The sequence below is a fragment of the Chiloscyllium plagiosum genome, unplaced genomic scaffold, assembly GCF_037043375.1.
Source record: "Chiloscyllium plagiosum isolate Xiang-an unplaced genomic scaffold, Cpla_swu_hap1 HiC_scaffold_32, whole genome shotgun sequence".
NCBI lineage: Eukaryota > Metazoa > Chordata > Chondrichthyes > Orectolobiformes > Hemiscylliidae > Chiloscyllium > Chiloscyllium plagiosum.
Genome location: NW_028270170.1, coordinates 35,518,405 through 35,806,762, shown reverse-complemented (window position 1 = coordinate 35,806,762; position 288,358 = coordinate 35,518,405). Strand labels below are relative to the sequence as shown.

Genomic DNA, 288,358 nt, shown 5'->3' with positions numbered 1-288,358 from the left:
TTCATCTGACCTTTGGATTGTGGGAGGAATCCAGAGTACCCATAGGAAACCCATAGGAATTGCCTTGATGTTGAACAGGGATCGTCATCACATAATTATCATCGTAGTCACAGGAGATCATAGTCCAATCTGTTTTGATTTTCCTCTTACCCCTTTGAAGGGTTATTGTCTGAAGTTCCTTTCACATCTCTAGATCTGACAGTCCATGGTTCTCTATCTACCTCTCTCTCCAGAGAGCCACTTAATTTACATCTGGCAGCCATTTTTGTCCACATTAGCTGCCTGTTATGAAACACATTTTGGAATTACAAATTGAAAACATCCACAGTACCTGTGGTAATGACACTAGAGTAAAGATTGGAACAAGTAGGTAAGTCTGTCTATTTATTATAAGTGGTAACAGAAGAGGGCAGATGTGAGGCTGAACTTAGAAGGATAGAAATAACCAGAAGCATTTTTGTGAAGATGAAGAATATGTTAACAGCAAGAAAACTCAAACCTTTAACAAGGAAAAGACGAATAAGATGCTACATTATATTTACTTTCCATGTGCCTTAGAAACCTGGACAATAAGTAAAGATCTTTGGAGGAGAATAGAGACCTTTGAAATGTGGAAGCTCAGAAGTATGGTAAAAATTCAATATACAAACCATAAGTTGAATATACAAATGTTTGAAATTGTAAGTTCAAAGATAATTCCAAAAGCAGACATCCAGGGAAGGCAATGTTAGTATTTTGGCCGTTTAATCAGGGCTGATAAACTGCAGAGATCTCTTTCACAGAGCAAAGTGGAGGGCAGAAGAAAGAGGGGTCAGCCCAGGGCCCATTGGATGATGGGTGTCATGGAGCGGAGAAAGACGAGCTACAGTGAATGATACAGATGGTGCAAGATAAAGTGTGTGGCGTACCATGTGGCAGCAGGCTTTCTGATAGGAGTTAACAAGAACAGCAGCATCAAGCTTATAACATGCAAATCACATAATTTAACTTAGTGATTCTATAAAATTTTTAAAAGTGTAGGAGAGAAAGATTTTGGGAGGGTGGGTGATTATCTTCTGATATACTGAGCTTGGGTGAGGAGGGTTTGGATCTCAGACTATGTAACTAGAGAGACCCACTCTCGTTCCTCTCAAAAAAAAATCTAACACTGCTGGCTCCAATCCAATTTATTTCCTGGAGTATTTTGTGAGTGGTATCTTTGGGGGCCAACAGTTAGAACATTCCCTGACCAGTGCATACTGTTACAATTCACAATTCCATAAATTCTATTCTGAATGCTGAAGAGCAGAATTCCAATGGACTTGTGGACAGGAGCTCCAAGGAATTAGTTTGAATATTTGATCCTCCCCAGAGTGTTCACAATGCTGTCTATGATATCGCTGTAACCTGTGAGTAGTTGTGACATACAACAAACTCTATCATGTTAACTACAAGGTACTTTTCTAGTTGGACCAAGAAGTGGTTTTAGCTGGAAATGTGTTGCTGGAAAAGCGCAGCAGGTCAGGCAGCATCCAGGGAACAGGAGAATCGACGTTTCGGGCATAAGCCCTTCTTCAGGAATGAGGAAAGTTTGTCCAGCAGGCTAAGATAAAAGGTAGGGAGGAGGGACTTGGGGGAGGGGCGTCGGAAATGTGATAGGTGGAAAGAAGTCAAGGTGAGGGTGATAGGTCAGACTGGGGTGGGGGCGGAGAGGTCGGGAAGAAGATTGCAGGTTAGGAAGGCGGTGCTGAATTTGATGGATTTGACTGAGACAGGGTGGGGGGAGGGGAAATGAGGAAACTGGTGAAATCCGAGTTCATCCCTTGTGGTTGGAGGGTTCCTAGGCGGAAGATGAGGCGTTCTTCCTCCAACCGTCATTTTGTTGTGGTCTGACGATGGAGGAGTCCAAAGACCTGCATATTCTTGGTGGAGTGGGAGGGAGAATTGAAATGTTGAGCTACAGGGTGGTTGGGTTGGTTGGTCCGGGTGTCCCAGAGGTGTTCTCTGAAACGCTCCGCAAGTAGCCGGCCTGTCTCCCCAATATAGAGGAGGCCACATCGGGTGCAGAGGATGCAATAGATGATATGTGTGGAGGTGCAGGTGAATCTGTGGCGGATATGGAAGTTTCCTTTGGGGCCTTGGAGGGAGGTGAGGGGGGAGGTGTGGGCGCAAGTCTTGCACCTCCTGCGGTTGCAGGGGAAGGTGCCGGGAGTGGAGGTTGGGTTGGTGGGGGGTGTGGATCTGACGAGGGAGTCACGGAGGGAGTGGTCTTTACGGAATGCTGATAGGGGAGGGGAGGGAAATATATCCTTGGTGGTGGGGTCCGTTTGGAGGTAGGGGAAATGACGGCGGATGATGCGCTGTACATGGAGATTGGTGGGGTGGTAGGTGAGGACCAGTGGGGTTCTGTCCTGGTGGCGGTTGGAGGGGCGGGGTTCAAGGGCGGAGGAGCGGGAAGTGGAAGAGATGCGGTGGAGGGCATCGTCAACCACGTCGGGGGGGAAATTGCGGTCCTTGAAGAAGGTCAGATCCACACCCCCCAAATGAGCAGGGATTTAGGGAACAGAATACTTAGGAGTGTGAGACAGAGGAGGTAGACATATATGGTGACCCTTGCTGCTTCTGAGTTCACAAACCTACTTGGGGGTCCCAAGATGGGAAGCTCTATCATCTAGTATACTAGTCTTAGTGATCTCGGACTAAGTCCCAGTTGCTGCAACTGGATCCTCAGTTTTCTGACCCACAGGCCATAATCAATGAAGATTGGGGACAATATTTCATCCTCACTAACACTCAACACTGGAACCCCCCAGGGTGGGTACTCAGCCCCCTACTATACTCACTGTATACCCATGACTTGTCACCAAATACCAAACTAATGCCATTTACCAGTTCACTGATGAGGAGAAAGTGAGGTCTGCAGATGCTGGCGATCAGAGCTGAAAATGTGTTGCTGGAAAAGCGCAGCAGGTCAGGCAGCATCCAGGAAACAGGAGAATCGAGGTTTCGGGCATAAGCCCTTCTTCAGGATTCCTGAAGAAGGGCTTATGCCCGAAATGTCGATTCTCCTGTTCCCTGGATGCTGCCTGACCTGCTGCGCTTTTCCAGCAACACATTTTCAGCCCAGTTCACTGATGACTCCAGCATAGTCAGTCGAATCTCAGATGGCGACGAAACAGACTACAGACGAGAGGTGGAAGACCTGGAAAAATGGTGCACTGAGAGCAACCTAGCTCTCAATGCCAGCAAAACCAAGGAACTCTTTATTGACTTCCGGCAGGATGTTACTAATACCCATCTATACATTAACAGGACAGAGGTGGAACGAGTGGAGAGTGTCAAGCTCCTGGGAGTGGTTATCCACAACAAGCTTTCTTGGACTCTTCATGTGGACGCAGTGGTTACAAAGGCCCAACAACATCTCTTCTTCCTCAGGCAGCTGAGGAAATTTAGCATGATGGCAAATACCCTTGCCAACCTTTATAGGTGCACCATCGAGAGCATTCTGTCTGGACGTATGCAAAATCGGAAACGGTTACAGAGAGTGGTGAACCCATCCCGGACAATCACAAAGGCCACCCTCCATCTATAGAATCCATCTACCAGGCCGCTATCAAGGAAAGGCCGCCAGCATTCTTAAAGATCCATCCCACCTTGGCAATGTTTTTCTACAACCTCTACCATCGGGCAGAAGGTACAGAAGCCTGAACACATGCACCAGCCGGTTTCACAACAGTTTCTACACGACTGTTGTCAGAATACTGAATGGACTCACAAACTCTTAACATTTGCCTGTACCTGTGTTTTTGTTTTGCTGCTGTTTACCTATTATTTACTTAACTACGCTACTCGACTCTGTCATCTGCCTGTATTGCTCACAAGACAAAACTTTTCACTGTGCCTCTGTACACGTGACAATAAATTCATTTCAATTCAATACTGAGCTGGCATGCCCATGCAACACACATCCTTCCTTTCCATTATCAGTGCCATAAAGTTGGCCTCCAAGTGGTTCAGTGGTTAGCACTACTGCCTCACAACACCAAGGACCCAGGTTCAATTACAGCCTCAGGCTATGTGGAGTTTGCCTATTCTCCCTGTGTGTGCATGGGTTTCTTCTGGATGCTCCAGTTTCCTCCACAATCCAAAGATGTGGAGGTTGGGTGGATTGGAAATGCTAAATTGCCCACTGTGTCCAGGGATGTGGAGGTGAGGTTGATTGGCCATGGAAAGTGCAGGGTTACAGCACCATTGATGCAGACACTGTTCTGCTTCCTGAAGTCAATTACCAGCTCCTTCATCTTGTCTTTCATTGTCTTTACACTATGCCACTAAGCACACAATCTCTTTCCTGTATTCTGTCCCATCATTGTTTGAGATCCATCCTACAACGGTGATGTTGTCAACAAACTTGTAAATGGAATTTGAGTGGAAATTGGCCACACAGTCGTTAGTGTAGGAGTATAGTGGGGGAGTTGAGTATGCAGTGTTGCGGGACATCGATGTTGAGGATTATGGTGGAGGCAGTGTTGTCACCTATTCTTACTGATTGCAGTCTATGGATCAGGAAGTTAAGGATCCCGTTATAGAGGGGGGAGGGGCTGGTGAGGAGCAGGGTAAGGGGGTGGGGGGGGTGGGTTGGTGGAGGAGCCGAGTCCTAGGTCTCGGAGTTTAGAGGTATCTGTTTGAATTATAGTGTTGAAGACTGAGATGTAGTCAATAAGTAGAAGCCTACATAGGTGAAGAACATGAACATGTATTGTTTGTAACCAGTAGTTGAGGACCATGGCCTGAGATATCAGTATGTGATATCCAACATGAAGGTTGTATGGATCAAGCAGTGAACTAGAGTCACCAGCTACATGCATTGGCTTCTACATTGAGAATTCTTGACATTTAACCTGCTTGATACAGAAATTTGAATATTAATGAAGCAAGTTGTGGCATTAATAAGGTGTTTGACAAGCGATAATCCCCCTTCAATGGCAATTGGTTGCTGCCGAAGGAGAAACTCACCACATCACTCGATTAAAGACTGTTTCTTCTATGTTCCTTCTATTTCTTCTTTCTTCTATGTTTCCATGTATCTCTAGACAAGCTATGTGATTCCTCATTGTCTGAAACTATGTTTTTTTCTCATGGGACATCAGCACAAATGTTGCCCATTCCTAGTTGCACTGAGTGGTTTGCCAGGCTATTTTAGAGGGTTGTCAAAAGTCAACCACATTGCTATTGGACTGCAGTCACATCTAGATCAGACTGAGTAAGGATGGCAGAGTTCTTTTCTAAGAGTATTAGATCAATGATAGTTGATTACTATTTCACAGAAACCAGTTTGCAATCAAAGAGATATTAATTCAATTTCATTCGCCCAGATACCATGGTGGGAGTTGAACTCATGCTCCCCAAATAATATCCTTGGTCTCTGTTGGCTGACTCAGAGAGTCCTTCTCAATTGAGACTGTCAGCCTTAATCTCCTACAAGCAATCTGAGAAATGCAAAGGAAAAAGTCTTTAAGAGGTGCAAAGCAAGCGGTCGACATGAAAGACAGCTCCTGGGACAATTGGTCAGCTTGACAATTGCAGAAACCTCCAGTGTCAACATCCAGGGAATTATAATTGACCAGAAAGTTAATGGAGAGAAAGTGAGGACTGCAAATGCTGGAGATCGGAATCAAAAAGTGTGGCACTGGAAAAGCACAGCAGGTCAGGCAGCATCGGAGGGGCAGGACAGTCAATGTTTTGGGCATAAGCCGTTCATCAGCAAGGGCTTATGCCCGAAACGTCGACTATCCTGCTCCTCAGATGCTGCCTGACCTGCTGTGCTTTTCCAGCGTCACACTTATGGACTTAGAAAGTTAACTGAACCAGCCAAATAAATATTGTGGCTAAAAACAAGAGTAGGCCAGAGGCTGAGAATTCTACAGGAAGTGGCTTCCAATGTCTGACCACATTGATAAGTGACACATTTTGGAATAAGGGGTTGTTGTATATCAGCCAGTGATATAACTGATGATGCAATCATGAGACAGAGAAACCACCCATTGAGAGTCTGAGATGGGATTATGGGAAAACAGCACTCTGTCTGCCTATAGTAACAGAAATACTTGGAACTATATTATGACAGCATTCAAAATACTGGCACAGTACTGCAAATAAGGGCAAACAGCTAGTATAATTCTACAGTGAACAAACTGAGTCTTACACAAAGTATAGGCTGCCAACCCTTGGACAACTCCATTTTAAACGACACATCAGAAGCGTAATGGAATACTCCCCACTTGCCTGGATGAGTGCAGTGTGCTCACGAAGCTTGATATCATGCCGGATAAATCACATTGCTTGATTGGCACCCATCCACCACCTTCAAAATGTTCTCCTTTCACCACAGTGGCAGCAATGGGTATCATCTGTAAGATGTACTGCAGAAACCTACCAACCCTCCTTTGACAGCAACAGTGAGGAAGTTCATCAGAAGTTGCAGCAGAACCTTGATCAGCTGGGGAAAGGGCCCGAGAAATGGCAAATCGAGCTTAATATAGACAAGTGTGAGGTGTTGCATTTTAGAAAGTCAAATCAAGGTAGGAGTTTCAAGGTGAAAGTGAGGACTGCAGATGCTGGAGATCAGAGCTGAAAATGTGTTGCTGGAAAAGCGCAGCAGGTCAGGCAGCATCCAAGGAGCAGGAGAATCGACGTTTCGGGCATGAGCCCTTCTTCAGGAGTTTCAAGGTGAATGGTAGGGCCTTTAGGTGTATAGTGGATCAGAGGGACCTTGGTGTTCAGGTGCACAGTTCTGTGACAGTGGAGTCACAGGTAGACAGGGCAGTGCAGAAGGTTGTTGGCACACTGGCCTTCATCAAGCAGGGCACTGAGTATAGAAGTTGGGATGTTATGCTGCAGTTGTACAGGACATTGGTGAGGCTGCACTTGGAGTATTGTGTTCAGATTTGGTCACCATGCTATAGGAAGGATATTATTAAACATGAAAAGAGTGCAGAAGAGATTCACAAAGATGTTGCCAGAACTCAAGGATGTGAGTTATAGGGAGAGGTTGGGCAAGCCAGGAACTTTTTCTTTAGAGAGCAGGGACTGCAGGGGATCTTATAGAAGTGTATAAGATCATGAGTGGCATGGATAGGGTGAATGCACTTGGTCTTTTTTCCAGGGTTAGGGATTCGAGGACTAGAGGGCATCAGTTTAAGGTTGGAGGGGAAAAAATAAAAGGGAACTTGAGAGGCAACTTTTTGCACAGAGGTTGGTATGCAGATGGAATGAGCTGCCAGTGGAAGTGATTGAGATGGACACATGACCAATATTTAAAAGGTATTTGGACAAATACATGGACAGAAAAGGATTAGAAAGGTATGGACCAAGTGCAGGGAAATGGGATGTGCGTGGATGGACATTTTGGGTGGCATGGACCAGTTTGGGCTGAAGGTTCTGTCTTCATGTTAGAGGACTCTATGATCCTATGACTCCATAACTTCTAACCTTTGACTTTCACGACCGTGAAGGTCAAAGCTAGCAAGAATAGTTGACAAGAATGATCCCAGAAGTGATGAGCTTGTCATATGAAGAGCAATTGAGGACTCTGGGTCTTGATGGAGTTTAGAAGGATTTGGGGGGTGGAGGGGGAGGGGGGGTGGCGGGGGGGAGGAATGGAGGGGTGGGTGTGCGCTCTGAAAGAAACTTACAGGATACTGAGAGGCCTGGATAAAGTGGACGTGGGGAAGATGTTTCCATTAATAGGAGAGACTAGGACCTGGGGACATGGCCTCAGTATAAAGGATGACTTTTTAGAACTGAGATGAGAAGGAATTTCCTCAGTAAGTGGGTGGTTAATCTGTAGAACTCCCCAGAATACTGTGCAGCCAGACTCAATGGGTCAAATGGCCGAATGCTGCTTCTATATCTTTTGGCCTTATGGCAGATACACAGAAACATTTTTGTTTAGATATTAAAAACTTTAATTGGAAATTTGGACAGGTTCTTTGTGCAGTCACCCCAACTATTATGCCTTCCATGGTATTAGAAGATGTGGGAATGGCAGGATGATGTCACCCATCATTACACTTTTTTTAGGCCTAGCGTAAAGTATGTGCGTAAGGTGCAAATACATTTGCAGAGCAGTCAGTTGCTGTCAAGAAAATGTACAATGTCAAAGCCAGTGTGTTATTTTCAGAAACGGTCAAACTTCATCCTCCCCCAACAAAACAAGTTGATTCTGAAAAATCACATGCCCTTTGTAGCGTCCTAGACATCAAGCTAGTTCCAGAAGTGCAACGGTGTCATGTCTTTTCATGAAAGTTAATCCATTCCAGGGATAAATGAAAGCCGGGACTTTGCCTAAGTTGTGAAAGTCTTCAGAGTTTTGTGTCATCTGTGGTTTCAAGAAAGTCAAAATATCAGAATACGGTAGATGGATGACAACAGTTTGAGAAGGCAGCTCACCATCGTCTTCTCTAGGGCAACCAAGGATGTCAGCAACATGAAGATTTCATGAGTGAATAAAAGAAAAGGAAAGAAATTTAAAATATACTGCCTCATGAATATAGTTAACTTGGAAAACACACCAATAGTTTGTATTTTAATAAGACCTTTAACATGGTAAATCATTTCAAGGCACATCACAGGAACAAAATCGACACCAGCCCAAAGGAATATATAGCAGATGGTCAGGGAAGTAGATCTTAAGGAGCACCTGAAAGAAAAGGGAAAAAGCGGAGATGTTTAGGTGGACGTTTCAAGAGATCAGCTTTGGCATTGCAGTAGGAATGGATTCCAGTCAAGAGGCACATGAAACGGATGATGCACAGGGTGCTAGAGCAGTTAGAGTTAGAATAGAATTAGAATGGAGGTGGGAAAAAGCTACAGACATACAAAGAACAATTCCATGGAGTGATTTGAACATGTCAATGAGAATGTTTAAAGTGAAGTGTGGGTGCGCTGGAAGCCAATTCAATTCAGGCTTGATGGTGAATGGGATAGTTCCTTCCTAACAGAATTCAATTTTTGTATGGAAACAACCTTATGGTGTCTAAAATGGAGGAACCGGTCAGGAAGTCAATGGAATAGTCAAATTCATACCATCAAAGAGTCCAAGAGGTAGGGCATACTGTACACAGAAATGAATTAATTTGACTTTACCTTTCGAGAGCAAGTTTATTTTCAGTTTATTTTATTTTTTTGAAACACATTGCAAAGGACTGACCAAATTTCAGTAGTTGAGAATCTTTCATGCTAGTGAGTTGCACTTAAAGGCATCTCAATGATGGCAGCAAATGGTCAGGAGTAGGATAAAGACAGCGGAAACAAATCTATTTTGTAAGAGCCAAGATTTCCATCAACTGGAAGTTCGAAGCTTCAGGCTAAGGATTTGATACATTTCCTCAATCTGTTTATAAAGCCTTGGCAATAGCAATGGAACTTTGATAGCTTCAAATGTATCCTCAAGAATCAAGGCATCTGGCACAGGAAGACCTACCATGGCAGACTTAGAATTAATGTGGGAGCCCCACTCCTTTTTAACACTTGGAGAGAAACTGTGTAAATAAAGAACACATTTAAAAATTTTCAAAATATTTATTGCATCTGGAACTAAAAGTTTTAAATATCTCAATCTTCAACATTCAAAGTATTACACTCTGTGACTATAATGGGCTATGTGTTTATTCAAATTGACAGTTAGGAAATATTAGTTACCAAATAGTTGGGTGAAGAGAAGGAATGCAGTTCAGTCGGAAGTTTTCAATGGAAATAATTTGATGGCCACTGAGTTGTTTATAATGCAATCAATCTTTGGGATTATGATAATAACAGTAAGACATCAAAGGGTTCTGATTACCAACTGCAAAAGCCAAACTCAGATGGCTGAGTGATGTTATCCGAATGCCGAAATGGATTACTGTCTTGACAGACACCAATGAGTTCTGATTCATTAAATTGACGTAGAATGAAAATATTTTCCAGAGTTAAAATAGCAAAAAGCAACAAATTTGAACATTGGATTGCCATAAATGTTACAAATACCATGGGCCCCCTATGCTTTAAACTGAAGCAGTGCCACACTGTTACAGGTGGTCTGTCTTGGTGTTTTCTCTTGTCAATTTTAATTAAGTTGCTTTGTATTTCCCATGCTTTATAATTTCATTTCACACTTGCACATTTACTGTTCTCCTTTAATCTCATGATATGTTTTGAATGTGTCTGGGGGACATGATAAATATCATAGTAACAGAAACAGACCCTCTGAGACAATTAGTTAACAGTAAATTGTGCTAAGCCAAAGATTCTAATGTACAGTTAGTAATCATGACTTTAGAACATATTGGTAATGAGCTTTATTTAAAAACCCTCTTAATCTATTTTTTTTTCAGTAATCTCAGGCATTTAATAAAAGACTTTGAACACCTCTTGAAATGAGGCAGCATAATAACATACATTATATGCTCTCAAACTGGACTAGTAATGCCAAGAGTTAACTGATGAATCTGCATCTTGGGTCTTCTGAAAAAGAAACGGCCCTAGGGCATTCAAGTTAGTGTCATTGGGTCAGACCTGTATTTTCATTAAAGGCATCTTGAGCTATCATTGAGAGTTGCAAGATTAGCAATCATTTAGCCTTAGCATTGGCAGAACAGGTGTCCAAACATCAGTATTAAATTGCAAGAGGTTAAGTGATTCTGCTGGTTAATGACAGAACCATCTTTAAAAGGAGACGAGAGGAAACTATCATGATCAGCCTAACACTTTGGGACAAAACCATTTTGTGACACAGCTGTGTATACTCTGCATAACTCAATGCCATTTGACACATTTCTTGCCTGGTTCGTGTCTTCATAGTTTGCATTGCTACCAGGCATTTCCATTTGAATCTATTTATCTGACTTTGTTGTTTCTAAGATTATATTAGTAAGATAAATTAGATCATTTAGTCTCACCATTGAATTCAGTCATACTTTGAGATTTTTGATGCTATATGAATTTCATAGGTTTACAAAGTATTTCCAAACATAGAAACAGGCCATTTGGCCCAACAAGTCTGTGCTAGTTTTTATACTTTGCATGAACTTCCTCCAATCTTACTCCATCTCAGACTATCTTACTATCTCATCCTCCCATTCGTGTACTTATGTAGCGCCCTGCACAAGTATCTATGCTATTCATCTCAAATGTTGTATGGACCAAAGGTCACTCTGCTATAACACACATTTCATCAGCACAAATTGGCCATAACGCGATTGACGAATTGTGGGAATGAGCTGCCAGAGGAAGTGGTGGAGGCTGGTACAATTGCAACATTTAAGAGACATTTGGATGGGTATATGAATAAGAAGGGTTTGGAGAGATATGGGCCGGGTGCTGGCAGGTGAGACTAGATTGGGTTGGGATATCTGGTCGGCATGGACGGGTTGGACTGAAGGATCTGTTTCCATGACTCTGTGACTCTATGTTGTTCGGGTGATGTGAACGTTCTCCTGAATGGGTATAGCAATTTTCCATTTGCGGTCTTCTACAGTGTGATTTTCTATGCCGTTTCCCATAGCGCAATTTTCTATAGCGTGAGGTTGCAGAGGAATACAACTGTCATGTTAAAGCAGAACTACTTGTGAAAGTTCTATAGTTTTAAATTAATTTTGCTATTTTTGCAAATACATAAATTATATAATTGACCCTGTTTACTTTTATTGTTTATTTACAAGGTACCCTGATTTAGGAAGATAGCAAATACTGTTGCTCCCCTGTGCTGCTACTTGTACTGGTTTGGTGGAGTCAAGATTAGAGTGGTGCTGGAAAAGCACATCAAGTCAGGCAGCATTTGAGGAGCAGGAAAAATCGATGTTTCGGGTAAAAGCCCTACATCAGGAATGAGGCCTCATTCCTGCCCTGTTGTGCTTTTCCAGCACCACTCTAACCTTGACTCTGATCTCCAGCATCTGCAGTACCCACTTCGGGCTGGTTTGGTGGAGGCCTAGTGCTATGGTGGTGCAAGGGGCATCTATCTATCCCTTGACACGATTGTGCCCATGCATACGTCCAGTAGTTCTGGACAAGAAGGGTAAACACAAGTGTGTATCCTGTTTGATCTGGGAAATCTTGAATGTTTGTTATCCTGATATTATACAGCCCAACCACATGATGTGACACCACAATCCCAAACTTGACCAACAATCGTGGAGGCAACTACTTTATCATTCACTGCAAACAATAAACGTGAAATTGCAAGATACATCCTGATTAGTGTTTTAAAAAGGTGAAGCAAGGAAGGTTATTGTCCGGAACAATCCAGGAGAGTATATGGGGATGTTTTGAAAAATTACAGAGAGTGTTGTTATAACTATGGGAGTGCAACAAGGGTCAGTTTTGGGTATCAACTATTTACAATCAAAGTTAATAACTTTGATGAAGAGGCTAAGAGTCATATATCCAATTTTGCTGATGATACAAAGTTAATTTGGAAGATTAGCTGTGAGGAGGAGTCAAAGAGGCTACAAAAAGAGATAGACCTGCATGGGCAAACTATTTGCAGTTGAGGTATCATGTGGAGAAGTGTGAGGTTATTCATTTTTTTGGTAAATTAGAAAAACACAAGTTTTTTAAGAGACGTTAAACTTTTAAATGTTGATACTCAGGAAGATTTGGATGCATTTGAACAAAGAATAGATACAGCAATGGATTAGGAAGGCAAGTAACAAATTGTTCTTAACAGCAGGGGATTGGAGTACAAAAGTAAGGATAACTTGCTACAATTGTAAATGGCTTTGATGCGATAACACCTGCAATGGTAGCTATTGGTAAAACTGACTTTTTTGGATATAAATTGTCCCAATAGTCCAGTGTTTGAGGCACTATACTGAAGGTGCTACATCTTCAGATTGGTGTCAATAAGGTTTTTGCATCACCGACATCAGTGAAGAATTTGTCAAAGTAAGTCTGCCGCATTCATCAGAAGCTTTTTTTTCTGGCTCATCATGGTATGTCACCAAGTGAGATAATGTTTGTTGTATTGGAATGTAGTCCTCCATATACTGGAAGCAGCAGAACAGTTGAAATGAAATGCAGTGTTTCTTGAATATGTAGCAGAGGGGGTGATAATACAATCAGGATTATCCTTCATTGTACAGTTGGACAGGGCAAGTTGAGGCTTTCAACATTAGCACTAAGCACAAATCAGGTCAGGAGCCAATGCAAAGTATGTGCACTAACCATTTTGTGTCCCCAATGCCCATGTTAATTCAATGTTTGTCATATTTTATGACCTCCCTCCCCCCACCCCACCTCCATCAATGGAACTGTACATCTTGAATGTTTTCTCCAGTGCTGTGATGAAGTTCTCACTGGGCAGTGGTGAGTTACCAATTGATGTTTATTTTTGTTTGTTTACTACCTTATTAACAGGTCAACTCACCACCTAAATATTCTGGTTGTGACCTTACCAAACACAATAAACAAACTAGCCCTCAGGAAAACTCATCAAGGAAACTAGTATATGTTCTTGGTGGCTTCTCGACGCTTGCTCCAGAAGACCTCCATGTTGGACAACAATACCTCAGGCATGCTCCGTGGGCATCAGCCACATGCACCCACATCCACAAATATTGGCACACAACATCTTCCAGCCTTCAAGAACCCTTATACTGCATCTCAAAATGCATTTACAGGATAAGTTTGCTCTTCAAAACTGATCCTCGGACTCACCAGAAATTATCACTGTGATGCTGCAGCAAGAATACTGTGTGCTCAGGGACATGTGTTCAGCTCTTAGACCATGCTATACCTCTGGGCTCTTTGCTCACTGGCAGAGCACTCACTCACTCTGAGCCTCCCTGGATACTCACATTTTCCCTACCTTGCCTTGTCTTTTTGTGATTTGCCATCTCAGTCAGTGATATCAGGCTCAGAATACTACTGTCATTTAACACAGACATAAAGCCACGAAGCTTGTCACAGTTATAGACAAGGCCTCTGTCTAATCAAGGGGAATAACCTTTGCTCAGGAGTTTCCAGCACAGTCAATCAAGAGCAACCTCCAATACGAGTACAGACACTGCTCAAGGTGATCAGAGTCAGAATCCCCTCCTATACGGAGTAAAGAGCCAAATGAGGGGCAACCCATTACCGGTCTTGACTGTTTCTACCCTTTATGGGCTGTCGTTCTCCTGGATTGAGAAAGAGGCAGGTATTAGAGAAGATGAAAGTGGCTAGCACAGCTGTTACTTTGGTGCGGTATGGGGTTTGAGCGAATGAGTAGGCAGTGCCCAAGGCATGTAGGGTTAGAGCTGCTGGGGCATTGAGTGGGACAAGGTGAGTGGGAAGATGTTGAGAATTATAGACAATAAGCCTGGTGGGAGGTGGGTGCAGTGGAAGAGATAGAGTGCCTGTAAGGTATTAAATAAAAGATGGTGGAATGTACATTGGCTGGGTGGAGAAAGGCATTGACCTTCTTCTTACAGTGCTGGGTATTTCGCCAGATAGTTGAGACTACTATAACCTGGGTGCCGACTTCAGACCAGGCTGACTTGGTCTCCTGTTGTGGCCTCTATTTTTGGTCCAGGGGAAGAGAAGTCCCACTGTTCTTTCCAGTAGGATTTTCAGAACAGAGCCTGCAAAGAGGGGTATGGATTTCCCCCGGTCTGCTATGTTAGGGATAAATGTCAGGAACCATGCAGGGCAGCTCCGCACTGACAATGATTGTCTTGGTGCACAAAAGATTTTTAAAGATGACTCTGGCACCAGGGATGAAAGACACATGGTAAGATGGAGGGTAAATTGAACTTGACAATTGCCCTTTGGGGGTGAACGGCAATTAAGGCAGTGAGTTTGGCAAGATTGCATAAGAAATCTTGCTTATCCTGTTGGCAAGAATCCCTTAAACAAACTCAATATGACCTGATCAAGAAACTGAAAGATTCAGTCCAGTGTTTTTAACACGAAGCAATCCTTAGTCACTGACTTTGGAGTGTTGTGCTCCCAAATTCCTTCTTCACCAGTTTACCATATGGTAGCATCATATCACTTTTCCCTGCAATAAACAAGTTGCTAACTATCAAATTTCAACATAGTTTTAATGATAAAGGTGAATGAGAGAATAAAACAATGTTATCTCAGCAGTGACTCAGGTTGGCAAAAGATAAACAATATTTATTGGTAATGCTGGAAAACTGTTTAAATTCTAGCTAGTAGCTAATGCAAATTTTGTTCAAGTTGGCAGCACTGAAAAGTATGCCCACAATTTTTAATGACTTTATTCCATTTTCCAATTGTTTTACAGTTCATTCTCCAAATTTTCCCTGGGCGTTGAGTATCTTTTCAGTAACAACAACTTTGTGCATTATTTCTGTCTCAATTTCATCAACACATTCGTACCATTTGCTGAATATGATCTCAGGTATTCTGATGGCTGTTGACTGAAAGAGATGTGAGAGTGGGTGAGGAATTAGAACTCTAAATTCACCAGAATGATCAGCAATCTTTCTTCAAAAAGAAGAAACAACAAGGGGCTAACATAGTACTCAGCCACAAACGTAAATACAGGGCTGGAAATTTGCTGGAAAGTAATGCCAAGCCAACATAGATTTATGAAAGGGATGTTATATTTGACAAAACTCTTGGAATATTTTGAGGACATTACTAGCAGAGTAAATAGAGGACGGTCAATTGATGTGCTGTATTTAGATTCTCATAAAGCTTTCGATAAGGTCGCAAGATGTCAGTAAACAAAATTAGAATACCTGGGATAGACTGTAATATATAGGCATGGGAGTTTTGATTACTCTTGAGTGAGATAATTGCATCACAGTCAAGGGCACCAATTATTGCCTATCCCTAATTGCCCCTGCTCTATTTAGGTCTCTAGGTCATTTCTGAGTTAACCACTTGATATGATCTGCATGGGTTCACATGCAGATCATATCAAGTAATGATGGTAGATTGCCTTCTCTAAAAGACATTGAAGGATTGAATATTAGTTTCCAGGAAGAAAATGGAAAGTAGGATTAAATAAGTCATTCTCAGGTTGTAGGCTTTGACCAGTTGGACATTGCAAGTACCAGAACTTGGGCTCTAGCTGCTCATAATCTACATTAATGGTTTGGATGTGGGGACCAAGTGTCAAATTTCTAAGTTTTTGGATGAAATAAAACTTGTTGGAAATATGAGTTGGAAAGATGATGTAAAGAGACTTCCTGGGCAAGAACATGACAGTTGAATTTGATTTGGTTAAATGTGAAATTTCCACTTTGGTTGGAGAAAGGTGGAATATTCCTTTAATGATGAGAGACTGTAAAATGTTGTTAATGTTCAAAGGAACCTAGATGTTCTTTCACATTAGTCAGTGAAATGTGACAGGTAGGTACAATAAGCAATTAGGAAGGCAAATGGTATATTGGCCTAAAAAGTCATAAGACTATAAGAAACAGAGTCAGGAGTATGCTGTTCATGCTCCCGAGACTACTCCATCTTTCACTGGGATCATGTTTGATCTATATTCCTCACATCTATTTTCCTGCTCTCTCCCTGTAACCTTTGATTCCCACTAATTGAGAATCTATCTAACCCTGCCTGAAATAAGCACAAGGACTCTGTTCGCACAGCTCTCCATGGCAATGAGTTCCAAAGATTCACAACCCTCTGAGAGAAGAAATTTCTCCTCATCTCAGTCCTCTATTGGCATACCCTTATTTGGAGATTATGCCTTCCTTTCCTTGAGAAGAAACATCCTCTCTGCAATAACCAGGCAAACCCCTTAAGAACCCTACATATTTCAATGAGATCACCTCTCATTCTCCTAAACTACAATCAGTACAGTCCAAATCTATTTAGCCTTGCTTATGGCACAATCTATTCATAGCAGGAATCATCCTAGCAACATTCTATGAACTGTCTCCATTGAAATGATATCTTTCCTTAAATAAAGGGACCAAAATTGCTCACAGTACTCTCGATGTGATCTCACTAGCACCTTGCACAGTTGCAGTAAGACTTCCCTACTGTTATGCCCCAAACCCCTTGCAAAAAGGACCAATATTCCACTCGCCTTCCTGATCACCTGCTTTGCTTGTGTGCTTGCTTTCTGTGTTTCATATGCAAGTACACCCAAGTCCTTTTATATTTCAGCTTTCTGCAGTTTTTCTTCATTTAAATAATAACTGTTTTCCTTTGTAAAATGAAAAACTTCACATTTTACCACAGAATGCTCCATTTTGTCTCCTTACTTAACTTGTCAATATCCCTCTGTTAACTGTTTGTCTCCCTCTCACAGCTTGTTTTTCCACCTATTTTTGTGTCACCTGCAAATTTGGCTACACTTCCTCCTTCCAAGTCATTAACACACATTGTAAACAGTTGTGATCCCAGCACTGATCTCTGTGGAACCTCACTGGTTACATGTCGCTATCCTGAAAGACAGCCCCCTATCCACACTCAGTGTTTCCTGCACATTAGCCAATTCACAGTTATTGCAAGAGGATTCAAGGACATAGTAAAGATTAGATTAAATTAGATGCCCTACAATATGAAAACAGGCCCTTTGGCCCAACAAGTCCACACCGACCCTTCGAAGAGTAACCCACCCAGACCCATTCCCCTATATTTACCCCTGACTAATGCACCTAATGCTATGATCAATACACCTGCCCTGCACAGAGAGCAATAGATTTCTCGATATTAGAAGCTGGGTAGAGGCTGAATTGTTAAGTTTATTCAAAGCTCAGATAGACAGATTTTTTTAATCAGTAAGGAAATCAAGGATTATGGGGAAAATGCAGAAAAGTGCAGTTGAGGGTTATTAGATCAACCATGATGTCTCATAATGGTGGAGGACTTCACTATTAACCTTACCACAGTGTCAAGAAAATATTGATTTGCAGTTAATTTTAATTAAACTCACAGCAGAATCACTATTTCAGAGCATTTTATGGATTAGTTTACTTTTCTGACAAATTTAGTCTGTTGATTGTATAATGGTTCCTTGCAATTTTTCAAGTTTAAAAGTTTGACATTTTTTTAAGAAGTCATACATTCCTCTCTGTTTCTTTTTAAAAATCTCTGAGTCCAATCTTTCTTGTCTTCTCTGCATCATTTTTGTATCTAATTTGATTCCAATTCATCCTAACTCTATTATTTCTTTTTCTCCTCATAAATCTTCTCGATTAAAGAGTTAGGTAGTGTGTTCTGTTGTTTCCCAATAACCTAGCTACATTGCTGGCCCCATCATGACATTATCAACCTGGATGTCTAGCATTTTGTGGCATAGAAATAATTGGAGCTGAAGGGTGCCAGTAAAAAATCTAACTCATGCCGCATACTATAAGACGCCCTGTGCCGGCAAGTTCTGGCTCATAATTATAGATGCCAATAGAATGAAAAATTATCAGTGACAGAGTCATCCTGCATTTCACAAAGGATGCCACACTTCAATTTTTGTCTCACTGTCGGGAGCTGCTGTGAGCAAATTTCTGTAACTTAAGGTTTGCCACAACATTAATAAACAGTGAGAAGAAGGCAACTCCAAAACAATTAATTGATCATTTGAATAAGTAATTAATAGAATTGACCATTCAAAAAGTGTCACCAGAGCAAACTAATATAACATTTTGCTTCTTTGTTTTTAGTTAAGAAGTAGAGCTGGAGAAAAAATATAGGCCCCATGTCCTGCTCCCAAGGGAATTGAGTGGAGACAGGGTCCAGGTAAAGGAGCTGTATTTAACTAATGCTTGATTTGCCTCTGTGGGGCACACTCTGAACTGATCTTGGTTAGGTTCACAGGAAGGGGCTGTGCTGCTCACTGTTCCAGCAACTGTGGCCTATATCTTTGTCATGTTTGTTTTTGACACATTTGCCGCAGTAAATGCAAGGAGTAATGGACTCTGATTGGAGAAGCCAATCCTTACCTGTATTTTGAAAACTGGACTGTCAGAGGCTCCAAATAATAAAATCTGCGAATAACACACTCAGGTCTGACTTACCTTGTCTACTTCAAAGTGGAACTCTAGCAGAACCAATTCTTTTTTTTCCAACTATTGCTGACTTTACTCTTTATTTCTCTTGGAAACTAGAACTCTCTTCCCCCTTACAATTCCACCCTCTTTGAAAGTCTCTTAATAATCTATTGCAAATATAATGCACGATCCGCAATATCTCTTCACCTTGTTTAGATCCAGCTTCACGACTTTAAAGGTGTTATTCAAATCCAAATAATTTTATCAATGCTGTTATTCATGCTGTTAGCTGTGTTACACATAGTTAAATTGCCACTTTAAATCAGTTCTGTTTATAAAACCGAACTGAACTTTTAAGTATTCTGTAGAGATTAGTTTGACCCAAGCTATTGCTGCGCTGTAATATGACCTCTTCCATAGAGTAATTCCTTCCACTACCAGCTAAGTTAAAGAACCAGCCAAAGGGATTGCAATAACATTATGCTGCTATTAGACATAACATTGCTCTGATTCTGCTTTTGGAAGGGTAAATAGGAAGGGTCATAAATAGGATTGAACCATCACTGTTCAGGAACAGGTTATTTTAGAATCAGAAAAACAAACACCACACACTGGTTTCTCCAACTCCAATCTTTTTCTGCTCTTGATAGAGTCATAGAGAGGTACAGCATGGAAATGGACCCTTCGGTCCAACCCGTCCATGCCGACCAGATATCCCAACCCAATCTAGTCCCACCTGCCAGCACCGGGCCCATATCTCTCCAAACCTTTCCTATTCATATACCCATCCAAATGCCTCTTAAATGTTGTAATTCTACCAGCCTCCACCACATCCTCTGGCAGCTCATTCCATACACGTACCACCCTCTGCGTGAAAAAGGTCTCTTTTATATCTTTCCCCTCTCACCCTAAACCTATACCCTCTAGTTCTGGACTCCCCGACCCAGGGAAAAGACTTTACCTATTTACCCTATCCATGCCCCTCATAATTTTGTAAACCTCTATAAGGTCACCCCTTCAGCCTCTGACGCTCCAAGGAAAGCAGCCCCAGCCTGTTCAGCCTCTCCCTATAGCTCAAGTCCTCCAACCCCATCTCTAACCCTGGCAACATCCTTGTAAATCTTTTCTGAACCCTTTCAAGTTTCACTACATCTTTCCGATATGAAGGAGACCAGAATTGCACACAATATTCCAACAGTGGCCTAACCAATGTCCTGTACAGCCTCAACATGACCTCCCAACTCCTGTACTCAATACTCTGACCAATAAAGGAAAGCATACCAAACGCCTTCTTCACTATCCTATCTACCTGTGACTCCACTTTCAAGGAGCTATGAACCTGCACTCCAAGGTCTCTTTGTTCAGCAACACCCCCTAGGACCTTACCATTAAGTCCTGCTAAGATTTGCTTTCCCAAAATGCAGCACCTCGCATTTATCTGAATTAAACTGCATCTGCCACTTCTCAGCCCATTGGCCCATCTGGTCCAGATCCTGTTGTAATCTGAGATAACCCTCTTCGCTGTCAACTACACCTCCAATTTTGGTGTCATCTGCAAACTTACTAACTGTACCTGTTATGCTTGCATCCAAATCATTTATGTAAATGACAAGAAGTAAAGGACCCAGCACCGATCTTTGTGGCACTCCACTGGTCACAGGCCTCCAGTCTGAAAAACAACCCTCCACCACCACCCTCTGTCTTCTACTTTTGTGCCAGTTCTGTATCCAAATGGCTAGTTCTCCCTGGATTCCATGAGATCTAACCTTGCTAATCAGTCAGATATAAACAGGAAAGAAGTAGACAATTCAGCCCACAATAACCATACAAGTCAACGAAGATCTGACTGCACTAATCCCATTGTTCAACTCTTGGTCCATTTTCCTGGAGGCTATGGCAGCTAGTGCATTTCTAAATCCTGCTTCAAAGTTACGAAGATCTTTGAATCAACCACCATTTCAGGCATTGTATTCCTGGCTTCCACCAACCCCTGCGTGAAAAATTCCTCCTGAACTCTCCTTTTAGCCTCTGCCTCTTATTTTAAATCTATGGCTCCAGGTTCTTGACCCCTCTAACTAATGGAAAAAAGTGCCTTTCAATCCAATCTATCTATGTCCTTGTAATCTTATGCACCTCTATCAGGAACTCTCTAAACCTTCACTTATTTTAAATCTATGGCTCCAGGTTATTGACCCCTCTAACTAATGGAAAAAAGTGCCTTTCAATCCAATCTATCTATGTCCTTGTAATCTTATGCACCTCTATCAGGTACTCTCTAAACTTTCACTGCTCCAAGGAAAATAATCCCACCCTATTCAAACATTCCTCATATCTCAGATACTCTAGTCCAAGAACATCTTGGTAAATCTCCTCTACACCCTTTCTAGTTCAAACTGTAGTTGGCAATCCTGGATTTGCTGGGCCAGTCCAAATGAGAAAGAAACCTATGAAGCTTGCTACATTAAGACAGCAATCAGACAGTGACCTATCATTAGAAAATCACTGAGCTATGTCTTAAGTGTTTTCTGCATTCTCTGATAAGGGATATGTGTGTTTCCTTTATGTGTTGTAACAGATGGCACTGTATGGCTGGCTGAATTTATGACTTAAAACTGACTCAGTGCACTAGATGTGTGATATACCATTTATTATCAAAACACACAGTGGTTGAATGGGGTTATGTTGTGTAATTATCATACAGTTAATTTGACAACACAAGCTGAAAGGAAGTAGCTTATATGAGCAGCCTGAGCAAACTGTCGTGAGGTTAAGGTTCATTAAATCAAGAGATAAGCCTCTTCCCAGAACTAACAAGCAATTGTTGTAATGAGGCAAAGCTAACACTTCTGTAATGTTTGCGAGTGGTCAAACTGATCAAATGCTGAAAACTGGACAGTGTGAAGGATTAATATTACAGGCTGCTTTCATGGAAAAGGAACATAAGAGAATGTGTCTCAACACAATAGTCAGCCAGCCCAGGAATGGGAGACGTCTGATTGGTGATTGGAGGTTGAAATGGAGCAGACTGATCACCTGTTTCGGTCTGATCCTCAGACAAGGCCATGTACAGTAAACTGGTTCACTTGAGTTTCTAAAGCATTGTACAGGTAAGCATGTGATGTTTAACTGATTTTGCTGAATTTTTGTAATGGACCTTACTTCAGTTGGATATACCCCCATCCAGAGTAAACCCAACAGACCAACGAATGTTGGAATAAAAACCTACAAATCATATCCTTCTTATTATGCAGTGACCTGATCTGTGTGTAGAATTCCACTTGTATCTAAACCAGCATTTCATATAGTCCCAGCATAATCTCCTTGTTCTCGTATGTTATGCTTCTGTCAAGAAAGGCAAATATCCCATTTGCCTTCTTAATCACCTTACTTACCTGCTGTGCTGCTTTCAGGGATCTATGAATATGTACATCAAGGTCCAGGTTCTTACTATTCATAATATAATCCCTTGCCTGTTACGGGTTACACTGTAAATGGTAAGACCCCGGAAAGTATTTGTTCCTTAAGTTCATTATCTCGCACTTTCCAATATTCCCACTGCCTGGTACACCTGATTAGTCTAGGGGAAAGTGAGGACTGCACCTGATTAGTCTGTTAATATCCTCCATTAGTTTACAGCTATCCTACTCACTGTAAGCATCCTGCCAATTTTTGTGTCATCCACGAACTTCTTAATCATACTCCATACATTTACAATCAATCATTAATGTACACCACAAACTGAAAGGACCCCAGCACTAAGTCCTGTAGAATCCCACAAGAAACAACCCTTCAGTGACAAAGACACTTCTCTATCATCACACCCTGCTTCCTGTGTCTCAGCCAATTTTGTAACCAATGTGCCATTTTTAGATTTTGAATTTAGATTTTATTGTCATGTGTGCTTTTACAGGAAAAATACGATGAAAAGTATTATAAGTCACCCTACTATGGTGCCTACATTAAGGATAGAAGTCAAAGTGTAAATTCATAAGTGACAATAAAAGTAAATTTAAGACTAAAGTTGATCAAAGTCTATTTAAAGACTCCTGGTCTCGGAGGAAGCCGATCAAGAGCTTATACACAGCCGGAGTGAGATCATCAATCCATGATGAGAACGCCACACTGGCACAAAATGGTGGGATGCCAGAAAAACTGAGCCAAAATCCCAAAGAAAACTGCCACCAATAGCACCATTTAAAATGCCAAGCTGTTGGATCAATGGGCCGGAATCTTGCGCCGAAGGAAATGCCGCTACATTTTGGCACACCGGGCCATTGTAACAATGGGGTTGGAAGCATTTGCTGAAGATTAAGCTGGAATGCAGATGAGACCTCAATACCGGGATAAACTGCCATGTCGGGAGACCATTCCTCAGGGCCAGGACCACCAAGCCAAGAACGACTGCTACTCTGGTCTGCTGGAAGCCACCCTGTCTCTGGATCAGGAGAAGCTCTCAGCTGAAGCTGTTAAATGAAGGTAGAATGAATTTTGATATTAACTATACTCATTGGAAACATCAAAAACAGAGAAAGATAGAGAAAAATAATAAAATTGAACAGAATAGATGAACTACAGGTTCCTGGGCTGAGGAACATGCACACTGTGCTGCTACTCCACTGCCACCATCTTGGATCCATGGGATTTTACTTTCTTGATCTGTTTGTCATGAGGGAGTTTTTCAACAGTTTTGCTTAAGTCTGAGTAGACCGCATTAAATAAATTACGTTCACTAACACTGCTGGTTATGTCGTCAAAACTCTTGATCATTTATCAATCAGGACCTTCCCCTAACATACCCAGGCTGGCTGTCCCTGATTAGTCCGTGTCTCTCCAAATCCAGATATATTCTGTCCCTCGGAATTCTTTCCAATAACTTCCCCACTACTGAAGTTAGTCTGATTAGCTTGTAATTTCCTGGTCTACCTCTTCCATCCTCTTTAATAACGGGACAATGTTACCAGTCCTCCAGTCCTCTTGCATCTCAACTGTAGTGAAGAGGATTTGAAAGTTACCGCCAAAGCCCCTATATCTCTTTAATTTATTCCTCCAATGGTTTGGGATATATCTCATCAAGGTCTTACAATGTATCAATTTTTAAGGCTGCTAAACCCACTAGTAGCTCTTCTGTCTCTGTTAATTTTGTCTAATATTTCATTGTCCTTCACCCTGATGTCTACATCTGCATCATCCTTTTCCAATGTAAAGACTGATACAAGGTAGTCATTGAGGACTGTGTCTATGTCTTCTGAGTCCACACACAGATTATCTCTAGGTCATTAATGGGCCATACCCTTTTCCTAGTTATTCCCTTGCTCTTTATATGTTTAAAAAAACCCTTTAGGTTTTAGAACATAATAGAATACAGCGCAGTACAGGCCCTTCGGCCCTCGATGTTGCGCCGATCCAAGCCCACCTAACCTACACTAGCCCACTATCCTCCATATGCCTATCCAATGCCCGCTTAAATGCCCATAATGAGGGAGAGTCCACCACTGCTACTGGCAGGGCATTCCATGAACTCACGACTTGCTGAGTAAAGAACCTACCCCTAACATCTGTCCTATACCTACCCCCCCTTAATTTAAAGCTATGCCCCCTTGTAATAGCTGACTCCATACGTGGAAAAAGATTCTCACTGTAGACCCTATCTAAACCCCTAATCATCTTGTACACCTCTATCAAGTCACCCCTAAACCTTCTTTTCTCCAATGAAAACAACCCCAAGTGCCTCAGCCTTTCCTCATACGATCTTTCTACCATACCAGGCAACATCCTGGTAAACCTCCTCTGCACCCGTTCCAGTGCCTCCACATCCTTCCTATGAAGGAATTTTCAATTCTTCTACCCATTGATGCTTCCCCATGCACTCCTTTAGCTTCCCTAATTTATTGTCTACATTTCCCTTGATATTTTTTACACTTGTGTAAGGACTCTGACATATTGAGTCCTTGGTATCTGTATGAGCTTCTCTTTTCTTCTTAATCTAAACATTTATGTGTCTTGACATCCAGGGTTCTCTGTTATTGGCCCCTCCCATTTTCTTTACGGGAATACATTTGCCCTGTACCTTTGCTATTTCCTCTTTAAATGCTTACACCGCTCTGACAATTTTGTTTCTACAAATAGATGCTTCCAGTCCACTTACGCCAAGTTATATCCTATCTGAGTAAAATTAACCTTTCCCCAGATTAGAACTTTTATACATAGCACATGCTTATTCTTTTGCAAACCTATCTTGATTCTAACTAAGTTATGGTTACTATCTCCAAAATACTCCTCTACTGATACCACTTCCACCTGCCACAGTACAGCTCTGAATATTAGGACCAGAACAGCATCCTCCCTTGTTGGACTTTCTACATACTGTCTAAAATTGGTATCATGAATGCAATGTAAACACATTGCTCCCTCCCTACTTCAGACACTGAAACTACCCCAATTAATAATTGGGTAGTTAAAATTCCATTCCTTTACTGCCTTATTATTCTTTTACTTCTCTAAAATGTTATAATATCATTGTTCCTCTATCACTTCCTGACTGTTTGGGTGTGCATAGTGTATACCCAACAGTATGTTTGCCTTTTTTGTGCTTTTCACTTCTACCCATATGACCTCATTTGATAATCCTTCCAAGGTATCATCCCTCCTCATTGTCATAGTTAGTTCCTTCATCAACATTGTGATCCCCAATCCCTCCTCTTTTATTGCATTCTCTTTCTCATCTGAACACCTTTTAGCCAGGAATACGGAGTTGTAATCTGTCCATCTATCAGCCAAGATAGGAGTCAAACTTGCTCATTGTCCCTCTGAGGCCTTGATGCTCTCTCCCTCAGAGGTCAAGGTCGTGGCTTCTGGCAGCGAGGCTGTGCTTCTCTTGAGGTCCTGAACATCCTGTTGGCACCTGCAAGACACAAGAGACAAGGTGTCATGGCCAATATGTCAAAGTGGTGTGTAATGAAAGACATTGACAGCAGGGTTAATGTGAGAGTTGCACAGGAATGAAGAATGCACTTACTTAGTTGTTGGGACATCGATATCCTAGCATCCCCACAAGAGTCGTTCCAGTCTTCTCCTGTATAGACCACAGCAAAGAAGTTCATTAACATGCACTCAAATTGTAACTTCAATGAATGAAGACCCTCACATCCCTCCACGTCAAAGCTTTCTGCAGACTTTTTTCCATTTAAATATTATTCTAATTTTCTATTCTTCACATCAAAAAGGACAACTTCACATTTTCTGACATTATTCTCTATCTGCCAATTCTTTTTGTACACAGACTTAATGTAAATATGCTCTGTATATTTTTTGTGTCCTTTTCACAACTTGCTTCCCTATTGATCTTTGTACTGACAGTAAATTTGTGTATAATACATTTGGCCCTTTCATCCAAGTCATTAATGGAGATTGTAAATAGGAGAAATCCTGGTATTTCACTAATTATATTTTGCCAACCTGAAGATGTCCGATTCTTCCTGACTTACTGTTTCCTCTCTGTCAGTTAATCCTCTCAATGCTAATACGTTACAGCTAACTATAATTGTATGTTGCATCTAATATATTACCAACCTCTTAGAATCATAGGATCTTACATGGCACTTTGCTGAATTACTTTTGAAAATCCAACAGACTACATCTACTGGTAGTTATTCATCCACCTAGCTTGTTACATGCTCAAGCATATCCAATATTTCCCTTTCACAAAACTGTGCTGACCCTGGCAGATTGTATTATGATTTTCTAAATGTCGTGCTGCTCTTCCTTTAATAATGTCTCCAATATTTTCTCAGCAGCAGATATTAGGCCAACTAACCTTTTGTGTCCTGCTTTCCGTCTCACTCTTTACTTGAACAGAACTGTTACACTTACAGATTTCCAGACTCTACAAAACTTTGAAAGAATACAACCAATTATCCACAAACATCTGCAGTCACGTATTTTAAGAGCCCAATTAGCTCCAAAGAATTTGTCCCACCATCATCCCATCTGTTTCCCTAGTACCTTTTCTGCAGTGGTAATAATTTAAGCTCCATTTAGCCTTTTGCTCCTTGATTTTCTACTATTCTTAGGATACTTTCTACCTCTTCTGCCATGAAGACTGATACAGAATACTTGTTGAAAGCCTCTGCATTTCCTTGATTCCAACAATTCCCAGTCTTATCCTCACAGAGACCAGTGTTTACTTTAGCTGCTCTCCATTTTATATACATGTAGAAGCTTATCCTAACTGATTTTATAATTATTCCTAGTTTACTCTCACATTCAAATTTCCTCCCCTTTATCAATTTTTTGACATCCTTACCTGGTTTGTAAAATTTTCCAAATCTTCTGTGGCATTGTACACTTTTTCTTTCAATTTGATGCCTCTTAGCTTACTGAGTTAGGCACGGTTGGTTAATTCTTCTAAAGAAGTCTTTGATTCTGAATGCAACTTAGTTATTTATTTGGAATTGTGGCATACAATTGCAAAATATGTGCTCAAAGCAGTCTCCATCTTAAAAGGGGGCTTTCCCTTACCATTTGTCAAATCTGTGAAAAGAACCCTTGCAAGAGCAAGGATGATACAATAACGCTTTCCTTTCAATAAAGCCAAACAAAATGGCTCCACACCAACCACCACCCACCACACCCCCAGCTGCTCCCTCCACTTCATATCAGCTCTGATGAAGAATCATCCAGACCTGAAAAGTTGGCTTGCTCTCTCTCCATGGATGCTGCCTGACCTGTTTTAATTTTCAGCATTTTTTGTTTGCAGCACAGACTCCAGCATCTGCAGTAATGTTGAGCTACAAAGTGATGTTCTTCCTGCCATGACCTGCACAGTATTTATTCTTAAGCAACATTCCACAAAAACAGATTATATAACCATTAATTCATTGCTTTCTATGGGGTCTTCAATGTGATCAAAGTAGCTGCTATGATTCCTAACATTACAACAGAGACCAAATGCCAAAGTACTTCTTTGACTGCAAAGTTCTTTGAGATATCTTGAAGTGAAAGGTGCTGTATGGTTGCATGTTCTTTCTTTTCTTTTGATGTTAGTCTTGGTTTGTCATGTGTAGGTGGGAGCAAACATAACGATACTGGTCTCACTCCATTAAAATGCTCTTCTTATTCAATAAGCACAGAGATTTAGTAATGCCAGTAATATACCACCCTGACACCCTAAACCCAACCATCTACAGTTGTTTCAGCGAAAGTCTTTTATCCATCATAAAGTGAAAAACAGCAATGTTTGCTGATGATTGCACAATGTTCAAGTTCCACTTGCAATTCCTGTGATACAGGAGCAATATAGAACATAGAACACAGAACATAGAACAGTACAGCACAGAACAGGCCCTTCAGCCCATGATGTGGTGCCGACCATTGATCCTCATGTAAGGTAAACCTAATGTACGAACCCTCAAATTTCTGTAACCATATGCTTGTCCAGCAGTCTCTTAAATATCCCCATGACCTCGCTTCCACAACTGCTGCTGGCCATGCATTCCATGCTCTCACAACTCTCTGCGTAAAGAACCCGCCTCTGACATCCCCTCTATACTTTCCGCCAAACAGCTTAAACCTATGACCCCTCGTGTAAACAATTTCTGCCCTGGGAAAAAGTCTCTGGCTATCAACTCTGTCTATGCCTCTCATTATCTTGTACACCTCAATTAGGTCCCCTCTCTTCCTTCTTTTTTCCAATGAAAAACGTCTGAGCTCAGTCAGCCTCTCTTCATAAGATAAGCCCTCCATTCCAGGCATCATCCTGGTAAACCTCCTCTGAACCCTCTCCAAAGCATCCACATCTTTCCTATAATAGGGCGACCAGAACTGAACACAGTATTCCAAGTGCGGTCTAACCAAAGTTTTATAGAGCTGCAACAAGATCTCACGGCTCTTAACCTCAACCCCGCTGTTAATGAAAGCCAAAGCACCTATGCTTTCTTAACAACCCTGTCCACTTGGGTGGCAATTTTAAGGGATCTATGTACCTGCACACCAAGATCCCGCTGTTTCTCCACATTGCCAAGAATTCTGTCTTTAATCCTGTACTCAACTTTCAAGTCCAACCTTCCAAAATGCATCACTTCGCATTTATCCAGGTTGAACTCCATCTGCCACCTCTCAGCCCATCTCTGCACCCTGTCAATGTCACGCTGCAGCCTACAACAATTCTCTATACTGTCAACGACACCTCCAACCTTTGTGTCGTCTGCAAACTTGCTAACCCATCCTTCAATCTCCCCATCCAAGTCATTAATAAAAATTACAAAAAGTAGAGGCCCAAGAACAGAGCCCTGTGCAACACTACTCACCACTGACTTCCAGGTAGAATACTTTCCTTCCACTACCACTAGCTGTCTTCTGTTGACAAGCCAACTCTGTATCCAGACAGCTAAATTTCCCTGCATCCCATTCCTCTTGACCTTCTGAATGAGCCTACCATGGGGAACCTTATCAAATGCCTTGCTGAAGTCCATATACACCACATCCACAGCTCGACCCTCATCAACTTGTCTAGTAACATCCTCAAAGAACTCAATAAGATTTGTGAGGCATGACCTGCCCCTCACAAAGTCGTGCTGATCCCTGATCGGCCCTACCCTTTCTTTGATCATTCTCTTATTCCTCACATACGTGTAAAATGCCTTTGGATTCTCCCTAATCCTTCCTGCCAAGCCTTTTTCGTGCCCTCTCCTGGCTCTCCTCAGACCATTTTTGAGCTCCTTCCTTGCCTGCCTGCAATCCTCTCGAGCTGAGCAAGGCCCTTGCTTCCTCTACCTTACGTAAGCTGCCTTCTTTCTTTTGACGAGAAGCTCCTCTGCTCTCGTCATCCAAGGTTCCTTTATCTTATACCTTCTTGCCTGTCTCAGAGGAACACATTTATGCATCACTCGCAACAACTGTTCCTTAAACAGTCTCCACATATCTATAGTGCCCTTTCCATGGAGCAATTGCTTCCCAACTCACGTCTGATAACATCATAGTTTCCTTTTCCCCAATTAAATAGCCTCCCATTGTGCCTGCTTCTCTCCTTCTCCATAGCTATGTAGAATGTGAGGCAGTTGTGGTCACTATCACCAAAATGCTCTCCCACCGCAAGATCTGACACCTGTCCCGATTCATTGCCAAGCACCAAATCCAAAATGGCCTCTCCCTTCGTCGGCCTGTCAACGTACCTGAGTTAGGAAACCCTCCTGAACACACCTTACAAAAACAGCTCCTTCCAAATATATGCCTTGTGCAACAAGATGTAGACAACGCTCAGACATGGGAGGCAAGTAATATTTGACTCACACAAGTGCCAGGAAGAGAATTTAGAACTGTCTCTCTCACCATTTATCAGCATTAGTCAATCTCTGAATCTCTCATCAGCAACCTCCTGGGGGTTACGGTTGACCAGAAGCTCAACTGGATCTGCCATATAAATTCTGTAGCTCTAACAGCATATCATAAGCTGGGAATTTTGTGGCAAGTAACTCATCTCCTGACTCTAAACAGCCAGTATATTACCTGCAAGGCAGAATTCAGGAACTCAATGGACACTCTCCGCTTTGTGGTATATGTTCAGAGAAAAGATAAATAATGATTAGAAAACATTAGGAGACAATAAAGAATAGTTTACAGCAGGAAAATGGTGTTGTATGCTGAGCTGAGAGTTGCAGCCTGATGACCAGAGGGAATGTGAGTTCCATTTATTTGAATAGTATTCTCAGTTACATGGCCCCACAATGAATTGCCTAGTTATATCCACCATGCTATCCCCTCTCTGGTTTCAAGATTTGACCAGCTCTGCTACTACTATGTCCTCAGGCTTGTTAGTTCCATAGAAAATCGAGCACTTCCATCTGATAATGCTGACTGTAGTGATTGCAGCAAGTCAGCCAAATGGACCTTGTATGAGTTCCCTGATTGGGGCTGTTTATTTGGTTCCACTTAGGGTGCCCTGGCTTATAGATAAGAAGTGGAGTGTCAGACATCCTGGATCAGTGTCTAGGAGTCTCCATGTGTAAATAAAGGGTGACTTGGTGTTGGGATACTGGCCTTTGTGGAGTTGTTTCCCTGATGTCTTCAAAAATCTAAAAAACACTTCACAAAATCACAGAATTGTTACAATGTAGCAAGAGGCCATTCTGTGCATTATGTCTGTGCCACTCTCTCAGCATTTTGACTTAGTGCCAAATTCCTGCCCTTTGCCCATAACCCTGTGCATTGTTTCTATTGAATGCTTGAATTGAATTTTGCCTCCACCATATTTCCAGGCAGTGCATTCCAAATCCAGATCATTTGCTGTATGAAGAAGGTGTTATTTTTTTCCTCATCTCGCATTTGCTTCTTTTACAAACTATTTTAAAACCATACTCTCTGGTTTTCAATCCTTTTCTGAGAAGGAAATGCTTCTCTCTATTTACACTGTTCAGATCACTCAAGGTTTTTTTAAAAACATCTGTTAAATCTCCTCTCAGCCTCCACCTCTCTCAGGAATGCAATGGCAATTTCTCCAGCCCAGCCTCCTTATTGAATTTTCTCATTCCTGGAACAATTCTCGTAAACTTCTTCTGCATTCTCTCCAATGCATTCACATCCTTTATAAAGTGTGACAATCAGGACTGTCAACAATGCCCCATTTGAGATTTAACCAATGCACTGTAGAAATTCAGCATGGACTCTTGTATTCTATGTCCCCCTTCACTGCAGGGATTCAGTTATTTCAGTTGATTTCTCATACAGTGTGATGCCACAGCATGGGGTTCCACTTCCTACACTGGCTGAAAGACTCTCCATCTCACCATTTTCCCTGAGGTATGGTAACCCTCAAATTAAACCTCCATCAGTGATCTCTCTCTAACCAGAGCAGCCCTTTGGTATGGCAAAACTTTGATAACTTTATCAATGCCCTGTGAGTACTGTGTGTTTTATTAACAGGTATCTCGAGCTGTCCTAGCACCTTTAATGACTTGTGCATATGTACACCCAGGGGAGTATACTAACCAACTGGAATATTATGTACAGTTCTGAGCACCACACGTCTTAGTGACACTGGAAAGAATAAGGAAGTCCGTGCATTGTGTGAATACTTACGGGTCTTGATTGATTGGGTTCTTTATGCCCATGTTGAAACTAGGTAGTGATATGATCATTTTGATGATAATTTTGGACATTTTAATTGTCCAAACATTTAACCATTTAAAGCAATGCAATGTTTATGTTTCTTTAATAAATAAATAACTTTTTAAAAATCAAGGCTTGTGAATATAATGAAATGCAAAATGGAACAGATATTCAAGTCAAATAATGATTGTTCAAAATAATATGCTTTCCAAAGGTTTATCTGAAAACCTTGGAAGTTACTTAGCATTTTTCACAACCATAGAATATCCCAGAGCACTCCACTGTTTTGGGGTGTCATCACTTTTGAAATATAGAAAATGCAGCAACTAATTTGCACAGAGAAAACATATTATATAAAAAAAGGTGGTAGTAACCAGATGTAATCGTAATTTAATGTTGTTTGAAGAATATTTTGGGGGATAAGGAATGTAGATGGGCTCTCCTTTGCGTAATCCTATCCTTAGAGTTGTTCTTTTCAAATTTTGCAATATGATTGATTCCCAGTTGGTCATTAATTTCTCAACTCAGTTTGAAAAATGCAGAATTTTCCAAGTTTAAAGACCAACACCCCTTTTAAGGGTGTTCTTTCTCTTCTAGTAACAAGGAGTCATTTAAACATCTAGAAATTAGAATATTCACCAGTCTTAACCTTGCAGAAAATAGCTGTACTGGATGTGAAATATTCCTCATTAAGAGGAATATTAAGAGAATAAAATTAAGACAATAATATTAAGAGAAACAAAATTGTAGATCTCTGATTGAAAAAGAAAACTGCATAACAAGAATGTTAGCAGCATTCTGTTGCTTATCCTTTGAAATGGGGAATTAACTCCTTATGTACAGCTTTGGTCCAATATAATTTATTCAGCATTTTGTCCGCGACGTTGTAAACGCTATTTAGGAACTTGAATTACATACAGTTTTAGACAGGCTAACTGTCACCCAATGTGTTGACAAGTTTAGTCATGTCATCTTAAAATAAAGATTTATTATGCATGGATTTCCAAATGCAATATTCCAGCGATGATCAGGAAATCTTTAATTAACTATCCTGTGTGAAGCCCTTTTGTAATTTGAGCTTCCAATGCCGGTTATATTTTAAGCTTAATGCATTTTTCTGAGCTTGGATCCTTTATGAGAGAGACCTTCAGGCCATGTTGACTGAATATTTTGTAATATGTTGAAACTCAGAAGTGTTCAGAAAAGATTTACAAGGATGTTGCCAGAGTTGGAGGGTTTGAGCTCCAGGGAGAGGCTGAATAGGCTGGGTTGTTTCCCTGGAGTGTTGGAGGCTGAGGGTTGACCTTATAAAGGTTTATAAAGTCATGAAGGGCTTGGATTAGGGTAAATCGGCAAGGTCTTTTTCCCGGGATGGGGGGAGTCCAAAACTAGAGGACATAGGTTTAGGGTGAGAGGGAGAGGATGTAAAAGGGACCTAAGGGGCAATATCTTCATGCAGAGGGTGATCTATATATGGAATGAGCTGCCAGAGGAAGTAATAGAGTCTTGTACAAGTACAACATTTAAAAGGCATCTGGATGGATATATGAATAGGAAGGGTTTAAAGGGCTATGAGCCAAATGCTGGCAAATGGGACTAGATTTATTTGGATATCTGGTTGACATGGACAAGTTGGACTGAAAGTTTTGTTTCTGTGCTGTATACCTCTATGACTCTATGAATAAAGGAAAATGTAGTTTTCACTTCTTATAATCTCTTATAATTGTCTATAGAATGAGTATTTTTGATTTGACTACCCCAATTTTCAACTTGTGATAACCCCAACAGGGCCCATTGGGCAATCACAATTAATCACCTTGTGGAACTCATTGAGTAGGAGTTCCCTCAGTAACAGGCAAAGGCCTGTCCAGCTGGAACTTGTCACCTGAGCCCTTCCACTGGGACTTCCACCAGGGAACTTCTTGTGATGCAGTGGTAGTGTCCATATCCCAGACTGAGAGGCCCAGCTTAAGTCCCACCTGCTCCAGATGGGTTAATTCAAATATTTTTATAAAATGCTAATTCAGAGCCATGGATGGATCTGCAGAACTGTCTGCTGCCTGGGCTGCGACTAACCTATGTAACCCCAATTGGTGGCTCGATTTTGATATTGAACAATTTCCAGTCAGGCTTCCTGTGTTATTGCACACCCTTTGCACGCAAAAGTTCTTTATAATTTTGTGTTTAGGTCAACGACCCAACTTCAAAAGCTCAACAAAAAATATTAATGTAAGATATCAAATTAGACGAGCCGATTAAATCGGAAGAGACAGTTCAGAAATTCTGAATGATATGGATTAAGTTTGTGAGTGAATAGAATAATGACAGTCAAAATTTAATGTAGACTAAGGGAAAATGCAAAAGTGAGAAGAAAAATGATGATTTAATGGACTGCATGGTAAGTGCTGAAAGAACAGAATCTGCACAATTAGTAGAGAACAGCACTGCACAAAGTATAAGGCTAGTGCAAAAAAGTATAGTTCAGAGGTCATGACTAAGCTTTAAAGAGCTCCGGCATGACACTAACTTCAATGCTGCAACTGCTGCGAGTCACCAAAGAGTAAGAGAGACTCACATCCCAAACATTACTGCAGTGAAATGTCCAACCCTAGGTTTGAGATGGGGTGGGCAGTATGATGAAAGTATTAACCCCTGACTAATGCATGTAACCTACACATCCCTGTGAATATTATGGGCAACTTAGCATGGCCGATTCACTGAACCAGCTAATCTTTGGATAAAGGAAAGCTGAAATTGTAATGGAGTTGGTCAAGCACTCAGGTGTTTCAGAGAAACAGACAAGTGCAGTAGAGTTAGAAAGACTTAAAAGAAATTGAGGCAACTGGATTTCGAAGATAAAGGGAAAGAAGAGCCATGTTAGAGGAAAAAGAAAGGGAGAAAAGGTTCTTAGCTGATCAAAAAGAAAGAGAGAGAGAGAGAAAAAAGAAGAGAAAGGGAGAGAGAATTGGAACTTAGGTAAAAGTTGCGAATTAGTCAGGAAAGTTAAGTCAACAGAATGGAGATGAAGGGAGAAAGTAGTGACGTATACAAATGTTAAAATATTGCCACATTTTTATGAGAAAGATGTTGAAGCCCTCTTTATTTCATTTAAAAAATTGGCTAGGCAGATGGAGTGGCTGGAGACCCTGTGAGTAATGCTGTTTCAGACTAAGCTGGGAGGCAGAGTTAGTGAGGTGTTTGCAGCACTGTCAGATAAGGGGTTAAGAGATGATGCAGATGTTAAAAAGGCTCTTTTGAGTGCAAATGAACTGGTACAGAAGTGGATAGCCAGCATTTCAGAAACATAAAGAAGGAATCATAAGGTCAAACTTATGTTGAGTTTGAAAGCATTAAACATAGCAATTTTGATAGATGGGAGCAGGCCTTAAAAATAGACAACTCATACGAGGCTCTAAGAGAGACTATTCTGATGAAGGAGTTTAAAAACTCACTTCCAGAGATGATAAGAACTGATGTGGATGAACAGAAAGTTCAAGAGGTGTGAAGAGTTGCAGAGATGGCAGATGAATATACATTGGTGCATAAGGTGAAACTTAGCTTCCAACAGGAATTTCATCCTGTGAGGCACAGAAATTGAGAGAAGGGGTGATCCTTCACCAAAAAACAAATACTAGATTGCACTGGGAATAGTTTACCGCAGATGAAAAAAGAAGCCTAAGAGGGTGGAGGGAGGCAAAAGGCCTCAGGTGTTTCCACTGAGATAAGATGGGACATATAAAGTATCAATGCTGGTCATTGAAGAAAGGCACTGTGGGAAAAGATGTGCTAAAAGAGGCTAAGCCAGTGGGATTAGTGGAAGTAGTAAAGGAAACCCAAGAAAAGTCAAGGAGCTGCAGGAGAGTTCACAGCCTCGGTGGGGCTGGGTATTGAGTTAGTGCCTGATCTCTATAAACTTTACCTCTATGAATAAAGTTTACTCAGGAGGAATAGAGGGAGAAGGGACAGAAGTTACAATTTTAGGAGATACGGTATCTGGTCAGTCTCTAATAGTAAGAGATGAAAATATTTGCACTCTTTCTGACATGTTGCTTGAGAGGGTGATGATTTGTCAAATAGATGGACAGAAATTTAGTCTTCCCCTGTGTCAGATCAGGTTGGAGAGCCAAATCATGACTGGGGAAGTAACAGTGGGAGTGATTGACAGAGTGTCAGTTCCAGGAATACAGTTTGTTCTTGGGAATGATTTAGCAGGGTCCAAGGTGGGAAGTGATGCCCCTTGTTGTGGAGAAGCCAAAGGAAGACCAGAGAACTGAGGAATTAAAAGAAAAATACCTTGGAATGTTTCCAGACTGGGTCGTAACAAGACCCCAATATCATAAGTTACAGTAAGACAGAAAGTCAAAGGAGTTGAGGTTCAGTTAGCTGACATCCTGTTTGATGTAATGGTACAGGAAAAAGCTGAACAGGTAGAGAGTCAGGCAGAGGTGTTTCGTCCTGAAAAGCTAATGGTCTTACAACAGAAAGATGAGACAAAAGAAGATATATATATATTGATGCACACTCAATAAAGGAATCAGAATGTATTCCCGAGGGTTACTGTCTTAATGATAGAATCCTAAGACAAAAATGGAGACCATGGCAGGTTAGTGCAGAGGAAAAATGGACGGAAATGCACCAGATTGTGTTGCCAGTAGCATATAGGCAGGAAGTATCACAGATAGCACGTAGATTACCAATAGGAAGTCACCTATGGGTGAGGAAGACTCAGGCTAAGGTACAAAAGCTCTTCTATTGGCCTGGACTGCTCAAGGATGTGGTTAAGTTTTACCATACATGCCAGAGGTACAAAATGGTAGGTAAGCCACAGGCATTAATAAAACCAGCACCTTTATTGCCAATTCCCATATTTGAAGAACCTTTCACGCAGATTATGATTAATTGTGTAGGTCCCCTCCTGAAAACTGAAAGTGGAAACCAATATTTGCTTACCATAATGGATGTGTCTACCAGATTTCCAGAGGCAATTCCATTACAGAGTGTTAAGGCAAAATGGATGATGGAGGAGTTGGCAGCTTTCTTTACCTGGTATGGGCTACCCAGGGTGATTCAGTCTGAACAAGGGTCTACTTTTACTGCTAGGCTGTTTAAGGAAGTAATGGGTAGCTTAGACATGCAGCACTTTAAATCAAGTGCATACCACCCTGAATCCCAGGGAGCTTTGGAAAGGTGGTATTAGACCCTGAACACCATGTTAAGAGCATATTGCAAGATAACCCGAATAATTGGGATAAAGGTGTCCTGTTCATATTGTTTGCCATTAGAGATACCCCAAATAAATCGACTCAGTTTACTCTGTTTGAGTTAATATTAGGACATGAAGTGAGATGGCTTTAGAAACTAATTAAAGAAAAATTGATAGGACCAAATTTGGAGATGTCATACTCGGACTTTTTATCAGAGGTGCGGGAAAGGTTAAATCGGGTAGGTGAGCACATGAAGAGGGTACAAGATAGAATGAAGCAGGAGACAGACAAAAACTCTAATATTTGGACGTTTTCCCATTAGGATGACCTATTAGTATTGGTACCAGTGATAGGAGATCCCTTCAAAGCCAGGTTTAGTGGTCCCTAAGAAATCAAGAAAAAGTTGAGTTAGGTAAACTATCTGGTTAAGATGCCGGATAGAAAAAACTATTGGCTATGTCACATGAATATGTTGGAACCTTACTAGAGGCAGGGAACTGGAGAAACAGTTGGTTAGCTATTGCCCTGCAGGGCGAGGAAACAAATCCAGATGGTATGGATTTTGATGTGCCTCAAACTACGTTAAATAATGAGGAAGTCCTAGAGGAGTGGGATAGGATAGTGTGCTACCTGTCTCAGGAGCAAAGAACTGAGTTGAAAGGTTTGTTGCAGCAGTATGAGAACTAATACCATTGTACATGAGGTGGAAGTAGGGAATGCTGTTCCAATAAAACAACACCCCTACAGGCTTAATCCTCTCAAAGACATACAGGTCCATGAGGAAATGGATGCAAAATTCAATGAAGATATCATCAAACTGAGTCAGAGTGAGTGGAGTTTGCCGATTGTGTTAGTTCCCAAACCTGACGAGACCCAACGATTTTGAGTGGACTATCAGAAGGTTGACACCATAACTAAATTGGACTCCTATCCAATACCAAGATTGGAGGACTGTATAGAGAAAGTTCGTCAATCCACTTACATCATGAAGTTAAACTTGCTGCATGGTTATTTATAGATACCTTTATCAGAGAAAGCAAAAGATGTTTCTGCATTTACAATTCCAAATGGATGATATCAATTCAAAGTGATGCCCTTTGGAAGGAAGAACACACCAGCCTCATTTCAAAGACTCATGAACAGAATTGTGAATGGATTACCAAACTATGCCGTACATCTTAACGACGTAATGATGTTTAGTGAGTCATGGAAAGGTCACATAGTATAATTGGCAGAGCTCTTTGAATGATTACGAGAAGCAAAACTGATAACAAACTTAAAGAAAACAGAATTTGTGAAGGCAGAGGTGGTGTTCTTAGGACATAAGATCAGACATGGAAGGATAACCCCAAAGAATGTGAAGGTGAAGGCCATTGAGGGGTATTATGTATGTAGTTGGGTCTTTTATATAGTATGTAGTATGCTGGTCTTTTAAGAAGGAAGGCAGTCTAAAACTGACTGTGGAGTTCAGAGGATACACAATAAAGTATTCTCTGTTCACGTTTATGCTCTGTCTACCTTGGTTTCTAGTGAACCACAGACATAATAGGGTGAGTTCAGTTGCATGATGGAAAATGATGGATAAAATTAAAGCTGGGGTGGGGTCTGTTTCCCTGTTTTATGACTCTAATTCAAATTTCACCATCTGCCATGGCAGGATTTGAATGTGGGTCCCCAGAGTTTTTTGATTAATAGTCTAACGATCATACTAGTGGGCCATCATGTCCCCACTACGCTGCCCTGCTACATCCTTACTTTCCTGAACAGTACACTATTTTGTCAATATGTTTTGAGCTGAAAGTCAATCCTTGTTACCAGTTATTACTGTTTCAGTCATTTGATTAGTAATTCTTAACCAGATTTCTAAAGCCAAAAGCTCTCATATTCACCGTTACATAACAGTTTATTGCCATTGTTTGTGTCGTCTTGTCATTAAAGAGAAATTGTGTTACTTGACTTTTATAAACAAGCAATCCTTCGCACCAATGCCAGAAGAGGACAAGAATTACATAATGACATAGCACAATGAGCTTTTGCAAAGATCCCGCCTGGGCCTCAGTTGCAGTACGGGAATTGTTGAGTATATTTCTGGAAAATGATATCAGTTCCCATTGGGACATCAGGGTTCTGTAAATAATCCACAGATTTCTTTCTCAGTGCTGAGACTTTAAAGGTATAATTCAGAACAGAAAATATATTATGCACAAGGTGGAACAAGTCAAATTATTAAGTGCATATACTATTTGGACATGTCCATTGGGAAGGGGTAAAGATGCTGTCTATGTAGCAATAGGCCTTTAGGTCACAAGATTCCAGGTTGGATTCTCAGTCTCTGCTGAACTAGCTAACCAGTCAGGACAGCTGTTATATTGTTATAAATAATCTCCAAGCTCTTGAGCTAGGCTGTGGTTAAAAAAAAACAGAGTTTATGCTGTGGACTGGAATGGGCTGAATGGTCTACTCCTTCTTGTCAGGTAATGAGCAGTATTAGAAAGTGCAGAATGTCCCTACCTAGAGGGTAGGAATTCCTGGCATATGCTGAGAGTCTATATTGCAAAAGAGCATATCCTGGCTCTAAATTATTATGTAGAAAACCACAGGCTGGAGAAAGACTGCTCCTGGAACACCTTCTCAATATTTACCAGGATGGGCCACAGTAGAACTTACTGCAAAGGATGGACATTACTCATGATGCTGTGCATGACCAGGCCACTGCTTGGAATCAAACATTACGAGCAGACATTAGGGTTCACTCCGAAAAGAATACCAGTGTTCAAGTCAATCAACTCTGTTAGAAGAGAAGACAATAAAAACAAAACACAGATCAGTACTACATTTTTAAAGTAGCAAAGAGTAGTAATGTTTTTAGACCATAGAATATATTAATATCAATTGCCTCAGCTCAACACTCCAGTACTAACTGTTGCTAGCTAAGCTAAGAAAACAATTCTATTATAAAATTTTATATCAATTTATCCTTTATTGGTTATGTTAATAAAATGAGAACATTAAGACATTTTACTGATAAATTAAAATTGGCAAGTTATCAATGCATTTTTCTGCCTTAAGGAGCATTTTTAAAAAAAAATATAGTTTGAGTTTTTCTCCATTCTTTGCCTTATGCTGCTGATGCTAGAACAGTACTAGCTGCCAAAGTTTTCAGTCTATCCATTTATTGACCACTAGGAGGCACCAGGCACCATCTGGATAGGACATCGCCTTTTTGATATACCTCCTGCCTATTCAATATTCACCATGTCTTTCTGATACATCTTCTGCCTGCACGATATCTCTCATGCTTGTCCAATATCTCTCATGCCTGTTCAATATCTCCATTTCTGTCCGATATCCCTCATGCTTGACCAAAATCTGTCATCCCTATCTGATATCCTTCCTGTCTGTCTGATACCCCTCATGATAATCTGATATCCCCCATGCCTATCTTATATTCTTTTCTGTTGGTTCGACTCAAATTTAAACCTGAGTAATGTAATATTTGACTCTTTCATTCACACTGCTCGGGTGTTTTCAGAAAATTTAAACTGATGACACTCATTGCAAACAGTGTTGCTGTACCCCTTCAAAGTATGCCTCTATGAGTTTTCTTTTAGCATGAATAATTCAAAGAGATGGTTCCAGGCTTCATTTATAATCCAAGCAAGCAGGCATTACCAACTGTTACCTCAACTATAATTCTCCCTCCCCTTTACAGTTTACTGTAAGAATTTACCTTCTTCGGTACATAGGATTTAGGAGCAAGGGTGGACTGTTTGATTTTCTAAGCCTTCTCTGCATTCAATAAGATAAGGCTGATCTGGTTATGGTCTCAACTCCAATTTCTTGTCTGACCCCAGAACATTCAACTTCCTTGTCTATCAAAAAACTATTTAACTCAGCCTCGAATAAATTGATTGACCTCGCCTCCACTGCTTTATGGAGAAAAGAATTCCACAGACTATAAACTCATTGAGAGAAAAATATTTCTCCTCATCTCCATCCTTAAAGGAAGACCCCTTATTCTTAAACTGTTTCTCCTTGTGTTAGCACCCCCAGACAAAGGGAACATCTTTCTGATATCCACCCTCGGGATCTTCAATGTTCCAATGTAATCACCTCTCATTCTGATGGACTAGAATGGATGTAAGTCCAAGCTGCTTATCCAATCAAAAGGTCATAAGGTAAGGCCTTCATTTTATGAATGAGTTGTGCGAACCTTCTCTGAATTTTAAATGCAATTATATCCCTTTTCAAATATGAGAGCAAAACTACACACGGTATTCTAGTGTGCTGTCATCAATGCCCTGTAAAACCCCACTTTTATATTCCATTCCCTTGTAATGTACACCAAACTTCCATTTGTCTTCTGAATGACTTGTACCTGTAAACTAATGTTTTGTGATTCATGCACAGCATACCCAGATCCCTTCGTACTATAGAATTCTCCATCTCCATTATAAAAAGTATATTTGTTTTCTATTCTTCCTGCTATAGTGGACAAATTCGTATTTTCCTACAAAGAAGTCCAACTGCCAATATTTTTCTCAATTCACTTCACCTATCTATGTCCCTTTATAAGCTCTTCAGTTTCTCTTGACAACTTGGAGATAGAGAGAACTGCTGATGCTGAAAGGTCAGAGTCGATAAAATGTGGAGCTGGAAAAACCACAGCAGTCAAGCAGCATCAGAGGAGCAGGAGAGTCAACACTTTGAGTCAGACCTATCATCAAGACTAGGGAAGGGAAAGGGGGCTGAGAAATCAATAGAGGGTGGGGTGTGGGTCTGGGGGAAAGGTAGGTGGGATGGTGATAGATGGATGCAGGTAGAAAGTGATTGTGATTGGTCAATGGGAAGGTTGGAGTGGATAGCTGGAAAGGAAGATTGACAGATTAGGTCATGTTAAAGGGGTGGGGTGGATAGGGAGGGCTAGACCTGGGAGGAGGTGGGGGAAATCGGAAGCTGGTAAATTCTATGTTGAGGCCATGAGGTTGTAAGCTCCTGAGGCGGAAAATGAGGTGTTCTTCCTCCTTGCGTGTGGCCTTATTTTGACAGTGGAGGAGGCTCAGAGTGGACACCTTGTTGGGGGAGTGGAAGGGAGAGTTGAAATGGCTGGCAACCTGGAGGTGAGGTTGATTGGAGCATGCGGCCTGTAAATGTTCCCTGAACCGGTCCCCGAGTTTGTGCTTGGTCTCTCTGATGTAGAGGAGACCACATTGGGAGCAATGAATGCAGTAAATCAGGTTAGAGGAAGTGCAGGTGAATCTTTGCCGGACTTGGAATGAATGTTTGGGGACTTGGACAGAGATGAGAGGGGAGGTGTGGGGGTAGGTGTTGCACCTCCTGCAGCCGCAAAGAAACGTGCCAGGTGTAGGGGGGGATGTTGATGGGAAGTGTGGACCTAATGAGGAAGTCATGGGATGGAATGGTCCCCATGGATAGCAGATAGCATTGGGGAAGTGAATATCTTTTTGGTGGTGGGGTCAGATTGTAGATGGTGAAATGGATGATGTGCTGGACTTGGTGATTAGTGTGGTGGAATGTGAGGACAAGGGGTATTCTATCCTTTTAGCAGTTGGAGGGGTGGGAGTTTGAGGGTAGATGTGTGGAAAACGGAAGAGTTGCAGTTGAGGGCATTGTTGATCATTGGGGAGGGAAAATTAAGCTCCTTGATATAGGACATCTGGGATGTCTCAGCATGGAATCGCTTATCCTGGGAGCAGATATGGTGGAGGCGGTGGAATTGGGAGTATAGGATCGCATTTTTGCAGTTGGGTGGGTGGAGTAGGTGTAGTTGAGATAGCTGTAGGAGTCTGTGGGTTTGAAATAGATGTCTATGTTGAGTCGATTCCTGGAGATGCAGACGGAGAGGTCCAGGACAGGGAGGAGGTGTCAGAGATGTCCAGGAGAATTTGAAGTCAGAGTGGAAGACATAGGTAAAGTTAATGAATTGTTCAAGCTCCTTCTGGCAACATAAGACAGCGCTGATACAGTTATCAATGTGGCAGAGGAAAGGGTGGGGAATGATGCCGGTATACCTGTTCTATGTATCCTACAATGAGGGATGCATAGTTCAGACTCATAGCCATCCCTCTGGTTTGTAGGAAGTGGGAGGATTCAAAGGAAAAGTTGTTAATTTACTTTCTTCATTATCATTGCAAATCTACCTACCATATGTTCAATTGCTTTTTATTTAAGTCATTGGTATAAACTTTTAATTGATGATGCTCCAACAGTAAGCCTGTGGCTCTTCAATAGTTACAGCTTGCCAACCTGAGAAAGATTCATATATCCATACTCTCTGTTTCAAATCAGAAAATGCTTGAGTTACTCAGGAGTTCTGAGAAACAGTTAAGCTTTTGCATCTGTTCAGTTCTGAAGAAGTGTCATACTGGACTCAAAATGTTAACTCTGTTTTTCTTGTCACAGATGCTGCCAGACTGCTGAGTTTCTCCAGCATTTTCTGTGTTTGGTTCAGATTTCCAGCCGCTGTAGTATTTTGTTTTTATTATAATTCTTTATCTACGCTAATATGTCACCTGCAACATCATATTCTCCAACCTTGAGCGATAACACGGGCTGTGACATGCTGTCAAGTGCATTTTGGAAAATCAAGAACACTCCAAGTTCCCCTAATCTACCGTTTCTCAAATAAGTCCAATATATGAAATTTCATTTTCACAAAACCATGTTAACTCTATTTGATTCTGTTACAATTTTCTAAACTTCCATATGACAGATGTTGACCTATAGTTTTGAACTTTCTGTCTCCCCTTTTTCTTTCATAAAGTTGTAGCATTTATTATTTTCATATCTGTGGGGACCCTTCAAGGATTGCAGGAAATTTGAAAGAGTATGACAGTACCTTCCTTGGTGATCAGGATTGTTTTAAATACATCCCTTCATTTCACCTCTTGACTTTGGCAAGTTTCCTAAATCTTCTACAGTAAAGACAGACAGAATACTTGTTCAACACTTTTGCCCTTCACTTTTCCTATTTAAATATTTATAGAAATTCTTAGTGAAATAACTCCATGAAGGCTGGGTATCTGGTCATCATGTCACCCTTCATTTACAAGTGCATAGTACATGACACTGACTCAGCTACAGAGCAGCTCCTAGAAAAAATTGAACCTCTCACACTCCTGTTCATATCTGTCAGCCAGGACTCCCTGATTGGATCAGGTTAACAGCCCCAAACAGGGAACTCATATTCTATGAGATCCACCTCCTTCCAATCACTAAACTTAGTATCTATTTTTACTTTGCCAATATCTCATACTCTATTTTCTCCCTCAATTATTCATTTCATCAATCAGTGATGTTTCTCAAATTCTGATTAATCGTTTGACCTTCTACCTGTCTTTGCACATTCATACAGATTTCAACCGTTAAGATTGCTGCTTCATTCTTTGACTGGCCTGGTGGGCTAGGTGAAGATCAGGATGACGAGCAACATCAGCAGAGAACCACACCACACCAGTGTGCTGCTCAAAGACCAGTAGCTGCATTGCAGTAAAGCAGCCAGCAGACAGGGGAGTAGAAAAGAGAGAATCAACAAAGAGAGGACCAGGATGTTACATCAGGTGATTTAAGATATCTGCAATCTCTTAGAAGAAGACTCATTAACTGTTGATGACCATTCCTTACCAGTAATTGTCCAAGTCACAACTACCCTCAAAGCTTTTCCTCTGGGTTCTTCCATGAGAGTGTTGCAGACACATTCAAGATCTCCCATTAGAATATCTATGAATGCACAATGCAGTAGACAAATACATTGCTTCTCAGAGCCAGTACCTGCACAAATTTGTTTTTGAGGATTGCAATCAGAATACGTGAGTGTACAACACTGTAATGTTAACAACAGTGTTTCTTTAAGATAGAGATAGTTGAGTCATTATTAGTAGGAGAACCAAGGGTTAGAAGGAGAAGGCAGGAGAATGGGGTTGAAAAACATGTCAGTCATGATGGAATGCTGGACCAGACTCAATGGTCCAAATGGCCTTATTCTGCTCCTGTATTCTATGGTCTTATGGTCTACTAGTGCACCAAACACTAAAATAAATGCAATAGCCAAATCTTCCCCATCCTGCCCACTAATGACACAAAGTAATCTTGTAATTAACCAGCATCCCAACCCCATCTTGATTTTGTTACATCAATGGTAGGAAGATCGAATTTGAAAGCTGAGTACAGGATTAAGGATAGGATTCTTGGCAGTGTGGAGGAACAGAGGGATCTTGGGGTGCAGGTACATAGATCCCTTAAAATGGCCACCCAAGTGGACAGGGTTGTTAAGAAAGCATATGGTGTTTTGGCTTTCATTAACAGGGCTATTGAGTTTAAGAGTCGTGAAATCATGTTGCAGCTCTTTAAAACTTTGGTTAGACTGCACTTGGAATACTGTGTCCAGTTCTGGTCGCCCTATTATAAGAAAGATGTGGATGCTTTGGAGCAGGTTCAGAGAAGGTTTACCAGGATGCTGCCTGGACTGGAGGGCTTATCTTACGAAGAGAGGATGACTGAGTTCGGACTTTTTTCATTGGAGAAAAGGAGGAGAAGAGGGGACCTAATTGAGGTATACAAGATAATGAGAGGCATAGATAGAGTCAATAGCCAGAGACTATTTCCCAGGGCAGAAATGAGTAACACGAGGAGTCATAGATTTATGCTGGTTGGAGGAAAGTACAGAGGGGATGTCAGAGGCAGGTTCTTTACACAGAGAGTTGTGAGAGCATGGAATGCGTTGCCAGCAGCAGTTGTGGAGGCAGGGTCATTGGGGACATTTAAGAGACTCCTGGACATGCATATGGTCACAGAAATTTGAGGGTGCATACATGAGGATCAGTGGTCGGCATAACATCGTGGGCTGAAGGGTGCTGTACTGTTCTATGTTCTATGTTCTATGTTCTAATTCATGTCTTCACTTTCTTCATCAAGCACTTTCCTGTAACCACCCAAGATGGCAAAGTGGTGCCAAACTATAACATTTATGTTAGCCAAAAAACTTATCAAAGTGTTTTGTGGAGAATCCTTGTGAAACTAAAAAGTGAACTTGCTGTTCTTCTGGCTTCATTGAAGGTAGAGCTAGGTTCTTCATTTCTGTCTTTGACTGATGACATAATGTTGGCTGATGCCTTTTGGGTTTTGCACTCTGTGATGGCATCTCCCCACTCACACACCTGCTCAAACCCCTCTGCTACCTCCTACCACACCTTCCAGTGTAGGCTTCCTCCTCCTGATGAATATCTTTTTCTGGATCCTCACAGCCTGTAGCAGTCCATTCAGGGAGAGTTCACTGAACCAAGATGCAATCTTTGCCCAAGTAGGTTCCACTCTGTCAACTGATTCTCTTTTCTTCACAATTCCAAACTCTTTCAGATTGAAGATCCCATGAATGGTCTTGACAAGGTGGAGGTGGACAGGATGTTTCCTTTTGTGGGTCAGTCCAGAATCACTGTTTTAGAAGTAGGGGTCACTCTTTTAGGATGGAGAGTTTTTTTTTTCTCAGAGTTGGGCAAATTTGAAACTCGCTACCTCAGAAGGTGATGGAGTTGGGTCGTTAAATATTTTTGAAGGATAGATTCTTGTTAGGCAAAGCAATCAAGAGGCGCTAATAGATGGAAATGTAGAATTCACAGCCTAAACCAGTCAACTATGATCTTATTGTATATTTTTACAGGCTTCAGGTGCCAAATAGTGCATGCCTGCTCTTATTTCCTATGTTCATATTGCTGTACATCATGCGGCTTCATATCAATCCTACTGCTGCATACCTTTTCCTTCACCTTCAATATCCTTTCCCCCCATTTTGGCTGGACTTCCGCTCAGCCTTGGCATAGACAACTAATGAGGAAAATGCCTTTTGTGGGCTTTTAAAAAGCTTTTACACTGTTTTCACTCCATTGTAACAGCTTTCTGAATTGGATAATTTTCATCAACTTTCAATTAATGCCCTGCACTCTAATCACTACATATAAGAGTTCTATGTTGTGGAAGTGCTACACAAAATTATTCACTAAGACTTCCATGATAACCTAATCATAATCTTTCCATTTTCCTGATGTCATTTCATAAACATACATTTAGACCTTTTACAGTAATAATGTTTCACTTGATTCAAGTTAGTCTTCCTGTAAAGCAGAGCATCAAATAAAGGCAAATAAAATAAATCATTCATGTAGTCTATCCATCACTTGTTTACTAACACAGAGACAATTTTCATGGCCTAACTATTTTTTGGTCCCACATTTGGCTGAGATGATCTTTGAACTAAGTCGCGAATCTGAAAGCATCAAATATAATTGATATGCTGTCTGTTTCTGAATATTCAACTCTTGCCTCAGTTTGGATCATCTGGAATTCCTTGTTCTTGGTTCAATTTGTTTAATATCAGCTTTAATTTATAAGGCATCTTTAATGCATTAAAACAACCCAAGGCCCCTTCATGGGGAGATGGTCATGTTAGGACATGGAGCTAAGGAGCTTTGTCTAAGAAATAGGTTTGAGGGAGTGTCTTTAAGGAGTGTAGCCAGGTAGAGAGCTAGATTGACTTTGGGTCTGAATTCCACACCTTAGGGCCTATGCAGCCAAAGGCATAGTCACCAATAGTGGAGCAATTAAAATAGGGATGCTCTCCCATTAGTGTCAGTGGAGCGCAAACATCTTAGAAAATCATAGAATCCCTACAGTGTGGAAACAGACCATTTGGCCTAATAAGCCTACACTGACAGCTTTGACAAAGGGTCAGTGAGATTCGAAACGTCAGCTCTTTTCTCTCCTTACAGATGCTGCCAGACCTGCTGAGATTTTCCAGCATTTTCTTTTTTGGTTTCAGATTCCAGCGTCCACAGTAATTTGCTTTTATGCCCATACTGACTCTCTCCAAAGAGCATCCCACCCAGACTCAGCCCCTAACCAGATCCCTGCATTTCTCACAGCTAACTCATCTAACCTAGACAATCCTGGATGCTATGGGCAATTTAGCATGGCCGATTCACCTAACCTGCACATCTTTAGAAGACTGGGGGAAACTCATGCAGACACAGGGAGAATGTGCAAACTCCAAATAGATGGTCGCTCAAGGCTAGAATTGAACCCAGGTCCCTGGTACTGTGAGGCAGCAGTGCTAACCATTGAGCCACGATGCTACCCATTAGGATTAGGAGGTTGAAATTGATTTTTGGAATAAGGAGGGGTAAGGCCATGGATGGATTTATAAACAAGAATGAGAAGTTTAGAATTGAAGTGTTATTTGATTGGGAACTTACCTTAAAAAATGGGAGCAGCTGTAGACCAGACGGCCCTCTCAAGCCTGCTCCACCAATCAATAAAGTCACTATCAATCTTCAGCTCGAACACTCATTGCCATATACTTCCATATCCCTGAGGGACCAAGAATTTTTCTAATGTAGCCTTAAATATGCACCAACAATCTTTGGCACAGAATTCTAAATATTCACAACCCTCTGAGTGAAGATATTTCTCTTCATCCCAGCCCTAAATGGTCACATTCATACCTGAGATCATGACAACGTCTTCTGAATTCCTCAGCTTGTGGACTCGCTCAGTGTTCACCCTGTCAAACATCTTCAGACCCAAATGCCCTTTTTTAAAAAAAAATCCACTTTTCTATTCTTACTACCAAAGTAAGTAACTGCACAGATTCTGACATAATACTCCATTTGTGAGCTTATTTGCTCACTTACTTAACCTGTTGCCGACTCTTTGTGTTCTCCTCACAACTTGCATTTCTTCTCAATTATTTTCGTTGGTACATGTGGCTGCATTACTCTAGACCCAGAGAAGAACCATGGAAAGGTTACAGCAGAGAAAGAGGCCATGAAACTTGCCACCCATCCTAATCCCATTTAGCTGAACCGCCTGTGCAGCCTTGCTGGTCACAACACTTGAGGTGTGTGTCCTTGTCCTTTTCAGTGAGTTAAAGGTTTCTGCCCCAATCATTATATCAGACAGCAAATTCTTGACAATCACACTCTCTGAGACAAAAAGATTTCCTCCTCAGATTTTCTCTCTATTTTTTCTACCAATCAAATGTTAAATGTGTGCCCCTGGTATTTGACCTCTCTGGTGTTGATGTTCATGATTAAGCAAAAAAAAAATGGTGTATGATCCATGTCAGGTGAATTCTTCAAGTGAGAACCTAGTCAGATACAATAGATTGAGAGACCAAGTAAAGTGGAAAGTAAGACGAAAGCGAGGACTGCAGATGCTGGATATTAGAGTTGAGAGTGTGGTGCTGGAAAAGCACAGCAGGTCAGGCAGCATCCCAGGAGCAGAAGAGTTGATGTTCAGGCAACAACCCTTCATCAAGAATGAGGCTGTGAGCTGAGGGGGTGGTGAGATAAATGGGAAGGGGATGGGCTGGGGGAAAGGTAGCTGAAAGTACAATAGGTGGTTGGAGGTGAGGGTGAAGCGGATAGGTGAGAAGGAAGATGAACATGTGGGACAGGTCATGAGGGTAGGAAGGTTGAATCTGGGATAAGGTGGGGGGAGGGGAAATGAGGAAATTGGTGAAATCTACATTGATGCTAATGAGTTGGAAGGTCCCGAGGCGGAAGATGAGGCGTTCTTCCTCCAGGCATCGGGTGGTTAGGGAGTGGCGATGGAGGAGGCCCAGAACCTGCATGTCCTTGGCGGAGTGGGAGGGGAGTTGAAGAGTTTGGCCATGGGGCGGTGGGGTTGGTTGGTGCGGGTGTCCCGGATATGTTCTCTGAAGCGCTCCACGAGTAGGTGTGGAAAGTAAGCCTAGCAAGGAGAGCTTGAGAGTATAATTGCTGTCAACCTAAAAGGGAAATCAAAAAGCTTTCTATTTAGCCTGTAAATAGGAAGCAGGAAATTAGAGACAGAGTAGATTCTATTTGGGATACAGAGGACCATGCATGCTTAAAGATGCAGAAGGCTAGAATACTTAAAGAGCACTTTGCATGTGTGTTTACTGAGGGACAGGATGCTTAAAACTCAACGCAGAGACGGTAGAGCTAATGGATGCAGTGAAATTGGAGGAAATACTGGTATGGGTGGCTCTGCTTGGATTGATAAAATACTCAGTCCTGATGGCTTAATTCACTAATGGAAGTGAGCCAAAGTCTTTGGCAGAGCTGCCATACATAACCTTCCAATCATTCCTAGATACAAGGAAGGGGCCACACCATTGGCAAATGTGACATCCTATTCAAGAAAGTGTGTTAAGATAGCCCTACAAAGGAAAGGCCTGATAGTTTAACATCAGCAGCAGACAGTTTTAGAAACAAGGCACTTGGAAAAGTTTGAGCTAACTCAGAATAACCAGCATGGATCTGTAAAAAAGGAGATTGTCATTGTTAATTTGAGTCTTCTGATGGATGGAGTAGATGCGAAGGTTGATAAAGGTAAAATGAAGTGAATACGGTTCCATGGATTTAAGTGCTTGTCAAAATACTGAATGAAAGACTGGTAAATAAAATTAAGGCTCGTGGGATGGGACAGTCAATATCAACATAGCTAAACTTTTGGGTCAAGGGCCGTAAAAAGACAATCATGGTATGTGGTTTTTTTTTAGATTGGAGGTCAATTTACAGTGGTGCGTACACACAAACTAGAGCAGTGTAGGTTTGACAACAAAGAAATGTGTAAGTCAACAAAAAATACTAATGCACAGAGTGTGCACTCCTGTATTGCAGTGATACCTGTATTGTGTATCAGCAACACATAAAATTACAAAACAAATTCCACCAGCACTGCTTCCACTGCACCCTCCATATTGTTTGGAGAATCTTTGACCAAATGAAAGTGTTCTTCATGAAACTAACTTTGTAAGAATTCAGTTAAAACTAATTATGATGGACTGGACACTATATTCAAATGACTGAGAAGAATTTCCTCTGTCAAATCCTGCATCCTCCAGGGCAAGACAAAAGAAATTATTGAAAGATACTCTGATGGTCTCCATGAGATGTGGCAGCATTAACGCTAATGACTGGGAGGAGCCTGTTACCAATTGTTCAAAATGGAGACAACCTGTATGTTAAGCTTTCACACTTTGAAATGATGAGGCAGTGCAGCAGAGGAGAAAGGAACAATGGAAGTAAATCTTGCATTCCAGATTCTAATATCACATGGAATGTCCTGACCCACATGCCTAAAGATCTGTGGGTGGACGATCAGTTTATTATGCCCAAGGAGGAGCCACTCATTACCATGGCTAGATGTCACCCTTAAATCAAGGGAAAGCCAATAATGACCTCAAGGTTTAGAATGAGTATCACTATATCATAGAATCATCAGATCCCTACAGTGTGGAAACAGGCCAGTTGGCCCATCAAATTCAAACTGACCCTTTGAAGAGCATGCAAGCCAGTCAAACAATTTCCCTGTAGCCCTGCATTTCCCAAGGCTAATCCATTAAGCCTGCACATCCCTGGACACTATGGGCAATTTAGAATGGCCAAGCTACCCAATCTGTACCTCTTTGGACTGTGGGAGGAAACCCACACTGACACAAGGAGGATGTGCAAACTCTCCACAGACAGTTGCCTGGGGGTAGAGTCAAACTTGGGTCCCTGATGCTGTGAGGCAGCAGTGCTGACTGCTAAGCCACCGTGCCACCCTAAAGGAGTTCACTTCTTTATTCACAGTCTGGCTAACTCAAGTGTGCCTGACAGAAAATCTCTCTGGTCACTCATTTCTAGATTTGGCTCAACCATATTCATAACATGCTATTGTGATTATTTGAGATTTTGGATTCAAATATGGAGGAAACATGGATTTAACTTTTTTCAAGCATTATTGTGTTGTCACTCTCTTCCAAATCTCCATTTATTCAGTCACCTCTAATGGACCCTGAGAGATACACATTCCTAACCTCCTATAAGTGACCAGATCTTCAAATGCCTTACACTACGAACCACGATAACTCCGATAGCCATATGAAGAGCTTAGAGGCTTATTTGTATCTAGATTTGAGACAGTATATGCAATTGACTTTTTTTTAACGATGCCTCCTCTTCCTCTTTCTCTCTGCTCACACTAACTCCAGCTTCAATTTCTTTTCACTTTGCAGTTTACCTTCTCCCTTGCCCTCCACTCTTCAAAATACTCTACAATGTAAGATCTATATCCTTCTTCCTTCATCGCTTCTCCATTCATTTCCTGACCACACAATCTCAGTTTTATTTTCAAAACCTTGCAGTGTGTTGTCCTGATTCTATCTATGCAACTTTCTCAAACAAATACTCTGTCCTGCTCACACATCCTTTGCGACTCTTGCTCTGTCAATTTGGGCCTAATATTTGTGTCACAACCTTCAGGTCAGTTCCATTCTCTAAGACTGCATTACTTCAGTTCCTTAACATTGCACTACACTACAGTCACTCCCTTTATAAAACGTCTGTTGCCAAAGCTTTTTGTCATTTCTGTGTAGTGATTGAAACCAGGGCCAGGTGGATCAATTGACCACGCAATCCCTGATTGGGATTATTAATCTGGGCAAGTCAGGGAGCCCTGGCTAACAGATGTAAACAGGAGATTCAGAGACTCTCCTCATTCTCGGGACTGGCTCTGATCTGGCTGTTCAGACCCCATGTACTGTGCATGCGTAAATAAAAGGTGACCTGCTGATGGAGTACCAGTGTCTGTGCAGTTATTTTGTGTTACTGACTCTCCCTGCATGGTTTAGAGGTCCATTCATTTATCTTAATTTTATTCCATTCACCTTTGATGTAAATAGTTCAGGGATTTACTGTGTTAAAGGTGTATATAAGGAGTCAAGTTGTTTTTGCTGAAAACTAAACCTAGGCTCAGATCCATATAAAGTGGTATTTCTTTCCCTCAGTTTGATGAATGATGTTTTGATTTCTCCAGATCTCACTGCACTTTTCAGAGACATTGCTGGCGTTTGAAGCTGGACAACCTCTTAGGATCCACTTATGTTATCACTGTATGGCATAAGTACATGAATGTATCTCCCTCTTCTTGCACTGATTCATGTGACAGCTCTTGATTCCAACGCTGAAGTTGGAAGCCACTGCCAGCCTGAACCAAGTTTTAATGAATGCTGCCATTATCTGGAAAGATAGCAGTATCTCAATGCAACTGAAACATCAAGCACTTAACACATTGGCATGCTCTGCTCTACTTTGTGGAAGTGTGGCTCAGAAGCTCAAAACAGCAACAAAGATGAGCTAATGGCTTTTGAGATTGAACTGTCTAAGAGTATTCTGTGTGACAGAATTCCAGTTCCCACTGAAGAAGATGAAGAAATGTTCACAATGCCAGTAACACTGAGTAAATGTAAGAAGCTGAGGCCTTTTAAGTATATTGCAAGAATGAAGAGTGAATGAATCTCTATGGTTGACATGCAAACATACAGTTTAGGAGCAAAAAAGACCACTCAGCTCGTTGGCCCTTCTCCAGCGTGCTCCAGTGTTCAATAAAGTCATGGCTGAACTTAGTTACTCCACATTCCTTCCTATCTCCAATACCATGGAAATATAGCAAATAGGAGCAGGAATAGGCCATTCAGCCCCTCAAGTCTGCTCTACCACTCAATGTGATCTAGGCTGATCATCAAGCTCAATTCCCTACCCATTTCTTTAGCCACAAAAGCTCTATCTACCTCCTTCTTGAAGACACCTTATGTTTTAGCCTCAATCACTTTCTATTGAAGTGAATATCACAGGCTCACGGCTCTCTCAGTGAAGAAATTTCTCCTCATCTCAGTCCTAGAAAGTTTATCCCTTATCCTTAGACTATGACCTTGGGTCTGGACTCTCCCACCATCAGAAATATCCTTCCTGCATCTAACCTAACTAGTCCTGTTCAAATTTTTTACGTTTCTATGAGATCCCCTCTCATTCTTCTAAATTCCAGTGAATGTAGTCCTAACCAAGCCGACTTCTTCTTATATGTCAGTCCTGCCATCTCAGGATCCATGTTAGTAAACCTTCGCTTCATTCACACTAAAGCAAGAACATCCTTCCTCAGGTAGGGAGATCAAAACTGCATTCAATATTTTAGATGTGGCCTCATCAACATCCTGCATATTGCAGCAAGACATCCTTCAGTCCTCTCGCTATGAAAGCCAACATGCAGTTTGCCTTCCTTACTACCTGCTGCACCTGTGCACGTAGTTCTGATATTCGGTGTACAAGGATACACAGGTCTCATTGGACATTCAATGTGCAGCCATGCAAATAATAATCAGCCTTCCTGTTTTTGCTGTCAAAGTGGATAACCTCACATTTATCCACAGTATACTGCATTTGCCATGCATTTGATCACTCGCTTGGTCTGTTCAAGTCACACTGCAATATCTCTACATCCTCCTCATAGCCCCGCCTTCCTTTATGGCATCTTTATGTCATCAATTATCTTTGAGAAATTGCATCTACCTCCATGAGAAAGATGATGGCCTAGTGGTATTATCACTAGCCTATTAGTCCACAGGCCCAGATAATGTTCTGGGGACCCAGGTTCACATCCTGCCATTGCTGGTGGAATTTGAATTCAACTTTAAAAAGCTGGAATTACAAATCTACTGATTACCATGAAATCATTGTTGACTGTTGGAAAAAACCCATTTGGTTCACTAATGCCCTTCAGGGAAGGAAATCTTCTATCCTCAGCTGGTCTGACCTACATATGACTCCAGACCCACAGCAATGTGGTCGATTCTTAATTGCACCATGAAATGGCCTATCAAGCCATTCAGTTGTACTAATCTTTACAAAATCTTAAAAAAATGAAATTGGATGGACCACTTGGCATCGACATAAGGACTGAAAAAGACAACTACAGAAACAGCCCTGTCGTCTCTGTAAAGTCCTCCTTATGAACACTTGGGCTAGTGCCAAAGTTGGGAAAGCTGTCTAATGTACTAGTCAAGCAACAGCCCGATATAGTCATACTCACAGAATCAAACCTTACAGACAATGTCCCAGACACCACCATCACTATGCCTGGAGATGTCCTGTTTCACCGGCTGGACAGACCCAGCAGAGTTGGGGGCACAGTGATATACACTTGGGAAAGAGTTACCATGGGAGTCCTCAGCATTGACTCCAGATCTGTAACTTCATGGCTTCAGGTTAAACATGATAGACAAGCAGGAGGCTAGAAGAATTCAGCATCCAGGTGGCATCAGGAGGTTAACATTTCAGGTATAACTCTTCTTTAGGAATGGAGGTGGAGGTAGGGGGAGCTGCAGATAAAAGGGAGGGGAGGGTTTTGGGTGATAAAAGAGAACGGAATAGTGAGGTAGTGATAGGTGAACATAGGTGGTGGGAACAACCTGGTTGGTCAATGGGAGGGATGAATCCAGTTGGTAGTTAGAAGGAATGATCAGTAGGTGGAATGGAAGGAAGGGGGAAGGGCGGGAAAGTGAGTATGGTGATGGGTGGAAAGTTTATCTGAAATTGGAGAACTCAATGTTGAGTCCTCCAGGCTGTAGGCTGTCCAGGTGGAAAATAAGATGTTGTTCCTTCAAATTGCAGTCTGGTTCACTGTGGTAATGGAGGAGGCCAATGATAGACATGTCAGCGGAGGAGTGGGTAGGAAAATTGAAATATGTGGTGACTAGGGTCGAGTTGGAGATCCCCAACCTTTCCTTCCAGCTACCAACTGGATTAATGCCTTCCATCACCCAACCACGTTGTAGCCACCATCTGTGTTCACCCATCACCACCTCACCATTCCACCCTCTCCCCACCCAAAGGCCTTCCCTATTTGCAGCACCCCCTATCCCCACCCCCAGTCCTGAAGAAGGGTTCCACTCGAAACATCAACTTATCCATCTCCTGATGCCTCCTGACTTGCCTACTTTGGATTCCAGCATCTGCAGTTATTTTTGTCTCAGGTTATACATGGGCAAGGAAACCTCCTGCTGATTACCACATACCATCCCCCTCAGCTGATGAATCAGTACTCCTCCATGTTGAACAACACTTAGAGGAAGCACTGAGGCTGGCAAGGGCACAAAATATACTCTGGGTGGGGGATTTCACTGTCCACCACCAAGTTTGGCTCAACAGCGGTACTACTGTGTCAGGTAGCAAGAGAACCAACCGGAGGGAAAAACATAGCTGACCTCATCCTTACAAATCTGCCAGCTGCAGATGCATTTGTCCATGACAGTATCAGTAAGAGTGACCACCGCACAGTCCTTGTGGAGATGATGTCCCATCTTCACATTGAGAATAATCACCATTGTGTTGTATGGCACTATCACTGTGCTAAATGACTTTGAACAGATCTAGCAACTCAAGACTGGGCATCCATGAGGTGTTGTGGGCCATTAACAGCAGCAGAACTGCACTCCACAATTAATCTGTAACCTCATGGCCTGACATATTCCCCCATTCAACCATTACCATCAACCCCGGGTCAATGGAGAGTTCAATGGAGGAGCAACACCTGGCATACCTGAAGATGAGGTGTCAACCTGGTGAGTATACCAAAGAGGACTACTTGCATGCCAGACAGCATAAGCAGCAAGTGATTGACAGAGTTAAGCGATCCCACAACCAACGGATCACATCGAAACTCTACAGTGCTGCCACATCCAGTTGTGATGATTAACCAGCTCACTGGAGAATGAAGCTCCACAAATATCCCCAGCACATCAGTGTAAAAGATAAGGCAAAAGTTCTTGCAGCAAATTTCAGCCAGAAGTGCCATCTTGGCCATCCTCCAGTGGTCCCCAGCATTACAGATACCAGCCTTCAGCCAATTCATTTCACTCCAGGTGATAGCAAGAAACAGAGGGAGACACTGGATACTGCAAATGCTACAGGCCCTGATAATATTCCTGAAGACATGTGCTTCAGAATTTGCCGATCCCCTAGCCAAGCTGTTCCAGTAGTTACAACACTGGCATCTACCCAAGAATGCAGAAAATTGTCCTGCACATAAAAAGCAATAACATGCTCAGTGATGCCCAGTTTGAGTTTCGCTAGGGCCACTCAGCTCCTGACCTCATTACAGCCTTGGTCCAATCATGGGCAAAAGAGCTGAATTCCAGAGGTGAGATGAGAATGATAGCCCTTGACAGCAAGGCTATATCCGGTCGAGTGTGGCATTAAGGACCTCTAGGGGCAAACTCTCCAGTAGTTTGAATCATACCTGGCACATAGGAAGATGGTCATGCCTGTTAGAAGCCATTTGCCTCAGCTCCAGGACATCTCTGGAGGGATTTTTGAGGGTAGTGTCTGAGATCCAACTATCTTCAGCTGCTTCATCAATGACCTTCCCTCCATCTTAAGGTCAGAAGTGGGGGAGCTTGGCGTTGACTGCACAATGTTCAGCACCATTCGCGACTTTTCAGACACTGAAGCAGTCTGTGTCCGAATGCAAAAAGATCTCAACAACATCCAGGCTTGAGCTGACAAGTGGCAAGTAATATTCATGCCACACAGATACCAGGCTATGACCATCACCAATAAGAGACAATCTAACCAAATTCCCTTGATATTCAGCAGTGTTACCATCACTGAATCTCCCACTATCAACATTCTGGGAGTGATCATTGATCAGAAACTCAACTGGACTCACCACATAAGCGCATTGGCTACAAGAACAGGTCAGAGGCTAGGAATACTGCCGCAAGTAATTCACCTCCTGACTCCCAAAAGCCTATCCATCATCTTCAAGACCCAAGTCAGGAATGTGATGGAATATTTCCCATTTGTCTGGATGCAGCCCCAACAACAGTCAAGAAGCTTGACACCATCCAGAGCATCAATAAAACAGCCATTTTGATTGGCACCAAATCCACAAGGATCCATTCCTTCCAACACCAAAGCTCATAGCAGCAGTGTGTACTACCTCCAAGATGCACTGCAGAAATTCACCAAAGGTTCTCAGACAGCACCTTCCAAACCCAAGACTATTTCCATCTGGAAGGACAAGGGCAGCAGATATATGGGAACACCACCATCTTCAAGTTCCCCTCCAAGCCATTCACCATCCTGACTTGGAAATATATTGGCGTTCCTTCCCTGTCGGTGGGTCAAAATCCTAGAATTCCCTCCCTAAGGGCATTGTGGGTTAACCCACAGCATGTGGACTGCAACAGTTCAAGAAGGCAGCTCACCACCACCTTCTTAAGGGCAACTAGAAACGGGCAATAAAGGTTTGCCCAGCTAGTAATGCCAGCGTCCCACAAAATGATTTTTTTTTTAAAAATGCTTCTTTATCTAAATCATTAACATATATTGCAAATAGCTGGGTTCCTAGCTCTGAACCCTACAGTATCCACTAGTCACTGTCTGCCATTCAGAAAAAAAGATTCATTTAATCTTACGCGCTATTCCCTGTCTGCTAAACAATTTTCGAACTATCTCATGCTACCCCTGATACAATGCACTTTAGTTTTATATATTAATCTCATTTATGAGACTTTGTTGAAAGCCTTCTGAAAATCTAAATGAACCACATTCACTAGCTCTCCTGATCATCTCGACTCATTGCATCCTCAAAGAATTCCTATAGATTTGTCAAGAATATAAAGGTTCCTTTTGTAAATCCATGCTGATTCTGTTTGATTCTACCATTGTTTTCTAGGTGGTCTGCTATAAAATCCTTGATAATGGACTCAAGCATCTGCTCCACGACTGATGTCAGACTGACTGGTCTACAAATTCCCTATTTTCTCTCTCCCTCCGTTTCTAAATAGTGGGATTACATCAGCCATTGTCCAAACTATATCAACTGTTCCAGAGTCTAATGCAGCTTAGAATAAGACCAACAATGCATCCCCGATTTCTCGTGACACTCCCTAAGTACTCTAAGATGGAAATTATCGAGCCCTGAGATTCATCAGCCTTCAATCCTATCAATTTCTCCAACACCATTTGTTTACTAATGCAGATTTGCTTTAGTTCCTCAGTCTCACTAAAACATGTATTCTTCATCATTTTTGGTCCATTATTTGTGTCGTCCTTTGTGAAAACGGAAGCAAAAAATGAATTTAGTTCATCAACAATTTCTTTGTTCCCCATTATAAATTCCCCCGTTTCTGATGCAGGTGACCGACATGAATTTTCACCAATCTTTTTCCTCTTTACATACCCATTGAAACATTTATCGTTAGTTCTTATGTTCCCCTGCAAGCTTATTCTCAGACTCTACTTTCCCATTCTTAATCAATCCCTTGGTCCTATATTTTTGACTTTGAAAATGTTCCCAATCCTCAGGATTATTGCTTTCTTTTTTGCCAATTTGTAAGCCACTTTTTTCATCTAATTCTATATCTAATTTTCCTCATAAGCCGTGGTTTAACCGTTGTTTGCACTTTTGTACCAGACAGGAATAAACAAATTTTGTAGTCCAATCATTCGCTCTTTGAATATTTTTGCCTTTGCCCATCACTGTCATTCATTTCAGCAACATTTCCCAATCCATTCCAGCCAACTCATGCCTCCTACCATTGTAGCTTCCTTTATTTAGACTCAGGACCTTAACGTTCCATCCCTTGCTTACCAAAAATCTATCTATTTCTTCCTTAAAAATTTTCAAAAACTCTGCTTCCACAGATTTTTGACAACTCTCTGTGAGAACAAAATTCCCCTCATCTCTGTCTTAAATTCGTGATCCCTTATTATTAAACAGTGACTTCTAGTTCTAGATTCTCCCACAACAGAAAACATGAGAGGAGAAAGATTTAACAAAAACATGAGGGACCAATTCTTTACACTGTGGGTGGTTCGCATGTCGAATGAACTTCCTGAGGAAGAGGTGAATATTTAAAAGATATTGAGATAAGTACATGAATAGGAAAGATTTGAAGGGATATGGCTAAGAGCAGGCAGGTGGGACTAGTTCAGTTTGGAATTATATTCATCATGGACTTGTTGGGCCGAAGGGTCTGCTTCTGTGCTGCATGTCTCCATGACTCTATTCAACCTGTCAAGACTCTCAGGATCTTACAATCAAGTCACCTCTTATCCTTCTATTGTAATTTCCAAAATGTTTACAGGTTCAAATAAGGAAACTAACACATAGAATGTAGGACTGGTAAAGGTAAAGCCACCATAGTTCCAGAGGGCTGCTTTCTCATGGAAAAGAGACAACTGGTTAGTAGTTTAACCTGAGGGTCACCATACCGCAGGTAATGTTGAGAAGGAAAGTCTTTCATGGTAGCCTCAGCCAGAGCAGGAATTGAACCTGTGCTGTTAACACCACTCTGCATCACAAACCAGCCAACCGAGGTCACCACCCGCTATAGGCCGAGAACAATATATTATCATTTCCATGGACAATATAACTGATATTGGGAGAGAGTTTACAGTTTGGAAACAAGGTGATTAACGGGGAGGGGAAGAAATATAAAGTATTAAATGTAACAGATAAAATGACCCAGGAAATTATTATAAAGTTAAAAGTTAAAGAATAAACAGAACATTTAGCAAAATGTACATTTAGAAGTGATTTAAGAAGTTATTTTCCTACGAGCTCCTGGGATTAATCACCCTGTCACTTTTTTTAACTGAAATGGGTCTGCTAAAGGGATATTGGCAGTTTCTCTTCATACGATGAGTAAAGAAATATCTACCTTTGATGCACCGAATGGCTTGTGTCATGTTGTTCATTTCTCCGAGGGTCATAAAGTATTAGCCAGTGTTCCTAACTATATCAAATATCTTGGTTACTTAATGGTTTGCAGTGACATATGGAGTGACCACTGGAATAATTGGAAGCCCATTTTGAAAAAAATGTCACTCCACTGATTTGTGGTAAATTTTACCAAGAATGAATGCAAGAGCATGGGCAACCTACCCAAGGCATATACTTGGTCAGAGACAGGTGCTGCTGTGAACAGCAAAAGCACAGTAATTGAAGGTGTTTCCTAATCTTAAAACCAAACAACAATCATGGGGTTTTGGGGGATGTATGGTATCATCAACAAGTTTGGGAGAGAAATTCTACATGAGTTTATGCTATTTTTCTGAGATTTTTTTATCGTTGTCCCAGTGAGGTTACAACACGCAGCCCTTGCTGGTCACTGATATCCATCAGGATATCCATGAAGTGCATTGAAAATGTGCCATTAACAAATGAATATCTGAAGAAGGTCTTTGAGTAGCAGTCCTCGAACACAGTTAAGTGGCCTTAATGTTAACTTGAATTCTGCACTCAGCTCTGCATAAATTACTTCTGGGACATTGCCAGATAGAGTACCCCAGTAATTCAATCAGAAACACTTCCTAGGTCCAATGAAAGGATATTAGCATCAGTCACTGCTCTAAAGAAAAAACTGTGTATAATCCCTGCCAAATACGAAAAGATAACCTTCCTATAGGTTGCTTGCAAATAGACTTGCCCACACAAAGAAATAAAAATTTTATCTATCAAGCATGCATTCTGTGGTTCCATTCCACATATAATTATGCGATGTGTAATTTAAGAGAGAAATGACTGGTGGTTTTAAGAAGCAGGAAGAGATAAGCTTAGTTCAATAAAAATGAAGGTGAGGGAGGGAGGTGAGAGTGTGTTCCTGAGGGTGAGGGAGGCAGGTGAGAGTGTGTTTCTGAGGGTGAGGGAGGGAGGTGACAGTGTGTTCCTGGTGGAGGGGGAGGGTGGCGAGAGTGTGTACCTGGTGGTGGAGGAGGGAGGTGAGAGTGTGTTGCTAGTGGTGGGGGAGGGAAGTGAGAGTGTGTTCCTGGTGATGAAGGAGGGAGGCGAGAGTGTGTTCCTGGTGGTGGGAGAGGGGGGGGTGAGAGTGTGTTTCTGGTGGTGGGGGAGGGAGGTGAGAGTGTGTTCCTGGTGGTGGGGGAGGGTGGCGAGAGTGTGTTCCTGATGGTGGGGGAGGGAGGTGAGAGTGTGTTGCTAGTGGTGGGGGAGGGAAGTGAGAGTGTGTTCCTGGTGATGAAGGAGGGAGGCGAGAGTGTGTTCCTGGTGGTGGGGGAGGGGGGGTGAGAGTGTGTTTCTGGTGGTGGGGGAGGGAGGTGAGAGTGTGTTCCTGATGGTGGGGGAGGGTGGCGAGAGTGTGTTCCTGATGGTGGGGGAGGGAGATGAGAGTGTGTTCCAGGTGGTGGAGGAGGGAGGGAGGTGAGAGTGTGTTCCTGGTGGTGGAGGAGGAGGGTGAGAGTGAGTTACTGGTGGTGGGGGAGGGAGGTGAGAGTGTGTTCCAGGTGGTGGAGGAGGGAGGGAGGTGAGAGTGTGTTCCTGGTGGTGGAGGAGGGAGGTGAGAGTGAGTTACTGGTGGTGGAGGAGGGAGGTGAGAGTGTGTTCCTGGCGGTGGGGGAGGGGGGTGAGGGTGTGTTCCAGGTAGTGGAGGAGGGAGGTGAGAGTGTGTTCCTGATGGTGGGGGAGGAAGGTGAGTGTGTGTTCCTGGCGGTGGGGGGGGGAGGCGAGAATGTGTTCCTAGTGGTGGGGGAGGGAGGCGAGAGTATGTTCCGGGGGGTGGGGGAGGGAGGTGAGAGTGTGTTCCGGGTGGTGGAGGAGTGAGGTGAGAGTGTGTTGCTAGTGGTGGGGGAGGGAGGTGAGAGTGTGTTCCTGGTGGTGGGGGAGTGAGGTGAGAGTGTGTTCCTGATGATGGGGGAGGGAAGTGAGAGTGTGTTCCTGGTGGTGGAGGAGGGAGGTGAGAGTGTGTTGCTAGTGGTGGGGGAGGGAGGTGAGAGTGTGTTCCTGGTGGTGGGGGAGTGAGGTGAGAGTGTGTTCCTGATGATGGGGGAGCGAGGTGAGAGTGTGTTCCTGGTGGTGGGGGAGGGAGGTGAGAGTGTGTTGCTAGTGGTGGGAGAGGGAGGTGAGAGTGTGTTCCTGGTGGTGGGGTGAGACTGAGTTACTGGTGGTGGAGGAGAGAGTTGAGAGTATGTTCCTGGCGGTAGAGGAGGGGGTGGGTGTGTGTTCCTGGTGGTGGAGGAGGGAGGGAGGTGAGAATGTGTTCGTGTTGGTGAAGCAGGGGGGTGAGAGTGAGTTACTGGTGGTGGAGGTGGGAGGTGAGAGTGTGTTCCTGGCGGTGAAGGAGGGGTGTGAAGGTGTGTTCCTGGTGCTGGGGGAGGGAGATGAGAGTGTGTTCCTGGTGGTGGGGGAGGGAGGTGAGAGTGTGTTCCTGGTGGTGGGGGAGGGTGGCGAGAGTGTGTTCCTGATGGTGGGGGAGGGAGGTGAGAGTGTGTTCCTGGTGGTGGAGGAGGGGGGCGAGAGTGTGTTACTAGTTGTGGGGGAGGGAGGTGAGAGTGTGTTCCTGGTGGTGGGGGAGGGAGGCGAGAGTCTGTTCCTGGTGGTAGGGGAGGGAGGTGAGAGTGTGTTCCTGGTGGTGGGGGAGGGAGGCGAGAGTGTGTTCCGGGTGGTGGGGGAGGGAGGTGAGAGTGTGTTCCTGGTGGTGGGGGAGGGAGGGAGTTGAGAGTGTGTGCCTGGTTGTGGAGGAGGGGGGTGAGAGTGTGTTCCTGGTGGTGGGGGAGGGGGGTGAGAGTGTGTTCCTGGTGGTGGAGGAGGGAGGCGAGAGTGTGCTCCTGGTGTTCAAGTAGGTCGTAAAGTTGGGCTCATTGCCCAGTGTGCGACCCAACAGCTGTGACTGCACTACTCAGGTCGGCCCAGTGTGGTTTCATGGCAGTGGAGTGGTCGGTTGAGGCAAAATGACACTGGCTGGCATGGCAACGTGACTTGAGTCTGTCCTGCTGGTATTGGTCTCTGCTGGTGCTCCCTGCTGGTGTTGGTCTCTGCTGGTGTTCCTTGCTGGTGTCGGTCCCTGCTGGTGTTCCCTGCTGGTGTCAGTCTCAGCTGTTGTTCACTACTGGTGTTGGGCTCTGCATCGGGGAGGAAGGCCCCGGATCCTTGCCCATGGCTAAGCACTTAAGAAGGACTGAAATGTTGAATCTTTTATTTAATTTTTTAGTTTCAACCAAAGATGTTGCAAAAGGCTTTCTTGTATCTAAGGTAGCACTGAGAATGGTGATTTTGTACACTTTTCACTGTACTCCTGCATCCCTGTATTTGAGTACACGTGGCAATAAAATGTAATTTGCATGTTCATTCTAAGGTGGTGTTTCCTCTCGTTCTAATGTCAGAGTCACGTGATGAGTTGCATGAATCTCAATTTACTTCATCTCCTCCATCTGTTTCTTTATCTTCATACAGTCAGTCAGCTCACTTTGGAGTCAGATGATGGCTCTGATCCAGAGACTGGCAACATAATCTTGACTGACACATACTGTAGTGCTGGTAGCAACATCAAAGCTCTATCTACCTTCAGCTGGAGCATATGATATATGGCATTATGGTCAACACTCTTTCCCTAACCCAAGCCACCATTTTATTTCTCTGTGATCATGCTATGGGAAGCTATGTTTGCCTACATAAACATGGAAACTCTTAAAAGTGATCCATTGCTTAAAATTGCTTGGGTATTTTCTGAACATATGACAAGACACTTTACAGAGCAAGTTCTTTTCAACTTCCTTGCCTTGTCTTGCTCTACCTCATGCATCATAATGCAAAGCATATATTGATGGCAATACCCTGTGCAGGAGAGTAGACAGCACAAGCTAATACAATTTGCACTGCATTGTAGGTAATACTTGAAGGATCTGAACTGAGCATTATCGGAATTTCTTGACCACTTTTATACAGAAAGTATTTGGAAAATATTATTTTTATAAATGCATCCTCATAGATTTATTTCAGAAAAGTGCCCTGATAAAGAGTGGATTGCAAGCTAACGAAGAGTTATTTTGTTTTGCCTTCAGACCGAGCATTGAATGATTTCTAAGCTTGTTTGTGCACTTGGGAAAACACTCTCACCCGCTGTATTGGAAAACATTGTGATCACTGACTGTGATAATAAGAGTGGCACACCTTACAAAAAGGAGACCGGTTGCTGGGAACACGATTCTGTGCAAAGCAGTCAAACAACAAAAGCCTCAAAATCACATGAGATTACAGAGACAGAAAGACGTACCCTGGGGTCTGGGACAAGGTGTGGAGACATTACTGTGTTAATTAAGCTAACTCATTGCAATAAGGGAGCATCACAAATTTAATGTTACGATTCATAATGGAAATTGTGTTTTGCTGATTGAGCTAAATGGAATAAATTTATTTTTTGCATATGTACCTTATTATAGGTTAAAGAAGCTTGATACTTCATACAAGCCTTCTTCCCATCTGTAACCTCAGTGTACATTGGGAGTAATTGGAGAAATGCATTTATGAAAGAGCAGGAGATTTACTCATATCATTTGGTGTTGTCTGGTGTACGGAGGGAGGTTCATTGTCATATTCCTGAATATATCCTTGAAAGTGCAGTCACAGGTAGACAGGATAGTGAAGAAGGCATTTGGTATGCTTTCCTTCATTGGTCAGAGCATTGATTATAGGAGTTGGGAGGTCATGTTGTGACTGTACAGGACATTGGTTCGGCCACTTTTGGAATATTGCATATGATTCTGCTCTCCCTCCTATAGGAAGGATGTTGTGAAACTTGAAATGGTTCAGAGATGATTTTACAAGGATGTTGCCAGGTTAGGAGGCGTTGAGCTATAGGAGAGGCTAAATGTTTTCCCTGGAGCATTGGAGGCTGAGGGGTGACTTTACAGAGGTTTATACAATCATGAGAGGCATGGATAGGAAAAATAGACAAAGTCTTTTTCCTGGGGTGGGCGACTCCAGAACTAGAGGGCATAGGTTTAGTGTAAGAGGGGAAAAATTTAAAAGGGACCTAAGGGGCAACATTTGCATTCAAAGGACGATGTGTGTATCGAATGAACTGACAGAGGAACAGGTGGAGGTTATTACAATGACAAAATTTAAAAGGCATCTGGATGGGTATCTGAATAGGAAGCGTTAAGAGACATATTGACCAAGTTCAGGCAAATGGGACCAGAGTAGATTTGAGCATCTGGTTCACATGGACAAATTGGACCAAAAGATTTGTTTCTGTGCTGTACATCTCTCTGACTATATATAGGGGCACTGCACCCATTTCCACAAAGGTAGGCTCCTCCTATGTTGTGTGGCAGCATTTGACACCCCTGAACAAGAGATGGCCCAACAGTCTAACTGAATTAGTAGCAGGAGCCTGGTTTATGCTCCCATTATAGGGCAGTAATCCAGAGACTTGGACTAATGATCTACAGATATCAATTCCAGGCCCACCGCAGCAGCTGGGGCATTTAAATCCAGTTAACAAAATGAAATGCAATAAAGAAGCTAGTATCACTAGTAGTGACCATGGGCAGAATCAACTCAGGCTCTGAATGATAGGGCTATGGCAAGAAATTTGGGAGAAATGTGTGCAAAACTGGGAGTGGCCTTTCATGACTTCAAGAGCAATATGTTGAACTAACATGTTGAGCAACTAAGTTCCAGACGTTGAGACAAGATTCTCACTAGTGAGTGGTGAGAGGCCAACTATAGATCATTGCTTATTATCACCCTCATTAATCTTGCCTCATTCATGAGCATTCTTCAATTCTACCACTTGCTGAATAGGAACTAGATGCCAAGATGTGGGTACCTGGTGATTCCAACATGCCTCTTCTTTCTCTGAACCTTCACCTTGGCCATCCAGAACTGATGTCTCCGGGCACGCTCCATATACATTTGCCTCAGGCTTCCCCTGCCCATTAACCTTGGCATCTAACCAATGCAAGCCTGTCTGCACCATTATGGCACAACTCCAATCAACCTACAGTTTCTGCACTTCAGTATTGCACTTTGGAGCTGACTGGGACCATTCATTGCAGGGCTGCTGTCAGGACATCTCCACAGAGGCAGACAACCAGACTGTATCTCAGTGCTCACTCTTTTAGCACCTGCCTGCATGCTCACAGTATCACTACCTCACCTTGCATTTATTACCAAAGAGATAAAAAATGATCAGGAATGTAAAGTTGAGACTAAAATCAGATCAGCTATCATTTTGTTGAATGTCAGAGTAGGCTCAAAGGCCTTCCCTTGTTCCTTCTTTGTCTGTTCCTTTTGATACTTGCCCGTTCAGCCACATTCTAAAGTCTCACAAACTTCTATCTTGTCTTGCTGCTTATTGCAGACATGAAACCTAGCAGCATGACATGGCTGTCAACAGTCATCAATTTAAGGGCAGACATGTTGCTGTATGACACAGTGCTGTATCATCTCACACCTACAGCATGCATCAATTTCCTGCGCAACAAACACACCACACGTGCATCAACCAAATGGGCAAGTCTCAAAGTCAAAGGGGAGTACTCCTCAGTCAAGTCAATAAGCTGCTATTGTTTGGTTGGGGGGATAAGGTGGGGTTGATCTGGTACAGTCAGTCAAGACCAGCATCACTGATTGATCCAGGAGTTGGATATGGTTATACATCCTCTCGGGTGGTCAGGATCATTGAGTATCCCTGCAGTGTGAAGTCAGGCCACTTGGCCCATTGAGTGCACACTGACCCTCTGAACAGCATCCTACCCGAGCAAAGCCCTTTACTTTATCGCTGTAACCTGGCATTTCCCATGGCTAATCCACGAAGCCTGCACATCTACGGATACTACAAGTCAATTTAGCCTGGCCAATCCGCCTAACTTGCACATCTTTGGACCATGGGAGGAAACTGGAGCACCCGGAGGAAATCCACGCACAGGGAGAATGTGCAAACTCTACACAGACAGTCGCCCAATCTGGAATTGAACCCAGATCCCTGGTGCAATGAGGCAGCAGTACTGACCATTGAAACACCATGCCACCCAAAATCAGTGTCTAATTGACTCCATCTCTGAGAGACAGCAGACCATTTAAGGGGCAATCGCACCCATCTTAGAATTGCAAATTGCAGGTTAAACTTATGTAAAATAATATCATTGAGCACATGAAGTGCATGCAAAGTACAAATTTGTGAGGTGCAAATCTGTTCACAAGCAATGCTGACCATATCATTGAATCTTGCAATTTACAGGTAAACATCTCTCTGTGAAGCTGCAGCAGATGACAATGCACACAACTAATACAAGATCTCCTGGGGTACACAGGAGCATGGAACTGACTCCCTCTCCAGCTGAACTGTAAGTGATGTGGGGCTAAGAGAAGAAGGATTTATTCCACGTGCAGCACTTATGTTCTCCTATTATCTCTTTCCGACACAACTATTGGTGCATTTACTGAGATAAACTTAGGTTGCCACGGTGGCTCAGTGGTTAACACTGCTGTCTCACAGGGACAGGGACCCGGGTTCAATCCCACACTCGGGTGACTGTCTTTGTGGAGTTTGCACGTTCTCCCTGTGTGTCCGTGGATTCCCTCTGGGTTTTCTGGTTTCCTCCCACAGTCCAAAGATGTCCAGGTTAGGTGAACTGGCCATTGTGTCATGGGAAATGCAGGATTATAGGGAGAGTGTAAAGAGTTGGGCTTGGGTGGACCGCTCTTTGAAGGGTCAGTGTGGACTCGATGGAACAAATGGCCTGTTTCCACACTGCAGGGATACTATGATTCTACAAGCACCAATGTCAAAGTGCCATTTGATTGCTTTCCTCATCGGAATGCTCCATAACCCACTGAAAGGATAAATATGCAAAGCCATCAATTGTAAATGATGTGACTATTGACTGTGCACATTCATAACAAGCTGCTCCTTTTCCAATGTTCTCCATGCAGTTTCATTGCAAGTATGACGGATGGATCCAGCCACAGCAGGTATGGTAGTCTCCATTGCTATGATGAAACAAAGGGGCAGAGAGATGGAAAAGGAATATTTGAAGCTAAAAGCCCAGCTCCAGCAGCTTCAGAAGAGCCTTTACAGAAAGAGGGTGCAGCTGGAGGGCCGGAGATTTTAATGCTGGGCACTGCTCCAGCTGAGTGAGGTACAGGCCGAGGATGTCCCAGGACACTGTGACTGAACTGTGACAACTGCTGGATCGAGCTCTGCAAACTGAAGGAATGGCTGATTATCCTATCCCAGTGGCCAGCAAGCTGATAATCACATTGAGCATTTATATGACCGGCTCATGCTGTAGGACTGTGGGATCTCTCAAATGTCCACCCGCAAATATATCAAGACTGTGACTGATGCCATCTGTGCCAGGTTGCATTGCTCATTTCCCGATGACAAGGCTAGTACTGTGATCCAGGCTGTAGGCTTCAGCAATATAATTGGGACCCCCAGCTAGAGGGCCCGATAGACTCTATATGTCACACTGAAAGCTAGCTGCCAGGATATGAATCATGCTGACAAACTGGGAGAGAGGGAGCAGTCTTCCAAATAGGAGGATAAGGACATTGAGCTGGAGGCTCAATGCTTGAGAGGTGCAGCGTCAGGTGCTACAAGCCAGACGGAGCCTCAGAGCAAGTAGATTACAACTTAATGCAGTCATTACTGATCTGCTGTGAAATTGTTGGTGCTCAACATGCAAGGAGCTAATTTGTGTTCTGATGCTGTTTATTTGATTTCTGTTTGCTTTTAATATTTACAAATAAAAGTGAACTCTTTCCTGTATGTGATGGTCCCACATGGATCAATGTTAAATTACTGGGCTATGGTGGGCAATGGCGAAAAAATAGCAGTGACTTAGAAAGTGACGAAGGCTGATGAGCTATAGATGTCGGCATGTGCTGTTGTATGTGCAATGATGAGTTAGCCACACCACCTATGTGCCCTGAGAAGCCTTGGTTTGTAGCTGTTGTGCCATGACATTCAACAGTGAAGGGCAACCCCAGACTGCCAATCCTTGTTCAGTTAAACAGCTGGAGTATCAAGATGGTGCCAGTGCTCAGGATACCTGGATATCCCAGTCTATCCCAGCAGTGGAGAGTCTTTCCAACTACACTAGGTAGGAAAATTAGATTAGTATTAGTGAAAAGGGGCACCATAGGAGTGTAGTAGGTAGTTAATAAGGAGAGTTTGGGATGGTCACAGCAATAGACCTCACTAAAAGAAATGCTTCATTACAAACAACAAAATGGCACTTGGGAAAAATATGTTATATTGAATTCCTTGAAGGTACCAGCATGTCATAAAAATCTACCCTGTTCACCATCCATTTAAGGGAAGGAGATCTGCTATCTGTACCCTGCCTGGTGTGTATACAATTCCATACAATTCCATACCTCTGTTCACGTTCAGAATCCTACAATATGTGTGTGCTCGGCATGGTCTCAAGGAAACCTTGTCCATTATCTGTCCATCATTGATTGAATATCCACAGTAACACCTCAACTAATCAGAGTTAATGTTCCAACCATTCATCACTCTCACGTTTTTCCTTTTCAGTGGTATTTCTTGTGAATTGTCCTGATAAGTGCAAGATAAATTGTTTTTTTCAGCAATACTCAATTCCTAGAATACCAAGTGTTTAATTTTTGGACCCCCAACCAATGTACTATAAGTGACTTTACACATTAAGTCAGCAAGCCACCAATTACCAAGAACAATAAAGGTTGGCCTTGCTAGAAAGGTCCACAATCTATAAATGAGCATTACAGCAATGCAGCTATTGTCCATATTTTTTTTCTGTTATTACGCTGATGCGAGGAATATTCCTGGGTGATCAATCCTACAAGCCATACCATTATTGTAAATGCTTTTATTCAATCACCAAAACAACAATTTTTCCCCGATTACTACTATCCAGAATTAAAGGGACTTTCACCAGGTTCCTTTCATAAACTCAAAAACAACTTGTTTATTATAAACAAACATTCTTTAAGTAAGTAGAAAAACTGGGTAACAACTAACCTACAATTTGGAACTAAATTTGCTTGTTTGAAAAGAAATATATTCATACTGTGAGCAAGACAGTGAGTTCTACAGCAATTACATGGTTTGGGACAAAAGGGAAATAGGTCCTTGTGGCTCAAGGGTTTAAAATGAATGCATGAAATGGGATGACTTCTCAGAGTCCCCTGGGTTTTCTGTGAATGAGATCAAAATGTCGAATGCATAATAAAATTTTGAATTTCAGGATTTATGTCATAGTCAGAGATATTTGGGCATTTTCTCCTGTTCCTAAAAATGCATCACTGACAGAGAGAGAGAGAGAGAGAGATCTGTTAATCTGGTCTGCCAGAAGGCTTCTTCTTTATTTTCAGGAGAGCGGGTGACTTGTTAAGTGCACACTTTGAAGATCTGCTCATTCTACAAACACACCAGGTGTCCTGGAGTTGCAAGTTGTCAGTGCGTGATGAAATTCATTTAGTGGGACATTTATATCTGTTCGGAGGGAAAGATGATGGTGGGGACTGGCTTTTGCTCTTAGTACTCACAATGCTCACCAGCTTCTACATCCAAAAGATTGTAACCTACCGTTTATGGCACCTCCAGCAGGATGCCATGACTAGCACATATTCTCCTCTTCTCCCTTGTCAGCATTCCAAAGGGACCATTTCCTCCAGAACACCCTGGTTCATACTTCCTCCAAACCAAATACCTGCTCGCACCACTCCCTGCAATCACAGAAAGTGTAATACCTGTCCATTTACTTCCTCCCTCCTACTAACCAAGGCTCCAGACACTCCTCGCAGGTAAAGCAGTGATTTATCTGCACTTCATTTCAATCTAGTCTACTATATTTGCTGTTGACAACGTGATCTCCTCTACAGTGGGGGGACGAAATGCTGACTGGCCAAACACTTTGCAGAATAGCCATTTTCTGTCTGCAAAAGTGACTCTGAGCTTCCACTTGCCCAGAAGCAAATCACCACCATGTTCCCACACCAATATTTCTGTTGGCAGGTCTGCTGCAGTGCTCCAGCAAGCCTCAGCATAACTCAAAGAACAGCATCTCATTTTCTACTTGGCAACCCTGCTGCCTCTAGGACTCAACTAGACTGCAATACTATAACTTCAGAGCCTGATTACATCCTTCCAATGTTTTTACCCACTCCCACATCCTTGTTCTGTCATTTCGTGGGTTGCTTTCAACACAGTCACTCTTTTTCTTCTATTCTTAGCCCTCATTATCAGCTTCAATAATCCTGCATACCTCTTCCCCATCTCTCTCTCTCTCTCTCTCTCTGGGCTCTGTCTCTACCTTTCTGATCATCTCTTCCCCCCACTCCTTCAACCCTGTCTTCACCATTAAAAAAAAACTTTTTCCAAACTGCTATCAGTTTTGCTCAAGAGTCACCGGACTTGAAATATTAACTCTGTTTTCTCCCCACTGATACGACCAGACCTGCTGAGTTTTACCAGCAATTTCTGTTTTTTTGTTTCTGTCTACCCATGTTAGGTATAAGTAAATCTAAATTTAAAACTAGAAGCAGAGAGGTATGGAAAGAAAAGTGACACATTGCAAGCTGAGATGTCAAGGACTAAAACAACTTCAGCTCCATCAATGCTATTTCCCAGAAAAGAAATTGTAAATATAATTAATGCACTCTCAAGATAAATATGACAATGTTTTCAGCTAAGGACTGCACAATGTGAAAAAGGCCTGACAAAAATATAATTATTTCCAACAATTTTTAATGGGAAGTCAATTTACTGTTGTGTTCTTTGGCTAAGTTACATTTTGCACATACTTATATTTGCGTCTTTTGAGAGCTTAATCAAGCCATTGTCAAGTTGCCTGATATATTTACCAAAACAGTTTTGAGAGGAATATAAGACTGCTGAGCCAGTGAACATTTGTTGGTCTGATATGCTAAAGATACTATTTGATTCCCCTTTCTAACTCACATATGTTTTAGAATATTAATCAGTACATCAAGTCCTGTGCTATTATAAATCAGCTAAAGTTTGTTCTGTTATGAATATGAAGGATATTCTTTAGTCTCCTTGTCAACAGTTTTAGACAAAGACCCTTGATCCCCAAAGATAGTCAAAGAAAACATCAAGTTTTAATTCAACTTGATGAGTTGCTGCACATAACAACTGCATTTATATAGCGTCTTTTTAATGGGAAAATGTCCCAATGCACTTACTAGAAATTCAATCAGATAAAAGCTAACATTGTGCCAAAGAAAGAGTTTAGGACAGATGACCAAAAACTTGACCAATGAGTTTGATTTGAAGAAATGACTTTGAAGGGGAGAGAGACAGAAAGAGAGAGAGAGAGATGAAGAGGAGGAGTGTCTATCATGAAATTCCAGGGTTTAAGGAATTGAGAGCTGCAGAAATATTGGCACTGGTAGAGTGAAGGGCATTGGAATGCACAAGGAGCTAGAATTGGAGGAACACTGAGTTCTTAAAGGGAAGTCATGCAGGAGGAGACTATAGAAGTGAAAGGGGGGAGAGCATTGAATGAATGTTTAAAATTGGTGGATTGGGTTACAATGTTGGTGTTATTAAATTGGAAAAATGTAGCAACCACCAGAACTCATCAAGACCATAAGCAGCAAGCCATATGATTGGCTTGTTTTGCTGGTGCTATTTGAGGGATGAATATTTGCCAAGACACAAGGAAAACTCATTAATCATCTTCGAACAGACCGACAAGTCCTTTTACAGTTATTTGCAAAGACAGGTTTAACGTTTCAACTAATAAACAGTACCCTAATCAAATCAACATGCCTCAGTACTGCAGCTAACTATCAGTTTAGATCATGTGCTTATGCCCAATAAAGGAATTTAAATCACACCTCAAAAACATGTGGGTGGCCACGTACAAACTGGCATGTAATTTAAAAATGGCTTCCAACTAGTCTCAAATGAGTTTGATAGTTCAGTCCCTCTCTTAACTTCAGGCATAGATCCTGCTACTTTTATCTTAAACAGGTTTTTGAGTTCTCAGAACTTTGTGCTGTTAGTCTCAATATCATCCTGATTATTGACAAACAGATGGATTGGAAGAAAACAGGCAATTAGAGATACTTTGAAGGCATTAACTGTTTAGAATTCCTGGTGCACCTTAAGAGTGGTGGGAAAGAAGATGAGAATAAATATTCAGAATGAATTATGACAGTGATGCTGAGAGTTGCAAACCTCAGAGTTTCAATCAGTTCTGGCAATACCACCTATAGAAAGAAAGAAATGAAATGCTAACTATGACTTAAATAAATAAACTTAAATGTGTTTCAGTAAAACCTTATGAGTAGATATTTAGGGTAGAACTGTGGAATTTAATGCAAATTGACTTGTAGATTTCATTACTTTTGGAACAGCATTATAGAGTATGTTGATTCTACAGGACAATTGAGATTTTAATTAGCTGGCACCAGTCCAATTACTTCAGTACAAAATAATAAAGGAAGTTCTATTGAATACAAATTGTCTCTATTTCTTTATTAGTGCAAAATGCTAATTTAACCACTACCCAAATCAGAAAGGCAATCGACAAGGTTCCCCTTGGGAGACTGATTGGCAAGGTTAGATCTCATGGAATACAGGGAGAACTAGCCATTTGGATACAGAACTGGCTCAAAGGTAGAAGACAGGGGGTGGTGGTGGTGGAGGGTTGTTTTTCAGACTGGAGGCCTGTGACCAGTGGAGTGCCACAAGGATTGGTGCTGGGTCCACTAATTTTTGTCATTTACATAAATGATTTGGATGCAAGCATAAGAGGTACAGTTAGTAAGTTTGCAGATGACACCAAAATTGGAGGTGTAGTGGACAGCGAAGAGGGTTACCTCAGATTACAACAGGATCTGGACCAGATGGGCCAATGGGCTGAGAAGTGGCAGATGCAGTTTAATTCAGATAAATGCGAGGTGCTGCATTTTGGGAAAGCAAATCTTAGCAGCACTTAATGGTAAGGTCCTAGGGGGTGTTGCTGAACAAAGAGACCTTAGAGTGCAGGGTAATAGCTCCTTGAAAGTGGAGTCACAGGTAGATAGGATAGTGAAGAAGGCGTTTGGTATGCTTTCCTTTATTGGTCAGAGTATTGAGTACAGGAGTTGGGAGGTCATGTTGCAGCTGTACAGGACATTGGTTAGGCCACTGTTGGAATATTGTGCACAATTCTGATCTCCTTCCTATCGGAAAGATGTTTTGAAACTTGAAAGGGTTCAGAAAAGATTTGCAAGGATGTTGCCAGGGTTGGAGGATTTGAACTATAGGGAGAGGCTGAACAGGCTAGGGCTGTTTTCCTTGGAAGGTTGGAGGCTGAGGGGTGACCTTATAGAGGTTTACAAAATTATGAGGGGCATGGATAGGATAAATAGACAAAGTCTTTTCCCTGGGGTCGGGGAGTCCAGAACTAGAAGGCATAGGTTTAGGGTGAGAGGGGAAAGATATAAAAGAGACCTAAGGGGCAACTTTTTCAGGCAGAGGGTGGTACATGTATGGAATGAGCTGCCAGAGGATGTGGTGGAGGCTGGTCCAATTGCAACATTTAAGAGGCATTTGGATAGGTATATGAATAGGAAGGGTTTGGAGGGATATGGGCCCGGTTCTGGCAAGTGGGACTAGATTGGGTTGGGATATCTGTTCGGCATGGACAGGTTGGACCGAAGGGTCTGTTTCCATGCTATACATCTCCATGACGCTATGACTCTAAATCCAACTAACCTGTTACATTAATAAGGTTCACTTTCTTCCCCCAACCCTCAAACTACCCCACCCTCCTCACCTTCCTGAAGATGTTGACTCTTGGTTAGAATACAGTTGCACTGCACTCCAGTACTTCATGCAAGTGATTGTGATTCAAGGTGTTTTTTTTAAGCTAAGTCTCAATTGTCAAATTGAATTGAACTATTGAACCCAAAGTGTTCTCAACTAATGTTCACACAAGCACTGCAAAATGACCTAGAGCAGGAAATTTGGCCAGTTTCCCACTCCTTAGCCATAAACTGCTGAAATTGATTATACTTAATATAGTGTCCAAATGAAATCAGCTAATTTGAAGTGAAACTAATCTGCAAGGCTTGGGTATTGCATGAATGAGCAGAAAGACAACAGTTTATATCAAGCACAGTTTTGCTTCTATCAACAAATATGAATGCAGAACTTCAGATTCTATAAAGGATATTATAATCATGCATCAAAAACATTTTTCATATTTACTGCAATACTGTCATCCTGCTCACTAGACTAATACATGGAATTAACGCATTGCCTTATGAGAAAAAGTTTGACGTCTAGGCCTGGAGTTTAGAAGAGTCAGAGGTGACTTAATCGAAACTTTCAATATCCTGAGGTAACTTCATGGTAACTTCTGGTCTTCAAAGTGAGAGAATTTGAGTATAGGAGTAGGGATGTCTTGCTGCAGATATACAGGGCCTTAGTAAGGCCACACCTTTAGCATTGTGTGTAGTTTCGGTTTCCTGGTCTGAGGAAAGACCTTCCTGTGACTGAGCAAATTCAGCAAAGAGTCACCAAACTGATTCCTGGGATGGAAGGACTGACCTGTGAAGAAAGACTAAATTGACTGGTCTTGTACTTACTGGAATTTCGAAGCATGAGGGGGGATCTCACAGAAACATATAAAATCCCGATGGTAATGGACAGGTAGATGTAGGACAATTATTCCCAATGTTGGGGCGATCTAGAATTAGGAGTCACAGTCTAAGAATAAGGAGTAAGCCATTCAGGACTGAGATGAGGAAGAAATTCTTCACTCAGAGAGTTGTGAACCCATGGAATTCCCTCCCACAGGAAGCTGTTGGGGCCAGTTCATTAGAGATAGTCAATAGGGAACTCGACATGGCCTTTGTGGCTAAAGGGATCAAGGGGTTTAGAGAGATGGCAGGAGTGGGATACTGAAATTGTGTGGTCCATAGTGAATGGTGGTGCTGACTCGAAGGGCTGAATTCCAAAGGGATGAACGATTATTGGGGTTATGCAGGACTGCAGAGTTAAGGTTAAAATCAGGTCAGCCATGAATAGAGGAACAGTCTCAAATGACTGAGTGGCCTTCTCTGGTTCCTTGTTCATGTGACTATCAAGGCCTTGAAATCCAGTTTCCCCATGAGGCCTGCTTTTCATTCACAGTCCCTATAATGGAAAGGGTCTGCTTTAAACTTGAGGCTTTCCAGGTCAGCCGGCTGACTGGAAAGTGGGTAGCACTTGCTTAACTTCACTTGAGCTGAAAACAATGATGCAAACTCAGTCATCTGCCAGGAGTTACAGGCTTGCGACTGTTTGGTACCAGCCTGCACCAGTGTATGGTTTGTTGAAAATAAAAGGAAACTTCCCAACCACACTCTTGGCACTTAGGTTAAAATAATCCTTCAGCAGACATGTGGTTGAGTTAACAACCAAAATATATGCTAAAGGGAAATTAAATCAATTACCTTTTCAGAATAAGCATCCTCAAAGAAACTTCTTGTGAGAATAAAGATCACTGTTCAATAATGTCAGTCCGAGTCAAATTCTGAAGCAGTCTTTATTCATACAGTCTTGCAAGCCAGGTGACCATAAAGGATCAGGAGATTACATTATAATATATACAGTTCAGTTGAGTCTCTTGGTACTCCCCTCTTACTTCTGCTAATCCAATCGGTTTACCACATCTGTCTGTATCGTGCAAACCCCCCCCCCCCCAATTGCTGGGTATGAGGGAGTATATTGCGGCTCCTTGTGGATTCAGCGCCGCTTCTTTAGCTGCCTCATCGGCCAGTCTATTTCGTCTTACTTCCGGATCATTCCCCTTTTGATGTCCATTTATAAGAACTATCTCTATTTCCCTCAGGAGTAACAGGGATTCTCGTACTCGTTCTATCAATTCCCCATGTGCTAGTTCTTTTCCTTGACTATTTATTAGTCCCTTTCTTGCCAAATTTTTCTGAAGGTGTGCATCACTCCAAATGCACATTTGGTGTCAGTGTACACCATTCCTTCCTTGTCTTCTAATGCTCTGAGAGCTCTTTCTAGGGCATAGAGTTCACAAGTTTGGGCTGACCAGCCATTAGGCAGTCTTTCAGCCTGATAATGCTTCCCTCTATCCCGTCTACTACAGCATATCCATTGTGCCTTTTCCCCTCAATCATCTGGGAGGACCCGTCAATAAACAACCGAGCTCCCGCATGCAGCGGGATATCCCTTAAGTTCATCCGCACTTTCGTCTGATATTCAATAATATCAAGGCAGTCGTGTTCTGGATGACCAGGGGCCTTCCCCTCTCCGCGCCACAGGAATGCAGCTGGATTTAAGCAACTGTCTGTGACTAACACAAGGTCATCCTTCTCTATTAAAATTGCCTCATATTTCAAGATCCTAGAGTCTGTGAGCCATCATCCTGCTTTCTGATTTGACTATTAAGGCTCCTCCAACTTTCTTCTACCAATAAGGCTGTTGCTACCACTGCCTGCACACACTCTGGCTAGTAATGTAGTTTGCCATTCTTTAATTAACAATGAATTAATGCTGTCATGTTTTAAATTACCTATGAATCAATATGACAGGTCACTGAGAATGTGTGAAGGAATCCTGCCAATTAATATTGATTCAGGCTAATACAATTGATTTATTATAAATATTAATTATTAATTATATATATTATATAAATAAAATCATTATCTGTAATTCAGGGCGGAAATGCAACAAGTGACTAAAACATTTTAAAAACTGTACTCTTCTGCTTTATCCTTCTTATTGCATCATTCTCTTCCCTTCGGTAGTAGATCTCCTTGCCTTTATTTTCATCTCAACTTCATTTAATCAATTTATCAATGTATGCTTGTCTAACTTTAAAGCCTGTTCCTAACTATACATTTTGGAATCTTACTTGTAAATATATTTATATATTATAAATTCATTTATTCAGTATTTAACATTTAAAATGCATACAGTTCCCAACTTTGAAATTCACCATAATTACCCAGTTTTAGTCCCTTGATTTAAATCCAAAATTAGTTTTCTTAAGTAGTCCTGACCAGTCATTGCCCTTTCCTGAAGAAGGGCATGTGCCCGAAACGTCGAATCTTCTGTTCCCTAGATGCTGCCTGACCTGCTGTGCTGTTCCAGCAATAAAGTTTCAGCTTTGATCTCCAGCGTCTGCAGACCTCACTTTCTCCTGACCAGTCATTGCTCAATTACAACGCTATAGGTCGTGAAATAACCGGAGCTGCCTTAAAAGGATTTGTCTATTCAAGTTAAAAAAAACTTCTAATGCTTGAATAATGGCCGAATCCAATGCTACAGATATTAACCATAGGAATTTTTGTTTTGATTTAACTGAAACTTCAACTATCATTGAGGGAGGGGACTTTCCGAATAAAGCTACGGCTGGAGCGTCATAATCACCAATGAAACACATCAGTCTTAAGGGTAAGTGGAAACAAATGAGTCTAAAACACAAAAAAAAGTTATGATGTTGTTTTCCTCCGTATTAAGCTGATTTGAAATCGAATAAGGTTGGCTTTTATGTAAGGATAAAAAAGATTAGTTAGAAACTGATAGTAAGGCAGTCATGACCTGTCAAAAGAACAGGAGTTAACATTTTATTTCATAATCATTGTAAAATCCTTAACCTTCAAAGAAATCATGTTAAATTTCCATAATAGAAATCAGATTCAAAACAGTCCCGGATCTCCAGCTCCAGGGAACAAAGCACAAACATTCTATCACCTCCAAACAAATGTGCATTCAAACCGAATCACAAAGGGTTAAACTTTCTATTAGCTGTACAGCTCTTTTCTCTTTCTCTCTGTCACACACACACACACATACACACCATATCTCACAAACACTTCCTGAGCTTCTCACTCCACTCCTCTAGAGGCTTCTCATTCCACCCCTCTATCTTTTGAATATTTTTCTGGATGTCTGGCCATAAGTTGGTTATGAAGTGAACCCTCAGTAGCCCTTCAGCTACTAGCCCTTCCGACATAAATCATAATCTGATTCCTCCTGACAGAAAGGCTGATGTCCGTTGACATATGAATTCAAATATTTACAAACCCAGTCTTCGTCCAACCTGTACTTTCGCCAGAAGACAGCTGGACGAAGAATGGATTCCTTAGTCCATACGAAGCAACAATATTTAATCATCTTTTTCCTATCTTTTTCTCTTGTACAAGTATTATTTTTCCAATTCCACAACATCCTGCCCAGTGGACTTTCTGGAGGTATGTTGTCAGGGACCCCGCCTCCATTTCCATTTCCTTTTTTACCCCGGAGGCTTTTTCTTTATTGTCAGCACAGCCCATGTTGAGTTCCTTCATTAGTCCCTTATTACCTACTAGAACTCATTCCCAGCCACCAAGGCAGTACTTAAAAGTCAATTTTCTTACCTTGGTCTGTGTACAGAGTTGCCTGGCTCAATGTCTCCCTGTGTCTACCGCTCAAGTATTATCACTTAACTCTTTCCTGGTTCAGAATGACTCCGTGAAGATTCTGGTCAGTCTACCGGGAGGGGCACCCACCATTGAGAAACACAGGACCGTTCCAAAAGGGAATGGGACGCGTCTTCCCAGCCTTCGCCGGTGATGACAGGATCCCGGACGAGCCCCCGATTGTGAGAAACGAAGATCACTGTTCAATAATTTCAGTCCGAGTCAAATTCTGAAGCAGTCTTTATTCATACGGTCTTGCAAGCCAGGTAACCATAAAGGAGACACACCGGATCAAGAGGTTACCTTACAATTTATACAGTTCAGTTGAGTCTCTTGGTACTCCCCTTTTACTTCTGCTGATCTAATTGTCTCACCACTTCTGTCTGTGGCATGCAACCGCACCCCCACCCCCCCACACCCACTGATAGCTGGGTCTTATTACTTTTGCTGACGCAACACTGGGTCTTATTTGGTTATCTTGTTCATACTAACTCCCCATGTGTGTGACTATTGCAATGGTCATGTCAATACATCTGTTTCTACCAGTCGACCACCTCCCTTTTCAGTTAGTTATTTCTTGGAATATACCCTCATGATTCCGCCTTGCGATTTTTGCAGAAACAAGATGCAGCTACTTGTAACTGCTTGCAAGCATATCTATCTTAACATATACCGCGCCCCCCCCGCCCCCCATGACTCAGCCTCATGATGTTTGCAGAAACGACAACCTTCGCACATTCTGATGAGCCTTTCATTTAACATTCATGAAAGTGTTTTGTTAACACACATAAACTGATTCTAAGAGAAAATGAGTAAATAATTAATGTTGTGTGAGTTATCCCAGTATCTTGCTGCTTGCTCTTGGGGGTTCATTCCTATTTTATGTGTTGAGCATTTTGAGTTGATGGAGCTTTTAATTTTTGAGGAAGGAACCTCATATGTGTAAATTAATGTTATTGCACTTTTTCAATTCAATAAAAAATAAGCTGTGCAAGTTAGAGAGAATGTTAACAACTGAAAATGATAAAATTGTGGAAGAATCCAATGGCAGCATTGTCAATGTAATAAAATGTTTGGACTCCTTTGTCACATCAGTTCACTCTCACTTTTGAGTCAGAATATTATTGAGATGAAAGCAAAGTACTCCAGGTGCTGGAGATCTGAAAGAAAAAACAGAAAATGCTGGAGTAACTCAACGGGTGTGATAGCATCTGTTGCGGGGGGGATTGAAATAATGCTTTTTGTCCCATGTTCATTGTTCAAGTGCCACAGAAGAGTCAGTTCAGATTCAAAATGTTAACTCTCTTTCTTTGTTACTAATGTTGTCAAACCTGCTGAGCTTCTCCAGCAAATCCTATTAATGGTATAAACTTCATTTCAGGATTCAAGTGTACAGTCTATGCTGCTACTTCAGTGTTATAGGAATGTTTTAGTGTTTTTTTGCAAGAAAGCTTAAGGTCAGACCTGTCTATATGTCCACATGAATGTAGCAGACAATCTCATCAACATTCATCGCTAAACTAATGTGTCAGGTCCATAAGACAAGGGGAAAGGTCATAAATAAAAACCAATAGAACTGCGGATGCTGTAAATCGGAAACAAAAACAGAAATTGCTGGAAAACCTCAGCAGGTCTGGCAGCATCGATGAACAGAAATCAAAATTAATGTTTCGGGTCAAGTGGTCTTTTCTCAAAACAGTGCTGAGGAAGGATCACCAAATCCAAAATGTTAACTTTGATTTCTCTTCAGAGATGCTGCCAACCCTGCTGAGCCTTTCCAATAACTTCTGTTTTTGTTTGAGAAATATCATAAATTGCTTTAACTATTTTCCTATGACCTGGGAAAGTATATACTTTCTTGTTTAAATTTTGAAAAATGACTTTGCTACACTAAAATATGTCCACCATTAATCACATGATGCAAATTGACTATAACTTCTGGGAAGTTACAACCGGGCCAAAGCTTAGATCATATTCCTGGAATTTCAAATACTTGCATTGTGTGGTCATTCAGTCAACAAAGACAAATGATCAGAAGGTAATATGTCTTGCCAACTGGCTCTGAACAAAGGTAAGATATTGAAATTCATTACACCTGACGTGGTATTTATGGCCCAAAATTCACCTCTTATAAATGGACAATGAGGTGACCTGAACCCTAGAAGGTTAACCTTGTTTTATCCGGGGAGATTCTAATAATCCCATTTGTCTCCAAAAGGCATATTAGACACTCTGACAAGTTATATAAAAATCACTTGCGTAAAGTGAAACTGACTCCTTAATGGACTGGTCATATAACCATTACATCCTCTACGTAACAGCCTCTGGCAGGGTACACAATCATTTCAGGCAGCATCCTGCTCCTCAGTTGCTGCCTGACCTGCTGTGCTTTTTCCAGCACCACATTTTTCGACATGTTTTCTTTGAGAAGGAATCTGGCTATTGAGGTCACAGCATGAAGATTTGATCAACTTAACCTCCCTTATCAGCTCTTGGAAGTTCAGAGGATAAAAACTAAGTTATAAATTTTACTGCCTTTATCTGAGTGAATTGCAAGGGTGGACTTGATCAGCATTTTCACACATTCAACCAAGATACCATCATCTATGACTGTGGAACAATGCATTGTGAAAACCACTGAAGTAATCTGGTTAGTTTTGTTATTCTCTTTTATTTATCCCTTAACTGTGTATGCTTGTTTATCTCTCTTTTATGTTAATGTGGCTGAAAACAAAGGTTTTTGGGTTTATGGCAATGACCAATTAGATTAATTTCTTGTTTAATTTTACTCTGTTAAAGTTATTGCATTGTTAATAAAATTGCTAAGTATTTTGCCTAAGATACAAACTGGAATTGATTATTTACAGAGTCTGGGAATGGTTATTCAAAAAGTATGGTTTAGGAACCATTTGGGTAAATTTTGAGTGTCTTTGAAAGTTTTAATTTTACTGCATTGCAAGTACAGAGGTAGCGGCACAATGGCTCAATGGTTAGCACTCCTGGCTCACAGCTCCAGAGACCTAGTTTCAATTCCAGCATTGGGTGACTGAGTGGAGTTTGCATATTCTCCCTGTGTCTGTGCACGTTTCTGCTGGATGCTCCAGTTTCCTCCCACAGTCCAAAGATGTGCAGGTTAGATGGATTAACCATGTTAAATTGACCTAGTCAGTGAACTTGCCATGGGGAATGCAGGAGTAGAGGGTGGTCAGGGTGGGATGTTCTTTGGAGGGTTGGTGTGGACTCAATGGGCCGAATGGCCTGCTTCCACACTGTAGGGATTCTAAAGGCTGATTTGGTTTGGCTGTCTGTCTCTGTATTTTAAGAAGTGTCAGATGGAGTTCGACTTGGAAATGTGTAAAGTGATTCATTTTGGAAAGTTGGATTTGAATGCAGAATACAGGGTTAAAGACAGGATTCTTGGCACTGTGGAGGAACAGAGGGATCTTGGGGTCCAAAGTTGCCAACCAAGTTGATGGGTTTGTTAAGAATGCGTATGGTGTGTTAACCTTCATTAGCAGGGAGATTGAGTTTAAGAGCCATGATGCAATGCTGCAGCTCTATAAAGCCCTGGTTAGACCACACTTGGAATATTGTGTTCAGTTCTGGTTGCCTCATTATAGGAAGGATGCGGAAGCTTTAGGGAAGATGCAGAGGAGATTTACCAGGATGCTGCCTGGACTGGAGGACATTTCCCATGAGGAAAGGTTGAGGGAGCTAGGCTTTTCTCATTGGAGCGATGATGGGTGAAAGGTGACTTAATAGAGGTGTACAAGATGATGAGAGACATAGAGAAAGTGGATAGCCAAAGACTTTTTCTCAGGGCAAAAACAGCTATATTGAGAGGGCATAATTTTAAGGTGATTGGAGGAAGTTTTAGGGGAGATGTCAGAGGCCAGTTCTTTACACAAGGAGTGGTGGGTTCATGGAAAGCACTGCCAGCAATAGTATTTGCTTCAACCACTCCATACAGAGTCCTACAGCACAGAACTCGAATCAGATACATTAGAGACATTTTAGCAACTCTTGGATAGGCACATGGAAGATAGTACAATGAAGGGTATGTAGGTTAGCTTAATCTTGGAGTAGGATAAAAGGTCAGCAAAATATTGAGGACCAAGGGGCCTGTACTGTGCTGTACTGTTCTATGTTCTACATTCTAATTTCATTAATAGTAATTGGTTCTGCCTTTGTGCATGTTAATCTACCCAGCTTCAGTGTGAGTGCTGGGGTGTCAAAGGTACTGGTTTAATTTTCTTCAACAAAATAATTATAGTCTTCAAAACCATTGAAAATTTAATTGAATATCATCAGCATGCAAATGCATAGGCTAGCTCGGTGTATGACCCTTTATTTATCCAGATTACTGTTAATTCGCTTAAACATCTGAAATCACCATCAATCTCTAATTTGTGATTCATATCTAAGTAGATCTCCATAGACTTCACTGTTCTGGTTAGAGACCTGAAATAGATGATAACTTGCACTCATAATAATATTCCATGCCCCTGCTTATGTAGGCAACAGGTAAAGATAGATCCTTGCTCAACCTAATAGAATAGCCTGATTGTCACGGCTTACCCATGAAGTTGGGTGGCTCCTGTCCTAGAGACTATACACCAATCAGGGAGTGAAGAAATTACCAGAGAACAAGTAATAAGTAAATAGAACTTTAGTTATTCATAAAATGTTGGAAATGTTCATTGCAAAGGATTTGCCAAGATAGGACATTCATTCTGAGACTAAAGTGACTTTCTTAGGAACGAGTTCAATAGCATGAGAAAAACAGGCAACTGGAGACAAGTGCTTAAAGATAATTCAAGTATTGTGCATTTATTGCGCTCAATTGCATGCATTAGCAAATGGTATAAAGGCGGCTTCCTGATCCTTTTAAAATTGCATTACTGTGCATGTCATATATTATGACTTTATCAGATCATTCTAATTTAAAGAAATACAAATCCAAATAAAACTGCAGCGGAGAGAATTAGGAAATGCCACCCATGGTTTGGAATATCAATATAAGTATTCTTTTTCACATTCTTACAACAGAAAAGAATAGCGTATAAAGAGTGAACTAATAACAAACTAATCAGAGTGGCAATCGCATATTATGAGTTATGCAGAATGGTAACACAGCTGGAGTAAGACAGTTCAAAAACTAAGGATTAAAAGCTGAAGTGAAAGTGAATTAAAGTGGAAAATGAGAAATTATAAGAAGTTGAACCAAGCCAGGGATCCATATTAACCCAATGAAATGGGCATTAGAGTACTAATCATATCTACTTCATCCTAAGGCTTTTATTTTGGAGTAACAGATATGAAAGCAGGCTAGAAGCTACATTTATTCACACACAGGGCCCTGTCCTTTTTGGAAAAAAAGGTTTCCATACATTACACCTTTTTCATTGAGACAAGGGCTATGGAGACAATTAATCCCAGTTGCATTCCCATGATAACACACAGAACAATTATAATCTACCTGCCTGGTTTGAATTTAGTGTGTTCACTATGATAGTTAACAGTTCCTGTGAACCATAGTCCTACAAAATGGCAGCTTCTCCTCATGCTATATAAATTGTTGTTTCTTTCCTAAGGCTGATTTTGCTGTATGTTCAATCTGATAAGCGCAAGATGAAAAACTGAGACTTCATGCTGCATTTTGGCAATAAGTAAGTTCTGTGCAATCACAAAGTTTATGTGAGGGGCCCTGATCGAGATCTCTTAGAGAATGAAACTTTCAGTGGGACAGGTGTGGAGAAAATGTTTCCGCTTGGGATGAATGTCAAAAGTAGGAGCCATTAATGTAAGGCAGTCATAAATAAGAAAATAGGGAATTCAAGAGAAAGATCTTTATCTAAAAAATAATCGAATATGAAATTTACTGCTATATGGAATTATTATGGGAAATAGCATAGACTCAGGTAAAGTGGAACTAATTAAGTGCAAGAGGGACAAATGAATAGAAGGTTATCCTGGTGGAGTGGGACAAAGTAAGATGGAAGGAGGCATTTATAAAGCATAAATATTAGCTTACAACATTTGGGTCAAATGGTGTGTTTTGCACTGTACATTCTATATAAAAGAGCCTTAGAAAAGCTTACTTCAAAGAAAGAGTCCATTGAGCCAATCAACACTATGCTGGTTCTCTGTAGAGCAATCCAGTCAATCCCCCTCCTCTATTCTATCCTCATGGCTCTGTAGATTTATTTCCTTCAAGTGCCATCCAATAACTTTTGAAATAATTGATTTTATTTTTCATTTGTAGGAAGCACTGGCAAGACCAGTGTTTGTGGTCCATCCCTAAGTGTGCTTGAAATGATTAGCTTGCAAGGCCAGCTCAGAAGGTAGTTAAGAGTAAATCACATTAATGTGGATCTGGAGTCATATGTGGGGCAGACCAACTAAGTAGGATAGGATAACTAGACAAGGTCTTTTCCTTGGGGTGGGGGAGTCCAAAACTAAAGGGCATAGGTTTAGGGTGAGAGGGGAAATTATATAAAAGGGACACAAGAGACAATTATTTCACACAAAGGGTTGTGCGTGTATGGAATGAGCTACCAGAGGAAGTGGTGGAGACTGGTACAATTACAGCATTTAAAAGGCATCTGGATTGGTATATGAATAGGAATGGTTTAGAGGGATATGGGCCAAGTGCTGGCAGATTAGGTTAGGATAGCTGGTCGGCATGCACGAGTTGGACCGAAGGGTCTATTTCCATGCTGTACATCTCTATGACTCTAAGTACAACACATTTCCTTTACCAGTCTATTGGCAATACCACAAAGCACCATCACCCCTAATTGCTTTCATTCCCATCACTCCCTGGTGACATTAGATAAAGGTCATTGCCAATAATTGCTAAAAATGTTATTTCTCACATTTCTTTTTTATCTCTTGGTTAAACTCTTACATTTCTATTCTCTAGTCTTTGTACCGACAACTAATCTGACACTTTATTTTGTTTGCTCTCATCTAAACTTGTTCTAATTTTGGAACCATTCTGATAAATCTCCTCTGCACTGTCTCATGATCCCTTACATTTTTCCTAGGTCTGGTGACCAGAACTAGACTGAATACTCCAGTTGAGGTCGAACCAAAGCTTGAAAAAGGTTCAGCTCTCCTTCACTGCTTTTGTTTAAATGTTTTTATTTATGACAACTATACCATATGTTTTGCTAAGTGCTCTCTTGATATGTCCTGCTCCATACAACAAAAAAATGAACCTACCCCCACCATAGATCCTGCATACTCTTTAGAACAGTGTAATTGAGTCTATATTTCTTCTCTCTATTTCTTCTGCTGAAATACATCATACTCCTCCGTGGTAAATTCCATCTATCACTTGTGTAACAATGGGATGTGGTCCAAATATTAATTTTTAAAAAATATATGTGTCCATATATGCATACATCTTGAGTTGTTTTGCTTGTATGCCTTTTCCTTAGGAGAGTGCCAAGGAAAAGGTGCATGAGTACAACAGCAAGAATATTGCATCTGCAAGGAACTGGGAGTCGAATGAAGTCATTAAGTCTGGCAAGCTATCAGAGAGTGGTCACATGACCCTGTTTGTGCTGAGACAAGACAATTGTTTTATTGAATTAATGAGAGTGATTTTGACCTGCCTGAAGTATAACAGTCATCATTTGCTCTTTCTTTCTCTGCAACTCCTCTCAGAAAAATGTGTGAGCTGAAAACCCACCCAAAGTAATCTTTACCACTCACGGAGGATTCATGGAGAGAATTTGTTAGAACCTCTCAAATCCCCAGCAAACAAGTTTCAATTATTCCAGTAAGACAACCAGTGCCACCAATTTGTACGTGCAATATAACATCAGAATCAGAACAGCATTTGTAACAAGTCATGGCTTATCATATTTCAGAATTTGAACCATTACTTGGCCAAACTAAATTCAATTTAACTTTACAGGGTTTTCATTCTTTTGTTTCTTCTCAGAATTGTATGTGCATGTTAGTTTTGTCAAAAAGGAATGATCAGTATATATATTTACGTTATCCAAACTGTTTACCAATAATCTTTGCATCTTTGTCTGAGTATGTTTGTTTTTAAATTAAACCAATTACTTGTTGTTGAATAACTTGTTGTATACACCAAATTTATTAAAGGTTGGGACCTAGAAAGTTGGCATCACTAACTTGGTTAAATTTAAAATTTATTGTGCAAAGTCGAGGCACAGGAGTTGCAAAAGAAACAATGCATCCCCTCCAACCATGGGCATAAATCTTGCCTGTCCTTTCTCCCAGACTATCTTTATCTGGTTTTAAGCAATTCATATCATTCTCAATAATTGTCACTTCGCCAAGTTAGGTGTTATTGTAATATTTTGAAAATTTAATATATTGTACAATACAAGTAGTTTATATATGGTATAACAAATAAACAATAGCTAGCATTGACCCTTGGGGAAAACCATTGTTTCCTATATCCTCCAGTCTAAAAATAACTATTCGCCCTAACGTACTGTTTTTTTATCCTTAAGAGACGAGATTGTCCATTTCAACACTGACCCTTATATTCCATGAGAATTGATTCTGTTAAACCATCTTTTATGTAGCCTTTTGTCAATGCTTTCTTCACATTTGACATGAGAAATGAAAACCTTTTAGATGAGAAGCATTTTTCTCGTTAGTATTATTCCTATCATTTGATCTGTTTGATCTGATTACAGGACTAGGAAATATAATTCTGCTATGCACAAGTATTATTTCAGCAACACAGCAGTGAATATTTAAGTTTTCCTTTTAGTGGCAGCCAATAATGAGTGACCTAGTAGAGGGAGAAGAAGTTTCTAGCAGACATTGCAACCAGAAGCTTAGAAAAAATTTATTTCAAAACACAACACTGACAAAGGAATTACTTCTTTGAAAATACAATTTAGTTTTCTAAGCATTTTATTTCTGCTTTGATCACCTTGATGCATACTCATAATTTTCCCAGTTTTAGTTAAATTCTTTTGTTGAATGTGATACATGACACCTGGTGCACCATGGTTCAGAGTGACTTCTTTTCATTCATGTTTCTGATTTTCACTTCTTGAGGAAGTAAGTAAGTCTGAGAGGCAGCAGTCCTCACTACTGCCAGAAGCCTCCAGTGTTCATGTCATTGGTGCTGCTTTTAAAGTACAGCATTTCACACCCTGAAAGCCAGCAATTGTGTTTCAGTCTCTACACTGAGGACAAGGCCCAGAGGAAGGGAAAGCACACAGGCTGCTTTGCAGTCAGAGATTTGGAGGTCGTGATGAACAGGGAAAAGGAGAGAAGGGCAGTCCTTTTACATGCAGACTGCCACAGGAGGCCACACCACAACTCTACATCAACCTGGACTCAAATTGCAAATTGGGTCAGTGCTGTGTCCCAGGTAAAGTGTGACACCCAAAATACGGGAGGAAGCACATCTTCTGTGTTCCACAATAGGAAGTGTCACATTTTCTCTCTGTTACCACACATTTGCGGGGCCATCACTGACTCTAAATGTGCCACTGCACATGTCTCTCACCTACAATTATCACTATTACATGTCCACTCAGTGGCATTTATTCATTTCATCATCCCAACCCATAACCCTTTCTTCACTCTAAAACCAATGATTTTTTTCATTCCCTCTATATTCCCCAACATTCTATTCAGGGACAATTCTACCTTTTATGTTCATACAGTCTCAGTTCAATAGTTCAGCAACAGTTTGCATTTCAGCCATGTAGCTTAACCCTTGAAGAAGTCATGAACAATAATAATATAATGTCTCGCAGTGATTAGCCTTCCCTAAATGGCCACCTATGAGGAAGTGGTCCTTTAAAATCCCAATATCTTATAAATTATATCTAAGAGTGCAGCATATAGGAAGGAGATAAAGATATGATTTCTTGGAAAAGGCTAACTAGAGTTTTATTTAATTTAAAAAGATAATGGATTTCTCAATAGAGCATTGGACAGAAACCAAACATTTTGGAGTGAAACCAGACTTTCATTTCCATTAAATAAGATTATATAAACCATTCAGCCTGTCTGTTCTTTGAAGGTGGGTTAATGAATTTATTTCAAATACAATCTCTGTCATATTGACAAATATTGGCATTATTGTAGATTATATGCTAAGCAACCATTGTCAATGGGATCCGATCCTCTCACTCCAGAGGGAGAAAGGTGGGTGGTAAGTAATGTCCTGATGGAGGTATTTAAATTTATGAAAAGGTTTGATAGGGTAGACAAAGAGAAATTGGTTTCATATGTGTGGAATCCAAAACCAGCAATCACCAAAAAATTCAAAAGGGAATTCAGGAAAAATATTTTCCCTAAATTATAGGAAGAATGTGAAATATGCTACCACTAAGGTGAATGGCATTGATAAATTTAAGGCGAAGCTCCTCCAGTAATCTCCAGGGGCCTCCTTCAGTGTCTGGTAGCATTACAGTCACCAGTCTTCAGCCAATTTGATTCATAGAGTCATAGAGTCATAGAGATGTACAGCATGGAAACAGACCCTTCAGTCCAACCTGTCCATGCCGACCAGATATCCCAACCCAATCTAGTCCCACCTGCCAGCACCCGGCCCATATCCCTCCAAACCCTTCCTATTCATATACCCATCCAAATACCTCTTAAATGTCGCAATTGTACCAGCTACTGCACATAATTTCAAGAAATGTTTGGAGATACAGAATACTGCAAAGACTACAGGTCCTGACAAAAATTTGGCAATAGTACTGAAGATGTGTGCTCCAGAGTTTGCCACTGTCCCAGCCAAGCTGTTCCAATACAATTACAACGCTGGTATTTACCCGATAATGTTGAAAATTACCCAGGTATGTACTGTACATAAAAAAATAGGACAAATCCAACCTGGCCAATTACAGCCTCATCCATCTACTCTTGATCATCAGTAAAGTGATGAAAGTTGTTATCAAAAGTGCGGTCTAGCAGCACCTGCTCAGCAATAACCTGCTCAGTGACACCCAGCATGGGTTCCGCCAGGGCCACTCAGTGAAAAACAGAGTTAAGATTTCAAGTCCAGCGATCTTTCATTTAAGTTCTGCTGAAAAGTCATACTGGACTCAAAACATTAGTTCTGATTCTCTCTCCAAAGATGCTGCCAGATGTGTTGAGTTTCTCCAGTACTTCTGGTTTTTGTTTCAGGTTCCCAACATCTGCAGTTATTTGCTTTTATATCACTCAGATATCATATTCTGATTGAACTCTGAAAAGCCACTTAATGTCAGTGCTGTTTGATGTTACTGCCCTGGCTGCTTTCTCTGGAAAAGTGAGGAGATCCTGTAAAGTGCAGAGACTAGAAGCTGGAATTACCTGAAACTACCACACATACAATCCTTTAGATTAAAAAACATTTATTCAGCAATTGAAAAGTTCAAAGAGAGAAGAAATATTTAGGACTAAATTACTGCAGATACTGGAGTCTGTACAGAAAACAAAAAATGCAGCATGAAGAGTCATCCAGACTCAAAACATTAGCCTGTTCTCTCTTCACGGATGCTACCTGACTCGCTGTGATCTCCAGCACTTATTGTTTTCAGGAATAACCAGGGCTGTTTGCCATAAAACCTACAGAAAGTTACACAATGAAATGAAGTTTAAACTCAGCTTGTTCATTCTGGAAGTAGGTTTTTCAGTTAGGTTCTGTCTGGCCTCGTGAATTACAGTATTTTGCTCTGTCATAATCTCTTGGATGTCTCTCCCAGTTAATGTCTTGATTCTCATACTCAAACTCAGAGGACTGTTCTCAATCTTCCATTTCCTGTGCATCCAGGACACTCCCCACTTTGCTGGCTCCAGCTGTGAAGAGATAATCATGTCACAATAATGAGGCATAGCCTTTAAGGCTACAGTGCAACATTTTGTAGAGTAGCCAGGCATCAAAACCTCATTCTCAGGAGGTCTATAGTCTGTTCCATCATGGCCTAGGAAGTGCAGTGAGTGTGATATTGTCACCTTGCATCAATCTGAGGATTGTTTAAAGAGCATGTTTGGAAGGGTAACCCTTGGCTTGCAACCAAAGGCCTTCAAGCAGACAGGCACCTGTGAGCTTTCCAGTGTGTAAGAGTTATGGAATTTCCTAGACTATCAAGCATTCACCTCCAAAATCTGACAATGATGCAAACAGAAAGGCTGTACATTAATGGAGCAGGTGGGATCTGAATGCAGGCCTCTTGGCTTAGAGATAGAGACAGTACCACCATGGCACAAGAACGCTGGAAGCTTTGCTTCTGTTTTGAAAGAAGACAACAGGTACATGAAATTATGCCGAACACATAAGTGAATGAAGCCTCCTGAAGGACTCTTTGTGTTGTACATTTAATAAGCATAACAATCATTAAAGTGTATTTGTACATCACAAACTAGAACTTTAAATAAAAACCAACAGCAAGTGAATAGACCTACACACACTGAAAAGAGCTAAATATAGAAGAAACTGTTCTGTATAAAAATAAGGGGTTGACTTTTAAACTTCAGCCAAGAGCAGAAGGCAATGGAACAGAAAAGTGTGTTTATAAGGTAGTTCCAATTAATTAACCTTGGAAGGTGAAAATCAGAAAAGGTTTCCTTCAATGATTAGTTTCCATTGACAGTTATGAATTTATATCAACATAACCAAAAATGTAGCATTAATTCTTCAATATAAAGAGCTTTAGCTGAAGTTAGAGACTGTTTTCCTGCTGGTCAGAACATTGTACAGAATCATTAACTTACCACTGAAGTTGATGTATGTTTGCTTATTGTCCAGCCTCTATAAACTGCAGAGCTTCAGTGTAGCACTGTTTGGCATGGAGTGAGATTGAAAACTAGCTTCAGGGGAGGCAGTAGTGGCCATGTCACTGGGCTAGTAATTTGGAATCCTAGGGTAATACCTTGGGCACATGTGTTTGAATCCCACTATGGCAGATGGAAATTTAATTCCAATAAAAGTCTGGAATTAAGCAAAAGGTTAACCTAACAACAGCTACATAACCATTGTCAATTGTTATTTATAAAGATATCAGGTTCATTCATGCCCTTTAGGAATATTACTCGGTCCAACCTACATGTAACTCCAGGCCCACAGCAATATGGTTGCTTCTTAACTACTGTCTGGATGGGCAATAAATGAGTGATGGCCTTAACTAGTGGCACTTGCATACCATGAAAAAAATGTAAAAGAGTTGGTTCTTATAGGAATAGCATTCTGTCTTCACTCAATGAATTGACAGTGAGGATAATAGTTACTGTTCTTTGATGGGTGCAATAACAATACATTTGAGAGACAATAAACATTGAGGAGGACTTCTACCATTGAAAGCAAATCAATGACAATAACACTTGCCATATTGAGTGTTGGGATTGGTGTTTCTTTCTTAAAATTATAAAATTGTTATTTTTTCATTTTGCATTTTGAGACTTGCCCTGGATGCCAACTGATTGCTAACTGGGTGATACATTGTTTATTCATTCACAGAATGCCAATTCCACTGGCAAGGTAAACATCTATTGACCATCTCTAACTATCTTTTGTAGGTCGTGGTGAGCTGCCTTCTTGACCTGCTGTAATGCATGTGGTGTAGGGCACTGCCAAAGTACTGTTAGGTAAGGATTAGGTCTGGATCACAGCAACAATAATTTAATGTCAATATTTTTCTGAGTCAAGATGGTGTGTAATTTAGAGTCGAGCTTGGAAATGGTGGTTTCCCATACATTTGCTCTCCTTGTGCTTCCAGGTGGAAGAGGTTGTGCGTTTCAGGGGTGGTGTTTGAAGACAATTTAACAGTTACATCTGACATGATTAGCCATGGGCTTAATTAGAAGGTTTCAGTCATCATCATTGTGCATTTGAGACAATGTCTGCTCATCCAGAAATATGAAATACATCTGCATAGGTAGATGCATTTACCATACAATCCACTTTGGATGATAGATTTGAAGAAAGAAAACAGTGTTAGCTTATGAAGGCAGAATATTCATTTTTATAAGGCAGGTTCTATAGTCACTTGATATTTATAGTTAGTGGAACAGAAACTTAACATTCATCTCCAGTGTAGTTGACAAATTTTTGTCTCCTACACCTGCTGTCTGTGGCCCAGAGATTTTTTTGAGAGATTATCTACAGTGTAGAAGCAGGTCCAACAAATCCACACCGACCTACTGAAGAGTAACCCATCCAGACCCATTTCCTTCTGAAAGATGCGCCTAACACCACGGGCTATTTAGCATGGCCAATTCACCTAACCTGCACCAGAGCATCCTGAGGAAACCTACACACCCACAAGGAGAATGAACAAACTCTACACAGACAGTCACCTGAGGAGGAAACAAAACCCGAGTCCCTGGTGCAGTGAGACAGCAGTGCTAACCACTGAGCCACCGTGCCGCCATTGTGCAGCCTGCACAATAAGATAGAGACACGCTGATTGCCTCTCAGGTGGTTTCACCTGCAGACTTTATAATACTTCCAGGTGCCTCCTGAGGCAGCAGAACTACTTCAGAAATACAAACAGCTACCTTTTGTCACAGAGCCTACTTTTTTGGGCCAATAGTGCTGTTTTCCTGTTTTTAGCTAGACCAATCTTCCACATTCAATAACAGTTTAGGATGTGGGATAAAAGATGCAATAAGCAACTTTTGTTTAACCTTGCATAGACATTCACAACACAGACGAGTTAATTACAATTTGTAGTTGTTATTAGCAATGGCTGTATTTCTGCTGAAAAGGTTTCTGCTGTGATCTTTGAAAGAGATTCAGTGGCTTTATCAGCACATTGATTTTTTATTTAAATGATATTAAATATAGTTAACCAGTGTTTGGCAGCAAAGCATATTCATAACAGTTTTGATTTTTGTACTTTAAAAAGCAGCTATGCTAATGTTCAATATGTTTATATTGCAAACAGCAGAATTTTCAAAATAAGTTGAATTTAGGGTCTCCTTGCCTGTTCAGTTCCAAAATGAGTGCCGTATACACTGTGAAATGACTCTATGTATCGCGTCTGCTACACAAACCGTAACGAAGAATGATTAAATGTTTAAGATATATTCTATAGATTTCGTTTTGAACCCATTTAAATAAATTGTGTTCACATTTTTTCTTATTTGGTTTTTATTTCTGGCTGAAAGAATAGAAGAAAAAATGACAAAGTCACAATGACTCTGTAGTGTATTAAAGGTAAAATATTTGATCATACCCTAGGGACAATGGCTATTAATGTTATTAATATTATTAATACTAGTAAAGGTTATTAATGGTGGCATAACATGGATTAAAGTGTAGAAGTGGTAACTGATTTTATATAATGAAACAAAGAACTATTGATGCTGGAAATCTGAAATAAAAACAGAAATTGGTTGAAAGACCCAGCAATTCTGGCAGCATCTGTGATGAGAAAGCACACTTAATATTTCACGTCCAGTTCTGAAGAAAGGCCACTGGACATGCCATGTTAACTCCATCCATTGAGGTTTGTTAGAACTTTGTATGTTTGTGATTATTTAAGGTTATGGGTGATCTGGATGTGTTATCAATGTCAGCAGAGTATGTTATGTAGATCTGTGTGCCTGGCACAGGTGAACTTGTTTTGAGGACTGCGGTCACGCACTTGTGTATGGAAAGTAGTGTTGCATTTAAGTCTCATTTGTTGACATTGTTTAATGCAAAGGTTATGACAGATGGTAGTAGAGACAATTAGATGATCTTGTGGGAAAACAGTGCGAGACAGTACCTCATAATTGTGTAAATAGGATTAATATTTCCCATGATTCTAACAAGTGTCTAAAGACTATTGATCATTTAATTTTTGTTTCCTTTCATTTCAACAAATTTCATCAATTGTGCTGTTCTTACTGAGCATGCTCACTTCAGGGTTTGTGACAATTTGTTAAACAAATGCAATCTACTTTGGCTGAAATTATATCCCTATCACAAGGGCTTGCCATGAACCTGGGATATAAATGTTAAGCAGTGATTGGACAGGGAAGTCCAAAGAATGCAAAGTCACTTTAAATCCACATCGCAAGCCTAAGGTCTGTCCATCAAAACATGTAAAACCAATATTCCACTTTGCCAAATTGTGTTTGGAGGTATTCCCTGACATATCACTTATTAAGTGTATGTATGTTCTTATATCACATCTGCGATACGTTCTCTATCTTCACTTCGCATAAACACTGTAGTTTTACATACCTCCTCAGATTAATGAATATTATTCAGGACTGCTCAGTAATTCTCCCTTCCCAAAGTTATTACTTAATAGCTGTTTATATTATTACAAATATGATTGACTTTGTTAAATTTATGTTGCTCTTATTTCTCAATAAAAGGAGGTCTTCTGGTACAATGTGTAGTACCCCTGTCTCCCAGACAATCGTTCTGGATTGAAGTTCCACTTCGGGACTTGTTGGTTAAGGAAGCTGTACTGGTAAGTAGCCAAACAGTTTGACCAGTAACTTGCAATCCTTCCAATATGTCAAAGCAAATGGTCAGAATGGGAGAGCCTCCTAGTCAGGCATTCTTGATGAAGTGTTGCCCTCAGGCTGTAGCCTCTAAAGGCAGGTTAGCAACTTGTTGCAGGAGAAACTAAATATGGAAACAAAGATACACACATATGGCAACCAAAAGGCACATGCTCTGTCTGCATCATGTGTTAATACACAGAGGAAAACCTCTAAGTTTATGCTTCAACACTTCCCTAACTGGAAGCACACTTAACAAAACATCAATAAAATATTCAGCTAACAAGAAGCACTAATGCGATGGGTTTAATGCCTTCTTGTTTGTGGAAACTTCTTCATTATAACCACCATGACCAAGACTTTAAACAGAAGAATGGCATCAAAATAAAACTAGCTATATAGAAAGGAACCTGACATATTTCAGTATCTCAAATCAGTAAGCATCAGTTTTCCCAAGTGTCTTCAGAGAGTCAGACCAAACAGTTCTGACTCATATAGAGAATGGAGTCTCTCATACAGGTTTTCCCTGTGATGATGAAATGAGAATTGACTGAAGTTTCAGATAATAACAAATTGCTTTCAGGAGGTTAATTTAGTTGCTGCCAGGTCATCCTTCATTTGGTTACAATGGCAAGAGAAAACCTCAGCCTTATTGTACTACCTATACAATAAAAATATTCTTCCACCTTTCATACAGGGCAATCTATGGCATCAGGGGCCAGCCAGCAGAATGCATGTTTATTTTCCAAGGAACGTTCATAAGTTTACTGGACCATTTGATTATTCAGATGTGGTGGGTACATAATGAGCAGGCTGCATTATGCTTTGCTGTGTATGAATCCATTTGAATCACAAAGGGAGTTCTGCTGGCGCCAGTATGCCAGGTTGTGCATTGTAATCATTAAGTTGCTTCATACAATTGCTTAATTAGCTCAACCCAGGATCTAGTAGGAACTGTCTTGGGAGACCCAAAACACACTTGATGGATGTGTCAAGTCTGATACATCCCAGCAGAACATGCTCTGTACAGATAACAATACTCTGTACTGGGGCAGAAAGACATTTCCATAATGTCTCCCTCTGCATACATACAGGCTACCTTTGAAATACTGCAATCAATCCTGGTCTTCCTGCTGTAGGAAAGATGTTGCTAAACTTGAAAGAGTGCAGAAAAGATTTAAAAGGATCTTGCCAGGGCTAGAGGCTTTGAGCTATAGGGAGAGGCTGAATAGGCTGGGGCTTTTTTTCCCCCCGGAGTGTCGGAGGGGTGAGGGGTGACCTTACAGAGGTTTATAAAATCATGAAGGCCATAGGTAGAGTGAATAGCCATGGTCTTATCCCAAGAGTAGGGAGTCCCAAACTAGATGGAATAGATTTAAGGTGAGAGGGGAAAGATTTAGAAGGGAACTAACAGGCAACGTTTTCATGCAGAGCATGGTGTGTGCATGGAATGATGTACCAGAGGAAGTGGTGGAGGCAGGTGCAATTACAATATTTAAAAGGAATCTGGATGGGTATATGAATAGGAAGTGTTTAGAGGGATATAGGCAAAATCCTGGCAAATTGGACAAGGTTAAATTAAAATATCTGCTCGGCATGCACAAGTTGGACAGAAGGTTGCGTTTCCATGCTGTACAACTCCATGACTCTATGACTTAGAAAATACAGAATAGTTGATTGTTACTGATTGCTGCAGCAGCATACACAAGATCCTGAGCTAGGTTTCTCCAAAACCATCCATCCCAAAGTATCACAAAACTTTCCACAGTTTGATTTGAGCTAACAGTTGCAAAAGAATAGCCAATGCCATGCTGACATAATGTGTCTGCTACTTAGCAGATTCATTGGAAGGAAAAGAGTGTTTGAGAAATCTTCCAATACTACTTTGACCATCAGTGTGTGCTATTGAAATGAACATCTCTGGAAGACTTGTTAAATGACATAGCTGCCAAGATAATGTATAAAGATTCCAAAAGCTAACAGAAGCCTCGTGTGGCACCTGGAACTAGCTGTTACTCCCAGTCCATTATGTCAACTATTTCTGAAACCAGGAAATCCTCACAATGCTTAGTCTGCTTCATGATGGTATCTTCAAATATAATGAAAGAATGACTGGAAGCTGAACTAAACATGGGGTTGTTGATAGTTGTGATTGAATTTTGGCTAAGGGATAAGACATGATGTTTGTGATAGCATTATGCCACCTGTGTCTATACTGAATGTGCCAATCACACAGTAACCTCTTGCACTGGCCAATGAACAAAATTCCAATGCGCCAAAGTACAACCGACTGGCGTCTAATCTGTACAATTCTGAATTGAAGTTTATCCTTTCGTCCCCAATCTCGGCTATAACAGTAAGTGAACTCCGACAACTTATTTCACAAACATTTGCAGAAATGTGTAATTCATTTGAACTCGATTGGTGAGTGAGGCAACGTAAATCGAATAGCACTATTGCGTTGCATAAAGCTGAAAATCGAATGATTCAATAAGCAGTCTCACAGCAATGTTAATCTGAACTAAATCAGAATTTAAATAAGACATCTCCATGAAGGATTGCGAGGGGTTTGTAAAGATTCGATGGTGTTGTCGCTGTCGCGTGTCCAAGACAAGTCCTAATGAAAGCCAGGAAAAATACAACTCTTACTCCGTGACATAAATAGGAGGCAGTCACTCCGCGAAAGTTATATAAAGTTATTTAAATCAAAAGTTATATAAAGAGTCATCGGATCTATCCGGCACCGTGAATCCTAATGGAGGCTAACCGGAAACATTATTTCGGGGAATAAAGCAACATCTGACCGCTTGGATGTAAAAGATAGCCAGTGAAAAGCTGCTTAAATGCAGCAACTTGTGAACTCGGCTGTGGCTGGCTGCAAGTTTATGTGCAGGTGAATGGTATAAGTTCACGGTGTCGACTTGTATGGTATTCAGAGTAAAGCACGAAATGGCATTAGGTGGATTAATACAGACTGGCAATCATCTACTGTTTTGAAGCCAGGACTGGAGGTTAGCAGCCTTGAAATTAGCTACAGACTTTGCAATTAGTTCTATTTTTAAAAAAAAACGCAACGTGAATCGTATAGATGTGTTCAGATATTTCCCCCAGCGAAATAAAAATCATCTACAAATCAGTGCAGGAGCCAATATATCTACAATCTACCCTATCATTGAATGTGTAGGGAAATAAATAATGTTTCTTATAGAGTTAATAATAAAACTCCATCAACTGCCAACCACTTGCACAATTATTCGCAAACATGGACTTTCTAATGAGCGGGCGGAGCTTGATCTCCATCCTCTCTTTAGAATGGCAGCTGGAAGGAAATTACTGGAAAATGCTCTTGAGGTTTGTGCCCTGCACGGTCTGCTGAGCTGCTGTCAGCTGGGAGCAGGCTTTTTTTTTTGCAGTGTTGTAAACTCTTGAAGCAAGTGTATGAATGCTGTGTGCGTTTGTATGTGGCTATGCCAGAGGCAAAAGGAACTGGACTGGATCTCGGTCTCAGAACTGCACTTGTCTCTCTCTCTCTCTCCCCCTCTCCCGCCCCTAACCATCTTATCGGTATTATCTGTGATGAAATGTTAACGCAGTGATCTTACCTGCAATAAACTGATCGAGTTTCACTCCGAAGGCTCGAACGTCACCAGCAGCTGCTGAGGGGATGTGGGATTTTCCAGTGTAACCGCTCCTTCAACAAGCCAAGGAGAGACTGCGGATCTCGCTAAACTTCAAACTGTTGGATAATCTGTTGGAATTTATTGGAAATCGCTTTCGTTCGACCGGGTTAACAAAAAGGTACAACCTAAAGTCCTAAGACGCTAGTTCCTAGCGAGGACTTCCCTTTTAGACGAAGTTAAATTAATCGGCTGCTGCCACTAGGTAACGGGATCTTGTGATATCGAAGTGATTGGAATATTCTCTGGGAGTTAGAATATTCTCTGGGAGTTGGAATACTGAAAGAGTTACTCGGGTCCGCTCTATAAACTTAAGGAGATTCTAGTGGGGTTAGAAAGTTCAACAAGCTTTATAATTCAGGTTCGAGTATCAATCGTCTTTATAAATTGCCTCCAGAAGTTTCAAGTACAGCTCCGTTGATATAATTTGCTCCAATGTGCTATGTTTATGAGCTGTCGTGCTGGTTGGAGGACTTGCATTTCATATTTTAGCGCGGTTGACTTTGACTCCAGAAAACTTACTGACCTTTAGATTTTTCGACTTGTTACCTTTCTGACAGTGTTTCTTTTTTCTGTCTCGCACATTTACAAATACGTTTGTGTTGGGGAATATTGAGGATAAATCTAAGCGCCTATGTCAGCAAATGTACTTCCTGACACTTTAGCAGCCTGTTGGATATCTGGGTGCTATCACATTACAAGTTCAGTGTCAAATAGCAGAAAGTGGATTTTTTTAAAAAAAGTAGATTAACTGTTGTGCTAGAGGACGGGCAGATAAACATGCTTTTATGGTGAGTTTTTTTTTTGTCCTGGAGTTCGCGGGCCTGAGTGATATGTTGCCACGCAGTGAGTACACAGTCTTTTCATGGGGCGAGTGTCGCTGAATGTTACAGATTCTAAAGTCTCTTCAAAACAAACGCTCGGCTGGATTCACCGGTGCGATGCAAAAACAAAGGCGGATTGCGTTTTAAATTCTTTTTTTCTCTCTGCCTCAAGATAACGTTTTTGTTGCCTAGGGGAGGTGGAGATTGTGTCTGCTGTTAGATAACTTTAGAAGATCTTCTGGGAAATAGAGTGAGGAGGGAGGGAACACTTCTGTCAATTCATTTATCACTTTATAGGTATCATAAAGATCCACAAGAGGATGCCGATTAGTGGTTCATCATTCTTGTAGACTTTTACCTTGAAAAACTGAGTATAACTGTACTTGTGAAGAGACAATGGGAATAGAAACATCTATGCCATCCCAAATGTACATAGTTTTTTTAAAAATGTAAGATTACGTACCACATTTTCCTCGAAACATTGTTAAGTATACATGTGTATATACGTAAAGCAGATAGTCTCAGCATTATAATTATATTTGACATATCCCAACACTATAGAACGGTCTCCAAACCTCTCCTGCGCTCCTAATTGGATCTAATTCCTGGAGATCACTGACAGTGCATAGCTTTTAAGTCATCGCAGAGCAGTTAGGCAGAGTAATGCACTTATTGTTTGAAAATAAATATATTAGCTTTGAAAAGGGAAATGTATCCACTTAACATACAATTCATAAGCAAATCTCTATGACTCTAATCTGTAACCTCCTTTAATCCATTGAATACAAAGTGTCTGGGTATTTGCAATTTTATAATGCAACACTATTAATCTTTAATCTATCTCAAAAGTCAAATGAGTCAAATTTTATTTCTTTTTGAGATGATCGTGGCTCCTTCTACCTCATGCGTACATACCACAGTCACATTTTAGTCTCAGATTGGCATCGAAGTAACATGGAATGTGGCTGGCAGACCCCAGTTATACAATCAGTTGCAACTCACACTGAATTCAGAGACAATGGTATTGGTGCACACAGACTCCCAGAATGGTCACAGTAACAGAAAGGAGACCATTTGGCTCATTGTGTATATATCCCGCCTCAGGTGACTGTGTGGAGTTTGCACATTCTCCCTGTGTCTGCGTGGGTTTCCTCTGGGTGCTCCGGTTTCCTCCCACAGTCCAAAAATGTGCAGGTTAGGTGAATTGGCTGTGCTAAATTGTCCGTAGTGGTAAATGTAGGGGAATGGGTCTAGGTGGGTTGTGCTTCGGCGGGTCGGTGTGGACTTGTTGGGCCGAAGGGCCTATTTCCACACTGTAAGTAATCTAATCTAATCTAATCTAATCTAATATCAATGTGCCAGGGGCACTTCACTTAGTTTCATTCTCCCACTTTCTCCCAGTAAACCCTCACATTCTTTCTTTACAGACAACATTCAGGCTCTTTTTTGAAGCTTTAGTTGAACCTGCCTTCACCACAGTGTCAGGCAGTACATTCTAGACTGCGTGAAAAATGGTTTTGTTTTTTTCAAGTCACTTCTGTTTCTTTTAGCAATTATTTTAAATCTGTGCCTTCTCATTGCCGATCCCTTCCCAACTATGTTCAGACCCTTTGTGATTTTGGATACCACTATCTAATCTTCTCCAGGCCTTCTTGTAAATACTCAGCTCACTAGCTGCCAAATTTCAAGATTAAAGAGTGCAGTAAAAGTATCAATATTTCAAGAGAATTTAAAACAACAAGAAGTAATTTTATGAAATGTATATGAAATCCATTACAATACTGGGGCACTGTTAAAGTATAGTTTTTCATTGGGCTGGACATACATCACATACATTGTTTGCAATAAACCTTGTGAGACTTTGTCCCAGATGATCCAACATTGCTCACTTGGTCTCCATCCTCGGTTGCAGTGCCACTTGATGTGATCCTGAATCATTTTCCATTAAAATGTGGCTGCAGAAATATGCCTACAATGGGATTCTCAAATCAACAAAGCAAACCTAAAATTTTAGTCCTACTCAATAAATCTGTAAAATTTTATTTTGTGTCTTATGGCAAGGAAATATGCTTGCAGCAAAGTCATTGACAGATGTAGGATTTCCAGATTTTCTTTTCAGGTTTACTAAGAACAGTGCAAATCTCAAACAATTCATGAAGTATTGTGGTATACATTGTAAACAAGCATCATTTGAGGCCATTTATTTTTAGTCATGCATGTTTCTCTTGAGGGTTTTACTTGTTTTTGTGCAATAAGCTTTCCATCTTAATTTATGTTGTGAAAGGTTTAAGATGAAAGTATTCTATCTTTCCGTATTGGTAATGTATAAATGTATCATCATGGGCCAAGCTGTAAAATAACCTTCTGGCTGTCATAATTCCACCTCCCCTTTGAGGCCTAGCCAGATTTGTATCTAGTTGTCTCATGTGAATCTCTGTTCTGTATAAATAACTTGAGTTGGGCAGTGCCAATTGAGCTTGCTTCTACAACTGTACAGAAAATTGAAATCTAACTTAGTGTTCAAGTTGAGGTAGGATGGTAAACTTAATTGCATGTTGTGTCTTTATTACTATGTCATTCAACAAGAAATATATTCTCAAACACGTGAGTTTATTTTAAATACTTGTCTACTCAGGGTGCAAACATGCAGACTCCAAGGGGTATAAGCTTGTTTTGTACTGTGTTAAATGTTTCTTTAAACATATTCCACTATTCTTGTGTTGTTTTGCCTATTAGCAGATTTTCCCAGTTTATAGTTTCATGTCTCTTCTCATTAAGATCAAGCTTATCCAAATCTAAGGCCAGCTTTAATGAGGTGAGACATATACTGTCCACAGTAAACTAGGAAAATCGGCTAATGGGTAAAATAACTGAAGAACAATGGAGAATGTTTAAAGGAATGTCTAATACATATAAAACCAGTTTATACCCCCAAGAGCGAAAAGCTCCACTTTATCGAAAAAAACATGGACAATTAAAGAGATAAGGGACAGCATAAAGCTAAAAGAAATGGCTGACAAAAATGCAGAAAACAGCACAGATCCTGTTGAGTCGGAAAGATACAAAGAGCAGCAAAAGGACTCAAAGCAGATTGTAAGAGTTCTTAAAAAGAATTATGAAAGGAAGACATCAAAATCAAAAGAAGAAATGTTATAGAGACATAAAGGTTAAGCATATGGTAAGAGAGCAATATCAGCCCTCTGAAGAATTAAAGTAAGGATGTTGTCAATAACTTTGGAAAATGGCAGACATGTTGAGTAATGACTTTGCTTCAGTTTTTATAGTAGAAAAGGAGGATAGCTTGCTGAATGTCCCAAGGAAATTAATAGTGGATCAGGGACAGGACCTGAATAAAATTAATGTAAGTAAAGCACTGGTATTGAGGAAATTAATGGAATTGGAGTGACAAATTCCCAGGACCTGATGTTTCCCATCTGAGGGTGTTAAGTAGGGAGTACATTGTAGATGCCCAAACAATAATCTTTCAGAGTTCTCTAGACACAGGAGTTTTCCCTTTGGATTGAAAATTGCATGTCACTCTGAATTTCAAGAAAGGCAAAATTGTGTGGAGTTTGCACATTCTCCCCATGTCAGCATGGGTTTCCTCTGGATGGCCCAGTTTCCTCCCATAGTGCAGAAATGTGCAGGTTAGTGTTTGCCAAGCTAAATTGCCCATGGGTTCACCATAGGAAATACAGGGTTACAGGGACTGGGTAGAGGGGTGGGTCTAGGTGGGCCAGTCTTTGGAGAGTCAGTAAAGACTCAATGGGCCAAATGGCCTGCTTTCACACTGCGTGAATTCTATGATTTGTATGATTTCTAGAAAAGAGGAAAAACAGGGAATTATGGACTAGTTAGCCTAATATTTGCAGTGGGGAGATTGTTAGTCTATAATCAACAATGGCTAACTGAACAACTAAAATATTTCAGTTAATTAAGGAGAGTCAGCATGGATTCACAGCAGATAGGCCATGCTTGACAACCCTCATCGAATTTTTTGAAGAGGGAATGACTGTGGATGTTGTTTACCTAGATTTGATAAAGTCCAATAAAAGAGACTGTGGAAGCTCACAGAACTGGGGGCAAATTACTGACATGCCTGGGAAACTGGTTGAGTGGCAGATAACAGAAAGTAGGGATAATGAGTACTCAAATTGGCTGGATGTGACCAATGGTCTCCCACAATGATCTGTGTCAGGGCCTCAGTTATTCACACTATTTGTTAATGACTTGGATAATGGCATAAAAAGTCATATATCCAAACTTGCTGATGACAAAGTTTGGTGCCATTGTAGATGGTGCAGATGATATCATAAAGTTACAAAGGGATATTGATAGACTGAATAAGTGGGCAAAGCAGATAGAGTTCAATGTAAGCAAGGGTGAAATGAGCCTTTTTGGACTGTTAGACAATAGATCAGGATATTTTCTAGATGGTATGAAGTTAAATACAGTGTATGTACAAAAAAGCATGAGGTTCTCGTGCATAGAAGTTTAAAATGTCACAAACAGGTTCAGAAAATAATTGAGGTAGTTAATGGAATACTTACCTTTATATTTTGAGAACTGGAGGATGCAGAAACTATGCTGCAGTTATACAAAATTCTGGTTAAACCTCACTTGGAGTACACTGAGCAGATTTGGGAACCACATCTTAGAAAGGATGTATTGGCCTTGAAGGGAGTATAATGTAAATTTACAAGAATGATATCTGGACTTCAGGAGGTTAAGTTATTAAGAGAAATTATATAAATTAGACACATTTTCTCTTGAATTTAGCAACTCTGGTTGAAATTTTCAAGATATTAACTAGAAAGGACAGGGTAGAAAAAGTTGAGTTATTTCCACTGGTTTGGGATTCTAGAACTAGGAGTCTTAGTCTGTGAACTAGGGCCAAACCATTGACGAGAGATATTAAGAAGCACACAAAGGATGACAGATGTTTAGGACTCTCGTCCACAAACAGCAGTGGATACTGGGTCAATTGTTAATTGCAAATCCGAGACAGATACATGTATGTTAAGCATAAGTATTAAAGAATATGGGCCAATGGCAGGTATATGGAGTTAGGTCTTTGGCCTACTCCTGCTCCTATATTTGAAATACATAGAGAAAGCTCTCACCTGCAATTTAAATTTGATGGCTTCCAGAGGAGTTAGTTGCACTGCAACGTATCAAAGCAAATTTTGGGACACATTATATTATAGAATCATAAAGCCATATGACATGGAAACAGATTCTTCGGTTCAACCAGTCCATGTTGAACATAGTTCCAAACTAAACTACTCCCTCCTGGCTGCTCCTGGACCATATCCCTCTGAACCTTTCCTATTCATGCAATTATCCAATTGGTTTTTAAACATTGCAATTGTACCCACATCCACCACTTCCTCTGGAAGTTTATTCCACATGTGAATCTCCCTCATTGTAAAAAAAATGCCTCTCATGCATTTTTTATATCAGTATCCTCTCATCCTAAAAATATGCCACCTAGTCTTGAAATTCCCCATTCTAGTGAAAGACAACTACCATTAACTCCATTTATACCCCTCAATATGTTATAAACTTTTATAATGTTGCTTCTCATCCTCCTACACTCCAGTGAAAAAAATCCTAGCCTTTCTTTATAATTCAAACCTTCCATACCTGGCAACATCATGGTAAATCTCTTCTGAACTCTCTCCAGCCAGGACTTAACAAGCAGAAGATAATTCACTGAACTGTTGAATCCTGTATTAATGCCAGGACAATGAAACATTCAACATTTAAAGCATTGCTAATAATATTCTTTCATAATATTGAAGGACCTATGCAGCCTGGTAACAATTTTAACCAGGTACTGCGCAACTGCACTGTTGCAAAGTTATATTTCCCATGGTTGCGATAACCATAAGTTTGCAGTCAGGGTTCAACCTGTTCCCAGAGTTAAGCAGAGGGTTGAGGGAGTCTGACACTTTTGCTCTGGAGTCAGGCAGACTCTAAATTTACATTACATATCTTAGCATAAGGGCAAAATAAACCATTATCATGAAAACATCACGTCAACTATTTCAAGTTTTGAACTTATCAAAGTTTTGATCTGGCTGATTGATTTCCTGCTCTTTGATACATTGAAAAAGAGAAATATTCACAAGGCTCAGTAATTAAATCTATAAACTGAAAAAAATAATTGCAGGCTGTTATTTGGAATTGTGCTACTAAATTGATATAGAATTGATAAACCTCAATCTCACAGAAAGTAGAAGTGAAATTCAAGAGGCCAGTCAACATGAGATTAAATTACAGAACTGTGGGCTAGCTATTAATATTATGTAAAATCCATATTACTTTTCTAAACATTTATGCCTGATTTTTCAACATGGAAGTTAAGTGTTACAATAATGCTTAAAGGGAAATGAAAGTGTTTGTAAAATTGTCATATAGGTATTGTAGCTAGTTTTATTACCAACAGGATATTTGTGCCTAACATCTTGCATAGTGAATTATTATTCATTCACGAGTAACTTACCCAAAGGCAAGTACTTGGTCTGTGGTCTGCCAATAAGAGCAAAGAAATATAGTGCAGGAGTAGATAATTCACCTACTCAAGCCTACTCTTTCATTCTATATCATGGCTGACTATTTACCTCAATGCCACTTTTCCTGCAGTATCCCTATATGTTGTTAGTAACTAGAAATCTATTAATCTCACTCAAGAATGTAATGACAGCTTCCACAACACTTTAAGACAGAGAATTCCAAAGATTTTCCATTCTAAAAAGAATTTGCTCCTCATCTCAATCCTAAATGGCTTGCCTTTTAACTTTGAGATTGTGTCCCCTGGTTCTGGACCGTACAGCCAGGGAAAACATCTTTTTCACATCTACTTTGTCTTTCTTTTTAGGAGTTTTGTTAGTTTCTGAGATCAACTCTCATTTGCCTAACCTCCAGAGAACTTGGGCCCAGTCTGCCTGATCTCTCGTCAGAGGACAGCCCCACCATCAGCCACAGCCCCGAAATCAACCTTAATGGAAGTACATCCTTCCTTAGACAAGGGGACCAGAACTGTGCACTGTACTCCAGGTGCAGTCTCACTAATGATTTATGCAATTTAAGCAAGAACCCTTTGTGCTTGTGTTTAAATGCTCTTGCGATAAAAGCTAAGATACTGTTGCTTTCTGAATTACTGGTTGCCCCAGTATGCTAGCAGGTCCCTTTGGACATCAACACTTTACAGTTTTTTAACATTTAAGAAATACTCTGCACTTGCATTTCTCTGAACAAAGTAAATAACATCATGCTTATCCATATAATATTCCATCAGCTATGATCTTACTTGCTCATTCAGCTTGTCTAACTCACTTTGAAGCCTCTTTGCATCTCCCTCACAACTCATATTTCCACTGAGGCGACCTGCAAATGTGGAAATATTAGACTCGTCTCCTCTAAACTAATCATTAATGTGGATTGAGAACAGCTGGGGCCCAAGCATTCATTTTGCTGTAATCCACGGCTACAGACTGCTACCTGAGAGTAATCCATTTATGCCTAGTCCCATTTTCTTCCTTTTAATCAGTCCTCAATCCATGCTGGTATATTACTCTCAATCCCACGACTTTATTGTGCTAATGGCCTGTGTGGGGCCCTATCAAAAGCCTTGTATTTAAAACCACTGGATCCCTCTTTTTGTCTCTGCTACTAACATTGTCAAAAAACTCCATCAGGTCTGTTAACCATGACTAATCCTTCATAAATCCATGTTGACACTACCCAATTAGACAATTATTTTCTACACATCCTTTATAATAGATTCTTGTATTTTTCTGATTATTGATGTCAGGCTAATAGGTTTATAGTTCCCTGCTTTCTCTCACCATCTTTCTTACATGGGGTTCCATTTGCAGATTTCCTTCCCTAAGGTACACTAGTGAACCAGAGGAACAATGAACAGTGTTTACATGGTTGCCACAAGACTAGTTTTTCATTCCATGTACTTATTGAATTTCGAACTTCACTATCCACCATAGTCAGAGTCAAACTCATGTTCCTCAAATACTGGCCTGGGCCTCTGGATTACTCATCCATTGTACTCATTACTCATCCACTATGCAACACGTTTCTCTGTATTTTGTAACAAGATACACATGACAATAAGTAAATCAATCAGTGACATTATCACTATCTTTGCCCACTCACTTAACCTATCTACTTGAAGATTTTTTGCAACCTCCTCACAGCTTGCTTTCCTACGCATCCATGTATAATCAGCAGATGTAGGGTCAATTACGTCTCTCCCTTCCTCCAAGTCACTAATACAAATCATAAACCCAGAATAACAGGTAATATTGGTACCTGTGATGGTGAAACTTCTGGATTGTCTTAAGAATCGAAAAATGTGGTTTGCTGATGCCTTTTAAGGAAGGAAATCTGCTATCTTTACTATCTTCACAACTGCCCTCTGAAATGGTTGAGCAATCAATTATATTAAGCTGTCACATAGCAATAAGAATAAAATTTATTGGGCCACTTGACATCAATGCATGCAGCAAATTTGACAAATGCAAATGCATATGATGCCCTGTCATGGCATCATATAGCATGGAAACAGACACTTCGGTCCAACCAGTCCATGTCGATCATAGTCCCAAACTAAAGCAGTCCCAGCTGTCTGTGCTTGGCCCGTATCCCTCCAAACATTTCTTATTCATTTACTTATTCAAATGTCTTTTAAATGTTGTATCTGTACCCGCATCCACCACTTCCTCTGGAAGTTCATTCCACACACTAACCACTCTCTGTTCAAAAAAAGTTGCCTCTCATGACTTTTTTTAAATTTTCTTCTCCTCCTCTTAAGAATATGGCCACTAGTCTTTAAATCCCCGACCCTAGTGAAAAAAAACTCCAAAGTCCTCCTTACTAACATCAGGAGCATGTATCAAAACTGATTTAGCCTTTCCACAGATCAGGCAAACAACAGGCTCATGTGTTTAGATAACTTCCAGAGTTCTCCAACATCTGCCTTGGATGTGACTTGATCACTGGCAGGATTGATCCCATAGATGTGATGATTCAATCAGGGGAGAATGATCCTGGAGTCGAAAGCATTGATTCTGGATTACATGAAATCCCATGGCATCAGGTTAAACATAGACAGAGAAACCTGCTAATTACCACTTACTGCCCTCCTTTAGCTCTGAATCAGTACTATTCCATGTTGACCACTACTGGGAAGAAATACTAATAGTGCAAGGGCACAGAATTGTGGGTAGAATCTATAATGTCCGAGCGCACTAATCACCAAACCGAATGAGTTCTAAAATAATTCCTGCAGGACTGGTCTTGTTTTAGATATCAAGAGAAAAACATTCTCTCGCTAATCTTTTGAAATGCTTATATCCATGATTATCTTTATAGAAGTGACCACTATACAATTCTTGTGGAGGCAGACTCCTATCTTCACACTATGAAGGTCATCATTTGGTGTTCCACTAACACTGTAATAAGTGGATAGATTTAAAATGGATCTGATAATACAAAGCTGGCATGCAAGGAGTGCTGTGGGTCATCAGTAACAGCATTGTATTCCATCATAATTTGCCCTGCACATTCCTCACTATCATTACTGTCAAGCTAAGGGATCAGTTGTGGGTTAATGAAGAGTGTAGCATCACTAAGCATACCCATCATAAGAGAAAGAATCTTGTGGTGCAGTGACTATGTTCCTACCTACAGACCAGGCAGCCTGGGTTCAAGTCCCACCTGATCAGGCTAGTTCAGAAAATTTATGTTTATATGAAATGAAGTACCAATCTGGTGAAACGACAGCACACTAAACAGACAAAATTAAATAGTCCCACAAGGCATATCAGATTAAACTCTTGCTACATCTAGTTGTGAATAATGGTGGAAAATCAAGTAATTCAACAGTAGAGAACATTCCACAGGACAGTCAAACCCAGAGTATGAGCACAATAGACATGACTCCGATGTGTACAACTCTCAGCAGCCAGAAGTGCCAAGTGAATGTTCCATTCATTCGTAGTTACCAGGTCATAATCCTACCGTAGGAGCATCTACATCATATGAACTGTAGTTGCCAATTTTCCAACTAGTAGGAGTGACAAGTGCTGGACTTGCCAGTTAGGCCCTTATTCTTCCTTTGAGTAAAATAAGAGGCTGAACATTCCCAATTTCAAGCAAAGTGTTTTGTTGAGTGAGACTTATGCATTCCAGTCTGGTGTGGACCATAGCATTTGCTTTGTGTAATTTGATACTCTTCACCTCTAATTATGCAATTGGCTTCTTCAATGCCCTTCACATGGAATCAAGTGGTAGGAGAAGCAGAAGCGACATTCGTGTCTTTGGTGCCTTAATTACACCCCTGTTGTGCGTCATTTCAAATGATACAAGTCAGGAATTCACCCTCACTGTGCAACATTAACCCAAAGGAAATGGCCCAGAAAGCCAAGTTAGCTCTTCAGTTTGCCATTTGGGACTGAGATGTGCTGGTAGATTGGCTACTGGAGAAGGGGTGGGAGGGGGGGGCACTATGGTGTATCATGCTGACTAGCAAAGGATGCAATATAACCAGACCCAGCCAGCCTGAACCGAGAAAGCAGCACAGATCAATGTTGTGTCCAGGGTGAAATACAATGCACAGCAGTGCAAGAGGGAGGTCGATGGTCTCCTGTGCTCAGCAAAGCTAAGTGCCAACATTTTCACTCTATTACGCAATGCTCACAGCCCCAGCACTCACAACAACCAACAGACAGGAGTGTTCCTTCCCACTCAATGAACACTTCAGCGGTCCAGGACATTCGGCCTCGGACCTTCAGGTAACCATCCTCCAAAGCAGACTTTAGGACAAGCAGCAACGAAGAGTGGCTCAGTAGAAGCTGATAGCAAAGTTTGGTACCCATGGGAATGGCCTCAACTGGGATCTTGTATTCATGTCACACTACAGGTGTGCACAATACACACACATGCTCTCTCTCATATGTACACACATACACCCCCCGCACTCACCAACACACGCGCCCTCTCACACATACTCCATCACACACATATATACACACACGCTATCATGTGCACTCACACCCACATGCACACATTCACATGCACACTCAATCTGTCACTCCTACATACATACACACATAAATGTATGGGGTGAATTTGTTTTTGCAAATTGTTTTGCTCAAAAACTGTATGAATCCACATAAAACTATACAGAGGGTTTGTCATAGCATTGGGACACAGACAGACTTCACATCAATTGTTTAAAAAGCTGAGCTACCTTGAGAATATAATTTAAAAGAAATTCTGGGATTTACATATCAAAGAACAAAAACCAGCATGTTCCATTATAAAAGATGAAAGTTTTAATCATAGAGTCAGAGAGTCATAGAGATGTACAGCATGGAAACAGACCCTTCGGTCCAACCTGTCCATGCTGACCAGATGTCCCAACCCAATCTAGTCCCACCTGCCAGCATCCAGCCCATATCCCTCCAAACCCTTCCTATTCATATACCCATTCAAATGCCTCTTAAATGTTGCAATTGTACCAGCCTCACCTGACAGCTCATTCCATACATATACCATCTGCTTGAAAAAGTTGCCCCTTAGGTCTCTTTTATATCTTTCCCCTCTCACCCTAAACCTATGCCCTCTAGTTCTGGACTCCCTGACCCCATGCCCCTCATAATTTTGTAAACCTCTATAAGGTCACCCCTCAGCCTCCGACGCTCCAGGGAAAACAACCCCAGCCTGTTCATCCTCTCCCTATAGCTCAAATCCTCCAACCCTGGCAACATCCTTGTAAATCTTTTCTGAACCCTTTCAAGTTTCAAAACATCTTTCCGATAGGAAGGAGACCAGAATTGCACGCAATATTCCAACAGTGGCCTAACCAATGTCCTGTACAGCCTCAACATGACCTCCCAACTCCTGTACTCAATACTCTGACCAATAAAGGAAAGCCTACCGAACGCCGCCTTCACTATCCCATCTACCTGCTACTCCACTTTCAAGGAGCTATGAACCTGCACTCCAAGGTCTCCTAGTTCAGCAACACTCCTTAGGACCTTACCATTAAGTGTATAAGTCCTGCTAAGATTTGCTTTCCCAAAATGCAGCACCTCGCATTTATCTGAATTAAACTCCATCTGCCACTTCTCAGCCCATTGGCCCATCTGGTCCAGATCCTGTTGTAATCTGAGGTAACCCTCTTCGCTGTCCACCACACCTCCAGTTTTGGTGTCATCTGCAAACTTACTAACTGTACCTCTTATACTCGCATCCAAATCATTTATGTAAATGACAAGAAGTAAAGGACCCAGCACCGATCTTTGTGGCACTCCACTGGTCACAGGCCTCCAGTCTGAAAAACAACCCTCCACCACCACCCTCTGTCTTCTACCTTTGAGCCAGTTCTGTATCCAAATAGCTAGTTCTCCCTGTATTCCGGGAGATCTAACCTTACTAATCAGTCTCCCATGGGCAACCTTGTCAAACGCCTTACTGACGTCTATAGAGATCACATCTACTGCTCTGCCCTCATCAATCTTTTTTGGTACTTCTTCAAAAAACTCAATCAAGTTTGTTAGACATGATTTCCCACGCACAAAGCCATGTTGACTATCCCTAATCAGTCCTTGCCTTTCCAAATACATGTACATCCTGTCATTGTTTACTGTAGCATATCTACATGACACTGGACTCCTTTGGCTATAAATTCTGTGAGCATGACCTTAACCTCTACAACTACCTGATGAAGGAACAGCGCTCAAAAAAGCTAGTACTTCCAAATAAACCTGTCGGACTATAACCTGGTGTTGTGTGATTTTTAATTTTGTCCACCCCAGTCCAACACTGACACCACTAAGTCATAACGATTTCACTGCAGACTAATGTCTCTAAGCCTTATGAACCACAACAAGTTTCATGCCCACTCTACAGCGACCATCCACCTCATCTTCCCAAACTACTAATCCCGCTGTCCTCTGTGCTTCTAACTCACTCAATGGAGACAGCTCACCACTTATCCCTGATCCGGCATCACTACAGTTGGTCTAAACGCTCTTTCATCAAACTCGGTTCATCCCTTAATCTTATTTCAGTAAAACCTAGCCAAAACCCTCAGATTGACGTACCCAGAACACTCCAACTGACGTATCTGTATCCGCTGGACTGGTTGCCCTTGACCTGCAGAGCTGATTGTGACCAATCCGCAGACTGGAATCATACAAGCTCCTTGACTGACTGTCTAACTGACCAGACTCCCTTGACCCACTAGCAACTGCTCCCCTTTGACCATCAACACATGGCCGTTTGGTCGAGGCACTTACAGTGTTTTTGCTATAAGCTACTGATACATGCTGATTTATCATAAAGTTAAAAATCACACAACACCAGGTTATAATCCAGCAGGTTTATTTGGAAGCACTAGCTTTTGGAGTATCGCTCCTTAATTAGGATGAAGGAGTTGCTCACCTAAAGCTAGTGCTTCCAAATAAACCTGTTGGACTATAATCTGGTGTTGTGTGATTTTTAACTTTGTCCACCCCAGTCCAACACCACCGACACCTCCATGTCAGAATTTATCACAGATGTACAGCAACATGCTCACCCCTTGGACTGTGCCATGCACTGGACCATGGTATGCTGTCTGCCTTTCCCACTCTCCTGAAGTGCAATTGAAGCCACACGGGCTGGCAACCCTCAAGTAAGCACAAAGTGAGGAAGCGCTAAGAGGTGAAGCTAAGAATCATATGAAGCATTTTCATAGTTGCATATGTGTCCCTACATGCAAAGTGACCTGGCAGAAGAATGCAAGTAATGCAAGTGGCTTGGTCTGGCTGGATCTGGTGACATTGCATTCTTTGCTGGTCCCTAAACTTCAAAGTGAAATCCTGAAAGGCTGAAGGCATGATGATATTGTGAGGCTGGTGCTTTAGCAACCTTGACCTATTTGGATGAAGAGTGAAGGAGGATGCTATCCTTGGAGCATGCAGGGATATTGTGAAGAAGACAGTTCTCTGAAATCCTGGAGAAGCAAGCTTCTGCTGTCAGATAATCGCTCTGACTTCCATATCAGGAATTGACACTGTCTAGCTTCTTCTTGGGAAAGGAGAGAAGAATTGGATATTACAATGCGGTGAGTTGGGCTACTTATGACATGCAAATGCCTGGAAATAAGGTAGTTGACACTCATTAGTGAGATTCCAAACTCACTAAACCTTAAGAGGAAAACTGGAATATTTTTCTCAATGTCAAGGTTCTAATTTTCTTTCATTTTCATCGTATTTTCCCACATTTCTCACCTTTGCTCTGGGAAGTAGAAATTGCCTCCTAAATATTGTGGGAGGACATGGTAATGCAATTCATTGAAGTACTGATGTGCTATTCCTCTGAATAATTGGATATGACTGTATGGTTGCACATTTCCCGTGAAAGTTCATTCCATGGGAATACCTACCTGTTCAGAAGAACATAAAAGATCTCTCGACACAAATGAAAGAAGAATGGGCAGTACTCTTATTTTTCTGGTTGGCGTTACTCCCAGAAATCATTAATAGCCGGTCATCAATGATAGCAAATAGGGAGAAAGAGGAAATCCAGAAAACATTAAAATGCTTATCTGTTCGAGTATGTGACAATAAAGTTAATTTAATTCAGTTTTCAAGATGTCTGTATCAATGCCACTCCATTGCCTTAATTTTACATATTTATGTCAATGGTCTGCTTGTTTTTTTTTTCTCTGCACAAAATTTATGCATTTAATATAGGCTTTGGCTAAGTCTTACCAATAGCGTATATTTTATAAATAACCTCAAATGGTATAACTTTTCTCAATTTATATTAATGAGCTGGATAAACCGAGTTTGAATTAATCAAACTTGCTGTTATCGTCATCCTTGACTACAAGACATTACGTAATGCCTTTAAAATAAAAAAAATCACAAAGTGCCTCACAAGTGCATAATGAGGCAAATGTTGGCACCAAGACAAAGAGAGAAACATTAGGACTGGTGCCAAAATATTTGGTCAAAATTGAAGGTTATTAAGGTCCATCTTAAAGGAGGATAATGAGGTAGAGATGCTTAGAGAGGAAATTCTGGAGAATGAGACCTAGCTTGCTGAAGGCAGGAGCACCAAGGGTGAGGCAACGTGAACATGAGGCACAAATAAACTAGAACTGGGGTGACATTGTTCTCATAGATGATGATAAAAGTTGAAGAAAATTGCTGACATCGGGAAGGGCAAGGACCCAGAGGGATAAACAGAGGTACTAAAACAGGCAGAGCAGTAGAGACAGTGAATAGAGAAAACTGATGTGCAAAACTTTGGATAAGGCACATAACTGGTCATGCAAGCAGTCAATTAATTGGAAGATTCGCATAGTACACATTGTCATTCTGTAAGTTTTTTTAAAAAATCAGATCGAATTGGCAGACAGAAAGTGAACAAGGAGTATTAATTGATTAATTACTTACAAAGTTTAGACAGTGATAGTAAAGTGATTATAACAATAAATTGGATAGCAGAGAAAACTGGCCCAAACAGTGAAGCCTCCAGAGCTCTTGTGCAGCTTTGCCCTACCCCACTTTGAATGGCGTGAACAAATTGGACCATTGCACATTTCACCCTGTCACCCAGCTTTGAGTCATCAGCAATTTGCTAATATTACTTTTAATACCTTAATCTATATCATTAATGTATATTGTAAACACCTGTGGTCCCAGCACTGAACCTTGTAGTACCCCACTGGTCACCACCTGCCATTCCAAAAGGGACCTGTTTATCACTACTCTTTGCTACCTGTTAGTCAACCAATTTTTAATCCAAGTCAGTATTTTGCCCCAATACCATGTGCCCTAATTTTGCTCACTAATCTCCTATATGGGACTTTATCAAAGGTTTTCTGAAAGACCAGGTACACTACATCCACTGGCTCTCCCTTGTCCATCTTCATAGTTACATGCTCAAAACATTCCAGAAGATTAGTCAAGCACAATTTCCCCTTCATAAATCCAAGCTGACTCTGACCTAACCTGTTACTGCTATCCAAATGAATTGAAATTTCATCTTTTATAATTGACTCCAGTATCTTTCTCATCACTGACTTCAGGCTAACCAGTCTACAATTCCCTGTTTTCTCTCTCCCTCCCTTCTTGAAAAGTGGGACAACATTAGGCACCCTCCAATCCACAGGAACTGATCCTGAATCTGTAGAACATTGGAAAATGATTACCAATGGGTGCGACAGAACATTTAAATTAGCAATCAATTTAGAAGTGATTTTAAGAAGTATTTTCCCACAGATCAATAACAAGATTAATAATTGCTGTAATTAACCTGCCAATAAGAAAAACGAGAACTGCAAACATTAGAAACTTTCAAAATGCAGCTTGATGACAGAACAAAGAGGTTGGATGGACTAAACATTATTTTTATATCAAATCTTTGACTTTTTTTTTGTCTTCTTCATTTGAATCCATGGAATCTATAGACGGCTGTCTGTCATAGACAAAGACCCAAGTAGGTAATAGAGCCCCAAGGGTATAGCAAGAAATATCAGCCTTACCTTGAATGGAAAAGTATGAGCCCCACAGGGGATGGGATCTGTCACAACACACTTCGTGAGAGAACAAGTGGATGGGGTAGTCAGATTAAATACATATATCTTCCATTTCAATGGTAAGTCTTTATTATTTAATCATTGGAATGTGGGTGTTGCTATGAAGGCCGCCAAATATTGGACAGTGTCGGTCAAGCGGGCTATTGGGTGGTGTTGAACGTCTTGTGTGTTGTTGACAATGTATTTATCCAGTCAGTTCAAGAATATCCCTTTGCAAACCTGCCTTGTGCTTTGACAAGCAGAAATCTCAGTCTGTCACCTGCTCTTGTTACCACAATATTTAAATAACTGATTCATTTCAGTTTTTGGTTGATGTTGATGATGAGGAATGGTCATTTCCAGCTAACTCAGAGTTGGAAGAATCATACAGCATAGAAACAAGTGCTTCAGTTCATCATGTTGAGGCCAACCAATAAATACCAATTACAAAAGTTGGCAGGTCATGTTACAGCTGAATAGAATTTGTGTTCAGCCACATTTGGAATACTGCATACAGTTCTGGTTGCCACATTATCAGAAGGACATGGATGCTTAGGAGACGGTACAGAGGAGGTTCACCAGGATGCTGCCTGGCATGGAGGGTGCTAGCTATGAAGAAAGGTTGAGTAGATTAGGATTATTTTCATTAGAAAGATAGAGGTTGAGGGGGTTCCTGATTGAGGTCTACAAAATCATGAGAGGTATAGACAGGGTGGATAGCAAGAAGCTTTTTCCCAGAGTTGGGGATCAATTACTAGGGGTCATGAGTTCAAGATAAGAGGGGAAATGTTTAAGGGGAATATGCATGGAAAGTTCTTTATGCAGAGGGTCATGAGTACCTGGAACGCGTTGCCAACGGAGGTGGTAGAGGTGGGCACGATAACGTCTTTTAAGATATATCTAGACAGATACATTAATGGGTAGGGAGCAGAGGGATACAGATTCTTGGAAAATAGGTGAACAGTTTAGATAGAGGATCTGGATCGGCACAGGCTTGGAGGGCTGAATGGCTCTTCCTCTGCTATAATTTTCTTTGTTCTTTGTACTCTAATTCCATTTACCTATACTTGATCCATTGTTTACTATGTCTGGTATTTTAAGTAGTCTTCAGATGCTTCTTGAATATTGCAAGAGTATCTGCCCCACCATCCTTTCAGGCAGCACTTTCCATATTTCTAACACCCTCTGAGTAAAAAAAAAATCCTCAGATTTCCTCTAAACCACTTACTCCTCACCTTAAACGTATGCCTCTAGTCTTAAGACACATCTGTCACAGGGTAAAGACTATCACAATCTACTCTGTCTGTCTTGCATAATTTTGTATACCTCCATTCAGATCCCCTCTCAGCTTTCTCTGCTGCAAGGACACAATCCAAGCCTATCCAGTCTCTCCTCATAAGCGAGTCTTTTCATCCCAGGCAACATCCTGGAGAACCTCCTCTGCAGCCTCTCCACTGCAATCACCTCCTTGGGATAGTATGGCATATGCCTTATTCACCACCATGATGGTGGTGAATAAGGCATATTACCTGATGAAGGATATCACCTGATGAAGGAGAGACGCTCCGAAAGCTAGTGTGCTTCCAATTAAACCTGATGGACTATAACCTGGTGTTGTGCTGACACCTTCAGGGACCGGTGGACTTGTACACCAAGGTTCCTTTGTTCATCAGTACTCCCTAAGGACTTATCATTCATTGTGTATAATCTACCCTTATTCATCCTCCTGAAATGCAACACCTCATCTTAGTAGGATTAAACCCCATCTGTCATTATTCTGCCCAATTTACCAGCTGATCAATATCAAACTGTAGACTGAGACTATCCACTTCACCATCAATAAAACCACCAATTTTCATGTCACCTGCAAACGTACTAATTTTCCTTTCTACATTCACATCCAAATCATTAACGTACAAAGAACAAAGAAAATTTAAAGCCCAGGAACAGGCCTATCGGTCCTCCAAGCCTGAGCCAATCCAAATCTACTGTCTAAACCTATCTTCCAATTCCTAAGCATCCGTATCCCTCTGCTCCCCGCTACTCATGTATCTGTCCAGATGCATCTTAAATGAATCTACTGTGCCTGCCTCTCCCATCTCTGCTGGCAATGCGTTCCAGACACCTACCACTCTCTGTGTGAAGTACTTGCTGCGTGTATCCCCCTTAAACTTTTCACCTCTCACCTTGAAAGCATGACGTCTCGTTATTGAATCCTTCACCCTGGGAACAAGCTCATCTCTATCCATCCTGTCTATACCCTTCATGATTTTTTAGACCTCAATCAGGTCCCACCTCAATCTCCTTTTTTCCAATGAAAACAACCCTAACCTACTCAACCTCTCTTCATAGCTAGCACCTTCCAAGCCAGGCAACATCCTCGGAAACCTTCTCTGCACCCTCTACAAAGCGGCCACATCCTTTTGGTAATGTGGCGACCAGAACTGTACACAGTATTCTAAATGCAGCCGATCAATGTCTTGTACAATTTTAACATGACTTGCCAGCTCTTATACTCAATACTTTGCCCAATGAAAGCAAGCATACTATATGCCTTCTTGACCACTCTATCCACCTGTGCAGCAACCTTCAGGGTAAAATGGACCTGCACTCCCAGATCTCTCTGCCCATCAACCTTTCCCAAAGCTCTTCCGTTCAATGGATAATTCGCTCTGGAATTAGACTTGCCTAAATGCATCACCTCACGTTTGTCTGGATAGAGATTTGGTCACCATCTCTAAAGTACTCACGCACTGAAATTTCAACCACTTAACCATCTTCATTCCCTCAGATTAGGTCTAGCATTGATCCATCTCTCGTAGGACTATCTACATACCGACACATACAGCTCTCCTGGATGTGCTTTAAATAATCTCATCCCATGTAATTCTTTCACACTGGGACAATCCCAGTTAGCATTAGAAAGTTGAAATTCCCTATGTGTATAGCCCGAATTCTCTGATACCTTTCTGTGATTTGCCTACCTATCTGCACCTCTATTTCCCTATGACTGTTGGGAGGCTTATAGTATATCCCAACAAAATAATCTCCCTTTTTAATTTCTAAATTCTATCCAGACGCCCTCATTTGAAGAGTCTTTATGCACATCCTCCATCATTGGTGCAGTAATGGTTAAGTTTATCGATATATAATGCCCCCATCTCTCTTACACTCCCCTGCCACTCCGTCCTGCAGGACACTTATATAGTCTGGAATGTTGAGCTGCCAGTCATGCATTTCCTTCAACTATGTATCAGTCATTGCAACAATATCATATTCCCACGTGTTGATCAATGCTGAAACTTTATCTGCCTTACCAGTCAAACTCCTTGCATTGAAGTAGATACATTTTAGCTTTCTGAATCTCCCATGTGCCTTATCATGGGAGATTCATGATTATCCTAGAATTCCTTCTGTATCTGATTGGACCTTACTCAGAATTTTACATCTACCCTGTGTCCCATTTCCCCTGCTAAATTAGTTTAAAACCTGCCCACCTAGTGGCACGGATGTTATTTTGCTAGCTTGTCATCAGCATCTTTCCATCTGTACAAGTTGACGGACACACTGGAATCAAATCCATTTCAGGTGGGATGTCATTGACTGATTCACCTTTACTGAAGGCTGAAGAAGCAGCTTCTGTGGCAAGTGCTGCACATGTATGTTTCACATGCTGTTGGGGGTTGTTGATTTCTCTTTCTTATAGCTGGCATTATGTTTGCAGTACATCTGGCAGCAGGGACAGTATGCTTTCAACTACACTCAGTCTGTAAGCAGTTGGAATGACCCAGCAAAGGGCTTCCCAGTGGTGCTAAGGAGTTTAATACCCCTGCAGTTGCTATAGTCTTCCTTGTTGCCTTTGGTTTTGAACAATGTGATGACTTTTGTATTGCACATCTCCTGTGGGATGGAACCTACTCTCCAGCAGAGAAGGAGAAGATCACAAAGGGCATTGGCAATCAGTGAAATTTTCCATGAATCTATCATTGCCACGTTTTTGGTTTGCTAAATATCTGGTGACCTGTTTGATCTCAAGTGATGAGAGTTCTTCATTTAACTCAACCATGAGAGGAAGCTGATGGACAGCATCAAACATGGACTGCGAGATGTCCATCTCATAGGACTACAACAGACACTAATGTTCAACCCAGCAGGAAATCTATTTACTTCAGTTGGTGAGGACTTCACTGTCTGCTGGCTTCAGGAGGATGACTATAGTCATGATAGGTTGAACTCTTGAATTGCTTCCTGCTCACAAGCACTTTGGATTTATTGATTTGAATTGATCCAGTGATTATTTATGCAATATCTCCCTTTTTTTTTGCAAGGCTGTCTTGGTTAATTTCATGTCATGCAGTATTTTAGCTGTTGTGCTTATGGTGTGGATTAGTAGGTTTTGCTTTTTGCATCAGTGCTAATGTCATCTTCACTGAGTAGGTCTCAAACCTGTCCTCTTGCAAACTCCACCTTTAGCAAATGCTGCTCCTGCTGCTTCATAGCTGTCTGAGCTATCATGTAATGATACAGAGAGATAAAACACTGGACATGGTTCTGGAATTGCCAGAAACTGCTAACTTGAAGGAAACACCAATTGCCTAATGAGACTCCTTCCCAGATTTCTGGCAAGTTTTCTCCATTAGCAACTAACAGGTATTTTTTTTGACATTAACTCCACAGATGTAGATATAATCTTGTCCTCCAGATGTACCATTTTGTGGCCACAGACATAAAAGTAGCCCAAGCTTGAATGTAGTCCAGATCTTGTTCCACACATACACTGTTTCAGTATCTGAGCAGATATGAAAGGGAACAATGTGCACTCAATAAATGACCATTCCCAATTCTGGCCTTGTGTTGGCGTGAACCTCAGCTGAAGGTTGGGTCTCGGCACCAACCTGAAAAACTCTCATACTGATACACTGGGATAGAAATTGTTGGGCTTCAAAATATGAGGAAGCCAAGTATTTTGCCCGAAACATCGATTTTGCTGCTCGTTGGATGCTGCCTGAATTGCTGTGCTCTTCCAGCACCACTGATCCAGAAGTATTTAAATCATGCCTGTTTAGATAGGTAAATGTGAAATTTGATGGGGTCATGAGTCCATTAATGTTTTTAGCATTTGCTAGCACATTACAATTAAATATGTTCTTGTGAATTAATCGAAATGCTCAGGGCAGTGATTATCAGATATACACCGAACAACAAAGACCAAACAATAACCTAAACCTTCAAGTAACCAACTATTTTTATGCAAAGTATGACTCTAATCAGTGCAGAATGTTTCTCTATTCAGTTCTGCAATTAAATTTTGTAGTGTTTCCAAATGCCATACTTTGTCAAATGTTGCCTCCACAGCAAGGCAGTCATGTTTACCTCTGCTTTGGTATTCAGCTTCTTTGTCTTTGGAACAATGTTTGCAGTGAGGATGGGAAAGGAGAGTTTCTAACTGAACCCAGCTACTGTAGACTATTGTTGAGTAAGTGTTGTTTCATAGCATTGTTGTGAACACTTCCATGGCTTTGATGATTGAGTGTAGGTTAATAAGACAAAATTTAGTTGATTGAATTTGAGAATATTTTTGTGTACAGTACAGAGCTGGGCATTTCCAACATTTTCAGGTGGATGTCAGTACTGTAGCTATATTGGAACAGCTCGTCTAGGGGCATGGCTAAGTCTGGACATTGTCTTCAGCACCACAATCTGGATGTTGTCAAGACCCAAAACCTTTGCTTGTTCAGTTATTGTTTCTCGATAGTACATGGAGATAATCAAATTGGGCTTTTGTGATGGTGGGGACATTAGAGAAGCCCATGGTGGATTTTCCACTGGCACTTCTGGATAAGGGGATTGTAGTAACCCACACAGCTAAAGCCATGGATATTCACATTGGCATGGACTTGTTTGCCTCAGCCTAATGCAAGAAGGGCATATGAGCTGCTCACAGTGAATCTAGGCAAACCAAATGTTACAGAATGAGCTTAGAGAATAGAAAGTAAACATTTTGAAGGCATCAGATGATGAGAACTATAGTGAGAGATAGGGGGTGACAGCTCCTCAGATATTTTACTGAGAAGCCCAAGAGGAAATAGAGACTGGTACAATTACAATATGTAAAAGGCATCTGGATGGGTATATGAATTGGAAGGGTTTGGAGAGATATGGGCCAAATGCTGGTAAATGGGACTTTTCACTGTACTTCAGTACATGTGGCAATAAATTAATCAATTAATTATGTTACAATATCTGGTCAGCACTGTCGAGTTGGACCAAAGGGTTTGTTTCTGTGCTGTACATCTCTAGGATTCTGTGACTCCAAACGGAGGTTTGAGGCCTTTAATGCAGGAAGTCAACAGATTTGAGAAGCAGAAAAATTAAGCACTCAACTATTACAGGACAGGGAGGAAGGCAGGAGGAGACATTGTTTATCTGTTTGCAAGTCGGGGACATGTTGTCGTTTAAGCCCGTGAGAAGGTCTGGGAAGGGGAAGGTGACACAGAGAGAGTCAGAGAGCTGTTGCTGTGTGTACTGCCCTCACACACTCACAGGGCGAGAAGGAGCGCTCTGTGCTCTAGCGACAGTCTGCACCTGTCACATTGGAATCTCACCTGATCGAGCCAAGCTCTCGGAAGCTGCTCTATATTTAGCTGCTGCCGCTTTCACTCTCACTTCGGGCAGCTCTGTGGCGGCCTAACTCTTCTCAAACACCCTTTTCTCCCAACTGAGAGAAGGGGTGTCCAAACACTTAGCCAAGAAAGTATCTGTATAGAAGACAGAATGAAAGGACTGTTCTGCACGATTTTGGAACAGTATGAATTAAATCAGAAAGGCTTCCACGGGACAAGTGCATACATCCAAAACGGAAAGAATTGGCCCTTGCCTTTAGACTGCTCAGATTACCCCTGTCCCTGGGGTGGAGACTGAACCACATTAACCATGGAATGGCTGGGCAGACTGCGGTTGGGGATGAGCTGAAACAAATCCCTGATCTTGCCTGTAACCCTGCCTTCTCCCCGCCGCCTGCATTGCCACTTATGAAGCTGTTAGTACCCTGAGCTGCACTGGGCCTGTTTACCTCTCCAACAATGTGCAGCGCACAAGGAATGAGCAGAATCATCGTCCTCCTGAAACCCGAAGCCACCGCTGATCCACACCAGCAGGTGACCGAGACCACACAGCACCTCAATACGAACAGTTTAACCCTTCTCCCGAAATACTAGCCCAGCCCAGTCTACAATACAGATCCACGATGACATTCACACACATATACACCCAAACATACACATATATACAGTGATTATAAAGTCCTTGTACAAATTTGGATTAACACATTTTGAATGTATATGTTTCAGAAAATTTTATGTATAAGTATTAAGTACAGAGTCCAGAAACTTATGTATGTAATATTATGTAGACAGTTCAAAAACTTTTATTAACGCGTTCACATTTTAGAAAATTTTATGCACAGTGCACATATTTCAGAAACTTTTATGTGCAAGCATATCAACATTTTATAAACTTTTATGCACAGGTACACATTTCAGAAACCTCTATATACACATATTAGAAAGTTGTGTACACATATTACAGGCACGCTTGACAAAGTTTTATGTAAACATATTACGTCCACATTTCAGAAACCTTTATGTACACATGTGCACACATTTTAGAAACTTTGTTCATATATATTCCTTCACATTTTAGAAACATTTTCCTTTGTTGTTTTGAGTTTCTATGTGGTGCATGAGCAGGGGAATTTCTTCTTCCAGTTGTTATGAACTTGTCCTCCAGTAACCCTTATGGTCCCAAAAGAGAAAATGCTGGAAAATCTCAGCAGGTCTGGCAGCATGTGTAAGGAGAGAAAAGAGCTGACGTTTTGACTCTAAGTGACCCTTTGTCAAAGCCTTATAGTCAGTGTCTTCAGTCAGGAAAACATTATCACAGAGAGACAATAACATTAATATCATTAGCACTTAAAACAAATTATGCCTTTACTTGCTGTTTACAGTTTGCTTCTGTCATGTGGCCATCCAGAACTTGTAAAGTTTCCATGTGTACCAGATCTTTATAAACCCTCTGTAAATGTACAAACTCAAACACACACACGCACATACAGACAAATAGAAGGTCTATACATGCAGTATAATATATACTCAGATGCTTTGTTTTCAACTCTAATTTTTCAATAAAAATTCTAAATTATTGTTTAATTTAAGGAATTCAATGAAAATGAGAAATAAATTTTAAGCCATCAATATTAGAAGGTGGTATAATATCTAAAGAAACCCTGAAAGTCAACAGTTACTGGCATTGCAACATGTCCACAATAAACAATATCTAAATAAGACACAATGAAATTTAAAAGGAGGCAAACAGCTATGAAAAATAATTTGTACCAACAGCATATGGAATCAGTGAATGGTTACAGTGTCAAAGCAGGCCATTCAGCCCATCATTCAGCCCAGGCTAGGGCAACATGTCCAGGCTCAGTCCTACTCCTCTGCTTTTTCCCTTAAGCCCTGCAATGTTTTACTTCATTACATGCTTATCATTCACTTTTTAAAGAGGTTTCTCCTCATGTTACCTTTGTTTCTTGCACCAATTACCTTAAAAATACAAAAATACCCACATAGGATGAGCTGAACCAATATATACTTGAATGCGTCTGGGACCAGAGGATAAAATAAATGCAGTTATTGTAAACCCTGAATATCCTATTCTGAGTGCATTTTACAGGTGTTTACCCAGAAATTAATTAAATTGCTAATTTGCCAGAAGTCCCAGATATTTTGTCAGATTGCAGATTATATGAGGCCAGATGATGCCAATTCAGCTGTAAATTGAATCCTGCTCTGTTCGCTTGTTTGTCCCCTTTCTGATATTCCTTAAAAATTACAAATATAAAATCACAACTAAATAAAATGTCAGAAAGGATTTGACACTGTCAAACAACCATGAAGGAAGCTAAAGAGAATGGGTATAAAAATTTTTACATTTTTGTAACGTTGAATCCCGCCTCTGAATTTAGATAAATAATTAAGAAACAGAAAACCTTCCGGTAAAATGATCCATTTGCAGTCAACAGATCCAAGAGATGTTTTGGCCAAATAAATGTCCACAGGGATGTGGTTGTGCCTTTGATTTGATTTGAATTGTTTCTGATATGCAAGAAAATAAATTTCTGATAGACATCGTCATTGTTCCAGGAGTAGATAAAACTATCCAGAGGAATAAATTTCTTCGATGTTCACAAGGCTTCAATATTTAACAGTGTTAATCTTTATCTTATTGTACAAGCGAACTTTCTTTCCTTTGTACACATTTGCTTTGCACACAACCTTTTTGTATGTTCTATCACAAACTTTGGCAAACGATATGCATTGCACTGAAAAGAATGCTATCAGCCAATACTTGTAAATGGCCATTCAGAATATAAACCAGAATTGGGCCATGTGTGCTATTAAATATATATGAAACATTTGGAATCCAACATCTGTGTCAGGACCCCTTCACAAGGTTCATTAGGACTTGACTGCAATGTATGTTATATACAGTATTTTCAGGTATTTGGCAGCCAAACCGATTATGGATGATAGCAGTCATTGCTCCCCTGACCCTTCGACTTTACTGACCACCTTGAGTGATTTGACAAATTTTTGTCCTTCCTCCTACTGGCAAGCTGTCTGTAGCCCCACAACTCGCTGGTAACAAACAAATAGTGCTGTGAACCAATTTTGCATGACCCCTCTATTGGTCTAATTCAGTGTGTCAGGCTCTTTTTCACACTTACGTATACTCTCTTCTTCACAATCTGGAAGCTAAAAAGGATATCCTTTGCTTTCTGAAACCTGTTCTTTCAAAACTTGATCTGATAATTTCTCACTTGTTTTCCAGACTGCTGTACTCCCTGTTCATTTAGAAATGAACAGCTCCTTTCTGAAGGTTTTAATTAATCCTACAATTATTACATAGAGTGGATGGAGGTATAGTATCACAGTAATATTGCAGGATTAGTAATCCAAAAGTAATCCTCTGGACTGCAGTTTCAAATCACCACCATAGTAGTTGGTGATGTTTCAAATTCAATTAAAATGTCTGGAAAAGAAAGCTAGTCTCAATAATGATCATAAAATTATCATTAATTGATGCAATTATCCATCTGATTTATTAATGACCTTTGAGAAACTGAATTTGCTCCCCTTACCTGGTGTGACTTACATTCATTCCAGACCCACAGTAATGTTGCTGACTCTGAAATAGCTCAGCAAATCATTCCATTCAAAGGCAACAAATCATCAGCGTGTCACCAGCAACATGTACAGACAATGAAAAATTTTTTAAATGAGCTGCCAAATTATCTTCTTATTTACTTGTTTATATAGACAAATATAATCTCCAATCAGTTTTTACTTTCTCCACATTTCTACTATCAATTACCTTTTAGATTAGATTACTTACAGTGTGGAAACAGGCCTTTCGGCCCAACAGGTCCACACTGGCCCGCCGAGGCGCAACCCACCCAGACCCATTCCCCTACATTTACCCCTTCACCTAACACTACGGGCAATTTAGCATGGCCAATTCACCTAACCTGCACATCTTTGGATTGTGGGAGGAAACCGGAGGAAACCCACGCAGACATGGGGCAAATGTTCAAACTCCACACAGTGAGTCACCTGAGGTGGGAATTGAACCTGGGTCTCTGGCGCTGTGAGGTAGCAGTGCTAACCACTGTGCCACCGTGCCGCTTTTATATCGATATATACATACACTCAATAACTAATGTTTATACAACATGATATGGATGTTACCAAACAAAGTTTGATACCAAACCATTCAACAGGTCAAAGAGGTAAGTTTTAAGGAGTATCTTAAAGGTGGAAAGTGAGATGAGACAAATGTTTTAAGGAGAGAATGCCCAGGTAGCTGAGAAGACACTACTAATGGTCAGACAATAATAATTATGGAAGTACAGAACAGCAGATTTGAATATGTGCAGAGATCTAGGAGGGCTGTAGTTGTCAGAGATCACAGAGACAGGGAAAGGCAGGGCCATGGACCATGAGAAAAAGATGCAAATTTTAAAATGGAGACATTAAGGGCTGGGAGCCAATACTGGATAGTGAGCAAGCACAGAATAATATTTACAGGTCTTCAAGAAGATGCAAATACAGAAGCACATTTTGATATGTTACCTAATTGCTTACTGACGCAGTCATAGACAAGTTCACAGTTACTATAGCTATATCTTCATCAGTGTGGAGATATTCTGTTCTTTGCTCTAACAGATACATTGAATTGCACATGCTTATGAGCTAAAATCTTGTGATATCCCATCATCGCTTCCTTCGACATAGATATAACTCCAAATATTGACTGCAGTGGAAGGGTTGAGAAAAAGTAACAAAATAATTGCTGCTGTGCTGACTCACACAACTGTCTCTGCCCATTGTCTGTAGCAATGCAGGCAGCAGGAATGAGATGTAATTTTATAATTTTTGAACTGTTCAATTCTGTCATTGTTAGATCCTGTTTAACTTCCCAACTGAATGGAAATAATTAGGAACAGGTTGACATAAGTTACAGGAGTTAAATCCATGGGTGATCAAAATAGAAATATTGCATTGCTGGTTTAATGCTTTATTACATTCTCGAGCCTATGACATTTTGAAATTGAGGTTTAATGGTGTATAGAATTTGCCTTAGAGTGTCTATGAGTGTACTAAATGCATGTGAATCCTAGACTATTGACAAAACAAATGGCTTTCCCCATAAAATCACATGCCCCAGTTAATTTCCCTGAAGTTAAGTCTTACATTTTCAGACTTTGTAACACACAGAAAAAACAAACTCAGCTTCATGTTGGCTATGGCCTTTTTCATGAATGTGCTGCCTTTGACTTAATGTCATGTGTTGGTTTTAGTGCAGTTTCATTTGTCTCATTATCTCTGACTATAACAAAAAACTGCAACAACAGCACTCTGATGTTCAGACACAGCCTGAGATGCTACAAGGGTTGGTGTATTGATAAGTTCTATGCAGCTATAAATTTTATAGGAAAAGTTAGGAGCCTCAGATTTAATATCAATGTTCTATTCCTGTTATAGATAAAACAAACCACATGGAAATTTACTACATGACCCATAATATGAGCCATTAATTAGTTGGGAGGTAAGAAACATAGAAAACAAATAAAAGTTTGTTGTTTGAAAGGATATGATTGATGTTCCCGAGGTGAGGCTGTAGAGAATGCTGGAGAAACGCAGCAACATATGTTGAGAGGGAGACAGAATTACCATTTGAGTCCAGTATGACTTCTTCAGAATGCACACTGGACTTGAAAGAGTAACTCTGTTTCTCTGTCCACAGGGACCACCAGACCTGCTGAAGTTCTTCAACATTCTCTGTGCTGGTTTCAGATTTCCAGCATCTGCGGCATTTTGCTTTGATCTGTTGTGAGGCCTCAGCTTTTCATCATCTACATCAATGACCGGCAGCAGGGATTAGTTAGTTGCATATTTAAGTTTGCAGATGACGCTAAGTTAGAAGGCAAAGTGAGTTTTATAGATGGAACAGGATGTTACAAAGAGACATAGAATGCTGTAAGTGAGTAGGAGAAGCTGTGGAATTCAACAAGAGGAAGTGTGAGGTCAGCCACTTTGGATCCAAGAAAAACCAATTGGATTATTTTCGAAATGGTTACAGATTAGAAGCTGTGAAGGAGCAAAGGGATTTGGTTATGCATATACCCAGAACACTGAATGTAGTACACAGATATGAAAGTTAATTGAATGAATATTGCTGTTAGCTTAAAAGGCTTGAAATTCAAAAGAGAGGGAAAATGCTTCATTTGCAAAGATTCTTGATCAAAACCAATCTGGAGAACTGTGTTCATGCAAAAAGATTATAAAAAAAATCAAGATTTACAGGACCGGAAGAGACCACAGTCTTTCTGGGTGAGAAAGAGCAATCCAGTCTAATCCTGTTTTTAGCACTTGTTCCGTAGCCTTGAAGATTATGGCACTTCAACAGTATCATCCCTGTGTTTTTTATGTTTCGACTATGGTAATAAGATCAAAGAACTGCGGACATTGAAAATCTAAAACAGAAACAGAAATTACTGGAGAAATTCAGTAGGTCTGGCAGCATCTGTGGAGAGAAAACAGTTAATGTTTTGAGTCTGGTGACCCCTTGTCAGTCACTGGACTCAAAACATTCACTCTGTTTTTCCTTAACCACACTGTCCACTTATAACATCTTGTGCTGTTGTCCGGATAGTGGGACCTCACTCTTCCTATCTCTCTAATCAGAACCTGAGAATCACTTGCAAAGCCTCCTGCTCTCACACTGTTATCTCTCAGGATGGAAAGGATCAATCCTTGGTCCTCTCCTATTTCTAAATTCCATGCTGCCCTCTGGTGACATTACCTGAAGCTATGGCATTAGTATTCACAGGTATGCTCTACCTCAACATCAGCCCTCTGAATTCCTCCATCATTACTAAACTATTTATTCATTTATTTGTGTATCTCTATTTCAGCTCATCCCCTGCTGAAATCCTCATTCATACCTTTGTTATCTCTTGGCTTGACTATTTGAGTGCACTTTTGGCTGACCTTGTACATTCTATCCTCAATAAACCTGGAGCAGTCAAATCTCTTATCCATGTCTTAACTCACAGCAGGTTCTGTTCCTCTATTAAACCTGTGCTCGCTGTCTCCCAATCAAGCAACATCATGATTTTAAAATTCCCATACTCGGTTTCAAATCCCTCAGTGGCTTCACCTCTCCATATCTCTCTCATCCCTTCTACCCTTCAATCCTCCTGGATAGCCATGCTACTCTACCTCTGGGAACTTTTACATTTCCACTTGTAATTGCTTCATGTTGGTAGACATTTAATTGTCTCCCCGCAGCTCTCTGCCTTTCTACCTCACTTTCCTCTTTTAAGGCATTTTCTAAAATCTACCTTTTTGTCAAAATATATATCTCCCTGAGGCCTCATGACATACATTTTTTCATACCCTTCCTAAGAAGTTACATGGGATATTTCCTTACATTAGAGGTGCTATATGTAGTGCACAGTAACTTGCCGCTTGTGCCCAGAGCATCTCAGAAAAACTTAATTTCTTCAGCTGGCAAAGGCATCAAGGCAGTGACATCTACCATGACCATCTCAAGTTCCGAGGTTTCTCCAATGCTTAATGGAGAGGGAGAACCCACCAAGGCAGTGACATCTACCATGACCATCTCAGGTGCGGAGGTTTCTTCAATGTTTAATGGAGAGGGAGAGCCCACAGGTTCTGGGACCATAGGAAAGGCAGCCGAAGAACCAGGCATGTTTTGCACCCCCTCCTGTTTGAGTTTGTAGCTTTCATGTGATCTACATGCTTTTTCAGGAACATCATACCTACCTGACCTTTATATGCCACTTGTCTTGACCTTGCATTGACCCACACAGGACCATTCCCATGGTACCTAAACCAAATGATGTCCCTTGAAGTAAACTGTCTCCCTTGCTTAGCAGAGCCTTATGCCCAGCAGTGGAGTTCCTGATGCTGTTTCATTCACTCCCCCCACTCCCACAGTCCGAACCCTATCCCAATCTGGGAAGATCAGATTCTTCTCCCCATTAGCAACTCTGCTGGAGCTTTCCCTGTAGGTGCATCAGTGGCGGTAGTATAATCAATTAGAACCTGGACAGTTTGGTATCTAGTGAAGCTGCAGGATGTTTCTTTTAGCCTCCCTTCAAAGTTTGGACACCTTTTTCTGCCAGACCATTGGATGGTATGGAGCTGTCCTTACATGTTGAATGCCATTTGACTTTAGGAAATATTCAACTTTCCTGCTGGTAAACAATAGTCTGTTATCTGTGACCAAAACTTCCGGGAGTCTGTATATTGCAAAAGTTGCGTGCAGTTTTTCTATCATCGGCCCTGTGTTTGACAAATTAACTGTATGCACACCCTGCCATTTGAAAGGACCTGCATAGTTTATGATTAATTGAGCCCAGGCTGTCTAATTTAGTCAGTCATTCCCAAGAATGTGGGGGAGCTGCTGGTGGTAATTTTTGTCTTTATTGACATGCTTGGCACTGCCCCCACTAACATAGCTATGTCTGCATCCAATCCTGGCTACCATACATAACTTCTTACCAACATCTTCATTTTGGAAACCCTGGATGACCCTGATCAGGTTCAGCCAGCATCTGACAGCGACCTTTGCTCGGGACAATCACTCTTGCTCCCTGTAATAATATGTCATCCTTTACTGTGATCTGGTCTCTCTGGGCCCAAAAGATTTCAGTTCTGGTTGTGATGGCACATTGGTTTCCCCCATCACCACCAGCTGTTTCAGTTTTGTTAGGACTGGACTTTCTGTGTCCAACATTTGAAATTGTCTTCTGTGACTGGCAGTGTGTCCATAAAATTTAAAATCATTACAGATTTTTCCAGTGGTGGCACCATTAGTGGTAAATCTGCCAGCGAGAGGCAGCGAGATGCATCTGCATTTGCTACTTGGCCTTCCAAATGGTGTTCCAACTTGTAATTATACACACTTAGTCATGTAACCCACCTTGGAATTTGGTCTGAAGCTATGGGCAGGACTGCCTTGTCCTCTTTAAATAGACCTAGCAAGTGTTTGTGTTCCATTATTATTACAAATGTACATGTGTGAAGGTATTGGTGAAACTTCCTGAGTCCATTTATGACCATCAAATCTTTCTTCTCAATCTGGGCATATTTACACTATGAATTAGCCAAAGTCCTAGATGCATATGCTATTGGTCTTTCCTCTCCATTGGTACATCTATGAGCTTAACTACGCCAATGCCATATGGGGAGGCATCACATGTTAATCCCAGATCTTGCTTGGGATCATAGTGTACCAACACCTTAGAATATGATAGCTGTTTCTTCACTTCCCTGAAAGCTATGGCTTGACTAAATTATTTTTTTATGAGTTGATGCAAAGATGCCAGGATGGAGGCAAGATTATGTGTGAGTTTTCCATAATAATCCACCAGCCCAAGGAAAGGTGTAAGCTCCAGTAAAGATGTGGGAGAGGAGCACCTTTGATCACCCTCACTTTATCTTCTAGGTGTAGGTCACTTGGGGTGCCTGGAACACACAGGTTTCCCTTCTAAGGTGTACGCCTACCTGGGAGAAATGTCTGGTGACTATGTCCAAGTACTCCAAGTGCTCCTTATTGGTCTTCCCTGTTATTAGCATGTCAGCTCGATAAATGGCGACCTGAGGTAAACCTTGTCAAATGTTCTCCATCTCCAATGAAAAATTGCACAGGCTGATAATACCCCAAATGGCAGTCTTGTATAAACCATTATGGGTATTAATTGTGGCATAATTCTGGGAATCCTTATCTAACTGCTATAGCAAGTATGCATGACTCATGTTCAGCTTGGTGAAGGACAGATCACTTCCAACTTTGTGTATAAATCCTCTATGCGAGGGATTGTGTATTGTTCCAGCTGCAAAAAACAGTTTACTGTTTGCTTAAAATTCCCACCAAGATGAACCAACCTGTCAGACTTCACAATTAGTATTACCAATGTCGTCCATTCCATAAACTGCACTGTTTCGATGATTCCTTCACTCTCCAGCCTCTTGATCTCTGCCTCTACTTTTGCCTGTTTGGCAAACAACATTCATTGGGCCTTGCAGAATCGTGGAATTGCTTCCTGGTCAATACGAAAAGTGGCCTTGGCTCCTTTGATAGTTCCTAGACTTTCCCGAAAAACCTCCCAGGTATTTAGTTTGGACTTCATGCAGGCAGCCATTTTCTAATCAAACCTTTTTTTTTCACCTAGAGTCAATCTAGGTGAATCATTCTCAACCAATTGCTTGATTGATGTAAGCTTGGGCCCAAGACTTTTACGACAATCAGTGGTAACTGAACCAGTTGCTTCTCATAAGAGACTGGAACTGAAGTTGTATCCTTAATCTTTAAAGGTTCTCTGGTATACATTTTCAGTCTAGCTGAGGTCTTACTCAAGCCTAAGGGCTGGAGTCCAGAGTGAATTTTATGAAAGACTGGTTGTGCAAACATTGAAACAGCCACACAGGTATTGACCTCCATTAGAACCGGGTGACTATTTAACCAGACATTTATTTTGATCGGTTCTGATGTGCAAGTTGCTTAGCAACGTAACTGTTTAAATCAGATGTAGGTGGACTTTCCTATGTGTTCGCTTACTCAATTTCTGTCCAGTGAGACACTTTTCCTGTCTTGAGTCCGCATACCGGCAGCAACTACAATGGCTTGCCGGCCTGGATCCTGGAGAAAATTGTAACTGTTTGGCCGAGACTTGGCTTTATGTTGGGGTTTTACTGTGGGTTGACATAGAATCCCTCTGTTGAAGATATGTTCTGAGTGAGGCTATGTAATTGCCTTCACTCAAGTGGCATTCAGTTGGACTGGCAAGAGTCTCTACTTCCATCAGAATACCTTGCAATGTATATGCTCTACTTGTTACATTTTCCAATGATAAAGCCAGTTGTGGTCCCTGTTTGAAGTCCAGTTGGGCTTCAGCTAGTGGGTGCTTTTGTATGGCTACATCATTAGTCCCACTCGCGTCTCCACTGAAATAACTCCACAGAGGCCAGTATCCCATCACCAAGTCACACATTATTTACTCATGAAGAGTCCTTGCTACTGATCCAGCTCCCTCAGAGCCAACCAAGATTCTACTTAAATTGAACGTAACTTCACTGATTTGCTTTGGATTCTTCAAGACGTACCCGAAGTTTGTTAATTACATTGTTTTGTTGACCTGTCAATGCTACTTTAGCATTATTGTCTCTTATCTCTAGTTCTCTTTACACTTCTATTTCATTTATTTTTTCAGGTGTAGAATCATAGAATTCTCACTGTGTGGAAGCAGGCCATTCAGCCCATTGAGTCTACACTGACACACACACACACACATCTTTAGACTATGGGAGGAAACTGGAGCATCCGGAGGAAACCCACACAGACAAAGGAAGCATGTGCAAGCTCCACACAGACAGTGGCATGAGCCTGGAATCAAACCCAGGTCCTTGGTGCTGTGAGGCAGCGGTGCTAACCACTGAGCTACTGTGCTGCCCATGTAAATCATGTCTATTCTTTCTACCAAAATATTAACTTGGCCCCACTGCCTCAAAATTGATGGCCTTCCTTAAATTTGGTATTTGATCCTTGCAATTCCTGAGACAAATCATTTATGTGAATGGAGAAGGACAACAACCTGTTGGCAGTGTGATAAACTTCCATGATTTCATCTCTTTATTTCTTGTTTTGCAGTCAGCTTTAGATTAGAATATCCTTAATTATCGCATGTACTCCGATGCAGAAGTGCAGGGCTGAAAAATTTTACAATGTCACTTCTTATGGCGCCATTTTATTTACAAGTACCTAGGTACAAACCTTAGATACAAAAGAGAAGTAAAAAAAGTACTTACATCATTTTTACAGCATTTAAAGAATAAGAAATAGTCAAAGGATTGACACTATAGTCAGATTTTAAAAAATGCCAAATAAAGATTACATTGCAGCAGCTTAGCATAGGGACTTCCCCATTCTACAGATTGTTTAATTTTCTCAGACTCCACCTGATCTGATTTTAGCCATAAGTCTACTTTCTCAAGGCTTATTCAAAATCAAATACTTTATATCTTCGGTACGACGTCTGCCTGTAATATTTTCTGCCACAGTCATAACTTGACTGGTGAATTTGCTACAGATGTTAATGTTATTTTTGCACATGTTATGACATTCGCTGTGAAAGAGAACACTGAGCTGATTTGAAGAAAACGTGATTTGAAATAACTCTCAGTTTATTTCTTTATAATTTTGCACTAATGAGCTTTGGCAAATCTGTGGTTAAGCACATAAATATACCTTAAAATAATTGTGAAGTCACATTCCATTATTGCACATAAGTGGTATCTTCAACATCAAGGTAACGTCTGGAAAATTTTCTGGGATATGATTGTTTAATTGTTGAGGGAGTCTGTTGTGACACAGCACAGATTTAAGATAATCACAGAAAGAATGAAAGTGAGGATAAGAACAACATTTCTGCAAAAGAGAGATGCTTGAATATGAAATTGTCTGACATAAATGGCGAATGCTTTGAGAATTAATTGGTTATCTGAATTTTTTTTAAAATGTTGAGTCACTAGGACAATGGGATTGGACTGGAGAATGAAGTGAAGAAAAATAGCAATTAAGGCTTGGAAGCCTATTTTGATGCTCTGAGACCTATCTCATAATACATTGTAATAAACCTATCTGATCAACTACTGAATAAGGCAATCAAAAAGGACACAAGAATAGAAATTTAGGAAGGATTGATGTTAGAACCATTCTGGAACTAAGATTGGCTGAACAGCCTTCCTCAATCATAATTTTGATTTAAGGTTTCTGTCTCCAACAGATTCCATTGCAACGTACTATCCCATGTTCCAGGGTGCAATTACATTTCCACATCAGTACAAAATGGTTTCTGGCATAGATGAATCTAAGTAGTGGCAGTGTAACTTGATCCTAAATGGACATTTGCACACAACTCATTGGCATGTAAAGCCTTTTGTGAGAGCCTATTCACAGCTGTACAAGTTTGCACAAGTTCCAACTTTGCTTAGTTATGCACAGCCATTTTTCTGACAAGTTTTAGATGGAAGTGAAATTGTTACTGGTAGAGCTTGTTTGACAACATTGACCACCACCTGACGGAGGTCAGATTGCAAGGTCCCTCTGGGTGTGAGACCATTTTTTTTCAAAAAGAGGCCAAAGCAATCTAAGCACCTCTTGGGAACATTGAAAACTAGAGTAAAATTGAAAATGCTGGACAAAACTCAACAGGACTGGCCACAGCTGTTGGTGAGAAACAAAGTTAATGCTTTAAGTCCAATAGATTCTTCTTCAAAACTGAAATGGTCTGGAAATGATGATTTTGGGCTGTTGATTTGATTTATTGTACCTAACTACAGTAAAAAGTTTGTTTTGTGTGCAGCTCATAACATACAAGGACAAACAATCATAGGGTGATTTAACAGAGTGAGACATAGACTTTGGCTGCACAGGACATGTACAAAAGTAAGATTAACATTAGATTTGAAATTTGAGAGATCCATTCATCAGTCTAAGAACAGCAGGGAAAAAATTTCTTGAACCTGATCATCACATCTACAGAGGTGGTCCAGGGCAGATTGTTGGTTATCATCACTCCCAGGAATTTGACGCTCTTGGTCCGCTCCAGTTCAGCTCCAGTGATGTAGACGGGGCGTGTCCTCCTCCATTCTTCCTGCACTCAATGATCAGCTCATTAGTTTTGCTGACATTGAGGGGGAGATTGCTGCCTGTGCCCCATGACACCAAGCATTCTATAACCTTCTGGTATTCTATCTCATCATTGTTTAATATCCGCCCTACAATATTGGTATCGTCAGCGAACTTGCAGATGGTGTTCAGATGGAATTTGGCAACGCATTCATAGGTGTACATGGAGTACAGCAAGGGACTGAGTCTGCATCCTTGCAGGTTGCTGATGTTGTGGATTATCTTGGAGGAGGTGCTGTTGTCTATTCTCACTGATTGCGGTTTATGAGTCAGGAAGTTGCAAAGGGCAGAGCTGAGATCTAGGTCTCAGAGTTTGGAGATAAGTTTGGTTGGAAATATACTGATGAAGGTGGAGCTATAGTGAATGAGTAGAAGCGTGAAGTAAGTCTCCTTATTATCCAGATGTTACAGGGATGACAGAGGTGTGGAAGAGCGAGTGGAACAGTTGGTAAGAGTGCCCAGAGCAAACCCAAAGGAATGCTAATGGCAGTAAAGGAGATATAACGTGTAAAAAAGGAGTAGACAATAGAATTCAATTTGCTGATAGCAAAGCTAGCAAGACACAGTAAAACATGGCTGGATGTTGGGGTGGAGTTAGTGCTAATTGAAATGGACGGCAGAGACATTACTCTGAAGTAGCTGAACTCAATGTTGAGTCCTGGAGGCTACAAAGTATCCATATTGAAAATAAGCTGCTATTCCTCCAGCTTAGATTGAGCTTTGATGGGGCACTGTTTCGGGAATGAAAAGTTGAAATGGGAGCAAGAGGTCTTATTGAAATAGCAAGCAACTGGAAGGTCAGGGTCATTCTTATGGACAGATTGGAGATGTTCTGGGAAGTGGTCACCCGGCCTGCGTTTGGTCTGACCAATGTAAAGGAGACCACATTGTGAGCTGTGAATATTGTAGACTAGGATTGAGGATGATCAGCCATGATCATAATGAATGGTGGTGCTGGCTCGAAGGGCAGAATGGCCTACTCCTGCACCTATCATCTATTGTCTATTGTCACGATAATAGTCTTAGCATCCATATTCTCCAGTTCTGTCCTGCTACAGTTGCTCCTACAGGAGATCTCCTGTCATGATGTGTCCCAGTTGTGTCATGTGCCATCTTCATGTAGCTCATATGAAACCACACTGTGACATCTATCACCTAGCCATACCTAGGCCAACCCCACCTTTACTTCTTTCAATGTTGACATTCAGAACAGATCTCTGAAGCTTTTCAGTTCTAACTGAGTGGCGGAAACAGCGACATTTCTTTTCTGAATTTTTTTTCGAATCTTTTCTTGTTCTTGCAATTTCAAGCATCTCTTCATTTGTTGAATGGTTATACATGGGATTTCAAACATACACCTTACCACCTACATTTCAAAAGCGTCTACTTTTCAAATGAAACCAAATGGTTGCAAATGTTGGCAACTGGAAAAATTCCTGAAGAAGGGCTTATGCCCGAAACGTCGATTCTCCTGTTCCCTGGATGCTGCCTGACCTGCTGCGCTTTTCCAGCAACACATTTTCAGCTCTGATCTCCAGCATCTGCAGACCTCACTTTCTCCTTTTTAAAGATGTGACAAAGTTGCCAATTGTTTAGGTGTCACATTATTTCTTTCAGTATCTGGAAAATGTCGGCCATGTTTCTTTAATTAACAAACTAAGTACACGTGCACGCGCATACACACACAGTCTCTCTCTCTTTTTCTCTATTTCTCTTTCCCTCTCGTACACATACAGCCACTGCCAGATAGCTGGGAACACTACCACTTGGAAATTCCTCTCCAAGGCACTCACTATCCTGTTTTGGAAATATGTTGCCATTCATTCACTGTCGCTGGGTCAAACTCCTGGAATTTTCACCCTAACATAGTGGATCTACCTACAGCAAGTGGACTGCAGCAGTTCAAGAAATCAGCTCACCAACACCTTCTCAAAGGCAACTAAGGACAGGCAATAAATGCTGATCAGCCGCAATGCCTACATCCCATGAATAAACAAAGGAAAGAATTTTTCATAGTTTTATTTAAAATTCACTCATGGGACATTGTGTCAAAGCTGGTCAGCCATTGCCCATTCCTTGGAGGGGATCTGCTGCCCATGCCTTTCTAAATGGTAAGATAATGGCTTTAGAAGGTGCTGTCTAAGAGTTTTTGGGGAATTCCTGCAGTGCATTTTATAGACAGGACAGTGCAGTGGTTCGCACTATTATCTCACAGCAGCAGAGAACCGGGTTCAATTCCAACCTCGGTCGACTGTCTGTGTGGAGTTTGCACATTCTCCTCGAGTCTGTATGGGTTTCCTCCAGGTTCTTCAGTTTCCTCCCACAGTCTGAAGATGTGCAAGTTAGGTGGATTGCTCATGCTAAATTGCCTGTAGTGTCCAGGGATGTGTGGATTAGGTAGATTAGCCTTGGAAATGCAGGGTTATGGGGATGAATTTGGGTGGGTTGAATTTCAGAGAATTGGTGTGGACTTGTTGGCCCAAATGATTCACACTGCTGCTACTGAGCATCAATGGTGTAAGGAGTGGATGTTTGTGGATGCGCTGTCAATCAAGCGGGCTATCTTATCCTGGATGGTATTAAGTTTCTTGAGTGTTGCTGGAGCTGCACCCATCCAGACAAGTTGGGAGTATTCCATCACTCACCTGGCTTGTACCTTGTAGATGGTGGACAGGCTTTGGTGAGTCAGGTGGTGAGTTATTCGCTGCAGTATTCCTAGCCTCTGACCTGCTGTTGTAGCCACTGTTTTATATGGCTAGTCCAAATTGAATCAAATGCTGACCTGTCGCTGAAGTCTCTTTCCAAAAATATCCTGTTAGCATTGCAGCATCTTCCTGAATTCCGCTGAGGCTGGCTCAGGATACCTAGGTAGCCATTTTGGTTTGAGATGGAAAGAAATTTCTTCATCCAGAGGGTAGAGAACCTGTTGAATTCTCTGCTAAAGAAAGCTGTCGACAAGCAGGAGGCTGGAAGAAAACAGTAAGCCAGGCAGCATCAGGGGGTAGAGAAGTCAACAGTTTAGGTGTAACGCTTCTTTGGGATTGGGGGTGGGTTTAGGAGGAGCTGCAGATAAAGGGGGTGGCGGGGACAGGGTGGTGAAGTGGGGATAGGTGAAGACAGGTACGTGGTACAACCTGGTTAGTCAGTGGCAGGAATGAATCAGTAGGTGGCTGGGAGGAGTGGAAGGGAGGGGTTTTTGTCTCTAAGGAAAGTTGCGGAGGCAAATTCACATTAAATAAAGAATTAAATAGGTATTAAGGGATATGGGAAGAGAGCAGGTGATTAGTATTGACATGGAGGATCAGCCATGATCATGTTGAATAGTAGATCAGGCACGATGAGCCAAATGGCTTACTCCTGCTCTAATGCTGTGGACACTTGGGTTCAAATCCCATTGTGTCAGGTGGTGAAAACTGTAATTTAGGATATCTGGTTGGCATGTACGGGTTGGATCAAAGAGTCTGTTTCTGTGCTGTATGGCTCTGTATGACTCTGACTTTACGACTCTAATTAATAAGTGTAGAATTGAAAGGTAATTTCAGTAAAGGTGACCATGCAACTATCACTACATGTATTAATGCCTTTAAGGGAGGAAAAATGCTGTCCTTATCTGGCCTGGTTCACATGGGACTTCAGATAGCAGAAATATTCACTCTTGTATTCCCTCTGAAATGGCTTATCAAGCCAATCATCTCAAGGACAGTTAACAAAGGGCATTAAATAACTGGCCTTACCAGTAATCTCACATCACATCAAAAACATACAAATATTTAAAAAAATACAGTCTGTTCTGATATAACGCGAGAGTTCCTTACGTGTGCGATTCAGCGTTATAAGAAAATCGTGTAATAGCAGTAACATTTAAGCCAATAGGACTGGAATCACATAGCCTATATAGGTAAGGAAAGTTCACATTCTACAAATAATGGTTTAAGTTCTTCAATCATGTTATAGCCAATTTGCGTTGAAGAAATGGGCATTATAGCAGAACCAATTGTACACCTGTTGGTGAAAGTTTATTCCACACCTACCTTTCTTAGAAACCACAATTGTTCTGATTAAATTTGATTCGTGTGAAGAGTTCTTCAACTTTGCAGTTAACATTTCTCCATGTGTACTTTTTATGTGTATAAAGATTGTGCCTCATTTATAGTGTTTAAAATAAAACTACGGTTTTTGGTGTTTTTTTTCTCCTTTTCAAGATATTAACAAGAAAACAAAATATTTTCATTTCTTAACACTTACTGTCTGCACCTTATAATCCTTAATTGCCTGTCCCATCGGCTGAAACAGCATAAAACTTGCTGTCTAAACTAATTTTACTGGGAGTGAAAACTGAAATGCTGGAGACACTCAGCACCTGTGGAAAGAGACACAATGAGCCCATCATCAAAATTAGAAAAAAGAAATGCAGGTGAATAACATCCATTAAAGAATCAAATGAAGGCAAATGGAGAAAAATACACATTCCCTTCCAAATTTTATATAAGACCGTTTCAGATTGCAGAAAAAAATAGAATTTCATCTAATTTCTTTAAGCTGGATTTGCATCTAACACTTAGAAGTAAAAGAATTATGTCTCGGCTTAGTGTTTCATTCACCTTTTCATATTTTGTTCCATTTGACATTTTATGCAAAGAATGAGCAATGCAAACAGACTGGCTTCTACCTATCCTTTCAAACTCAAACTGAGGTCAACTTGACTGAATTGTAATTACTGCTTGTCACCGTGGTGACAAGTTACGGTCACACTTCACACCCACAGATTACTTCATTTGGAAAAAACTGCCCATACTCTGGAACATATCTCATTTGCATGAGGGGAATCACAAGTCTCAGAGCAAAACAATAATGCCTTCAATTCCCAAAAGTTGGCAAGTTCACTCTCGGATCGAATCTTCCCAGTGATTGAAAAAAACACAACTGTTTTGTTATCTTTAAGTCCATGTTAAACGTGACTGCACCTAGTAGCATCCAGAACACCAAGTATCACCTATCACAACTATCAGAAACAAACAGTATAATGTTCCCAATATAGAACTTCTTGGAGCACTTTGTAGGAGGTGGACACTGAGCAAAAAGTAACAAGTAAAGAGGGAAAAACATAAGGAAATAGGGCATCAAAGTTGCTCACATCAATGAGTCTTAGTGGGATTAGGTAGTAGATGGAAGTGTTAGATGGTGATGGAGACTTGAGGTTTAAGGTCAGCCCTACTATCCCAACTGACCTTGAATATTTTTTATATTTGTCTATGAAGAATGAGCAATATTACGATAAAAGCAATTACATTTATATAGTGCCTTAAATACAATAAATATTACGAATGCATTACAGAAATGATGTGGAGGTGCTGGTGTTGGACTGGGGTGGACAAAGTCAAAAATCACACAACACCACGTTATAGTCCAACAGGTTTATTTGGAAGCACTAGCTTTCGGAGCGCTGCTTTTGTCAGGTAGCTGTGGAGCAAGATCATAAGACACAGAATTTATAGCAAAAGATCACAGTGTCATGCAACTGACACAATATAGAGTCATAGAAATGTACAGCATGGAAACAGACCCTTTGGTCCAACCCGTCCATGCCGACCAGATATTCCAACCCAATCTAGCCCCACCTGCCAGCACTCAGCCCATATCTCTCCAAACACTTCCTATTCATATACCCATCCAAATGCCCCTTAAATGTTGCAATTGTACCAGCCTCCACCACATCCACTGGCAGCTCATTCCATACATGTACCACCCTCTGGGTGAAAACGTTGCCCCTTAGGTCTCTTTTATATCTTTCCCCTCTCACCCTAAACCTATGCCCTCTAGTTTTGGACTCCCTGACCCCAGGGAAAAGACTTTGTCTATTTATCCTATCCATGCCCCTCATAATTTTGTAAACCTCTATAAGGTCACCCCTCAGCCTCCGACGCTCCAGGGAAAACAGCCCCAGCCTGTTCATCCTCTCCCTGTAGCTCAGATCCTCCAATCCTGGCAACATCCTTGTTAATCTTTCCTGAACCCTTTCAAGTTTCACAAATATCTTTCCGATAGGAAGGAGACCAGAATTGCATGCAATATTCCAACAGTGGCCTAATCAATGTTCTGTACAGCTGCAACATGACCTCCCAACTCCTGTACTCAATACTCTGACCAATAAAAGAAAGCATACCAAACACCTTCTTCACTATCCTATCTACCTGCGACTCCACTTTCAAGGAGCTATGAACCTGCACTCCAAGGTCTCTTTGTTCAGCAACACTCCCTCGGACCTTTCCATTAAGTGTATAAGTTCTGCTGAGATTTGCTTTCCCAAAATGCAGCACCTCGCATTTATCTGAATTAACCTCCATCTGCCACTTCTCAGCCCATTGGCCCATCTGGTCCAGATCCTGTTGTAATCTGAAGTAACCCTCTTCGCTGTCCACTACACCTCCAATTTTGGTGTCATCTCCAAACTTACTAACTGTACCTCTTATGCTCACATCCAAATCATTTATGTAAATGACAAAAAGTAGAGGGCTCAGCACCGATCCTTGTGGCACTCCACTGGTCACAGGCCTCCAGTCTGAAAAACAACCCTCCACCACCACCCTCTGTCCTCTACCTTTGTGCCAGTTCTGTATCCAAATGGCTAGTCCTCCATGTATTCCACGATGATCTAACCTTGCTAATCAGTCTCCCATGGGGAACCTTGTCGAACACCTTACTGAAGTCCATATAGATCAAATCTAGATTGCCGTTAAGTCTTTCATATTTTAGAATGGGTTGCAGGGTTCAGTTCAATAATATCTAAATCCCAGAACTTCTTTCAAGTCACATTCTCGAGATAACTCAGACAATGCATTAAAGGTGTGAGATTAGTGTCTGTCTGTATCCCAGTCTTGAGTCAAACTGGTCCTATTTGCAACATTGAAATTTATAAAATGTTAAATGGAGTGACTGCCTGCAGATTATGTGCTTTTTGAAGAAAATAGAATGTAACTGCAATTCCAATTTTGCAAATGCAAATTCACCCCATAGACTTAGATGTGTGTGTGAACAAAATTGAACCACATAAAGAAATATTAGGACAGCAGACCAAAAGCTTGATCACAACATTATATTTGAAGGGATATTTAAAGGAGGACAGAGCAAAAGAGAGGTGGAAAGATATGGGGATGAAATTTCAGCGTTTAGGACTGAGGCTGCCTAATAACAAAATAATTCAAATCATGACTGTTCAAGAAACCACGATTGGTTTAGTTTATTAAGAATGGAATGCAGGACTTTATGTCTAGAGGTGTATAAGGATGCAGAAAAGTTATACCGCAGTTATAATACAGAACCCTTGCTGGACCCCACTTGGAGTATGGTGAGCAGATCCATGCACCACATCTTAGGAAGGAGGAAGTTAAAAGTTAAGGGGTGATTTGATCAAAGCCTTCAAGGTATGACCAGGAAAAAACAGGATAGATAAAGATAAGCTATTTCCACTGATTGTGGATTCTTGAACTGAGGGGCTTAATCTGAGAATTAAGGCCAGAACATTGAGGAGAGGTATTGGGAAGGACTTCTACACACAAGTGGAAACAAGTGTTTAGAACTCTTTTCCACAAAGAGCATTGGATGCTGGATCAGTTGTTAAGTCTCAGTCTGAGACAGATAAAGGTTTGTTAAGCAGGACCTATCAAAGGATATGGACAAAGACAGGTATTTGGAATTAGGCTGCAGATCAGCCATGATCTCCTTGAATGGCAGAATGGACTCAAAGGGCTGAATGGCATACTCCTGTTCTTATGTTCCTATTTAAGAAAGGAGGAAGATAGAAAACTATGCCCCAATTAGTCTAACATCTGTTATCAGGAAATGTTAAATTCCATTATTAAGGAGGTAGTGGCAGGACATTTAAAAAGTCATAGTACAATCAGGCAGAATCAACAATAGTATTATGAAGGGGCATTTTTTTTTGACAAATTTATTAGAGTTCTTTAAAGATATAAAAGGAAAAAATGGATAATGGTAGAATGATGTATGTGGATTTCCACAAGGTATTTCGTAAGATGTTACATAAAATGTTACTGCATAAGTTAAGGACTCATGATTTGGAGAGGAGAGAAGTACATTAACATGGAGATAGATTTGGCTAACTAACAGAGAATGGAGAGTTTGGATTATTAATCATTTTCAGGTTGGTGTAATTAACTAGTGGAGTACATCAGGGATCAGTGATCTTATGGAAACAAGTTGTTATTGAGTGATTAGAACTTGGAACACACCCTGAAGGAAAGTAACTTTCAGAAAAGGAGGGACAAAGTTGCAGGGGTGGGCGGAATGAGCACAGCAGTGCAACTTATTGAATAGCTCAATCAGGGAGCTGGCAATGATGGGCTAAAACTGCTAAATTCTAAGTGTAAAGGAGGTGAACTGTGAGGGAGCATTAAACAAATACTGCTGCCCAGAAGAAGGAATAATTATTTGGAAACAACACAGAAATCATACACTAAGTCCATAGGAACATCCTGCAGATTCCAGAAATCTGAAATAAAACAGAAAGGATTGGTAATATTCAGCAGGTCTGGCAACACCGGACTTTCTGGTATCAGACTCTTGACTTACAGTTGTTACAATATTTCCATTATATTCATATTTGTAATAGACGTTGCCTATCTAAATGGTTATGCTGTAGTCACATTCTTCTGACGGTGTAATTATCAAGTTCTGCGTCTCCAAGCTCCTCATACCTTTTCAGAAAATCTTTACTTGGAAAATAGTTTGTTCCAACAATGTGACAGGTTTAGCTATTTAATTATAGTATATTTATATAAATACATTAAAAATTCTAAGCTTGTGCACATGCTTGACCACAACATGTAACTTCCTGACACACAACATTGATATAAATGGATCCCACAAGTGCAAATGAATAGTGGAAATTGCCTGTGAAATTTGGTCATGCTGTCATTACACACTATAGCCAATGGTGGTGCTGTAGCACCTTAGTTGCATCTTAACCACTTAGCCAGTGCTACACAAAAAAAATTAAGTCTGTAAAATTTGGATGTGTTGTATTCACATTTTTGGGGCTTGTAGGACCTACTTTGACAAGACGATGTTTGTGGCATATGCACACACTTCTTTCACTGGTTTCACCAGGTAATATTTGAGTGAGGGTGCCATTTTGATGCCAGTGGTTCTATTTTGGAGCGCAGTGTCTCATTTAATGTTCTCCCTTAACCTTTTAGAGTTGTGCATGTGTTCAACAGCAGGATAAACCCACCACCAACACAACGTAAAAGGATCATTCACTGCTTTCAGACTAGTTGCTGATTGATTTATACTGACTGTTGCTGTAATTGGAGAAGTATTTAGTGGTTTCCAAAGTTGTTTAAGCCTACAGGGAATGTGTGCCTGTGCTGAAGGATTCGGTGTTGACTTCAAGACTTCTGTAAAACTCCATTTGATCTTAGGCTTGGAGACATCTCCCTCACATAGCAGGATAATTGGGGGCATATGTAGAGAATAAGACCAGCTACAAGCAGAGAAGGGCACTCAGTGGGAGGATATATTTGCTCAATATTTGAACAATGGGCTGGATTTACAATGCAGTAATGGCAACATAATGTCAGGGTCATTCAACATTCATAGGTCCCCATCCTACACAATGGGCTGACATGACCCTATTTTCAAATGCAGGTCTCCTAATCTGGACACTTCTGCTGTAGTGACTGGCTTTCTTTCAACTGAACTGAAAACCTCCTGCAAGGAGAAGAAGCTAAAACTTGCTTCTGAATTGAACTTTGATTCTTCTGGCACCTTTCCGTGCAACTGCAGAAAGTACAATACCTGCCTTTTGAGCTCCCCCTTCCTCACTTTCCAAGGCCCCAAACATACCTTATTGGTGAAACAGCATTTTACTTTGTACTTTTCTCAATCTAATCAATGATATTTTGCTGCTCACAACATTATCTCCTTGACATTGGTGAGACTGGGTACTGCTTTGTGGAATATTTCTACTGTGTTTTTCGGAATTAGCCTGACCTTCAAGTTGCTTGCCATTTCAATATACCATCTTGCTCCCACACTAGAATTTCCACCTGGGTTCACTGCAGTGTTCCAACAAAACTGAATGCAGGTTAGATGAACAACACCTAATTTTCTACTCTGGCAATTTATAGATTCCAGGACTCAATGCTGAGTTCAACAACTTCAAACCATAAAAATCATGATTTTCCAGTCCCTTTCAGTTCTGAAGGACAACCGTATAAGACTCAAAATATTAACTCTGCTTCTTTGTCTTAGGGGAGGTAGTTGCATAGTGGTAATGTCACTAGAATAGTGACCCCCAAACCACAGGCTAATGCGCTAGAGGCATGGGTTTGAATTCCATCATGGCAGATGGTGAAATTTGAATTCAATTTAAAAATATATATGTATTTTAAAAAGCTAGTCTAATGATGTCCGTGAAACCACTGTTGATTGTGGTAAAAATAGTCTGGATAACTAATATCCTTCAAGGAAAGAAACTGTCATCCTTATCTGGTCTGGCCTACTTGTGACTCCAGTCCCACAGCAATACGGTTGACTTAGTCTACCCTCTGGGCACCTAGGGATGGGCAACAAATCTGACCTGTCCAGTAATATCCACACGATTTTTAAAAAATGCTCGCGGAACAGTTGGATTGCTCCAGCATTTTCTGTTTTAATTTCAGATTCTTCTGAACTGAACTGAAATCAAACTTAATAGTCTTAATGTATCCACACTGCCTACCTTAAGCACAAAACATAAACATCTTTCCATTAACATGATTCAGGTTTGCAGTCACATGGTTTCTGAGCAATGCTGAATTAGGTCACAGTTCCAAAATGAACTTTTCATAGAACTGACGCACATCAAACTGTCTCTCTTTTTAAAACAATTCAAACAATTTAAAAAAGTACACCCTTTGTCACATCAGTCTCCTAGCAGCAATTGTGATGTTTTCAACTCTATAACAGTCCATCATTTCATCTCTATTTGAGCAACTTGACTAAACAAATAGCATTTACTGGCAGCAAACTGCTGATTTTAGCGTGCAATCTTCAAACTCATGTAGTATGATGTATATCATGAAAACCAGACTTCCTCACAAAATATCATTGAACAACCATTTGGATTCTAGAAATACACTTGCACTGACTGGTCCGTTCAGTGGAAACTACATTTCTCAACAGAACACATGCTGTGGGACCTTGTCATTTTAAAGGGAATGACTTTACAAATATATGGTCATTAGAAGCAGGAGGCAAAGGAAGAAGGGGTCAGAATGTGGTGGAGGCAATTAATTTGTCCACCTTCTGACTGGGCTGTCTTTGAACAACTCATTGACAATGCTGCTAATGAATACAACCCCAATTCTCCAATTGCGATCTGTTTCTCACCTTACTTTTGCTGTTAGAGTCCATTAGTGTGTTCATTCGGCCAGTGTTAAAAAAAAATTGCACTACAAAACATACATTGCAAACCAAATTTATCAATCAGATGTTGCAATATTGTGTGTTCTCTTACTGCCTGTACACATTCCATGTCCTTTACTCTGTTGTAAAACTAGAAATTGGTAACAGCACAGTTGGTGGAAGACTGGTGACTTTCAGGAGGCAAAAAAACCCAGATAATGTCACCAGTGCACATTGACCAGCTTCAGCCGTACAAGTCTTGCCTTTACTTTACATTATCTCAGCATAGATGACAGGAGTCTGTGCTGGCTAGCTGGTGGGCAATATCAAGTGGTGGTGAGATCAGAAATGCTATCATCCTGAAAGATTAGATGGAGGTTCTAGATTGTTTGAACATTGTATTTATGTCATTTGAATCCTTTGCTCAGGTTGCAAGTTTGTAAGTCATCCTTTGGTATTGATTCTTCTGCATTGATCCTCCATGATCTAATACCAGTGATCTATTCTGCATAATCTAACTTCTATCCTGTGTGATCTTTCTTGTATGATCTACCCTCCATGTTCTCCAGTTCTGACATTTATCCGCCATGAACTATAATCTATTGACAATGACCAATTCTCTGTGATCCATTATGTGTGATCTGTCCTCCAAGACAGATCATCTATGATATATCCTCTAAGACCTGTCTGTTATTTCTATGATCTATCCTCGTTAACTGTGTCAGCTAGGAGCTGAGTGTTCTCAGGTGGGCAAAGGCCAAAATTGATTTTAGATTAGAGACAATTATTTATCAATTTTACTTTATTATATTGTGTTGACTCCACAAGACATTAATATCATTTTGTGAATATCAATATTGTCCATGGACTACTGCAAACAGCAACTGATGTATGCACTGAAACCTCCTGCCAGCTCAAAATTGACAAAATATTGAAATAAGAGCCCAGCCTCCTAATTAAAACAGTTTATGTTATCAAATCTCACAGATACTAGGAAGTGAGTTCCAGGACGTAACATAACCTCGGGGTTCAGATGGATGTTCTAAATTGTTTGAACTTGTGCTTATAATTCATGTTATTCGAATCCTTTGCTCAGGTTACAAGTTTGTAAGTCATCCCTCGGTATCGATCATTCTATATTTAAAATACTTGTGCTGAATTTACATTACACCATACAACTTAAAAGTGTATGATGGACAGAATGGGAATTACTGCAGGCAGCCAAATAGAGTAATATTACACAAAGTAAATTTACTGTTGTGGTTCTGTTCGCCGAGCTAGGAATTTGTGTTGCAGACGTTTCGTCCCCTGTCTCGGTGACAGCCCCAGTGCTCGGAAGCCTCCTGTGAAGCGCTTCTGTGATCTTTCCTCCGGCATTTGTAATGGCTTGAATCTGCCGCTTCCAGTTGTCAGTTCCAGCAGTCCTTTGCAGTGGTCGGTATATTGGGTCCAGGTCGATAAGCACATTGACCTGGACCCAATATACCGATCACTGCAACGGACAGCTGGAACTGACAACCGGAAGTGGCAGATTCAAACCACTACAAATGCCGGAGGAAAGATCACAGAAGCGCTTCACAGGAGGCTCCCAAGCACTGAGGATGTCACCTAGACAGGGGACGAAACGTCTGCAACACAAAATCCCAGCTCGGCGAACAGAACCACAACAATGAGCACCCAAGCTACAAATCTTCTCACAAACTTTGAGTAAATTTAATATTGAAACAAAGTAAAAGTATTTAATTCTGGTAATCTTATATACATATTTAGTTATGAAGCCTTCAAGACAATGATTTTTTTGATTTACTGGCTGAAAACCCCTTTTTTAAAAAAATCAATATTTAATTATTTAATACTTTTAAATTTATTCAATCTTTTAAAAAGCTAAGTGCTGCATTTAAGTGACTTGGGACCACAGTCAAAAATGGTTGCATATTTGCATCACTGTACTTTCTGACTTCACCATTGAAATTGAGTCAACCCATCTGCAAAGATGCATCAAAAATGATTTTCCTGCTGGAATATAAATTCTTCTCCTACATTATAAGCAAAGCATCAGGAGTCGCATGGATATTCAACAGTGCAGATATAAATCATTTAGACATAAGCACTTGGACAGTGGGGACTCTGGCTATTAAATTAATTTAATCAGACAAATCCTAACACGTGTGCCAGTCAACTATACCACAGTGGTGACAATTGTATTTGGCCCATGAGTCAGTGGGAATGAGGAGGTTAGGTGGCAAGCAACCTAGCACTTTATTTGTTTAATCAACTGTTTCTTGCAGCAGAGCTGGACAAATAACTGAGACACTGACAGAGCAGCACCCTGAATGGGTTCCTGCTCTCTGTCTGTCTGTCTGTCTCTCTCTCTCTCTCTATCCAGACAACTGATAATTTTTGTAGCCTCTCTGCTGACCTTCATTATCCAGGTGCTGTAAACTGAGAGCGTAAACCAGCTCAGCAGTTTTTATCTTCAGAAGAACAGGTAATTCAGCTGGCTACACCTTTAAACTGCACTGTGTTCAAGGCATGAGGACTACTGGGTTCACCTGGATGCTAGCCCAGTCACCAAACCTCCAAGAACCTGCTGGATTGCAATAATCTGGGTGTGAACTTCGATGTTGCATGTGAAAGTCAGAGCCATTTTAATTATTTTTCTTAAACCAGGTTAAATAAAATGAAGATTAGTATCTTGTCTATTTTCTCTTTTTAAAAGAACTTTGAGAAACCTTGTGATCTGGTGGACAAATTCAGAAGTCACACGACACCAGGTTATAGTCCAACAGGTTTATTTGAAATCACAAGCTTTCGGAGCGCTGCTTCTTTGTGAGGTGAACATAAAAAACACACACTGATTTGGCAGCTATATCCTTTTCAACAAATCAAGCGAAAAGTGGGAAACTCCTCACCTGATTGTAACTAATTGTAACTAATCGGTGCACCGATCTTTACACGGCTGAGGCTAAACGCCAGCTCACGATCGAACAATTCTTCTGCCACCTTCGCCTCTGCGCCTACTTCTTCAACCAAGACTCTCTCCCACCCTCTGACGACCCCTTCTCCCGCCTCCAACACACCCCATCCACCTGGACACCCCGTGCTGGCCTCTTACCCACCCTCGATCTCTTCATAGCCAACTGCCGCCGCGACATTACCCACCTCAACCTGTCCACCCCTCTCACCCACTCCAACCTCTCACCCTCGAAACGTGCAGCCCTCCACTCCCTCCGTTCCAACCCCAACCTCACCATCAAACAAGGGAGACACGGTGGTAGTTTGGCGCACCGATCTTTACACCGCTGAAGCTAGACGCCAACTCGCGGACACCTCCTCCTACTGCCCCCTTGACCATGACCCCACCTCCCACCACCAAACCATCATCTCCCAGACCATCCATAACCTCATCACCTCAGGGGATCTCCCATCCACTGCCTCCAACCTCATAGTCCCACAACTCCGCACCGCCCGTTTCTACCTCCTGCCCAAAATCCACAAACCTGACTGCCCCGGCCGACCCATTGTCTCAGCCTTCTCCTGCCCCACCGAACTCATCTCTGCATACCTCGACACGGTCCTGTCCCCCTTAGTCCAAGAACTCCCCACCTACGTTTGGGACACCACCCACGCCCTCCACCTCCTCCATGATTTTCGCTTCCCCGGTCCCCAGCACCTTATCTTCACCATGGACATCCAGTCCCTGTACACCTCCATACCCCATCAGGAAAGACTCAAAGCCCTCCACTTCTTCCTCTCCCGCCGTACCAACCAGTACCCTTCCACTGACACCCTCCTTCGACTGACTGAACTGGTCCTCACTTTGAACAACTTCTCTCTCCAATCCTCCCACTTCCTCCAAACCAAAGGAGTAGCCATGAGCACCCGCATGGGCCCCAGCTACACCTGCCTCTTCATGGGATATGTGGAACAGTCCATCTTCCGCAGCTACACTGGCACCACACCCCACCTTTTCCTCCGCTACATCGATGACTGTATCGGCGCTGCCTCATGCTCCCATGACGAGGTTGAACAGTTCATCCACTTTACTAACACCTTCCAACCTGACTTCAAATTTACCTGGACCGTCTCAGACTCCTCCCTCCCCTTGCTAGACCTCTCCATTTCTATCTCGGTCGATCGAATCAACACGGACATTTACTATAAACCGACCGACTCCCACAACTACCTAGATTACACCTCCTTCCACCCTGCCCCCTGTAAAAATGCCATCCCATATTCCCAATTCCTTCGTCTCCGCCGCATCTCCTCCCAGGAGGACCAGTTCCAATACCGAACAACCCAGACGGCCTCTTTCTTCACTCCCGGCACCTTCCCCTGCAACCGCAAGAAATGCAAAACTTGCGCCCACACCTCCCCCCTCACTTCTCTCCAAGGCCCCAAGGGATCCTTCCATATCCACCACAAATTCACCTGCACCTCCACACACATCATTTACTGCATCCGCTGCACCCGATGTGGCCTCCTCTATATTGGGGAGACAGGCCGCCTACTTGCAGAATGTTTCAGAGAATACCTCTGGGACACCTGGACCAACCAACCCAACCACGCCGTGGCTCAACACTTCAACTCCCCCTCCCACTCCACCAAGGACATGCAGGTCCACGGACTCCTCCATCGCCAGACCATTGCAACACAACGGCTAGAGGAAGAGCGCCTCATCTTCCACCTAGGAACCCTCCAACCACAAGGGATGAACTCTGGTTTCTCCAGTTTCCTCATTTCCCCTCCCCCCACCTTGTCTCAGTCCCAACCCTCGAACTCAGCACCACCTTCCTAACCTGCAATCTTCTTCCTAACTTGCAATCTTCTTCCTGACCTCTCCGCCCCCACCCCCACTCTGGCCTATCACCCTCACCTTATCACCCTCACCTTAACCTCCTTCCACCTATTGCATTTCCAACGCCCCTCCCCCAAGTCCCTCCTCCCTACCTTTTATTTTAGCCTTCTTGGCTCACTTTCCTCATTCCTGAAGAAGGGCTCATGCCCGAAATGTCGATTCTCCTGCTCTTTGGATGCTGCCTGACCTGCTGCGCTTTTCCAGCAACACATTTTCAGCTCTGATCTCCAGCATCTGCAGTCCTCACTTTCTCCTGTAACTAATTATATACATGATTATGTAGAAACATAGAAAATGGGTGCAGGAGTCAGCCATTTTGCTCTTTGAGCCTGTTCTCTCATTCAGGAGAATCATGGCTGATCGTGCAACTCAGTTCCCTGTTCCCACTTTCTTCAGCAACTGGAGGAACAGAGAGGGTGAAGTCTATGAATAGGGAAAGATTAACTTTTAAAGCTGTTTCAGTTTTGGTAATCTCAATTTATTCAGTACTTTACCTTTTATACTATTTATTCTGTAATCTGGAACGAAACTAGAAAGTAGTAACATCATCCAATTTTCACTGTAACTCGGTAGAAGTGACAATATTAAATTAATTTAAATCTAGATCTAAGAATTATATTTTACTCCTTGAAAACATTCAGTGTTTTGCCTTCAATCTCTTTCTGTGGCAGAGAATTCCACAGGCTCACCACTATCTAGGTGAAGAACTTCTCCTCATCTCATGTCCTAAAGAGTTTACCTTGTATCCTGAAACTGTGCTCCTGGTTCTAGACTCACCAGTCATTGGGGACATTGTTCCTGCACTAAGTCAGTTAGAATTTTAGAGATTTCTAAGAGATGCCCCTCATTCTTCAATGAATTTAGTCCTAACCAGTGCAATCCCTCTTTGCACATCAGTCGTGCCATCCCAGGAATCAGTCTGGTAAACATTTATTGCACTCTGTCCATAGCCAGAACAAGTTTGTTCAGCCATTTTTGCTGCCATTTTGTGCACAGCAAGATCCCACAGTCAGCAAATGTAGAGAATGGTCAACTTTTTTTCTGGGCGGTGACGGTTACGAAGAAAGGACAGGATAGTAAGAGAACTCTCTCATCATTATCCCACGGGATCTTTTATCTCCAGTTATATGGGCTGGTGTCTCAAACACAGTGTTACCAGCTCAAATTGCATGATTAATTCATTGGCGTTCTGCTCCCAGAGATGTCAGGAATCAGAATCACCTCTTTGAATATGAATTCCCACTATGAATACCAGTTTGTTGAATGTACTCTGACATGCTCTAATCAAAGAGGCTGGCTTGAACCCAACAATCTCTGACACAAGGGAAAGAGTTCCAGCAACTAATCTCAGTTGGTCAGTTCTGAAGAGAAGAGCTTCAGAGAATGAATGGCTAATTTTTCACATATGTAAAACCTCAACTTCTTCATATTAATTTGATGTAAGAATGTTAAGCAGAAAAAAGAAATATGCCATCAATTTCTCCAGACATAAATTCAACCAAAGGTCATCAGAAACCTGGGACAAGTGGGATAAATGGCTGTTCTACCAGTAAATGATTGTAGATGCTTGGCAGAAATTCTAACAGCTTCCATCTTTCCAATTTTGAAAGAGCAAGTGCATGTGCAAAAATAATCAAACTTTGGCTGCTGTCCTGAATAATGCATTTACAAGGCCTCCCATCCCCATTTCATCTGTCAGAGCAAGAGTGAGAATGAAATAAAACACTTTTGGCGAAGGTTTTATTGCTTGTGTTTAAATGTTGAAGCAATTCTAAACATTTTGGGAGAAGTTGCATTACATGAACTGGATTTATGGTTCTGTTAGTGTGTACCTTCTCTCAGTACAGCAGCAGCTGTCTCTTTCCAGCTGTGAATTTAGCTGCTCAGCCTGGGTTTGGCTATGTCATTAGCATTCTCATCTCTGAGCCAGAGAATTGTGGGTTTTCATCATGTTTCAGCAATGTGAGCATACAAATCCTGACTGAAGCTTCAATGCAGTACTGAGGGGGTGCTGCACACTCTAAGGTGGCAATTTTTGAAACAGAGATCCTGTCTGCCCTTCCAGGTTGACATGGAAGAGCTAGTGTCATTATCTTGAAAAAGGGCAGAAGAGTGCTCCCTGGTGTTCGGACAAACATTTATCCCACTAAAATTCATTATCTGGTCATTATCACATTGTTATTTGTAGGAATTTGTTGTACTTTAATTTGTTATTATGTTTGTGACCTGGACGTGAATGCTATGTCCAATACATTGAGTGCACATGTGCAAAGAGGAATGTGACTTCATTTGGAACCAATGGTAAACAGCTCCCATTTTAAAGATGGCATAGCAGGCAGTGTGTATAATCGGAGGAAGAGTCATAGAGTCATATAGTCCAATCAGTCCATGCTGACTATAATCCTCAACTAAACTATTTGCATGTGTCTGTTTCTGGCCCATATCCTTCATGTACTTATCCAAGGTTTCTTAAACGTTGTAACTATGACTACATCCACCACTTCCTCAGGAAGTTTGTTCCATACTTAAACCACCCTCTGTGTAAAGAAATTGCCCTTCTTGTCTTTTTTTAAATCTCTCTCCTCTGACCTTAAAAGGACTGACTGCTTCCAAAGTCCTTGGACTGGTATTGGAGGCTGACCTTGTCTTATTGTGTTGAGACTCCCTGATTGAAGAGAGTCTCCTTCGACTTGACTGAGGACTTCTGAAAACCACCACAAACCCTTGTTAAATAGTCACGGCAACACAGCAGTACTGTAAGTCTGGTATCTCTGGCTGAAGAGATAAATGGCAAGGCGAGGTAAGGCAGAGATACTGTGAGCATGCTCAAGGTGAGTGGGCATTAAGAGAACAAGAGAACAAGCTCTGAGATGCAGCCCGATCCAGTCCACAAGCTGAGTATCTTGTGGACAACAGTCTTTGAATCAGCGCTGGACTGATGATTACTACTGTGCCATGAGGTCAGTATTAAGTGCAAAGCATGTGGATCTGAGATGTTCCATGATTCGTGATGGTGAGGCTGGTATTATCACATGCCAATGTTTGAGGATGTTGGCTATGTGCATGCTGCCCATGGAGCATACCCACATCCAAGGCGGAGGAGCCAGGTACATTCTCTGACTTTGATGTTAGGAATTGTTGACGAGTTGATGAGTTTGGTGAATTGTTAATGAGCTTCCTCATGGTAGGCGATAGGATAGGATGCTGCATATTAATGAGGCAAGCACTGATACCTGTCCATAGGTACCTGATCGCTCAGTAGAAAGAATCTCATCTTGACACTCAGATCTTAGTTGGAAAATGCAACAAGCTTCTTCTAATGTTGAGAATAACCTTGCTTGACTTCTCACGTGGCTCTCCCTCATTTCTCACCATAGCCCATGTCACCCAGACCCTTATAACATTCTGCCCTTAAAATTTGAATTGTCCCTCATGATTTTAGCCACAAACACATACATTTATTTGTACAAATTTCCTGTTTGGTATTTCAGTGAAGTAATCAAAACTTATTGTAAATGTGTCAATTTCTTCACTGGCTGGTGATACTGCTGAGGTGCACGGAAATGGGTCAACATCTCATTGGCTGAAATTGTTTTTAAAAGTTGTAAATTGATGTTCTGGAGATAGCAGAATCCTCAGTGGATGTGCACGTATGCAGAGATGTTCAATGGCGATCATGCATCAATATAAACATTGCTGCTGTTGCTAGATTATATTCCTTATAGTGCGGAAACAGGCCCTTTGGACCAACAAGTCTACACCACCACTCTGAAGAGTAACCCACACAGACCTATTTCCCTCTGACTAATGCTCCTAACACTATGGACAATTTAGCATGGCCAATCCACCTCACCTGCACATCTTTGTGACTGTGGGAGGAAACCCAGAGAAAACCCATGCAGACACAGGGAGAACGTGCAAACTCCACACAAACAGTCACCCGAGGCTGGAATCGAACCTGGGTCGCTGGTGCTGTGAGGCTGTAGTGCTAACCACTGAGCCACCATGCCGCTCCACCTTCTATCAGTTGTGGTTTCCAATTGGCTAGTTGGCATGTTCTGCCAATGTACTATGGCACTTTTTAGCCAATTGCCTCTTCCTGGGCCACTCGAAGGGTAAGGGAGTTGGAGCAGTACGCTGACCAATATTTCTCCCTCCATCATAATTGATATAAATTATCTGGCCGTTATCATACTGCTGCTTATAAATCCTGTCTGGCATGATTCCCTGATTACAATGATGACTAAACTCAGAAAAGTCTGTCATTGGCTATAAACTGCTTCGCGATAGCCTGAGATGCTGAAAGATATAATATGTTTTTCATCTCCTAATTCAAAGACATTAACTGACAAACCAAACTGTGAACTCATAATCTTGTGTACTGTGGCCATGTTGAAGCATGGAACTGGGCCTGAATCTTGCCCTTCAAGGTGAGAGTCATGAGTCGAGCCATTTTCTGATCTTGTAGACCTGCACCAATTCCTGACTACACTATTTCCATGATAAGTTATCAGGGCTTCTGCCTGAAGCCTGTCTTCATTCACCGGGGAATTGGCCCAATACTGACTGCGTGTTGGGCCAACTTTCCCTTGCTTTGTAAACACCCTTATCCTCTCCATAGTGGCCATAGGCACTGACACACAACATTGGGTAGTCTTTGATATGCTTGTGAAACTCTCATTGAAACATTAAAATTCAAAGCACACTTGAGAAAAATAATTCAACTTAAGTGCTCATAAAACTGCCAAAATAAACAAAAGGTCACTCAAAAACCTCAACAAAATAAGATAATGCTATTAACTGCTCATAAAAATGCAAATCAAAACAAAAGCTCTCAGTGCCCATGGGAGCAGTGTCCTGAACTGAATTGATCCATCAGGGATTTAAATCTGAAGTTTAAATACTGAGATTCCATATCAGATGAATAGAAAATGTCTGTAGAGTTGAATATATAAAAACCTTTGAAGTAATCTGAACAGATTGGTGAACCAGCATACTGCTCAAAACACTGAACGGATGCCTTGACAGTGAATCAGTGTAAAGATTAAAGCAAAAGCTATAAATGACACACTTAAGATTTTAATCTAAATACTGTTGAATTTAGAAGAGAAACCAATTCAGTAGTTAAAGTATTCTAATTCATTAGAACACGTTCACAATGTTGGTCAATTTAGTGAATACTGACCTGTTTAGAAAAAAGGGAGATAGTGAGAATGCAGATGTTGGAGAAGTCAGTCGATCAAGTGTGGGACTGAGAAAAGCACAGCAGGTCAGGCAGCATCTGAGGAGCAAGAGAGTTGACATTTTGGGTTTAATGTTCCATCAGAACCGGGGAGGGAGAAGGGGCCTGAGAAATAAATGGGGTGGAGGGGGCTTGGGGAAAGGTATTTGGGATGGCAATAGAAGGGGGGGGGGAGGGTTGAAGGTTGGAGGTGATTGTGATAGATCATTGGGAAGTATGGAGTGGATAGGTGGGAAGTAAGATGGACAGGTATGTCAGGTCAAGAGGGCAGAGCCAAGTTGGAGGGTGGGATCTGGGCTGGGATGGGGGGAGGGGTCTTTGGAAGCTAGTGAATTCAATGTTTGAGGCCATGTGGTTGTAGGCTCCCGAGGTGGAAGGTGAGGTGTTCCTCCTCCAGTTTGTGGGTGGCCTTATTTAGGCAGTGCAGGAGGCTCGGAATGGACATATCTTGGTGTGTGTGCAGAGGGTTTGGGGGGTGTTGGGAGGAGTAGCTGAAATGGATGGCTACAGGAAGGTGAGGTTGGTTGGTGCATATGGACCAGGGAAATTGCCAGAACAAAGCCTTCTCGTCAAAAGCTACACTAGAAACATTTTTAAATGATCATACAGCATGTGATGTTGACAATTTATCTGAACCAAGCAAAACCTTCCTGACTCCAAAAACATGCAGTATTCATGGTTCATGAATCTACTGACATAATATGATTTATAGAGGTTTAAGAAAACCACCGACCTCACAGGAAAGTTTTAAATCCAGGAAATAGCATATTGGGGTAGGTAGCAACACAGAAGTCCTGACATTAATATTTGTGCATATTTCAGGTTCCACCAAATCTGTCAAGGTGATGGCTATGGGAGATCCGATGGCAGTTTTGAAACTCTGGCCATTCTGCCTGACATTACATTGACATTGCCCTCCGTAGGGATGGTAAAACTTTCATCCCTGGTGTCATTGCGCCATATTATAGAATTGTCTCTTAAAATGATTCTCTGGTATAGATAAACCACACAATACAACTGGAGTCATATCAATCTTGGCAGTGATCATACTCTTGCCCCTAAGTTAGAAGGTTTTGGGGTTCAAGTTGCTCTCAAGATTTGGTTGTGTAATAAAGACAAATAGTTCAATGTGGTAATGAAGGAATATTGTACCTTTTAGATAGATGTTAAATCAAAGAACTGTTTACCTTCTCAGGTGCATATGAAAAATATAACGCTCCTCAACAAAGCACAGGAGAGTAACCTGCTCAACATTTTTGATTCATCCATCACCATTGGAATGGACGTTTTCTCATTTTATCTTATTGATGCTCAGGGAGAGCTTACTGTGTGCACAATTTTATAGCTTTCTCTACTTGACCACTTCCAAAAAAGTGCTTTGGATTTTCTGAAGTGGTGACAAGTGGTATACAAATACTGGAGTTGATTATCTGCCATCTTGAAAATAGATAAAATAAAGAATGTGGTTTTTGTGAGAAATTATTGAACAAACTTCTTTTCATTAGCTTCTAAACATGTATCATGGAGTTATTCATTACCTTATTCGCATATGACCTTACCAGTTCTCTGCCCTTTTCATGTAATTTCCATATTTTGTTTTCCTTTTGTATTTCATGAGTTAGGCAGGGGATTAGTTTGCATATTTAGATCCTTGGCTCCATATGAAGGCAGTCTTTTATTAACGTACTGGCAGCTGTGAAATGCCCCATTAATTGTTGCGTAGAAATGGATACTGCTTTCCCAGGCTCAGAGACAAATGTACTGTCATCAACAGAAGCTGGTGTAACTGCAGGTTTGAAAAGTAGGCAAGTGCTTCTCAAAACGCAAAAAACAAAACACATTTGAGAAGTAACTGCTGTCACAACATTAATACAATAGAAACACATCAGGAGAGTCTTCCAAAATTTCTTAATACAAATACCCATTTGGTGGAACACGACCTGATCTGAGAAAAGCTTTTCATTTTGCATTCATCCTGACAATTTGTAAGTACTATCAGTGTAAAAAGGGAACACTTTACAAAGCTCTGACAAAGTGTGCGGTTTTCCAGCTGTATCTTCAGTCACTCAAACAGCATAACCAGAACACTGCTCCCCCTTTATGATATCCAATGTTTTTCCCCAAGTTTGCTCTCCACTTCTTTGGTTTTCTTCTTTACTGTTCTGGTGCCTCACGGTTCATCAAGTAGACAAAGCACCTTACATCTGTTTCAAGACAAAGTTCTTTCTAGAACGGGTCACAAGTATGTCGCCAGAGACTGTATTTTGATGGTTGTCACTCTGTATCGAGCATGGCTAACCAGGAGGCTCTCCCAATTGTACTTTTCCCATATTGCAGGAATTTCCAGGGATAATCCACCTGTTTGGCTGAGTAATGTGCTACAGCAACTGCTCTGCTCAGGACTGTAAGAAACCGTGGAGAGTTGTGAACAGAGCTCAGTCCATCACACAAGCCAACCTTCCATCCATTGACTCCATCTGCACTTCTGAATGCCTCGGAAAGGCAACCAATATTATCAAAGACCCCTTCCACCTTGGTTATAATCTCTTCCAGTTTCTTCGATCAGGCAGAAGATACAAAAGCTTAAACACACATGCCAACAGGTTCAAGAACAGCTGTTGTTAGATTGCTGACTCTCAAATTTCAAATCTAAATGTTGACCTTGCTCTTTGTGCACCTTCTTTGCAGCCATAACTTTGTATTCCACGCTCTGTTCGATTACCCAATGATTTTACTATGGTAAGATCTGCTGTACTGTTTGCAAAACAAAACTTTTCACTGTACTTAGATAATGTGACAATAATAAATTAAATGAAATCAAAGAAAAATCAAGTCCTCAAATGAGATTCGAACCCTAAGTTCGGAATCCAATGCAGGGTCAATAACAACTATGTTTTGCTCTTGACTACCACGACTAGAAATCTGCTCCATGGCCTGATGTGTCTGTGTAAAAACACAGTTTGAAAGCGTGCTCCATTGAGCTTGCTGTCACTGATTAGTTTGAGGTTGGTTTCCAGACTTCTGTTGCCCATATGGTTTGCTGCTTTGTATCTTAAGTATCTTTGTATCTTATCTTTGTATCTTAAGTTGGATTATCTGCTTAGAAGCCACGTTTTCGAGCTTGAAGAGCCAAATTTCTTCAGATCATCCATTGGCTTAACTGGTGCATTTGATTGGGATTTCTAACTGCACTATCTTCTTATTAGATTATAAGGCCCACCCAAAGCAGCGGAATCTTCGATATTACATGTCTTATGAAGAACAGTGTCCTCGCTATACTCCCAGCCTCTCAAAGATTATTTACAAATGAATTGTTTACTGCAATACAGGTATAAAGGATCACTGGATAAATTTAAGTCATAAATATCATTTCAATTATATATATAAAACTAAGAAAATTAATTTCCATTGAGCCAGCATTGAGAGCACAAACTCAGAGCTAACGTAGAAAGACAATATCCAGGCAACTGATTATTTTCTTTCATTTGGAGAATAGCATGTGATGGAACTTTTGTGTGTACAACAGAGTAGCAGTTATGGCTGGAATATAACTAAAGTAATGTTCTGAGGAAAAGGCCATATTGGACTTGAAGCATTAACTTTATTTCTCTCTCATCTGCAAATGATGCTGAGTTTCTTTGGCATTTTCTGATTTTATTATCAACAGTATTGTGTTTAGAACTTGCCAATGCATATAAGGGAATATATTGGAGGGATCACAATGTTGGCCCATTAGAATGATAATGGCTGAAAAGGGTTAAATTATAAGACCAAAAGACATAGGAGTGAAAGTAAGGCCATTCGGCCCATTGAGTCTACTCCGCCATTCAATCATGGCTGATGGGCATTTCAACTCCACTTACCCGCATTTTCCCCGTAGCCCTTAATTCCTTGTGATATCAAGAATTTATCAATCTCTGCCTTGAAGACATTTAGCGTCCCGGCCTCCACTGCACTCCGCGGCAATGACTTCCACAGGCTCACCACTCTCTGGCTGAAGAAATGTCTCCGCATTTCTGTTCTAAATTTGCCCCCTCTAATTCTAAATTTCTGTTCTAAATTTGCCCCCACGGGTCCTAGTCTCCTCGCCTAACGGAAACAATTTCCTAGCGTCCTTTCCAAGCCATGTATTATCTTGTAAGTTTCTATTAGATCTCCCCTTAATCTTCTAAACTCCAATGAATACAATCCCAGGATCCTCAGCCATTCCTCCTATGTTAGACCTACCATTCCAGGGATCATTATAATCGATTACTGAAACTAATCTTGTAAGCCTTTAAGTGTAGTAGTTCATGGAGTGATCGAAATGAGGTATTCAAAATTACTAAAATAAATTGCAAAGGTAGGTACATGGTCACACTTTTCGCTCTGTTGAGGGATTGCAGCAAGGGGTTAATGTTAAAATGAGAACTTGATGTTTCGGGGTAATGACAGATTACAGTTTTTGACACAAAATGTGCTGGAAATCTAGAATTCTTTCTCCCAGAAATCTACTGAGCCTGGGATTTAACTGAAAATCTCAGAATTTGAGATAGAGAGATTTTTAGGGTGTAGGTTTGCTCGCTGAGCTATAGGTTTGATATACAGACGTTTCATTACCTGGCTAGGTAACATCATCAGTGGCGACCTCCAAGTGAAGCGAAGCTGTTGTCTCTTGCTTTCTATTTATACCTTTCTCCTGGATGGGGTTCCTGGAGTTTGTGGTGATGCCATTTCCTGTTTGTTTTCTGAGGGGTTGACAGATGGCATCTAGATTCATGTGTTTGTTTATGGCGTTGTGGTTGGAGTGCCAGGCCACTAGGAATTCTCTGGCATGTCTTTGCTTAGCCTGTCCCAGGATAAAGCACGACAAACAGACCAAACACAGCCAGAAACCCTCAACACCTTACCATACATCAAAGAAGTTTCAGAAATGACAGCCAGACTACTAAGACCCCTCGGAATCCTCATACCACACAAACCCACCAACACTCTCAAACAAAAACTAACAAACTTAAAAGACCCAGTACAACCCATGGACAAAACCAACATCATCTACAAAATTCCATGCAAGGACTGCCACAAACACTATGTAGGACAAACAGGAAGAAAGTTAGCCACCAGGATACACGAACATCAGCTAGCCACAAAAAGACACAACCCACTCTCCCTCGTAGCCCTACACACGGATGAAAAAAACCACCATTTCGACTGGGACAACACATCTATCCTGGGACAGGCTAAGCAAAGACATGCCAGAGAATTCCTAGAGGCCTGGCACTCCAACCACAACGCCATAAACAAACACATAGATCTGGATGCCATCTATCTACCCCTCAGAAAACGAACAGGAAATGATATCACCACAAACCCCAGGAACCCCATCCAGGAGAAAGATATAAATAGAAAGCAGGAGACAACAGCTTCGCTTCACTTGGAAGTCGCCACTGATGATGTTACCTAGCCAGGTAATGAAACGTCTGGATATCAAACCTACAGCTCAGCGAGCAAACCTACACCCTAAACCTCAACTTGAGCTACAAACCTTCACAAATCTTGCAGAGAGATTTTTATTTGGCAAAGGTGATTTCTTTGGGGAAGAGAAAGTTGACAGGAGATTTGATGGAGACATTAAAAACCACGAGGAGTCTAGACAGACAGAAAGCATTCCCATTGGTGGAAGGGTCAAGAATGAGCACGAACAGGTGTATATTAATTGACAAAAAAAATGAAGACAGGAGGAGCAGCTTTTATATGTAGCGAGTGCTAAGATTAGTATGTGCAGACACAGAGTGCGGTGGAGAGATTCAATCAAGGCAATTCAAAGAGAATTATATTGTTATTTGAAAAGGAAAATTTGCAGGGATAGTAAGAGAAGGCAGGGGATTGCCTGAAGATGTATTACTCATTCACAAGGTCAATGCAAGTGCTATGGGCTGAAAGGCCTCTCTCTCTGTACCATAACAATGGGCTGGACGTTACGTGCCCCTACCAGGTGTGGTTTGTGGGGAGGGGGATATATGTAAAATAGGGCAGGTGCCCAGCCTACCACCTTCCCCATCAAATGCCCATCAACCTCATATTGCAGAGTGTGGGCAAATACCAACATTGCAGTCCAATAATGTAAACCATTAAGTAAGGGTCAATTTAGCTTGTTAAAAAGTCAACTGACCTTAATATTACCCTATCTATACTAAAAATATGGTTGATGCAGGCTTAAGACTATTCATTTTTTAAAAGCTGCTTAAAACTGGAAGGAAGGGCCTACTATCTTCGGAGGGTACACTTTTCTAGTGGGGCTGTTCCCCCCCCCCAGAGGACAGTATCCCACTTTCTTCTTACTCTCATCTACTTAAAAACCAACCTCTCCACCCTCCTCATCCCCACACCAGGCTGGCAAAACCATACCTTGACAGCAACCCTGACTTACCTACATTTGGTGTTTCATTCATGGTCTTGCCTGCCATCCCATCAGTACTGATTACAGAGCTCTGGCACTGCCTGCCCTGATGGAGCTGACAATCAAACAATTTGGTCATCAACTGTAGAAGCTAGGGCATCCTGTGACTTAGAAATGGAAATCCTGCTCTTCATGAATTTAGTCTTCTCAATGCCCTCTTTACATCTCCCAGCAGACGCCAACTCCTCCTGCAAGTGTAGGCCTACTCTGTGATTCTATAACAAAAAGAACTTGCATTTATGTAAAACACATTTCACAATGTCAGGACTTCCTAAAGCTTCACAAGATTTTAAGCACTTCTGAGGTGTGATTGCTATTGTCATCTAACAATTATGTATTCAATTAGCACACAGAAAGCTAATGAGTTATTGCATGAGTGACAATAAAATCACTACAAAGCCTTTGCAAAGTGACCAAATAATTTATTTTAGTGACTTCTCATTGGGAAATAAATATAGGCCAGCACACTGGGAGTCTCTCATATTGTTCTTTCAATAGTGTGATGAGATACTATATCTGAGACAGCAAATGAGGTGTGATACTTTTCACTATTTTATAGTTTGTAACCATTTCTGCTCCCAACACGAATCAAGCACTCCTCATTTACACCACAGACATTAGAGGCAAACTAATATATTAGCTCTGATGAAGAGTCATCTCGATTCGAACGTTAGATTGCTGTCTCTGCACAGATGCTGCCTGACCTGCTGTGATCTCCAGGAATTTTTGTTTTCAGAACAGATTCCAGCATCTGCAATAATTTTCTCCTAATATGTTAGCATGTTCCTCAAGTATCAGTTTTGTAATTTTCCTTTAAAACAAATATCATTTTTAATGAGATCCAACAAGCATTCTCTAACAACTCATATAAAAATGTAAGTTTGTTCATAAGATATAGGAGCAGAATTAGGCCATTCAGCCCATTGAGCCTGCTCCGCCATTTGATCATGGCTAATATACTCCTCACCCCCATTTTCCTGCTTTCTCTCCATATCCCTTCAAACCATTACCAATTAAAAATCTGTCTAGCTCCTCCTTAAACTTACTCACTGTCCCAGTATCCACTGCACTTTGGGGTAACAAATTCCACAGATTCACAATCCTTTGGGAGAAGTAGTTTCTCCTCAACTCTGTTTTAAATTTGCTACACCTTAGCCTAAGACTATGACCTCTCATCCTCGAATGCCTCACAAGATGAAGCATCCATTTCACGTCTATTTTATCCACATCTTTTATCAACTTGAATACCTCGATTTGATCGCCCCTCATTCTTCTAAATTCCAGGGCTAAACTACGGTGGCTCAGTAGTTAGCACTGCTGCCTCACAGCGCTGGGGACCGAGGTGTGATTCCAGCCTCGGGCGACTGTGTGGTGTTGCTCATTTTCTGTGTCTGCAAGGATTTCCTCTGGGTGCTTCAGTTTCCTCCCACAGTCCAAAGATGTGCAAGTTAGGTGAATTGGCTATGCTAAGTTGCCCATAGTGTTCAGGGGTGTATAGGTTAGGTGTGTTAATCAGGGGAAATGTAGAGTAATATGGTAGGGGAATGGGTCTGGGTGGGTTACTCTTCAGAGGATCGGTGTAGATTTGTTGGGCCAAATGGCCTGTTTCCACACTCTAGGGATTCTGTGAATCTGTTCAACCTCTCTTCATTCAACAAACCCCTCATCTCGAGGATCAATCTAATGAACCTCCACTGCCATTACATCTTCCCTCAGATAAGGGGACCAAAACTGTGCACAATACTCCAGGTGCGGTCTCACCAATAACTTGTATAGTTGCAACAATACTTCCTTGCCTTTATATTCCATTCCTTTAACAAAAAAACCAACATTTATTCACTTTCTTCATTATCTGCTGTACTTGCATGCTAGTTTTCTGTAACTCATGAACAAGTACACCTAGATCCCTCTGCACCGGAGCACCTGAAGACTTTTCCCATTAAAATCACAAGCCACCTTCCCATTTTTTCGACCCAAATGCATGACCTCACACTTATCTATGTTAAACTCCATCTACCACATTTTGGCCCACTCTCCTAACCTATCTGTATCCATTGTAAGGTTCTTATTTCCTCACTGCAATTTACCATCCCACCTATTTTTGTGTCATTTGCAAATTCATGATTGATTGGGAAATATTAATCAGCACTGAATAGCCTTGCAAAATTTTTTGTTTCTTTCTTTTTGGCCAATTTTCATGGAGACTGAGTCTGGATGTGTCATGTTTTTTAGTTGTTTAATAAAACAGATGAAATAAAAAGGAAATCCTCTGTTGGTCAGAAAAATTCCACAGATTACCATTACATTGGAAATTAGTTTTTGTAGTTTATTGAATTTGTATCTGTATTTTTCAGGGATGGTTTTAGACCTTATATTGTACACAAATTGTCAGTAGACTTTCCACAGCAGACCTTGAATGTGATGCGTTGATGACTGTTGTAATCACTGCATTTCTTTTTGAGTCAATTCTTAGGAACATTATGGTCATTATGTATCGTTGTTGATTAATGTGCAATTTTCTGTATGTAATACTTATGTCACCAAAATATCTGATTTCCTTTTCACAGATTAATTTGTTATTTCTGAAGTACAGCTGTTTTGCTGAGGAGATTGATTGACACAGATTGAAGGGCTACAGAATGAGAAGATGGCATGTTTCCTCACTCATCCGGGGCCTGACAGTTTACGCAAATTCACCAGAGAATCTTTGGCTGAAATTGAGAAAAGAATTGCTAAGGAAAAAGCTGAAAAGGCAACAAAACCACCGGTAGAAGATGAAGATGACAAACCCCAACCCAAAAGTGATCTGGAGGCTGGCAAACCCTTGCCATTTATTTATGGAGACCTCCCTTCAAACTTAATTGCAGAACCTCTGGAAGAATTAGACCCATTTTATAGCTCAAAGAGAGTAAGTCCCAGAAAGATTCATTACTTCCACAGGAACCTCAACTGTTGAAAGTAAAAAGGAGATGGACATAATTTATTATGAGAAGCTAACTGATAGCAATTAAATCCTGTGAGTGAATTATCAGCCACCTCAGGAGTTAACCAGGGCAGTAATTTCTATTTTTAAAAATATGCTGTGATAAAATTGCCATTTTATTTGTTGTTTTAGAGATTCTGATGACACAAAAAAAAACATCAAAAATAGTGAGGAACTATCCTAATGAGAATGAAAATCATAAAGCAATTAATATTAGGACAGAGAGGGTGCTAGGGAAACTAATGGGACTAAAATCCAACCAATTTCCTGAACTTGATGGCCGATATCCAAAGGTTTGAATAAAGGTAGCTGCAGAGATACATTAGTTATGATCTTTCAAACTACCCAGCATTCTAAAATGGTCCCAATGGATTGAAAGGTAATTATTATTCATATAAGATGACGTGAATCAAATTTGGAAGTGAAAGGGTTTTGGAAAATGGTGGATTGTAACCTGCTAAGGGGAGGAAGGGTGAGTGGAACAGGTGATGTGGGTGCCCACTGTGGCAGGCCCCAGGGTACAAATTGTCCTCAAAATTGTTCTGGCTTTCCGAGGTTTCAATATGTTTCAATTTTTCACTGAATGTTAGTTGCATAGTCACAAATATAAGCCAGTATAATCAGACGTGACTTTACAATGTAATTGCTTATTTCACTTTTCAGTAATGAACTGATGCTGAAAACAAATATATGAACAAATATAAGCTACCATGATCTAGTTTAACATTTTTATGAGTGGCCTGTGAGTAATCTGTATTTAAATAACTAAACAAACTGTACAAATACTTTCACAAGTTGCATTGGTTTACAATAATTAATTGCTTAGTAAGTAAAGGTTATTTTTTAGTATTTAAATGCTTTCGACTCACCTATTATTGCCTTATGCTAAAAAAATTTAATTGTAAGACCTCCCTTGAATGGCAGCGAACAGAAGACATTACCAGGAGCACAACATGATGATTAATCCAACCTGGGAGTGAGACCAGTTTACGAGCAGAGTCTACGACTTCTAAACCTGTTTAAATGTTGGTGGACATTCTGTTTGGATTGGACATAGCTTATGGGTGAAGTCTCTCAATCTTTTTGCCAGTTTGACTGCTTTGAGGCGAATTATGAACACTCTCTATCAGAGGCTCTACCCATTTCTCTTGAACCAGTAGTTAGATGTGTTAGATCTCATTCAAACTGAGAGAAATCAGGCCTTCAGCACCCATTCTTGATCTATTACACAGCCAACCAAGTCATCAGCTGGGCATTGCAGTGGCCCAATCCTCAGCAATGATTACCTTTTCTCCCAATAAGTTGCTTGCTTTGTTGGAAATGAGGCCCAAGGACCAATAGCAGGCTCACCCTGGGCTTTGCTGTTCAGGTAGAGATTTGATACTTTGTGCCATTAAATCATACACTTTACATCCCTTGAATGGTACATCAGTGAACTGATCCTGTGAATGATGATTTCCAAGTCTTGCAAAATAATTCCAAGTCGGGCCAAGATTTCTCTGATTCTCCTCCCTTGTGACATTTCACTAACAGGAAAGAAGCTTTAACCTAGAATTTCAAATTTTATGAAGGGTTAGTTATACCCTACTCTGCACTGCACATTCCCTCCCAGCAACGGTGAGTGTGAGGTATTTAATTGAATGCCATCAGTGTTACCCTGTGCTTTCAGCCTAGACCCTTGTTGTAACACAGGAAAGAGCTCTCGATGAGCTTTATAAATTGAGGTCTTAGCAGCTGACATTGAAAGTATAGGGAAGAGATCACTTTGAGCTGTCAATTTTGAGACCACAACAGACAAGAATGGAGCAATCACATTTGATTTTCTGACACTGTAGATCCTAATTATCTTTGGTGGAAGGCAGGCTGACAATACGTATCTGCATGCATAAAAATATCAGAAATCTAATTTAACATGTTTATGAGTGGCAAATCAATTCCCAATTACATTATTGCTGTCCTTATGTCTGTAGCAGTAGAGATTAAAGTCATTAAAGAGGCCTGATCCATCCAATCAAATACTGTCAAGTCAAATACATAATGCTGTAGGGCATTATTAACATTACTATCAATATAGTAATGTTTGTTAACTGACAAACTTTACCAGATGGCAGAATCTTTGGCTCTATATATTGTTGAGCTAAGAGGCCAGAAAGGCACTTCCTCAGGTAGGGTGTGAAGGTGGCTAAATCCTGCCATCTTCTCATCTCCATCAGAATTAAGTTGGGAAAGCCCACAGTGGACCTTCTAGCCCTCTCCAATCGAGACCCCCCTCAGGCCTCACGTCACGTACAGCTAGGCTGAACCTTGCTGTAGGTGTGGCCTGTTTCATTGCAGCGTGACCAGTAGGTCACCCTTGTGAGGACAGCAGTCTGGGAAAGAGGGTGACAAAGTCCCTCACCCAAAACAATCACTGCCCAATTAAGAGACTGGGCACAGGGAGGGGAGCTCTTGCTTCCTGTCCCACTGCCATTCCCTCTCTCTGTGCCATCCCACCCCTCAATCCAGAAAGCCACCACTCAAAAACCACTTACCTTGGTCTTGTGTTCTCCATGATCTTGGGACAGCAAGGATGCAATTCCAGCAGCATCTACAGTTTTGTCTATGGTGCTGCTGACTGGCTGAAACTGATCTCAATTCCACTCAAAGTTCACCGTTGGCCTTGCCAATACCAGATTGAAAATGTGGTTGGTGGGTCCGTTCATGGGTTGTTGTTGTGTTGCCATAGTCTTACCAGATCATAGGTGCTGTTCTCTTATTAGAGAGAAGCAACTGGTGGTGATTTAATCTGAGGGCCACCAGATCTCAGGTGAGGGAAGAGTTTGAGAAGGAGAGTCCTTGGGACAGGTCTGTTGGCACCTCTCCAAATGACTGGTGAAAGCACCACTGCTTCAGCAAGATTTGTCCACAGTACGGCTGGCCTGGCTCTCAATCTGATTTGTATGTTGCTCATATTGAATTGCAGCTGCTATGCTTTGTTCTCTTGTAATCTTATTAGTTTTGAAATGGTGCTGTGTGAATATTAGAAGGCCAGCACATAATGTTTTCATAATCAAATTTCCTCATTGAAGTGTTAACACATTTATTTTAGACAGATTAACAGCTGCATTAAAATAGCAGTTTCACACAATGAGCTGAGCATTTGCACTCTAATCATTGCAATTGTAATTTTAAGGCCCTGTGATATTTGATTCGAACTACAGATGAAATGGAGGAACTGGGCTGATCATCCTATGATGCTTTGCCGTGGGAGATCGGAAAAGCTGGAGGTTGTTTTAATTACCTGCTATCTGTTTCTCAAATGAACAACAAATGCCACCAAACAAAAATCTAAGGCAGCCTTTGAACAGCTAATTACCAGTTTGATTTAATCTTCAGGCTTCATTTCAAAATCAGCAACCAACTCCCCTGCTTCAAATGGTAATTATTCTACTTGCTGTGCTGTATGGCTCCAACTGAAATTTTCTTGAAGTGGGGAGAAGGCAAGTAATGTAATTGTCCCACTTTTTCCAGTTGTTGAGAGGCTGTAGCAGAGTGCACAGTCAGTTCCCTTCAATTATCACAGTAATCTTCTGTTCTGCTGCCAGCACCCATCCTCTACCCTCAGATTTGCTCATCCTGAAAACTCTACCTACTTTCCTCAAACAGATCTCTAAAGCATCCTGCTCCTTGCAATCTCCTGTGGCAGCAAAGCAAATGGAACATGGTAAATGCAGTTCATTCATAAAATTAACCACTGGCGAAATTGCAAATGTCTCTAGCCTACTGGCCGAAACCTTGAGCAATAGTTTCCAGGCCACATACTGTCAATGCGATTGGGTTAGAGTTAGTCTATGCAGAACTGAGTATTTCCCTCAGTTGAAACTTTATTGCTGGAACAGCACAGCAGGTCAGGCAGCATCCAGGGAACAGGAGATTCGACGTTTCGGGCACAGGCCTGTGCCCGAAACGTCGAATCTCCTGTTCCCTGGATGCTGCCTGACCTGCTGTGCTGTTCCAGCAATAAAGTTTCAACTTTGATCTCCAGCATCTGCAGACCTCACTTTCTCCCCTGAGTATTTCCCTCAACCTTTCTCTCTAGGTCCAGGTAATTATTCCCCAGAAAGGTTAATATTGCAAAACCAGCAACTTACAATTTGGTAGCACGGAGGTCAAAAACAAGTTGGTTCAAACTGCTTTACTCGTCTCTCGAACTCCATTGTCACATTAACCCGTGTTTTGTTTTCTGTTTCAGACATTCATTGTGATAAACAAGGGGAATGCCATTTTTCGGTTCAGTACAACGTCTGCACTGTACTTGCTGAGTCCCTTTCACCCCCTCCGGAGAATTGCCATCAAAATCCTTATCCATTCATATCCTTCTTGCTCACTTCTGCAGAGATGATTTTTGTTTAGAGACTGCTATTGAAAACATGTAAATACCACAGCTCTTTTTTATTAGCTATTTTGTGAGTAAAGTGTGGGCTAAACTTAGGAAAATAAATCATCGTTGAAGAGTTTAAATGACGGTGGAGACAGATTGGAATAATCCAATAACCTGTTGCAATATCAGGAAAGCAAGCAGTTAACTGTAGCATCGAATATCTCTTGGAATGAAAGGAAGACAGCAGAATATCGATATAATTCCTAAAGTGTGCATTCAGTACATCAAATCCTCCAAAAAGCATCCACCCAGATCTATCCCCATAGCTAATCCATCTAGCCTGCACACAAGGGGCAATTTAGAATGGCTGAATCATCTAACCTGCACATCTTTGGACTGTGGAAGGAAACCAGAGCAAACCCACACAGACACAGGGAGAATATGCAAATTCTACACAGTGATCTGAAGGTAGAATTGAACCTGAGTCCTTCACACTGGGGGACAGCAATGCTAACCACTGAACCATCATTCCTCCTTAGGTAGCAATAATTCAGTGTGTATCAATGCTTTGAGTAATAGAAAATATTAAATAATATTTAATAGAGATATAAGAGATGCTGTTTTCCTTAACCTTGATTTTGTAAATTATTTAGTTTATTCATCATGTTTACAATTTTAGCAAACTGTGTGTTCATGACAATGAGTGATCCAGCGCCTTGGACAAAAAATGTAGAGTAAGTTTATGAATTAATTTCTTCTTGCTAATCACTTTATTAATTCATGTGTCATTGTTGGTAAATGTTTGATCATTATTCACAGCTGTCCTGGAATTGTGGCATACTGATGTTCTGTTAGCAGATAAGACCGAGTGTATTGTTAGTATTTGCTGTTATAGTTCACTGTTAATTCTCTGATAGTGCTTCAAAGTGAGTGGAGCTGCACTGGCATTGCAGCTCAGTAGTGTGCAAGTGCATTTACCACATGGATTGTTCAAGAAGACCAAGTACCATGTATCAAGGACAACAGAGAGTGGCAGAAATGTTGGCCTTGCAATTATTATCTAAATATTAATTTTTGTTAAAAAAAACTCCACCTGTATTAAAGATAGATGCAAGAACTAAATATTCACCAATGAAGCACATGGCTTAATAACACATTATCCCTTTAAGTCTCTGTCCAGTCGGATAATATTCCTTATTTTAAAAAATTATTTCTGAAATGGTCCGTATTCTCTTTAATTAGACAATGTTTTGCTCCTCCAATTTCCTCACCTCATTTCGGAGATATATTTCTGAAATGTGTTGTTCGCACCTCCAACCCTCTAGTACCCTGCACAAGTGCCAGTTTTCTCATGTGTCCATGGGCAATAAGGAACATCCAAACTCAGACAAATTTGGTCCTCACATCTCAGTCACATTCCCTGAATAAGAAACAGCAGCAGGATTTCTGTTCCATTCCATTTCGCTCCCTTAGCTCATGGATCTTTTAACCACTTGTCCCTATCGTCACCTCACTTAGAAGAGCTTCTCAATAGTATTGGAAGAACAGTCCAGCACTTAAATTGGAAGGAGCTTCCCAATAAGAATGCTTGTTCAGATAGTGACTTTAACATATAAACATCACAATGGAGAAGAGTCAGAGAAACAGAAAGCCTGAGTAGGATCAGAAGAGTAAAATGTGGTAACTAAACACAATGTCAAAGAGATGGGTTCTGTACAGATTTTAGAAGTTAGCAGTTCAGGTTTTTCCAGAGAGTTGAATCAAAATGGTCAAAGCCTTCTATCGTTTGTGAAATGGAGGAAGAAGATATGCAAAGCAAATTAGAATCAGAGTACCAGTGGAATCTAAGATTTGGGGAATTTCAGGAATTTACAATAATTAATTGGGTGATATTTTGGAGAAAAATTAGGCTTAAGAATATGAATATCAGTTTGAGGAGCGAAGCAAATTTGATGAGAATAAATTTTAATGTAGGAAATATAAATATAATAGAACTTGGGCAATTTTGAATTGATCTAAGAGGAAATTTGCAAGGAACACATTGTGAAAGTCAAGGTTGGATTGAATGAAGTTATCAGGCAGGCTCCAGCAGCAAGGAGATATTTAAAGAGCATGGATGTAAGAAAGCAGTAAGCTGATGTATAGAATAAGAAACTGGAAACTCAGGTCAGAGTCAAAACATTATGATTGCACATTGGATTCAGCCTAAAGCAGCAGTTAGAAAGGGGTATTCTGGTGTGAGATTGGGACAAATGTGCCTATAGGTTATGGTGAAACTAAACAGCATTATCAAATCTAAGTTAGAGAAAATTATGGCTCATTCGTGACTTGATGTTGGCGAATTATTCAACCAGTAGTGGTCCTATTGTCAGTGGTGATGGAGAGCTAGATGTTTGTATCATCAGGAGATGTGGAAGCTGCCAAGGGGTGGTGTGTGGAGAAGCAAGTAAAGAGGGCCAGAAATTGAGCCTTAGGGAATGGGGCACATGAGGAGCAAACAATAGGTTAGGTAGATTAATGAGGGTGCAGAAGCTGGAGACAGTAGAGAAAGTCAATGTAATTGGATCAGGTTTCAAATACATGTTTGTATTTTGACAAGAGCAAAAGGATAATCTTCCTTAAGATTTTTTTTTGTAACTTCATATGTCATTCTGTAGACTCACTAAAACTGGCCAACCCTGACACAGTAAATGTCTGAGAATTATTTTGAATTCTTTTCATTACTTCATATCTATTTTACTATAACGGATGTATTCAGATTTCCGTTCCTACCCCTGGCATGTAAAACGCCATCCCAAATTAAAAATCAGGCAAAGGCATGGCATTAATAGAGAAAGATTTGTGTGTAAGACTGTCTGATACCTGGATGCAGATGGCAAAAGGTCCTTTGGCTTGATGTTTTATATTAAACTGCCTGTACATGAGTCCTTTGGTTGAGATTATCTTTGCATTAAACACTTTGCTAATAATTGACTCATACTTTTCAATGGTAGGTTATGTAAATTTGATGACCACCAAAATAGATATTTTCTAATCAACATGTTTAGAGATGTTCTTACACACCTCTGGAACAGGTGGAACTTAAACCCCAGGTCTCCTGGCTCAGAGGTAGGGACACTACCAATGTGATATAATGGATGTTTTTCCTAAAGAAATGTAATGTTTAAAAAATGCAGTCCAGTATTTAAGTTACTTTTAATTGGATCCTGATTTATTGACTTACAATGTTACTTTTGCCCACTTCATTCCTATCTGCCTTAATTGTTTATCTGCAGGTATGCATTCACTGGGATTTATACCTTTGAAGCAATGATAAAGATATTTGCTCGTGGATTTGTCATTGATGACTTTACATTTCTTCGTGATCCATGGAACTGGCTGGATTTTAGTGTCATCACAATGGCGTAAGTAACAATTACCCATATGTTGATAAAGTTCCTTCAGGTAGAAATTACAAGGCTTCATCACCAATATCGAACCACATTCAATGTAAAATATATACAGACTTGGAGATAATAATCCTTCCCCCCCAAATGGCTCTCATTCATTACAAAGCTCTGTCTCACAGATCTGTCGGACCTGTCACCAATGTGGAACTGTTGTGGGTGGCTAATTATCTTCTCCTATGCTGGTTAGATCCCAGGAACAGAAAGGTCAGAGAGTGCAGCAGGGAGAAATCATTCCGTGGTGCATTCCCAGATGAACCCATGTATAGGCTTTAATATTCCCCTCCGCGCTCCTATAATCATGACATCAGATGGATATTCTTTCCATTGGTGGGCACACACATCACATGGCTCATATTCCACAAGAAGACCACAATTTGCAGTTCAATATTGAACAGTGGGAATCCATTCTCTTCTTTGTCACGGTTTTGGTTGCAGCCAGGCCAAAATGCAGACTTGCTGTCAAAGTCCCTTCCCCATTCCATTATCAAACCTTGCTAACAAAACTTAGCACATGACAAGTAAATACTTTTCACTCAGAAATTTCCGATATTCATTGGCAGCAGCTGGAGGCCCTGACCGCCATCATACCCTTCAGAGTGTGATTATATGACAGTTAACATCTACCTCCAAGCTTCTTTTTCATTACTAATGCTATACATTTGTAACTAAAGTTACATTTACCATTGCCCCATCTCCTCCCAAGTCTCTGATTTTACAAATTCAAATGATTTGAGAGTTTCACTATTCTCCCAAAAAGCATTATCTTGGGACTTATAGATTGACAGTTTCCTAGTTTGTAAACCATTAACTTTGATTCTCTTCCTAACTGACTGCAATCATTCCAACTGATCAATGCTGGATGGTGAACCCTTGATGGGGATAAGATTACTGTGTTTCCTTCGCGCAACTTCTTTGAAGTACAACCAATATATCATCTCTGCTCTTCTGCAGATCCTTTGATAAATGTATTTTTTCTGTTTAGATTCCTGACTCAATCCTCTTGCCCCTATCATAAATGTAATGATTGTCTCACGTGCGGTGCCCATTGTAGTGTAAAGCCTCATGTGCATGATAGGACTGAACCTTATCATGTCTTGATAGACTTGTAGATGTGAATGACCTCAGAAGCATTTCTTTCTTGTATCCCTCCCATTATGTACATTGTGAAGGGATATTTATGACTGGAAACCAGCTCACTTTTAAATGTGATGCTGCCAGCAAAAATTCTAGAACATTCCAGCAGAAGCAAGTATTTCCACTGTTGGTGAATGCAACATAGCCCATAGAGGTGCAATAGAGGTGTGGTGTACATATAATGAGATGAGGGATTGAGAGTTGTCTGAGATAATTTGTTAGAGCTCAAGGAGAGAAACCCTCCCTTAACCTCCTTGAAATGGGCCCTTAGCTGGCCTACGGTAAAATTCAACCGAAAACAATGCTTGGTAAAGCTGTCAATTATCTAAAGAGTACGTCTGCTGTCATCAACAGTTTGCTCTGCACAAATACAGATTCACAGGTGAACTTCTTCAGAATATTTGCATTCTCAGAGACATCCTTGTTAGCTCATTCTCATTCAGTCAGAAAAATATCTAACATGAAATTCATGTTTTGAGTTAATAACTTTTTGATTTCTTTCTTTCTAAAACTGTTCCACTTCTGCACATTTTCTGAAAGTAGCCTATCATGTAACAAATATGACATTCACTTTAAAAACTGGGTATTGACTGTGACTTTGAAGTTTTTTTCAGTTTCAGCAAGGACTTTTAGGATCTGACACTTGTTGTAGTAACTGTATTATTTCTCGATTTGTGTTGTTTGTGGTTTTACAATGTAAGAATTGAATGAAGTCTGCTGGTCCCCTGTGCCAAGATTGATCTTCTCTTCTTAGGATTGGTCTTTATAGCTTCTGAACTTTTACTTCACTCACCATCTGGCTGGCATTTTCTAGAATCAGATCTTCTTTGAATTGTAATAAATCTGACAAAGACTCATCAGCAATTCCTGTAATTCTGTCTCTTTAGAATTTTGACTTGAAGACACCATAGTTGCTTTGCTTCACTGGTCCATTCAGATCATTCATGAAATAATTTATGAAATAACTCTGGTGTTGAACTCTTCTTTCAAGAATTTTATTAATTTTAGGGTCACTTCACTTCAAAAGTATCTATTATTTATTTATGTCTTGATAAAATTACATCATCAATGTTTCTCCCAGATCTAAATGGAAATGCATTCATTTGTTCAGCTCCTGATTTGCTATCTAATTTAGAAATGATTCCGTATCCCTGGAGTTGTTTCCTTCAATGCATTCAATTCTGTGTTCTATGTGGTCCACCTCTGAAATTAAATTTTTCTGGCAACATTTTTTCTGATGTATTCCTCAGAGGATTATCAATTTGCATGCATTTAAGAGATTTCTATTTCACAGTAATAGCAATTCTGACACTCTGTGCTGCTGCAATGGGGTGGGGTGGGTTTCCACTTTTTGCGAGTAAAGTGGAAGATTTCCACCTTTTTTGTGGTTTTCCTCTATGAATTCTGCTGTTTGCAGCTTTAATAAATACTGCCTGCTTTCATCATGATTTTACGGGATGATTCCATCTTTCCATGGTTTAACTAAATGATTCCCTCCATTGCGGCCCTCATGAAAGACTTACTGCCTTTTTTGGGACCTGAATAAGATCTCCCAAACTTTCAATCCTTGCAAGCCCAAGTTTGCTGAGGTATGTAATTGACTAACGTTCAACCAACGTTCCCCTTTCTGCAACTTCAGATTAATATTTCCTTTGTGGCCCTATAATGCCATTCTGTAGCTGTGTCTTGTAGTGCCTAGTCAGTGAGGCACTGTTGATCAGTCTAATTCTACCTCACTAGAGATGGTGATTGTCTGTCACTGTGTGGCATTAATGTTATTTGCATTTAGCAACCCCAGACTGAATGTTGCCAGAACCTGCTGTATATGGACACGGACTAAGGAGCCACAAATAGTCCTGAGCATTGTGCAATCATCAGCAAACGTCATCGCTTCTGATTTGATGATGGCTCACCACCAAGAATGGCTCAGATTGATCTTTTTGAGTTCTTAAAGGCACATCTACCAGGCTCAGCCTGTGGCAGATGAAAAGGGAACCAGCAGGAGGGGAAATCTTATTTAACCTGTTGCGGATGCATCTGTCCATGACAGAATTGGTCCGACCACGACACAGTCTTCATGGAGACAAAGTCCCTTCTTGATGGTCAGAGCACCTTAATTATGTTCTATGGCACGATGCTAAAATTGATACATTCCGAATAGAGCTAGCAGCTCAGAACCAGGCATCCGTGAAATGCTGTGAGCTATCGTCAGCAGAAATATATTACATTCCAATCTGTAATTTCATGATCTGCCATACCTCTCTCTCTCTCTATCATTACTGGCAGACCAAGGAACTAACCCCCATTCAATGATGAGTACAGGAGAGCATGCTGGGAGCAGTAATAAAAACAGAAAGTAGTGAAGAAACTCAACAGGTCCATCAGTTTCTGTGAAGTGAGAAATAGAATTAATGTTTGTGTTCGATGACTCTTCGAAATTCTAAAAAAGTCATTGAACTTGAAATGTTAACTCAGTTCCTCTCTCCACAGATGCTGCCAGACCTGCTGAGAGTCACCAGATTCTATAGAATTTTGTTTTTATGCCAGGCGAAAACCAGGCATTGCTCAAAATGAGATACCAACTAGGTGAAGCTCCAGCCATGTTTACTTGCATGCTAACCAATGGAAGCAGGGTGTGATTGACTATTCTAAGTGATTCTAAGACCAACAATCCACAATAAGAGATGAGGCAGTAAGATGCCTGGCATCCTTTCTGCCCAGAGCTTACTTGAGTGGAGTCAAGAAAGCATTGTGATGACAGCACACCTAACTTTCTATGCATCCAATCTCCTTCATGGTTTCATGTTGACTGGAAAGATTCTGTCCTATGCGCAATGCTTTCACTATCACTGGGTCAAATTCCACTGTAACTGCTGCATGCATAGCTGCAAAAAATGTAACGTGTAAAGCAAATCCTGATGGTATGAAAGGAGCAATATAAATGCAAGATTTAGCTATCTGTTCAGCACCATTCATGAGGAATTTCTTTAACCATTTCTTTGTGATCTAACAGAATATGTGAATTAAAAATTCCATTAAAGTAGAGAATATGAAATTGACTTGTCAATACCCCAATATAGTTGAAACTTTATTGCTGGAACAGCACAGCAGTTCAGGCAGCATCCAGGGAACAGGAGATTCGACGTTTCGGGCACAGGCCCTTCTTCAGGATTCCTGAAGAAGGCCCTGTGCCCGAAACGTCGAATCTCCTGTTCCCTGGATGCTGCCTGACCTGCTGTGCTGTTCCAGCAATAAAGTTTCAACTTTGATCTCCAGCATCTGCAGACCTCACTTTCTCCTCGAATACCCCAATATACCCATTCATACTATTACACAACACAATGTCAAACCTTCCCCAAGTGCCTGTGTCACTTTGTTTCAATATCACAATGAAATTTGGCTTAATAATGGCAAACCATTTAGGAGAATGGGAGGACTGGTCATCCACCTTGATACAGTTATCAAATACGGGTGGTATAAATATTTGATGAAATATTAATTTCTTGATGTCAACTCTGACTGACTAAACATTGCTGCTCTCTATCCTGTTGTCATTGATTAGATATGTCACTGAATTTGTGGATTTGGGTAATGTCTCAGCCCTAAGAACATTTAGAGTGCTCCGGGCACTGAAAACCATCACAGTTATTCCAGGTAGGTGCTATGGAATGTTTTATGTATTTTGCTGATTATTAAATACATAAGGTGGCCATTTCATTGTTATAGAGGCATAGAGTTATGCAGAACAAATCTTTCGGTCCAACTCATCTATGCCAACCAAGTTTCCCAAGCTAAGCTAGCCCCATTTACCAGCTTTTGGCCCATATCCCTCTAAACTTTTCCTATTTATATACCTGTCCAATTGTCTTTTAAATATTGTAATTGTACCTGCGTCTATCACTTCCTCTGACAGTTCATTCCACATACAAACCACTCTCTGTCTGAAAAGGTTGCCCCTCAGGTTCCTTTTAAATCTTTCTCTTCTGACCTTAAAAATGTGCCCCCTAGTTTTGAACTCCCCTACCCTGCGGATAAGACCTTCGCTAATCATCTTATCGATGCCCCTTGTAATTTTAAAAAACCTCTATACGGTCACTCCTCAACTTCCTACGCTCCAGTGGAAGATGTTCCAACCTATACAGTCTATTTTTATATCTCAACCTTCCATTCCTGGCAAAGCCCTGGTAAATATTTTCTCTCCAATTTAACAATATCCTTCTGTAGCTGGGCGACCAGAACTGTACAAAGTACTCCAAAATAAGTTCGATTTGTCAGGAGGTTGGTGCTCACTGAGTTCTTAAATCTGTTTAACAAAATTGAACAATATTGCTGCGCCACATCCGGCAAGTCCTAAAATGACGACATGAACTCCTGCAATAGAAAAGTGACAAAAGCAAATGGGGCGAGTGTAGAACCCTGATTGGAGAATCCCATTTCCTCAGGACAACTCTTGCCCCTTTGTGTGGCTCCAGGATTCACTTTCTGCAGGCACTCAAATCATGACACCAGGCAGAAGTCAACCTCATTTCAACAACAACATAAACGTCAGGCACACCCCTTATACCTGATTCATTAATTGATGCAGTGTAAAACTTTGTCTGTCTCTGCTGCAATATGCCGCAGTCCTATCCTCAGGAATTTAATGCTGGGGCCAGGCGTTCTGAGATTGTCAGGTATACATCTATTGAAACAATTTCAGATTGCACCTTTCCTGTGTTACTAGAGCAGCTGCACTTCAATGGTTGCAAAGCACATGGAAACACCTTGAAGCCATGAGGTTATAATATAGTTATGTTGTCTTGTTCTGTGGATTGGGATTAGACTCATTTTATACATGGTATTTACAGCAAGTGGACACATTTAACATACAGCTCCGGGACAAAAAGCAACTGCATTCTCCAGTTTCTTTGACGACCTGGGTTCTATCATGGGTGGCACAGTGGCACATGGGTGGCACGGTGGCACAGTGGTTAGCACTGCTGCCTCACAGTACCAGAGACCCGGTTCAATTCCCACCTCAGGCAACTGTCTGTGTGGAGTTTGCACATTCTCCCTGTGTCTGTGCGGGTTTCCTCCGGGTGCTCCAGTTTCCTCCCACAGTCCAAAGATGTGCAGATAGGTGAATTGGCCATGCTAAATTGCCCGTAGTGTTAGATGAAGGGGTAAATGTAGGGGAATGGGTCTGGGTGGGTTGCTCTTCGGAGGGTTGGTGTGACTTGTTGGGCCGAAGGGACTGTTTCCACACAGTACGTAATCTAATCTAATCTAAATGCAATGATAAAAACCTTTATCAGACAGGAGTAGATGTCCCTATATACAGTAATATAGAACTGTGACAGTCCCCAATGAAGTTAAAGCTTCAAGGACAGGAGAAAATGAAGATAAACTATAATACCATTTGAATAAAAACACAGACAGCATTTTCAAAAATGGGAAGAAATTAATGTAAGCTGCTTCCTTTCAGTATAAGTTGCCTACAATTAAAACCAATTTGTATTGAATTTTGAATGAGTAATTAGTTCCAATTCTATGGTTACTGTTACCATGACTGAAGCAAATGGATCAGTGTGATATTCAACATCCTTTATATTTTGAGTTCTCGGGCTAGGATTCAATTTAACATGCAACTTACTTTTCTGTTCACTAGGGCTAAAAACGATTGTTGGAGCTCTGATCCAGTCAGTAAAGAAATTATCAGATGTGATGATCCTGACAGTTTTCTGTTTGAGTGTATTTGCACTTGTTGGCCTACAGCTGTTTATGGGAAATTTGAGACACAAATGTGTGATATGGCCACCATCTCCAGAGCTGTTATATAATTACACCTTCATAGAGAGTGGGTCAGGAATGGACAATGATAGCCTGATCAATACAGAATTCGACTTGAAAGCCTACCTAGAAAATGAAGGTATTATTTATGCCATTTACCTATATTCTGATTCAATATGTGTACAAAATATTATTTGCTTGCTTTCATGATAAATAAAACCTGGAACTGAAAGCTATTCTCAATAACAGTGACCATGACAATTATATTCAATTATTGTAAAACCCCTGTGATGTTGGTTAGGAGAGGAAATCTGTCATTCTTATTCAGTCTGGCTTACATGTTATCCCAAAGCCATAGATGTAATTGTCTCTTAATTATCCTCTGAAATGAAAATGTGTTGCTGGAAAAGCGCAGCAGGTCAGGCAGCATCCAGGGAACAGGAGAATCGACATTTCAGGCATAAGCCCTTCTTGAAATGCTTTGAGGGGGTCTGGCCTGGTCCATAACAATACAGAGCTGACAACAGGCTTGTGAGCAAAGTTAGGGCTTATGCCCGAAACGTCGATTCTCCTGTTCCCTGGATGCTGCCTGACCTGCTGCGCTTTTCCAGCAACACATTTTCAGCTCTGATCTCCAGCATCTGCAGACCTCACTTTATCCTCTGAAATGGCCTAAGAAAGCACTGAGTTCAGGGCAGTTAGGCATGGGTAATAAATGTTAGTTTTGTCAGTGATGCCCACATCTCAGCAAACATTGAAAACAATCAAAATGTAAGTATAAGGGAGATTTTAATAGCATGCCATAATCACAACCTGTTCCCTTGCCATATGATAACTACACCCAATTATTTTCTTTCATCTAAAATCAACCCTTGGTACTGGATCCCTTTAAATCATTCTCAACTATAATTCAGGTCAATCCATAAAAAATTTTTTGGAACTTTTTTCCTTTTTTTGTCTTGGGGAATGACATCCCTTGTCTCATTAGTCAATTTTAGGCACGAATATTGTTGTGTTAAATAGTTTCTTACAATGTGCTTTTGTCTCAATTTCAACAACATTTACTCCAATGATTCACTAACATCTCCCTTGTCCACATGGGCTATTCGTGAGTTTTGTACCAATTATTGTAAACTAATGAAATGCTTTGAATTGTACAAACAAGGGGCTGAGTTTCTCATATGGCGAGGATAGCATTCTTGATACCCAATGAGTTGGTGGGTGCCATAGCACCCTGCAGCCCATCAGTGTTCCCCAAAATATTCATTGGCTGGAGATGGGATTTCTTCCCCTCACTTGGGCAGGCCGTCCCATCTTAGAGACCACTTTAGACAGAGGTGGCCAAGATTCTGAATGTAAGCTGTCTGCAATGGGGTACAGTGGTAGTGTCCCTCTCTTTGGGTAGGGAGGCACAGGTTCAATTTCTTCTTGCTCTGAGGTGTGCAGTAACACCTCCAGTGCAGGAAGTCTTGTGTTTGGAGGTATTATCCGATCAGAGTGATCAGATAATATCTACGGCAGACCCCTATCCTAAGCCCCAGATTCCAGGACTAGCTAAGTGAGGGAGTTCTCATGATGTAGAGGGGAGGGGAGGGGTTTAAGACAAGGGCTGCAGAGAGTAGCCACAAGGAACAGTGCTTATGGGCAAAGGGGTGGAGGGGAACCACTTGATGTGGTAATAAGTCCTTGAAGGAGGTGCCTAATCACTGAAGGCTTGAGCACGTCTGCAGGCATGTCAGGGGTACGTGGGCCATCAGAAAAGTTTATGGTATCCCCTCACCATTGGCAGACATACCAGCATAAGGTATACATTTCAGAGCAATGTTGTGGCCAACTAGTGACTATTCATTTAAAGAAAATAGTCAAACCTGACCATCAAATAAAAGAATAACCCGCTTGGTTCCACAGCTCCCAAATCTACACCTTTAGACATAGAAAATGTAGGCCATTCCGCCCTTTCACTCTGCTCCCCATTCCACATGATCATAACTGAGCATTGAACATCATACCCTGTTCACAATTTTCCCCATACTATTTGACCCCTTTAGCATTAAGAACTGTATCAATCTCTAAATTATTTTACTTGAACTGCTTTAAGTGGCAGAGAATTACACGGGCTCCTCACTCTCTTGCTGAAAAATATTCTCCTTTCTTAAGGTTTTTTTTGAAGTGCAACCTTCAAGATAAATCAGTCACTTAACAGTAGATACCAGTCAGTCTTCAGCACAATAAAGGACATATATCATAACAGGAAAATAATTCTCCAAGGACCTAAGTGTCACAATGTCAATAATTTTTGTTTTTATTTATAAGTCAATGTGATCCAGCGATGCTAAATTACCTGTGTTTCTTTTCAATATCAAGATAACCAATACTTTCTAGAAGGTTCTCCTGATGCTCTCCTGTGTGGGAATGGCACAGATGCTGGGTAAGTTACTTTCTTTTGTTTGTTTTAATTCCAGCCAGAACAATTGCATTGTTAGTCTGCAGAAAACTTAAATCCCTGTCTATCACTGGATCATTGTTTAAGCATTAAACAACCGGACGAGTGAAACAACAGCTGATGCCGGGAATGCACTGATTAAAGTGCTGCTTGACCCACCATCTTTGAGAAGAGAAAGGCCAGCGGATGATATGACCGACATCTGACACGAACACCTGCTTTTATCCATAAATCTCTATCCTGTACACAAGTTTACAGAGAATGTCCTTTTAACATAAAGGAGATTAATTGGGTTTAATTTCCTCTGCAGGCTGTTTTTAGCTTTCTAGTTAACAGATTTGAGGTAAATTCCTGGCCTGGGCTATTTTAACGTGGCTATCAAGTTGTTTTAAATGTCCGTTGTCAGTTGTGACTCAGTGGATAACCCTTTTGCCTGTGATTGAGAAAGTTGTTGGTTCATAGTTCCACTGCATATGTTCTAGGCTGACATTCCAGATTGGTCCTGAGGGAGTGCAACACTGTCTGAAGTCACATCTGCCCCCTTCGAGGATGTAAATTATCCCACGGCACTATTTCAAAGAAGGGAAGGGGTCCTTTCCTAATGTCCTGGCCAACATTTATGCTCAACGAATATCATTACAAACAGATCATCTAATTATTGTCTTGTGTTGTTTGTGAAATCTTAACTGTGCTTCTTACACTAGAAAAGTGACTGCACTTCTAAAGTACTTCATTCACTGTAAAGTGACTTGTGGTATCCCTTGGCTGGTAATCTGCTTTATTATAGTAGATTCCCTACAGTATGGAAACAGGCCATTTGGCCCACACCGACCCTCTGAAGCGTAACCCACCCAGACCTATATTTACCCCTGACTAATGTACCTAACACTATGGGCAATTTAGCAAGGCCAATACATCTTTGGATTGTGGGAGGAAACCCACGCAGACATGGGGAGAATCTGCAAACTCTACCCAGGCAGTTGCCTGAGGCGGCAATCGAACCCGGTTCCCTGGCGCTGTGAGGCAGCAATGCTAACCACTGAGCCACCGTGCCACCTTTTCAATTGCCAATTAAGTCTCACAGTAAAATAGTGAGAGATGTGCAAAATAGCTGAATAATGAACAAAACAAGGACAATATAATTTTATTTTGTTAAGGTCATTATAATAGATGGTGTATAGTTTGTTTTTAATCAAATCACTAAGTTGAATTGCCAATTAAGTCTAGGCATCATGAAGAGGAAATTAATCTTCCCTTGGTAATTTCTAAAGATTTTTCCCAGCTGGCTAATTTTCACTGCTTTTGCCTGCTGCTAATGGCCCAGTAGTTGCCTTAAAATGTGGTCAGTAGTATTACTGCCTTGTTATTATCTCTCTAGAGATAGTCCTCCTTTCATCTCTAATGTAACTGAGACCCGATGGCATTTTTGGATGGGGTTTCTGATCAATTCTATGGTATGATGGAATTATAGCAGCTTGGCAAATTTACATGGTCAGTTATTTTTGTGAACCCCATAAAAGCAAAACTATATAAACTGGGCCGTTAATGTCTGGAATTTGCATACTCTGCTACCAAATTCCCTCCCCTTCTGACTAACCTTTCAGTAAGTAGCCCTGATCCAATCCTAGGGGCTTCGATCCAATTAGCTTTTTTGGGACATTTGATCATTTGACTCCTCATAGCTCACTTGCATTGGCCTCAAAATTGTGGATAGCACTTTGGACACCAGCAATGTGCTTGCTCAATTCAAAAGTGAAGATATGAGTCCCACCCAGTGTGATTCTTTTTTCATTTTTTTCATGGGATGTTGACATTGCTACAAAGGCCAGCATTTATTGCCCATTTGTAATTACCCTTGAAAAAATGGTGATAAGCTGTCCTCATCAAACGATGCTGTCTGTGAGGGCCACATCCATGCTGTTAGGATAGGAGTTTGAGATTTTGACCAAGTATCAAATCAGGATGATTTGTACCTTGGAGGAGAACATGCTGTTGGTGATCTTTCCATTCTGCTGCCCTTGTTCTTCAAGATAGTGCAGGTCATGGGTGTGGAAGGTGATGGTATAGGAGCCTTGGATATGGAGGCTGATCCTAGTTGACTGCTTTGCCTGATTGTTGTTGACTGCCAGAGTACTGTTGGAACTGCATTTATTCAGACAGGCAGAGAATATTTCACTACACTCCTTACTTGTGCCTTTTATGAATCACACATCACAAAATTCCAGCCTTTGACCTACTCGAGTAACCACAGTAATTATATGTTGAAAAGTGTGGCACTGATAAAGCACAGCAGATCGGACAGCATCCCGAGGAGAATTGACGTTTCGGATATAAGCCCTTCATCAGGAATGTGGGGTTGGATGGGGAAGGGGGCTGAGAGATAAATAGGAGGGTGTGTGGGCTGGGGGAAGGTAACTGGGAAGGCAATAGGTAGATGCAGGTGAGGGTAATGGTGATAGTTGGAGAGGAGGGTGGAGTGGATAGGTGGGAAGGAAGATGGACAGGTAGTACAGTTCAAGAAGGCAGTGCAGACTTGAAGGGTTGGATCTGGGATGAGGTGGGGGAAGGGGAAATGCAGAAACTGGAGAAATCAACATTGATGCTGTGTGGGTTGAAGGGTCCCAAGGCAGAAGATGATGCGTTCTTTCTCCAGGCATTAGATGGCTAGGATTTGGCAATTAAGGTGGCCCAGGTCTTATATGTCCTTGGTGGAGTGGGAGGGGGAATTGAAGTGGTTGGCCACAGGCTGGTGGGGGTGTTTGGTACATATGTCCCAGAGATGTTCGCTGAAACATTCTGCAAGTTGGCGTCCTATCTCCCCAATGTAGAGGAGACCACATCAAGAGCAATGGAAACAGTAGATGCCTCATTTCAGTTAGTTAGATAGTTCAGTTCCTGATCTATGGTAACCCTCAGTATGTTGACAGTGGGGATTCAGCAATGGTAATGCTATTGAATATCAAAGAGAGATGTTAGATTTTCTCTAGTTGGGGACGGTCATCATGTGGAACTTGTGTGATATGAATGTTACTACTGAAGCAAAAGACTGGGTCTCAGTTTGATATTTTCTCAGAAACATAACAGCTCTGATAAGGAAGTGTATTGGTAGTGTTGTGTGAGCTGCTAAGGCCCAAGATTTTGACCTTGTCCCTAAAGTGGGAGATGGAATAGTTTTTAATAATGAAGATAGGTGGAGACACATACTGAGACAACCATCCAGAGAAACAGACAGGAATGAGAGAGTGGCTGACGAAATTAGAGCAATTAATTATTTGACATAGTCTTATGGGAGAAACGTTTTTGTGAGGGTAATAACTGTTTCTCAAATTAATTGACAAATTTAACTCTGGCAGTCTCATAGCCTTCCAAAGTTCAGTGGAGGATTTATTCATACCCTCTGAGATTGTAGGCTCCGTTGGCATTTCCATGTATTGGATTCCACCTGAAATTCCTTATCCAAACAATCTGGGCAAGCTGCCCATTGTGTGCTCTCCCACATCCCAGGAATTTTGGAACGACGTATTCAAGCTGTGTCCAGGACTATTGTGATGTGCTAATTTTATCATTGTTGTCTCTCTGCTTGCCAACTTTATGGCACAGGTTTTTTCTGTCAGGCAGTAGGAATGGTCGGTCTAGTAGTGAAGTGAACTTACTTCACTGTGGGGTTTAAGACAGTAAACAAAATATCAGCGTAATTTTAATTTAATCATAAAGCCAGCAGTCTGTTGAAGACCAGGTCTACAACTGTCTGAATAATGATAGAACTTTAAAAATAATTGAATCACTTTCAAAAGTTATCATTCATTTATTTGCACCGTTATTAACCTTTTGTTTAATTATGCTGAGTTCTGAAATGATTCTGGCCATTTTGGATTTGATGCTCGGCAATGAGCCAGGACAGGTGTCAGATCTCGCGGTAGGAGAAGTCTTTGGTGACAGTGACTACAACCGCCTCACATTTACCATAGCCTCGGAGAGGGAAAGGAGCAGTTACCAAACAAAGATATTTAATTGGAGAAAAGGAAATTATGACATGTGTTGGGAAGTACAGATTGGGAGCAATTGTTCCACAGAAAGGGCACGACAGACATGTGGAGACTGTTTAAGGAGCAGTTGCTGCGAGTGATGCACAAATTTGTCCCTCTGAGACAGACAAGAAGGGGTAAGATTAAGGTGCCTTGACTGATGAGAACAGAGGAGTTTCTCGTCAAAAGGAAGAAGGCAGCTTATGTAAGGTGGAGGAAGCAAGGATCTAGCACAGCTTTAGAGGATTACAGGCAGACGAGGAAACAGATCAAAAATGGGTTGAGGAGAGCCAGGAGGGGGCACAAAAAAGGCTTGGCAGGAAGGATTTGGAGAACCCAAAGGCATTTTACTCATACTTGAGGAATAAGAGAATGATCAGGGAGAAGGTAGGGCCAGTCAGGGATCACGTACGGAACTTGTGCGTGGAGTCTGAGCAGATAGGGGGAGTTTTTTGCTTCAGTTTTCACTAAGGAAAGGGACCTTATTGTGAATGAGAACTCTGAGGAACTGGGAAACAGGTTTGAACAGATCAAAATTGATGAAGTTGAAGTGCTGGAAATTTTGGTAAACTTTAAGATTGATAAGTCCCCAGGGCCAGACAAGGTTTATCCTAGGTTGGTCCGGGAAGCAAGAAGGGAGGTTGCTAAGCCGATGGCAAAGATCCTTGCTTCCTCACTCTCCACGGAAGTCGTACTGGAGGATTGGAGGGAGGTGAATGTTTTTCCTCTTTTCCAGTAGGGGAATAGGGAAATCCCTGGCAGTTACTGACCAGTCAGTCTTGCGTCTGTCAGCAAGATTTTGGAAAGAATTCTGAGGGATAGGATTTATGACTATTTGGAAAAGCATAGCATGATTAAAGCCAGTCAGCATGGCTTTCTGAGGGGCATGTCTTGCCTCACAAATACTTATTGAGTTCTTTGAGGACATGATGAGACAGGTTGACGAAGGTTGAGCAGTGGATGTGGTCTATATGGTCTTCAGCAAGGCATTTGATAAGGTTCCCCATGGTAGGCTCATTCATAACATCAGGAGGTATGGGATACAGGGAGACTTGACTGTCTGGTTCCAGAATTGGCTGGGTGACAGAAGGCAGAGAGTGGTTGTAGATGGAAAGTATTCTGCCTAGTGAGTGGCATCCTGCAGGGCTCTGTTCTTGGGCCTCTGCTCTTTGTAGTTTTTGTAAATGACTTGGATGTGGTGCTTAAGGAGTGCGTTAGTAAATTTGCTGATGACACAAAGGTTGGAGGTGTCATCGATAGTATTGAGGGCTATTGCAGGCTGTAGCACGACATAGACAGGATGCAGAGATGGACTGAGAAATGGCAGATGGAGTTCAAACTGGATAAATGTGAAGTGATGCATTTTGGAAAGTTGAAATTGAATGCTGAATATAGGATTAAAGACAGGATTCTTGATAGTGTGGAGGAACAGAGGGATTTTGGTGTTCAAGTGAATAGAACCCTCAAAGTTGCTATCCAAGTGGATAGGGCTGTTAAGAAAGCATATGGTGTTTTGGCTTTCATTAACAGGGGGACAGAGTTTAAGAGTCATGAGGTTTTGTTGCAGCTCTACAAAACCCTGGTGAGACCACACTTGGAATATTCTGTCCAGTTCTGGTCGCCTTACTATAGGAAAGATACGGGGGCTTTGGAGAGGGTGCAAAGAAGATTTACCAGGATGCTGCCTGGACTGGAGGGCTTGTCTTACAAAGAGAGGTTGAATAAGCTGGGACCTTTCTCTCTGGAGAGAAGGAGGAAGAGAGATGACCTGATCGAGGTATACAAGGTAATGAGAGGCATGGATAGAGTCAATAGCCAGGGTTGACTGGCACGAGGGGTCATAGTTTTAAGATATTAGGAGGAAGGTATAGAGGAGATGTCAGAGGTAGTTCTTTACACAGAGAGTTGTGAATGCATGGAATGCGTTGCCAACAGTGGTGGTGGAAGCAGATTCATTAGGGACATTTAAGTGACTGCTGGACATGCACACGGATAGCAGTGAATTGCGGGGTGCGTAGGTTAGGTTATTTTATTTTAGATTAGGAATAGTCCTTAGCACAACTTCGTGGGCTGAAGGGCCTGCTCTGTGCTGTACTTTTCTAAGTTCTATGTTCTATGACTCCATGTCCCAATCTGAAATCAGACAGCAAAAATGAAATGATCAGTGGTCCTGTGGCTGCCAATGGTGAGATTGACAAGTCCTAGTTTGAGATGCACTGCAACTTTCAATTCCATATGCTGTAACTGTTTAAATGTATTAATTACTGCACAATATAAGATAGGCATTTCACTGCAGTTCAGAATGTTGAACTAATGCTTTTTGAATGAGTTGATGAGCTTCGTTCAAATAAAACAAATAACTGCAGATGCCGAAAATCTGAAACATGTGACTTAAAGAGGTGTACTGTGTCTTTTTTTTTGTGAAGGAAGGTTGAGACAGAGGCACTGAGCAGTCTGCTCGAAGCCATTAAAATAAACAATTTGTGGGGTCTTGGGTATTTCTTTTGTAATTGGAACAATAGAAGCAGCCTGAATGGGTGGGGTCAAACCCCTTCCGAACCAGGATTTTTTGCTGGATGTGGAAGCTCTTATTTCTCTCTCTGTTATAACTCAGAGCTGAGGTTCTCTTCTTAGAATTGCTAGAATTGCTTGTAAGACAATCTGTTTTACTGAATTTGCCTTTCATAGAATTATAGAATCCCTACAGTGTGGAAACAGGCCTTTTAGCCCAACAAGTCTACACCAACCCTCCAAACAGTAATCTACCCAGACCCATTCCCCTATGCTATTATCCTATATTTACCCCTGATGAATGCACCAAACCTACACATCCCTGAAAACTATGGTCAATTTAGCATGGCCAGTTCACGTATCCTGCACATCTTTGGATAGTGGGAGGAAACCGGACCACCCAGAGGAAACCCATATAGGCAAGGGGAGAATATGCAAACTCCACACAGATATTCCCTGCTACTGGGTCCCTGCTACTGTGAGGCAGCAGTGCTAACCACTGAGCCACCGTGCTGTCCCTTTTACATTGTCAAGGGTGTGCTAATGGGGCATTACTATATTGGAACAGTTAATGAATCATTTATTATTTTGTTAAGTATTTCGATAGAGTTACAGTTAAGCCAATTCTATTATTTTCATTTTGTCTGTATTTTAATTATATTGTAAAAATTAAGTGTGTTTTGCTTAATGTCAAGTAGTTTGACCAATGAAATTGCATCTGGAAGGCAACGCCTTACACTTACCTTTTAAATAAGAAAAGGGTAGGGTTGAGACTATCTTCTTAATATATTTCGAGGGGATTTGGTCTGGTCCATAACAAACAAAAACAGGAATTGTTGAAGAAACTTAGCAGGTCTGACAGCATCTAAGCAGAGAAAGCATTTCTGAAGAAGGGTCACTGGATCTGAAATGTTAACTCTGCTTTTTCTGAGTTTCTTCTGCAATTTCTGTTTTCGTGACAAACTTTGCTCCCTGCTTATAAATAGAAAGTGCTGGAAATACTGAGCAGATCAAGCCACAGCTTTGGTGAGACACAAGGAGTGAACAATTTGAGTAAAATATGACTTTTATTAGCTCTGTTTCTCCCTTTACAGATGCTTTGAGATATATCTAATATTTCCGGCACTTTTATTTTTAATTGAACTTCCCAGCAAACACCTAATTTTCTCTAATGTCTGCTCAAATGGATGGAAAAGATCCAAATGTACTATTTGAAGAAGGCGAGTTTTCTCAGTGGCCAGAACAATATTATTCCTGAATCTTCCACACAGTAACAGATGACTTGTCTATTTGTCTTGTTGTTTTATGTGAGACTTCCTCATTTATCTCACACTTGCCAATGCATCATCTGCATTTGTGGAATCCTTTGGGAAGTCTAAAAGCCATTATTTATTTGTTGATAGTGGTAACTATCATATCATTGCCTAGTATTGTTCTGATTCTCTAATTGTTTATTTGCTGGCATTTCCAGGAGGTGTCCTGATGGTTATATGTGTTTTAAGACTGGGAGAAATCCAAACTATGGTTACACCAGCTACGATACCTTTAGTTGGGCATTTCTGTCACTATTCCGTCTCATGACACAAGACTACTGGGAAAATCTCTTCCAGTTGGTAAGTGTTGGTGAGCGTTGTGCTTTGAATATATTTTGGGTTTTTGTTTCAGAGGGAATGGGCTAAGACAAACAATGCCTTGAGCTATACATTCTTGTAGATATAGGTCTTATGGCACATTGGATAGCATCTCTACTTTTGAGCCAGATGCTCTGGGTCAATATCCCACTCCAGGAGTTGATGCGAATGTAAGGTATGTTCATTGTGTAGACAAACCTGCCTACTACTGACTTGCTTCCAACTTTTACCAATCACAGGCAGCAGGAGCAGGAGAGATTCCTGGTCTATTTTGTGGTGGAGAGAAATTAGAGTCCCTACTATCATTATCCATAACGTCAGGCCAGAACAAACACTTAAAACACAGCAACTCAGACTATTTGGGGCACTGGTTAGTTGGTTTGGTTCAGATTTATGGTAACAGCCTGATTTCAATCCCTGTCCCTTCTGGGGTAGATTAGGGACCCCTACCTGTGATGCAAGTTCTGGCTTTGTGGGTTGGACTTGTCTTAAATTAAAGAATACAAGCAGATAGATGTAGATCAATTATTTAGACTGCCTGAGGTCAAACTCTGACTTTTCAGCCCTCCTCAGATTTCTCACGAAAGCACCATTTATTTGTTTCTAATTTTTTCCTTCATTTTGTCCATTTTATTTAAGGTAATAGTTCTGAAAGAGTTAACATCGATGCTGCATTAAGCTCCACCTAATTTGTTAATGTTAAAATGAAAACAAATAGTTCACTGCAAGGTCACAGTGGAGATGGATGTGTCATTTCTGGCTTCTAATCATCTTTGTTATGATGCCCAACTAGTCAATGTAACTTGGACCTGTCATGAAAAAAACTACACCTAGTTGTAAAGCCAAGTGCCTCTTTTCATTAAGTCTCAATGGTAGTTTATCTTTTACCACTGCTAGATAGATGGTCCCTTAGACTCAGCACAGTAAGGCTGACTAGTGGTAACCCTATACCCATCTACAAGCTGTCAGTAGTTGGCACTGAAACACACAACATGATGACCAACAATGAAATAAAGTGCGCAAAAGTGCGAGGTCATGCATTTTGGTAGCAAGAATGGAGGCATAGACTATTTTCTAAATGTGGAAAAAATTCAGAAATATGATGTGCAAAGGGAGTCCTAGTTCAGGATTCACTTAAGGTAACATTGCAGATTGAGTCAGTAGTTAGGAAGGCAAATGTAATGTTAGCATTTGTTTCGAGAGGACTAAAATATAAAAGCAGGGATGCACTTCTGAGGCTCTATAAGGCTCTAGTCAGACCACATTTGGAGTGTTGTTTGCAGTGTTGGGCCCCATATCTCAGGAAGGATGTACTGACCCTGGAGTGGGTCCAGAGGAGATTCACAAGTATGATCCCAAGAATGAAAGGCTTAACGTTTGAAGACTCTGGGTCTATTCTTGATGGAGTTTAGAAGAATGAGGGGGATCTAATTGAAACTTACAGAATATTGAAATTCATGGATAGAGTGGATGTTGGGAAGATGTTTCCATTAGCAGGAGAGACTAGGAGCTGTCTGCACAACCTTAGAGTAAAGGGAAGACCCTGTAGAATGGAGATAAGGAGAAACTTCTTCAGTCAGAGAGTGCTGAACCTACGCAGTTCATTGCCACAGAAGGCTGTGGAAGCTAGATCATTGAGTTTATTTAAGACAGACATAGATAGATCCTTGATTGTCAAGGGGATCAAATGTTACAGGGAGAAGGTGGGAGAATGGAGTTGAGAAACTTATCAGTCATGATTGAATGGAATGAATTGCCTAACTTCTGCTCCTATGTCTTATGATCTTGGTCTAATGGTATCATTTCTTAAATACCTCAAGAGAACATTGGTGAAAAAATGCATTTGACCCAGGGGAAAAGAATTTCAGAAGAAAACTGAATTCATACTTAAAGAATATTTTTACTTTAAGAAGACACAGTCAGCCAATGGAGACCAGTGAGGCTGACATCGATGCTGGGCAAGTTGTTGGAGGGAATCCTAAGGGACAGGATTTACATGTATTTGGATAGGCAAGAGCTAATTAGGGATCGTTGACATGACTTTGTGCGTGGGAAATCGTGTCTGATGAATTTTATTGAGTTTTTTGAAGAAGTAACAAAGAGGATTGATGAGGGCAGATCGTTGGATGTAATCTATATGGATATCAGTAAGGCGTTTGACAAAGTTCCTCATGGTAGACTGGTTAGCAAGGTTAGATTGCATGGGATGCAGGGAGGACTAGCCATTTGGATACATAACTGGCTCAAAGCTGGAAGACAGAGGGTGGTGGTGATAGGTTGTTTTTCTGACTGGAATTCTGTGACCAGTGGTCTGCCACAAGGATCGGATCTGTGACCAATGCTTTTCATCATTTATATAAATGATTTGGATTTGAACATAAGAGGTATAATTAGTAAGTTTGCAGATGACACCAAAATTGGAAGTGTAGTGGACAGCGAAGAAGGTTGCCTCAGAATGCAATGGGACCTTGATCAGATCGGCCAATGGGCCAAAGAGTGGCAGATTAAGTTTAATTTAGATAAATGTGAGGTGCTGAATTTTGGAAAGGCAAATCAGAGCAGGACTTATACACTTAATGGTAAGGTCCTGGGGGGTGTTGCTGAACAAAGAGACCCTGGATGCAGCTTCATAGTTTCGTGAAAGTAGTGTTGCAGGTAGATAGGTTAGTGAAGGATGCATTTGGTATATATTCCTTTATTGGTCAGAACAATGAGTATAGGGGTTGAGAAGTTATGTTGCATCTGTACAGGACATTGCTTAGGCCACTTTTGGAACATTGCATGCAATTCTGGTTTCCCTCCTATCAGAAGGATGTTGTGAAACTTGAAAGGTTCAGACAAGTTTTACAAAGATGTCGCCAGGGTTGGAAGGTTTGAGCTATAGGGAGATGTTGAATAGGTTAGGGTTGTTTTCCCTGGAGCGTCGGAGGCTGAGGGGTGACCTTATAAAGGTTTATAAAATCATGAGGGGCATGGATAGGGTAAATAGACAAGATCTTTTCCCAATGGTGGGGGAGTCCAGAACGAGAAGGTATAGGTTTAGAGTGAAGGAGAAAGATTTAAAAGGGACCTCAGGGGCAACCTTTTCACACAGAGGGTGGTGCGTGCATGGAATGAACTGCCAGAGGAAGTGGTGGAGGCTGGTACAATTGCAGCATTTAAAAGGCATCTGGATAGATATATGAATAGGAAGGTTTTAGAGGGATATGGGCCAAATGCTGACATATGGGACTAGATTAGGTTAGGATATCTGGTCGGTTTGGATGACTTGGATGAAGGGTCTGTTTCTATGCTGTACATCTCTATGACTATGACTCTAGGCAGTCAACACCACCTGTGGAAGCAGTAGAAATGTTTCAGCTCAGAGCTGGTTAGAGGTGTAGGGACGGAAAAAACAGTGAAGAGTGGGGAAAGAGTTGAAAACTAGTCACACTGGGAAGTTCCTGAAGAAGGGCTCATGCCTGAAACGTCGATTCTCCTGCTCCTTGGATGCTGCCTGACCTGCTGCGCTTTTCCAGCAACACATTTTCAACACTGGGAAGTTACAGGGTTCTTACAGAAGAAGGATGTTTGGGGGCAATTTGGAGTTTCTTGAGTAAAGTTACAAATCTTATATGACAAGGAGGAAAATCTTTAAAATAACAGCATGAAAGAGCAATCTGAGCCGGGGATGCAATATTAGGAGAAACACAAGTTCAAACTAGCCTGCACTACATAAAGCCAGCTGCCCTTCTTAAAGGAAGGTATATTTTCATGGAATAGGTGCTGGAAGTCATTCTAAGATTGGAAAAGACACAAAATTTAAACAATATGCTACAATTCTACTCTTCCTGGTAAAGTAGTCAACCTCACAATTCCCCACATTATACTCCTTCCTTCATTTTTTTTACTCAGTCACTTAACACTTGTATATATCCATTTGCATCCTCTTCATGACTACTTTTCCTTCCTGTCTTTGCATTATCAGCAAATTAGGCAACAATACAGCCAGTCTCTTTATCCAAGTCATTAATGTAGAACATAAATAACCCCCATCATCGATCTCTAAGGCATTCTATTGGTTAGTTTGCCAACTTGATAAAACAATCCATTTATGTTGGCTGTCTGTTTGCTGATGATTAGACAATCCTCTATCACTGCTAATACATTGGCCCAAAATCTTACATGTGCCTTTTCAGTTGCACCTCATCAAATGCTTTTGGAAATCCTAATACATTACTTTATTCATTCTTTTTCTCCTCCAAGTTTGTTACATCTTTAAGGACCTTCAATGCATTTGTCAAACACAATTTTTCTTGCACAAAATCATTGTGATTTTTCCTGAATGTAATATGACTCTCTAAGTGTCTTGGTACAAGCTCCTTAATAATAGATTCTAACATATTCCCAATGACAGATGTTAGGACGCTCTGAGTGAAAAAATTGTTCTTATGTCCCTTTTAAATCTTTCCCTCTCACCTTAGGCCTATGCCCTCTAGTTTTGGACTCCCCTACCCTAGGAAAAAGACCTTGGCTATTCACCCTATACATATTCCTCATGATTTATAAATCTCTTCTGTAACTGTAGTGAGCAGAACTGAATACAATATACAACGTGTTGACCCCAGCAGAGATTTATTAAGTGCCAGGATGACTCGTATTTTCAGTTCAATTTTCAACTTTCAGTACAATTTAATGTTTGGTTTACTTCACTCAGTGCCAGCTTGTATTGTTGCAATTGCTTCAAATTATTGTCAGTCGTCACCCTCAGAGACATTTATATTTTTTCTCCACATGATTTTCTTTTCATTTATATAATATTTCCCTCCTGGTATTTTTGGTGAGACAAGATAGGTCATGAATATTTCATTGCGTTAAAAATATGGCAATGATGTCCCCTACTCAAACCATTAGAGAGCTGTAGCAAAATACAATCTCCTATATCTTTTGCAGTGGTTTTAGAGTTCCCACAGTAGTCTTGTAAATGTCAATTGGAATTAGGGAAAGGATCCATTTTCATATAAATGGTGTTTATTTTCACTGACCACCAATGTTTTGCCAATACAAAGTAAGGGCCTTGTGATTTTATTGCTGGTCTGTTAATCCGGAGATTCTGGGGACATGAGTTCAAATTCTGCATGGCAAATGGTGGGAAATTAGATATCAGTAAAAATATGGAGTTAAGAATTAAGATGACAATTGTCAGAAAATTCCATTTGGTTCACCTTTGCCCGTTAAGGGAGGAAACTGCTGACCTTACCTAGTCTTGACTACATGTGACTCCAGATCCACTGCATTGGAGCTGACTCTTAACTGCTCTCTGGGTAATTAAAGATGGGGAATAAATGCTGGACTAACCAATGATGCCCTCATCCCATGAATGAATTAAAAATCGTCCTGAAATTATATCTGAAATGGAGGATCTTCATGGGTAAAATTGAGCTTCTTGCGATGCTAGCAACTCTACATTGCAGCATTCCAATGATCATTTATGAAATGACTCCACTGATGGCAGAAATTCTAAATTTTGCACGCTGTCTTGAACATGTTGGCAAGGTACCTTTGCAGATATTATGAGACTGAATTTACTGCCAACATAACGGTTAGGCTAAAGGCACTCACCATTATTTGTCTTCAAAGCAAATGGGTTTTAATTATTTTGGTATGCGATGCCAAGACAAACTTCTTTAGTAGCAATTAGCCACCCACACCTGCCAATGCAAAAAAAAGCCTGTGAGATCACATGCCAACATGCCAGGTGCATTATTGGTACTGTGAATCCTCGCAAAGTCTCCAGTTTGTGTATCCTCTTATCCCAGGTTAACCATCATCAGCATCAATATGTGGATAAGACTTAAAAAAAACCTTTAAGTAAATCAAAATGATAGTAAGAGATGCAATGCAAAAGCTCAACAATAACTTCATATTTATATATCTTTCCACATATAGTCAGCTTTTAATGTTCCAGATTTGCAAGTATGTAACCCATTGGAGTATTCTACTGAGGTTCTAGATGTATCTTCAAATGTGGAGAAGGAATGTGGTAGATCCTGGACTAAATTATTGCCTTGTCTTGCTCCTACAGACTCTCCGTGCTGCTGGAAAAACCTATATGATCTTCTTTGTGGTTATCATTTTCATCGGATCTTTTTACCTGATCAACTTGATTCTGGCAGTGGTGGCAATGGCTTACGCTGAACAAAATGAGGCCACACGCCTGGAAGCTGAGGAGAAGGAGAAAGAGTTTCAAGAGATTTTGGAAAGTATAAAAAAACACCAAAAAGAACAAGAAGCTCTGGTATGTGAGCCACTTGCACTTTACCTATTTATTTGTGAGGGATGTTGTTGTACTTTTCTTTTCTCATGCCTGTGGTGTATGAGGCAGACAAAGCATATGCTTTTGCCTGCTTTCATGCCTGGTTTATCATAGAATAGTCTCCAGCTTATCACCAGAAGTTGTTGTTTGAGGTGTGATACGCCACATCAAACATAGCTGACAGGAGACTCTCCTGCACTTACCACCTGCCACAGAGGTGCAGAAAGATTGACAGGCTGATAACCAAGCTGTTTCGTCCTCTTTGACCCGACTGCGGTGAACAGATCCTGAAGTGGGATATCAACCCAGAATATCTAGCCCACAGGTAAAGACACTACCAGTGTACCTCAAGACCACTCCTGTAAGGTTTCATAAATTGCTGAGTTTTATTCCTCTGACTCATTGGTCTGAAAAGATGATGCTGGGCTGCCTATTTTGTAACAGTTGATACAACTGAAATCCAAGATGACTTCAGAGTCAACCACCTTGGGATGACACTAGGGTTGCAAATAGGTCATTGCCAGTGGAGCTGGCAGATTTCCATTAGTACAGGACATTTAAATGAGCTGGGATCTTGGAGTAAACCAACAACTCTATGGTCACTTTTACTTTGTCAAGAATCTTTTCCAGATTTGTTAACTGAATTTAAAGGATCAAAGTGCCATAATTGAGATTCTTAGGATTATTAATCCATATTTCTAACCTGCTGAGAACATCTAGCATTTTGTTATTTTTGCTTGAGATTTCCAATATTCGCAACGCCCTTTGTGTCAATGCAATGAGTACAAGTTGAAGACCAAATGCAAGATGCTACTTGCTTTGTACAGTCCAACTCTTCAATGCCGAAACAAGCTGAATTGTGTTTTTGAACTTAATGAAATGATGTGTCTTTGCTCTGACAGTGTATTGCACCAGTTAATGGCTTTTGCAGCAGGGCTAGTTACTCTTATTTAGCTTTTACAAAATTATCACAAAATAATTTGCTGTTGGTAATTTGCAAATTCTGAAAGCCATTTAAATGATAAATATTTCCTGTGAACCTCTGGAATATCTTGTACAATTCCGTACTGTGTTGGCCTCCTCTATAAAAAACCAAGAATATAAATCTGAACTATGCATAAGAAGCATCCGAAGCCTCTATTCTTCCTACCAAACTGGATAACCTCACAGATGTGTCAGGCACGACCTCCCCTTGAAGCCGTGGTGACTCCACTCTATTTTACCATGCACGTCCAAGTACCCCACAATCTCATCCTTAATAATGGACTCTAAAGTCTAACCAACAACCAAGGTCAAAATTAGAAATATACTCTGTTCTCAACATCAAACTCCATAACTTTCGGGAGCACAAAGAAAGACAAAATTAATTTAAACTTCTCTTTTGTTCTTTTGCTAAGAAGCTGAAATGTATATTTCTCATTCTCCCCTCCCTAGTTACATGCCTCCAAAGAACACTCTGGTAGCCATTACTCATTGTCAAGTGACAGAATGGAGAAGAAAAATGGCTCTGACAAACATCTCCCTGAGGATGAGCATGGAGCTAAGGAAAGAGAGGGTCAACGATGGTCGCTAACAATTCCACAAACCAAACCATCGGTCATCATTACAATTAATGGAGTTGTTTCTCAAGATGGCGAAAGTGGCACAGCACCTAATGGCAGAGTTGTACCATCAACTATTACAAACAAAGGGGACAAGAATGATGACGTAGGTACTTTTATTAACAGATTTGATTTTTCACACCGTTTGTGGTTCCGTGATCTGGTTCAGGATATATGAGTCGGGATGCATGTATAGAAGTTGTGAAGCAGAATTGTGTCAATGCATCGGTTCAATTCCTGTATTGTCTGACATTGACACCCTGATTTCTCAGCCTTGCCCTGTGTCTGACATGTGGTGACTCTCAGGCTAAGCTTAATACCAGTTATCTCTCTTTGATGAGATACCAGCTGGTAATCCTCTGAGTCTACAGGCACTCCAGCAATAGTTACCGGAACAGTTGTAAAATTGCACAAGAGAGTGAAATGATGTTTTGGAAAATGGTAATATTTTGGATAATACTGTGAGTGTGATTTACAATAAAATTGTTCAACTTTATGAGAATAATCAATGCTCAGGTCAAGTTTTTTGTTTTATCAAAAACAAAACTTAAAAAGAATTGTGCTTTGTGTTATTAAGTGAAAAAAAAATTCCATACATGTAGTACTAGGTCAAGTTTAAACTTTTAATCTTTCTGGTTTTTAGTATTAGTGAGCGTCTTGTCATGGCTGATCATTGTCTGATTGATTCAAATCACAAAATGCATTCTCTTCAAAAGAAAACTGTTTTTTGCAAGTTTACAAATTAACATGTCAAAGGAAAAGATAATTTTTATTGGCACTGGCTTTGCTTTCTGATTGATGATGGTACATTTTCCCGGGTTGTACCTGGTCCCTTGTAGGTAGCTGGTATGGATATTGAAGATGAGACTTCTGGATCTAAACGTACCTCCACATTTCTGGAAGAACCACCACCACCAATGAGAGCTGGGAGTGTAGCTAGTATGTACAGCAGCGCCAGGCTGGATGGTAAGCTTCGTCTCAACTCTTGTTTAGTTTATTTAGCTGTTTGACTGTTTATTTGGTTCTTCCAGCATTTGACAAATCTGTAATCTATTTGATGAGGGTCAAAATCCAAAACAGACAAAAGCACTGACTGAAAGTAAAATAGCTCATGCCATTCTTTACAAAGTAATAGTTGAATCAAATTAAAAAGCTGTTAGGTTGCTGCAAAAACCCACTGATTTGTGAATATCCTTCTCGGATTAAATAACCTGGCACCTTATCCAATCTACCAATTTCTAATTCTCTTGTCAAACACAAATTGCAGGTTCTTAATACCTGTAGGACAACTCCGAGTTACCAATAATTGCTGTTTTTCCAATATTATCCATATTCTAGGAAGAAAGAAAATATTTAAACAGTGGAAGAACATATACAGACATGCAAAACTGCTGCTTTAGAGAGTTTTGGGCAGTGAATTTACTAGTCCCTGAGAAAGATGGTGGAAGGAATGGGACAATTGGTGTTCATGATGCATGATTAATCTTTGTTTCTTGGATCTAATAGGGGTAGCTCAATACCTGCATTTTATCAATTCATTTATATAATTTCTGCAGGCAGTTGATTGACCGTATAAAGATAGCCTGCCCGTCTTAATGAAGCGATGTTTTGTGGCTGGAGCAGGTGCTGGGATCCTGTAGGATTCGAACTTGATTTGGAAAGTGTTAAAAACCAAAAGTAAAGAACAGCTAACCCTGGTAAAGAGCCAGCTCCTGGTTATCTAACTCTCCCTTGAGATCTGGGTAGAGAGGATGGAAAGTAGCAAAGGCCTCCTGTAAATGGGGACAAAGGGAGTACTGGAGGGGCCCGCCAAACAGTGAAAAGTGGGAGCAGATAGCTCTGGAGGTCAGCATCAACAGGATAGCCCCAAAGAATTGAAACAAATTCCCATGAAGCTAAAAGACTAATACGACTGTTCAAAATCAGCAAATACCATTCTTTTTATCAACTGAACCATTAATCTTAGCCACTGCTCAAATTACTGTAATCCCAATCACTACCAAAAACCTCTGTAAGATTAGTAGAGAGATGAGTGATCGGGAGGTATAAAAGTAACTAAATGGTAGAAGGCTAAGAGGAGAGTTGAGGAGAATTTTTTTTCATGCAGAGTATGCTGACAGTCAGGAACTCACCGCTTGAGGTTTAGTCAAAAGCTCTTGTTTAAGCCATAATTAGATATTCACTTGGGTTATCATAACCTCCAAATGTATGAGCCAAGAGCTGGAAAATGTGATAATGTAGTCAAATCTTTGTTGACTAGCATGGATGTGATGGGCTGAATGCTCTCCTTCTGTGCTGTAAATGTCTGCAGATCTATGAGTGAAAACTCCCTCCGTGTTTACACTTTACCCTGTCCTCTAAGTGAACACTTCAATCTCTAGGAACAGTAGAAAGCTGTTTTGAACTCCCAATGGCTCACTTCCTTTTCCCTTTCAGACTGGGTAATTCTAACCTTAGACCTGATCCAAGCTAAAGCTAGGCAAATCTTTTAACTTCCATTATATCCTCATGAAGTGGAGCGCTAGATCCCATATGCATTCTTCTTGATGAACAATAGACATTCTCTCTAAAACTCTGTTCTCTCTCTTTCTCTCAGAATCTTGCAAATTGATCTATTTCTGTCAAGTGCAGCAATATTTAGAAAATCCTATTTCTAATACTAGAACACCTTGCGATGGACTATTTCCCTCTCCACCCCTATCTCTAAGGCAATACGAATCACATTGGCCTGTATCCAGGCAGAAAAGTGAATTCGTTTTAACCTAAATCCCTCCATCTCCATTCTGTCTTGGAGAAAAAGTTTGGTTTAAGGCATAACTGATTATAAAATCAGACATTCTTAACACCTCCCTGTGAGGCTTGAAAAATACAAGTTTATCCACAACATTCGGGTTATTGTTTATGGTTATGAATATCTTGTTCTCAGTAAATGAATCTGGACCGCATTGCATCTGTACAAACAGACCAGGGATCTTATCCAACAGAATTTATATTGCCTCCTTCACTACTTGCTTTTACCTTAAATAGTTTCTCGGACATAACAGACTTATAAACTTTGTATTAGTCATGTTCACAAAATTATTACTTTGAACCACAAACTTTGTATGTGTAACATTTGTCATGTTCATTAAATAATTACTTAGAGCCAATGTTCCAGACTCTTCCATTATCATCCTTGGGTATGTCTTGTCTCACTGGCAGGACATCAGAGATGGTGGGACATGGGAGTAGAGTTAGGAGGGAGTTGAACTGTAACTCCTCAACATTATGGTAGAGAGTGAATGCTTAATATGATGTTTTTATCAATATGATGTATCAGTCAAGTGGCCCTGCTTGATCCTGGTTGTTGTTGAGTTTCTTAAGTACAGTTGGAGTGGTATTTATACAGGCAAGTGGAAAGTATTTTATCAGTGTTGTTTATAGATGGTAGGCTTGCTTTAGAAAGTAACAAATGATTCACTCATCACAGAATGCCAACCTCTGACCTATTTTAGACATAATTTGTTTATCTAATCATTTACGTTTCTGGTCATCGGTAACCCATAGGATGTTGATGAATGATAACATAATTGACTGTCAAATGGAGGTGGTTAGAATCTCTCCCTTAAAGGTGGCTATTTCTTGCCACTTTTGTAGCATACCATCCATCAGCCCAAGTCTGAAGGTTGTCCAGGCCTTGCTATATGTGTCACAAACTGCTGCATCACCAGAGGAATTTTGAACGGAACTGAACACTGTATAATACCACACAAGGATTTGAACTTGCTGCATGCAAATCAACTGCTGCTTGTTCTACAGTACAATGGTGATGACATTTCAAAAGTATGTCATTGGTTGTAAAAGTTACAGGTCATCTATCATCTGGGTGACTCATCTTTTCCGGTACCTAAAAGCTTGCATTAAATGGAAATTGTTGGGAAAATAATTATCTATATACCCTTATATAAAGACAGAAAGACTGTATGTTAACTCCCAGAAGGCATAAGGTGTTATGAAAACAGCAAATATAATCGCTTCTCATTTATATCCGATAGAGCTGGAAGAAGCACAGCAGCGTTGTCCTCCCTGGTGGTATAAATTTGCCAATACATATCTAATCTGGGATTGCTGCCCGCTGTGGATAAAATTCAAAGAAATCTTGAAGATTATTGTGATGGACCCATTTGTGGATCTGGGAATCACTATTTGCATTGTGCTGAACACTCTCTTTATGGCAATGGAGCACTATCCCATGACTGAAACTTTTGAAAACATGCTCTCTGTTGGAAATTTGGTGGGTATTTGCACTCTTAACCGTGGAGCCACTAGAATACAGAAGGTGGCTATTCAGCCTATCAATTCAGTGCCATCAATTGGTCCAATTTTCCGAACTGTTAGGTTAAAGGAATGTGAGTGCTGGGAAATCAATTCTGAGCCACAATCTGACCATTTTAATGGATTATTACTCTTTTTTTCTGTCCATCATTTTCATGAATTGAATCAAATGACATGAAGCCAGCAACGGCTGGCTACCTTGTACTGACTGGTTCATTTAGGATAGGTACAACAAGATATATATAGTAACAGCACATTGGGTACAAGGGACTGGTGTGGGAGAGATAAGGAGAATCAATAGGATGGATCATTTTCATGCCAAGGACCTCAGGAGAGTCCAATGACAGAATTGGGCATGGAGGAGGGAATACCAGTGGGAGGCAACAGCGCAGGTTTGGAGGTTAAGCTATTCGATGCAGTCCTCAAAAAAGTAAAATTTTAGCTTATGTTATTAATAGAGCTGCTGAAGACCTTGAAGTGGAATGGGCCCAGTTGGTTAATTTATCAAGCAGGTCTATGTAACAACATTAGGTGGTTCACTTCAAATTTGTGAGCAGCCAGGCTCCTGTTTTAGGTATCCACCCATGGTGTGAAAAATAAATACTCCCAAGCAATTTAGTTTTAGGATCAACACTTTTGCAAAAACTATCCCACTAAAGTAAGGTTTGCAGGATTTTAGTCATGATGTGGAGGTGCCGGTGTTGGAGAGGGTGGACAAAGTAAAAATTACACAACACCAGGTATAGTCCATCAGGTACTTGCAAATAAACCTGTCGGACTATAACCTGATGCTGTGTGATTTTAACTGTGCAGCATTTTGGGCATGATAAATAACTGCAATTCATTTAAGTGTATACCACAGATATGTTATAGCTTATATTAAAGCAGGTTATATGTCTGAAGTTCTCTTTTCTTCCTGGCAGGTATTCACAGGGATTTTCACAGCTGAAATGGTGTTAAAATTGATAGCTCTCGATCCTTATTACTACTTTCAAGTTGGTTGGAATATATTTGACAGCATCATTGTGACTCTCAGCTTGGTAGAGCTAGGACTGGCTAATGTGCAAGGATTATCGGTGCTTCGTTCATTCAGATTGGTTTGTATCCGAAGGTCTGCATGTGCTAAATGTAAAAGCCTAAATATGTACGTTTCCCACTACTTTACCAGAAGTCTCCAGTTGTTTTGTACACATTTAGTCTGACTCTGTTAATTTTTCTGTAGAAAGATCTTTTGAACATCTTTAATTTCATGCATGATCATAGTTGCTCCAAGTGAAAAGTTCCATATGCTGGGAGTACATATTGAAATTTAGACCAGTACATTTATGAATGAAACTTTAACCTTAATAACACAGGTTGACAATAGATTAAGCTACAGAGTGAGTATGTTTATCTTTGTGTCTGGCATTACGATTATTATCAATGAGTGCCTAATTTGGGTTTTTATTCCTTCCTCTAGGACAGTGATCATAACTGCCTAACATTTAACATAGCCTTAGAGAGGGAAAGGAGCAGCTACTGAAGGAAAATATTTAATTGGGGGAAATGAAATTATGACGCTATCAGACAGGATTTGGGGAGTACAGACTGGGAGCAATTGTTCCACAGAAAGGGCACAACAGACATGTGGAGACTGTTTAAGGAGCAGTTGTTGCGAGTGATGCATGCATTTATTCCTCTGAGACAGGTAAGAAGGGGCAAGATTAAGGAACCTTGAATAACGAGAACAGAGGAACTTCTTGTCAAAAGGAAGAAAGCAGCTGACATAAGGTGGAAAAAGCAAGGATCTAGCACAGCTTTAGAGGATTACAGACTTGCTAGAAAGGAGCTCAGAATTGGACTGAGGAGAGCCAGGAGGGGGCACGAAAAAGGCTTGACAAATAGGATTAGGGAGAACCCAAAGGTATTTTACTCATACGTGAGGAATAAGAGAATTATCAGAGAGAAGGTAGGGCTGATCAGGGATAGTGTAGGGAACATGTGTGTGGAGTCTGAGCAGATAGGGGAAGTCCTAAATGAATATTTGCTTCAGTTTTCTCTAAGGAAAGGGACCTTGTTGTGAATGAGAACTTTGAGGAGCTGGGATACAGGCTTGACCAGATCATGATTGATGAAGTTGATGTGCTGGAAATTTTGGAAAACATTAAGATTGATAAGTCCCCAGGGCCAGACCGGATTTATCCTAGGTTGCTCCAGGAAGGGAGAAAGGAGGTTGCTAAGCCGCTAGTGAAGATCTTTGCCTCCTCACTCTCCACAGGAATTGTACCGGAGGATTGGAAGGAGGCAAATGCTGGTCCTCTTTTCAAGAAGGGTAATAGGGAAATCCCTGGCAATTACAGACCAGTCAGTTTTACGTCTGTGGTCAGCATAATTTTGGAAAGAATTCTGAGGGATAGGAGCTATGACTATTTGGCAAAGCATAGCATGATTAAAGGCAGTCAGCATGGCTTTGTGAGGGGCAGGTCATGCCTCACAAATCTTATTGAGTTCTTTGAAGAGGTGACAAGACAGGTCAACGAAGGTTGAGCAGTGGATGTGGTGTATATGGACTTCAGCAAGGCATTTGATAAGGTTCTCCATGGTAGGCTCATTCATAAAGTCAGGAAGTATGGGATACAGGGATATTTGGCTCTCTGGATTCAGAATTGGTTGGCTCACAGAAGGCAGAGAGTGGTTGTAGATGGAAATTATTCCGCCAGGAGGTCAGTGTTGAGTGGGGTCCCGCAGGGCTCTGTTCTTGGGCCTCTGCTCTTCATAGTTTTTATAAATGACTCGGACGAGGACGCTGAGAGGTGGGTTAGTAAATTTGCAGATGACACAAAGGTTTGAGGTTTCATTGATAGTATCGAGGGCTATTGCGGGCTGCAGCACGACATAGACAGGATGCAGAGCTGGGCTGAGAAATGGCAGAAGGAGTTCAACCTGGATAAATGCAAAGTGACGCATTTTGGAAGGTCGAACTCGAATGCTGAATATAGGATTAAAGACAGGATTCTTGGCAGTGTGGAGGAACAGAGGGATCTGGGTGTGCAAGTAAATAGATCCCAAGTTGCCACCCAAGTGGATAGGTTTGTTAAGAAAGCATATGGTGTTTTGGCTTTCATTAACAGGGGATCGAGTTTAAGAACCACGAGGTTTTGCTACAGCTCTACAAGTCCCTGGTGAGACCACACTTGGAATATTGTGTCCAGTTCTGGTCGCCCTACTATAGGAAAGATACGGAGGCTTTGGAGAGGGTGGAAAGAAAGTTTATCATGATGCTTCCTGGACTGGAGGGCTTGCCTTAAGAAGAAAGGTTGAAAAAGCTCAGACTTTTCTTTCTGGATAGAAGGAGGAAGAGAGGAGACCTGATCGAGGTATACAAGCAAATGAGAGGCATAGATAGAGTCAATAGCCAGAGACTTTTCCCCAGGGCAGGATTGACAGGTACGAGGGGTCATAGTTTTAAGATATTAGAAAGGTATAGAGGAGATGTCAGAGGTAGGTTCTTTACGCAGAGAGTTGTGAATGCATGGAATGCGTTGCCAGCGGTGGTGGTGAAAGCAGAGTCGTTAGGGATATTTAAGTGACTGCTGGACAGAAACATGGAGAGTAGTGAGTTGAGGGGTGTGTAGGTTAAGTTATTATATTTTACGTTAGGATTAAACCTCGGCACAAATCATGGGCCAAAGGGCCTGTTCTGTGCTGTACTTTTCTATGTTCTATGTTCGATATTCTAATCATTGAAAACTGAGTTCAGACTGGCTAAGTACTGTGCTTTGAGCGTAAACTGCATCTGCTTGTCGGACTCACAGCCAAATCCCAACTTTCTATCTATTGGGAATGCAGGCCATTCTGATCTTGATGTGGCTACATGAGCTCAGGACTTGCTACAGCTAACTGACTTAGAATGAGAGCTCCTGAGGGCACCATCAGATACACACTTCAGATCATCCAGCCTATTTTGCCACACACTATTTCCATGCTGAATTACTAATGAGATAGTGAAAATGTCAGAACTATGCGCAAGAAGTTAACTATCAACTGTATTGGTGCCAATGAAGCTGTCATTCCAGCTTAACGTTTTCATTGAATCTGGAGAAAGGAATAAAAGCCTAAATTAGGAACTAATTGATTCCATGTTGAATAATCAGCATCACTCAAATGATTTCACAGAAGAATTACCAAAGATCCCTCCATTCTAGTTCTTACACTTAGTTTCAACGACACTTTTAGTTGCTTTCGGTAAATCTGTTATTGATTAACAAGAGTAGAAAATTAGACAATATTTGTTTTTCTTTCCAATTTTCAGCTGAGAGTTTTCAAACTTGCAAAGTCTTGGCCCACTTTGAACATGCTGATCAAGATCATTGGGAACTCGGTGGGTGCACTGGGGAATCTGACACTCGTCCTTGCCATTATTGTTTTCATCTTTGCTGTGGTTGGAATGCAGCTCTTCGGCAAGATGTACAAGCAATGTGTTTGTAAGATTTCAGATGAATGCACCCTCCCACGGTGGCACATGAATGACTTCTTTCACTCGTTTCTGATTGTGTTTCGCATTCTTTGTGGAGAATGGATTGAGACGATGTGGGATTGCATGGAGGTAGCAGGACAACCCATGTGTCTCATCGTTTTCATGTTGGTCATGGTGATTGGTAACCTGGTGGTAAGTCTTTCACTCTTTCTCATCTTCCATTCACTTCAGTCAGGCAGATTAATGAGATAGCTTCTGAAGAATTATGTTCACTTAATAAGAATTCCTTGCGGTGGATTTTGGGTACAAATTTACAACCTGTTATTCTCTTTTAACCTTTAAAACTAAATTGACCTTGATATATCGAATGTTTTCTCTGTCTTCTGAGGATACTGTAATCTTCCCATCTTCCACTCGTTAATTTTCCTTGCACTGTTTTTGGACAGCTGGAATGAATATGTATAAAATGCTGATACCAGTAATTCTCTGATGAAAATGTTTTGCTGGAAAAGCGCAGCAGGTCAGGCAGTATCCAAGAAGCAGGACCTTCAACGTTTCAGGCATCAGCCCTTCTTCAGGAATCAGAAGCCCTTCCTGAAGAAGGGCACATGCCCAAAACGTCGATTCTCCTGCTCCTTGGATGCTGCCTGACCTGCTGCGCTTTTCCAGCAACACATTTTCAGCTCTGATCTCCAGCATCTGCAGTCCTCACTTTCTACCAGTAATTCTCTGTGTAGTTCACTGAGAAACAAGACAACTTCTGAGAAGTTAAAAGGAAATACAGATTTCCTAGGCAGGATTCAGAACCTATATTACAAGAAGAAATCAATCAGGATCTTGTTACACCTAAACATTCAGACTCGGAATTCCAACTGGTCAGTCGCAGTGTCAAGGAGATTTCATATCCCATGATAGCTCATTCCCCTCTTTCAATTGTTTTCTCCAAGTCATTTACATAGGAAAATTGGAAGTTTGCGTCTATTTCAATTTACTTGAGCCTGTAACTATTCACTATTCATCTAGAATGTAGCTGATCCTTTCCTTACCAAGGATGGCGATATAATGGTAATGTGAATGGGCTTGTAATTCATACTCGCTGTTAAGGCTATCAAACCACAGACCATAAGATATAGGAGCAGAATGAGGCCCATTTGGCCCATTGAGTCTGCTCCACCATTCTATCATTGCAGATATGTTTCTCAGCCTCATTCTCTTGTCTTCCGCATGTTACCTTTGATTTCCTTACCAATTAAGAACCTACCTATGTTTTAAATACACTCAATGACTTGGCCTCCACAGCCTTCTTTGATAATGCGTTCACAGATTTACCATCCTCTGACTGAAAAAATTCCTTCTCATCTCAATTCTGGAGGTTATCCATTTTGAGGCTGTGCCCTCTGGTTCTATTCTCACCTACTAGTGGAAACACCTTCTCCACATTCACTCTACCCAAGCCTCTCTGTATTCAATGAGACTCCCCCCTCATTCTTCTAAACTCCAATGAGCACAGACCCAAAGTCCTCAACTATGCCTCATATGACAAGTCTTTCATTCTTGGATCATTCTTGTAAACCTCTTTAGATTCTCATCCAAGACCAGCACATCCTGCCTTAGATACAGGACCCAAAACTGTTCACAATATTCCAAATGTGGTCTGACCAGAGCATTATCACAAACCAGAAGTCCCCTCATCCCAGACCCATAGTCTCGCTACCCGGAATACCAATTTCCAGATTAGCCAAGGATCTACACCAAAGACTAAAATGCTTAGTGGAAGACTCATGGCACTCCAACCACTCCATTCAAGAATTCCTGAGGACCCTCAAAGACACCAAGATAGAAGAGGATGAAATAATGGTCTCCTTTGACGTAGCATCCCTATTGACATCCATCAGCATCAAACCGGCCAAGGAAACAATGACTACGCTATTAGAAGAACCAAAGACACATACACCAAATACCACCAACTTCATCAGCAAGGACAATATCGTCAAGCTAGTAGAGCTATGCCTTACCACCCACTTCACCTTCAACAACAAAACCTATGGACAAATCAACAGAACACCCATGGGATCTCCGATATCAGGGTTCTTAGCAGAGGCAGTAATGCAGAGACTCGAACAAACAGCTCTGCCAACCATCCAATGCAAACTTTGGGTCCCCTATGTGGATGACACCTTTGTCATCACTAAACAAAACAAATTAGAGGAAACCTTCAAGACCATTAATAATACCCTTATTGATTCACTGATGACGAGGAAAACAACACCAAACTGCATTCCTAGATGTCGCAGTAGAGCAAACAGCCAATGAGGAACTTCAAACCAGCATCTAGAGGAAAACAACACAAACGAACCAAATGCTGAACTACAAAAGCAATCATCCCAACATCCACAAGCGAAGCTGCATTAGAACATTATTTCAATGAGCACCACACACTACAGCATAGATGAGCCATGAAGAACAGAGGAAAATCACCTTTACAGTGTAATTAAAAATAACAGATACACAATGAGCATAGTCCACCAATTCCTCAGCAACAAACCCAAACAAGCAGACAAAATGCACCTAGAAACCCTAGCCACTCTCCCTTATATCAAAGACATCTCAGAAATGACTGCCAGACTATTCAGACCTCTTGGCATCATGATGGCCCACAAACCCATCAACACATTAAAACAGCTGCTAATGCACTTGAAAGACCCTACACAGACAACAAGCAAAACTAATGTAATTTACAAAATACCTTGCAAGAACTATAACAAGCACTACATTGGACAAACAGGCAGAAAACTAGCCACCAGAATACATGAACACCAACTAGCCAAAAAAAGACATGACCCACTCTCACTAGATGAGGAAGGACACCACTTCGACTGGGACAAGACATCCCAGGACAAGCCAAACAGAGACACGCACAAGGATTCTTAGACGCATGGCATTCCAACTGGAACTCTATCAACAAACACATTGACTTGCATCCCATTTATCACTCCCTGAGAAAAAGAACATCACCTTTGGAAATGACGTCACCAACCCAAGGGAACCTAAACACAGAAATAAAAAGTGGGTCACAACACCAGTGCTTCACCGGAGGCTCACTGATGATGTTACCCATTATGGTGACAAAATGTCTAAAAACAAACCTTCCAGCTCAGCGAGCAAACTTACATCCAGAATATTATACAACCTGAGCATTACTCCCTGCTCTTGTATCCAAGCTCTTTCAAAATTAATGCTAACATTGCAATTACCTTTCAAACTACCAACTGAACCAATGTTAACCTGAAGAGAATCCTGAACTGGGACCCATAAATCCCTTTGTGCTTCATATTTCCAAAGCCTTTCCCTTTTTAGAAAATAGTCAAGCCTCTATTCTTCCTACAAAATGCATAGCTTAATATTTTCCCCACATTGTATTCCATCTGCCACTTCTTTGCATACTCTCCTAGCCCTACCAAGTCCTTCGCCCAGCCTCTTCAATACTACCTTTCCCTCCACTATCTTTGTGTCATCTTAGCAACAATACACTCATTTCCTTCGTTCAGATCGTTAATGTATAACATGCATAGCTGTGCCCAAACACTGACCCCTGTGGAACTCCACTATTCACCTCTGCCATCTGACAAAGACCCCTTTATCCCCACTCTCCGCCTTTTGCCAGTCAGCCAATCCTTGATCCATGCCAGTACCTTGACCCTAATATCATGGCCTCTTATAACATTAGCTCTTAGCACACCATGGAAGCTTAGATTCCATGATAATGATCACGACACTAACAGAATGTTGTAAAAATCCATCTGGCCACATATGTCTTTAAGAAGGTTGTGGTGTGCTACTTTCTTGAACTGCTGCAATCCATGTTTTGTAGCCCATACTGCTGTTGGAAGACAATCCCAGGTTTGGACTTGGTAACAGTGAAGAAATAACAATATAGATCCAAATCATAATTGTGTGGTTTGCATCGTGCAGTTGGTAGTGCCCCCATATCTCTAGGACTGCCCTTGTCCTCCAAGCTAATAAACACTACTGGTTTGTAAAGTGGTATAAAAGCAGCCTTGGTGAGTTACTGCAGGTCATCTTGTAAATAATGCACATTTGCTGCACTACATGTCGATATTTGAGGGAATGAACGTTGGAGGGGTGAATAGGGTACTGATCAAATGGCTGTTTTGTACTGGATGATGTCAAGCATCTCAGAATGTCAGTGAAGCTATGTTATTCTAGGATTCATCACAATCATGACGTATCCCTTGTAGGCGATGGAAAGGCTTTGGGGACGAAAGTACATTCCACAAAATTCCCAACCTCTGATCTGCTGGTTTGCCATTATGTCCAGTTCAGTTTATGAGCAATGGTGAACCACAGATGTTGATGTGACAGAAATGCCAACGCGTATCAAGGAGGGATGCTTAGATTCTCCCTTGGAAATGGTCTTTGCTTGATACCTATACAGCACAAATTTTAATTTTCCCTTATCAGATCAGGCTTGAGTAGTGCTTTGATGTTGCTGCATGGAGACACAACTAGACTAGATTCCCTACAGTATGGAAACAGGCCCTTCGGCCCAAGAAGTCCACACCAACCCTCTGAAGATTAACCCACCCAGACCCATTCCCCTACCCTATATTTACCCCTGACTAACACACCTAACACTATGGGCAATTTAGCATGGCCAATTCACCTAAGCTGCACATCTTTGGATTGTGGGAGGAAACCAGAGCACCTAGAGGAAACCCACTCTCATGGGGAGAATGTGCAAACTCCACAGAGACAGTCGCCCAAGGTGGGACACAGACCCGGGTCCCTGGCACTGTGAGGGAGCAGTGCTAACCACTGAGCCACCATGCCACCCCATACCAACTACTTTTGTATCTCAGTAATTATAAATGGTATTGAACACAATCATCAGTAAAGATTCAATTTCTGACTTCAGGAGCAGCACTATAGCAACTTCGGAAAGTTCCTTCAATGTCACTTTACAAACCTGTGACATCTAGAACACCAAAGGCAACTGACATAAAAGAACACAACCAGTGGCAGTACCCTCCAAGTAATCTCCCTTCCTGGATTTAGAATATTATCATGGTTCCTTCACTACTGCTGGGTCAAACTGATTACATTTTCTCTCTATCAGTATTGAGAGCATATCTATACCACATTGGCTGCAGTGACTGCACAAGCAGGCTCACCAATGATATGATTTATTAGATCAGCACCACTGCCGGATGATACAGTCTGACTGCTTCCCTGTCTTCTAGTCCACTTTACTCTGTTATAATGTCACAGACTTACACAGTCCGAAATCTCTACTCACTTATGTTCCTGCGCACTATCTGTATAGTTGACTACCCTGCATTGAACTCTTTTGTACTAGACCAACTGCTTAGCTAACAGAGCAACGTGGAAATATTTTAGACTAGATTACCTAATTAATAGAAGTGTTTTTTTCAGACTAGAATATCATGATGCCCTTTAACTACCTTAAAAGTACACTGTCTATCTGGTTTGTAATCTATTCAATCATGCAACAACACCCACCTTCTCAAGGGCATTTCAAAATGGAGAAGAAGCACAGGCACAACAAATTAATTTAAAAAGCACCCACCCATCCATCAGCCTTGGTTCCTTTTCCTTCAACAATTCTAACTGTGGCTTTAATTGGAATCACTTTTACTTTCGAGGAAAACAGCGAAAGAAAACACTGTGTGAAAGCGGAAAGTGGAATTAGGTCAATGCTTGGGGGACTAGGAAAGAATCAGGAGGTTTACTAAGCAGGAGGTTTGAACTGAAGGCACAACTTGGCTTGATTGGATTTGGAATCAATATTGCAGCCTCTCTGGAGCATTCCACCTCAACTGTATAACACTTAGCCTCCACCTCTAGTTTATCTGTTTTGCTGGTGAGACAGAACATACCAATGGATGGTACTAGAGGGTTCTAAGATAGTGGCTACTAAGTTAGAATTCTCTGAATCTGACTGTATGAGGTTGTATAACAAGTCTCTGAGACAGTGCTCCTAACTTTGTTACTAGTGCAAAGATGGTCTAAGGAGGTCTTCAAAGGGTCAAGTGTGTTGGCAATGACTTTTGCTATGTTCTGATTTAGATTAGATTCTTTAGATTAGATTTCCTACAGCGTGGAAACAGGCCCTTCGGCCCAACAAGTCCACAAGGCCCCTCTGAAGATAAACCCACCCAAACCCATTCCCCTACCCTATATTTATCCCGACTAACACTGTGGGCAATTTAGCATGGCCAGTTCACCTGACCTGCACATCTTTGGATTGTGGGAGGAAACCGGAGCACCGAGAGGAAACCCACGCAGACACGGGGAGAATGTGCAAACTCCACACAGACAGGCGAGAATCGAACCCAAGACCCTGGTGCTGTGAGGCAGCAGTGCTAACCACTGAGCCACTGATACTGATACTGATACTTATCCTACTTGAAAAAAATATTCAATTTGTTTGAAGAAATCATGAGCCAATATGTTCATCCCATACTTGAAAGCTTAGATTTAGCTGAAAAAAAGGACGCCAATGCCGTTGGGTGAATGATAAGCACTAACTGAATGATGTCAAGATAGGTACAGGTTGAGTGTGAATCAGGTCCTCCATTAACCTGAAGTTTTTTTGGAGTATGGCATTTCTTATTAGTGATTCCTCCTTTAAGTTGGAGGACTTTTGCAAATGACGTAGCTGTGAGATAAAGGAGGAATCACATTATTTTGATACTACTTAAGTAGTCGAATATGATTTGGGAGCAGCATAATATCTAGTATATGCAAAAATTGTTTTATTTTAAAATGGAATTTAAAGAAATGAATGTTCAGCTTCTACATACTGAACTGATTTACATTTATTGCAGTCGAACAGAGAAAACCTTGAAACTCAACTTGTGGCATCATACAATTCATTCCATTACATTATACTATAGTCAATATTCGACTATTGTAGTTAGGAACATTTTCACTCTCTTCTCATCTCTTTCAAATCCTCCCCAGTCACTGTGCTGAGGTTCTTGATTGATGCACTAGATTTTAAGGTCACTTGGCACTCAAGTTTGGTGTCTGTGCTATTAACAAGTCCTGCACACGTTCATGATGCAGACCCATTTCTTTTTTGTAGGATGTGGCCTCAGAAATGGAAGCAGCTGTTAGAGCAGGTCTCTCTAGGTCAAACAGTCACATTAATGCCAATGTTCAAGTATTGCATTAAAAGCAGACACATACAGCCCAGAATAATCGTGCCATTGGAGCAAGTTGAATGGAGCAAGTCATTACCTCCGTGGTATGGTTCTTAGTAAGAACGTGTAAGAATCTGGTGTAAAGTCTGAAGCGAAAAGTCTCAAAGTCTGAAGCTGCACAATGGCTATAAACTACCGAAGCATTTAAACACCCTGAGGGAGAATTACTATTGAAAAGTGTGGCACTGGAAATGCACAGCAAGTCAGGCAGCATCCGAGGAGCAGGAGAATCAACGTTTTAGGCCGGAGCCATTCCTGATGAAGAGCTTATGACCGAAACGTTGATTCTTTTGCTCCTCAGATGCTGTCTAATCTGCTGTGCTTTTCCAGTGCCACACTTTTCAACTCTGATCTCCAACATTTGCAGTCCTCACTTTCTTCTGAGGGAGAATTACTGACAATCAAGCATATCAATGTGACCAGATTACCTTTAGAACTGTCAATTAGTGAGATAGATGTAACCATTAATTACAACATCTAATGCACCATTTTAATTAGCCAATAGATTCCCTATTAGTAACAGTGCTTTCAGCTGCCTAGCCCTCATGCTTTGGAATTCAGTTAGAGTCATACAGTCATAAAGTCACAGAGATGTACAGCATGGAAACAGACCATTTGGTCCAACTCGTCCATGCTGACCAGATATCTTAAAGTAATCTAGTCCCATTTGCCAGCACTTAGCCCATATCCCTCTAAATCCTTCCTATTCATGTACACATCCAGATGCCTTTAAAAAGCTGTTATTGTACCAGCCTCCTCCACTTTCTCTGGCAGCTCATTCCATACATGCACCACCCTTTGCATGAAAAAGGTGCCCCTCAGATCCCTTTTAAATCTTTCCCCTTTCACCCTAAAGCTATGCCCTCTGGTTCTGGATGCCCCTAACCCAGGGAAAGTATGCTGTCTATTTACCCTGTCCATGCACATCATGATTTTATAAGCCTCTATAAGATCAGCTGGCAGCCTCCAGTGTACTAGACAAAACAGCTCCAGCCTATTCAGCCTCTCCCTATAGCTCAAATTCTCCAAACCTGACAACATCTTTGTAAATCTCTTATTAACCCTTTCAAGTTTCACAATATTCTTCCTATAGGAGGGAGATCAGAATTGCACACAATATTCCAAAAGTGGCCTAACCAATATCCTCTACAGCCGTGACATGACCTCCCAACTCCTGTACTCAATGCTCTGACCAATAAAGGAAAGCATACCAAACGTCTTCTTCACCACCCTGTCTACCTGCGACTCCACTTTCAAGGAACTACGAACCTGCCCTCCAAGGCCTCTTTGTTCAGCAACACACCCCAGGACCTTACCATTAAGTGTATAAATCCTGTCCTGATTTGCCTTTCCAAAAGTCATACAGTCATAGAAACATACATCACCTTTGCTCCAACCAGCTCATGCCAAACATAATCCCAAACTGAACTAGTCCCACCTGCCTGTTCCTGGCCCAAACCTTTCCTATTCATGTACCTATCCAAATGTTTTTTAAATATTATAATTGTACCCATATCTACCATTTCCTCAGGAAGTTCATTCCACCTGTGAAGGACTCCCTGTGTAAAATATTTACCTCTCCTATCTTTCTTATAACTCTCTCACCACTTCTATCTCCTCCTTTAAGACACATAAAACGTCTTTTCAAGCAGACTGTCAGAATATTTTGTTTTACGGATTTTATAATCATTCTGCTAAGCCCCTCAGGATATTTTAGAGCATTAAAGTTTAATCGATCAGTGAGACTTGGTTTTGCTATATAGTCACAATAATTTCACATTATTGTACTGGAACAAATCTCGAGCTCGGTTTTCTGAAGGAAGGTTATTTTCAGAAATGTCTTAGAAATAGTAATACACTTAATTGTATAATGTAGGAATCATTTCCTTACTTGCGATAGGGAGAATGTTGTTAAACTTGAAAAGGTTCAGAAAGAACTTACAAGGATATTGCTGGGGGTGGAGGTTTTGATCTACAGGGAGAGGTTGAATAGGCTGGGCTATTTTCTCTGGAGTGTCAGAGATTGAGGGGTGACTTTATAGAGATTTATAAAATCATGGGGGCATGGATAGGGTGAATAAACAAGGTCTTTTTCCCAGGATATGGGAGTCCAAAACTTGAGGGCATAGGTTTAAGGTGAGAGGGGAAAGATTTAAAAGTGATCTAAGGGGCAACTTTTTCATGCAGAGGTTGGTGCGTGTATGGAATGAACTGCCAGAGGAAGTGGTGGAGGTTGGTATGATTACAATATTTAAAAGGCATCTGGATGGGTATATGAATAGGAAGGGTTAGAGGGATATGAGCCACATGCTGGAAAATGGGACGAGATTTATTTAGGCTATCTGGTCAGTGCAGTTGGACTGAAGTGTCTGTTTCCATGCTGTACACTCTGTGACTTAATGACTCTGTGTTGTTCTCGCTCTTGTGTCTTTCCAGTTTTAATCTCTCCAACATTGATGGCTGTATGTTCAGTTGACAAGGCCAGGAGCTCTGAAATTCTGTCCCCTTCACCTTTTCCCTTCTCCATCTCCTTTAAGGCACTTTCTAAAACCTACCTCTCTTTTGACATCTAATCAAATATCTCCTTACAGAGTTTGTGTCACATTTTGCTTCATAATGCTCCTGTGAAATGCTCTGGGATATTTTTAAAGGTGTGATATGGATATGGGATATTTTCACAGTCCTTCGGGATTGTTGGTTAAAGAAATATTGCATTCACTTTATGGAATTTACTGATTGCTTGCTGTATAAGAGGCAAATAGTATTGTGTAAACATTTCCTTGGATTAATTTTTAAGTTCAGGTTTCTCGTGTCATTTTGGCCTGTTTATGAATTTCATTAATTACAATCCATGAACAACTGATTTAGAAGGTGAGTTATAGCATAAACAAATTGGTCAATAGATTCTATTTGATTCATTAAAACTCTAGGGCTGACGTTCAAATCTAATCAAGAGCACTTTTGCGAACATGAACTCAAATCCCGTAGGAACTGGGTCGTGACCCCACTTGGAGCAATGGAGGTGGTGGAGAATTGGCTACGTTCTCTATACTTGTGTCTGCTGTTTTCCCTTAAAATCAGATGGGTTACATAATGGGTGGCTGACTTGCTATCACCCATTTTCTGCTCCCATCTTAGTGGAATTTCTCTCATTCCTCAAATTAACGTCATTCAAGCCCCTGACAGAAAGTGAAAGCTCTCATCCCATTATCAATCCTGTGCAACTTCAGTTCTGATATCAATGGACTTCCATAATACTACTCCAACCCGCTCATCAAATTAAAAGTTTCATTGAGAGAGATATGATGGAAACTGATTTGAAAAGTGAAAGTGTTTATAATATTTTATAATATTGACTGTAATTTAGAGCCAATACATGTTTATGAGATTTATTAAATTGAGCATAACATCTTGTCATGCAGAACCAGATCTGAGTCTAGATTAGAGTGGTGCTGGAAAAGCACAGCAGGCGAGGCACCATCTGAGGAGCGGGAAAATCGATGTTTCAGGCAAAAGCCCTTCATCAGGAATTCCTGATTTTGCCCGAAACGTTGATTTTCCTGCTCCTCGGATGCTGCCAGGCCTGCTGTGCTTTTCCAGCACCATTTTAATCTAGGCTCTGGTTTCCAGCAGCTCAATACCCACTACTGCCCAGAACCAGATTTGAGTCTACTCTGTGGTAATTCTTGAGGGATAGTTTTCTGAACTGTGCCTGAAATTCTGAAACACCCTCCTAGCACGTGAGCATCTTGGCAACATTATAAAGTTGGAAATTTACCTATTGGAAATACTCCCGTCCCCTGGTCAAGTAGGTTTACCTTGATGAGTATAAAATATGCCTTGAAAAGAAGAGCAGATGTATTGTAAATGTGAGAAATATATTTTCATAAATAAATTAATAGCTGAAAATAATTTCAACCCTGCAGTTCAATTTAGTCAAAATCCAGCTAAACCCCCATGAAACTCAAACCTCCCTGAGACTACAAAATGTGCGAATTACTCTTCCCGTTCAGTGCCAGCATGTACGCCTGTCTCCATATCAGGTTCTGTTACTTTCTTAAGCGCTCACATTCTCATTGGTAAATGTCAGAAAAACCTTTTATAAGCTTGGACCAAGAAATGCTTTATTTTGTTTTTGGTCTCCCTCATATCAGGCTTACTCAGGGAAAGGGGTAACAGACCTTCATTCAGCTCTGATAGAGGGAGGGTACAATACCATTTATGCCATGATTTAGGAATTTGTCCTTCATGTGCAGATTGTTGGCAGTGATGTTAGAGCAGCTCTTATGTTCCAATATAGCTCTGATGCATTTCACACTAAACACGGGTTCTAAAGTACTTTGGCTGATGCTAACTATAATATTGTGATTCTTACTGAAAAATCTGGTTTCCTAAATATGACAGCTACTTATGACTGGCTGGGTGCGGTGACTAAACATATTTATGAATATTATACAAGTGATTTATTTAAGACTTATGTCTGACCCACATAATACAATCCAAATGCTGTATACTGTGAGATCATTGTTCATCCAGTCTGCAAATTACTTTGAGGACAAAAAGAAAATGAAAATAAATTGAAAACAAATTTCTAATGACTCCAGATATGGATTGTGTGCAAAAGGTTATCAAGTGAGGTTGTTAGTTTAGATTCTATACAAAGGGTTAGCAGTGAGGGGCAATTATTGCTAAGGGTGAAGGAAATGCACGAGCCTCCGTCTTTGGTTCCATTTGGATTCCATAAGAGTCAGCAGGAATTTAATCACACCCTTGGAACGTCATCAGCTCAGCAGGGTTCAAGGGAGAGGATTCTCTAGGGAATAGTCTTCTCTATAAATCAGCTTGTTAGTACCTGGAGAGGATAAGTAGAGATATCTGGTGCGATTTAGTTTACATCATAATACACTTGATTTCAATTGGCACAATTCTGAATGCTTGTATCAAAAAACATATGATGCCATTATGTAAGTGGATTTGAGAATCCAAGAACACATCATTGCAATATTCATGGTTATATTGTTGGTGTAAGTCACATCTGAGTGTAATTGATGCTGTTTGCAGCAAGTGTTTGTGCAAAGTCCATATACTGTACGAAAAAATACACATCTATTCCTTAACTTATTAGCTTTGATGTGTTTGGTAGTTTTTGTTTTTTTACGATGCAAAAGATAGATTTTAATGCTCAAATGCTCAGTCCTGCTGGTGGATGGTCTGGTTCATTTTGAAGGCACTGAAGACCTTGATGCCATGGTGCATCCAAGATCAACTCCCTCTGTTGTGTCCTGTGCACAAATAGCATAATATTGTTTATTCTATTCTATTCCCACAGTGGGATGTGGGAACTATTAGTAGTCCAGCAGTTATTGCCCATCCCTGATTGCCTTGAGAAGGTGGTTATGAAGTGTCCTCTTGAACCATTGCAGTCATTGTCTGGGACTGCATTCAGAGTGCAAATGAACCATTTGCAGCAGCGGGAGCAGTGAGAGTGAAGAGCTGGGGCCTACAAGGATGGTAAATTTTCCTCTTAAATACTTACATCATGAATAGCTGGAGCAAAGGCTCAATATTGGGACTGTGGCTGTGGCGGTAGCTGTGGCAGTGTGGAGGAACAGCGGGATCTTGAGGGTCCATGTCCACAGGTCCCTCAAAGGTGCCCCCGAGTTGATAGGGTTGTTAAGAAGGCATATGGCGTGTTGGCTTTATTAGCGGGGGGACTGAGTTTAAGAGCTACGAGGTTATGCCGCAGCACTATAGAGCCCTGGTTAGACCACACTGGGAATATTGTGTTGAAAGGAAGGAACTAGAGCTTTTCTCATAGGAGCAAAGAAGAATGAGTGGTGACTTGATAGAGGTGTACAAGACGTTGAGAGGAATAGATAGAGTGGATAACCAGAGACCTTTCCCCAAGGTGGAAATGTCTATCAAGAAAGGGCATAATTTTAAGGTGATTGGAGGAAGGTTTAGGGAAGATGTCAGAGGCAGGTTCTTTACACAGAGAATGGTGGGTGCATGGAATGCATTGCCAGCAGTGGTAGTAGAGTCAGATACATTAGGGACATTTAAGCGACTCTTGGATAGGCATGTGGAAGATAATACAATGAGGGATATGTAGATTAGTCTGATCTTAGAGTAAGATAAAAGGCTGGCACAACATTGAGAGCTAAATGCCTGCTGTACTGTTCTTTGTTCCATGTTCTATGTTCTATGCTGTTGGGGAGGGAGTTCCAGGAGTTCAAACAAGTGGTGGCTAAGGAACGGAGATAACTTTTCCTGTCAGGATGGTGTGTGATTATAATGGAATTTACATTGGCTGGAACTCTTATGTATCCCTTGCCCTCATTCATCTAGATGATACAGGCTACATATTTGGAAGGTCCTGCTGGAGCAACCTTCTAAAGCTGCAGAACATCTTGTAGATGGTTCATCCAGCTGTTGCTGTGTGCTTGTATTAGCAAAATTGATTATTTAAGGTGGTAGATGGGGTGCCAATGAGAGCGTTTCCTTCCTGTGGATGAATACTTTGAGAGTGCTGGAGCTGGAGGAATGTTCCATCACATTCCTGACATATGTTACTTTCAATGGTGGAAAGACTCTGGGCTGTCAAGAGTTAAGTTACTCACAATTCTCAGCCTCTGACTTGCTATTCTAGCTGCAGTGTTTACGTTGAAGGTCATGTTATGTTTTGGACCAAAAGTATCACCCTCATAATGTTGATAGTTGAAGATTCTGGTACAATTGCAACATTGAAAAGGCATCTGGATGGGTTTATGAATAGGAAGGGTTTGGAGGGATATGGGCCAGGTGCTGGCAAGTGGGACTAGATTAGGTTGGGATATCTGGTTGGCATGGACAAGTTGGACCGAAGGATCTGTTTTTGTGCTGTATATGTCTATGACTCAATGACTCTACGTACTATATTGAATATTAAGATTAGATCAAACGGTTCGATCATCTCTCACTAACAATGTTCATTGCCTGGCACTTATGTTGAACAAATGTTACTTGTTACTTGAAAGCCCAAGTCTGAATGAGGTACAGTCTTGCTGCAGATGAGCGCAGGTACCTCATTAGCTGAGGAGACCAGTCCGACTGTAGGTGAATATTTGGATAGTGGCAGGAGGGCATTTGGCTGCATCATTCTTATGGAGCTGAGAAGTATTCCTATTTTTTGAGGCTGCACAAAAGTAATTGTTGCTATACCTTGTACCTTTCCTCTTCACCAATCAGTGCAGCTGAACATGCACCTATTGTCCCTCAATATTGCAAGAGTATTTCCAAGGAAACCAGGCTGCAGTGTGAATTAAAGAGCCCATGGAGTTGAGTGAAAGCTTGGGTAATCCAGAAGAAAACTGCAGTTTAAGTTTGCCCTTATGTTTGCTGCAGCTAACTAAACTGTTTTCATGTTTCCCAAAAATAAAATTTGCTGTGGATGAAAGAACTTGTTACCGAACTAACTCATAATGACTTGACGGTGTTAATGCTAGACAATTAGTCCAGAGACCCAGGAAATGTTCTGAAGGCCCAGGTTTGAATCCCAGCATGGCAGATGTAGAGCTTTCATTCAGTAAAAATCTGGAATTCGTTTAGGGAAGGAAGCACCCATCGTTACCTGGTCTTGCCTACACGTGACTCCAGACCCACAGCAACATGTTTGACCTTTACCCACTGGATCATTTTGGATGGGCAGTAAACACTGGCCAAGCCAGTAACATCCATATCCTGTAAATGAATTAAAAAGTATAATCAATATTGGGCCCACTGCAATTAAATTAATCAATGTCCTCTGGTCCAGGCTTGTTTTTGCATGCCTGTTGTATATGGATCATGGAATTCTATGTGTGACATGTAAAATTTAAATCCTCATTCCCAACAATATGAGTGTATCCGAATTTTCTAACACAGGTCGTTCTGCTATAATTTACATTTCATTAACGTGACTTCACTGTAATGTGATTGATGAATGGGGAAACTGTTTCTAAAGTGCGAACTTTTAAAACATGTGTTGGCTGTAACGCAATTACAATCACCGACAATTTAAACTCTGTTTCTAAAGTGCGATTTTTCTATAATGCGGGATTGCACAGGAACGCAGGCATCGCGTTACAGACAAACTACCTGTACTGACTTATCTCAATTTCCTCTTTTAATATTAGTTCACCATAGAGGCATTGGGGCTTTCCAAGCTACCAGGCTACCAAATTTAAACAGGAGAAAGTAACAAATAAAAAATAAGCAAGAAAAGAACTTAATTGTTGAGGATCGGAAAGCCAAAATGATTAGGTTTCAGAGCCACGACATCGCTTGGACTCCCCTGCAATAGAAATAAATAGATTTCCCTCAAAAAACAAAATCATCCTGTACAGTCTTTTTGGTACATTGCTATTAGAGAAGATATTGGAAAAGCCATAGAACAAAAGTTGCATGTTGATCATGTTTACAATCCCTAGGTCTTTGGATGTAACGTAACAACCGTTCTTTTCCACTTTCCTATGGCCTGTATGCAATAATGATAAGACTGTGATCGTTGATGGCTAAATATTCATTTGCAGGTGCTTAACCTCTTCCTGGCCTTGCTGTTGAGCTCCTTCAGTGCAGATAACCTCTCAGCACCTGATGACGACTCAGAAATGAACAATCTGCAAATTGCACTCAACAGAATCACCAGGGCGATAGATTTTGTAAAAGGCTTTATGATCAGTATCTTTCGAAGAAAGAAGCCTGACCAGGAAGAGAAGCAATTAGATGACTTGTCTTCTTCAAAAACTGGGGCTCTTGACTTTAACCACACCGACACAGAGACTGGAAAGGAGGAGCATTCTAAACTTGATGGGGTTACCACAATGAAAGGGAAATATCTTCGAGATAAAGGTGACCACATGGGCCTCTTGGCCAATGCTCACTTGACTGTTCGTGTTCCCATTGCCAAAGGTGAATCAGATTCTGAAGAGGAGGAACAAAGCTCTGAAGCAGACATTGAGGATACCAACATGGTGAGAAGCATGGTTTTGATTTTGAGCATCTCATTCTCTTTTGCTTAAGTACTCATAAAATTATTCATTAAATATTGAACACAAGATGGCATTCAATTATCTGTTCGGCAAAACTTAAAGATGAGTTATTTTCGTCGGTGAATTGTGCCACCTCAGCCTGATTTTCATTGGCAGAGAGCACAGTCAGATGAATTGTAAGGTTATGGACAGGATAGAAATCTCCATGGGATGCCTGGTCTATTTTAAATTTTGTGCCTCATCCAATAATATAAGACAATCTCCTTCTCAAAACAGACAGGAAATCACGCAAGGAACATTATGATGCCAGGACTGCAGGGAACTGTCCTCAGCAAAGAACATATGAAATAGGAAAGGCATATGCTGCTTGATCCCTGAAGCCTGCTCTACCATTCAATGGGATCTTGGTTAATGGATCATGGACATTCCTCACATCCACTTCCCTGCCCTTTGCCCATAACCCTTGATTACTTGACTGATCAAGAATCTGTGTATCTCAACCTTAGATATACCCAAGGACTGTGCCCTCAAAACTCTCTGTGACAAATCACAAACCATTGAGAGAAGAAATACTCGTCATCTTAGGCTAAAGTCAGCACCCCTATATTGTGCCCTCTGGTCCTAGACTCTGAGGGAAACATCCTCTTAGCATTTATGCTGTCAAGTCCCTGAAGATTCCAATGAGATCACCTCTCATTCTTCTAAACTCCAGTGGGTAGGTGCCCACCTGCTTAGCCTTTGCTTATTAGGCAATCCCTCCATACCAGGTAATATCACCATGAACCTTCTCTGAACAGCTCCAATGAAAGGATATCTTTCCTTAAATAAGAGAAGCAAAATTGCTAACAGTACCCCAGGTACAGTTGCAGTTGGATTTCCCTATACTTATATTCCAACCCCCTTGAAATAAGGATCAACATTCCATGAGCCTTCCTAATTACCTGCTGTACCTCTGTACTCGCTTTCTGTGTTTCGTGAATAGGTACCCCCAAGTCCCTTTGTGTTATAGCCTTCTGCAGCTTTTCTCCATGATACTCTTTTTTTTGTTCTCCCTTCCAAAGTAAACAACTTCATATTGTTCCCATATTATACTCTGTTTGCTAACGTTTTTGTCCATTTACTTGACCTATTAATATCTCTCTATAAAGTGCTGATATCCCTCTTGAAGCCTGCCTTTCCACCTATTTTTTGTGTCATCAGCAAATTTGGCTGTAAGACTCTTCTTTCCTCCTATATATATATATATATATATATATATATGGTAAACATTGGGGTCCTAGCACCGATCCCTGTGGAACCTCACCGGTCACAGATCATCAACCTCAAAAAGAATCCTTATCCCCACTCACTGTTTCCTTCCCATTAGCCAATTCTGTAATCATACCAGTATGCAAATTCCAACACCATGGGCTCTTATTTAACTTTTTGAGAGCTACATTGTCAAATGCCTTCTGAAAGTTCAAATACAACACGTCTACTACTTCCCCTCTATCCACTCTGGTTGAGAATTCCTCAAAAAACTGTAATAAATTAGCCAGGCATGATTTCTACTTTCACGGAGCCAATGTGACATTTGATTAGATTATGATTTTCCAAATGTTCTGCCATTACTACCTTAATAATTGATTCCAAGACTTTTTCAATAATAGATGTGAGGCTACTCGACCTATAGTTACCCACTTCTTGCCTCCCTCCTTCTTTGAATAGAGGTGTCACATTGGCAGTTTTCTAATTCCCTAGTACTTCTCCAGAATCCAGTGATTCTTGGAAAATTATAACCAATGCATCTACCATCTGTATAGCTACCTGTTTTATAACATGCCAGTGTGAAAAGGGTGATGCAAAGCTGGGGTTAGGAAGACACGAGACCTCTTTGCATAGCCTTGAGTGGACATCATTTCTACTCCTCCTGGTTCATAAGGATATATAGGTAACGTTTTCCTTAAACTGATCCTGTCACTGCATATGACTGTGATCATCTGCTGTTACTGACAGGTCACAATGCAGGATCGATAATGTAACCAGGCCAAGACATTTGCATTTAAATTAGCCCATGACCTGCTTCAAGTGGCAAATCTGAAATGACAATGGACAAGAATAAAGGAAACTCAGACTGATAAGTAGAATCAGTCTAATTTTAATTGGCCTCACATACATACATATATACAAGTTAGAAGCAGCACAGGCCATGGCTCTACCTTGCTCACCTTTAGCTTCCTCTGCCATTCAATGAGACCATGGCTGATCAATCCAAGTGCAGCCTCAACATCTCATTCCCAGCTAGCTACAATCACCATTATTAATCATGAATCGAACTACCTCTGTCTTAAAAGAATTCAATGACCTGCCTCCACCATTCTTTTGGGGAAAACATTTTAGACTCTCAACCCGCTGAGGGAAAACAAATCTTCCTCATCTCCACCATAAATGTGAGTCTTTTTATTTTTAAATGGTATACACTAGTTCTAGTCTCTTCCCCAAGGGGAAACACTCTTTTAGTGTTTACCCTCTCTAGTCTTTTCAGGATTTTATATATTTCAGTAAGATTAGCATTACCATTCTTCTCTACTCCAGTGGATATAGGCCCAGCCTGTTCAGCCATTCCTTATAAGATAATCCCCTCCCATCGAGGTATCAATTGAGTGTACCTTCTCTCAACTGCATCTCATGCATTTACTCCATTTTTTAAATAAGGAAAACAAACTGTACTTGATATTTGGAATGTGACTTCATAAACCTTCTATAAAACTACATCAAAATATGCCTACTATTATATTCCAGGCCTCTTGTAATAAACAACAACTTTCTATTTACCTTCCTAATTACTTGCTGTGACAGCATACTAACGGTTATGATTCATATACCAGGTCCTGCCTTTCCCTATGCTATACTCAATCTACTGAATTTATTTGTATCCCTTCACAGACTCCTTAAATCCTCTTCATAACTTAGTTTCATGCTTAACTTTGCATTGTCAGCAAATTTATAAACAATACATCGGGTCCCTTTAACCAGTTAATTGATTTAAACTATGAATAAGTAAGGCTCCAATACTGATCCCTGTGGCACATCATTTGTCACATCCTGCCAAACTGAAAACAATACACTTATACCCACCTTTTGTTTCCTATTAGTGAAAAATCCTCTATCCATGTTTCATACGCTCCCCCTTCACCAGGACCTCTTATTTTGTACAGTAACCTTTGATGTGGCATCTTACCAATTTCCTTCGAAATCTACGTTTAGTGCTTCCATGATTCCCCTTTATCTATGTTGCTTGTTACTTTATCGAAGAACCCTGATAAATTAACCATGATTTCCCCTTCATAAATCCATATTGACTCTTCATGATAGTTTTAAGATTTTCAAAATGCCTTGCTTTAGCCTCCTTAATAATACATTGCAGCAGTTTTGACTTGTGTCAAATTAATCTGCCTGTAATTTTCTGTTTTCTGTCTCCCTCATTTCCTTGAATAAAATAATGTAATTTATGTTTTGCTAATTTGTTGAGACTTTTCCAGCATCTAGAGAATTTTAAAAAAAATTGTTTCTTTTTACACAGTAGAATGAAATTAATCAGGACTAGAGATTTGTGAGATTTTAGTTTGAATCATTTTCTTCAGTACCCTTTCACTGGTGGTTGTAATTATGTCAAGTTCCATGCTCCTTTTCACATGCTAATTCCAACTGACGAGGCCGAACCAGCTCAAACAAATTCCTTCCAGTTTTAGAGACTTGCACTTATTTCTGTTAATATGCAGAAATAAACAACTGGGAAATTTAAAATCTTCTATCATGTCCTTTATAGATCCCAATTCTGGATGGTCAGTATCCATTTGCTTCAATGGTTTCAGATTCTTGCTTCAACAAAATGATGTCAACATTCTGCTGTTATCGGTTCCCAGTCTCAGTAGTGACACTGAGAAGGAGTGAAACAGCATAGAAACATACAAAATAGGAGCAGGAGTAGGCCATTCAGCCCTTCAAACCTGACCCCCATGTCAAATGAACTGACCTATTGACATTACTACAAAGTGAAGGATTCATATCCACTAGAGTCCATTGTTTGAATCTCTATGCAAGGCCATGTCTAAATATGTCAATTTTCAGCTTGATAACTAGATTGAAATTCGTGTTTTTTTTCTTTCTTTCCTCAGGATTTGGATGTATTGCCAGTGAAAGATGAAATTCCCATACCTGTAAGTTTATGTGCGTAATTGTCACTAGGATGATATATTGGCTGAAGGCTGGGACTTCTTTCCTACTGTGGACCTGAAAAACCTTTTTCAAGTATATAGATTATTATTACCTTGCAAAACCCTTCCTACGCACACACTCTTAGTTTGATGTGCAGTGACTGTTATGTCGTAAATTATTGGCCTTTTCCAAACGGCAATGTTTCTTTTTGAATGTATGTTGTCTAGGGTAACTCTTTTGCCTGCATAAGAGCAGTAATTCCCTGATGTGAACTTCATTGTGATATATTGAGGGCACAAGCATTTCTCTAATAGTGCAGCAATTCACAAACAATTGGAAGGATGTGCTAGAACCACAACAGAAGTCCCATTGTTCTACAGTGTAGATTATACTTGTATGTTGCTTATGGCTTTCAGGGGTTTTCTTCTAACTCAGATATGGCAGCAATTGTGCTGAATAACACTTGATACATTAATCTGTGTTTTCCACCATCAGTCCTTGATCCTCAGATAATACTGTGCGCAGATACTTGCGATGCTTTACGACCGTTCTGGATAGAAGGATTCTTAGCAGGTACTGCCAAATTCCAGACAGCCACTACCCACCTCCATATGGACCCCACCACCAAGGATATATTTCCCTCCCCTCCCCTATCAGCGTTCTGAAAAGACCACTCTCTCCGTGACTCCCTTGTCAGGTCCACACCCCCCACCAACCCAACCTCCACTCCCGGCACCTTCCCCTGCAACCACAAGAAATGCAAAACTTGCACCCACACCTCCCCCCTTACTTCCCTCCAAGGCCCCAAGGGATCCTTCCATATCTGCCACAAATTCACCTGCACCTCCACACACATCATTTACTGCATCCGCTGCACCCGATGTGGCCTCCTCTATATTGGGGAGACAGGCCGCCTACTTGCAGAATGTTTCAAATAGCACCTCTGGGACACCCGGACCAACCAACTCAACCACCCCGTGGCTCAACACTTCAACTCCCCCTCCCACTCCACCAAGGACATGCAGGTCCTTGGACTCCTCCATCGCCAGACCATAGCAACACGACGGTTGGAGGAAGAGCGCCTCATCTTCCGCCTAGTAACCCTCCAACCACAAGGGTTGAACTCAGATTTCTCCAGTTTTCTCATTTCCCCTCCCCCCACCTTGTCTCAGTCAAATCCCTCGAACTCAGCACCGCCTTCCTAACCTGCAATCTTCTTCCCGACCTCTCCGCCCCCACCCCCACTCCGGCCTATTACCCTCACCTTGACCTCCTTCCACCTATCACATTTCCAATGCCCCTCCCCCAAGTCCCTCCTCCCTACCTTTTATCTTAGCCTGCTGGACATACTTTCCTCATTCCTGAAGGAGGGCTCATGCCCGAAACGTCGATTCTCCTGCTCTTTGGATGCTGCCTGACCTGCTGTGCTTTTCCAGCAACATATTTACAGCACTCCTAGACTGTGCCTTTCACCTTTGTGAATGACTGTTTGGCATACCCAATGGAAAATATTACTGATGTTTGCAGAAACTCTGGAGTGAAGTTGGCCTTGAGTGATATAGGAAAATAGAGGTCAGCAAACAGCAGTCTGTCTTACGTCATTATCAAGCTTCTATTGAAGTGCAAATAAATTTCAACTGCATTTATCATTACTCCACAACAAAAACAATGGCTCAGTATGTCCGAAGAGATTGAAAGATTTGATACAGAGATTTCTTGGTATATCCTGCTCCAGATGGATTTCCATCTGGTGATCTATTTGGGATTTCCTTTGCGTATTCCTTAAGGCTTTCATTTCAAACACTGGTACTGTTTTTACTGTACTCATTAGCTCAAGTAGATCCATGACTGAAACAATAGAATCCCCATTCAAGTAGCAAAAGTTGATCACCAACTTAATTGCCTTGCAAAACAAATGTGCTAAGAGAAAAAAAAAGAGTTGTGAATATGTAATAGGAATGCTAGCAAATCTCATTTTTCAGTTGACAGTAGCTCCAAGCCTGGCCAACTTGCTGTTTATCTTGTCCCGTCAATAACCTTGATTTCACTCAAAGAATTTTGATGTGGCTTCTCTCTATTTCAATATTAATTATCCACTGTTATTTCATTCCTATACAGACTAAATTGAATATAGACTCGTCCCAGTGCAGTACCGTGGACCTGAAACCTGAGGAAGAAGAGGTAAAGGAGGCTGCAGAAGAAAATCCTGAGAATAATGACCCAGAAGAATGCTTGACAGAAGGTAAAAACACTGAAAGAGCTCGGATTGAGGGAAGGAAAGGGGAAATATAGGATGGATGTGGCCCACTGTAATCAAGTTCCAACATGTTGAATCTTGCATTAGTAGCAAAAACAGAAGCAGGTTTAGCAACATCTGTAGAGAGAAAGCAGAATAAATGTTTTGGATCCAGTGATCCTTCTTGGAAAATAATATGATACAGTAGTAGGCGTACCACTTACGCCTTCATTTTCAATGCTTTGTGATCTAATTCTCATTTTCCATCGGGGAAAATCCAGAAGTAAAGAACAGGCATTATTTTATAAATTCAGCTCTTGCAGTGACTCGCTATAATCAGTATCTATATGGAAATATGGCAACTAGAGTTGTATAAATTATAGATGAGGAACACTATCTTGTTGCAGCCCCATCGTATATCCTGGCGTTTGCATAAAGCATATAACAAGCAGGAACTGCAGTAGCTCATATGAACCATCACACGTACTTCATTATTTCAAAAATAGGGCTAATCTCAAATCTATTTTGCACAACCAGATCCCCTATTTACTTACAGTCTGAAATCATATTGATTTCAGGTTTTAATAAAATCAATGATTGACCATCTACAACCCTCTGTAGTAGAGAATTTCAAAGAATCAGTGCTGACTTCCAACACGGCACAACCCAAGATTTTATTTAGCAGACTGTATTCAATCAACACTCTCAAACATTTTCCATGCATCACGTACATGAAATTCATTTACTTTATATGGCAGTGTGCATTCTTCTTTCCTATTTTACCAGCTTATAATTGTCAACATTGAAATTGAATCACAGTTTCTTAGTCCATCTTGCATGGATTTGTGTGCACTGGTTCAGCCCTCTCCTGAGTGCCCATAACTCTCCTTCTCCCTTTGAACAGTTTTGATGACCTCACTTGCAAATAATCAGTACAATGTATCGGTAACAAATGCTACAGCTAATCCTGGTGGTTATGTTGTTAGATAACTTATTTAATGTCAATTCACTTCAAGACATATGCGTTATCTAAAATCTACTTCACTACCTGTGTACTGCTGTCCCTGAAAACACTCGTTGATGTATAGATAAAAAATGCCAATGATAAATCTCTTTATCCAAATTCTAATGTTGTCTCAAAAAATACTAATGGAGCTATTGAGCATAATTGCTCCTCTTCCACTGCATACAGCCATGCTGACTGGCCATAAAGATTTAATTATTCTTCAAGATTTTCACAATGCCCTTGTCCCAAATTTAGAAAGTTATGGATTCAAACTGAACATCAAGCACTGCATCAAGGCTGCAACTCCAGTGTCATGTTTTAAAAAATTCATTCACGGGATGAGGGCAAGTCGCCATTTCCTGCCCATCCCAAATTGCCCAGAGGGCACTTAACAGTCAACCACATTACACTGGATCTGGAGTCACATGTAGTCCAGACCAGTTAAGGATGGCAGATTCTTTGCCTAAAGGACATTAGTGAACCAGTTGGGTTTTTCCAATAACAAATTCACAGCCATCATCAGATTCTTACTTCCAGATTTTACTGAATTCAAATTGCACCATCTGCTGTGACAGAATTCAAGCCCAGGTCCCCAGAACATTATGTGGGTCTCTGGATTAACAGTCTAGCAATAATACCCACTAGACCATTGCCCCCCCCCCCAAATGCATGTTATATCGTATAGTTGAGATAATGAACAAACATCTCCATTCATCATATCAAGTAGATAGAAAAAAACCCTCAGAGTTCTTCAAACAAATACGTTTGAGTTCACTCAGTGCTCTGGCAAACAGTTAAACCTCATCCCTCATTAATAAAATATTTTAGCTGATCATTAAAGTCATTTAATGTTAGTGCATTGCCTGCATTGTAGCAGTGACTATAATTCACCTTACGATCTTGAGAGGATGTGTAAGCTGCGAAACAAATTCTGGTTCTTTCTTTGGAAACACAGTCCAATATTTTAAACACAATGCATGTCAGCTTGTATTTCCAGACTTTTCTTTAAGATGGATGTTAATCACCTTTCTCTTCAAAACTTTTGGATAATCCTGTCAAATCTGATGATTCCTGAATCCTCCTGAATAGAACAGTTTATCAGCCAGTATTTTTAAATAATTCTGTCATCTCCCTCTTACTTGGTTTTTGAGCAGAGGTTCACCTTTGGTGATGCCCTGCCAATACTTTCATTATAAAATTACATTTAATATTTATGACATCAGTGGGAACTGGCTGCTGAGACATATGCCAACATCTGGTGAAAACCATGTCCTTCTGGTGCATTTATTTCTCAAATGTTTTGAGGACGATTTTTTAATAGGTAATATTAAGTGTCACACTTGGGGAGCAAAGAGCTTAAAATAACCTTTTGAAACTTCTTCTGCTTGTACAGGCTGTTTGAGAGTCTGTCCTTGTCTTGACATCAATATAAAGAGTGATCGAGGCAAGATGTGGTGGAATCTGAGGAAAACCTGCTTCAGGATAGTGGAACACAACTGGTTTGAAACATTCATCATCTTTATGATCCTGCTGAGCAGTGGTGCCCTGGTAAGTTTCACCTCCTTCCCTGTAAGTTTCCATGTCCTATCAGAGGATTGGTACTAAGTGGAAGATCAGAATCTTTGAGCCAATGAGTCGCGGAGCGGCAGATAGAATTTAATTTAGATAAACGTGAAGTGTTGCATTTTGGCAAATTGAATAAGGTTAGAACTTCTACAGTTAATGGTAGAGCCCTGGGGAGTGTTGTAGAATAGAGTGACCCAGGTACAGGACTTTGGTGAGGCCACGTTTGGAGGGATATAGGCCAAATGCAGGAAAATGGGACTAGTTTAATTTGGGAAACTTGGTTAGCATGAATGAGTTGAACTAAAGGGTCTGTTTGTGTGCTGTATAACTCTTTGATTCTATAACTATGATTTAGGTTTGTAATATACATGTTTTATACGTGTCCTGGTTTGGAAATATCCATGAAATAAAATTATGTTTAGCATTGTGTTTTTTACAAATGAATTCTATGCACATAAATTCTGTGTGGATTAAAATTAAGCAGCAGTCACATTTGAGATGTACGGATTAGGGATGCTGGAAGAGCGCAGCAGTTCAGGCAGCATCCGAGGAATAGTAAAATCGACATTTTGGGCAAAAGCCTTTCATCAGGAATACAGGCAGAGTGCCTGAAGAGTGGAGAGATAAATGAGAGGAGGGTGGGGGTGGGGAGAATGTAGCATAGAGTACAATAGGTGAGTGGGGGAGGGGATGAAGGTGATAGGTCAGGGAGGAGGGTGGAGTGGATAGGTGGAAAAGAAGATAGGCCTGTAGGACAAGTCATGGGGACAGTGCTGAGCTGGAAGTTTGGAACTGGGATGAGGTGGAGAAAGGGGAAATGAGGAAACTGTTGAAGTCCACATTGATGCCCTGGGGTTGAAGTGTTCCGAGGCGGAAGATGAGGCGTTTTTCCTCCAGGCGTCTGGTGGTGAGGGAGCGGCGGTGAAGGAGGCCCAGGACCTCCATGCCCTTGGCAGAATGGGAAGGGGAATTGAAATGTTGGGCCACAGGGCAGTGTGGTTGATTGATGCAGGTGTCCCAGAGATGTTCCCTAAAGCGCTCTGCTAGGAGGCATCCAGTCTCCCCAATGTAGAGGAGACCGCATCGGGAGCAACTGATACAATAAATGATATTGGTGGATGTGCAGGTAAAACTTTGATGGATGTGGAAGGCTCCTTTAGGGCCTTGGATCGAGGTGAGGGAGGATGCGTAGGCGCAGGTTTTGCAATTCCTGCGATGGCAGGGGAAGGTGCCAGGATGGGAGGTGGGTTGTAGGGGGGCGTGGACCTGACCAGGTAATCACAGAGGGAACGGTCTTTGCGGAAGGCAGAGAGGGGTGGGGAGGGAAATATATCCCTGGTGGTGGGGTCTGTTTGGAGGTGGTGAAAATGTCGGCGGATGATTTGGTTTATGCGAAGGTTGGTAGGGTGGAAGGTGAGCACCAGGGGTGTTCTGTCCTTGTTACCGTTGAGGGGTGGGGTCTGAGGGCGGAGGTGCGGGATGTGGACGAGATGCATTGGAGGGCATCTTTAACCATGTGGGAAGGGAAATTGCGGTCTCTGAAGAAGGAGGCCATCTGATGTGTTCTGTGGTGGAACTGGTCCTCCTGGGAGCAGATACGGCGGAGGCGGAGGAATTGGGAATATGGGATGGTATTTTTGCAGGAGGTAGGGTGGGAAGAGGTGTATCCAGGTAGCTGTGGGAGTCGGTGGGTTTGTAAAAAATGTCGGTGTCAAGTCAGTCGTCATTAATGCAGATGGAGAGGTCCAGGAAGGGGAGGGAGGTGTCAGAGATGATCCAGGTAAATTTAAGGTCAGGATGGAACATCTTCTTTAAAGGTTATGTGTGAATTAAGCATTCCCTGTGCTTCCTAGTTTGGTCTTATAAGGTTCTGATTGTCTTTAGTACATTAGAAATTATGTGTCTGGAGCAAACTTCCTATAGTGGCATATTTAATTCTTTTCAACTTTCTGTCACACAAATTTCATGTTTTATCCTTGTACTTACATTAGTAATACTAATTAATGAATTATGTTATGTAATTTATAATATAAACCAGATGTAAACAGACCTTTTGAAGATGAGATTTTCAAACTACAATATGACAATATGATGAGCCTGTAATTTCTTGACATCTCTTCAGACGTTCACTAAATGTGGCAGCATACCTATTCCTACAGCGAAAGACTGGCAAAAGGAGAAGCTCCTTTCAATAATGTATATGGATGTGTAGTCCTCCTGGTAAAGATCACTCCACCTTGTTCTGACAGATGGTACTGTTTGCTTCAGTATATTCCTACCAAAGGATGACACAAGGAGTTGGCAAAGGAATACGGAGAGGTGAAGTGAGTGGCAGATAGAATATAATGTCCGAAAATGTAAGGTTTTAGAGGAAGAATAGAAGAGCTGAATATTATTTTAATGGAGAAAGATTGCCAAAAGCTAGAGCACTGAGGATTTCAGAGTTCTCATGCATAGATCAAGAAGAGCTAGTGTATAAGTTCAACAAGGGAAAGGAAATGGAATGTGGACCTTTATTTCAAAGGGAATGGGGTATGAAAATAATGAGGTCTTGCTGAAACTGCAAAAGGCATCAGGGAGATCACAACTGGAATATTATGAATGGTTTTTCTACTCTCTCTAAGAGTTAATAAATTGCCATTGGAGGCAATCCAGAGAAAATTCACTCGGTCGACCCGGGGTATGCAGGGGTTTTCTTGTGATGAGTGTTGAGTAGGTTGGGCCTGGAGGTTACAAAAAATGAGACACGACCTAATTGAAACAAACAGCTTCTTAGAGGAACCCGGCAGATCCGGCAGTATCTGTGCAGAGAAAGCATGGTTACCATTTGGAGTCCACTGACCTTTCTTCAAATCCTAACCTTAACCATTACCCTTCTTCTGAGGAAGGGTCACTGTGCTTTCTCTCCACAAATGCTGTCAGACCTGCTGAGTTTCTCCAGAATTTTCCTGTTCCCATTTCATCAACAGCATTCATGGCTCATTGTTCTATTTTGGATTCTTAGAGGATTTGATAGGACAGATGCAGAAAGGCACTTCCTCCAGTGGAAGAGTCTAGACTGGAGATCATGATCTTAGAGAAAGGGATCACCCATATAAAACAGAGGTGAGGAAAAGCCTCTTCTCTGTAGAATTCTTTATTGCAAAGGTTTAACAAAGATGAGTCATTAAATATATTTGAAGCTGAGATAGACAGATTTTTAATCAGTAAGATAACCAAAGGTTATGACGAAAAGGCAGGAAAGTAGTTATAAGACCAGCCATGTTCTCATTGAACGACAGAGTGGACTTTATGGGTTGAATTGCCGACTTTGCCTCTACATATTCAGGTCTTATGGTGTTGTTCTCTGAATCAAAAACACCAATTGCTGACCTTTCAGTTCAAATATACTGACATGAAAATGACAGGCCGTGGGCATGCTTTCCTGATACTCAAATGTTGTATGTGTCACGCTTGTCTTCAATGGTCAGTGCATTGACCATAGGAGTTGGCATGTTATGTTTTAGCTGTTCACCGACACTGGTGAGGCCACTTTTGGAATATTGTGTATAATTCTGGTTGCCTTCCTCTAGGAAGGATGTTGTTAAACTTGACAGGATGCAGAAAAGATTTACAAGGTGTTGCCAGGACTGGAGGGTTTGAGTTGTAGGGAGAGGCTGAATAGCTTTTTTCTCTGGAGTATCAGAGATTGACGGGTGACCTTCTAGAGGATGGTCATGGATAAGGTAAATAGCCAAGGTCTTTTCTGAGCGAAAAGATTTAAAAGGGACCTGAGGGGTATCTTTTCATGCAGGGGGTGATGCATGTATGGAATAAGCTACTAGAGGAAGTGGTGGAGGCACATACAATTACAATATTTAAAAGGTATATGAATAAGAAGGTTTAGAGAGACATGGGGCAAATGCTGGCAAATGGGGCTAGGTCAGATTAGGACGTTTGGTCAGCATGGAAGAGATGGACTGAACAGTTTGTTTCTGTGCTATATGACTCTATCCCAACTCTTGGCCCAAACATTCTCTGGCCCAAACATCATCTTCAAAAGCACTTCATCGACTCCATTTGTGTAGCTGTTATAATTAGAAGGGAAAACATTATTGCCCTGGTCCCTTCCTTCACTCTTGTTGGTAAATCTCTCAATTGATGAAATGTTATGAGACCCAAAGTAAGCTACAGATCTGATTAAAGATGACAGCCATTTTATAATTTGCTAATCATTTGCAAATCTGGTTTACTCATGGTCAGGATAAAAAATATCTTAAATTCATTAAGATCTTTACTTTTGTCAATGTGCTTTGGTCAATTAGACTTAACATTACTTAAGACACTGTGGTCCATTGAAAAATATCTAAATATCAGCTTCATCCTTCAAAAGCGTATCCTTCAAATGTGGCTCCATCAGAATTTTAGTTTATTGTCAATATGCCCGATGCTTCAAAACCTCCATGACATTGTACAATTTCCTAGATTTGTTTTAACAAAGCAGACTACTCCAGGTCTCTGGAAAACTCATTTATGATTTTCCCATTAAGATTAAATAGAAGCTGAATCAGTCTCCAATGTTAAACCAAAAAAAACAAAGTACTGCAGATACTGGAAATCAGAAACAAAAATAGTAATTGCTGAAGAACAGAAATTGCTGGGAAAACTCAGCAGGTCTGGCAGCATCTGTGGAGAGAAAGTAGAGTGAACGCTTTGAGTCCAGGGACTGAAAGTTCTGAAGGAGAGTCACTGTACCTGAGACATTAATTCTGCTTTCTCTCCACAGCTGCTGCCAGACCTGCTGAGTTTTCCCAGCAATTGCTGTTCTTCTTCCAATCGCCAATGTTTCCTTATTACTTTGAAGAGTATACATTCCCTCACTTATTTGCTTTCAAGTTTAGAATTAGGAACTGTGCAGGAAAAGAATCTCAACCCATATTCAACCACTATGGAGCTCATTTCATTGTAAAAATGAGGTGGAATACAATGTTTCTTTATTTTGTCGATTAATGGTGGTACCTCAGTTTGATAATTACATTCCATAAGATGTCACAAAAAGCAGCAGAACAACATTTGCATTTCTTGTTTGATGTATAATGCTGTAATATTACAGCCTATGAAACAGTGTTCAGGACATAGCAACGCATGCTTTGGATAGTGCAGCAAACTGCTTTTTTAATCTGAGGATTTTTCTTGCATTCATTCAGGGGATGTGAGGCCACCATTTATTGTCCGTCACTAATAGGATGGCACGGTGGGTCAGTGGTTAGCACTTTCCCTCACATCACCACAGATTCAGGTGTGATTCCATCTTTGGGAAACTGCCTGTGTGGAGTTTGCGCATTCTCCCCATGTCTGCATGGCTTTCATTCTCCTTTAGCTTGCTCCCACAGTCCAAAAATGTGCAGGTTAGTTGGATTGGCTAAGTTGTCCATAGGGTCCAGGGATGTGGCTAGGAAAATGCAAGGTTACAGTGACAGGGGGGGGGGGGGGGGGGGCGGGGGGTGCTCTTCAGAGCGTCAGTGTGGACTTGATGGGCCAAATGGCAGGTTTCTACACTACAGGGATTCTATGGTGATAATTGCCATAGCGAAAGTAGTGTGGTAGTGCCTTAGTCCACGGAGGACTGGGGGGCAATGAGAAGGTGGGAATGTCATTAATTTCACCCATAGTGCTGTTAGGGAGGGAGCTCCACAATTTTGACACAAGAACAGTGATGTAGCTCAAAGTCCGGATGCTGTGTGGCTTGGAGAGGAACTTGCAGACCATGTATCTGTTGCCCTTGTACTTAAGGTGGTTGGGGTTGGGGGTTTGGAGGTTGTTAGGTAGCTTTGGTGAGTGAATTCTATTATTGCTGGGTTGCATTTACCAAGAGGCTTCACTTGTGGACAACATCAACTCTCCTAGAAACCATGTCTGCAGGAAAGATAGTGAAGCATAAGGTGTAATTGGCCAGGAAACTGCTGGAAGTGTGCAATTTAATCTAGACTGAAGGTAAGCAATGCCAGCTTTAAATTTTGGATGGTATCTCTGAGATGATGCCATTGCAAGTAAAGCTCTTCAAAAAAAACATAGTGTGCGGATGCTGGACACTTGAAATGAAAACAGAAATTACTAGAAACAATCAACAGGTACCTGTGGGGAGAAAGCAGAGAACATTTCAGATTGATGACCTTTCAAAGTTCAGGAAATAGATAGTGCTAACACTCACCACAGTTCAGACATTACATAAAATTGCACAATTTCCTACATTCAGATGACATTCGGTGTGAAAATTCACCAGAGTTTTCACAACACACTGGGCAGCATTCCTCCCAGGCAGAATACAATTTGACCCATAATTTCCAGTCTCTAGATCATCAGGGATGAGATATTATCACACAAGGTGCACATTGGGACCTTTCAGAAGTTGTGACACCCTCTATGGGAATTGCCTGGAAAGTTTGAGCAGCTGATCACTGGGACCCTGTGAGAATGTCTCTGCCTCTGATTTAGAGGCAAATTTTGCTTCTCTCCCCAGTTTCCAACTATACTCCTGTGCAGACCTGACTACACTCCTGCCCATGCTAATCCCACAGCATCCAACAGTTGACCTTTAGTACCCTCTCAGTTAGCCCCTTCATCCCAATTTGACTTGATTACTTCCCAGACCTTCAGGAAGGGCTTATGCCCAAAACGTCGATTCTCCTGTTCCTTGGATGCTGCCTGACCTGCTGTGCTTTTCCAACAACACATTTTCAGCTCTGATCTCCAGCATCTGCAGTCCTCACTTTCTCCACATCCCTCCAAACCCTTCCTATTCATATACCCATCCAAATGCCTTTTAAATGTTATAATTGTACTAACCTCCACCACTTCCTCTGGCAGCTCAGTCCATACACGTACCACCCTCTGTGTGAAAAAGTTGCCCCTTAGGTCTCTTCTGTATCTTTCCCCTCTCACTCTAAACCTATGCCCTCTAGTTCTGGACTCCCCCACCCCAGGGAAAAGACTTTGTCTATTTATCCTATCCATGCATTTTACTTTAGGACAGCGAATGCCACAAGAAGTGGACCTAACTTCAGCACAGATTATTTTCACTACACTCTGTGTAGATTCCTGCATTGAAGGTGTTCTTCTGGCTGCTGTGCCAGAATACTGATCCTTTTAAACATGACTGGTAAGTGTGCAATCTGATAGGTTGGTAGCAGATGCAGCAGTTCTGAAGGTTGGCCATATTTTAACCATACATTAGCTTTTTGGCCACGGAGGCCTAAACTGTTTATTTACTTGCAGGCATTTGAAGATATTTACATTGAGGACAGGAAAGTGATTAAGACCCTGCTTGAATATGCTGACCAAGTATTTACATATATCTTTGTGGTGGAAATGCTGCTCAAATGGATAGCATATGGATTCAAAACATACTTCACCAATGCATGGTGCTGGCTAGACTTCATGATTGTTGATGTGAGTATTCTAAGAACCTGAGTAACAATAATCTAATCTGGAGTGTTGCAGTCTCATAGAGGGAGAAGTAGAGTTTATAATGCAGGTTGGAGACCTCTCTTTAATACTTTCTTTCTCCACATAATGTTGGATGAATGCAAAAGGTTATACTTTGATTGATGAGTCATAAATTATGAATGTTGATAAACAGCCTATTAGAGATCCATTAGAATTTGTTGTGTTGATGTCTGGATAATTCTTCCATCATTAGTATAGAGTGTGTAAAAACTAGAAACTACTTGTTACTCTATGTACCTGAAAGAGTTTGTTGGCTGTAAAGAAAATGGACTAAAAGCTTCTATTTTTCTCCTTCCTCTCCTTTTAAGGTATCTTTGATCAGCCTGACTGCAAAAATCCTTGGCTATGATGAGTTGGGACCCATTAAATCCCTCCGGACCCTGAGGGCCCTGAGACCTCTGCGAGCTTTGTCCCGGTTCGAGGGAATGAGGGTAAATTCATCTCAATTTTAATCAAATTACATTTTTCATTCAGAGTTACTGCCAAGTGCTCACTTCACATTATTTAGAAATAATTAGTTCATTTCCAAAAAGCTAGCCTGGGGTCTCTTTTATGGTGTGTGAAAGGCACACAAGTCAGTGAGACTTTAAGTGAGACAAGGGCTGAGTAAGTATTTCTAGGAATTTGGTTCAAAGTGGGAATTCAACTGATATATCTTTTCCAAGTACAATTTTAGAATTAGAGTTAGATTCAGACAGTAGTCTTTAAGTAAGCTAAAAAACCTGTTTTAGAAAGGCAGTTACAATTCAAGTCCTTGAAACTGCTGGTCTAAATAAGTTGCGTATTACTGTAGTTAAGAAGTAACTCACAGCAGCTCCATATAAGAAACTGAATTTTCACATTGCATAAGTCAGTAAGGACATTGTCAGTTTGAATGGAGACTTCATCTGAGTGAGAAAATTACCGAGTAAGTAAAGCTGGGAAAACTGAATGAACTGTGGATGCCGTAAATCAGAGACCAAAACAGAAATTGCCGGAGAAGCTCAGCAGGTCTGGCAGCATCTGTGGAGAGCAATTGAGTGACCCTTCCACAGAAGACTCGCAGAGAAATCAGTGGTGAAGTGATGTCACAAAACATAACGGGGAAAGCAGCTGATTGGTGAGAAGACTGCTGAATATTTTTAACCGTTAAAATTAAAGATCTTTAGTTTCAGGTCTCTCGTGTTTTACTCTCCTTTCATAAAAATAGCTGGTCAAGTATAAGATTGATGCAGGTGATTTATTTTTAAAAAGGCAATAAAATGTGAAGAGCAGGGATTCTGGAGTGATTAATTAACTAAATTAAATATGATAGTTATCATAGGTTGGGTGATGTATTGCTGCTACAGCATGTGGGAACCGTTCGACACCAAGGTGATCCAGGGCAATCACAACTGCTATAAGTGTTTGCAGCTTGAGGAACTTTGGTTTCGAGTTAAGGAGCTGGGGTCTGAGGTGCAGACATTACACCAGATCGGGAAGGACGGAATTTACCTGGACACTCTGCTGCAGGAGGTAGTCACACCCCTTAGACTAGGTCATTCAAATTCAGATTTAGTCTGTGATCAGGGACAGTAGGGTGTGAGGAGCCTTAGTCATTACAGTTGTCCAATGAAGTTATGAGGCTCTTGCAAGCTGTGTGGATGAGAGTGGGGACTACAGGGAGGCTGAATGAACTGACAATGATACCATGGTACTGGAGCCAATCAAGTGTGGGGAGGATTTAACAGTGCTAGGCGACAGTGTAATTGAAGGTATAGTGGGTTTTTTTCCTGTGATTCTGAGCACATGTTGTGAAGGCAGTATTGCCTGCCCAGTGCCAGTATTAAGGTTTTCTCGTCAGGCACGAAACGGAACTTGGATTGGGAGAGGAGGTATGCATTTGTTGTCTTCCATGTTGGTACCAATGATATAGATCAGAGTAAAAGCAGATTCTGCTGAAAGATTTGAACAGTAAAGAGCCACATTTAAAAGTGGAATCTCCAAGGTAATGATCTCAAGATTGTTACCTGAGCCACAGGCAAACTGGCAGACAGTAAATAACGTCATGGCATTAGAGATGTGGCTCAAAGTTTGGTGTGGGAGAAATGGGATTCATTTCATGGGTCACTGGCACCTGGACAGGCGTAGAGGGAGCTGGCCTGGCGAATCAAATAACCTGGGCTATAGAGAGGATTTTAAATAAACTGAGGGAGGTGTGCGATGGATTTGGGAGAGGACAAACCTAAGCTTACAAAACAAAAAGATATGGCAGAATTACAGGGCAGCTATTTGGATAACAATATACAGAGTGTGACAGGAAGGGACAGAGTGAACAAACATGGAAAAATAGCAGTAAATAGGGTGAAAGGAAGAATGACAATTTTATAAAGAGGCGAAATTAATGACTACTTAAATGCATTTAGTGTTTAAAATAAAAATAAAAGATTAACTGCACAAGTAAAGGTTAGTGGATATTATCTTTTAGCCATTTCAAAGTCAAGGTTACAAGGAGATAAAAGCTGGGCACTAAATATTCGGGATATGTGACATTTTAAAAAGACAAGATTGGAAAGTGTGGTGGGTAGCTTTGTTAGTATGAGCTAGAATAAGTACGATAACAATGATGATGTTGGATTGGAAGGTATTGAATCCATAAAGTGGAGGTAAGAAATAAAAATAGTAAGGAAGACATTGGTGCGTATAGTCTGAAGCATTGCTTCCCAACTTTTTCAGTATTAAGGCGCACTTCAATGAGGCAAACAATTCCAAATCACACCTACAATACTGTAAGCAGTTTTGGTCACCTTATCGAAGGGAAGATAAAGTAGAATTGGAGGCAGTCAGAGAAGATCCACTAAGGTGATCCTGGGCATGGAGGGACTGTCTTATGAGGAGAGTTGAGTCATTTGAGCCTGCACTCATTGGAGTTTAGAAAAATGAGACATGACTTGCTGAAACATGCAGGATTCTCAAGGGCTTGACAGGATAAATGTTGAGAGGTTGTTTCCCCTTATGGGGGATTCTAGAACCAGATGGCATAATCACAGAGTGAGGAGTTGCCCTGTTAGGACAGAGGTGAGGCTAGTTTCTGTTCTAAGTGTTGTGAATCTGAAGAATTCTTTAGAGGCTATAGAGGTTGGGCCATTCAGCGCACAGTCAGTTCAGCAATAACGTGTGTTTCTTCAATGGGAATTGGCTTTAATGCGATTGAAGAATTTAGACCATTATTTGAAGAATGCGAACTTTCCTTACCTGTATTCACTATAACACGATTCTGGTCCCATTATTTTAAACTGCGCAACCAATGCATGATTTTCTTATAACATGAGATCGCACGAGAACAGAACTATAGTGTTATATCAGATCCGACTGTAGTCAAAACTGATTATGCATACACTGTAAATTCAAGATTAGCAGAGATTTTTAATGAGTAATGGAATCAAGCTATATGCAAAATGCAGAATGCTGACTTAAGAATTGTCTGATATGCAATGGTTTCATTGAATGATAGACATTTAATGAGCTGAATAGGCTACTTCTGCTCTTATGTGTTATGGTCTAACTCAAAAAAATGACTAAATGAGAGATCCCTTTCAAAGAATTACAGGTTGCTTTTCAGACTGGAGGCCTGTGACCAGTGGTGTGCCACAAGGATCGGTGCTGGGTCCACTGCTTTTCATCATTTTTTAAAATGATTTGGATGTGAACATATGAGGTATAGTTAGTAAGTTTGCAGATGACGCCAAAATTGGAAGTGTGGTGGACAGCAAAGAAGGTTACCTCAGAGTACAATGGTATCTTGATCAGATAGCCTAAGGGGCCAAGGAGTGGCAGAAGGGGTTTAATTTAGGTAAATGTGATGTGGTGCATTTTGGAAAGGCAAATCAGAGCAGGACTTATACACTTAATGGTAGGGTCCTGGGGGGTGTTGCTGAACAAAGCAATCTTGGAGTACTTGGAAAGTTCCTTGAAAGTGGAATCGCAGATAGATAAGAAAGTGAAAAAGGCATTCGGTATGCTTGGCTTTAATGCACAGTGAGTATAGGAGTATAAGAGTTGGCAGGTGATGTTGTGGCTGTACAGGACATTGGTTAAGCCACTTTTGGAATATTGCATGTAATTCTGGTCTCCTTGAAACTTGAAAGGGTTCAGAAAGACGTACAAGGATGTTGCCAGGATTGGGGGGGTTTGAACTACAGGGAGAGGCTGAATAGGCTGGGGCTGTTTCTGCTGGAGTGCCAGAGGCTGAGCGGTGACCTTATAGAGGTTTAGAAAATCATGAGGGGCATGGATAGGATAAATAGACAAGGTATTTTCCCTGGGGTGGGGGAGTCCAGAACTAACAGGCATAGGTTTAGACTGAGAGGGGAAAGATTTAAAAAGGACCTCAGAGGCAAAGTTTTCAAGTAGAGCGTCATGCGTTTATGGAATGAGCTGTACATGTCTATGACAGTAATTACCTTGCATACTATGTGCTATTCTTCAAGTGCATGGATTTGGGGAGAGCACTGAACGAAATTACTGATGGACTATTTACCATATATACTTGGGTAATTGTTGATCTCATGTAAAAGTCGACCCCCATTTTTTGGCCAAATAACCTGGAATTTTCCATAAATCTCGTGTAAAAGTCGACCCTTCACAGATAGCAGATCAACATTTATGAGTCAGTGCGCCAGCTCCTGCCAGTTATTCTGCTCTACTCCTAGTCTTCCAGTCCGCTGGTTGTTGTGATCCGCTCCGGGTTTTCAGAATTACCATAATGCAATTTAGTTTCTTTATTTAGAGATCAGTTGGGCTTTCACTAATGATATGGTATGAATTTTGATGGGCATGGATTTCAGCCCCTCAAAAGTAGCATCCCCATAAATTTAACCTTAAAAAGTAGTCAAAAGATTTGACTATTACTCATGTATATATGGTATATCAAAGATTAAAAACAGAAAATGTTCTGTAGAGCAGGCTGCATCATGTGGCAGAAGACATCTTGCATTCGAAGTTAATGACTCATCATGAGAAATGGAAGGTGTTAAGGATAGGCGGCCTAAAATCAAATGCAGAGTCCGTGACAAATGGATAGAGATTTGGAGGAAAAGAACAAAAGGGAGAGATCTGAAATCGGGTGGAGGGCAAGAATAATTAGCTAACAAAAGTTGTGATGACGCAACAAATATAGAAACAAAAAATGAATCAGTTACAGTGCAATAGCAGAGAGAGGCAAGCATTGAAACTCTGGAAGCCTACAAGAGTTTGAAGGAATTTGACATGGTCAGTACTTGGAGATTGTTTTCACTTGGCTGGGGAAATCTACCGCATGGGGTCACAGTTGGAAGGTAATGGCACAATCATCCAGAACTGAGCTGAACAAATTTCTTCAGTTTGAGCGTTTTGAATCTTTGGAATTCTCTATTCCAGAGGATAGTGGAGACTTCATCTGGACTACATTCTAGGCCAACAGATGTTTGATTGTTTGTTTAAGGGATAAGGAGGTTGGGCTGGAATGTGTAGTTGAGGCAGAAGATCAGCCATGGTACGATTAAAAGGCAGTATAGACTATCAAGACAGTATGGTCTACTTCTTCTTTGTTATATTCTTATGTTCAAAACTAGAGACCATAAAGACACCATAGTTATGAGAAAATCCAATAAACATCTTTATTCAGAGAGTGGTTAGAATGTGGAATTTGCTACCACAAGGAATAGCACGGACCTCTCATAAATCAGATCTTTCTCTGCACCTTCTTTGTAGCTGTAACGCTATATTCTGCATCCTGTTCTAATACCCAGATGTACTTATGTAAGGTATGATTTGTCCGGTTAGCATGCAAAACAATATGTTTCACTGCATCTTGATACATATAACAACAATAAATCAACTCAAATTAAAAAATTGAAGCAAATAATGTACATTTAGAAGGGGCTTAAGTAGATACATGAGATGGAAGAAAAAACAATATGTTGATTGAGTGAGATGAACTAAATTGGGAAGAAAGTGATATCAAGGAGTTTCTTGGGCATAGGCTACTTGGCATAGGCCAAATTATTTTGTGGTAAATGACATTTAGTAACAACACAGAGAGTAAGAATCTTCTTTGAATGCTTGGAGAAAATTAGTTATATCCTGTGACAACAATAGTTTGTATTGTGTTTTTCAAGGTGGTTGTGAATGCTCTGGTCGGTGCCATCCCATCCATCATGAATGTGCTCTTGGTTTGTCTCATCTTCTGGCTGATTTTCAGTATAATGGGAGTCAACCTGTTTGCTGGAAAGTTTGCCAAATGCATAAACATCACATCCTCAGAGTTATATCCCATTGAGAAAATAAACAACATGAGTGATTGCATGGATTTAATCACACAACATCCTGGTGAAGCACGATGGCTCAACTTGAAGGTCAACTTTGACAATGTTGGTCAAGGATATCTATCCTTACTCCAAGTGGTAAGTGATGCCATACATTTCTGGCAACAAATTATTTACTTACTCTAATGTTTGCGCTGACAATGACAGTCAGCATCCAAGATGGCAGCTGGGGTAATTCAGTTGTCTTTTGATGCTTCTGACTGCAAAAGCATCACACAGTTTTGGGTTTTCATCACTAGCCTGCTAGCCAATACATTTGTATGAAAATTGAGTGATTTCAGCTGAGGTAATCTTTCATTGTCAAATAAAGTACCAACATTCATTCTTTAGATCCATAGTTCTCATAGGCCATCAGCGCACATCAACTGCTATATCTTTTATCAATGCCCAGAATATGTTGTGTAATAAATTAAACATCAGTAAGATTCTAATATACTTGTAAAACTGACTTGAACATCAATATCGGTATGAATATATGTACCATTACTATGAATAAAAAAACATGGAAATTACTTAAGCATGATTGGCCTTGAACAAATCTGTCCTGGCTCTGCTTCATGAATTCAAATGCCGTGTTGATTTTTCTCTGATTATTGTTACTAATACTTTGACCGCTATTGATATTAAACTGACTGACCTATCATTGCTGGGACTATCCTTCCATTCTTTCTTCAATAAAGGTGTCACCTTTCTTGCTCTCCAGTTCTCTGGCACTTCCACAGTCTGGAGGGATGATTTTGGCAGCAGCTCCCATTATCTTTACTCCTGCTTTCTTCAGCGACCTGAAATGCAAGGCATCCTGACATACTTACCCTGAACATAATCAGTATTTTCATTATCTCCTCCCCCTCAGTTTTCAACTTATTTTTTGCTTCTGCTGATATGTTGTCAGATTTTTCCTTCTTTGTAAATGATGGTGCAGAATACTGGCAAGGCCTTTTACCTCACACTACGTCTTACTATCCATTTACTATCTACATGCTGGTAAAAGATTTTTGTTTTCTCTTTCATTTTGACCATAATTATATTTTTAATATTCCTCATTGCTGGTCTTATTTTTCTCTTCACCATTTCCTTTTAACCTATTACATTAGGGTCAGTGAGGTTATACCTTTCTGGCAGCGACAGGTAGACAATTTGAATAATTAAGTTGTCCTTTTGTAGACAGATGGGAAATATTGCTGGAGTCCAGCTAAGACCAAAAAACCACAGATGCCTGCAAAGCATGTCTTAACCTCCTCTCCTCACCTCCCCTTTAACCCTAACTCTGATGAGGCTGCAGGCAGGGCCTGGTACAGGGGTGTACCAAGACCCAATTACTAGGCCTGACAATCTAGGGGGGCATACTATCAGGTCATGAGCTAGGGACCAGTGCCAACAGCAGTATGGTGATGCTGCAATGCTTGCCCCTGACTGAAGGTATACTGGGGCACAGCTGAGGCTAGAAGCCATACTCTGGTGGCCTGGCTACTCTAGCCACCATTGAAGTTATCAAAATTCTAACCTTCTCAAAAGATGCCTTGAGATGGAGCCACCATAATGAAATCTTCCACCTCCCACTGCCCTCTACCACCACTTCAGATAATGGGCCTAGTCTTCTTCCAAGGCCGACAATTGGAACTGACTACCACCCAAATTTGGCAAGTGTGGGATCAGGATAGGGAAGTAACCCTGCCCAATGATTATTTTAAAAACAGACATGATCCTGCCCAGAAATTGCTAAGGTAGACAAGCAAGAGGCTGGAAGAACACAGCAAGCCAGGAAGCATCAGGAGGTGGAGGAGTTGACGTTTTGGGGTTAGCCCTTCTCCCCCTCCTGATGCTGCCTGGCTTGCTGTGTTCTTTCAGCCTGCTGCTTGACTATTTTGGATTCCAGCACCTTCAGTCTCTAACAGGAATTGCTGAAAGCATGCAACACGATAGTTTATATCGAAAGAGAAATGCAGGTGACTTGTTTCGGTAGGCATTATCCTCATCTCACAATCCAATAAAGAGCATTGCTCAAGAAAATAAGTTACAAAACTTCTGTACTCAAAACCAAAAGGTGAAAAAGGAAACAAAAATTTGCTGGAAATACTCACTCTTTCACTGTTCTTCTCACATTAGGATCCTTACAATGAGGATGCAGATCATTTGGCCCATCAAGTCCACACCAACCCCCCAAAGAGCATCCCACTCAGATCCACCCTACATTTCCCATGGCTCATCTGCCTAGCATGCACATCCCTGTGTGCTATGGGAAATTTAACATTGTCAATCCACCTAACCTGCACATATTTGGACTGTGGGACGAAACCAGAGCACTCAGAGGAAACCCATGCAGACATGAGGAGAGTGTACAAATGCCAGACAGACAGTTTCTGAGTGTTTCTGAGTGTAGAATCCCTGGCACTGTGAGGCAGCAGTGCTAACCACTGAGCCACTATGCCATCCAGGATTACAAGAGCAAAGTTATTGGCTTAAAAATAAGTTACAAGTAAATGAGCTAATCATCACAAACCAAGGATAGAAAAGTAAAAGAGTAGCAATTTCATCCAATATTGGCTACTAATGAGGAGACATAGGTTCAACACCAGAATACATGAAAGGGATAAGTACTTAGAGTCGTATAGATGTACAGCATGGAAACGGATCCTTCGGTCCAACTCGTCTATGCCTACCAGATATCCTAACCTAATCTAGTCCCATTTGCCAGCATTTGGCTCATAGCCATCCAAACCATTCCTATTCATATACCCATCCAGATGCCTTTTCACTGTTGTAATTGTACCAGCCTCCACTACTTCCGCTGGCAACTTATTCCAGACATGCACCACCCTCTGCGTGAAAAAGGTGTCCCTTTGGTCCCTTTTAAATTTTTCTGCTCTCACCCTAAACCTATGCCCTCTACTTCTGGCCTCCCCACCCTAGGGAACAGACCTTGTCTATTTATCCTATCCATGCCCCTCATGATTTTATAAACCTCTAATAAGGTCACCTAATAAGGTCACCCCTCAGCCTCTGACACTCCAGGGAAAACAGTCCCAGCCTATTCAGCCTCTCCCTATAGCTCAAACCCTCCAACCCTGGCAACATCCTTGTAAAGGAAGATTGCAAAATATCAAGAGAATGAGTTAGAACCCCCACCTGCACCTGGAGACCAACAACAGTACCAGTGAACAAGCTGCAAATTGTGACCTTCAATGGTGCAGCAGCCAAACTTTTTTTATCTGTGATATTCCCTCTTATTATAGATTTAAATTAATCTCATTAGTTTTCTACTATAATATTTCTTCTTTAATCTATATTGCAAATAATTTAAAATGCAATGCCAAGCTTAACACTATATAAAACATCAGTTACCTGATGATATTGAATATTCAAGAACTTCTAATACGTTGAATCATGAGATCTATTACATTTCAAACTGACTGTTTGGACCTAACATTAATATTGATTAACTATCTGAATGAAAACAACATCTGATTGAGGATGTAGTACACTGCCATCTTAATTTTATTCCCAACAGGCAACCTTTAAAGGCTGGATGGCTATAATGTATGCAGCTGTTGATTCCCGTGAGGTGAGTAATCTCTCTGAGTTAAAAGCTTTCATTTAAAACATTTATAAGCCTGTACAAATTAAAGTTTTGACAGTGATTGAATGCTTTTTACAGTTTTAAACCTAGCACCATTAAAAGCAGTGAAAGGAATTGTCATGACTTTTCCCCCTCTCTATATTGTAAGCCATTAAATCCTTTTATTGGTTTCCTGGTGAGAAAGAAGCCTGCTGATCATGAATTATGTACCTGAAAGCAGATCTGATCCACAGTATCATTATCTCCACTGTGGATAGGACCCAAATTCACTCCAATCTAATCTGTACTAGCCACCCAGCCAACTGACTCCCCAGTGTCCATGTTGTTTTGGTAAATTGTAACATTTACAAGCATGCAGCTATGGTATAGTGATAGTAGAGGCCCCAATTTGTTTTCATCACATTGATGACCGGGAATCTCTCCCACTTGTTATCACCAGCCAATGGCTTATGTTGGAAGTGCTTACAATTAGTATTTATCATTTTTCAGCGATCTGTAAATGAAGCTTCCTTGGCCAGCAAATCCTGGACTTGAATTTAAATCTGGAGTTCTGGGTTCAGAGGTGTAATGGAATACTCTTCCACTTTCCTGGATGAAAGCATCTCCAGAAAGCCTCAAGCATCTCAATACTATCCAGGCCAAAGTATCCTCGCTTGATTAACACCCCATCTACCACCTTCAACATTTACTTGCTTAACCAATAACAAATTTACTGCTGATCCCTAATTGCCCAGAGGCCAGTTAAGCACTAACTACCAGACCTACTAGGGATGGCAGGTTTCACCATGCGACTGAGTTGATATTGAATTCACATTTCATCATTTGTCATGCTGTAATTCGAACCCATGCTCCGCAGATCATGCCAGTATCATGACTCCAATACCTCCCTTCCCATTCAACTGGGAAAAGATAAGGGCATGGTGTTCTGTGCATTCTTTAGCACAGTAGAGAATGTATTAAAGAAGAACTTATCAAGTTGGAAGGAGTTACAAGCCAGTGTCAGTTTATCTTGCTGCCTAGCAGTGTGTTAGAACTTCAGATATAAGATGGCATTATTGCTCATGTTTATTATCCTTTGAAGGTTTATGACTTGAGTAAGCTGAAAACTGTCCCCTTGGATCAGGTATTGAATATAGATATTTAGCTGTTATTTGCCACTGTGCACATCTGTTATGTTATCTATATTCTAATTCCAATTTTTTTGCTTTATCATTGTATTTCTTTGAAACAGTAAACATATACTCGAAAGGGAAAGAATTGCAGATCTAAGGGAAAATAAGCAGGAGAGTTGGACCAAGTTTTTTTCTTTATTTGTTTGGTGAGATATGGGCATCACTGGCATGGTCAGTATATGTTGCCTGTTCCTTAATTGCTATTGTACTGAGTGGCATGCTAGCCTATTTCAGAGGGCATTTAATTGAAAAGCTTTTTTTAGAGAGTTGGTGCAGACATGATGGACTGAAAGGTCTCCTTCTAAGCTGTTTGGCTCTATGATTGTTTTGTCATTTTTGAGTTCAGAACGCCAGCTGGTGACAGACAGAACTGGAACCAAAGCTCCCTTTATCCAATTTCTTCTAAACAGTTTGCACAGGTCCTGCGCTGCTGTCAACATCTCAACACCCCACCCCTATCAATATGTCCCTGTTAAGCTCCTCAAAACCTTTATTAGCCTTAACTAGTTAGTGGGAAAGATCACAAGCCCACCCTTTTCCTCGCAACTTACAAGGCATCCTGATAATGGACCACACCCCCTACCCCACCTCCACTAAATGAGACTCAAACATTCAAGCCACAGCATTTTAGTTGGCTGGGACCACAGGAAGAAGAGAGATATTGAAGGGAGATTGAGGGAGATCTGAAGAATAGAGTAGATTGAGACTGATTGTGTTCTAATTGTTTTCTAAATAAAAAGTTACCAAAAACTGATTTAAAATTGGAAAGGTAAAGATGAGAGTTTAGTGATCCATTGGAAATACAGTTTCAAAATATTGCAAAGATTGGACAACTAGAATTTCTAAGAGACAGGATGTTCTCTGTTCACTTTAGATTTGATTGTTGGCGTGATATCGGTCATGCTAACTGTGGTCAAGTAGTTGAAATGCACTAGTCAATAGTCCTCCTGAACTTGCATAGTACATCAAACTTCCTCTTAACGAACAGCATTCTGAAATGATAGAGATTAGAAACATTTTAACACTGTCATATACTATATTATAGAAATTTGACAGAAAATATAAAACTGTAAGATAGATTTATACATGAATGATCTAGCAATACATAAAACGTGCAACATTGCAATGCAATTAATTAATCTTCAAATGCACATTACTTTCCAAATGGATTTAACTTAATTGAAGGTTAATTTGTCAAAATGTGGCTTGGAGCAAACTTTAAATTGAAAATCCTGGCTGTATACCCAACCTTGGTGTTACCATTCCCAAGGACAGAATATATGTTTAAGCATTTTAATGGTACTTGGCAGAAGTGGGCTGATGTATAAATCTGTATACACCAAAATGTTTACACCAAATGCATAAAGTTGTGATGAAGTCTTACTTTTCACAGTGTGTAATTTGTGCTGTGGAGCCAGCAATTGGTGAACATTGTAACATTAAGGGAACAGTCAGTTCCAAAGGTTACTCCATTCCAGCTTCACTGCTGCTTGGAGTATACAGTTGTCATGTTCGGTACCTGCCCAGCAATAGGGTGGCACTTATTGTAATGTTTTCAATTGATCACTTCCAAACAGGTCAGGGGTCATCGAAGAATAGTTCCTGGGTCACAGTCTGTGAAGTTAGCAAACAAACCCATGCAGAAATAGACTGCTGAAAGACAACCAAACTACATTGGCTCTGTGTAGTTGGGGTCAGTGAGGAGCCAAGAGCAATTGGATTGCTCTGTGAAGTCAAAACTCAGGAATTTCTGGAAATCAGTCAGTAGCTAAGTGTTTGAGTTAAGGCTCAAGGAAGTCCTGGAAGCCATAATGGATTGGAAGAAACCTATACAAATCCATTGTTTGAAATGCAATAACAAGCCCACCATCTTCCTGCCTGGTCATTACCATGACTTCTATATGCGGTCAGTGCTAACCACACAATTCATTGGTTACATGAGTCAGCAAGGAGCCTTGTCTGTGCTTCTTAAAGAGAAGGTGCCTTTTAGCTGGAACAGGTGTTAGAAGTGATGCAGAGAATGTATCTTAATTGGCAGAAATATAGCACAGCATAGCGGACAGAATGGATTCTAGTGTTTTCCAACACTGCATTGAGGGTCTTAATGGAAAAAGTGCAGGGGAGGAAAGGTGCTGTGTAGCTGCAGAGGATAAGAAGTAGGTCAAGTAAATGATCAGAAAGCAGGGAGAGCAGCTACTCAACAGGTGTCTGTGTCAGCAGCCACGTCCTAGTATCTGGATGCAGTACCCCGAAATATTTAATACCGAGAATGATCTTCAAATGTCATAATCTACCAACCACACAATTATTTCACTTTACTAACTACCCATTAGTTATTCATGAATTAGGACTCATACATTAATTGCAAACTACACACCCACATTTGACAGCTTGAACATGCTGTCAGGATTTCAACTATGATAAATAAATCAAACAAGCACATTGTGTATTAGTTATTTTGGAGGATGGATGCCACATTTCCAGTTTTTTTGTTGAAGAATATTTTACAAATTGTGGGGGGAAGAGGCTTCATGCTGTACTTCCCAGTGCTGACCACCCAGTATTGATGCCGTAGCCAGCAATGGTATCTTCACCTAACCTTCCTTCTCATATAGAATCTACTGATTTGCATTCTGTAAATGGTGTGCATATGGACTGCATACATTTTCCCCTTCCCCCTTGCTCATCCCTTTACCACAGCTATTCCCTCTGTACTAAACATAGAAAGTATTCGACAAACTCAGCAGGTCTGGCAGCATCTGTTGGAAGTTTCAAGTCCATTGTAAAGTCCAATCTGGTCAGGCAGTGGAGGAATATCAAGGGAGCAATACCGAGGACATGAAGTCAGTATTGATGTCACATTCTAGGCAACCAGTTCAGATAACTGACAATGTACATATCTTAGAGGAGAAATGAGAAATGGGACGTGCACACAGCAGGCTGCTGGGCATGTAAAGGCCGGGTCAGTGACAAAGATAGCAGAGGTACCATCACATCAGAGTTTGGTGTTGCACATGGAATTTGGTCCTGAAGACCTGAATGAGTGCTTTGGATCAGGCTGAAAAACAGGTCAATGAGCATACAGAACAAAATCCTTAGTGTAGTGGGAAACTTGTCAGAAAGTCTGCCTTCAATATGAAGGAAGATAGAAGAGCATTGCGTTAACTTAGAACAAGGATTTGAATAGAGTTTGGAGCTTATCTTTTCCTGAAAGAAATGGTGGCCAACTCCATGAACACATTTGTGGACCTAACCATGATGTCGCATCCAATGACTGATGTCTCAGCTCTCAAGGCAGAACAACAAATGTGTGTGTACGCGTGCATGCACATCACAGTGGAAGCTCATACTGCTCTCACGCAAGCTCAAACTGCTTGGCCCAGGGTGCAGGTTCCAGCTTGCAGTCCAACAGTCCAGCAATTTGTTCTCCCAAAGATTACTAGAATGGAGAGGCATTGCCCCAAGGGAAGATCAATAGTTCGATGAAATATAAACCTTCTGCTTCTGTAGAGGTGACACCATGCTGACACCACTGCCACTCGGTCAGTGTCCTAGCTGTTATCCAACAATTCATGTACTGCCTCCCAGGTCGGGATGGTTCAGTTGAAAACTGAGCGCTATTTTGTTGTTGTAATTATCCTTCCATAGAATGTAAATGAGCAATATTCTTATATTATCTTAATGGTACATAAACCAAGTATATACTTGCCTTTATTCAAAGATCTTCAGTGGATTTAATTACAGCGGAACTAAAATACACAGAACACAGTAATTTAGACAGCGTCTCTGTCTCATGTGCTACAGTTGCAGAGTGCTTGTACTCCTGTGATAATATCCAGTTACTTCTTCATGGGCAGTGGTAGTACAGTTGTTGATGTGCCCTGAGGTTGGATTTGTGGCCGCAGCAGTAAGGATGTCCTTATTGAAGAGTAGGCTTTTCACACATTGTTCCTTGCTGAGATTCAGACATGCAAATTGCTTCTTGAGCACCGTGAGCATATATGGCTTTCTCCTGAAATTCAAACTATCCATTTTTTTCAGCCATTCTGTTCCAAAAAGCTTTACTAGAGTACCTAGGCTTGTACACCATCTCTAGATTATTATAACTTTAACCAAGTACAGTGCAGAAAGCATAAAACATTCAGAAACAAAAATCAATCATCAAGTAAGTAGTGATTATCCCTTTAAACAGAAATAGAAGATGTTCTTCTTGCTGTTTGTTTATTTTACAAGAGAGGGCACTGACTGGAAAATTGAGGTCCAAAATAGCTTATGATGCCATGTTGGCATTAAATTAGCACTGCACGCTGAGTGATATTATGATCTACTTGTTCTGCATACTTCTGGTAGATTTTAGCTTTGCACACATTCATACGGTAACCAGTGTGTGAAAAATGTCCATATATATGTATTAGATATTGTTTTGGTCTCTGAATTGTATCTGCAGTGCCCAAATGACCAGCATTATGAAATGCAATGCCCCAGCACCAGTTATTGCAAAACTTAAACAGAAACCAGACAGAACCATTTCCATCAATATCAATCATTTGCCTATGAAATACTGAGTCATTCCTAATCCAATACATGCTGTCCAATTTCACAGGACTCTATCCTATTATTGTATGGAAATGAGATTACCTCCCTCCATCAGTGTAATACCTTCATGAAAAATAATGACTCAATATACTTTACTGTGTTTTCCAGAGGCCATGTTGTCAGTATCCATTGACTTGTCTGTCATGGTGGTCATACCATATATCTCTAATGATCCCTTCTGTCAAAATACCAATAACTAGTAATAACTAGTTACGTGAGGAACTGATCAATATACCAACATTATTTGACTATAGTGTAAAAGGAATACTTAAAAGAAGGAATGATCATTGGACTCCTGTTTGATTGTATGAATGTGTTAAATTATCAGCTGTATTACACTTGGATATGGAATCTTTTGATTAAAGAAACAGAATCTCAGCTAACCTTCCCTACTCCTGATCATTTTCCATTAACATCTGCTGGAATAAGCATGGCTCTGATCACAAGGTGAGAATAATATGGATTCTGGATTTACAGCCTTCATAGTCAGATGGCCAGCTGACATTTACCATTACCTCATCCTTAAAGGCCATCTGAATGAAGTATAGAAGGGTCCCATGATGTCACTATCCATAATGGAGGATAGCTTCACTATCACTTCGCTTGAAGTCTTCATTCATGCTTCTTAACAAGAGCCAGTCCTTGACTAATGATCAAAGGCAGGAATCCTAACTAATATTTGTTCTTTCTTTCATAGCGTAGGTTCCTGAGGTAAATGGTAATGAATGTGCTAAAGCAAACACTGAGGACCCATGTAAGACCAGTTGCTGAAATTTGAAGATGTTGAGGAACCTCCACTTACAATCAACATAGACCAACTGGCACATTGTTGTGCTGAAATGTGATAGTGAAACATAAGCATAGCATTTAGCTCATACCAGACCACTGCTCAAAACAAGCATTGGACACAAATAATTAAGATTAAGCCCCACCTCATTTGGGCCTCATTCAGTTTGATTTCCCAAGCCGCTTGTGCTGATTAGATTTCCAATCTTCAGTCATTGTATCTCTACAGTAGTGTCTAATGGGGAGGAAAGGTGGAAGAAGAAACAAATGCAGGAATGGAGGTGCAATGTAAGCAATCAAATGGCTAGCACAAGGGGACATAGCTTTAAATTGAGAGGTGATAGATATAGGATATATGTAGACAGAGGTAGTTTGTTTACTCAGAGAATAGTAGGGGTGTGGAATGCACTGCCTGCAACAGTAGTAGACTTGCCAACTTTAAGGGCATTGAAATGGTCATTGGAAAAACATATGGATGAAAATGGAATGGTGTAGGATCGATGTGCTTCAGATTAGTTTCACAGGTCACGCAACATCAAGGGACAAAGGGCCAGTACTGTGCTGTAATGTTCTATGTTCTATGTGCAATCAGGTGAATTGGCCATACTAAATTGCCCATCGTGTTCAGGGATGTGTAGGTTAGGTGCATTAGTCAGGGGAAATGTAGAGCAATAGGGTTGGGGAATGGATCTGGGTGAGTTGTTCTTTGGAGGGTCAGCACGGACTTGTTGGGCCAAATGACCTGTTTCCACACTGTCGGGATTCTAGGATGACTAGCTCACTTGTAGCTTCTGTTTTCCGGAATATAACTAGCCCAAAGCTATCTGTATAAGGGCAGCCTAATTATTGATTTCTGTTAAACCAAAGGAATAGTTATGGATAGGGAAAGAAGTTGCACTTATACGCTGCCTTTCAAATCCGCAGGGCTTTCCAAAAGAGGCTGGAAGCAATGAAGCACTTTAGAAGTGTGGTCGATGTACATTAGACATTGAGAAAATGCAATGTCTTTAATTCTTTCTGCACAATTGGAATTAAACATCTGAGGGCTTTGCTTAATTCTATCAATTTGAGATTATATGAATATCAGTGAAGAGGTTTTGTGGAGCAGTTGTATCATCTCTACCTCCAAGCCAGAAGCTCTGGGTTTGAGTCTGATGCTAGAAGATGTTGCTTGTAGAATGTGCATAATGTTCATAATGTGCACAAACAGTTTGATTGCCAGAATGTAAATCCTTTCAATGTGACTGATGACAGCAATGAGGGCAGGAGAGGCTCCCGGTCAGCTATGCTGCAAAAAGCAATGATCGCACATGCAGGACTTTCAAAAGTCTGGAGCAATTCAATGGAAATCCATGGCCCAACTCTCAGAAATAAGGACTGCAGAAAAGACAGACACAGAGATGAAGGGCATTGATAGAATGCCTGTTTGAGCACATCTAACAAATGACCAAGCAGAGTCAAGAGATACATGTCTAAAATATTTTACTCTGGGAATAGATCTATCCCAAGTAAAGACAGGAATTTCTTACTTCGCCAACTGGAAATCAAGGATACAACATTTAATCAAGTTACAACACTATCAAGAAAAACTGAAGTAATAATTTCATAATACTAATGTTGACCTGTCACAAAAATTTGCAATGGCTGCATCCTACTATAAGGACCCAGCTGGTATTTCTAGTGCTGACCTATTGAAGGGAATAGATCAGAGGCAAGTCCTCTTATTACTTATGCTGCTTACCAGGATGGGGATTTGAAGAAGATGCATAATCTGTGAGACTATTTCCTGGGTTCAGGGAGATAGGTTGTCACATCTCCCTACAAACCATATTTTCTAGTGTCAAGGAATCTTTTGTAAGAGTAGATAACAAGGATTTGTTACTAAAATGAGGAAATACTTTGGGGAGTATATAAGCTGAGCAACTTGGACATATGGGTAGGCCCGACTACTGGCAGGGAGTTGGCCAATGTATCTGCTTTTTCCGGCTTTTAAGACTATTGTAAGAGGATATGAGAATGCCTGGTGTTAGGAAACCCTAGCACCACACCAGCTCCAGTCTGTCTTGTGTCAGCGGCCTAGTAGCAGTAAAATTGCCAACTGTGATTAAATCTTTTCCAGGAGCTTTCATTATATGATTTGTCCCTATGTTCCATTTATTAGTTGTCCAAAACATTCATCCCTGTGATGTACTGTTTTCCAATGCCAATCGGCAGATAAAAAAATTCATTCTCCCATTCAATGGTGCTTGACTGTCAAACAGCGACTTTTCATTATGTGTATAGTTGGTAAAGAGAAATATTTAAAGAAAATGACAAAAATACCATATTTTTAATGACCCTATGATTTTTCTCGGATTGTACATGGCAATATCCTGGAGATTGATCTTCACCCCTGTGGTCTATAGGCCTATCCTAGAGGTTGACAAAACCATACACTCATTCAATCTTCACTCATTCAAACACAATCCCCAAACAAGTCCACTATCTGCTATCATCTGGATTACCAAAATATACTGATGTCCTGACAGACTTCTGCTAGAGTTAGACCAGCAAGAGTTTTGGTGCATTTCTTGTCAAAGTTAATATCAAAATCTATCTGTAAAATTTCAGCCTGAGTCCCACACTCAGCTCCATTTTAAAAATTTTTTGATTTTAAAGTGTGAATTACTGAATACATTATAATAATAGGTTTTAACTTTTTTTGTATTCTCCATTTTTCAGTCTTCGCCTGTATCACTTTAAATTTGATTAGGAGCTGCATTTTCCATTGGGAATCTAAACTCTACTCCTAAGATCGTCTTGTGATTTTCTTCAATACCACTGAAGTTTCATAGATCTTTTAGTTTGACTTGGCTAAACTACTGGAACAATTATATCAAATGGGGAAGTGGAATTCAGAAGTTGAAATTGACTCAAGGGATCATTGGAAAGATCAGATGGCATCGTAAGGATCAGGCTTCAAATGAAAGGAGTTATTCCCTTAGTGTCACTCTGAAGGTGAATTTGCTTAGTTCAGTTTTGAAAGGATCTCCCTCCATACTATTGCAAAGGGCGGAAGAATATACTGGGGATGATTTTTCCTTTAAAATCTGTATGCTCGTGTTGTGGTGACTAACACATCACCCTAAGTGCCAAAAAAACACAACCTGTAACATGCCAGTCAGCTCATTAAGCGCTGACAGGTAAGAAAGATTGAGTATCTCACCAGAAGCTGCCAGCCAATCAAAGGCTCTTCGCTTCTGAATCCAAAAGAATTTAGCCAAGGCCTACTCTGTGGGTAAATCCAATCACACAAGTCTTTTTACATTTTATTAACATGGGGTGTAGAGTGGCAGAGAGGTTGGAGGCAAGGGCTTCAGAGGCCGCCCCTTTCTACTCATCTGTGCCTCCAATTGCCTCCAGGTTCATTCAAATGGAGACATCCGGCCACAAGCAATGTAGCATGAGGGTCCAGTCCACTTGGGAAAATAGTCATCTTTCTCACTTCTCCACCAGGAAGATGGGGCGATGAAGAACTGATGTCCTTAAGTGTCCATTAATTGACCACTTAAGGCCCTTAATTAGTGGTGGTGGTGGTAATGGCGGTTCAAGAAAATCACCCAAGGATCTTCTCACCCAGAGCTATATTTGTGAGTTGGTGAGAAGGGGTGGAGTATATCTCCAAGACTGGCTCGAGTGGCACAATGCTACAGTGGTCATGACTGCTGCCTCACAGCACAAGGGGCCAAGGTTTAAATCCAGCTTCTGTGTAGAGTTTGCATATTCTTCCCATGTCTGCATGGGTTTCCTCCCACAGTCCAAAGTAGTGCAGGTTAAGTGGATTGGCCTGCTAAATTGTCTGTTGTGTCCAGGGATGTGCAGAGTAAGTGGATTAGCCATGGTAATTATGGGGATAGGGCTGGGGTCTGGGTGGGCTGCTCTTCAGATGGTTGGTGCAGACTCAATAGGATAAGTGTACGGATTCTGTGATTCTAAAAGAACTGCTTGAGTTATTTCCCCTTCTGTCCACTTCCAGGCAAGGGGAAACTCATACTCAAATACTTAAATCATTATTAATAAAAACAGTATGATAACATTCTTATCACTGGAATAGATGCCGAAAGGCATGGCCAGAGGTTGGTTTCAATCTTTTGCAACTTTAAATCCACCGCATGGAAAGCAGATTGGTCTGCCATTGGGCTGTTTCCACAGATATCTCGGTATATAAGGCCTGCTTGCCTTGGGCCCAGTGCCACCAGTACATGGTGCCTTATTGCTGATTCTACTGGCAGTAATTTGAATCTGAAAGAGTAACATGAATGCAATGAATACAGCTATAAACATCTCTTGTGATTTACCCTACCACTTAAACCCTCCATCATGCCTAATAGATTTTATGTGGCTTATAAAATATTTAAATACTAGTAAAACATAAAAGCCTTTTATCTTATAAAGTGCCCATTACATGGCTTCTTCAGATGTCAATGGTATCATGAAGGCTTGCTACAGTCGAGCTTTAATGAGAGAATAACCTTCCTAGCCCATATTATTCTATAAGCCAGTTTTCAAATGATACCAGGCTCCTTTCCAACCAAACAGATTTATTAACCCATTAGTTCTGCAGTGGCATTCAGTCTTGGCTATTTTATATTAAATGGCAGGGAACAAGATTTCAAATCCCACCATAGCTGCTGGTGGAATTTAAATACAATGTATAAATCTGGAATCCACACCTAGTCTCAACAAGACAACAATCATTGATCATTGTAAAATCCGAACACCTATGTCTTATAGGGAGGGAAAGCCTCCTTCCTTAACTGGTTTGGCCTGCATGTGATTCTAGACCCACAGCAGTGACTGACTCTTAACTGTCCTCTGAAATGGTCTAGCAAACCACTCAGAGCAAGGACAATTAGGGATAGGCCAGTGACACTTACATCCCAAGAAAACAATATGTACACTCACAACCAATTCCTGGAAATTATTCCTGAGTTGAACTAAAAGTTCACAATAAGTAGGAATTAACCCAATTCCAATCATTGAAAGGTGTCAATGGAAATGTTGGAATTATAGGATTGTTTCTCAATAATTCTATTTCCTATGTTTCAACAGTGGCTGCAGTTTAAAAGTACCTAACTGGCTGTAAAATGCCACGGAAAGTTCTGAGATGTAAAAAGCACTTTATAAATGCAGATTCTTTCCTTCTTACCTTTCCCTCCCTTATCATATTGCACAATTTTTATCAGTGGTACCTGGAAGTGTTTAATGGGAAGATAGGTCGGTCAACTTTCCTCGAGATTTAGGAAATTGAGGATCGTTGAGGCTTCACCTTTATTGTCTAGCACGGTGCTAGAATTCATTGATTCAGTTTCTGTCCTGGAACTCAGTGTGAATTATCAGCACTTTAAAGAGTCTGACTGGACAATTGCACATCAGCATTGATGAAGAGTCTGAATGGCTGTAACAGGCAAGATATCTGCTTGCGATAGGATCAGAAAGAAAAGTTACACTGAAGCCAAGATACTTGCCCAGTTCCCCATTGGTCACATGCACTGGCTGCTGTGCAAGCGTTATAATGTGAAGTGTGTCTGAGGTGGAGGTCCCCTATAGCTGGCTGCTGCTTCAGGGTATCTGGCTGCCAAGGGGCTGGAGCTGGTGGGAAATGCACCCTAAAACTGTGAGAAGACCCACATAATCCCTCACCACCTGCTGCTTGTCATCTGCAATGGCGATCTGTCCACGAGGCTGCTGGGAAGGGCACGAGAGTCCAGGGCAAGAGCTGTGCAAGTACACAAGAAAACTGAACATCCCAGAAAGATTGACTCCTAACAGCGAAATCACATGCAGGAGTCACAAATGAACTGACTAACTGAACGAATAGCAAATAATACATTTCTCCTTATTTGTTCATAGAATTTGAGCATCTGTGGCACAGGCAGCATTCATTGCTTATGGATAATTGCACTTGAACGGAATGACTTGTAGGCTATTTCAGAGGCCAGTTAAGAGTCAACCACATTATGGTGTGCCTGGAGTCACATGTAGACTAGACCAGGTAAAGACCACTGTTCTGGTGGTTCAGTAGTTAGCACTGTTGTCTCACAGTGCCAGGGTCCTAGGTTCAATTCCAGCCTCAGGCGACCGTGTGGAGTTTGCACATTCTCCCCATATCTGCGTGGGTTTCCTCTGTGTGCTCCAGTTTACCTCCCACAGTCCCAAGGTGTGCAAGTCAGGTGAATTGGCCATGCTAAATTGCTGATAGTGTTAGCTGCATTAGTCAGTGGGGGGTGGGTTGATGTGGACTTGTTGGGCCTGTTTCCACACTGTGGGAATCTAATCCCCTTCCCAAAATGAGACAAGGATATGCTTTTACTTTTGCACTCATCAGGACACGGGGCAAGAAACAAAGTGGTAAAAGGGGCAGAAATTCATACAGCTTATAAAAAGAGGGTGCTGATTGTTTGGACTATCATCCTTTTAGCATCTGTATGTATGTTGGAATTACATTTGATCATCTTTCACTCTTTTCTTCATTCACTTTCTAACTGAAAATATCATTGACCTTCAATACACCTATAAATAAAAATTCAGACTCTGGTGAGGAGAAAGCTAAAGAGAGTGATGCCATGCACCTCAACTGATTTCCTTGTCTGTAGATGTTAGTGTAAAGTCAGGACTGGTTGAGCTATTGTTGCCGGCAGATCCCATGACATCTCAGCATATTGGTCAAATATGCCTCCAATTTGATTGCATTTATTTATATGTTTGGTTGACTCTTCATTATCAGGGGGAGTTATAAATAACATTAATACTTGGAACTGAACTGGTTGTACTGGTCCTGCATTTTGAAGGATATAAGATAAGCCAGATTCCTATCTCTCATTCATCAGCTTTACTGCTTTTTCCTTCTGGGATATTATTCTGTTGCAAAACCTCATTAAAGTCTATTCATTTCGACAAGTCTACACTTGAAATGAGGTGAATATGCATTCAGTGAAGAAGCTGGCTGAAGCAGAAAAGAGTATAGGTCATGGCACCAGGTTTGTGAAGGAAGCACAAGGCAAAAGCTGAAACTGTTCACAGCAAAGCATGAACGGAAGAACATAGAAAGTGAAATGCAAGATAAGCTCATCCATTAAACCCCTCCCATTCCTCATGATGATTGGAGCATCATGAGCAGACAGTGCAGACTGAATATTTCCAGCCCCTTGTGATGGATCTAGAGTCGGAATGATTGGGAAAATAGGGCTGCCATGTTGGCAGGGACACCTAACACATTTCCACCGTCTTCAAATTTTCTCAGGGCAAGGTGATGACAATGGTTAAGGCTCCAGTTGGGGATAATTTTGTGCTGTTTGCAGACATGTTGCCACCAACAATGTGACTGTAATGCCATGTGCGGAGACTGCCACCTCAGTCAGGTACCCTCGAGCAGCAGAACAAAGGATATCAGAGCTTGAGACTCTGTGATCCAAAGACAAAATCATGGCAGGAAATCAAAGCTCACAGTCCAAATGATTCACTGGAGAAGTGTTTCCTTCATTCTGAGGAGCTCTCATAATCTTTACTTCAGATCCATACCTTTAAAGCCAACTCCATGTTGAATCACCTTCACGGTCTACAACCTTCCTCCCACAACAATACCCATATCGTCTTGAAGGGCTGCTGAGGATTCTGAGCCACTGACCTTTTGATTTGCCCTCAAGGAGATGCCAGGTGGAGAGGTTGACAATTTGGAAGCCATTTCTGGGAAGATTGCTGAATTAGTTTTGCTGCCAACAGACTTAGGATCTGGATCTCCATTTGATCCTGAAGGCTGGGAGAAAATCCAGCCCTAAATGACTAGACTCCTTCATCCTCGTCCCATTGAAACAACAGCCTATTGTCTTGTCTGTTGGACCTCTCTGTTCCTGAGACTAATACTAATGTACACCTGAGATGACAGGAATTAAATCTGTGAGATGTTGAAAGGAGACTAGATTCTCCATGGTAGAAGGTATCGCCAACTGACTATCTAGCTGAAATATCATGATATTCTTGACATATGCTTAGCAATTTGATGATTAAACTTCTTTTAGACCAAAGTTTGACTGTTAAGATTTGAGATATTGCATATTTTTATAGTCTTTAACTAGGGTAGAATTGGTATCCTGCTCCTTTCACATTTCCCATGTTATAAACTGTCCTGAAGTGTGATCATTGATGCTATGTAAGGAAAAAATTATCATTTAACATACAGCAAATTCCTTCTCAGTGTTGTGAGTCAATGCCCGATTAAATAACTCTTCAAAAACTGTAAGAACTGCACTGTAAATCAGAAACAAAAACAGAAGTTGCTGGAAAAGCTCAGCAGATTTGGCATCAGGATTCATAAAAGAGAAAGTTCTGAGGAAGGGTCACTTGACTCGAAACACTAACTCTGATTTCTCTTCACTGATGCTGCCAGACCTGCTGAGCTTTTCTAGTAATTTATGTTTTTTTGTGTGTGTGTGTAAATAACTCTTTAGTTGAGTTTAAGGGTGGGAAGGTTGACAACTGAGAGAGAGAGAGTGAAAGACAGTCATTATTTCCCTGCAACCCAGCTGGGATTAGATGCCAGGTATCGGAAGTGATAATGTTTCTGAGGTATATTCATACCCATTCCCCACCTCTTCCCAGTGTCAAGGCCACAGAGTGTGCTTTTGAATGAAATTCTGTAATAATAAGTCTTTAATTCCACAAACTCAGAAAAGCAATGTTATTTTTGTGAAATGTTGACCAATCTTTATTTTCCTCCCTAGATGGAACAGCAGCCCTCATATGAAATTAATAAGTATATGTACTTGTACTTCGTCATTTTCATCATCTTCGGAGCATTCTTCACCCTCAATCTCTTTATTGGTGTAATTATTGACAATTTCAACCAACAGAAGAAAAAGATAAGTATCTCTTTTTCACAAAATTCAATGAAGAGTGAAATGTTAAAGCCATACGTAGACATGAATAGCATGTAAGCATATTTCATAAACTGTGCATTTACCATTTTATGTTTGCACATGAATAGTGTTATGTTTTAAATTAATGACATAGTCTTTCAGATACTGGCTCTTCGGCTTTAGTTACTCTGTTTAAATCTGATCAAAAGTCACCTTGATAGATTTGTGTGAAATACGACTCTAAAAGGAATCTTGAAGGGATCTAGTCAGGATAGAATGGAACTTGACAGGTTAAGGGAGGAAGCAGAAATTTGGCAAATGGAGTGTAATGTCAGAAAATATAAGGTTTTCCACTTTGGCAGGAAGAAGAGGGAGCAGATTTTTTTTAATGTTATTTGTTTGTGGAATCTGGATGCTGTTGGTTGAGCCAGCAGTTTTTTTGTCCATTCATGACTAATTGGATCAGTTTCTAGTGAGCAGCCTTCTCGAACTGCTGCCGCCCTGGGGTGTAAGGACTGTTTGGGCAGAAGTTCCAGGAGTTGACCCAGCGACAATGAAGGGAAGTTATATAATTCCAAGTCAGAATGATGTGTGGCTTGGAGAGAATTTGCAGATGGTGGCATTCCCATTGTATCTGCTGTTGTTCTAGATGGTTGTGGTTACAAGTTGGGAAGTTGCTATTGAAGGAACTTTGGTGAGTTGCTGTAATGCACCTTATATATATTGCACACTGCTGCTACTAAGCATTGTGATGAAGGGAATAAATGTTGAAGATATACCAATCAAGCAGACTACTTCATTCTTGAGCTTCTTAGGTGTTATTGAAGCTGCACCCATGCAGACAAGTGGAGAATATTCCATCACAGTCCTGACCTGTCCTGTAGATGGTGGATAGGCTTTCAGAACAAGGTTGGGAATGAGTTACTTGCCACAGGGATTCCTCGCCTCTGATGTGCTCTGGTCGCCATTTATATAGCTAGTCCAAGTAAGCTTCTGGTCAATGGTAAACTCCGCAATGTTAATAGTGGGAAATTCGGCAATGGTAATATCATTAAATGACGAGAGGTGATGGTTAGATTCTGTTTGCAAATGCTACTTGTCCCCTATCAGCCCAAGAATGAATGTTACCCAGGTCTTGCAGCATATGGGTTGCTCCAGTATCTTAAGAGTCATGAATGGTGCTGAACATGTGTGGTCATCAGCAAACATCCCCACTTTTGACATCATGATGGAGGGAAGGTCATTGGTGAAGCTGCTGAAGATGATTGAACCTAGGACACCACTCTGAGGAACTCCTACAGAGATGTCTTTGGACTGAGATGATTGGCCTGCAATAATCACAACCATCTCCCTTTGTGCTAGGTATGACTCTAAACAGAAAAGAGCATTCCCCCTGAGTCCCATTGCTTCCAGTTTTGCTAGGGCTCCTTGATACCATACTAAATCAAATGCAGCCTTGCTGTCAAGGGCCGTCACTCCTTGAGTTCAACTCTTCTGCCTATGGACCAAATTAGGAGCTGGGTTGGCCTGGCAGAATCCAAGACTACCTGTGGTCAGGTTATTGTTCCCTCTCAATTTAATTAAGAGTATTATTTAAATGGAGACTGTTGATTATTACATTACAGATGGAATTGAGTGTCCTAGTATATAATGACATAAGAACCACGAGCAGGATCAGCACTTCAGCTCCTTCAGCTTGGTCTGCCATTTAATATAATCTTGGTCAAGCACATCCCAGCCACAACCCTGCCCACTCTCTATATCCCTTTAACCCACTATTAAATGTGCATCTCTTTAAATGTGTTCATTGTCCCAACATGCACCATACTCTAATAACATAAGAACCATGAGCAGGATCAGTACTTCAGCCTCAAGCGTAAGAATTACGAAGGCTAACAAGTCCCTGAGAGAAGAAATTCCTCCTCATCTTCATCTTGAATATGAGGCCATTTACTTTTATACAGTGCCCTCCGCTTCTTGATTGCCCACAATGGGAAACATTCTCTAAGCATGTACCCTGTCAATCTCCTTCAAAATCTGATATATTTTAGTACGGTCATTGCTTAGTCCTCTAAACTCTAATATGATTTGGAGATGCCGATGTTGGACTAGGGTGGACAAAGTTGAAAATCACACAACACCAGGTTATAGTCCAGCAGGTTTATTTGGAAGTAATAGCTTTGGGAGCTCCGAAAGCTTGTACTTCTAAATAAACTTGTTGAACTATAACCTAGTGTTGTGTGATTTTCAAACTAAACTCTAATTGGCATAGCCCCAAACTGCTCAACTTTTCCCCTTAAGGTGAGCCCTTAATTCCAGTGATCAACTTAATTAACTTTTTCTGAGCTGCCTCCAAAGCAAGAATATCCATACTTAAGTAAGCAGACCAAAATGGTAGATAATACATCAGGTGCAGTTTTGCCAAAGGCGTCTAAGTTGTAGCTAGATTCTCCAATTGTCATACACAGTTCTCCTTGCAATAAAGGCTAGCATTCCATTTAACTTACTTACTAATTTACTTCTATCACCGGATTGTTAATCTTTTTTTGTTCGTATATGGGCGTGGATAAGTTAGATGAACTGGACAAATTTTGGCAGAGGGAGTTTAGCATAGATAAATGAGAGGTTATCCATCTTGATCAGAAGAATAACAAGGCAAGTTAATATCTAAATGGAAAGAAACTTCAAAATCTTTCAGTGCTTTGGGTGTTCTTGAGCATGAATTGCAGAAAGCTAATATACGGGTACAGCATGTAATAAGGAAGGCAAATAGAATTTTGGCATTTATTGCTAAAGGAATAGAGTATAAGAGTAGGGAAGTATTGTTGCAACTTTAAAAGGCACTGGGGAGTCTGCATCGAGAGTACTATGTACAGTTTTGGTCCCCTTACCTGAGGAAGGATGTAATTGCATTAGTGGAAGTTCAGAGGAAGTTCACTGGATTGATTCCAGAGATGAGTGGTTTGTCTTATTGGGAGAGTATGTACAGTTTAGGCCGGTATTTGTGAGAGTTTAGAAGGATAGGAGGAGATCTAATTGAGATATAAACAATGCTAAACTGGATTCACAAAGTATGTAGATCAGATGTTTCTTCTTGTGGAGCTATTTAGAATGAGAGATCATAGTTTTAGGATAGTGGTGGCAGATTTAAAACAGAAATGAAGAAGAATTACTCTTCTTAAAGTGTCTTGAATCTGAGGAATTCGCTACCTTTGGTCCATAGGCAGAAGAGTTGAACTCCAAGAGTGACCGCCCTTGACAGCAAGGCTGCATTTGATTTCGTATTTGAAGTTGAATTAGGCAGATTTTTGATCAACAAGGGAGTTTTGGGCTATGGGAGACAGCATAAAAATGGAGTTAAAGATACAATCAGAACAGTCACAACTTTCTTGAATGGGGGTGAAGGTTCAAGAAGCAAAATGGCCTTCTCCTGATATTGTTTTGGATATTCTTAGAATACATCTTCTGACTTTTGTGGAATTTACTAAATCTCGATGACATTTCTTTAATAATTGTAAGTATTCTCATCTTTACTTTGGAGGAAAAGATATCTTTATGACAGAAGAGCAGAAGAAATATTACAATGCTATGAAGAAGCTTGGCTCGAAGAAACCACAAAAACCCATCCCAAGACCAAATGTAAGTATACCAATTGCACCACAGTATGTCGATCGCCAGATGTTAACAAACTGTGGAAGGAATGGAGGGTCTATGAGGTGTGTTTCCTTCAAACTGTTTCTCCAGTATGAAGCACCAAAGGAAATATGTGTATCACATTTAAATAGACGTTCTGCCTTTCATCTTGCACATTGAGTGATGTTTCTTTGTAATCCTATTGATAGAATGCATGATCGTAGAAGCTTTACGGTGTGGAAGTAGGCTATTCAACCCATCAAGTCAACACCGATCCTCCAAAGAGCAACCCAATCTGGACCCACTCCCGACCCTATTCATATAACCCTGTATTTCCCATCGCTAATCCACCTAACCTACACTTCCCTCGACACTATGGGTAATCTAACATGACCAATCCATGAAACCTGCACATCTTTGGAACATCTTTGGGACGAAGCCAGAGTACCTGCAGGAACCCACACAGACAAGGAGAGAACATGCAAACTCCACACAGACAGTTGCCCAAGGGTGGAATCAAATTCAGATGTCTGGTGCTGTGGAACAGTAGCGCTAACCACTGTGCCACTATACTGTCCTTATATGAAAATTCTGTGTTCAGTCAGAGAAAATGCTACAAAGGAAAAAAATGTAACATATATGCATGCAGCCTCTGATGTAGTGCTTTACAATCAATGAATTATTTTTGACCTGTAATTACTGTAGTCACATTTATTAGTCAGAGCATTGAGTACAGGAGTTGGGAGGTCATGTTGCAGCTGTACAGGACATTGGTTCGGCCACTTTTGGAATATTGTGTGCAATTCTGGTCTCCAAACAGAAGGACGTTATGAAACTTGGAAGGGTTCAGAAAAGGTTTACAAGGATGTTGCCAGGGTTGGAAGGTTTGACCATAGGGAGAGATTGAGGCTGTTTTCCCTGGAGCATTGGACACTGAGTGGTGACCTTATAGAGGCTTATAAAATCATGAGGGGCATAGATAGGGTAAATAGAAAAAGGTCTTTTTTTCCTGGGGTGGGGGGAGTCCAGAACTAGAGCGCATAGGTTTAGGGTGAGAGGTGAAAGAATAAAATGGGGCCTAAGGGGCAACATTTTCATGCAGAGGGTGGTATGTGTATGGAATGTGCTGCCAGAGGAAATGGTGGAGGCTGGTACAATTACAACACTTAAAAGGCATTTGGCTGGGTGTATGAAAAGGAAGGGTTTACAGGGATAAGGGCTAAATGGGACTAGATTAATTTAGGGTATCTAGTTGGCATGGACATGTTGGACCATGCTGTACATCTCTATGACTCTATGTTGGCAAACATGATAACCAGTTTACAAATAAGCTTACACCTAAGGTGATCATAGAATTTACTTGAGCGGCATTGACAGAAGCATAAATATCGGCCAGGACATTAGGAAATTCCTTTGCTATTCTTTCAGCCATATGGGCAGGACCATGATGTCCTGGAGTCTTTTCTATGGGTGGAACCGAGCGTGCTGCAGCACTCCCTTGGTACTGCACTCAAGTGCCATTCTATCTTGTGTGCTTCTGAAGTGGAACTTGAAAAAGACTGGGAGTGTAATTTCTGAACCATGTTGACATTTATATATGTAGCCTACTGAGGCCATGCCACTTGAGAGTTCAAGATTTAGTGCAGCAAACATGGTGTGAGAATGAAGTCTCCCACTAACTTCAGTTCACAGTTTGAGCTACATTGCCTGCAATAGGCTGAGTAAGAAATAGGGAGAAAGTGAGGACTGCAGATGCTGGAGATCAGAGTCAAAAAGTGTGGTGCTGGAAAAGCACAGCCGGTCAGGCAGCAGCCGAAGAGCAAGAAAGTCAATGTTTTGAGTATAAGCTCTTCATCTTCATCCTGATGAAGTGCTTATGCTTGAAACATTAACTCTCCTGCTCCTGGGATGCTGTCTGACCTGCTGTGCTTTTCCAGCGCCACACTTTTTGACTCTGAGTTAGAAACAGGTAGTCTCCACCAGGCTGTTGTTGAGTGGATCCCAGTAAGCAGCTCATCTGAAAGTAGTATTGACATTATTAGGATTGACACAATCATCTCTGCCAATGTTGTGGAACGTTGAGTTTAGTTATATGAAATTGATTTATTTTCAAAAATTCTAAGCATTAACCAGTGTCCTACCGCACTGCTGGAAATCTGCCTTTCAATGTATGAGTTTCTATGATTCTATGTACACTACATTCTGCTGCAAATGCAGATGGAGTTTAATTTAGATAAATGTGAGGTGCTGCATTTTGGGAAAGCAAATCTTAGCAGAACTTATACGCATAACGGTAAGGTCCTAGGGAGTGTTGCTGAACAAAGAGTTCTTGCAGTGCAGGTTCAATAGTTCCTTGAAAGTGGAGTTGCAGGTAGGTAGGATAGTGAAGAAGGTGTTTGGTATGCCTTCCTTTATTGGTCAGAGTACTGAGTACAGGAATTGGGAGGTTATTTTGCAGCTGTACAGGACATTGGTTAGGCCACTGTTGGAATATTGTGTGCAATTCTGGTCTCCTTCGAAACAGAAGGATGTTGTGAAACTTGAAAGGGTTCAGAAAAGATTTACAAGGATGTTGCCAGGGTTGGAGGATTTGAGCTATAGGGAGAGGTTGAATAGGCTGGGGCTGTTTTCCCTGTAGTGTTGGAGGCTGAGCTTATAGAGGTTTATAAAATCATGAGGGGCATGGATAGGATAAATAGACAAAGTCTCTTCCCTGGCGTGGATGAGTCCAAAACTAGAGGGCATAGGTTTAGAGTGAAAGGGGAGAGATTTAAAAGAGACTTAAGGGCAACTTTTTCACACAGAGGGTGGTACGTGTATGGAATGAGCTGCCAGAGGAGGTGGTGGAGGCTGGTACAATTGCAACATTTAAGAGGCATTTGGATGGGTACATGAATAGGAAGGGTTTAGAGGGATATGAGCCGGGTGCTGGCAGGTGGGACTAGATTGGGTTGGGATATCTGGTCGGCATGGACGGGTTGGACCAAAGGGTCTGTTTCCGTGCTGTACATCTCTATGACTCTATGACTAAATATAATTCATTATTTACAAATGCTAATTCTTGCAATCTCTTAAATTCAGAAAATTAAGTCGATAGTTTAGTGCGTCGCTGACATTGAAAATTGTTTGAGCCAAGATCATAAGTGATTAAATGGTGTCACGTTCAGGTTTCAAATATCTTTAAGTTTCAATTGGAATGGTTCAAAGCAATAAAGCTTCTATCCAAATGCAAATTCTTCTTGTTGTTGTAAGACAAAAAGAATACAGTAGGAGATACAGCTGAACAATATCAAAGTCCTTCAGAGCTGGAATATGGTTTAGTAGAATGTGAAAAACCCAAAGTGAACACAATGTGTTTGTCAGTGGATTTTTACATTTTTGGCATCACCAAATAACTTCTGATCTTCCCAATCAATTAATGTGAACTGTTTTGATGATGACCCACAAGGCAATTTCACCTCCAGTGTTTAAGAGAACAAGAGGGTCTAGTAATATTGCGATTTAATGGCAATTCCAATTGGAAGAACAGCAGAAGAAATTGGCAGTGTCTGCACCCAAACCCTTATGCTCAACAATGTTAAAATTTCACTCAATGTGTAAATATAAGAGGGTGCAATGGGTGTCATTTCAACAAATTGACGAGGAAGCATGTTTATGAGAAACGAGGACAGGACAGTTCAAAGGATCGATTGAAATATTTCTAGCATATGAAACATATTTGATCTGTCAACAGTTCCATTCTGATAGCATAGATATTAAACTTTGATTGGTTTTATACCTGTTAAAGAGCCTCGGTGATAAGTTCTGTTGAATCCTTCAAACTATCTTATAATTTACATCCTCTGTTGCCAGGGATACATGTTAGTCAGACATAATATGATGAATATAATTAATGTCAAGTATTTAGACATTGGCACCTCATTCTTCCCCTTTCCTTCCCTGCCCCAGAATAAATTTCAAGGATTGTTCTTTGATTTCGTCAGCAAGCAAGCCTTTGATATCTTCATCATGATTCTCATCTGCCTCAACATGGTAACTATGATGATAGAAACAGATGACCAAAGTGAAGAAAAAACTAATATTCTTTACTGGATCAACTTGGTGTTTATTGTTGTGTTTACCAGTGAATGTGTGCTCAAGATCATCGCTTTAAGATACTATTACTTCACCATTGGCTGGAACATTTTTGACTTTGTTGTGGTGATTCTTTCAATTGTGGGTAAGTTAGAAATTGAGATCCATTTGTATTGAAAACTTGTGTTTTTGAGCTATGTCCTCATTCGCGTAATGATTAAGTTATTATAATCCAAAGGATTGACTGAGTAGGGTGCGGAAGTGATGGGAGGAAGGATCTATATAAATCCTTGCAAAATAATGTTTTTCTCCCGTTATTTATCTTAGCTCCAAATTCAGAAGAATAACACCAAATGCATCAATGTGACATGTTCCCATTTCTCATACCAGGTATCTTATGCCTTTTCAAGCTCAATTGCCAACTTAGTGCCAATTTTAATATTTTAAATTCTGGATACGTTGCACCAGGAACTAACCTGAAACTGCCTAACTTCAATTTTGTACTTTTTTTAATGGTCAACGGACAGAAGACTCTTATCTCAATTTGAGGTAGACTCCAGACAAAATTTAAAAACAATAACTGCAGATGCTGGAAACCAGAATCTGGATTAGTGGTGCTGGAAAAGCACAGCAGTTCAGGCAGCATCCGAGGAGCAGGAAAATCAACATTTCGGGCAAAAGCCTTTCATCAGGAATACAGGCAGAGTGCCTGAAGGGTGGAAAGATAAATGGGAGGAGGGTGGGGGTGGGGAGAAAGTAGCATAGAGTACAATAGGTGAGTGCGGGAGGGGATGAAGGTGATAGGTCAGGGAGGAGGATGGGGGCAGGTAGCAAAGAGTACATTTGGTGGATGGGGGTGGGATGAAGGTGATACGTCAGGGAGGAGGGTGGAGTGGATAGGTGGAAAAGAAGATAGGCAGGTAGGACAAGTCACAGGGACAGTGCTGAGCTGGAAGTTTGGAACTGGGGTGAGGTGGGGAAAGGGGGAATGATGGAACTGTTGAAGTCCACATTGATGGCCTGGAATTGAAGTGTTCCAAGGCAGAAGATGAGGCGTTCTTCCTCCAGGCGTCAGATGGTGAGGGAGCGGCAGTGAAGGAGGCCCAGGACCTCCATGTCCTCGGCAGAGTGGGAGGGGAGTTTAAATGTTGGGCAACAGAGCAGTGTGGTTGATTGGTGACATCACTTCTGCCCCTCACATCATCGCTGATGTCACACGCTCAGTGACTTCCGCCCCCGCCACTGTTGTGTTTGCCACCACTTCTGCCCCCACCAATGCCACTCGCCTGCATTCTGCTGACACGCCCCCCCACAGATCCCAATGTCACCATCCCCGCCCCCTAGAACACTGAGGGGAACACCACCCCTGCTCATGACTCCACCCCCATTCCCCCCACCACCACACCCACTCCAGTTACCAGCTTCGCCCCCACTCCCATCTCCACACCCACACCAGATCCCAGCTCCCAGATTCACCATCCCTCCAGACTTCCCCCTCACTGAGGACAAAAGATCAGTCCTCAGCAAAGGACTCACCTTCATCCCCCTCCACCCACGCATCAATGAATTTAATACACGCCGTGACGTCGAACACTTCTTCCACCGCCTCCGCCTCCGAGCTTACTTTCACAATCAGGACTCCTGCCCACCTTCCGAGGACCCCTTCGCCCACCTCCAACACACTGCATCCACCTGGACACCCTGTGCTGGCCTATTACCATCCCTCGATCTCTTCATTTCCAACTGCCGCCGGGACATTAACCGCCTCAACCTGTCTATCCCCTCCCCCACTCCAACCTCTCACTCTCACAACGCGCAGCCCTCCAATCCATCTGCTCCAATCCCGACCACACCATCAAGCCAGCAGATAAAGGGGGTGGAGTGGTATACTGACCTCTACACCGCTGAAGCCAGACGCCAACTCGAGGACACCTCTTCCTACTGCCCCCTCGACCATGACCCCACCCCCCATCACCAAACCATCATCTCCCAGACCATACAGAACCTCATCACCTCAGGAGATCTCCCACCCACAGCTTCCAACCTAATAGCCCGGGTACCCCACACTGCCCGGTTCTAACTCCTTCCCAAGATCTACAAGCCTGACCACCCTGGCCGACCCATTGTCTCAGCATGCTCCTGCCCCACTGAACTCAAATCTACCTACCTCGACACTGTCCTATCCCCCCTAGTCCAGGAACTCCCCACATACGTTCGACACACCACCTACGCCCTCCACCTCCTCCAAGACTTCCGTTTCCCTGTCCCCCAACACCTCATCTTCACCATGGATATCCAATCCCTCTACACCTCCATCCACCATGACCAAAGCCTCCAAGCCCTCCGTTTCTTCCTCTCCCGGCATCCCCAACAGTACCCTTCCACCGACACTCTCATTAGTTTGGCCGAACTGGTCCTCACCCTTAACAATTTCTCCTTCGAATCCTCCCACTTCCTCCAGATCAAAGCAGTAACCATGGGCACCTGTACGGGCCCCAGCTACGCCTGTCTCTTTGTTGGCTATGTAGAGCAGTTGATCTTCCGTAATTACACCAGCACCACTCCCCACCTCTTCCTCCGCTACATTGATGACTGCATTGGCGCCACCTCGTGCTCCCGCGAGGAGGTTGAGCAATTCAATCCCTCCTCCCGCGAGGAGGTTGAGCAATTCACTCAGGTGGATAGAGCTTGTAAGAAGGCCTATGGTGTATTAGCGTTCATTAGCAGAGGGATTGAATTCAAGAGTCGTGAAGTGATGTTGCAGCTGTACAGGACCTTGGTTAGGCCACATTTGGAGTACTGTGTGCAGTTCTGGTCGCCTCACTTTAGGAAAGATGTGGAAGCTTTGGAGAGGGTGCAGAGAAGATTTACCAGGATGTTGCCTGGAATGGAGAATAGGTTGTACGAGGATAGGTTGAGAGTGCTGGGCCTTTTCTCGTTGGAACGGCGAAGGATGAGGGGTGACTTGATAGAGGTTTATAAGATGATCAGAGGAATTGATAGAGTAGACAGTCAGAAACTTTTTCCCCGGGTACAACAGAGTGTTACAAGGGGACATAAATTTAAGGTGAAGGGTGGAAGGTATAGGGGAGATGTCAGGGGTGGGTTCTTTACCCAGAGAGTGGTGGGGGCATGGAATGCACTGCCTGTGGGAGTGGCAGAGTCGGAATCATTGGCGACCTTTACGCGGCAATTGGATAGGTACATGGATGGGTGCTTAAGCTAGGACAAATGTTCGGCACAACATCGTGGGCCAAAGGGCCTGTTCTGTGCTGTATTGTTCTATGTTCTATGTTTATCAACTTCACCAACACATTCCACCCTGACCTTAAATTTACCTGGACAATCTCTGACACCTCCCTCCCCTTCCCGGACCTCTTCATCTCCATTAGTGATGACTGACTTGACATTGACATTTCTTACAAACCCACGGACTCCCACAGCTACGTGGATTACACCTCTTCCCACCCTACCTCCTGCAAAAATGCCATCCCATATTCCCAATTCCTCTGCCTCCGCCGTATCTGCTCCCAGGAGGACCAGTTCCACCACAGAACACACCAGGTGGCCTCCTTCTTTAGAGACCCCAATTTCCCTTCCCACGTGGTTAAAGAGGCCCTCCAATGGATCTCGTCCATATCCCGCACCTCTGCCCTCAGACCCCACCCTTCCAACAGTAACAAGGACAGAACGCCCCTGGTGCTCAACTTCCACCCTACCAACCTTTGCATAAACCAAATCATCCGCCGACATTTTCGCCACCTCCAAACAGACCCCACCACCAGGGATATATTCCATTGCCCATCCATTTCCACCTTCCGCAAAGACCTTCCCTCCGTGACTACCTGGTCAGGTTCACGCCCCCCTACAACCCACCCTCCCATCTTGGCACTTTCCCCTGCCACCACAGGAATTGCGAAACCTGCGCCCACACATCCTTCCTCACCTCCATCCAAGGCCCTAAAGGAGCCTTCCACATCCATCAAAGTTTTACTTGCACATCCACCAATATCATTTATTGCATCCATTGCTCCCGATGCGGTGTCCTCTACATTGGGGAGACTGGATGCCTCCTAGCAGAGCGTTTTAGGGAACATCTCTGGGGCACCCGCACCAATCAACCACACTGCCCTGTGGTTGAGCATGAACTGCTCCAGTATCTGAGAATTTGCAAATCATGCTGAACATTGTGCAATCATTGGCAAATATCCCCACTTCTGACCCAATGATGGCCGACCAAGTCTACACCAGTCAAAAATAATCCCCTGCCTATTTTAATCCCATTTTCCAGCACTTTGTCCATACCCGAATGCCTGCCATCACAAGTGTACATCTGCATCTACCACCATTACACGCAATGAGTATCCACCATCCACTGGATTGACTGGGGTTGTTCTCCTTAGATCACAGAGGATTGGATGGGGGCATAATCGGTTAAAAGAGTTTTCCTTACAACCCCTCCAAATCTTGTGCCCTTACCTTAAATCCAGGCTTTCTGGTAATTGATTGTTCTGCCAAAGGGAAAAGTATTTTTTTATGCCTATCCTGTCTGTGTCCCTTATAATTTTATCCAATTCAATCATGTCCCCATCCAATTCTGTGTTCTAACAAGACCAGCCACAGTCAATCCAATCTCTGTTCATAACCAAAACTCTCCAGTCCCGGCAACATCCTGATAAATCTCCTCTACACCCTCTCCAGTGCTATCCCTTCCCACCTATAATGTGGATTCCAGAACTGCACGCAATACTGTAGCTGCGGTCTATCCAACATTTTGCAGTTTCAGCATAACCTCCCTGCTCTTAAACTGTACCGTGGATTCATAACAAATGTTCTGGCACTGCTATTTTCTTTGGTATATCCATGATATGGGACAAAGGAAAGTCCAATAGGAAGCCCCTTTACTGATGAGGAAGTGAAATGAAGGGATATCAATTAGTCCAGAAATAACCTTGGCCCATGTACCAATATCCTTTTACATCTTCTCATTCACCCTTCAAAACAAAAGGGACAATGTTTCTCATCCAGGGTGCTCCATTGAGAATGTAGGTGAGTACTAAGGCCAAACTGTATCTGAAGGTTCTGCTGCAAACAGGACTATTGTAGTTTGGATGAGTTGCTGGTTCGAGATTTCTCTCCTTGTGTTTATCTCAGCTTCTGATATCTGCCTGCTTTTGAAGGAGGCTGGACAAAATTTTCTATTTGTTTATGCCAGGTGTAACAGTCCTGAGCAAGTGTCTCCCAATTCCCATTACCTCAAACATGTACCTCCCAAGCAGTGGCTACCCAGAGGGAAAGACCAGTAAAATTGGCAAATGGGGCATACTCTCTCCAGCACATAGACTGCAGTGATTCAAGAGACAGCTCACCACCACCTTCTTAAAGGCAACTAGGGATGGGCAATAAATGCTGGCCAGTCAGCATCACCCATATTCCAGAAGTGAAAAAGAGTATTGGCCTGACTCATCGTGTATACTACTGAATGGTGGACCAGTATGCTGATTTCCAAGTACATTTTTTTTACTTGCTTTTCTATTTGGACCTGTAGACCTGACTGTCCAAGTCTCTGGGTCAGCAACCAGCCAAGTCAAATACCAGCCAAAACCTACCATCTATGGCTAACATGCTTCATGGATATGGCAGTTCTCTCCACCTCCTATTGTTGCCCGGCTTGCTATGTTCTTCCAGTCTCCTTCAAGTCTACCTTGGATTCCAGCATCTGCACTTTTTTTTGTCTCTAATCAAGTATTCTTTTCAATGACACATCAGTGTTATCCCACAGAGAGCTTCCCCGGAGTGAAAAAATCCTTGTTGCCATCTCTCGCTATCCAGTTCAGTCAAAAAGTTGGGAGGGAGTGATTTGAAGCTTTGCACACACAAAGACAAAATATCCTGCATAAAAGCAACAGATCTGTTAGCCCCTGAGTAGAAATAGGATAAAGACAGAAATTGCTGGAGAAACTCAACAGGTCTGGTAGCATTAGTGCAGAGAAAACAGAGTTAACATTATGAGTCTAGTGACCCAATTCAGATTTGGCCTCGTAATGTTAACTCTGTTTTCTCTGCACTGATGCTGTCATACCCGCTGAATTTCTCCAGCAATTTCTGATTTTGTTTGTGGCTGGTATTTGCTTTAATTAAGAAATAGGGCAAAAACTAATGTTTCAGGTGCAGACTCATTTTCGGGACACAGTACCAGCATTATCTGTATTTTATATTGTATAGTCAATGGCTTGCCCGAAAGTGGGCACTGATATAATGCAACATGCCAACTCTTTGCCACCCAAATTTCACAGTGTCAACATCAATCTTAATACATTTATTCTGGGAGACAGATTTAAAAATAAAAATTAGAAATTAAAGATATTGGAAATGCAAACAGTTGGCTACCATCATAAAACTAGTGATCTAATCTATCAGTGGGAGCTAAGAAATCAATATATTTTTCTCTTCCATGTTGACAAGCGCACTGCACTTTGCATTTTTGTTTCAGACATCCACCATTTGTAGTTATTCTTTGTAGATTGAAACAATTATTCATATCACTTCTTTTGATTTGTTTCAGGTATTATGTTGGCAGATATAATAGAGAAGTACTTCGTATCACCTACTCTGTTCAGAGTTATTAGATTGGCCAGGATTGGTCGGGTCCTGCGACTTATCAGAGGAGCTAAAGGAATTCGAACTCTGCTATTCGCCTTGATGATGTCACTTCCTGCTTTGTTCAACATTGGCCTTTTGCTGTTTCTGGTGATGTTCATCTATTCCATTTTTGGAATGTCCAATTTTGCGTACGTGAAAAAGGAAGTAGGCATCGATGACATATTCAATTTTGAAACCTTTGGCAACAGCATGATCTGCCTGTTTCAGATCACCACCTCGGCTGGGTGGGATGGTCTGCTCTCGCCCATTATGAACAGCGGACTCCCTGATTGTGATCCTAATATAGCTAATCCAGGGACCGATGTTAAAGGGAATTGTGGAAATCCACCAGTCGGGGTCGTCTTTTTTGTCAGCTACATCATCATTTCCTTTCTGATTGTGGTGAACATGTACATCGCCATCATCTTGGAGAACTTCAACGTGGCCACTGAGGAGAGTGCGGAACCACTTTGCGAGGATGACTTTGAAATGTTCTATGAAGTCTGGGAAAAGTTTGACCCGGAGGCCACGCAATTTGTCGAGTACGCCAGATTGTCGGACTTTGTCGACACGCTGCAAGAGCCATTGCGAATTCCCAAACCGAATAAGATCAAGCTGATTACCATGGACTTACCGATGGTGTCAGGTGACAAGATCCACTGTCTGGATATCCTTTTTGCATTGACCAAGGAGGTGCTGGGTGAATCTGGAGAGATGGACACTCTGAAGGAGTCTATGGAGGAGAAGTTCATGGCTGCCAATCCTTCCAAGGTCTCGTATGAACCCATAACCACCACGCTTCGGCGGAAGCAAGAGGAGGTTTGTGCAATCAAGATTCAGCGAGCGTTCCGGCGTCACTTGCTGAAACGCTCTGTCAAGCATGCATCCTATTTGTACCGCCGGAGTGCGACTGATGCAATTCTCCACCATGAAGAGGCTCCAGAGAAAGAAGGGCTGCTTGCTGCTCGACTGAGTCAAAACTACGGTATATACCAGCCTGGCATAGTAGCTCCACCACCTTTAGCTCTGGAAGAAGCAACAACTCCTATAGAAGTATTAGCAACTCCCACAGAAGGGACAACTTCTACAGATGAAACAACAACTCCTATTGAAGGAGCAACAACCTCTACTGAAGAAGCAGTGACACCTATAGAAGGAATTCCCATTGACACAGCAGCAACTCCTCGAGAAACACCAGCAACAGATGCAGCAGCGATTCACCAGAAAATGGCAGTTACCCCACTGGAAGCAGCCATACGCCCTCTAGAAGCTGCAATTACCCCTCTAGAAGCTTCAGTAAGTGCAGCCAAACCAGAAGACTGGATTCCTGAAACAAAGGACATTAGAGAATCAATTGTATAATTGGGGTTGAAAGTACTTGTAATGAAACAAGCATAAAAAACACAGCACAAGGTGCCAAGCTGTCTAGCACTAGTGCCTTCAAGAATGCTACTCCGTCTCTAGTTTTTGAGCACTGAGATTGCAGTCTACAAATGGGGAGTGTATTGTGCAACTGATCTTTGCAGTACAAGCCAGGAGGATCTACAGTACATTTACAGCCCTTGAGCCAGAGAAAAATGCCATCTTTTAAAAAGAATCTCTCTAACATTCTTGACTGTAATCAACACTATGACAAAGTACTTAGCTGAAACTGGAATATGCATCTCTGCAGTCTCACAATTAGCCTTGTGTATAAGAGAGTAACATAGACTGTTGCTGTCCATACAGAGATGTTTTGGACTATGTCCACTTCTTCAGGAAAATGTGGTTGATCCTTGTACAGTAATTGGATTTATATCAGATCTCCTGATTTTAATTAATGCTGAACGTTAACCAAGGTGGCCTTTTGATAGTCATGGAAACAAAATCATTATCACATGGTAGGTTAGCCCAAAGATCATTACTTCAGTTTCATTTCAAAGTTGTTCAACTTAAAAATCCATTTAGCTCTTTCAATACTGTGCTTTTACTAATCAAATAAATGACAGATGTTTAAAATATATGCAGCATTCAGATTATCGTTGAAGATTAACTTTCATATAGTACATTTCTATTGTACGAATGAATTCAAAATGAAAAGCCACTTAATTAATAGCTATGTTATAATCTTTCTGAAACTCAGCTGTTCAGATACTATTTTAAATATAATAATTTTTGCATGCTGCAAGACACCAAAATAGATCGGCATTCAACAAGTCTCTCAATTACGGTTCTTTGGTGTAAATGCGTTAGACGGTGACACAAGTTCTGTCTGCAGTATGTGGAGCCCGATATGGTACATTAATGTATCAGGGTAGATATTGTTACTGCTGTAATGATTTTTACTGCCACTGTGCAATTTGTCAAATCCTGAGTCCTTCCTTTAGTTCAAGTTGAAGTAACAATTAAATTCTGTTGCAACTTCACCAAGAAGAACAGTCCTTTGCTTAGACGAACATAAAACATAGATTAAACATACTGATTCTAAAATGTTGATTCGTTAACAGTTTGCTTTCAATCAGTGAATTACTCATAACAACCTTGAATACTCTCTTTGTGAACATATTAAAGAAGATTTTTCCAACTCTATTTAATGTAGATTCTGTGTCACAGCGTCACAGATCTCTGCACTTTCAGCTTGTAGTGCTTCGAGAAATTGGCTTGAAAGTTAAAACCTGAAGATCTTTTGAAATAGATTTGGTAAATGAGGCAAATTTGGAACTCTTGCAATTTGTTTCTCAGGAGTACAGCATATTTGACTAAAATTAGACAGCTGAGAGGCTTGCACCCAGCCTGAGAGAAAGGTTTTTAATTGATGTTGCTATGGATAAGAAAAGACCCTCACAATCTTTATTTAACTTCCCACTTTTTTGGCTAATTTCAGACTTGTGCATCCATAATTTTTTCCCCACCTCCTGGGATAAGTAACAAACAAGAGACCTGTAGCTAATCAAGGAGTCCTCTGATAATAAAGTCTCTCTGACCTCCCATGTGCAATCAAACATTCTGTCAGCACACTAAGATAGCACATGGTTTTCCAAATTACTTTATTCTTGCCTTCCATATATCATTGTCGCCTCATTCTTCAGAAATCTACCTTTCTTGGAGATCCTAAGAAACCAGTCTACCACATGACCACTGGAATCTTCTACCACAATTTCCCCCTCTCTGGGAAAGATAGTCAACTGCATGCCCTGCTGTCTCAGTTTGTAGAGTTGGCACCTGGTAATAATCCATCCCATCACCTCAAACATACTCTCAACTTGCATGAAGTCTCTAATTTCTAGAATCATTAATAAAAGTTTTCATATAGGGTCATCAGGAGCTGGAGTAGACCAGTCAGCCTTTCAAAGCTGTATTCATTTGTGTAGATTGTCATTGATGTGCACCTCAACTCCATTGTTCTACCTTTGGTCCATGTATTCCAGATACTGTTCGCTAACAAAAATCTCACCACCTCAATCTTGAAAGCTTCAGTTATCCTGGCATTCAGTATTTGGAGAGAATTCTAAATGTCCACTACCCTTTGTGTGAGATTGGTCCTTAATTTTGTTTCTAAATGGCCTGGCTTTAATATTGGCACTATTCCTTTTTGTTCTTGATTCTTCAACTCAAGTAAGTTGCTTCTCCACGTACATTCTACCCTTCAACATTTTATACTCCAGGGAATACAATTTCAGTTCATACAAACTGTCCTCCTTGGAATCTGACCAACATCCATGTTCATAGGTTTCTAACAGTAAGGAGCTCCTGGACAACAATGCTGTTGACCTAAGTCTTTGGGAAATGTGAAAGTTTAAGGTCAACAAGTTCATATAGAATTTGCAGTGTGTAAGAAGTGTCACATCACACCTGAGAGCCTTAGACATTTTACCAGAATAATGCTTGGGCTCTTTTAACAGAATAAAATATTATCAACATATCCATATGATTGTGACACACCAACTTCATCACTTTATGGTCACATCCTGGGCAACCCATTTTTAAACTTGAACTTGAACAAACTGCAAGGAGGAAGTGTTGCAAATATTCACCCTACGCCTGAGGTCAAATCTGTGTCATGCAAACTTGTTGAGGAAACTTGCTGGTTTTAATCCAAAAGAGAAAATGCTGGAAAATCTCAGCAGGTCTGGCAGCATCTGTAAGGAGAGAAGAGCTGATGTTTCGAGTCTAACTGATCCTTTGTCAATTTGCTTTTATTGCTGGTTTTAATGCTGAGTTTTCGGATCAGGTTAAATCAATCCGCCACTCTGGTATTAACTCCAAATTGATACTAAGGTTGGAATTACTGTTCAAAGCCTGCTTTCAGACAATTGTCCAGAGGGCAAAAACAGTCAATAGAGGTTTTTTTTCTTTACAACAGTGCTTTGTGATTATGGAAGCAGGATTCATTAGCAGTCGTACTTTTCTGCAACAGTGCTAGATAGTTGATAACGAGTTGAAAGACCATTTATATCTCTTCCTAACCTCAATCAAAATAAAACTTGGGAGAGCCATAAAACAGGGAGAAAGTGAGGACTGCAAATGCTGGAGTACCAGAGTTGAAAAATGTCATGCTGGAAAAACACAGCAGGCCAGGCAGCATCCGAGGAGCAGGAGAATCGACGTTTCAGGCATAAGCCCATTCCTGAAGAAGGGCTTATGCCAGAAACATCGATTCTCCTGCTCCTCGGATGCTGCCTGGCCTGCTGTGTTTTTCCAGCACGACATTTTTCAGAGCCATAAACAGCTAACTTACTATCACAGTCAAAATTAGCTCTACTGAATCATTAAAATTATCAATGAAATTTCTTCTATGGCAAAACATGATCCTGCCCCTTGTCCTATCTTATTTAGTTTTGATTTAAGAGAAAGGCTGTAAACCTAATTAA

General features: G+C 41.1%; 1 protein-coding gene, 1 long non-coding RNA gene and 1 pseudogene across 4 annotated transcripts; 2 read left to right on the top strand and 1 right to left on the bottom strand.

The window, feature by feature from the left end:
- Positions 1-23,296: 23,296 nt before the first annotated feature.
- LOC122539988 (uncharacterized) lies at positions 23,297-40,013 on the bottom strand. The gene is made up of 4 exons (XR_006309224.2): positions 39,890-40,013; positions 25,933-25,989; positions 25,648-25,818; positions 23,297-23,380 (listed from the first exon to the last, which is right to left on the bottom strand). It is a non-coding gene; the product is annotated as an uncharacterized LOC122539988 (long non-coding RNA).
- A 58,985-nt stretch (positions 40,014-98,998) lies between these two features.
- On the top strand, positions 98,999-288,057 carry LOC122539987 (sodium channel protein type 4 subunit alpha-like). Of its 3 annotated transcripts, XM_087977901.1 has the most exons (28): positions 98,999-99,068; positions 100,347-100,510; positions 168,663-169,003; positions 173,310-173,430; positions 174,085-174,172; positions 176,714-176,842; positions 181,584-181,675; positions 183,669-183,929; positions 186,155-186,218; positions 194,241-194,382; positions 200,465-200,677; positions 202,130-202,406; positions 203,140-203,262; positions 206,331-206,569; positions 207,534-207,707; positions 210,902-211,258; positions 226,863-227,303; positions 231,479-231,520; positions 233,637-233,760; positions 236,154-236,308; positions 243,581-243,754; positions 244,120-244,242; positions 249,928-250,212; positions 253,643-253,696; positions 269,025-269,162; positions 272,694-272,798; positions 276,741-277,011; positions 283,432-288,057. In XM_087977901.1, exons 3-28 carry the CDS (start codon positions 168,743-168,745, stop codon positions 284,868-284,870), a joined length of 5,892 nt encoding a protein of 1,963 aa, XP_087834027.1. In that variant the 5' UTR covers positions 98,999-99,068; positions 100,347-100,510; positions 168,663-168,742; the 3' UTR covers positions 284,871-288,057. The 3 variants fall into 3 exon arrangements, with proteins under 3 accessions (XP_087834027.1, XP_087834025.1, XP_087834028.1); XM_087977899.1 differs by lacking the exon at positions 98,999-99,068 and having other exon boundaries at positions 100,196-100,510; XM_087977902.1 differs by lacking the exons at positions 98,999-99,068; positions 100,347-100,510 and adding an exon at positions 162,883-162,985.
- LOC148141794 (uncharacterized) lies at positions 212,714-213,478 on the top strand (annotated as a pseudogene).
- Positions 288,058-288,358: the final 301 nt, after the last annotated feature.

Coding starts and splice junctions, on each gene's coding strand:
- LOC122539987 (XM_087977901.1), top strand. CDS start 168,743: ATGGCATGTTTCCTCACTCATCCGGGGCCTGACAGTTTACGCAAATTC. Junction 186,219..194,240: donor GGGAATGGCACAGATGCTGG/GTAAGTTACTTT, acceptor TGGCATTTCCAG/GAGGTGTCCTGATGGTTATA. Junction 269,163..272,693: donor TCAACCAACAGAAGAAAAAG/ATAAGTATCTCT, acceptor TCTCATCTTTAC/TTTGGAGGAAAAGATATCTT.